This window comes from Oryza brachyantha, chromosome 9 (genome assembly GCF_000231095.2).
Source record: "Oryza brachyantha chromosome 9, ObraRS2, whole genome shotgun sequence".
Taxonomy (NCBI): Eukaryota; Viridiplantae; Streptophyta; class Magnoliopsida; order Poales; family Poaceae; genus Oryza; species Oryza brachyantha.
Window position 1 is genome coordinate 14208722 of NC_023171.2, and position 253767 is coordinate 14462488.

At 42.0% G+C, this 253767-nt stretch overlaps 42 protein-coding genes, 1 long non-coding RNA gene and 2 pseudogenes across 48 annotated transcripts; 28 read left to right on the forward strand and 17 right to left on the reverse strand.

Moving 5' to 3' along the window:
* Positions 1-15364: 15364 nt before the first annotated feature.
* On the forward strand, positions 15365-17431 carry LOC102708644 (putrescine hydroxycinnamoyltransferase 3). The gene has a single exon (XM_006660858.3). The coding sequence runs from the start codon at positions 15498-15500 to the stop codon at positions 16794-16796; it is 1299 nt and encodes a 432-aa protein (XP_006660921.2). The 5' UTR covers positions 15365-15497; the 3' UTR covers positions 16797-17431.
* A 9841-nt stretch (positions 17432-27272) lies between these two features.
* Positions 27273-29018, forward strand: LOC107304911 (putrescine hydroxycinnamoyltransferase-like). Its single transcript, XM_040527787.1, has one exon. The coding sequence runs from the start codon at positions 27312-27314 to the stop codon at positions 28629-28631; it is 1320 nt and encodes a 439-aa protein (XP_040383721.1). The 5' UTR covers positions 27273-27311; the 3' UTR covers positions 28632-29018.
* A 14465-nt stretch (positions 29019-43483) lies between these two features.
* On the forward strand, positions 43484-50495 carry LOC102708922 (serine/threonine-protein kinase STY46-like). The gene is made up of 16 exons (XM_006660859.3): positions 43484-43867; positions 44044-44158; positions 45343-45434; positions 45540-45653; positions 45843-45897; positions 46194-46304; positions 46978-47031; positions 47116-47291; positions 47376-47483; positions 47835-47908; positions 48003-48178; positions 48858-48953; positions 49210-49290; positions 49388-49441; positions 49885-50019; positions 50092-50495. The coding sequence occupies exons 1-16, from the start codon at positions 43608-43610 to the stop codon at positions 50170-50172; spliced, it is 1782 nt and encodes a 593-aa protein (XP_006660922.2). The 5' UTR covers positions 43484-43607; the 3' UTR covers positions 50173-50495.
* A 1307-nt stretch (positions 50496-51802) lies between these two features.
* LOC102718390 (mucin-16-like) lies at positions 51803-67070 on the forward strand. Its single transcript, XM_015841210.2, is given in 16 exon segments — positions 51803-51958; positions 52052-52103; positions 53558-59623; positions 59709-60122; positions 60267-60557; positions 60639-61064; positions 61209-61499; positions 61585-62010; positions 62154-62444; positions 62530-62943; positions 63084-63545; positions 63760-63990; positions 64201-64634; positions 64636-65128; positions 65355-65585; positions 65860-67070. Coding segments are annotated over 16 exon segments (11595 nt in total). The 3' UTR covers positions 66777-67070.
* A 675-nt stretch (positions 67071-67745) lies between these two features.
* On the reverse strand, positions 67746-69838 carry LOC102718676 (high mobility group B protein 9-like). The gene is made up of 6 exons (XM_015840957.2): positions 69614-69838; positions 69415-69493; positions 69159-69321; positions 68939-69061; positions 68428-68834; positions 67746-68270 (listed from the first exon to the last, which is right to left on the reverse strand). Exons 1-6 carry the CDS (start codon positions 69781-69783, stop codon positions 68160-68162), a joined length of 1053 nt encoding a protein of 350 aa, XP_015696443.2. The 5' UTR covers positions 69784-69838; the 3' UTR covers positions 67746-68159.
* Positions 69839-73903: 4065 nt separating this feature from the next.
* LOC107304912 lies at positions 73904-74958 on the reverse strand. Its single transcript, XM_040527910.1, has 2 exons — positions 74239-74958; positions 73904-74141 (listed from the first exon to the last, which is right to left on the reverse strand). Exons 1-2 carry the CDS (start codon positions 74956-74958, stop codon positions 74052-74054), a joined length of 810 nt encoding a protein of 269 aa, XP_040383844.1. The 3' UTR covers positions 73904-74051.
* Positions 74959-75657: 699 nt separating this feature from the next.
* LOC102709201 (rop guanine nucleotide exchange factor 1) lies at positions 75658-79255 on the reverse strand. The gene is made up of 5 exons (XM_006660860.3): positions 78788-79255; positions 78591-78707; positions 77952-78490; positions 76605-76955; positions 75658-76394 (listed from the first exon to the last, which is right to left on the reverse strand). The coding sequence occupies exons 1-5, from the start codon at positions 79035-79037 to the stop codon at positions 75969-75971; spliced, it is 1683 nt and encodes a 560-aa protein (XP_006660923.3). The 5' UTR covers positions 79038-79255; the 3' UTR covers positions 75658-75968.
* An 8829-nt stretch (positions 79256-88084) lies between these two features.
* LOC102709487 (enoyl-CoA hydratase 2, peroxisomal-like) lies at positions 88085-96479 on the reverse strand. The gene is made up of 11 exons (XM_040527629.1): positions 96320-96479; positions 96184-96206; positions 95979-96084; positions 95002-95078; positions 94752-94824; positions 90384-90423; positions 89742-89814; positions 89505-89655; positions 89180-89250; positions 88470-88643; positions 88085-88390 (listed from the first exon to the last, which is right to left on the reverse strand). The coding sequence occupies exons 1-11, from the start codon at positions 96389-96391 to the stop codon at positions 88303-88305; spliced, it is 948 nt and encodes a 315-aa protein (XP_040383563.1). The 5' UTR covers positions 96392-96479; the 3' UTR covers positions 88085-88302.
* A 366-nt stretch (positions 96480-96845) lies between these two features.
* Positions 96846-100341, reverse strand: LOC102718952 (enoyl-CoA hydratase 2, peroxisomal-like). Its single transcript, XM_006661432.3, has 11 exons — positions 100218-100341; positions 100087-100109; positions 99849-99954; positions 99323-99396; positions 99158-99230; positions 98889-98928; positions 98150-98222; positions 97912-98059; positions 97661-97731; positions 97235-97408; positions 96846-97139 (listed from the first exon to the last, which is right to left on the reverse strand). Exons 1-11 carry the CDS (start codon positions 100299-100301, stop codon positions 97052-97054), a joined length of 954 nt encoding a protein of 317 aa, XP_006661495.1. The 5' UTR covers positions 100302-100341; the 3' UTR covers positions 96846-97051.
* A 1259-nt stretch (positions 100342-101600) lies between these two features.
* LOC102719232 (cation/H(+) antiporter 15-like) lies at positions 101601-104455 on the reverse strand. Its single transcript, XM_006661433.3, has 3 exons — positions 104218-104455; positions 103118-104128; positions 101601-103023 (listed from the first exon to the last, which is right to left on the reverse strand). The coding sequence occupies exons 1-3, from the start codon at positions 104371-104373 to the stop codon at positions 101752-101754; spliced, it is 2439 nt and encodes an 812-aa protein (XP_006661496.2). The 5' UTR covers positions 104374-104455; the 3' UTR covers positions 101601-101751.
* Positions 104456-107683: 3228 nt separating this feature from the next.
* Positions 107684-108470, reverse strand: LOC102710048 (auxin-responsive protein SAUR36-like). The gene has a single exon (XM_006660863.3). It carries the CDS (start codon positions 108322-108324, stop codon positions 107809-107811), a length of 516 nt encoding a protein of 171 aa, XP_006660926.1. The 5' UTR covers positions 108325-108470; the 3' UTR covers positions 107684-107808.
* Positions 108471-109952: 1482 nt separating this feature from the next.
* Positions 109953-110562, reverse strand: LOC102709766 (auxin-responsive protein SAUR36-like). Its single transcript, XM_006660862.3, has one exon. It carries the CDS (start codon positions 110413-110415, stop codon positions 110002-110004), a length of 414 nt encoding a protein of 137 aa, XP_006660925.1. The 5' UTR covers positions 110416-110562; the 3' UTR covers positions 109953-110001.
* A 1829-nt stretch (positions 110563-112391) lies between these two features.
* LOC102719516 (probable pectinesterase/pectinesterase inhibitor 32) lies at positions 112392-113448 on the reverse strand. Its single transcript, XM_006661434.2, has 2 exons — positions 113160-113448; positions 112392-113083 (listed from the first exon to the last, which is right to left on the reverse strand). Exons 1-2 carry the CDS (start codon positions 113446-113448, stop codon positions 112392-112394), a joined length of 981 nt encoding a protein of 326 aa, XP_006661497.2.
* A 1221-nt stretch (positions 113449-114669) lies between these two features.
* Positions 114670-115223, forward strand: LOC102711180 (auxin-responsive protein SAUR36-like). Its single transcript, XM_006660865.3, has one exon. The coding sequence runs from the start codon at positions 114750-114752 to the stop codon at positions 115173-115175; it is 426 nt and encodes a 141-aa protein (XP_006660928.2). The 5' UTR covers positions 114670-114749; the 3' UTR covers positions 115176-115223.
* Positions 115224-118110: 2887 nt separating this feature from the next.
* On the forward strand, positions 118111-118823 carry LOC102720076 (auxin-responsive protein SAUR36-like). The gene has a single exon (XM_006661436.2). It carries the CDS (start codon positions 118140-118142, stop codon positions 118752-118754), a length of 615 nt encoding a protein of 204 aa, XP_006661499.2. The 5' UTR covers positions 118111-118139; the 3' UTR covers positions 118755-118823.
* An 843-nt stretch (positions 118824-119666) lies between these two features.
* On the forward strand, positions 119667-120505 carry LOC102711459 (auxin-responsive protein SAUR36-like). The gene has a single exon (XM_006660866.3). It carries the CDS (start codon positions 119870-119872, stop codon positions 120302-120304), a length of 435 nt encoding a protein of 144 aa, XP_006660929.1. The 5' UTR covers positions 119667-119869; the 3' UTR covers positions 120305-120505.
* Positions 120506-121724: 1219 nt separating this feature from the next.
* LOC102711729 (auxin-responsive protein SAUR36-like) lies at positions 121725-122450 on the forward strand. The gene has a single exon (XM_006660867.2). It carries the CDS (start codon positions 121818-121820, stop codon positions 122244-122246), a length of 429 nt encoding a protein of 142 aa, XP_006660930.1. The 5' UTR covers positions 121725-121817; the 3' UTR covers positions 122247-122450.
* A 1190-nt stretch (positions 122451-123640) lies between these two features.
* On the reverse strand, positions 123641-124223 carry LOC102712008 (auxin-responsive protein SAUR36-like). Its single transcript, XM_006660868.3, has one exon. The coding sequence runs from the start codon at positions 124221-124223 to the stop codon at positions 123786-123788; it is 438 nt and encodes a 145-aa protein (XP_006660931.2). The 3' UTR covers positions 123641-123785.
* Positions 124224-124879: 656 nt separating this feature from the next.
* On the forward strand, positions 124880-125350 carry LOC121055378 (auxin-responsive protein SAUR36-like). Its single transcript, XM_040527838.1, has one exon. It carries the CDS (start codon positions 124880-124882, stop codon positions 125318-125320), a length of 441 nt encoding a protein of 146 aa, XP_040383772.1. The 3' UTR covers positions 125321-125350.
* A 1181-nt stretch (positions 125351-126531) lies between these two features.
* Positions 126532-127208, reverse strand: LOC102710327 (auxin-responsive protein SAUR36-like). Its single transcript, XM_015841107.2, has one exon. It carries the CDS (start codon positions 127101-127103, stop codon positions 126678-126680), a length of 426 nt encoding a protein of 141 aa, XP_015696593.1. The 5' UTR covers positions 127104-127208; the 3' UTR covers positions 126532-126677.
* A 1072-nt stretch (positions 127209-128280) lies between these two features.
* Positions 128281-129294, reverse strand: LOC102710616 (auxin-responsive protein SAUR36-like). The gene is made up of 2 exons (XM_040527783.1): positions 129208-129294; positions 128281-129064 (listed from the first exon to the last, which is right to left on the reverse strand). The coding sequence occupies exon 2, from the start codon at positions 128884-128886 to the stop codon at positions 128449-128451; it is 438 nt and encodes a 145-aa protein (XP_040383717.1). The 5' UTR covers positions 128887-129064; positions 129208-129294; the 3' UTR covers positions 128281-128448.
* An 806-nt stretch (positions 129295-130100) lies between these two features.
* On the forward strand, positions 130101-130693 carry LOC102710901 (annotated as a pseudogene).
* A 1766-nt stretch (positions 130694-132459) lies between these two features.
* LOC102712290 (auxin-responsive protein SAUR36-like) lies at positions 132460-133122 on the forward strand. The gene has a single exon (XM_006660869.3). It carries the CDS (start codon positions 132528-132530, stop codon positions 132948-132950), a length of 423 nt encoding a protein of 140 aa, XP_006660932.1. The 5' UTR covers positions 132460-132527; the 3' UTR covers positions 132951-133122.
* A 1106-nt stretch (positions 133123-134228) lies between these two features.
* LOC102712568 (auxin-responsive protein SAUR36-like) lies at positions 134229-134792 on the forward strand. Its single transcript, XM_006660870.3, has one exon. It carries the CDS (start codon positions 134302-134304, stop codon positions 134722-134724), a length of 423 nt encoding a protein of 140 aa, XP_006660933.2. The 5' UTR covers positions 134229-134301; the 3' UTR covers positions 134725-134792.
* A 221-nt stretch (positions 134793-135013) lies between these two features.
* Positions 135014-137925, forward strand: LOC121055390. 2 transcript variants are annotated; one of them, XR_005812523.1, is made up of 3 exons: positions 135014-135190; positions 135434-135643; positions 137799-137925. It is a non-coding gene; the product is annotated as an uncharacterized LOC121055390 (long non-coding RNA). The 2 variants fall into 2 exon arrangements; XR_005812522.1 differs by lacking the exon at positions 137799-137925 and adding an exon at positions 135760-135920.
* On the forward strand, positions 136559-137514 carry LOC107304919 (annotated as a pseudogene).
* A 496-nt stretch (positions 137926-138421) lies between the features above and the next one.
* LOC107303349 (auxin-responsive protein SAUR36-like) lies at positions 138422-139118 on the forward strand. Its single transcript, XM_015841000.2, has one exon. The coding sequence runs from the start codon at positions 138509-138511 to the stop codon at positions 138941-138943; it is 435 nt and encodes a 144-aa protein (XP_015696486.1). The 5' UTR covers positions 138422-138508; the 3' UTR covers positions 138944-139118.
* Positions 139119-140403: 1285 nt separating this feature from the next.
* Positions 140404-141210, forward strand: LOC102713116 (auxin-responsive protein SAUR36-like). The gene has a single exon (XM_006660872.3). It carries the CDS (start codon positions 140550-140552, stop codon positions 140967-140969), a length of 420 nt encoding a protein of 139 aa, XP_006660935.1. The 5' UTR covers positions 140404-140549; the 3' UTR covers positions 140970-141210.
* A 1110-nt stretch (positions 141211-142320) lies between these two features.
* Positions 142321-143352, forward strand: LOC102713394 (auxin-responsive protein SAUR36-like). Its single transcript, XM_006660873.3, has one exon. The coding sequence runs from the start codon at positions 142466-142468 to the stop codon at positions 142889-142891; it is 426 nt and encodes a 141-aa protein (XP_006660936.1). The 5' UTR covers positions 142321-142465; the 3' UTR covers positions 142892-143352.
* Positions 143353-144200: 848 nt separating this feature from the next.
* Positions 144201-145150, forward strand: LOC102713663 (auxin-responsive protein SAUR36-like). Its single transcript, XM_006660874.3, has one exon. It carries the CDS (start codon positions 144280-144282, stop codon positions 144703-144705), a length of 426 nt encoding a protein of 141 aa, XP_006660937.2. The 5' UTR covers positions 144201-144279; the 3' UTR covers positions 144706-145150.
* A 2229-nt stretch (positions 145151-147379) lies between these two features.
* Positions 147380-147999, reverse strand: LOC121055360 (auxin-responsive protein SAUR36-like). The gene has a single exon (XM_040527791.1). It carries the CDS (start codon positions 147917-147919, stop codon positions 147503-147505), a length of 417 nt encoding a protein of 138 aa, XP_040383725.1. The 5' UTR covers positions 147920-147999; the 3' UTR covers positions 147380-147502.
* On the forward strand, positions 147953-150012 carry LOC102720358 (auxin-responsive protein SAUR36-like). The gene is made up of 2 exons (XM_040527357.1): positions 147953-147958; positions 149360-150012. The coding sequence occupies exons 1-2, from the start codon at positions 147953-147955 to the stop codon at positions 149750-149752; spliced, it is 399 nt and encodes a 132-aa protein (XP_040383291.1). The 3' UTR covers positions 149753-150012.
* A 2754-nt stretch (positions 150013-152766) lies between these two features.
* Positions 152767-153527, reverse strand: LOC102713936 (auxin-responsive protein SAUR36-like). Its single transcript, XM_006660875.3, has one exon. The coding sequence runs from the start codon at positions 153440-153442 to the stop codon at positions 153014-153016; it is 429 nt and encodes a 142-aa protein (XP_006660938.1). The 5' UTR covers positions 153443-153527; the 3' UTR covers positions 152767-153013.
* Positions 153528-155060: 1533 nt separating this feature from the next.
* LOC102714215 (auxin-responsive protein SAUR36-like) lies at positions 155061-155682 on the forward strand. Its single transcript, XM_006660876.2, has one exon. It carries the CDS (start codon positions 155118-155120, stop codon positions 155556-155558), a length of 441 nt encoding a protein of 146 aa, XP_006660939.1. The 5' UTR covers positions 155061-155117; the 3' UTR covers positions 155559-155682.
* A 1803-nt stretch (positions 155683-157485) lies between these two features.
* Positions 157486-158335, forward strand: LOC102714491 (auxin-responsive protein SAUR36-like). The gene has a single exon (XM_040527795.1). The coding sequence runs from the start codon at positions 157627-157629 to the stop codon at positions 158314-158316; it is 690 nt and encodes a 229-aa protein (XP_040383729.1). The 5' UTR covers positions 157486-157626; the 3' UTR covers positions 158317-158335.
* Positions 158336-158534: 199 nt separating this feature from the next.
* Positions 158535-161742, reverse strand: LOC102720632. The gene is made up of 7 exons (XM_006661438.3): positions 161528-161742; positions 161294-161426; positions 160280-160383; positions 160012-160183; positions 159780-159920; positions 159604-159698; positions 158535-159498 (listed from the first exon to the last, which is right to left on the reverse strand). The coding sequence occupies exons 1-7, from the start codon at positions 161635-161637 to the stop codon at positions 158820-158822; spliced, it is 1434 nt and encodes a 477-aa protein (XP_006661501.2). The 5' UTR covers positions 161638-161742; the 3' UTR covers positions 158535-158819.
* A 14744-nt stretch (positions 161743-176486) lies between these two features.
* On the forward strand, positions 176487-183106 carry LOC102720909 (protein ALTERED PHOSPHATE STARVATION RESPONSE 1-like). Its single transcript, XM_006661439.3, has 5 exons — positions 176487-178671; positions 178751-178896; positions 179719-179942; positions 180625-182335; positions 182791-183106. Exons 1-4 carry the CDS (start codon positions 177063-177065, stop codon positions 181376-181378), a joined length of 2733 nt encoding a protein of 910 aa, XP_006661502.2. The 5' UTR covers positions 176487-177062; the 3' UTR covers positions 181379-182335; positions 182791-183106.
* A 7148-nt stretch (positions 183107-190254) lies between these two features.
* On the forward strand, positions 190255-192006 carry LOC102721195 (probable cytokinin riboside 5'-monophosphate phosphoribohydrolase LOGL9; the record flags this gene model as incomplete). Its single annotated transcript, XM_015840958.2, has 5 exons — positions 190255-190509; positions 190608-190705; positions 190842-190872; positions 190961-191275; positions 191499-192006. Coding segments are annotated over 5 exons (816 nt in total), but the record flags the coding sequence as incomplete, so codon positions are not given.
* A 4735-nt stretch (positions 192007-196741) lies between these two features.
* Positions 196742-200729, forward strand: LOC102721480 (O-fucosyltransferase 16-like). 3 transcript variants are annotated; one of them, XM_040527589.1, is made up of 11 exons: positions 196742-197010; positions 197106-197165; positions 197472-197562; positions 197750-197826; positions 198168-198256; positions 198360-198543; positions 198694-198875; positions 199204-199306; positions 199386-199717; positions 199801-199961; positions 200038-200170. In XM_040527589.1, the coding sequence occupies exons 1-11, from the start codon at positions 196813-196815 to the stop codon at positions 200070-200072; spliced, it is 1512 nt and encodes a 503-aa protein (XP_040383523.1). In that variant the 5' UTR covers positions 196742-196812; the 3' UTR covers positions 200073-200170. The 3 variants fall into 3 exon arrangements, with proteins under 3 accessions (XP_040383523.1, XP_015696544.2, XP_040383522.1); XM_015841058.2 differs by having other exon boundaries at positions 196753-197010; positions 199386-199503; positions 199633-199717; positions 199801-200729; XM_040527588.1 differs by having other exon boundaries at positions 196754-197010; positions 199801-200729.
* Positions 200730-205605: 4876 nt separating this feature from the next.
* On the forward strand, positions 205606-208879 carry LOC102721768 (chitin elicitor-binding protein). The gene is made up of 4 exons (XM_006661442.3): positions 205606-206330; positions 207697-207814; positions 207918-208111; positions 208448-208879. The coding sequence occupies exons 1-4, from the start codon at positions 205661-205663 to the stop codon at positions 208582-208584; spliced, it is 1119 nt and encodes a 372-aa protein (XP_006661505.2). The 5' UTR covers positions 205606-205660; the 3' UTR covers positions 208585-208879.
* Positions 208880-210109: 1230 nt separating this feature from the next.
* On the forward strand, positions 210110-216165 carry LOC102722048 (protein DETOXIFICATION 45, chloroplastic-like). Of its 2 annotated transcripts, none has more exons than XM_006661443.3 (15): positions 210110-210549; positions 210655-210782; positions 210895-211038; positions 211124-211272; positions 211407-211542; positions 211738-211834; positions 212219-212319; positions 212482-212645; positions 212981-213052; positions 213158-213274; positions 213372-213467; positions 213549-213670; positions 213980-214036; positions 214548-214624; positions 215864-216165. In XM_006661443.3, exons 1-14 carry the CDS (start codon positions 210257-210259, stop codon positions 214567-214569), a joined length of 1698 nt encoding a protein of 565 aa, XP_006661506.3. In that variant the 5' UTR covers positions 210110-210256; the 3' UTR covers positions 214570-214624; positions 215864-216165. The 2 variants fall into 2 exon arrangements, with proteins under 2 accessions (XP_006661506.3, XP_040383382.1); XM_040527448.1 differs by having other exon boundaries at positions 210658-210782.
* LOC102714765 (probable flavin-containing monooxygenase 1) lies at positions 214708-217457 on the reverse strand. Its single transcript, XM_006660878.3, has 5 exons — positions 216916-217457; positions 216449-216680; positions 216191-216366; positions 215715-216073; positions 214708-215279 (listed from the first exon to the last, which is right to left on the reverse strand). The coding sequence occupies exons 1-5, from the start codon at positions 217360-217362 to the stop codon at positions 214934-214936; spliced, it is 1560 nt and encodes a 519-aa protein (XP_006660941.1). The 5' UTR covers positions 217363-217457; the 3' UTR covers positions 214708-214933.
* Positions 217458-218587: 1130 nt separating this feature from the next.
* On the forward strand, positions 218588-220429 carry LOC102722331 (probable purine permease 11). The gene is made up of 2 exons (XM_006661444.3): positions 218588-218676; positions 219271-220429. The coding sequence occupies exons 1-2, from the start codon at positions 218640-218642 to the stop codon at positions 220377-220379; spliced, it is 1146 nt and encodes a 381-aa protein (XP_006661507.2). The 5' UTR covers positions 218588-218639; the 3' UTR covers positions 220380-220429.
* A 178-nt stretch (positions 220430-220607) lies between these two features.
* On the reverse strand, positions 220608-224429 carry LOC102722612 (probable flavin-containing monooxygenase 1). Of its 2 annotated transcripts, none has more exons than XM_040527756.1 (5): positions 223983-224429; positions 222876-223113; positions 222544-222719; positions 222053-222417; positions 220608-221241 (listed from the first exon to the last, which is right to left on the reverse strand). In XM_040527756.1, exons 1-5 carry the CDS (start codon positions 224427-224429, stop codon positions 220875-220877), a joined length of 1593 nt encoding a protein of 530 aa, XP_040383690.1. In that variant the 3' UTR covers positions 220608-220874. The 2 variants fall into 2 exon arrangements, with proteins under 2 accessions (XP_040383690.1, XP_040383689.1); XM_040527755.1 differs by having other exon boundaries at positions 222876-223116.
* Positions 224430-230044: 5615 nt separating this feature from the next.
* LOC121055301 (NADH-ubiquinone oxidoreductase chain 4-like) lies at positions 230045-244355 on the forward strand. The gene is made up of 4 exons (XM_040527358.1): positions 230045-230096; positions 236584-237171; positions 240632-241054; positions 243868-244355. The coding sequence occupies exons 1-4, from the start codon at positions 230045-230047 to the stop codon at positions 243954-243956; spliced, it is 1152 nt and encodes a 383-aa protein (XP_040383292.1). The 3' UTR covers positions 243957-244355.
* The last annotated feature ends 9412 nt before the right edge of the window (positions 244356-253767 follow it).

Here is a 253767-nt window from a genome sequence, read left to right on the forward strand (position 1 = left end):
CTTGTAATATGAAACGGACTACGATTGCCACGTTTGTTTTGTTATTTTACTGCTTCTATTCCATGGATGGATGGATGACAGGTTCCAACTCAGCGTTTATATCGGGCCAGCCCTGCTGCCTGGGTCCTCTCATGCATGCCATGGCCTTCGCTTTGCTGACCTACGTAAAAACTGGTTGATTAATGTCGAGGAAATATCATTAGTCGTTCGGGTTTGACGGTGTCGCCGGTTTAGCCTCTGCGCCTCGCCTACGGTCAGCCCTAATGTCAGCTAGCCAGCTATAAGAATAAGGTCAATACAATAGCTAACTTATTAGCTCCAAATTCTTTTATATCATTAAGAGTTGGGACATCACTTCGGTATATTTTACTGGCAGTATAATAAAAAGAGTATTTTTTACTTTATTAATTACTTGATTAACCGTATTTTATAATTTTTTTACAATAAAGATCACAACAAAAAGGATGATATTACCCCTTTAAAATTCTACTACAACTAATATTGTTGATGGTATAATTTAATCGCAGACGTTCAATAAAATAGATCAATAGTATGGATTAAATTCTGCTACCAATAAAATACACCGAAGTCAGTCCCTAAGAGTTAACATGGAGTCAATTTGTATAATAGTTATGCACAAACATACGTACATCATCGATGTATGACACACATCTCATATATACTCGGCATCTTGGAGCTTGGGTCGTAGGGTGCTGTAAATCTATTATCAACGTATATTTTTATTTAAAAGTTTTTATATTAAAACTTTTAAGAATACAATGAAAATTTCATATGATTTGATTTAAAAGTTCGGTATGAAAGGGGGTAATTATGTCCCAGAGAGGTAAAGAGAGGATCTGCTATGGTATCGGTGACTTTGGCCTAGTTTCACGATTTGCCATCGACTTCATCCAATTCTATAATATGTCATCGATATTTGTTTATCTTATATGATTTATCACACATTTTTTGTTCTAGCTGTTGAAATATCCCTAAGACGAAAACTTCCAAAATTTGAGAAAAAAATCCGTTCCACGGGAGTTTCGGCCGTTAAAATAAAAATATACCATAATAACCGAGGCTAACTGAACAGTGATGATAAATCATAGATAAAAAAATATCGATACCGTTTTCTGGAACTGAACGAAGTGACTAATCGTGCATTTGAACCAAAATTAGTGGTGCCGAGTAGATTCTCTGTAAGATGAAATACCTCAAAGAGGTTTGGGTTAGGCCATGTTCTTTTCTACTTTATTGAGGAATGGAGGAAGTGCACATTTTTCTTGTTCTATTATTTTATTTTTCTCTTTTTTTATAACGAAGGATGCACTGTTGCTTACACATATTGTCACCCATAAATCTCTTGAAACATATACTATTCATGAGATATTATTTTCGAAAACCCATATTCATGAGATTATTTATCGTACCACAATTAATGTTTCGTTTCGCCTCTTTTTTTGGAACGAGCTCCTTTGACTTAAATCAAAGTGGCTGACATTGGACTCCACTGTCAGCCACCCATGTCCCTCTGACTTAAATACGAGGAGTCGTTTCCTTTTTTCCCTAGGAGAACGACTCACACGTTCTCTAGATACAGAATTGCAGACAGAGACACGCACAACATTTTCATCCACTAAGCGTGTTCAGATAAATCCAGAGATAGCTGGTGAATAAAGTCCAGACAACGAGACCAGCAAGATTTCAGGAGAAATCTATTCTTCTACTAACGTGGCACCACAGGTAATTAGCCATGTTTAGATAAAATTTTCTAAACTTTGTGTGGACATTTAACTATTTAAGTCGTGTTTTCACCCAGTAGAATTTCAGTCTCAGATAGATAATTGTCAGTCTATCTCTGACCGGGGCAAATGCTTCAATCATCATCCAGCTACTCCAATGTTCTATACGCTGCGTGTTGAACAGTTCAGATTATTTACAACAAATAAGCTTAGGATTCGTCGATTATTCTTTTCCTGAAGACTCTTCAAGAGTTGGGGTTTCTTTTTTCTGGAGACAGTGCCAACGGCTAACTGATCCTAAACCGCAACGATGAACATGTATTAACAATGCTAATAAGTATTGCATTCGTTTCATAATATAAGATGTTTGATTTTTTTTGCAACGTTTGACCATTCGTCTTATTCTAAAATTTAGGACAAATATAAAAAAATGATAAGTCGTACTTAAAGTTCTTTTGATAATAAACTAAGTCACAAGCAAAATAATGATATTTCCATATTATTTTGAATAAGATAAATGGTCAAACATTACAAGCAACCAAGTATATCTTACGTTATAAAACAGAGTGAGGATAATTTACGGCAGAAAGAAATGGAAACTTGCACTATATATGTTGTTGTACAGTACTAGCATATAGTAGTGCCACATTGCTTTGGATTGAAAAGGACATTCTACCCATGAGGAAGAAGCAAATGCCTTTCATACTGCAGTCTTGAGCAGGGACAGACTGGGCAGTTTACAGTTGGTGGCTCTGCATCTCCATTAGCTTTGTTGATCAGTCGAGCCTCCAAGTCGCAGCAGCCGTTTTGCACCCCCGATCTTTCCACTTATGATTATAATCTAAAATTTTAAATTTTAAATTTAAATTTAAAGTTGATTTTAGGGTTTTCTCATCAAAGTTTATTTTACCGCCTTAATTTTTAAATCGTTAAAAATACGTATACAAAAGTTTTATTCACAAATTATTTTGGTTTTTTTTTCAGGTTATCACCACCCCCAATCGATTGTGCACGTCAATTCCAGTGGCTGCCGGTAGTCCATATTTGCGTTGTGAGTGCAACATCTCATCAAATCGCCACCAGCAAATCCATCTCCATCGAAGTACATGTCTGTGTACAGTACGTACGTATGCTGTTTTAGCCTATGTACGATGTATTTTCAGTAGGCTGGTTAGTTGATATATTGTGGTTTGCTGATCCGTCCAATCAAAGCAATGTTCAGCAATAGTACCGTATTAATTATCTTAGCTAACCGTTATTGAAAAAACAATTATTAGAAGCAAACTCAAATGGGTCTTGCTCTTGCGGTTCTTGTTGAATATTATAGCACAAAGATATATACTATTACCAAAGTTGACAGGTTTAGAAGGCCAAAACATATATTGACAACTTGCAGATTAAAGTTGCAATGTCAGCCAGGCTATCTCAGGACTGATACTGTAGTTAAGAGTACTAAATATATTTTAAGTGGACGAACAGGACAGGACCCACGAATCACAAAGAACAAACCAGTTAAAATGATGGGAGGAGGCTGTTTCCAGATGTTAACATTTGTACATGTGGCGTCAACATTTGTAAATGTTACCGATGTTAAAATAATATGACTTATTTTTTCTTGTTACCACCTAAGCTAGGATTTCGGTTGAAATGATTGGCCATTGGTATATCAAACTCAATACGAGTGATTTTTTTTCTTGTTACCACCTAAGCTACCGTTGTGTTTTGATCTGACGATGATGTAGGGATCAAACATAACCACGGCTCCAAAGAAGCATGCTTTTAACCATTTGTCCATTGCAGCATTTTAACTTCAATTTAATTGTCCATCTCATACTTTCTTTCTAATAGGGCTTTTTTAACATCTTAAAAAATACCTGAGGTACCCAAAAATTTTTGTACAAAATTCGTACCTCGAGATATTAAATTTTTACATTGAAAATAATGTTATCTTGAGATACTTTTTTAAGGACGTTAAAAAAACTCTTCTAATGAACCACCGCTCATATTATGTCATCTATTTTATATATTCTAATCTAATCTATCTTATCTATTCTATTTATACTAATGCCTTACTTAGTTTATGATGGTAGAATATTTTCTCTAATAGTAAAATTCATAAATCAACTGTTCCTATCCAAAACCAAGAACGATCGATAATCATCCTACGGTACTATATAAGAAAGTCCAAAAAAATAAAAAAAGGTGTGGTGGGCAACGTGGAGAATAATTGTGGACATGTCCAGCTCTACGTAGACATCTAAAATTGACCAATTAAGCAGTAGAATCAACGGCACTTGTTTTAAACATGCATTCTACTGGATCGATCTCGATGGACCAGAAGCTAGAAGCTGGACTTATTTGGAGCATCACGGCATCAGCAGGTGAATTTGAACGGATTGAACTTGGAACTCATTCCTTTTGAAAACGCGCATACGCAAACAGCTTCAGAAAAAGCTAGCGAGAGATCGAACAAATTGCACCAGCCACACACGTGCAAACATACATACATATGCAGTCAAAGGATATGTTCTTTTTCGGCAGAAGACGAAAGATAAATCTAATTTCTATGATGTAAACGAATAAATTAGCTATTACAAAGTTAAAATCTATTTTGAAAAAGGTAAGATGATAAAATTCTATATAAATTTTTTTTAGAGAAATATACGGTATAGTAGATCTGTAAACATACACATAAAAATCGATGAAAAAAAATCTGAGGCAAAGAATGCATCCAAAATGCCAGCTTAATTTGCCGGCAGCAGAGAAAGAATTTCACCTACCTCGGAGAAACCTGTCGATCGATCGATCGATCGATCAATCAATTACTGAAGGAAAAACGGCTGATTAATTTCTCGATTCTCCATTGTTTGAAATAATCTTCGTCGAATGGGAAAATGACCAGCATATATATACCTTTTTAATCTGGAAAAGAAAAAAAAATATGCATGCATACACCGTTTTGACGATATCGACAATAGCATGCATGGAATATGTGCTTGCTTGCTGCTCGTGATTAGGTGGGGAAAAACGGGATGAACCGATCAAGATATTCTAGCGACGACTGAAATTTTCTTCGCTTTCTTTTAGAGAATTTATATATCTTTTTGAAACTTATGAAGAATTTATATATATATGTCGATCTGACGGCTGTTTATGTTGAATTCAACGTATATATGGTGTTGAAAAGAAAATGCCAAGAGCTGATCATGAGTAAAACGGGTCGGATTAAACGCATGCAGCAGACGCATTCATACACGTGATTGATTGTGTTTGAGTTTAGCTACCGACGACGACGTCCACTAAATACACATTCCACGTTTTAATTAATTAATCGTCGGTTAATTAATTACCGACCATTAATTGCTAGCTGTAGTACTGTCGATCGAGTTGTCGTCGTCGTCGTTTGTGTTCCTAACAGCTGACAGCTTGATGGGGATAAATGGGACATGCATTGAAAAACTATATATAGTAGTAAATCGTAAAGTAGGAGTAACCGTTAATGTTTTTTCTTCCCTATGCTTGATAAGGCAGAGCACGTAATTTTCAGTTGACAACAACTTTATTATTTTTTAAATAAGTGTTTTAAATTTTACTTTAAAAATAATTCATTAAAAACTTACTGTATATCTCTGACTCATTTTAGCCCTGCTATTTTAATTATCGTGGTAGAATAATATTGTCACACCGGTAAAAAATATAAAATGGCAGGGATTATATATATGTCAGTATAGCCAAAAAAAGTATTTTAAAAACAAGATAATAAAAGGTTTATTTTGAATTAAAATTTTAAAAGGACAAAATATGTTGACAAGACAATTTGCACTATATAGGTCCCGGCGACATAGGGCATGCATAAAGCTGCCTCTGGCTGGCAGTGTTGTACCTAACCTAGACTAGAAACAGAACTAATTAATTTCGGTTTTTTCGATCAGTACCCAGCTAATAAGCAGTACCACACTTCCATGCAGAGCAATGTGTTTGAGTCGTGCATATATATTGAGTCAAGCAAAAATATTATTAGCACTTGAACGCAATGTGTACTACAACAGTACTTCATTGCTGATCGAAACTGTTGTGACAGTTGACTGAAGACAATGTTATTGTGGCAAATTCAACACCCTTAATTATATAGTCCTATATATATGTCGGCTAAACAAACTATCTATCAGAGATTATATGATCGATCGATTAATTAGTAGCTAGTAGGTATTAAACATCGTCAGTCAAAATGAATAATATAAACTGGCATGGGTTCACACGACAAGAGACTCAGACAACCATTGACCATGGTCTCAGTCTCTCACTTGATCACATGCATGCAGGCGCATGCAACATCCCAGCTGGTTCGTCGTTGTACGTACCAACAAACACATAATATATAATTACTAATAACTTAGCTTAATTTGATCGATTTGTATCGAGAATATTCTCAGAGTGCCAATAATTAAGTTAATCTGACCTAGCCACCCCTAGCTTAATTGTGGCAGTTAGATGCATGGTTAGGTGAAGATTGATGAAGAGGAGGAAGAAAGATTAGAAGAAGAAGAAGAAAGCTGGCTAGGAAAGTACGTAGCTCATCGATCGGTGTCTCTTTCTCACGTAATCACTCATCACGTCGTCGTACGGCGCCGCCTTGCTTTAAGTGGCCGGCCGGCCGGCGGCCGGAACTGCAAACCAAACCAAAATAAAGTAGGGCGCGGTTGACGTCGACCGGCGGCGGCGGTCGGAAACTACGGCGGGGGAAATCCGGTTTCAGCGGCGGATGGAGATCGTCGGCGGGAAGGAGACGTTGCCGGCAGGTACAGGCAGCTGAAGACGACAGGGGGTTGTTGGGATTAACACCGGTTTTAGAGAAAACCAATAGCTAACCAGGGTTGAAAATCGTTTAATTCACGATGATGATTTCATTAATAATTAAGTATGTCGTTTTTATCATTATTAAAAAGTATCTCGATATATCACATTTTTCAGTTTAAAAATTTAAGTACGTTAGGTGTGATGTATTTTAATGGACTAAAATTTTACATTAAAATGTTTATGGTAACTCAAGGTACCTTTTAATGGTGGTAAAAAACCTCTTAAGGGTGACCACTGACAACCGATTTGGTATCGACACAAACAACTAAATTTCAAATATTTTTGCGCTAAAAGTGCAAATATTAGTTTGAATTATCTAATTGAACTTGGTTGAATCATCACGCATTCTAACTAGACCAACAGTGACCATCAGTGAATAATAACTTGTTGCAACAATTTGTAGATTTAATTTCAATATATATATTTCTTCACAGAAATTTATGCCATTTTTGATCGGTACTAAGAACCGTTCCTGGACTGTGTTCCGGCGACGAGCCGTGTCCGGTTTTGGGAACAATGGCTGCAGACGGATCGAGCAGAATAAGGAAATGTCATCACCAACGAACAAAACAAAACAGGACTGACACGTACGCTTGTAGAGGCAGCTATTAGCAGGCCAAATTGGACTTGGATAGTGCCATGTGACGGATCACCTGATTGATATGCAGCTAGCTAGTAGTAGCGGCTTAATCCTCATCCATCCATTTAATCTGATCAATTAGTTGGTTCACTAAATATATATAGCTGCTGCATCTATTGTATCTGACATTATGACGATGACTGGATAAGATGAAGCTGGTGGGAACCATCGCTTGGCTCACCTGCAAAACACCAACCGTATACCAGATTCAGCATCAAGTCGAACCAACATGCCGTGTAATTAAAGCTCTGTTTTGTATGATAACTGGTCAGTTTATATTGAAAAATATCAAACGATATATTTATAAAAATATATAATTAAATCTTTTATATATATAATTTTAACGATCTAAAATCTAAGACTAGAAAATAAACTTCGATAAAAAAAACTTAAAATCAGCATCAAATTTAATATTTAAAATTTAAATTCCGACTTATAAGCATAACTGTAGGAGCGTAAATTTTAGCATATGAGACCCCTGTACATACACTCTCCAAACCAAACGTACCGTACAACAGTATAAGTCATGGATATACCTTAGGGCTCCTCACCATCATCATCCTTCCATGCCAATAATAAACATAGGCTTTTATACGAGTATGTGTGGAAACTTGGAAATTAAGCAAAAGACTTTAATTAATTTTAAAATTAAGCTTTAAAATTTAAAATTGATTTCCCTATTAAGATATGACGATAAAAAAATTAACTCTATAATAACTTACCTGTTGTTTGCTAGCCGTAATTCATAAGTAGTAGTACGACAAAGCAAATGTACGTGCATGCAGCGGCAAACCACCAAAGACAAGTGTGCATATAGAATCCATAGGCATATAATTAAGAACCATTACAAAATAGTTTATCAGTTGACGGCCGGACATACACGACGCATAGGGTCAGACTAGCCTCTAGCAAGGACCCCCAAGGAAAACAACGCAGGAGAGAGAGCCCAGACGCTACAAGCTAATCTCCCAAAAGAACGCCCAAGAGAGTGAAACACACTTGTTACGGTATGCTAATCTTCTAACAATGTGCCAAGGAGTGCTACCCAGCGGAGGAACACAGCAAGCCCTCCGAACAGATGGCTTGGAGCACATTCTGGAGGGAAGAAAGCTCGTGAAATTTATTGACGTGCAATTCTTTTGCGCGTTCGAGAAATTAACGGCCCGACAACGCATCAGCAAGAGAGAGAATGACAAAAAAAAAACCATCGATCCCGTGGCGGAACAATGTGCCGTATTAGACATGGAGCAAGTTAATTAATTATATGTATAATTCTATCGTCGGTAAAAAAAATCTCGAGTTATCGTACTTTTTAGTGTGAAACTATCGCATAATATACAGAGTACTAAATTTATACCAAAAGTTAGTATCTCGAAATACTTTATTAAAAAATATAAATTACTTATATGTATGTATATAATTATAAATATACGTGGATGTAGCCTGGTCGAAGCTTCACCCAATGCACCGGTAACTACATGTGCGTTGTATTATATTAAACTATGAGATCCGAACAAATAAATAAATATATTGTGTTAGTGCGCTAGCTGTGATCGAGCTCGTGCATGATCTGAGGAGATGCTTATATATGTGCCGTGGAAGAGTCTACTTATATTTGTATAATCCACACCATTGGTAATTAACAATCTAGCTCCAGTAGTGTGTGTACGTATATATATCCATGCAGATGCAGTGCCACAAAGGATCAAGGATGACGTATGTCAATGCATCAAGAATTCAAGATCCACAATTAATACCACTGCTTATATAATTAGCTCTCTCCACGACACGCTAACTAACTTTGATATTCAACAGAAGTTGATAAGTTGGGTAGCTAGGTAGGTAAGAGCAAGTTCAATAGTATAGCCAATTACTGGCTCTAATTTATTTATAGTCAATATAATAGTTAATTCATACAATAGTTATCTATAAAACATTAATACATGGTCCCACATGTCATACACACATTTTATTTTGGAGTCCGTATGCAGCTGGCTACAAATTAGTAGCTCACATCTCTTCTCTATCCCCTCTTATCCTTTTAAAATATGCTTATAGTTAGCTTATAGTCTGCTACTGTACCTGCTCTAATTGTAATTAGCTAGCTAGGCCAAGCGGGAAAAAAGATGGTAATTTGCTAGATAGGATCGTAGCAGTCTACTATTTCGTGGCAGTAAATAAAATTGCATTATATTCTACTGTTGTGTTTACAATAGAGTCTACTAGTTCATTTTAAGCAGCACATGCTCATGTTCTTTGTTTTATTTATCGGATTATTGGAACAAATTATTTGCTCATTTCTTTAAAAATACATTTTCTCTAAAAACTTTAATTGTTGTACTGTGTCACTTAAGGTATTTGTTTCAGACTATTTGTTAAGTTCATATCTATAATTGAATTGATAATTGATGATAGTAATATATCTATACAATAATCTAAGGTGGTGTTTGGTTCTTTAATCCTAGGACTAAAAATTAGTCCCTAGACTAAAATCTTTAGTCCATACTATTCGGTTAGAGGAATTAAAATAGCCTAAAAGTGTATCATGCATAGGAATTTTAGTTAGGGGGCAGGTGTGAAAGAAAATTTTAGTCCTAATAAATACCTTTGGAAGATACTAATAGTCTTTTCTGTTTGGGTTTTTGAGACTAATAGATTAGTCACCTAGATCAAACATGGTCTAAATCAAACAAAGACTATACACCATTTGATTACGGTTACTTTCGTATAGATGCAACCCTAATCGTGAACGAATCATGCATAGAGTTCGCCTAATATCGGCATGACTTAGGGCACACATGCACGCATGTGAAGGATGGAATTGAAAAATGCAGATATTAGCTTTATTTCTTATTTAATAATCAGGTCTTGATCTTGTTAGTTTGTTTTAGTACGGTCATGAGTCCATCATTGCTCATAGTGCAATTAATTTCAGCATCAGGAAAGCATATACATATCCAAGTATGCGTGCAGTGTGGTCTTGGACATATATGTGTATTTTGTAAGTTGAAAACTTCCAAAATTATGTGACTTCTTCTTTTTCTGCATGTGCTACCACAATTAGCTAAACTTCAGCACATGACAAGTGAATTAAGCAAAGCAAAAATATATATTCTCTCTGCCTATTAGATCCCCGGCAAAGAGAGAGTTGCGCGCCCTTATTAATGGTGCGGCAGTGAGAAAATACTTGTGGCTGTAGAGTCGTGGTTATATAAATTTAACCACTGGAGTTTAGATCATGCATATTGTCACGAATATATTTTTAGAGTATTTTTTCCATCCTTGAGTACCACTATTTTCTATATAAAATTTGGTATCTCTAGGAAGGTACCAAATTTTATATAGAGAACAGTGATACCTCATGTTACTTCTTAAGTATAGAAAAAATGCTCATATTTTTAACATGATAATAGTATATCTGCATCTTACAAATCACCAGGTGAGAGTAACCAGTCGAGGCAGGCTTGATTTCAAGCACTGCAAACCACAACATGTTATTTGGAATTTTTGTAATACCCAATTAATTGGTTAGCTAGGTATACATGCATGCGCATTAGGTGTGGAACCATGCTTGAGTCTACCTAGCTAGTGCTCTCTTTGACTTCTATATATCCTAGAATTAATGTGTATGGTGAAATTTGATTGGTGCGTGCTTGACGATCGAACATTAGGCCTTGTGTGTTCCTAAAATTTTTTTAAAAAAACATCACATCAAATTTTTGGACACCTAAATAAAACATTAAATATAGATGAACTAAAAAACTAATTACACAGTTACGGAAGAAATCTTGAGACGAATCTTTTGAGTCTAATTAGTCCATGATTAGCCATAAGTGCTACAGTAACCAATATATGCTAATGGCGGATTAATTAGGCTCAAAAGGTTCGTCTCGCGGTTTCCAGGCTAGCCGTAAAATTCGTTTTTTCATTCGTGTCCGAAAATCCCTTCCGACATCCGATCAAAAATTTGACGTGACACTTTTCCCAAAAATTTTCTCAATCTAAACACTCCTTATACCAAACAGATGAAATAAATTTTCAGTTTAGCAAGACCGAGCCCTAGTAGTACGTAGCTAGCTAGGTAAAGCTTCTTGGATGCATGAAGGTTCGTGGAACAGAGGGAAAAGATTATGCTCCTGCTGATATATATAGCTTTCCACTATTAGTTTAAACATGTGACAATTGATTTAATTAGCGTGTAGTAGAAAGCGAAATTAATGCATTATATTAGCACAAGTTGCATGCATGCATGGCTCCTCCTCTTCTGAAGATGCAACATGCAATTGGTTGCAGTTTGGCCTCGATCGATCTAATTAATTCTTTGTACTTCTTTTCATGTGCGATGGCACATGATAGATAGCTACTGGTTCGACCTAGATTTCACCAACCAACAATCCTGAATATGCATGCATGCATCACGGCATATACTCCCTCCGACTCTAAACGCTTCGATGCTATCAATTTTTTTATATATGTTTAACCATTAGTTTTATTTAAATTATTTTAAACATATAAAGCTATATATATAAAAATAGTATACTTACCAATAAATAAAATGATATAAAAATAATTAGTAATTATGTAAATTTTTTGAATAAAACGAATGATAATCAAACGTGCATTAAAAAACTAACGGTGTCAAATATTTAAGGACGGAGATAGTATTATACTCCGATCAATAACATGTCTTTGTTTAAGCACCAAATAGATCTATTTCTCTTCATATGCATGCATGTGCATACGGCGGCTATATAGCTATTACTTGATTTTTTTTTTGCGAATGCTAACCCTAATTCATTTGTTTAACTTACTAAGAGGTGGACAAAAAAGATGATTGTCATTATTTATGAATGATATTTTTATATACGTGTTATGAACGATCTAGAAGCAAAAACTGAAAAATAAACTACTGTAAAGAAACTCAAAAATAACTCCGAAGGTAAGGTTGAAAATTTAAATTTTAGCTTATAAGCAAAGTGAAATGATAATGTTGGTGGATCAAACTACGTCTTATAAAAAATAATAATAGTAAGGTAGAAGGCACATACAGTTTGATGATGGTAATGTCGTGTGGGTACGTATGTACATAATTTTATCCATCAGATTCTACGCTCTGATGGTCACGGATATATATTACTCACGAGATATATTCATGAGTGCACAGCACGAATTTGGTGTGCGTGCATATGTGCGCATTATGTGTTGTGTTCAAAGAAATAACAGACTAAAAGTTAATCTGCAGCGGTTCATCATTTCGTTTTGTTAACATATTTCCTCCGAGGTTTTTATTTAATTTTGGATTTACGTTTAAATGTTCAGGTTATTTAATTTTTTTTATAAACATATAAAATTATAAATTATTCATGGTTTCTTCACTAATATAAATCATAACTAAATAATTAATATGTATATAAATTTTTGAAATAACATAAACACTCAAATATAAAAAGACATCGACGTCAGATAAAAAAGACGGAGGTAGTAATTCTTCGGTTTTGTGAAGACCAAGACAGTAACAGAAAGCAGAACAACTCCTCTCTCTGCCCTAAAAAGGGTAAAATGAAAATGACGGATGCAAAAAAGTGAAGATGATCGAGCACGAAATAATAGGCAGAATTGAAAGAAGAGACCGAGCTTGATTAATTCTGTGACGATGAGAGCCTGAATTATAGCGAACAACGGTATAGATGTGAAAGCACCAGGCCGAACATTTGACGTGTCCGAAAACCCCTCCCGACATCCGATCAAACATTTGACGTGACAATTCTCCTAAAAATTTTCTCAATCTAAACACCACCTTTGTGACACTCGTCTGCTTCACCGTACGTCAACCAAACAAACACGTTACATACACTCGGTCAAACGTGATTTACAACGGTGCATACATATCGGCCGCGTACTTCTCCCCCTACTATTATATCTATCAGATTCTCTCGTTTCTCACGTGCACGTTTCTTAAACCGCGTTATGTTTTTATGAAAATTTTCTATTAGAAAGTTGTTTAAAAAATCATATTAATCTAGTTTATATTTTTTATAGCTAATAGTTAATTAATCATGTACTAATCTATTATTACGTTTTTCACGCAACTAGCGTGCATCCGAACGCGGCCATCATATATAGTCACCTACCAAACAACGCTATTACCTCCTTTGTTCTAAAATATAGGTTCTTAATTATGTTGGGATTTAACTCATCCTAATACTATGAATCTTAGACATAATTTTTGCCAAATTTATAATCCTAAGATATGTCAAATCTCAACTTGATCAATAGAGATTTCAGAAGATTGCATGGTTTAACTATCGATTTCAGTATTAATATATTATTGTTTCGATATTTCTCTTTCACAATAAATCACTAGAATATACCTCCTTTTATACAATTACAAAAATGATATTTTAAAGATGCTAACCGTGCAATTTACGTGTGTTGTAGTAATTAATATTACTCTATCTAATTTTTGAGAATTAATGAGTTTCGATATTTCTCTTTCTCAATAAATCACTAAAATATACCTCCTTTTATACAATTAAAAAATGATATTTTAAAGATGCTAACCGTGCAATTTACGTGTGTTGCAGTAATGAATATTACTCTAGTTAATTTTTAGCATTAATGAATTTTTTTAAGAACACAGTACAATGCAGACGCTCAAAATTCGTTCCAACAAGAAGGCGAACCTAGGACATAAAAAATTTACTCCAACAAAAAATCGAACCCAGTACCTCAAGTGCTACTGATGTCTCTGTAAGGCAGGCTATAGGCCCCTCCGCTTGCCATGTTGCGATCTGAACTTTCACATAGAAATGCAATAATCATGGATGTAAAACATTCATGTCACGTGTTTGAAAATTGAAACTAATGGATATAAAATCGAGTCACAGAGAACCGTACCTACCAGTCGTACAGAGTGCTCTTCGCCGCCACGAACAGATTAAAGAATGAGCTCTTTGCTGCCAGCTCACAAAGCTGCACGATGCAAGAAATTTAAAAAGCAAAAACCCGGCTAGTTTCCGGCTAAATGCATGCAATCCTGTTTAAGTTTCCAACAAAACATTACTACAGTTGATTTCAAGTCAAAATATGAAAAAAAAAAAACACACACACACACACAGAGATTGATTACATGACTAGCTAGCTGAAGAAAAGTCCAGCCATGAAATGATCAAATCTACTCCAGATTAACAAACTTCATAATGGGTTCCTCTGCTGGTAGGTAGAGTCCTTGCGCTCGATCGATTCGATTCAATTCCCATGGCATGGCATGGCTTGCTCTGCACTAATACAAGTGGAGTGAACAGTGATTGCTGATATTTTAACGCAGGACAACGTACGTTCATTCCAAACTTGCAGCACATTAAGCAGTATAATATAATATACATCCAGTTGCATCAATGCAATATTGCTAGCTAGCTACAAAGTTAGGCCATTCCCAATAAGAATGTCTTTCTCATCAAATATATAGCGACGTGTCAGTGTTTTTAATATATAATGTGGTAATTAAAGAAGTTAACGAAGAGAGGGAGAAAATAATTTTTTTTTGTCTCGATAGAACTAAGTTTACATGTATTTTCTTTGAAACAATAAAATAAAATAATACATTATATAGGCATTAACAGATATAGGATCCAAAAACTATGTGTCGGGTTACCTTCTTCCCCCTCTTCCTTCTCTTCTCCTTTCCCCTATTTTTCATTTTTCATTTTTCATAAAGATTCGACGTGTGGGGGGTTGAAGCCCCATACTCACCACCGCTGGATCTGCCAATTTCAAACACCAACCAAATGTAGTGTTACTTGCGTGTCACTCCTATAAACAAAAAAAACAAAATCTTTCGCATAACTGTTCAAAGTATTACGCATGGTTTAACATGAACTGAATTCAGCACGTTTGCTAAACTTGACTTCAACAACCATCTCTAATTCTCTAAAGCAAGCATGCATGCAGTCAACGAGACCACCTCTGTTCAAAGTTTTTGCAAATCGAAACAGAGGCAGCGGCTAGCCAGTTCGCTTGACCCCACCTACCGTTTTCCCGCGCTTGGCCACTTCCCGCGCTTTTTTATCACCCTATATATATCGCACGGCTCGGAGGGAGCAACTCGTACACCTCAAAGCAAGCAAGCAAGCAGAAGCATCAAGCACACGCACACCTCGTCGTCCTCGTCGTCGTCGTACGAGCTCGAGCTGAGCTGCTTACTTGCCTTGCCTTGCCTTGCCTCTCTTCGTCTTCTTCCTTGAGTTGATTGGACAGCAATGGAGGTTAAGGTGTTGAGCAGCAAGCTGGTGAAGCCGGCCTACAATGGCGGCGTCGCCGTGGAGACGGAGTATATCCCTCTGTCCGTCTTCGACAAGGTGACGTACAGGATGCAGATGGCTATAATCTACGCGTTCCCGCCGCCGGCGCCGTCGACGGCCGCCATCGAGAAGGGCCTGGCCGCGGTGCTCGCCGAGTACCGCGCGTTCGCCGGGCAGCTCGGGGAGTCGCCCGACGGCGAGCCGGCGGTCGTGCTCAATGACCGCGGCGCGCGGCTTGTGGAGGCGACCGTGGACGCCGATCTCGTGGACATGGCGCCGGCGAAGCCCACGCCGGAGCTGCTGCGGCTGCACCCGGACTTGGAGGAGGAGCTCCAGGAGGTGGTGCTGCTGCAGCTGACGCGGTTCAGGTGCGGCTCGCTCGCCGTCGGGTTCACCTCCAACCACGTCGTCGCCGACGGCCACGCCACCAGCAACTTCCTCGTCGCGTGGGGCCGCGCCACTAGAGGTCTCCCCACGGGCCTCCAGCCGGTGCACCACCACGCCGGCCTCTTCAAGCCGCGCTCGTCACCTCGCGTCGAGTACGACCACCGCAACAGGGAGTACTACCTCCCCGCCGCCGGCGACAAGCACGGCCACAGCGACGGCGGCGCAGACAACATCGTGATCCACAAGGCGCACTTCACCAAGGACTTCATCGCCGGGCTCCGCGCCAAGGCGTCGGAGGGGCGCGGCCGGCCGTTCAGCCGGTTCGAGACCATCCTCGCCCACCTGTGGCGCACCATGGCGTGCGCGCGGGGCCTCGGCCCCGACGAGACCTCCACCATCCGCCTCTCCGTCGACGGCCGCCACCGCCTCGGCGTCCCCGCCGAGTACTTCGGCAACATGGTGCTCTGGGCGTTCCCGCGCGCCACCGCCTCCGACCTCCTCACCCGCCCGCTCAAGCACGCCGCGCAGGCGATCCACGACGAGGTCGCCCGCGTCGACGGCGCCTACTTCCGCTCGTTCGTCGACTTCGCCTGCTCCGGCGCCGCCGCCAAGGAAGGGCTCGCCCCCAGCGCCGTGCTCAAGGACGTGCTCTGCCCGGACGTCGAGGTGGACAGCTGGCTCACCTTCCCGTTCTACGAGCTCGACTTCGGCACCGGCAGCCCGACGTACTTCATGCCGTCCTACTTCCCGACGGAGGGGATGCTGTTCCTGGTGCCGTCCTACCTCGGCGACGGCAGCGTCGACGCCTTCGTCCCCGTCTTCACCCACAACCTCGACGCCTTCAAGGAGTGCTGCTACTCCATGGAGTAATTAATTAAGTATAATTAATCAATCATTTTATTTATTATTACACCCTCCGTCTACGATGAACATTGACATCTATTTGTCTAGATTTATCTACGAAAATTGGTTCTTTCTGAGACGAAGAGTGTATTGGTTAATAAAAGAAAGAAATAAGATGGAAAAGCTAGCTAGCTGATAATTAAGCTTTAGCTAGTGATCCAATTCTTTCACCGTTTTGTACGTATGCATGCATGGGTACAAAACAAAACGAGATGAAATGATTGGGAATGTAAAGAGAGGATAATTACGTGCCAAATTGGCAGCGATTAGAGGGGGTGGTTAGATGTGGGGTTTTCGATTTGGTGAGGGGTGGTTATTAGGTTTGCAGCTTGAGCACGTTAATGATCAGGCCAGCTCCTTGTGTTACAAAAAAAAACGTATACAGTACGAGGAGTGCAACTTCTATTTTATTTTATTTTTTTATTTCGGGTTTTGGCATTCATTTAGTTTTGAGAGAGATATTTTAATTTGTTGGTCCCGGTTGAATCAGGGGACGTTACCATGTTTTCACCAAGTTTTGGATACGATCTGTGTATATCACACTGCATGTAAAAAAAATGGTATGTTTATTTGTGAGGTGAATGGAAATGTTGCTTGGGATTCGGCTGCAAATAATTTACAAGAATAATACGGTATTTTTTTTCTTTTTTGACTATACGTTGATATGATGGATTTAGTTGTGGTGATGAGCAAACACGTGGTTGCGAGGCGTCGCGGTCAGCAGGTTCGGATTAAGTGACAAACCGCGGCGCACCTAACAAAATAAAGCTCGATCACCTGCATCCATCCAATCGTAATCGTGCGACGTGCGCCAGGCCACCAACCCGAGCCGGCCCGCACAGTTTAATTTAATTATATCCAGCCAGATTGCTACTGCTGTTTCTGTCCCGTAAGAAGTGGGTTTCTAATTTCACAAATACTTTTTAGTTTCCCGTAAGAAATGAAAAATAAATTAATTAGGATGAAAAAAACATCAAAATCAACTCTAAATTTAACGTTAAAAATTAAGTTTTATTTTTAATTGAAAAGATCCCTTCGTTAACAACGGAAAAACTGAAGTGTGTGTCTTTAATTAATAAGGAGCAAAGGGTATTGGACTAAGTTTAAACATATTTTGAGATAGAGCGAGGGAGTGCTGAGTCTGCTGACTAGGTACCATTAGCTTGATATTTGAGCCATCCATCCCAGTCCAAGGATTGGTTGGCAACATCTCTCTCCAGCGTCGAGACCTTTCATCTATAAACTTCGTTTTTCAAATAAGATTATATTTTTTTCATTCTAGATTGTTTCAAATTAAGTTTATTTTTGAGTAACCATTGCTATTGGAGTTTATGAAATCAATGAATAAATATATTTAGAATAGATAAAATAAGAGACAATTATATTAAAAATCTGATAACGTGTAGGGTATTGTCTTTTAGTTTTTTATTATTACGTATGAGTAGCAAAAAATAAAATTATTTTTAGAACGGTGCTCATATTTCTTATTTTGCCACGTGAGGTTATGTTCGGTTAATCCCTATCATAGGAGGATTCAAGAGGATTAGAAAAAAACTTATTCTACATCTATGTAATTATCCTCTCTCAGTACCTCTTTCTTAGAAATAACCGAACAAGACGTGAGTGGACACGTGAGAGCATCCGAGACTCGCTTAATATATCACCACCGGTTCTCCTGTACTGGTTCAATGAGATTGGACACGTAGCTTATGTTGGCTTGTTTCCTGCTTTCCTTCCCTTACTTTAGTCCTCTATTTTACTTTGTTTCATCCTAAATCAAAGTTCATTAAAATTTATCAAAATAAAAGATAATATATCAACATCCACAGTACCAAATTACTTTCACTAAATTTGTCGTTGAATACTTTTCTAATATTTTTTGTTTTCAAACTAATATTGAAAATGTTTGACTTAAATCATAGTGATTTATAATATAAAATGGAGAAAGGAGGTTTTTTTTTTCTAATATATCAAGCCATAGATGGAAACATCGCATTTATGAAATTAAATTAATTAAGTTGATTCAACAATAAACTAAGTTAGCGTTGAAAATAAAATTTTGTTTGTTTTATTAATCTAGAGTCAAATTTTAAAATATTTAGATGTTTATCCCCGTCTCTGTCGTGTGGTAGAGCGTCCCATGGATACCCGGATTTTCGTTGGTCCTTTTGTCAACCTTGGTTGGATTCTCTGACATGCCTGGTCAACCGCTGGGTCAACTCTGAGCATCTGACCTCGATCGGGCTCCGATGGGCTGATGAGATGGGCCTTGTTCGTGTAAACCGAAACACAAAGGGCCGGGCTGAACGTACGCCTGAACCCACATCCGGCTTCATCACTGTTTGGGGTTCTTGGCTTCACAAACACGCACAAATCAGAGCTGTATGGCTTGTTTGCTTCCACTAAAAAAATCATTAGATTGTTATGAGTAATCTGAAACAAATAAATACATCGTTTTCATAGTTTGTTTTATATTACAATTATCTGATAAGTATTTCTAAGGATTATTTCTCTAAAGATTATTGGAGGCTAAAGATCCGCTACCCGCTTTAATATAATTACATCCGTCATTATCAAATAGTTTGATGTAATTTTAAATTTTAGCCTTGCAACATAGCGGTACAGATCCCAAATAATTCAAACAAACACAGATTATTCTACTTTAAATTAGAGTACCAATCTACATTACAACAATCAATAATCCTAAGTGGTACCAAACGAGACAAAAACAGGTGACTAGTTTACTTAGCTACACGACCCTATTCTCTCTCTCTCCTTTTTTTTTAAAGAAAGGCTACACTACCCTACTAATACCGTATGACTGTTGATTTTATCTGGTTAAACTTTCAAAACATTGACAATCAATAATTCTAGTTTAAAACATAAAAAACCATATGGCCAAACTTTTGATAAATAATTTTACAATATAGCAATTTGGCTAGATACTATATATATTTATATTCTAATAGAAAATATTAATCAAAATAACACTGAAGAAATATACTACGGAATAAACTCAACAGCTGGCATGTAAACAGGTATACGGTCCACGTGTCTTTCTCACCCAAAAAAACATGGTTTTCTTTTTCCCTTTTCTCTCTCCATGGAAATTCATGGATCTTCTCGCCCTCAACGCTTGGACCTTTCGATCCATCCAACTAACACAACACCCTAGATAGATCTAAACGAAGCAAGTTGGCGTTCAACAAGACAACACCCTAGATGGTTGCAAGTTTCAGAGAACCGGTCACATATTAGTTTTACTGGTCGCTTCTTTCTAAAATATAAGCAACTTTTACTATCTAAAATTTTATCATAATACTATTATATCTAATTATTTTTTTGTGATTTTAATAATTTTAGAGGCATCAGCACAGGAAAAAAATCTAATCAATATAAAATTAAAAGTAAACCTATATAATAACTAAAATAGAATCTTTTGATATCTCATTAATTCATACTCACACAGTAAGAAAATGGATTATGTTTTGGAACGTGCTAGTCCGCGTTCGGCGTGATCGGTATAAGTTAACTTATCGGACATAGAAAACGTAGTAATAGATTAGTACATGATTAATTAATTATTAATTATTAAAAAAATATAAAATAGATTAATATGATTTTTTTAAAAAACTTTTCTATACAATATTTTTACAAAAAATATACCGTTTAGTAGTCGAAGAAACGTGTAAATGAAGAACGAGGTAGGTAACTTAACTAACGGGGCTGCCGAACGCGACCCCAGCAGTAGCTTTGCCAGAGTACGGGGGATGTACTATCTCTGTTCACAAATGTCGAGAGCTCAGACAGCACACAAGTTGGGTTACGAATTATATTCAATTACTACTCACACAGTAAAAACACAAGTGGGTTAATTAATTACTAATCAAACTAGCAGAAGCACGTGTGTACGGGCTCCTCATCGAGCAGTGCATCAACGCCTTTTTTTTTCTTAATTATTATCCAGTTTCCCTTTTAATTACTGGCCCGTCAGTCAGTCGTACGTACGAACCACGAGTTAATTAATCGCTCTTGAGGATAATTAAGGTTGCCACCTACCTTCTTGCCAAATGGGGCACTGTCACTGTTAATATTTTTTTTCCAATCGAAAAGGAGATGTGTGTGCTGCAATCAGCTTGTGCATAATGAATGCAATCTCCAGTAATCTCGCGTGATACAGAGGATAAACAACATCATTATGTTGCTGATTTGATGGGACTTTTGAGAGGGGTCAGCTAAGACTCAACTATTAACTCCGATCACTACTACAGATCCTTTTTTTTTTTCTCAATTACTTACATGTCACACGATCTTTAATTATACGTGATAATTCTTTTAATTCTACGAATTTCGTTCAAGTCACCGCATCATGAGTGCCCTAAGCATGTTGGTCAGAGAGATCTCCAGAGTCGACGTGTTAACAACTTAAAACAAATTAAAGTTAGCATCAGTGTCGGTACAGAAAGCTACAGGGGCGAGACAAATCAACAACCAGGTGATGCTTGGCAATATAAGCTATTTGCCACGTGTACATCTAGAGATAGAATTAAAGGAGATAGATAATGCAAGGAACAGTATGAGTATATGCGCACGATCACGAAGAGGTTAGCTGAGTGGTCGGTGATCGCAAACCGCTAACACTACAATTAAAGGGCATCAGCCATCAGGGAACAGCTCGATCGAATATGCTGTCAACATATTCGATTAATTACAACATGCGTAACATTATTACTACATTGATTGATCCATGGACCGACCTCTCCTAATCTCATGTAGCTTCCTCCAGTTGTATAAATAATATCTGTCATTTTACATCGGCTTTTATAATTCTAGCTACTCATCTCCATCTTAAAATATTATAACACGTCTATAATACGATACAATACAACACAATTTAGGACTATAAATCAGACCGTGGTGGTCAAAAACATGTGCTCGCATCTTTTTCTTTTACTTCTACATCTTTTTGACTTTATAAGCATAAGCAAGATGATTTATTAAAAACTGAAAAATAAGTTGTGGGTAAAAAATTTATAGATGTGTTTTAAGTGAAATAAAAGCAAAGGCTAGAAAAATAAACTACGGTGAAAAAACCTCAAAGTCAAATTCAAATTTTATGGCTTAAAATTTATATTTTGGCTTATAAGCATACACATAAGCGGAGAGAGAGAAAAATAAAGTGTTTTAAACCTTATATTTAGAGTTAATTTTGGAGTTTTTTATCATAGTTTATTTTCTAAACTATTTTTAGATAGCTAAGTGCATAAATAAATTTTTTATACAAATTATTGTTTTAATCGTTAGTAAGTTGATTTGCTCGTACTTAATTTTAGCAAAGCAACAAGTTTGCAAATGTCTTCAAATTGGAGGGAGTATCGATCAGCCTGACAGCCTGTACGCGTACACATGGTATTGGTGATAATAAAATGGATGATTGTTTGGGGCTTTTTGAAAAAAAAACGAGCCAAATATTTACAAACAAAAAATAATTTGAGAATAAAAATTATATATATGTATTCTTAATGATCTAAAAGATAATGCTAAAAGATAAACTTTAATTTAAGAAAAAAACGACTCTAAATTTAAGATTAGAAAATAACATTTATGTTATACGCATAAGCAGAATTGAAAATGTGGCTAATTAAGGGAAGATAAAAAAGGAAAAAAAAACTCTTTCAAGGAACACAAAGTCTAAGCTTTTTAATCTCGTCAGTCACAGTCACCGGTGTTAACGTGTACGTACTATTAATATTCCAACAACTGCCGTGTAAACTATTTATGTACTTGTCGTAAAACAACACAAATTAAATGGGGCCTTGATTTTTATAGTTAATCCAAATGAATGGAGATCGAAGGGTGAACGGCATATTTAAAAAAAATAATTTATAAATAAAAATTTTATATATGTATTCTTATTGATCTAAAAGCCAAGGCTAAAAAATAAATTTTGATAAAAACATCTCAAAATTAACTCTAAATTTATTGTTGAAAATTTAAATTTAAGCTAATAAGCATCAACATGCGAAAAGTAAGGGTGAGACGGTGAGTTAACTACCAAATTCTTCATGCATCGATATAAATGGATATACTGCACTATAATTAATTCATCGACGACAACCAAATTGCAGAGAGACTCTATTAATTAAATGCAGTTGCAGCGCGATAAGAAAGAGCACGCATTGACTAATTAATGTATGGTATCATCGATCACGCAACATGCCAGACAATGGTAAATTCCACATTGCATTCAGTAACAACTGTAGTATCAAGCATGCATTCATGTGTTAGAACTTAGAAGTCTATTTTTCTTCTCGGTCATGGGTAATGGTACTTAGGCCTGTTTAGTTCCTAAAATCTATTTCCTAAAAACATCACATTGAATTTTTGACACCTAAATAAAGCATTAAATATTTATCAAAATTAAAACTAATTATATAGTTATGAGGGAAATCGTGAGTCGAATCTTTTGAGTGTAATTAGTGTATGATTAGACATCTGTGCTACGGTAGTCAACATGTGCTAATGACGGATTAATTAAACTCAAAAGATTCATCTCGCGGTTTTCAGACAGAATAATTAGATTATGTTTAATAATTGAAGTGTATGACCGTACGTGTCGATGTGACTCTTCCCTTAAAAAAATTTTTAGAACTAAACATGGGCTTATATGACCCACTCAAAAAAACATGGTTGGTAGAGCTACGACTTATTAACCTTAGAAATATAAATGAAGCAAGAAGAAAGATGTGCAAATAAAGTTTTTTAATCTTTGTTACGCATTGTTAGAAAAACATAGAACTACTGCCCCTATCTTTTCATTTATATTTATACTTATAAACCAAAAATTAAAATTTTCAACCTTACATTTGAAGATGATTTTGGTTTTTTTTGCCAGAGTTTATATTTTAGCATTGTCTTTTATATCGCTAAAAATAAATACGTAAAATTTTTATTCATAAATTATTTTTCGGTTACACATATGCTACAATCATCCCCCTAAATGGTTAAGAAAAACCTCCCAAAACACCCTGAAGGGTAAGGTTTAAATTTTAAATTTTAGCGACAATATAAACGTGGTGATCTGCTCCATTAGATGCAACACGTAAAATTCAGCTTTATTTTTTTTTCTAGGTCGGATGTCCATAAGATGGCGTTGGCTTGTTGCACATGCGGCGCGCGCGAAGAGCCGAAGTTGGTAGCAAGCTGAAAAGCTAGTGGTGTCGGCTCGGCTACATCGATCCTCTGGTACGCAAGTCCTCCTCCACAGACAGTCAGAGACGGCGATATGATGATGCAAGTGGCACAATGTGGATGTACTGGGTATTTGGTCATGATTGTTTCTATCTAAGTACTGTTGATTAATTACTGTACTCTTAAAAAAATCGTAATATTTACAACCCGGGGTGTACACTAAAGATTTGGTGGCTTTGGTTGATGTTCATGATGAGAGGTAGGAGCTGGTCATGTTCGTCTTAGGCGGCTGTGTTTGTTGTGAAGTCAAAGCTGTTGTGTCGTTCGAAAAAAAACTAGCAAATAATAACATATTTTTACAAAGTTAGAGTCTATATGTCTCTTTTGCCAAGATGTTAGCTTTGATGACTTTGTTCAGGGGCGAAGCCGTATATATTGAGGGGGATTCCCACAAACCCTCATCAGAAAAAAAAAAAAAGTTAGAGTTTATCAATTTTCGCCATTTATATATTCATTTAATCTAAATTCAGTCATCTGTAGCAGTGTAAATCTAATTTAAAGCACTAAAAACAAATGAGTGGTATCCCCATCTTATTTCACTATAGCTCCGTCATGGCCTTTGTTATGTACGTCATTTGTATTGTTAGCGGTCTGGGCCGGTGTTGTAAGTTTGGTTGCTTAACGGTCACTGGTTCATATTTGGGAAGATTTTTCTCGTTAAGAGTATTTTTTTTATTTTGCTGTGATCCTGTCTAGACTAGATTTTATCTACTTAAATGAAATAAAATCAAAGTTCTCCAGGCATATTAGTTTTAGAAAAAATATAATACAACATATACCCTTAATAAGTTCTATCTTCGGTTCCAAATAATTGTCGGTTTTAACTAATATGCTTTTAAGTATTTATACATTTTCTAAATTCTGACAAGTGGCTGAGGTTTATTTATGGGGTGATTGTATGGTTTATTTATGAGGTTTATTTAAAGGGGTAATATCGTTCTTTTTATTGCTAAAAAAATAAAGTTACAAAATACTACTAATTAAGCGATTAATAAAGTATAAAAATACTTTTTTTTACTACTGTCTGTGCCTAACCATCCGGCGGCTGTACGCATGCAGGGACGAGGGCGCACTGCTCACCGGTAGCGGCTGCTACCAACAACGAACGGCGAGGAGATCTGACCGGACCTCTTCCTTCCTTCCTGCCGCCGTCCGTCGAGATCGATTCACCAAACTTGCTTAGGTGTGATGTGTGGACTCGCTGTGCAAAGTAGGGCCATTCAATCTCTCTCTTTTTTTTTTCTCATCCCAAAACTAAAAAGGCGAAGGTTTATAAACAATCCTCGCTTCGGAAGTCACTGGAACCTTCCAGGCTAGCTATCTAGCTACCTAGCTCGATCCATCCATCTATGGCTGGCTGCTCATCGATCAGCTTCCACCCAAGCTATATATGAAGCCAACATAACCTTAGCCACCAGATCAGCGAGAGACACCCATTCTACTCACCATTTCTGTCATCTCTGTGCTTACTATAATACGCTGCTAATTTATATTTAGCTTTAGAGCTTTTTTACCATTCTTAAAAAATATCTTAACATACCACACATTTTAGTGTAAAGAGTAGTACCTTGAGATACCAAAAACTTATACTAAAATTCATTGTAACTTGAGATATTTTTCAAGAATGATGGTAAAAAAACCCTTAGATTTAATATTACTCACACCATATGTCTCGCATACTGTGAACTTAAGACATAATTTTTTTCATTTTCTCATATATATTTTATCATATTTGACGACTTATTTAATTATATATATATCATACTACTCATTATACCGTGAATTCGATCAGACAGATGGGCTGATCGATCATTCATTACGTTGACCAGCTAAAAAGCTAAGCTAATTAAGCTTTTTATTTGTAGTGGCCATTATAGCATGGGTGTAGCTAGAGATGCGGTTGAGACGCACATGTGTCACGGCACACACCATGCATTCCTTCGATCTCTCGACCTCTCCATCGCCGGCCGGCCGTACGCTACGCTATGTTACGTTAGCTGTGCAGTGAAGCACGAAATTAAAGCATCCCAATAGCTCATCTAAATTTAGTCATCCATATCTTCATTTAAATGATCATCTAAAAACACTTTCATTCTTCATATCTCTTTGTACTCCAGCAGATCATCTATATATATGGCATCTTCTGTATCTATTTGGAGGATTGGAGAGAGAATATCTAATTATAGAGTTTCTCTTCTAATATGAATGACATCTAAAAATAGACGATGAGATAGATGTTCTGCTGGAGCTAAACTTTTACTCTTCATCTTTTATTTCTACGATAGAGGATAGAATGGATGAGCGGTTAGGATACTCTTAGCCAGCGTATTATACTATACGTGTTCATCCGTTTGATCGATCGGTTACGCTTTTAGTAGCCTGAAGCGTACTTATCTGATCGCGTCGCATGCATCGCATCAACCAGACCAGATAAGATGATGAGGATTCAGTCAGTCGTCAGGGAAGAGCTCATCATCTCCCACACGCTTGCCTGTAGCCGTTTCGTTTTAGAGCGCCTAAATAAAGCTATAAATGGCTAGCTGTTCAGTACATTAATACATTTGCGGTTTATCTCTTTAGAGCGGCAGTGAATTAATTAAATTGAACGGTAATAAATACTCTATATATGCTTTTTATTGACGATGTTTATTTCAATATTAATCATATCTATCGTATAACCTCTGTGTATGCTTTTATTCGACTCCTCTGTCGTAGGCTGTTGCTAACAGTTTTAATTAGTGGGTCAAAGGCTTAATATCGATCTGTCCGGTTTGACTAGGCTTTACTCGTCTTTTTAACAAAACCAGATCAGATCGCTGGTGTTTAGTCGCTTTTTTTTTCGTCGGACCGGCCGTCGTCAGTAATTAAACCCGGTCCGGTCGGAAATTACACGTGCGTGAAAGTAGTCACTGCAAATCACCCATGATTACAAGCTAAGCACTGTTAATTAACTTACGCCGGTGATCCAGAGCGACGACTTGCTCCACGGCGACGCTAGCTTCTGCTTGCAAAAATAAAAAAAAGTTTCCATTTTTATTTTTCTTGAGATACTTCATGGCCATGGCCGCTTGCTAATAATTAACTAGCTCACTGCACGGCTCACCTACTCCCTCGATCTCCTTCTCCTCGAGCTGCTTATTTATAGCGCGTGATCGCGAGACAGACCAAACAGCAAAATTAGCCCCAGCATTTGGATTTGGAGCTAGCTAGCTGCAAGATTGAGCATTGGTAATGGAGGCCGTCAAGGTGTTGAGCTCTAAGCTGGTCAGGCCGTCGTACCCGGAGGGCGCGCCGGCGCCGGACACGACGGAGGTCGTGCCGTCGTCGATGTTCGACGAGGTGACGTACGACATGCAGATGGCCATCATCTACGCCTTCAGCCCGCCGGGGCCCTCCACGGCCGACATCGAGCGGGGGCTCGCCGAGGTGCTCGCCGTGTACAGGCTCTTCGCCGGCCAGGTGGTCCGCCGCGACGGCCGGAGAGGCGTGGCGCTGAATGACCACGGCGCGAGGCTGGTGGAGGCCCGCGTGGACGCCAGCCTCGCCGAGGTCGCGCCGGCGAAGCCGTCGCCGGTTGTGCTGCAGCTGCACCCGAGCCTCGAGGGGGAGATCGAGGAGGTGGTGCAGGTGCAGCTCACGCGGTTCGCGTGCGGCTCGCTCGCCGTCGGGTTCACGGCGAACCACGCCGTCGCGGACGGCCATGCCACCAGCGACTTCCTCGTCGCGTGGGGCCGCGCCGCGCGGGGGTTCGCCTTCGGCCCGGCGCCGCCGCACCACCGGCCGGACCTGTTCCGGCCGCGCGACCCGCCGGCCGTGGAGTTCGAGCACCGCGGCGTGGAGTACTACCACCCGCCGCCGTCGTCCGCGGGCGGCGACCACAAGCACGGCCACGGCGAGGCCCACCACACCATCGTCATCCACAAGGCGCACTTCACCAAGGACTTCATCGCGAGGCTCCGCGCGTCGGCGTCGGAGGGGCGCGGCCGGCCGTTCAGCCGGTTCGAGACCATCCTCGCCCACGTGTGGCGCGCCATGACGCGGGCGCGCGGGCTCGGCAACCCGCTCCAGAGCTCCACCATCCGCATCTCCGTCGACGGCCGGCAGCGGCTGTCGGCGCCGCCGGGGTACTTCGGCAACCTGGTGCTCTGGGCGTTCCCGCGCGCCACCGTCGGCGACCTCCTCAACCGCCCGCTCAAGCACGCCGCGCAGGCGATCCACGACGCTGTGGCCCGCGTCGACGCCGCCTACTTCCGCTCGTTCGTGGACTTCGTCGGCTCCGGCGCCGTCGAGAGCGAGGCGCTCGCCCCCACCGCCGTGCTCAAGGACGTGCTCTGCCCCGACCTGGAGGTGGACAGCTGGCTGACCTTCCCGTTCTACGAGCTGGACTTCGGCGGCGGCAGCCCGAGCTACTTCATGCCGTCCTACTTCCCGACGGAGGGGATGCTGTTCCTGGTGCCGTCCTACCTCGGCGACGGCAGCGTCGACGCCTTCGTCCCCGTCTTCGAGCACAACCTCGAAGCCTTCAAGCAGTGCTGCTACTCCATGGATTAGCTTCGCTCCTCTTCTCCTATATTGCATTTTGCGTTGCGTTGCATGCGATTGCGTACATGCAGATCAACGTCGTACGCCGACCGTATTTTCGATCGTATGCGTACGTATGTACGTACGCCGATCGATCGATCCTAGATAAATACTTACTTGTACTAAGATTTTACTGTATATTTCCGGGGTATGTGTAGTGTAGCCGTGTGCTTGGCCCAGATAGATCGAGGCTTTGAATTTGCTGCTGTTCTAAGTTAATTAGTGTTGCTTTTGTCGTGTGCAACACCATCTTTAATTAATACCATTGTCTTGTACATGCATGTTCGGTGTCTCCTAATGGTGGTGCTCATTCTGTTGCAACATGTATACGTGCATCTACGCTAGCCGAATTGCCGTACTCTGCTACCGATAAAAAAACATTTAATATTAAACTAAATAAAAATTATTTTTATAAAATGTGTAATCCATCTTTTATTCTGCAATATTCACCTTAGTTTGATTTTATATGTATCCATCCCTCTAGATTCAATTGTTTTTAACTGTAAGTTTCAGAGGGATGAAATGTAAAATTCATAATGCGATTAAGTTTTTTTTATTATTATTGAAAAAATAACTTGAGATATTATATTTCTAGTGAAACAGTTTAGCGCCTTGAGGTCCTATGTGCCTAGAGATACCAAAATTATACACTAAAATTTTTGTGGTATCTTAAAATATTTTTAAATAATATTTAAAAAAGAATGGCAATAAAAACAAACACTGTCGTTTTTTTTAAAAAAAGGTGCACACATCTCTATTAAGCTTTGAAATGTTGTGTTTGGCAGATGGCATGGGTCAGATCCTGGAGGATTCTTTGTGTGGCAGATGTCCAACACGATTGACTTTTATTTTGGCTTTCACAAACGCATTCCCACGCTGTTTTCTTGTGTGTTCTTTTTTCTTGTACGAATTATTAAATCGCTAGATACAGTTTGGTTTGTTAGAAAGGGCCTTGCTCGAAATATATATATTGTTGGTAGGGTACCGTACTATATATGTGTTCTTGTTTTTTGGTCCTAGATTAGCCCTCTTGGATCTTTGCTTTTGCCCATGGAATCTGGATCACGTGCACAAAGTGTTAGAGGTGTTTCTGATCGATGATGAATCATATAGATTGTCACATGTACATGTAGATGAATGAATAAAACAAAGTGTCCGACAAAGGAGCTAGAAAAGCTATACGTATGTTCTATTGAGTTCTTTTGTTTTTCCTCTTGTAAATACTTTACAATATGGCATGGCGTGTTTGGATGGTTCGATGTAGTTTTGTTTTTCTCTAAAGTTCAGAACGAATCCAATCGTATGAGAATCTCTATTTATGACGGATTTATAATAGTGTTTTGGTGTGCATCCAATAGTGCGGTCTTGAGTTGTATTTTATCTGTTTCTTTAATATTAGACATCGTTGATTTTTAAAATTATATTAGGTTTGAATATTTAATTTACTAAAGAAAAATAAAATTATTAATTATCTTGATGTGACTTGTTTTACATTAACTACACTCTATAAGCATAGTTTATATTTTATATATTTATATAAATTTATAAATGAGATAAATGATCAACAGTAAATCTAAGAAACCAATGATATCGAACACTAAAAATAGAGGTAATAGTAAAAAGTAGGCAGCTCTAACTCTTGATAGGATTATTCTATGCATCTACCAACCAAAAAGAGTTGAGTAGAAACTTAGTGATGTGGAGGAGTAATTGTTCTGGTTTATCGTAGTACTCATCACTTTTGACAAACTTTGTCTACCATAAATAACTGGTATTTCACATTAGGCACCCCCTGATCAACAACTCTACTTATGTACTATGATGTCTCTATTTAATTATTTATGCAGTACAATCCACAGTACACACACTACCAACCTTTTGTTTGTTCATGAGTTGTCCAATTTTATGCCCATTCATCAATTCCTTTGTACAATAAGCTCAGTCAAAAAAATACCAAATACCACTTACTTTAGTCAGTACTCCTAGGAAACTTGTACTGCTCTTGCTAGAAAGGGACGTATTGTACAATTTCTTTGTCCTAAAATATAATGATTTATAGCATTTAGAATTGGTTTCAAAATATAATAATTTTCATACATATATTATCTTTTCATTCCATCACAATTTTTTTCACCACTAAAATCTTTCACATATGATTTTTTAACCACTCACGACCTTACCCAATTTAGTCCCTCCAAAACTTTTAATACCCGTGACCAGCTATAAAAATACTTATATTATTAGATGGATGGTCGGGAAAAGTACTTCTTTTTAGACTAGTGGATGAATGCTAATGGATATATATACAGTCGATTTACTTAATTACACAGGCATATTATAACCCAAGCAAATTGTTTAAAACAAGGACTCTAAGCAATAAAAAAACGTAAAACGTACTAATTACCAGAAGCATATGAAGTAAAATATTCAATATATGGCAGTAATGAGTTTTATTTTTCGTTTCTGCTTATACTTATAAGCTAAATTTTGAATTTTCAATCTTAAATTTAAAGTTAATTGTACGGTTTTTATCGTAGTTTATTTCTCGGTCTTTACTTTTAGATCGGTAAAACCACGTATATAAAATTTTTATTCGTAATTATTTTTTTTATTTATACATCTGTCGTCCAACAACCTTTTTTTTTAAAGAAAATGACAAAAAGATTACCTGAATAATCCGGTGAATGGACAAATAATCATATGGCAGCTGCAGAGTGAAGACGTGAAGTGTACAAGTGAAATTGACACAAAGCTGCGGCGTTGAAACTTGAAATTGTGTACATGTGTGTCTTTTGGGATGGAGAGATTAGTTGCAGGGGAGGGGACGTTGCGACGAGGCGAAGGCAGAGCGAGAGCGAGAGCGAGAGCGAGTACGCACGTCACGCCGTGTCTTCGTTTTATCGATCTCTCGACCTCTCCTTCTTCTCCTTCTCTCATCAGTAGGTGAACCAATTCGACTACACACAAAAGCAAGCAATTATACACCTTTTCTTCTTCTAATTCCTTTTTCCTTCTATGTATGTGTGCATGATTGTTTGGGGTGTTTCGTAAAAAAACCAAATAACATATTTATAAATAAAAAATAATTTATGAATAAAAATTTTATATACGTATTTTTAGTGTTGTAAAAGTCAACGTTGAAAAAAACTATAAAATTAAATTAAAGATTAAAGATTAAATTTTGTCTTATAAATATAAGCATAATTGAAAAGATGGAGTGGTATATCATGTTGGGTTGTCTATTTATCGTGTGGATTTCTAGGATGCCTTTTCGTACTTTGGGTTTTGGATTTAAGGTGTAACTACTCTCATGTCACATTTTCAACGAAAGCTGTGAGAGATGTATTTGTGACTGCTCTCGATTGAGTTTCGACGAACAAACATGAGTACTGTTAGTTTCATCAGCCGCCCGTCAGCTTATATGCCACAGCTGAAATTTAATTTTTAGAATCATTTTTCTAGCCTGATGGCACCCGCTAGCTATTATTTTGACACAGCGGCGATGTTAGAAATTTAGTTTATCGGGATCAGAATACACTAATTTTATTTAATTTTTAATATCATATTAGTTGTTATAATGAACTTTGTCAGAAGTCATCGGGGTCGGATGACCCGATGAATGACTCTAGCTTTACCCCTGTTTCAAGAACTTATGAAATTCAACTGAAATTGACCTCGAAATGTTTCAAACTAACCAACCTGACACATATAGATTATGCGTCCCACGTACTGCTTGTGACGGTCTAGTTTAGAAAGAATTTACCACGAGTAAATCTTCTGACCTAGTTTGGTGACCTTATTTACAAAAATGATTAATTGATTGGTCTAAGGACGAATTGTACGCTAATTTTATCCAATAACAATTCATCCACCTACTCCCCTGTGAATGTGATATGATGCATTTGAATGAATCCTATATAGCCACTACGCATGTCAAACCAAGACCCGGTACATGCGTAGTGGTTAGCTGCAACTTAATTTAATTATCATTGATAAATCATGCATCACTCTTGAGTTTGATCATCAAGAAAACTAGCTCCAGCACCCGATCGATCGACGTCCTGTGACTATTGCTTGGTCCACGTACGACCTGGGAAGGAAACTGTCCAGATTGATTGTGTGTGACATAAGATCAGATTAATTAGTGACACTGCGGTTTCTTCTCGAGTTAGGCCGCGTTCTTCGCCTCCAGCTGCTGACTCAGATTCCCTCGTTTCCCGTACGCATATACTTACCGAAAAGTAGTTCCGGAATCGCTAAACAGTATATTTTTTAACAATTTTTTTAGAAAAATTGCTTTTAAAAAATCCCATTAATCTATTTTATAATTTTTATAATTAATAATTAATTAATCATGTACTAATTTATTACTGTATTTTCCGTGTCAGGTAACCTACCAAAGCCGAACGCGTCCTTAATGAGTAGTAATCAATCATTTGACTGACTTCATTCATGTGTTTGCATTAGTCTGTGTTTGGTCAGATATCATTATTAAAATTATTATTACATACTCGATCAAGTACAGTAGTCGATCGAATGGAGAGATGCTCATTAATTTATGTGTCTGCTGTTATGAATTAACAGGTGTTTCCGTCAAACTGGCCCTTCAAATTTTTCCAAAAAGCAAACAAACTGAAGTTTGTATGAAAACGAAAAGAGAATTAATCTTGCTAGTTGGGCTTCAGCTTTGGACATGTAGCGCGCATTTAGGCCCATGGATGTTAACTGTTGGGCTTGGGCCAATTGTTATCCTTCAGTCACACATACACTAATCCACATCAGAACTGCCCATATATCACTCGAAATATTTCCCCCCTCAAATCACACGGTATATAATTATAGTGTAATTATAGTATAATATAATTAAGTATATAAGTCTCATACAAATAAAATATGAAATAGGAAATATTCATAGCTTCATGCAAGTTACATCATAATTATCTACTAGTTACGTTGTAATTAATTTATAATTATATTTTAGGTATATTCATATGATTTTACTAAAAAAAATATTCACATGATTGCGATACAAAACTGATCAATATCTCATTATTCCACATAAGTGGCAAGTTGGAGTATCACATCAATGCATGCCCTAATAAAATGTTTGACATAACCTTACACTGTTAGGGGGTGTTAGGGGGCGATTGTTATTTTAGAAAAAAGCCAAACATCATATTTGTAAAAAAAAATTATGAATAACTTTTACATACATTCTCTGAGCAATCTAAGAGAAAATGCTGCAAAATAAACTACGATAAAAAAACTCAAAATCAACTCTAAATTTAAGGCTAAAAATTTAAATTTTGGCTTATAGTCCTAATTAGTGTTGATATCGTAGTCCTAATTAATATAAAGACATTGTATGTTCAGAAAAGTAATCATGAAAGCTGTGTGGTTGACATATATATCTTACTTGGACATGCCTTTTAGGTAATCCTTATGTTCATATTACACACACTGGTCGAGTGCTACTACTTAACTACTCCCTGTCAAGTCAAATGAACCTGCCCGGCATCATGGAACTAAGTGTACCTGTTCAATGAACCTCATGCATGTGCCATTCCACAGTTGTATTATCAAAGAATTCAAGTGTACTCATTTTTTTAGTTAGTAGATTTACTGAACAAGAAAGTCTTTATTAATACCTGCCATCATATGTTGATCTGATGGATGTACCTAGACACTGCACACTGACATAGCTTAAAAGGTGAATGCATCATGCTGATAACACGGTTATGTTCACCCTGTTTTGATAAACCAATCGATTGGCGTTTGTTGTGTGGACTAGGGGTGACAGCAAGACCGATCGAGATAGTGAAATAATTTTTATTTTTGTGCTCGTAGTTTTCTTATTTTTATTTTGTGCCATAAAATAATTGAAAACGTCTATAATTTTTTTGAACCTATAAAAATTTCCTTATTGTTCGGTCATGGCCGAGATCGATACCGAATTGTTTGGTCCTTTTGTAAGATCGATCTATCCAGAATTTTTAACAAACAAAATTTAGTTGAAGACTCAAGACAAAAAAATTAGGGGGCTTTTGTAAATTTGTCACTAGTTTTTTCTAAATTAAAAAGATGCCAGTAGAACAGCAATTCTAGTGGTATTTTTATATTTTTTTAATTACAATTTTGCAATAACGTTTCGAACCAATTGTAAATTTACAATTGTCCCAACCTTTTTTTTGCCGGCCCCTGTGGCCATCTTGTGGCTCGGCCTGTACAGTACTTTTGTAGCCCAGTTTGATTGACGGGCGAGGTGTTTTCTTGGGCTGCATTCTGAAGCCCATGAGAGGCTATCAGCCCAGTGCTTCTCGTTACCGGGCCTAATGGTCCTAGCTTACTTATGGGCTACGTGAAAGCTTACTCACGTGGTGAAGACTGATCTGTCCTGAGTTTTTATTGCAATTTTCTCCTTTTGTTTGTTGTTTAAAGTGTGATATTCCCTTCAGTTTCATAATACTTATCATTTTCTTATAGAAACACGGTTTTAAGAAAACAGTCTTGATTACTACTAATATTACAGACATGTTCACTTTGTTGCCTAAACAAATCTTACGATCTATTAACAAAACTAACCTTTGGCATCGCCAAAATTTTAGCGATGTCAAGATGTGGGGTTGTGTTCAGTTTGATACCTTAACAAATTTTGGTAATTTTTTTTAGAATCACCTGATTCGGGCAAGGTCAAGATCTATAGGTTGTTTAATTTATCGCCCTACCAAAATTTAGAATGCTTGTTTTTAGAAGCAAACTTAACAACCCTATTGTTTCAAGATTATTTTTCATGTTTCTAAAGTAAATATTTTTAAAATTATTATATTCAATTTTTTAAAAAGTTTGAGTTTAGTCTTATCTGAAACAATAAGTATTGTGTAACATATACACACCTACCAAAAATTTATGTGCTACATTTCTATATATTTCAACATATTTTAGTACATTAATATAGGGCTGGGAGGTTAAAATGATACCCCTCCAATCATAAATATTTCAGACATTTGACCTTTGACATAACGTTTGGTAGGTTTTCTTATTCAAAAATGTAATTTAAATGTAAAAAGACAAGCCAACCTTTAATAGTTAAACAAGTTAATAAAATGGCACTTAACTAGTTTTTAAAATAATATAAATAGACAATGTCATGTGCAAAGTTAACTAAGGCAAATATTTCTTTTTATCAGGCGAGGCATATTGTGTAAAACGACATATACGAAGAACGATGGACAAAAGAAGAATACTATGATATTCTGGAAACAATGGATAAGACATAATAATACGGTTAGGCCGGCTAGAAGATTGGAAAAAGGCCGAATGGCATCAGTCTATGTTTTAGATACAAATGCACACATGACACATGTGTCGCAGTGCTTGTCCTAATTTTAATTATTTAATTAAGAGATATATCAAGGCCAGGGCACCCAAAGTTTTCTTCTTAATTTCCTGTCGGTGCCAAATCGCCAACGTGCCCAACACAAATTAAGTGAACCAGAAGCAACCAAAAAAAGCAAGATATACATTTAATTCGTTGTTAGTAGCAAAAGTAACAAAAAAGCAAGACTGATTTGTTGTTAATTTCGTAAAGATTATATCAGTCTACTTTGTCTACAACCTACTATGTTTTTCTTAATTAACACGTTTTTCTTATAACATAATTAACATATTCGTTCGTATCTTTCTCGCTGAGAGTTGCGTCGCGTGAAGTTACAGTTGGCAGTACTATGTGTATGCAGATAAGGAAGGCATGGTTGTGGGTCCCCATGGTGCATGGTATGGCCTCTTGGCAACCCCAAGAGCCAGACTAGACAACTACGGCAGCCTACGTGATGCATACTTTACTTCTGAAATAAGTTTATTTTCTATAATCCTGAATTTATGGAAGTCGATAACAAATGAATTGAAAATAATTAAGATAAGAAGATTTATGTTAGGATGTTACTTTAATAAAGTAACATATATCACAGTTTTTTTAAAAAAAAATTGTTTATTGGTATGTGTACAATATATAAAAAGTTAAGTTATTTTAGAACAAACGGACCAAAATATACAAGCTATCTAGTATATGAGAGCAAGTTTAATATTATAGTCAACTACTAGCTCCAATTCATCTATAGTTAATCTAATAGACAATTCATACAATAGCTACCTATAAAACATCAATACATGGTCTCACATGTCATACATATGTTTTATCTTAGAGCTCATGTGCAGACACCTCCCTTCTCTCCTCCCTCTTATCCTTTAAAATATGCTTATAGCTAGTTCATAGTCTGCTATGGTACCTGCTCTAACGGGATACTAACTAGTACGGTAAATCTCAGTTCATTGTACAAAATTAAGCTCGTATCCGAATCCGTAAGGCCGGATGGACAGACATTTATACGTGGGGCCACTGATGATACTCTCACTGTTGAGGTAGCTAGAGACAGTGGTGAATGTCGTTGTGCCTAGTGGCCAATGGCCACATCGATGATCAGTTCAGTTCGATCGATCACGGGGAGTTTCTGCAGCAACAGTAAATTAGTATATGACTATATGGTCCATGGCTTTATCTTTTATCCAGTATGTATCATTGCTAAAAATTTAAATTTTTGAAAGCTGATTTTGAAATTGTTTTTAACCTTTTTACAACTGTAGCTTCTTTTTCTACGTTGGCGTTTAGATGGCTAATAACATAAATATAAAAAGTTTAACCCACATATTTTTTTATGATTCATATCCTTTTCGGTGTATCTATATTCCTACAAAGAAAAATAGTGGTGGTAGTGAGGTGGTGAATGTACCATTTACGTTGCCACCAACTCTCTCATTTAAAAAAACATAAATAATCACTTTTATTGATTCTATTTTAATAACATACTAATGATATTTTTATTATCACTAATTGGCCATCTGATACGCCCTGCGCATAATTGCCACGTGCAATTAACATGTGGTTAACATGAGCAAAGTAAAGGGGGAATGTTTGGTCGCCTTTGCATGTTGACATGTTGCATGCATTTTGGCGATGAGATCACCCCGTCCGGCATCCGAGGGGATGAGATGATCAGATGAGAAGAAAGTGAGAGATGAGGATTCCATCAGGAAGAATCAAATCTGCTTGAAGCGGATCAACCTGCACTGCATACGTCCTCTTCGCTCCCTTTTCCCAGCGACCTGAGTTGTCGCCGCGTCAGAGCCCTCCTTCTCCTGCCTGCCTCGCCATCCCTGCAATTCCATAACAGAAATTGGTATGCGTACGACTCAACCATCCAACGACTGCAGTGTCACTTGGTTAATTTTCTTTGTCTAATCAATACTTGCAGTATTTCAGTCGTACGCAAATAGTACAATTTAGATCGTACGTACAGCGGGACTATTCCATAATAGCATCTACAACAACATCTTTAAGAGAAATCTAATACACAATTCCTTAAATCTTGTATTGGATTTATCCAAATAAAAATATTAGACCTACAAATTACCCTTTTCTTAAAACTATTGGAGATATGTATTATGGCCTGATTTCTAAAATCGAGTTTTAGCGATCAATTTTAAACACCTCTTGTGAATGTTCGCCTCCGTTCTTTTCGATTATGGATTATCCTAAGGCACACTTCCTAAACTCATAACGGTGCTCTTTTTATAGTTTTTTTAAAAGAAGCTCTTTATCTCTCCTTTCTAAAATATCTTTTCAACTTTATCATTGATTTGGTGATTCCATCGTTTATAACTTCAAATAAATAAATAATTAATAGCATAAAACCATACGATCCCAAAAAAGAATTCATGATAAAAGATCATCAAAGTGATGATCCAATGGATTATCTGAATTCCGAAAGCGACTGGGTATGATTAGTTGATAGTACTGTACTACTGTACTGTGCAAACCAATGTGCTATGTGCCTTCAATTCAGCGACAATTCTGTCTGAATCCTGTGTGCTTAATTCATCTTTCTAATAAAATGTGACACATGGTAGTTTGCAGTGCAGTCTTTCTTTGAAGAAAAAATGTGCAAGTTTATGTTTTTCAAAACTACAACTTTGAGGGATTGGGAAATCTGCTGACACCAAACAGACCGGAAAAAGTTCAGACATACTACTGATAACATAGTTTAGTTATTCCAGTACAATAATGTGAATTTCAGAACAATTGAAAAATCTGGGCAGAACAATCATCCGTGTTTTTAATCACTCATTTGGTTCATTGGTTGCATAGTCTTTCATTAACATTTAGCAGAAAGGAATGTAGTAGTAAACTCTTGGGATATTGACGTTTGGTTCAGCGTTATCCTGTTGGAAATATCAGAGCACATGGCCAAAAAAAAAACAAAGAGACTTGTTAACAATAATGCATGCTAGTACCAGGTATTACTGGCTAATAAAACTATTAATTTTGGCAAAATCAGGGGCACGGACCTTGCATGCTCGTACAATATCTGTAACGTAGACTAATTTGTTGCTGTGGATTTGGATGAGGCCTAGACATTTATAATCTTATTGATGATGTGTGCTCGTACTGTGTGGAAACTGTTGCATACTTTGCAGTCTTTGTCTGAAGAAATTATGGAACAGTCTTATGGGGTGATTGTCCGAACAATATATTTACAAATAAAAGTTAATTTACGAATAAAGCTTTCAGATAGGGTGTTAAGACAATTAATTTTTCTTTTATTATTTGATTCGCTGACCCAATCGGATCGGGATTCGGAAGAGATTGTAGTACCGCAGTACTTCTACTCTTCTGGTATATAGTTTAGTTTTTAAGTACAGAAATGTGCACTTTATTAAGAAAACATCGAAAAGATCCAAGTGTACTAAATTATAATCTAGCCCGGTTTTGATCCGCGTTCTGATTACACCTTGCTTTAAGAGAAAGATCGCTTGCAAAATCTGTAAGAATCTGAAGTTGTGGTCACCGTGTCCTTTTGGAAAGAACAGGTCATGCGGCAGAAAGAAGAGGCAAAACAATGTGCATTCTGTTATGGGTTAGGGTCATAGTGGGCAAACACCGCCGGGAGGATAGCTGGACAGCGACGGCTGCTAGGGATGAGAGAGGGACTTAGATTGGGAAAGACTAACTCTGATTCATTGCTTGATTAGAATGACGATACAATCCATCCTTATATAGATGGTGAGACTTAATCTCTAAGTAACTAACTTGATCTAATTTAACTTTATCTCTTAATCCTATCCGATCTCCAGTGCTATAGTACCGTGTGTACTGTTCATCCGCTTGGGGGTTGGTTCCATGGGCCTCGATCCCTCGGCCCCTACCTATGACATTGATACCAAGTTGTTATGGGTTAGGGTTCATAGGGGGTAAACACCGCCGGGATGATAGCCAGGCGGTGACGGCTGCTAGGGATGAGAGAGGGACTTAGATTGGGGAAGACTAACTCTAATTCATTGCTTCATTAGAATGACGATACAATCCATCTTTATATAGATGGTGAGACTTAATTCCTAAGTAACTAACTTGATCTAATCTAACTTTATCTCTTAATTCTATCCGATCTCCAGTGCTATAGTACCGCTTGTACTGTTCATCCGCCTGGGGGTTGGGCCCATGGGCCTCGATCCCTCGGCCCCTACCTATGACACTACATCCCTCCTTTTGAGCAACTCGCCCTCGAGCTACATTACTACTAGATTAACTCATACGACTCTCTAAATAAAACCTAACATAACTTAAGCCTTTTATATTTCGGCTGATGACAATTAAAAAAATCAAGTGTTGGCGTCAGCCCGCATCTTCGTGGCAGCCGGAATCGCCATCTTCGCCTCCGATGACCCCAACAGCAGCGGCGCCAACGCCATAGCCAACCGCATGGGCGAGGGCTACCCAAAAATGGTTCCTTCCCCTGCCCCTTCCAGCAAGGATCCCCCGGCCTTCTTGCTTCAAGGAAGGGCGTCCCAGAGTAAGCAGGTGCAGCCACCCTCGGCCGCGCACCATGCCGCGCGCCATCGTTTGCTCTGCACGCTGACGACCTGCCTGAATTACGCCTCTTGAATACATGTTGTCGTGGGCGCATGGATGATGGACGATGGCATGACACAATAGCCTCCATTAGGGAGGGCTGAGAGGATGGTGTCGCGGCCAGCGATGACATTGTCGTGCCCACCACCGCCGTCTGCAGATTGCACTTCTCTTCCTTCTTGATTGGCGCATGCTTCGTCCTCATTGAGGCTGCAAGTACCGCCAGGTCGGCCTGCATCCTTTTGAGGAGCCGGATGCACATGTCTCTGTGATCTTCGACCATACCTTCAACAACCATGGCTCTGATACCAAGTTGTTATGGGTTAGGGTTCATAGGGGGTAAACACCGCCAAGAGGATAGCCGGGCAGCGACGGCTGCTAGGGATGAGAGAGGAACTTAGATTGGGGAAGACTAACTCTGATTTATTGCTTGATTAGAATGATGATACAATTCATTCTAATATAGATGATGAGACTTAATCCCTAAGTAGCTAACTTGATCTAATCTAACTTTATCTCTTAATCCTATCCGATCTCCAATGCTACAGTATACCATGTGTACTGTTCATCCGCTTGGGCCCATGGGCCTCGATCCCTCGGTCCCTACCTATGACAATTTCAGAACTGAATGGTAGCAGCACTGATTTCTAACCACCAAGAACAGAACAGAGCGCAGAGCTGGATCCTGCATAGATTAACTAACAGCAGGAACAAGCATGTTCATACTGAAACATGCTACCTGCAAAAACACACACACACACACACAAAAAAAAAAAGCTCTGAACATCTTCTCTCGAATGAACTCTTGGCATGTCTGAACTTGTAAGCGTAAATTCAGAGACAGAGTAAACAAAAGATGGTCTTTAATTTGATTGATCACCGGGTAGGAAAACCGCCAGGAAGAAAAACAGTGAAACTCCCAGCTCCGAAGAGCCACAGGGGAGAGGATGGCAGATGTTGCTGACTCGGTTTCACATGGCCACCACCACCACCGCCACTAATAACACTAATCGCCATCATTATCTAGGGCTCCTCTAGGGTTTATTGTTAATGACCCAGTGGGTGATGGTGCTGCTGACCAATCCTCCTTATCCACGCACGGAAAAAGGAAAAAGGTAGCGACGACGCGGCTACCAACTGCCGCCCCCGGCCTCGCCCTCGCCCTCGCCCTCGGCGGCATATTCCCCTTTCCTCCTCCGCCTCGCTTTCTTTATCGCTCCCGAGCCCGTCCGCTCCGTCGGCTCGTCGCGCGCGGCCGCCATCGCATCGCGAGCCCCCTTTTTTTTCCCCTTTTCTTTTTTGCCGCCTTCTTCTTCTTCTCTCCTGTGGCTACAGCTGTGTTGTGCCGTCGTCTGTGCAGGCTTCCACACAGCTTGAGCTTGAGCTGATGTGATTAGACCCCGTTTTAAATTTTTCTTTATAACTTGTTGTTTATCGGATTATTACCGCGGATTATTTGCACTACGTGTATATCACTATGGTAGGCTCTAGGCTGTGATCGGGGCCACGGTTTGTCCGAGATTTTTTTAAATGAAATTGAGCATCTAATTAATTGTTAGTATATTTATTTTATATTATAAGATATTTGATCGAGTTTCGTATGGATGCTAATGACTTTAAAGATTATATATTTATGTATGTATATAACATGTTTATGGAAAATTTGTGAAAGTCTCAACCCAGTAGCTAAAATGAAAGCAAATATGTTTTGTTTAAAATATTCTTGTAATGAATTACTCGGACCACTCGTTCAAAGCTTCAAAATATTTAATTTACACGCATATTTAAGTACATAAATAAGTACTAGTATGTGACAACAATACAGTGAATAAGGTAATGTGTTTCAGACGCTTCCTAAGCAGTGAACAAACATACTTCCATAGTCAAGTTATATACCGTGATGTTTGTAAGACCAAACATTTATTTATGCAAATAAAATAAAAATTTTAAATATATATTTTTTGATGAGAAATTTTAAATATATTGTAACCTGGATATGTTGCAACCAAAAGTCAAAACAACCGGCAATTCGCATGCATGGGAGTTATGGGATAGGATGTTTCACGAGAAAATATGCGGAAAATCGAGCTCTTAACAAGTCAATGAAATGATACTATTACGAGATTTATTATTATTTACGTTGTCGTGCATATCCGTTGCTTTTGGTGACGTTTGTGTCTTTGTGGTAGTAACTAGTACCTGATTTGCTTAATCTCATTTTTTTTTAAGTGGCAAAGATATTCAAAACAAAGATAACGTTGTCAGGATCGCCTCCTCCAAGATGAATAAGCCCATTTCAGCTTCTCTGTCTGGGTGAACGAATTTCAGAGATCCAGCGAAGAACAGGACTGGAGAATATACAAATCCTATATCACAGTAGCAGTGCACATGGCACACTGAACCAGACACGGCCTGACCAACCTGCCAAAGTCCAAAATCGAATTGGCTATCAAATATCAATCCCGTTTTGTTGCGGCATGGAAATTCTAAAATTTAAACCAAACTTTGACCCCCTTTTTTCTCTCCTTCCAATAAAAGAAAAACAAAGTAATGGTAATAATAACAAGTTCATACAGTCATCAGAATATCTTGTTTTGATTTGTCCTATTTATTTATTATAAGATCAGATGAAATAATTAATATATTTTATATGTATAAATTTAGCGAGAGCGGGACCATCATATGAGATAAAATGGAAGTAATATTGTTTTGATTGGATTTAAAAGATAGTATTAAACTTTCTGAAGATTTTCTTTTTTGGAAAAGAAGGAAATTTCAGGCGAGGTGGCGCCTATATAAATCTCTCTCATCTCTCTCTCTCTCTCTCTCTCCTCCACCACAGCCGCTGCTCGGCTGCTCGCCTTGCCTTTCTCGATTTTCTTTTTGCAGGAGGAAAAAAATTAATTCGCGTACGATAATATTTTCTGCTCCTCGCCCTCTTCTCGTCGGCTTCGCCTTTCCTAATTCCGCGAGATCGAGACCTAATGGCGGTGGAGGAGGCGGCGGAGAGCTGCGGCAGCCACGCGGCGGCGGCCGGCGGGGGTGGCGGAGGTGGGGCCCCGTCGTCTTCGTCGGCGTCAGCTGGGGGAGGGGCGCAGGCGAGGAAGCAGCAGCAGCAGCAGCGGCACAAGCTGGAGGTGTACACTGAGGTGCTGCGGCGGCTGCAGGACAGCGGCGTGGCCGAGGCGCGGCGGGAGGGGTTCGACGACGGGCTCTGGAACCACTTCAACCGCCTGCCCGCACGGTGAGTGGGTGGGTGAGTGAGTGAGTGCGCGGGCGATCCCCCTCACCGCGTTGGGCGATGCTGCGGGCGGCGGCGTGACGTGAATCGAGTGCCGCGGCGGTGTTGATGGTGATGCTCGCGGCGGCGGCCTGGACTGATTTTGGGGTGTGGTTGGGTTTTGCCTGGTGGTGTTGCAGCTACGCGATGGATGTGAACGTGGAGAGGGCGGAGGACGTGCTGACGCACAAGCGGCTCTTGGAGCAGGCGAAGGATCCGGCGCAGAGGCCGGCTTTCGCCGTGCGGGCCGTGCAGGTGAGGTGTTCCTACCACTTCGTCGCCGCCTCGTAACTCTTTTTTTTTTGGGCAGCAATTCTCAACTCCACCGATGCAATTACTGTAGGCATTACGGAACGCGAAATTTCGCGGTATTATATGGTTTGACTCAATTTCACATAATTGTATTGTTTGACTGTTTGCTGATAATTGCTTGGTTGAGGGTCAGCTTTCCATTGGACATTTCCTCTTCCCCCCCCCCCACCCCCCCCCCCCCCTTTTTTTTCATTCCGTGATTAAGTCGTCGGCACGAAGGTTACACTGCGTGAGTCAATTGGGATTTTATCTGGTTGTGGTTTGGCTTTTCAATTAGAAAGTTGGAAAGTGTCCTCCCTGATTAGCTTTTAAGCTGGACATAGATTCCATTAAGAATTGGATCATTGCCATGCAACACTTTTTGATTCGATCAGGCAGATGATCCAACAGTACACCGTTTTTAGAACCAGTGAGCATTCCCTGGTTCCATTTGTGTTGTAAGACGAAACCATCATCTGTTCACCCAGTTTCAGATTCATTAATACCATTGGCCTCTAATCTGTGTTCCAGGACAAAATGCATCTGAAGCACCATTTTACAAGCATAACCAGACTTTGCAACATGTGACTTAATGAAAGCACCTGTCTGACAGATCACTAAAATCAGTACAAGTGTTTTCATTGACCCACTTTGTTTTTAGTTCTTTTCATTACCAACAGTAGGAGAATACCTTATGGCTTTTGCCTCAACATGTAGTGTGTACTTGTGAAATTCCATGTTTGAGTTTTGGATAGTTTCTTATGTAACAGAAAAGGTATGGATAGGTTCAATACAAATCATGGTAAGCAGCCCCAGTTCCTCGTTGATTAGTAAAAATTTCGACATTCTTCAAACCCTGCACTTTGCTATGAATTATAGCCAAATACCTCTGTTATTGTGGGTGGTGATGCACATTTTGGTGATGAACATTGACTTATTCAAGACTAATGTGTCTAAGTTTTTTATTAACTGCCAGTGTCATATCTGTTCTTTCGTTTTCTAAGTGATATATTACTTTTTAAATTTTATATTCTTGTTTTGATACAGCTTTTGCAGTTTTCTTATAAATGTTAACAAATATTAGCAATCAATTTTAGAGGCCTACTATTTTTGGTCATTATCCTTATTGGAAAGCCTTGATTCATTAGGTGTCTCCGATTCTTGATGGGAATCAGACTGATGCTGATTCGAACACTGCAGGGGAGGAAGTTGCTTCAAAGCTGTTGAACAGGCAACAAAGGTACCTGTGCCTTTTCATCTATTGCTTAATATTTCTTTGGTTTTGCAAAGGACTAATATTGTACCAGTACCTTACCACGTTTTAACATGTAAATTTTATATTCAGCATTCACCCTCCTCCTGCCTTTGGTTCATCTACAAATCTCGAGGCCCTTGCTCTTGAGGCTAGCAAGTCCCAAGGGCAAGATCATGATAGCACCTCAGATAATGTTAATTACAGGTCAGTTGTTGCTTCTATCTATCTTTGTGCCCTCTATTTAATCTTAGTAATACCACAAATTCAAGTTAAATACTTATACTTTGGGAGTAAACGTTGGTGTTGGGAAATCCTAATTGTTGCAGTTCTCTTATGGAAGTGCTTCTTTCCCTGCAGCATACAATAATTTTCTTTTATTTTCTGGCCTTACAGACCCATGCATGAAATCACCTTCTCCACCATTGACAAGCCAAAGCTTCTCAGCGAGGTAGACTTATGCATATTTGAAGATTCCATTAGGAACAGTTTATATATTCAAGATCTTTACTGATACGTTTCATGGTCCATATCAAATATTACTCCCTTCGTTCCATATTATAAAACTTTTTAGGTTTGCCTAGATTCATCCATGTATTAATGTATATGTGTCTAGATTCAATAGCACACATATGAATTTAGGCAAGGCTAGAAAGTTTTATAATGTGGAACAAAGGGAATAATAGTTAAAATTCAATTTGTAATTATTAAGTTTTAACTGATAATGATGTCCTTTGAAACACCCAGCTCACATCCCTGCTTGGCGAACTTGGTCTAAACATTCAAGAAGCACATGCGTTTTCAACAAATGATGGCTACTCACTCGATGTTTTTGTTGTTGTTGGTTGGCATGATGAGGTATTTAAACATTTTTCTGGAGCTATGCTGGCTACACATTTGTTGGTGATATCTCTGCATCATTATGCACTTGGAACAAATTGCAGCAGCCGAAAAAGAAAACACACATGCATGCACACACACACAAAATGCTGGATATTTTCCATCAGCAGTTTTTTACATGCCATGCAAATGACATGACATTTGGTTATCAGAGAATATGCAAACCATAATGTGTTTTTCTTTATTTTATGTACAAATCTAATTGATATATATCTAGCATTGGAACCACATAAGTTTACATGATTGAGTAGTATGCACACTTGAATGAATTTTGTCATAGGTGTGAATGAAATCTGTGTTTCTACTGAGGTGTGCGTGTGTACTCAAGCTTGTACGATTGTTTCTTCTTTACTACAATGATACACAGCTCTCCTGGGTATTCCAGGAACAAAAACACTTGAATGGAAACATATAGCTAAAATGCAATTTATGGTCTGGCATCTGACCTGGTGATGTCTAGCATGTTGATATGATAACAATTACATCATAACTTTGTTTAAATTATGGATGTTGGTATTTCCTACCTTTCCAACAATTTTGCAACCAAACAATTTGTTGTAAATAATATCAGTATAAAAAAAATAGCCAGCATATACCTGTTCAACATTCGTTTATCTGTTTATTTTTATAGGAAACCGAAGATTTAATAGAATCAGTACAGAAAGAAATTGGCAAGATTGATGAGGTGAACCAACCACAGAGCTTCTACTTAATTATGGTTCAGTCCTTAGCTATCACATGCTTATTTTCTGCTTGGTATTGAATACAGACGCAGGGATGGTCTACATCTCATTCATGGTCTTCTCCAGTTGAAAATATGCAGATCGGAGAGAATTCAGCAGCTGACCATGTTGAAATACCTAGAGATGGTGCTAGTGAATGGGAGATCGATGTAAAGCTACTCAAGTTTGGGAATAAAGTAGCATCCGGATCATATGGTGATCTGTGAGTGCTTATTGATTACTATCAAGAAAAAAAAATCCAATTTGTGATTTGATAACTCACTTAACCATCTGTTTGCCTTCCCAGTTACCGGGGTACATATTGCAGTCAAGATGTTGCTATTAAAGTGCTCAAACCTGAGAGGATAAATTCAGACATGCAGCGTGAATTTGCCCAGGAAGTATATATTATGAGGTATGCTACAAGATCTCTCTGTCTGTACCACTTATTTCTCCTGTAATGTATTTACCTTATCCCATTAACTGTTGCTTCTTTTCTATCATGAATGTATCGTATAAAAGCAGCCATAATTGCACTGAACTTATCTTCATAACTACAATGTGTTCGTTCATTTATGATTGCTATTTACCTGCCAACATCTTATTGCATCAATCTTCTGTTTGCTTATGGATTGTTCTATCATATTATCATCTATAACTACTGGTAACTGCATCACCCTTATGAATATGTGTCTTACATTAGTTCTTTCTGCTATGTGCTTTTCTATTTACATTTTAAGCTTATGGGGGTATGTTTGGATTTTAGGAAGGTTCGCCACAAGAATGTTGTACAATTTATTGGTGCATGCACTAAACCCCCAAATCTATGTATTGTCACAGGTATGAAACCAGAATACTCTAGCATGGTAAGTTTTTGATTGTTTATTTTGAGTATTGTAATAACAAGCAAACCTGGTATTCTTCTCTCCTCCAGAATATATGTCAGGTGGGAGTGTCCATGACTATCTGCATAAGCATAAAGGTGTATTCAAACTCCCTGCTTTACTAGGAGTTTCAGTGGATGTTTCAAAGGGCATGAGCTACTTGCACCAAAATAATATTATTCATCGAGATTTGAAAACTGCTAATCTCCTTATGGATGAAAATGGGGTAAGTAATTTAGGAAAATTACTCCCATAATAGTATAATACAAATGCTTTGTATCCCCCTTTTATTTTTACTTCAGTGAATTTAGTGTCCTGTACCTGGAACTATGCAAAATAAATGTATTGTCAGCAACAAGTTCCTTGTGGCATCACTGGCTTCATGCTGATTTTCGGCTAGCTAGAGTCTCTTGTTTCTACCGATCTAATTCATTTCACCTGGTACTTCTCCAGTTACTAACTCTTGTTTGGACAATCTTGCGTCGAGCATTTATATCCAACTTGTTCTTTCAAAAAAAAAAAGTGTTTTCATGCAGGACATGGATCCTCTGCAGTAATGCACATGCATTACTAGCCACTGATGCATGGGCTCAGGTCCACATGTCAGTGACTGGCACTGCATTGGCAGTTTCAAGAAATACTCGTGTGAAAAACTGAAAGGTAGCCACAGTATATGTGGCTACCTGTAATTCAGATTTTAGATTCTGTTAGCTGGATTTTTGGTTCTTGAACACTGCATCACCGTAACATAGCAACTCACTGTTTACAGGGGAATCATATCCTTCATGATGGTAACTTGATGAATTGTAGTGCCAATACAAACTTCTTTTTTTGCTTTATATATGTGATTTATATAACGAAATTGGATAAGTTTACCTGAAAAGCTGTTCTTTTCCCTCTCTCAGACAGTTAAGGTTGCTGATTTTGGTGTTGCACGTGTTAAAGCTCAATCTGGAGTAATGACTGCAGAAACAGGGACATATCGTTGGATGGCTCCAGAGGTGATTTACCTATTGATTTTTGTTTAGTTACTATGCGCCTTATCTACAAACTTGACTGTTTATTATTATTAGGTGGAACTTGGTTGTTTATGTTATGCCCAATTGCCCATAATATTTTTTCGTTTTTTAGTGCTGTAAAATTCAAAATGCGCCTTCCAATGGGACCATGAGTTTTTTATGTCTATCAACAAGATTTTCTGTTCTGCTGTCTGTTCGTATGTCACATCATCACCTCATGAAATTTTACCTGTTATAGGTTATAGAACACAAGCCCTATGATCACAAGGCTGATGTTTTTAGTTTTGGAATTTTGATGTGGGAACTGCTCACAGGGAAGGTACTTTTGTTAGCCACTTGCTACTCTATTCATTCGTAACTTTGAATCATTGTTTTCAGATGTGTTTATAATTGGTATAACAATCTATTGTTTGCAGATTCCTTATGAGTACCTGACACCATTACAAGCAGCTGTAGGTGTGGTCCAGAAGGTGAACATTTTCTTTTCTTTCTACATGCAGCCTACTGTTTTTATTTTGTTTAGAAGAATTCATACTCAACTTATCCTTCCAACCAAATAATCGCATGATGATGGTGAGTATATATATCATTTGGCCTAATGCACATGGATAAACATGGCTAACTTGGAGTTGTTTTTGTTCCAAGGAATCATGTACATGCTTACACTGCTTCAGAAAATTATGCAAATGAACTAGTAAAAAATGCAAAAGTATCATTAGGGCTCTCCAACTCTAGGATTTTTCTTTACCACTGCCTCTTTGACTTATCAATGATACTCTAATATTCTAGTGAAATATTAATATGAATATGCTCTTTGTTATGAAACCCTTGTGAAAACTCTCTCTCTCTCTCTCTCTCTGTCTCTCACAGCATGGAAACCTTCTACTCCTAACCTGGTAAGCCACATTTGCAGGGTTTACGGCCTACAATACCAAAAAATGCTCACGCAAAACTTTCCGAGCTTCTTCAGAAATGTTGGCAACAGGAGCCTGCTGAAAGGCCAGATTTCTCTGAAATTTTAGAAACTCTTCAGAGAATAACAGAGGAGGTTTGTAATTGAACTTAATGCGTACACAATTTAATGGTTGAAGTTTTATGTTCTTGTCAACCAATGCCACAGGTCGGTGATGACCATGATGGAAAGCACAAGGAGAAAATACTGGGCGGACTCTTTTCAGCTTTGAGGGCGCGTGGCCACTGAATGGTGGGGATGTACATGTTGTCAGTCCATATGGAAGGGCCTGAGCTTTGATCAGCGTCAGTTCCTCGGCACGTGCAGCGCCAGTAGCTCAGTACATTGAGATATAGGCCCGCTGCAGTCAACTGAATGAGCAATTTTCAGATGCAGGTCCATCAAGCTATTGACTGTTATACTTTTTTGGCTTACAACTTCCAAATTCCATTACATATGTAACATAGGAAGAGTTGTCTTGAACTGTACATTATTGGTCTGATTCTTCTACTAACGAGTTGTAACATGCAATTGAATAAGAAGCCAAATTCAGGGCGTGTATTATTCTTCCAGACTCTGTGGTTGAGTTATGTTTTATCGTTTAACTACCCACTGCTGTACTATTTCTTGTCTTTGTGGGGCTGTTCTTCATAATTTTGTGTGCAAGAAGGATGTCTAAGCACAATGATGCCCACATGCTCTATCAATCATGGTGTGTAATACTGCCAACAAAAATGCGAATAACCTGCAAGTTGTGATCTGTAACAAGGCACTGCATGCCCAGCTTTGCTCGTGACAGATCGAGCAAAAGTTGCATGCCCTCAGGTGCCAAGATTTCATCCTCGCATTGCCGTGAGAATAGAAGATTCTTAGTGCATCCTCTACTGACATGGCAACGGGAATCATTCCTACGGCCGTTCAGAGGACCTTTGAGCTTTTACGGGTAGCACCTTCTGATGCTAAACTTGCATCGTTAGCATTGCTCTTTTCTGCTCTCCTAACTGTTTCCGCTTCCCCTTTGATGAGCAGAGGAAGGAATGAATAAAGTTACAGCGCAGCTGCATGACAGTGAAGCGCTTTTACGCTTCCACTCTAGATGTTCTGTTTCATCACATGCTATTCCAAGGAGGCACTATGCTTGTTTTGCACTTCAACTTTGAGGTGTGCAAGCTATGCTTGGACTACTGAAAAAAAGTATGCACTAGTATATGTACAATCAAAACGGTGCAAAATATGATTTGTGGGTGTTATATTACCTTGTCAAGGCCAAATAGCCAAATTTCTGTCCAGATCTCTAACAGGTTTAGTTATGCATCACTGGCAAGTAATAAACCAAACATTTTTCTTTCTATTACAAGCAGTAGCCTCTGTTTGCAGCCATGCAAGTACCACTGCCAAGTTATCATGCATGTTTATCAATGCTGAATTGCATTTAGCGACCATGTTTGAGTCATGTTTACAGAACAGGAAAAAGGAAGCACAAGATCTTCTGCATGGTGGATGCACCATTATACCAAATACAATTTTGTCTATAAATTGTTAGGTTTACTACGTTATGAGTATGCAATTCCTGGAATGCCTGCTAGGATTTTTTTTCTTAAATCTTCAGAAGAAAGATCCATAGGTTGTAGGTCAACCAAATTGAATAATCTGATTTTTGTTTACCACAACTTTTTCTCTTTGCCACCTTTATCTCCTTTTTCTTTTTATTTAACACCATTTTGGTCTCTTACAGTATTTGGCCCATCCTTTAGTTTTCTACTTTAAGCATCTTTTCTTTGCTTGGTCCAAGAGGTGGGGAACCTATTCTATTTGAGAGTGAAGTTAATACGTTTGATTTCACATTGTTTCAGCATTGGCAGCATAGGCTCTTGCCATCATGGCAGGGCTTGGTACTGGAGCACCTATTGTGAAGGTGTATCATGAGAAATCTCTGATCTTACCTGATGTTTCAAGGGTGCTCGCATGCCTCTATGAGAAGGATGTCAAGTTTGAGACTCACACAGCCTCTTACAAGAGCCTACTTAGACTCCAGGTAATTGTCTCCAATTTTTGTGATTGTCCAGGCACATCAAGAGCTTATGCATTGTAAACTCATTATCATGCTCTCTTTCTTTGCACTCCTCAGGCATCAACCCATGCTCCAGTTCCGTTCTATGATGGTCCTACATTTCTGGAAGGTAATATTTCAGATTTATGAAATAACAATTACCATTCTATGTCAGATGTATTTCTGGAATATATAATTTATTTAGCTTACAACAACAGGAGATACCGTTTGTTTTGAGCTGTTATTAGAAATATATATTGATGAAATGCTAAAATGACATAGTTTGGGAGCAATTTTCTGTAGTGTACGTGTTGTTAACAACCTGCATGAATATCATGAAAATTTATTCTTTATTTTTAGAAAAAGAAGAAAGTTTTAGTTATTCATCAGAACATACATCATTTCACTTTGGCATGGTAGTTAACAAGTACTACCCTCGTCTCAAAATACTACGCAGTACTACCTTTGTAGTTCAATTGTACTACAAAGGTAGTAGTAATTTGAGACGGAGGTAGTATACAGCTAGTCGGCTGGTGATGCTAGATTATCTGTGTAGTGCCAACCATCTTGTTTCAAAGCATATGCTCTGTCAGCAAATTCTGTAGCACTGAAACAACTAGCAATGATCTGGTGATTATTTCTGCCATAAAAGCAGTCTCTGGTTGTCAAAAAAAGCAGACTCTAGAAATATTTCCACAAAATGGTAGAACATAGAAATTCACATGTTCACTCAGGGTGATCTATAACACAATGTATATTATATAGTAGTAGTTTGTTCTTGAAGTACAGATGGCAGAAATCATTTTGTGTGTCTAATATCATCCAAGGTACAAGTTATTGTACAGAGATCCACATTTCGCTGCAAGCATGCCAGACCAAAATAACCGATGTGCTTAGTTGCATATGAACTTGATCATACAACACAATCATGCATTAGAACTGAAACAAACATGCACCTGCAATCAAGTATATAACTATGTTGGGGCTTTTGCAAATTTGCCATTGGTTTTTTCTAAATTGCAAAAATGCCACTAGAATGACAATTCTAGTGGCATTTTTGTAATTTTCTAATGGCAGTTTTGCAATAACGTTTCAAATCAGTGGCAACTATGTTATATGTGATGTTCACGTCAAGAAATGTTATATGTGATATGAAGTAAATTAGCCAAAATATTTGCTTCTCACACAGTAAATGCGAGTTTTTCTATTGGTTTAAGGACAATAAAGGATTTTATTTAGTATACTTGTAGGCACAGACTTATTGATGTAGTACTGGCTGAATACAATTCGGCATTGGTAAACAATATCCCAATCCCAAAATGTTAATTTTCAACTGCACCTCTACGTTGAGTTGACAATTCTTGAGGGTTCATATTAGTTAATGCACATTGTGAAACGACACTTTATGGTGACAGTTCAAATATAACTCAAAGTCAACTGCTCTTCGGTACTAACACTTCAGTTGAAAGTTCCTTCTATTCCATTCTCCAAATTATATTCTTTTGTTATGCTACTAAATCAAGCCTTTCAAAACAATACAGTTTATCATTCAGTCCAAATTGACTATCAATCTTCTAATTTCAGAATCCAGAGAAATCTGCCGCTATGTGGCAGAAACTTATGAACATCACGGATATCCGTTCCTCCTTGGGAAGGATGCCCTTGAGAGAGCTTCAATTGAGCAATGGCTCCATCATGAGGAGCATACTTTCAACCCTGCAAGCCGGGCCTTATTCTGCCACTTAGCCTTCCCCCTGGATAGAGAAGATGATGATATAGAGATGCAGAAGGCAAAGTTAGAAGAGATTCTGGAAGTTTATGAGCAAAGGCTCAGTGACAGTGAATTCCTTGCTGGCAACAAATTCACCCTCGCTGACCTTGTTCACTTGCCAAATTCCCACTATATCACAGCATCAAGCAAATTTGTCTACCTCTATGACTCAAGAAAGAATGTGCAGAGGTGGTGGAATGATATTTCTACCCGGGCTTCCTGGAAGCAGGTACTGAGTTATATGACAAGGGTGGAGCAGCAGCACAAATTGGAGGAATTTGAGAAACAGAAGCAGCAGGAGTGGCAGAGAGAGCATCGTACAGCCGCTGGAGGCAGAACTCGACTGTACTCACAGAAGCATACCATTACTGGCACAAGGTCTCAGACAATATTGGTTCCTCCTCCTCCTGGTACTGTCTCACCATCTCCCATTGCTCCTCAGGCAGATCAGCCTCCTCCTGCTGATTCTTTATCTGAGAAAGCATCAGTATCCTCGAGCCAAAGTACTACTACTCATAAATCGTTAACTTCCCCAAACAAACAGACTACCATCTTTAATACCCATCAAGAAACTCCACCAGACTTGGACCAAAGTACTCAAATAACCAACACCTCATCTACCCCAAGCCTTGGTACCTTCCATACTGCACCTGATAAACCTCCAAGAATTCATGCTGATATGTCCAGCATTAGAGATGTCTCAGTTCCCTCTGACGCCACAGAGACAGACCTTCCCACTAGACCCTATATTGAACCTACCCCACAAAAACCTCCAGCATTGCTGGACACTCATTCTCAAACCAGTCTAGCAGCAACCAAAGAAGATTCTGACCAACTCAATGCATCTGACTTGTATAAAAGTGACAGAAAATCTACTGGTGTTTATTCCGAGGAAAAGGAATCAATATCATATACTGCTCACACTTTTGAAGGCACATATGGTAAATCCACTACCCAGGGAGCTACAGATAGTTTTCCCAGCAATCTCCACTCTACTGAACACCAGATGCTGCAGTCTAAGCAGTGGCATGCTGCCACATCTGGCTTGCGCAATCTGCAGGGAGATATTGATTCAATGCCTAGTCGTCAAGTAAAACCAAGCAAAGATGTGCAACAATACCCACCACAAGATTCAGAGCAAGCAAGCATCCGTCCTGTTGCTCAAGAACCAAAGAGCAGGAAGGACAAACTAGTTCGAGGTCCAGAAATTATAGCTCAAACACCCCATACTTATCAGACAAGGGATGCTTCTCTGCAGCCGCGAGATGCTGCTGATGCTAGAATTTCAGAGAATGAAACATCATTTGATCGAAGGAAAAAAGGTGCTGATTGGCCAAAGCATTCAACGGAGGAAGATGCCCAAGCTACACCTTTCCAAACAACATATGATGATTCTCAAGGTGCCACTCAGAGAGCAAGAGAAACTTCTTTTGTACCAAGGAGAACAATGGATCAAGATGTACATGATACCAGTCAAGTAATAAGGACTTATGGCTCTGCACCTTCTAGATTGCAACCTAAGGATGCTTCACAAGATGTTCCTCTGTCATCAAAGAAAGCACCATCTAAAGTTCCTCACACAACCACACATGTTTCTACAGGGTACCAAGGTGCTCAAGAGTTCATCCAAGGTAGCGAGACACCTAAACAAAGGCGAATGGAGGTTCAAGACAGCTTAGAAGAAACTAAGGCTGGCGAATATGCAATGCCTAGAGAACAACCTTCAAAAGATTTGCAAGAAGCAACTCCTCCCTTGAGACAAGCAGAAGCTAAAGATATTCGGCACACTGTCCCTTCCTTCCAAAAGCAAGAAACAGCTGATTCTCATAGTACAACTACACCATTCCAAAGGAGGTACCCTGAAGTTGAAGACACCAGCAAAGAACTAACACATAAGCCAAAGGAAACAGGGGCTGGGGTTGCTCAACATGACTTTGAAGAAACAAAGGCTCTTGATTCAGCGACATTTGGAGGCAGAGCACAGCCCCAAGATACTCAGCGAGCTGCAATTACTCCACCGAAGCAAGCAACAGCAAACAATGTTCTTAGTGCGACTCCACTTTCCCCAACAAGATATCCAACTGCAGAAGACAGCGGTAGGCAACCCAGAAGAACAGCTTCTACATCATCAGGAAAAGCAGTTCAAGATGGCAGAGATAAAGAACCAAAGAGTGTTGATTTCACATCATCCAGAGAGCAACCTTCAGATGTTAGGCGCACTGCTGCTTCCTTCCAAAAGCAAGAATCAGCTGATTCTCGTAGCACAACTACGCCATTCCAGAGGAAGTACCCTGATGTTGAAGACACCACCAAAAAACCAAGAGATAAACCAAAGGAAACAGTGGGTGAGGATTCTCGAGGCATATCTGAAGAAATACAAGCTCTTGACTCTACGTTATTTGGAGGCAGAGCAAGGCCCAAAGATACTCATCAAACTGCAATTACTCCATCTCATCAAGCAGCAGCCAAAGATGCTCCCGATGTGACTCCATTTTCCCCAACAAGATATCCAGCTGCAGAAGTCATCAACAGGCAACTCAGAAGAACAGCTTCTACACCAACAGAGAAAGAAGTTCAAGATGGTAGAGATGCCTTTATAGAACCGATAAGTGTTGATTCCACATCATCCAAAGAGCAACCTTCAGATGTTCGTGGAGTTTTTTCTTCCCTTCCAAAGGATGAAGCAGGTGATTCTCGTAGGAAAACCATGCCATTCCAACAGGGATATCCTGATATTGATGACACCACCAAAGAACCAAGAGATAAACCAAAGGAAACAGGAGTTGAGGTTGCTCAATATGGCTTTAAAGAAGCAAAGGCTCTTGACTCTACATTGTTCAGAGGGAGAGCACAACCCGAAGATACTCAGCAAGCAGCAATTACTCCGTCTCAGCAAGCAGCAATTACCCCGTCTCAGCAAGCAGCAGCCAACGATGCACTCAGTGTTACTCCACTTTACCCAACAAGATATCCAGCTGCAGAAGACAGCAGCAGGCAACCCAGAAGAACAACTTCTACACCAACAGAGAAAACAGTTCAAGATGGCAGAGATGCCATGAGAGATCCAAGGAGTGTTGATTCCACATCATCCAGAGAGCAACCTTCAGATTTTCGGCAAACTGGTGCTTCCTTCCAAAAGCAAGAGGCCGCTGATTCTCATAGCACAATTATGCCATTCCAAAGGAGGTACCCTGATGTTGAAGACACCACCAAAGAACCAAGAGATAAGCCAAAGAAAACGGTGGGTGAGGATTCTGAAGAAACACAAGCTCTTGACTCTACATTATTTATAGGCAGAGCAAAGCCCAAAGATACTCAAGAAACTGCAATTACTCCATCTCAGCAAGCAGCAACCAAAGATGCTCTCAGTGTGACTCCACTTTCCCCAACAAGATATCCAGCTGCAGAAGATACCAGCATGCAACCAAGAAGAATAGCTTCTACACCAACAGAGAAAGTAGTTCAAGATGGTAGAGATGCTTCTATAGAATCGACAAGTGTTGATTCCACCTCATCCCAAGAGCAGCCTTCAGATGTTCGTCGAGCTTCTGCTTCCCTTTCAAACCAAGAAGCAGCTGATTCTCGTAGGACATCCATGCCATTCCAAAGGAGGTACCCTGATATTGACAACACCACCAAAAAACTAAGAGACAAGCCAAAGGAAACCATGGATGATGATGCTCAAGACGTATCTGAAGAAACAAAGGTTATTGACTCTACATTATTTAGAGGGAGTGCACAGCCTCAAGATACTCAGCAAGTGGCAACTACTCCGTCTCAGCAAGCAGCAGCCACTGATTCTCTCAGTGTAACTCCGCTTTCCCCAACGAGATATCCAAATGCAGAAGACAACAGCAGGCAACCCAGAAGAACAACTTCTACACCAACAGAGAAAGCAGTTCAAGATGGTAGATATACCTTCAGAGAATTGATGAGTGTTGATTCCACATCATCCAGAGAGCAACCTTCAGATGTTCGGCAAGCTGACGCTTCCTTCCAAAAGCAAGAAGCAGCTAATTCTCGTAGCACAACTATGCCATTCCTAAGGAGGTACCGGGATATTGACGACACCAAAGAACCAAGAGATAAACCAAAGGAAACAGTGGGTCAAGATGTGGAAGACACTATTGAGGAATCAAATACCGCTGACTCTTTATTGTTTGCCACACAACCTTCTGATATGCCCCAAGCTGCACTCACTCCATCAAAGAAAGTGACACCTGAAGATGCTCCTACTGTGTCTCCACCTTTGCCAACAAGATATCCAAGTGTTGAAGACACCAGAAAGCAATCTATGGGAACTACAACTCTGGAAGCACCTCAAGATATTAGAGAACCAAAGGCTGTTGACTCCACATCATCCCCTGGACCTTCAGATCCTTTGAGAGCTTCTGCCTCCCTCCCAAAGCAAGAAGTGGACGATGCTCACAGAACTACCACACCATTTCAAAAGATAGATCCTGAACTTAAGAACACCACAAAGCCTGTTAAAGACAACATTTCTACATCATGGGAAATGACAGCTCAAGATGCTAAAGACGCTTTCAAAGAAACAAAGATTCCTGATTCTGCAGCACCCAGTATGTCTGAAATGGATTCAAGTAGAACTGATGCAGAGGCTCAAGCAGAAGCTCAAGATACTTGGGATGGAGGCAGGCAAAGCAGAGGTACCTGGGATAAAGGAATGCAAAGAAGAGAAACCATTTCTGCACGAAAGGAAATGGTGGCCAAAGATGCTGAAGACATGTCTGCAGAAACAAAGACTGGTGATTTTTCATCTATAAGGCAATCTCCTGAACTTCTGCAAGCTAGTTCTCAATCAAGGCAGGTTGTGCCTGATAATGCTCGTGGTGCTACTAAGGGACCCAAAGTGTCATTCACCAATGAGACAATACAGTCTCCAGATGTTAAGGATACAACCAGGGAATCCAGAGTTGCCTCTGAAGAGATTATAGGACCTGCTTCAACATTAGACAGAGTGGAATCTTTTGGTTCTCATGATACCCAACACACCAATGAAGGATCTAGAATACCGTCTGCTGATGAAAGAGAGGATGTTTCAACACAATTTCAGTCAGATGCTCAAGATGTTTTAAAGGAACTAAAATCGTCATTTACAGATCAGAGAGGCATGGATTCATCACATTCACAGGCAGAATCTGGAAAAGATACTCTAGCAACAAAAGGAGGAAAAACATTCTCAACTGAGAAACTTAGGGAGATGCCCATAGAAAGTGAAGCCTCAGGACCCACAGGACAGCGTACAGATTCTGGGTACCCTTCTGTGGAAGGCAGTCAACAAGCTCGAACCCTCCCAGCTGGTGGGAAAGTAGACTATTCCACTCCAAAGCATCAACCACCTCCTGGTTCTCCATCTGCCTCTCATGAGAAACCAGCTTCAGCACCACCCAGGGAAAGATTTCGTGATGACTATAGCACTGAATATCCAATGAAAAAAGACACAATTGATGATCAGAAAGAGGTGCCACCTCTTTCGAGCCAAGGCCCAACTTCCCAAGTACAACATGCCTCTCAAACATCACAGAAAGAAGCTCCTGATAATGGTGTGTCAACCATTGATCAATGGCGGCTTGCGCCTAGGACAATGAAAGATGTAACTCCTATTTCTGGCGATGATGTGACTGGTCTGTCTAGTGACGATCAAATTCCACCACCAATGGGCCAAGAGACAATTCCAAGCATTCAGGATGCCAATGAGCCTACTGATGTGTTGGACAAAACCAAAAAGACCAAACCAACCTCAACTGATCAAGAAGGCATGGCACCCACTGCCGGGCTAGGATCAACTCTGGAATCCCAGCTTGGTGGTACGTTAGCAGCTGAAGTAGTCCACACTGATCAGAAATCCACTCTGGCAGGTAACTAATTTCTCTTTACTGTTGGAAAAAGTGATTTGGGTTATAAAAGCCTCCTCAAAATAACAGTTCCACTAATGTATTTCAGATCGTGAGTCAGCTCGTGCCACACAACCCCTTTCATCTGTTGAGCCAATCAAAGATCATGCAGCTGATCAACCTGTGGTTCCGCAACCAATCTTTTATCAACAAGCCAGAACATCTCCATCAATCACAAGACGAGCACAAACCTTGGATAATCTTGGTGCCATAAGCAAAATCCAGGAAGTCTCTCTTCATAGTCAACCAGTTGACTATTCAGCAGTATCACATGTTTCAACTGAAGAACAAGTACCCCGTGCACCTCCACCTTCTGCATCTCTCAAATCTGTTCCCGCTGAAGATATACATGCTGACGCCAATGGCAAAGTTCAAACCATGAAGCCATCGGCGACTCCCGATGCTCCACATGTTACCACGCCTGCTGAAGTAGCTCTTTCTGAACAGAAATTAGCTCTAGCTGGTACTTAATTATCCTAACATCTTATTGCAGCCATTTAGCTCGCCATCTACATGTGTACAGATTAGTCATAGATAAGCTGCCTTTAGGTGTTAAAATTTTCCTGAAGAAGTTATCTCGTTGCTGACGCTGGCTCTTCGATTACAGGTCAAGATTCATCTCAGTCTACACAATTGCCTTCACCCGATGAGCCAAGGAGCCAAGAGAACGATGCTGAGTTAACTCAAGCACAACCAACTCCTGAGTCTCCACCTGACCTTTCGTCACAATATGGTGTGCCTACTGATGTGTTGGACAAAACCGAAAAGACCAAATTGACCCCAACTGACCAAGAAGGCGTGGCACCCACTGCTGGGCCAGGATCAACTCTGGAATCCCAGCTTGGTGGTACGTTAGCAGCTGAAGTAGTCCACACTGATCAGAAATCCACTCTGCCAGGTAACTAATTTCTCTTTACCGTTGAAAGAAGAGATTTGGGTTATAAAAGCCTCCTCAAAATAATAGTTCCACTTATTTCAGATCATGAGTCAGCCCGTGCCACACAACCCCTTCCATCTATTGAGCTAACCAAAGAAGATACTAATGTTTCTACAGCTGATCAACCGGTGGTTCCGCAAACATTTTTTTATCAACAAGCCAGAACATCTCCACCAATCACAAGACAAGCACAAACCTCGGATAATCTTGGTGCCATAAGCAAAATCCAAGAAGTCTCTCCTGATAGTCAACCAGGTGACTATTCAACAGTATCACCTATTTCAACTGAAGAACAAGTACCCCGTGCACCTCCACCTTCTGCATCTCTCATATCTACTCCCGCTGAAGATATATCTACTGACACCAATGGCAAAGTTCAAGCCACGAAGCCATCAGCGACTCCCGATGGTCCACATGTTACCACACCTGGTGAAGTAGCTCTTTCTAAACAGAAATTAACTCCAGCTGGTAATTAGTTATCCTAACATCTAATTGCAGCCATTTAGCTCACCATATACATGCGTACATATTAGTCATAGATAAGCTTCGTTCAGGTGTTAAAATTTTCCTGAAGAAGTTATCTCGTTGCTGACGGTGGCTCTTCGATTACAGGTCAAGATTCATCTCAGTCTACACAATTGCCTTCACCTGATGAGCCAAGGAGCCAAGAGAACGATGCTGAGTTTACTCAAGTACAACCAACTCCCCAATCTCCACCTGACCTTTCATCACAATATGGTGTGCCTACTAATGTGTTGGACAAAACCGAAAAGATCAAACCGACCACAACTGACCAAGAAGGCGTGTCACCTACTGCTGGGCCAGGATCAACTCTGGAAACCCAGCTTGGTGGTACGTTAGCAGCTGAAGTAGTCCACACTGATCAGAAATCCACTCTGCCAGGTAGCTAATTTCTCCTTACTGTTGGAAAAAGAGATTTGGGGTATAAAAGCCTCATCAAAATAACAGTTCCACTAATGTATTTCAGATCGCGAGTCAGCTCATGCCACACAAGCCCTTTCATTTGTTGAGCCAACCAAAGAAGATACTAATGTTTCTGCAGTTGATCAACCGGTGGTTCCGCAAACAATCTTTTATCAACAAGCCAGAACATCTCCATCAATTACAAGACAAGCACACACCTCGGATAATCTTGATGCCATAGGCAAAATCGAAGAAGTCTCTCCTGATAGTCAACCAGCTGACTATTCAGCAGTATCACCTATTTTAACTGAAGAACAAGTACCCCGTGCGCCTCCACCTTCTGCATCTGTCAAATCTGTTCACACTGAAGATATACGTGCTGACGCCAATGGCAAAGTTCAAACCACGAAGCCATCAGCGACTCCCGATGCTCCACATGTTACCACACCTGCTGAAGTAGCTCTTTCTGAACAGAAATTAGCTCTAGCTGGTAATTAGTTATCCTAACATCTTATTGAGCCATTTAGCTCGCCATCTATATGCGTACATATTAGTCATAGATAAGCTTCCTTCAGGTGTTAAAATTTTCCTGAAGAAGTTATCTCGTTGCTGATGCTGGCTCTTCGATTACAGGTGAAGATTCATCTCAGTCTACACAATTACATTTGCCCGATGAGCCAAGGAGCCAAGAGAACGATGCTGAGTTAACTCAAGCACAACCAACTCCTGAGTCTCCACCTGACCTTTCGTCACAATATGGTGTGCCTGCTGATGTGTTGGACAAAATTGAAAAGACCAAACCGACCTCAACTGACCAAGAAGGCATGACACCCACTGCTGGGCCAAGATCAACTCTGGAATCCCAGCTTGGTGGTATGTTAGCAGCTGAAGTAGTCCACACTGATCAGAAATCCACTCTGCCAGGTAACTAATTTCTCTTTACTGTTGGAAAAAGTGATTTGGGGTATAAAAGCCTCCTCAAAATAACAGTTCCACTAATGTATTTCAGATCGTGAATCAGCCCGTGCCACACAACCCCTTTCATCTGTTGAGCCAACCAAAGATGATGCAGCTGATCAACCGGTGGTTCCGCAACCAATCTTTTATCAACAAGCCAGAACATCTCCATCAATCACAAGACAAGCACAAACCTCGGATAATCTTGGTGCCATAACCAAAATCCAGGAAGTCTATCCTGATAGTCAACCAGCTAACTATTCAGCAGTATCACCTGTTTTAACTGAAGAACAAGTACCCCGTGCACCTCCACCTTCTGCATCTGTCAAATCTGTTCCCGCTGAAGATGTATCTACTGACACCAATGGCAAAGTTGAAACCCTGAAGCCATCAGCGACTCCCGATGCTCCACATGTTATGACACCTGGTGAAGTAGCTCTTTCTAAACAGAAATTAGCTCCAGGTGGTAATTAATTATCCTAACATCTAATTGCAGTCATTTAGCTCACCATATACATGCGACATATTAGTCTTAGATAAGCTTTGTTCAGGTGTTAAAATTTTTCTGAAGTTATATGGTTGCTGACGCTGGCTCTTCGATTACAGGTCAAGATTCATCTCAGTCTACACAATTGCCTTCGCCCAACGAGCCAAGGAGTCAAGAGAACGATGCCGAGTTAACTCAAACACAACCAACTCCTGAGTCTCCACCTGACCTTTCATCACAATATGGTGTGCCTACTGATGTGTTGGACAAAACCGAAAAGACCAAACCGGCCTCAATTGATCAAGAAGGCGTGGCACCCACTGTGCCTGATCCAACACAAATCAATAGTGACATTCTTCCCACTAGTGGTTATGGGCCAACAAGTTCTCCAAATAATCAAGAGACACAGCCTCTTGCTGGAGCTCAAGCACCACCTACTATGGATAGTAGTTTCTCTACATTTGTTCAGAATAGGCCTGCTAATTCCTTGCAAAATTTTGATTCATCAATGCCATCCGCAACTGATGAAGCAGTCAAGGCACCTATGGTGAACCCTACACCAACAACAGATGCTCCACAAGGTACTGCATCATTTAAATTAATACTTGGTGAATAGAACTAGGTACTAGGTTTCTCTTTTTTATGGGGAATTGATGCACCCTTTATTGAAACAATGTTAGAGGCCTAGTGCTAGTATTACAATTGTTCTAAGAATTCTTCAAAGCTAGATATTTTTCTTATGACTGGTGATCAAAGCTATTTCTGCTGCAGCTAACTCCACCTGTTAAATTGCAGGCAAAGATTTAGCTCAATCTACACAGCTGCCTCCCTCTACTGAATCGAGTCAAAAGGTGTCTAAAGTTGTTAAAGATGATCAAACCATTGTATCAGAACCATATACTATTCAAGACACCATATCATCTTCAGTGGGCTCTAGAGGGCCATCAAGTTCAGATTCTACATATCCTACAGTAAAAAAACAAGAATTTGACCCTGATGCAGTGAAACCAAGTCTTCCTATGACAGGTAATATGTTGTTGAGTTCTTCACAATCTAAAAGTTTTTGTTTTAGCCAATCAACCCGAGGGTTAGAGGCTCTTAAAGATTCATATATCAGGCTGATCACAGAGGAAATTCGCTAGTCCAGAATCCTAAATAGCGATCCTTCACTTTGAGCCTGCCACCAGTTCATCGTAATAATAGTCTTATATAGTTCTATTTATCCCTGCACCTCAGCAACACCTGGGGACATACAACCTTCGTCACCCAAAGAATACATGGAAGTAACTGAAGAAATATCGAAGCAACAACAACAAACTGACCAGTCCAGCACAGAATCATCTAAAGATGAAAACAAGCCCAATGGAGTAAGTACTAGCATCTCAACAACAACTGGAGACATGCACCCGTCACCACCCAAGGAAAGCATGGAATCAACTGAAGAAGCCAGAAACCAACAAAAGGCACAAGACAGCAAGGAGCAAGTTAAAGATACTGAGGAACAGAACACTGGAACTGGTGAGCCTGAAAAATCAAACCTCCCACAAAAACATGAATCAGATGAACAACGGAATATCTCAAGAAGAAGCTTTAGATCAATCAGGAAAACAAGCTTCAGGGGTTCAGCAACCAGGCAGCGATGTTTCCAAATCAACAAAGGATACATCAAGTGGAAGCATAATGACCCCTGAAGAATACATGCGTGACCTACAAGCCAAAGGCAATACTCAAGATGAAGAAATTGAGACAGCGATCTCGGAGAAGGAGCAGCCTAAGGCAAGAGATTCCCAAGCTAATACTAATGGAATTATCAGTAGCCAGTCTGAGGTGCAGGCTTCTGAGATATCTGAGAGACAAACTTCAAGTCTTGAAGATATGAATAGGAACTCTAAAGAAACAGGTGGCTATCTGCTAGCAACAACTTCCTCAAATAATAAAGAGGCACAGCCTCCTGCAGGAACTCCAACACCATCTATTGAGGGTAGTAGTTCCTCTACATTTCTTCAGGATGTGCCTGATAATTCCTTGCCAAATTTCGATTTACCGAGGTCATCCACAACTGATGAAGCAGTCAAGCCACCTATGCTGTTGAGCCCTGGACCAGCTCCAGAGGCTTCACCAGGGACTGCATCTTTCCCCGCTCCAGCCCCAGATGCTCCACAAGGTACTGCACCATTTAAATTAATCCCTGGTGAACAGAATTTCACTCAACTCTTTTGTATGGGGAATTGATGCACCCATTACTGATGAAACCATGTTAGACTAGGCCTAGTACTAATATTTCAATTGTTCTTACAATTATAATATTTCTCAATGCTAGATATTTTTGTTATAACTGGTGATCAAAGCAGAAGTTTCTGCCACAGCTTACTCCATCTATTGCATTGCAGACAAAGATTTAACTCAATCTACACAGCTGCCTCCCTCTATTCAATCAAGTCAAAAAGTGTCTAAAGTTGTTAAAGACGACCAAACCATTGGATCACAATCATCTACTGTTCAAGACACTATACTATCTTCAACAGTCTCTGGAGGGTCATCAAGTTCAGATTCTACATCTCCTACAGGGCAAAATCAAGAATTTGACCCTGATGCAGTGAAACCGAGTCTTTCTACAATAGGTAATATGTTGTTGAGTTCTTTAGTATCTACAAGTTTCTGTTTTAGTTAATGAACTTGACGGTTTGAAACCCTTAAAGATTATAATATCAGGTTGATCGTAGTGGAAATTCGCTAGTCCAGAACCCTAAATAGTGATCCTTCACTTTGAACCCACCACCAGTTCATCATAGTAATAGTCTTATATAATTGTATTTATCCCTGCAATGTTACGTTAGAACAAACTTCTCATACTTAGCTGCTGATGAGTCTGGAATGACTGTCCTCAAATTATAGATATGGATTCTGTACATCCTCCACGTGAAGCTTCTCTTGATTTTTCAAGCAATGAGAAAACTACCTCCCAGGGTAGTCAGGCGAACAACCTGCCAAACATCAGTCTCTCTGTCTCAGCGAGTCAATTAGTTGATCAATCCGAAAATGGTGCTGCCACTGGAGCGCCCTCTGCAGAATTGGTACCATCAAATTCTCAAGAAAACTCTCAAGGTATGCCAATCAAAGAAATATCCAAGCAGCAACAGCAAACTGACCAGTCCAGTACTAAATCATCTAAAGATGACAACAAAGAGACCAACGGAGGAAATGCTGGCATCTCAACAAAACCTAAAGACATACAGCCTTCACCACCCAAGGAAAGCATGGAAATAACTGAAGAAGCCAGAAACCAACAAAAGTCACAGGACAGCATGAAGCAAATTGAAGATGTTGACGAACAAAACACTGGAACTGGTGAGCCTGATAAATCAAACCTCGGCAAAAACATGAATGAGAAGAATAACGGAATATCTCAAGATCAAGCTTTAAGCCAATCAGGAAAACCAGCTTCAGGGGTTGAGCTACTGGGCAACGCTGTTCCCAAATCAACAAAGGACACATCAAGTGGCATCCAAACATACGATAAATCTGAGAATAGCTTGATGTCATCTGAAGAGCACACACTGGATCTACAAGCCAAAGGCAATAATACTCAAGGTGGAGAAATGGAGACACAGACCTTGGAAACGGAGCAGCCTAAAGAAAGTGATCCCCAAACTAATAGTAATGGAATTATCAATAACCAGTCTCAGGCACAGGCTTCAGATATACCCGAAGGACAAGCTTCAAGTACGGAAGATCTGAAAGGGAATTCTAGAGAAACAGATAGCTCAACCAACGACACCAAACCTGGAGGCACTGAAGATAATACATCTTGATGAACTGCAACCCGTCAGCCTATCCGTGTTGCTGGAGTGCACTACTGAATAAACATCAAGTAAGAAGAAGCCATTGCACATTTACCTTGTTTATTTCTATTGTTTCTATATATTTTTTATCATATAATAAGGTCATCCCCTTGTCATACTTGGATGATGCCACTACCATTCTGGACTATGGTTCTTTGTTTAACCAAGTGATTTGCTTTCTTGTAAAAGCATTTACGTTTTATCATATTTTTGTTAATGATGAAACTGCAACGACGTTCACTTTATTTGATATCCTCCGTTGTGGCAACCCATATTGTGTATTTGTGCATTCGATTTGATTATCTGCGGGTGCTAGTATTAAGTAGATGCTGAGTGAAATTTTGATTCTCATTTCTATCATAGCATCCATTGCATTTTTTTTAGATAATGGATTAACCGGCCTCTACACCAACAAAGGGTGTACTCGCCAAAAACATCCAGTGCACTATGTTGTCTATTCTAGGGTGGTGTTTGGGACAAGGGGCTAAACTTTAGCCCCTTGTCCCATCGAATATTTGAACACTTATTATGTTATAAATAGTAAACGTTGAATATTAATAAAACCTATTCATAATCTTGAACTAATTTACGAGACAAATCTAATGAGCTTAATTAATTCATGATTAGCCTATGTGATGCTACAGTAAACATACTCTAATTATGGATTAATTAGGCTTAAAAAATTCGTCTCACGGATTACCACTCATTTATGAAATTGGTTTTTTATTAGTCTATGTTTAATACTTTAAATTAGTGTCCAAACATCCGATGTGACATGGGAGCCTCATCTAAACAATCCCTAAGTTTGTAATGCTTAGATGTTTATGCACATACCAAGTGATTTTGTATTATCACTATTGTAGCATGTAGGCCTTCAACAGTTATCTCATGTCCAAACTAAGTTTTTCCATTTGAACCAAAAGATTGGGAGAAGCTCCATTGAGAATCAAGCAAGCAGAGGCCTGTTGTGCATAGATTTCATGCTGCTCCATTTGAGCAGGTCCATAGACAAAAACAAGACAGCCATGTCTTAACAAAGTTCAGTAGCCAACATTGTATGCATATATCACTGCAACTAGCTAATCTTAGTCACATACCATTTGTTTCCCTTCAATTGAAACCAAAAACGGGAGAAGCTTCATTGGAACAGATCAGACTGCAACAGTAGTTCAGTCTACTTGGTCATCCAACTATTGTTACCAGCTACATCTAATTGGCATGATATGCAGATTTATAAGTAGGTAAATCAGGGGTGTTTTTCTTCTGGCCATCATGGCTAAACTAATTAGCTGCTCTAACTGTTGTTGCTGTCAACTGTCAACTGCTCCAGTAAGTACTCTGCTTGTGCCCTTATCATTCAGCTGATCCAGCCATTGTTGACGGCGCAAGCTTGAGCCTGTCGTTGTACTCCTGCATCTCCATCTTGTACCTCTCCTTGTCCTTTGCACTGCACCTGTAGTAAACCTGGCAATGGCGACGCATCAAGATTCAGGAGGTGGCTGATTGATCATCGTCAAGAACTCAAGCATCAGCAGTATATGGCAATGGCAATGGTGATGCACCGATCATCGTCAAGATCAAGAACTCCAAAAGATCAGCAATGGCGGTGCAGGAGACGAACCATCTTGTCGTCGGCGGCGAGGTGGTTCCAGGCGTCGCCGATCATCTTGCTATAGTCTCTCTCCCTGTGCGGGTGGATCGCCTTCAGCTCCGGGTGCTTCTCCTTGAAGAAGAGGTTGTAGCCGCTCCTGCTCGGCTTCGGCTGCGCCGGGTCGCGCTGCCGCCGCCCTCGCCGCCGGCGGCTCCTCGAGGGCGCGCCGCCGTTGCTGGGTGGCGGCGGAGGTAGTGCTGAGAAGAGCGGCGCGGTGGCGGGTGGCGCTGACGCCGGAGGAGGTGGTGGAGGTGGCGGTGGCTCCACCACGCGGTAGAGCACCCCTCGCAGCGTCTCGCCGGCGATCTTGACGGTGACGAAGTAGCCGTGCTCGAACTTGCCGTCGATCGATCCGGTCACGCTGAAGCTGCAGGGCTCTGCATGCCGCACCACCACAGATCATCATCGGCGAAGCAAGCAATGCAATGCAACGCAACGCAATCCATGGCGGAAACACCGAGGCGTACTCGTCGCCTACTACCTCCGCCAAGCCGCTCCGGGAGCGCCGCTCTCTTCCCGGTCTCCGGCGCCACCGCCGCCGCCGCCGGCTGATCGGAGCTTCTTCCTCTCACCATCCTCCTCGGCGTCTTCGTCAGCGCCGACGCTACACAAGATCGATCGAGAAAAGAAAACCGCTCGATCCCCAAAAAAAAAAACCCAAAATCTTGCAAAGATCAATTCTTGGATGGACATGAGCGAACCTGCAGGGGGGAGGAGCGCGCCATGGGCTCTGAAGAAGTAGACCTGCTCGTAGTGGTGGAGCAGGCTGAGGTAGTACCTCCTCAGCACGTAGGAGGCGCTCGTCGTCGTCGGCGAGAACCTGAACCGCGCCATCACCTCCCGCCATTTCCTCTCCTCCATCACCTGCAATGCAAGCATCCATCATCCACACAGAGAGAGCCCCAAAAATTCACCATTTGCAAATCCAATGCAAAAGAAGGGGAAAAAAAAGCTGACCTTTGCGAGGCCACCTCTGCTGGTGACCTCCACATAGAGAGCATGCAGGTCCAGCTCCTTGCCTCCAATCACTGGGATCCTGCAAGAACATGCATGATTGATTGATTGATCGATCGATCGATTGATATGGATTAGTAGCAAGAATGAGAATGAGAATGAGAAGTGATGAGAGAAATGGATGGATGGATGGATGGAGTACATGAACTTGGTGCCCATGAAGGAGTGGAAGCGCCTGAGAGTGTCCATGAAGGCTGCTCTGTCCATGGCGACCTCCTCGTGGGAGAGAAGAGCCGGTGGGTACACCAGCTTCTCAGCCATGGCGGCTGCTGCTGCTGCATTGCCTGCTCCATCCTCCATCACCTCCTCCATTTCTTGTGATGAAGTAGTACTAACTATTTGTAGTGTAGTACAACTGCTACTACACTCCTCCACTGTCGATTTAATGAGTTTACGATATTGGGGGGCTACCAACAAATTTTAAAGAGTCAAAAGGGGACAGAAGACCAGGGAGTTACTCCTTTCGTTCCGTATTATATGATTCGTTCCGTATTATATGAGATTTTGATTTTTATGTATGTATGTATGTTTGATCTTTTATCTTATTCAAAAAATTGAAAATATTATTTATTTTATTTATTATTAAAAGTAGTTTAAGTATTACTTATAAATTTTTATATTTGCATTAAATTTTTGAATAAGACGAATGGTTAAAAATTATAACTGAATAGTTAGAATCTAATATAATGTAAGATTGAGGAAGTACTAATTTGTAGTCAGTTTTAACATGGATTCCAAGACACCGTATGTATAACATATGGGACATGTAGAATAGAAACCTTTAATTGCACCGTCGGAAAAATTAAGCCAAAGAGAAGTTTTCGTGGGAAAATGAACATTTTTACTTTATTGATTACATAACTTATTTTAAGCTATTAATACTTTCGTTTTATAATGTGAGATTTTCGAGACTTATCTAAATTCATACGAATGGTAATCAATCTACACTACACATTTTATATACATTTATAATTGATAAATTTAGACAAAACTAAAAAGTCTTATCATATAAAATGAAGGTAATAAATATACTTACACCATTGAATTTATCCTTATAACTAATGTAATAAGTATATAGTAAGGTACAGTAATAATTTGTTGAATAATCAGTTAGATCAAATAAAGAGTGTTGTGGATGCTTGGTTGATTTCAATGCGGGTTCCAAAGGGGGCCTTGCCCTTTGCAGCTCTCGCACTGTTCCCAACGCTGTGGAAAGGTCGAAAGGTGGCCGCCGCATGGCCATGAATGTCATGGTAATCTTATAATTCAGCTATAACCATATTTTAAGAAGATAAAAAGAGAGAAAAGGAAAATATGATACTAGTTTGTAGCCAGCTATAACACGAACTCAAATACACAATGTGTGTATGACATGTGGGACAGGTAGGGTTTGCATTACCGCGGTAACCACCCCCTCCACGGAGGCACGGCTTTGATAAGCCGGTAACCGAGTTTAAATTTGAGGAGAATTTAAAAAATTTAAGAAAATTTAATGAAAAAATATATGTTGTATATATTGATATATAGTGTACTTTTATAAAAAAAGTTAATAAAAATGTATTTATGACGTAATTAAAAATCATAAACGAGAATTTTAGGAAACAAAATTAAAAAAATAGCCTATTGCAAGTAATATTTCATAGAAAGATGATCAAGAATATTTTGTGTAAAGTCATTATTAATTTACGCTATACATAATGTTAAAATACAAATATACAACGATGGATATATGAAAAATATATATAGAAAAAAATTATATATGCATCATAGTACATACATAATCGTTTTATTCGTAATGGGTAATAGGTATAGTTGTGACACAGCAATCAAAATGAAGTTGTTGTTACTTGTTATTGGTGTGAATTATTTCGTGAAGAGTGATACGACGGTGTATGTTTATATGTTATCAACCATTTAGAAAAAGGTCATGTGAAAGTTTCTTGTTTTCCCTATAACATGTCCTATTTTTTTCTATGTCATAAATATAATCACAAAATATTTTCCTATTTTTCATATATTTTTTTAGTTTTTTTAAAGTTTTTTGCATTTAACATCACACCCGCGGTCTTCTCGCGGTAACCGCGGTTTCGGCTAAAAAACCACGCGGGAAACCACGGTAACCGTCGTTCTCATGTGTTGTTTCAGCAACTAGTTACCGCGCAGTAAGCCGCAAAAACCGTATAGGTTTAAATTCAATTTTTTGGATTCAAATTCATCCTAGTTTTTGTGGATTTTGCTGTTACCGTGCGGGATCTACGGAAGCGTGGTACCACGGTTTTGGCGGTTTGCGCGGTAAGTCGAACCCTGGAGACAATGTAGTATATGTTTTGTAGATAACTAGCTATTAAATTAGCTATAAATAAATTAGAGCTAGTAGTTAGCTATACTATTAAACTTGCTCTAAATCCATCGGCTCCGCGATCCATAGCCAGTTAAACAGAGCCATTCATTCGCGCACGGATGTAGCTCTTGTTTGTTTTTTATGAAAAAAAATCAACCATCATATTTATAAATAAAAAATAACTTATAGATAAAAGTTTAATATATATATATATATATATAACGATCTAAAGTCAAGCCTGAAAAATAAACTTTGGTTAAAAAACATTAAAAGTAACTTTAGTTTAGTGTTAAAATTCAAATTTTAACATGTATAGGTACAATCGAAAAGACGATGATAAAAGCTACAAAATCTGTGGTTCGTTTTTCTACCCTCTCGTGTATCTTAGTAAGTACAAATATGATGTATAACCTAATAACCCCTAAACCTTATACACCCTCATGTTACAGTCACTCTTTACATATCCACATACACAAACGATGAATCCAGGTCGCTGAGCAATCAAAGTCTCTCCCGTTGGCATCAATGTGATACTCTACTGCGATGAAACGCCATTGATCAGCTAGCTAGGCTGCTGCACTATACTAGGCTTTCCCGTTGATTTCATCAAAACCACTAGCACTCGCAGCTTTCCAAGGCGCGAGAGTAGTGGTACTGCTGCTACTCCAGTCGTACACTGGAGTAGTAGCAGATCGATGGATGCATCCATCGATCGATCGTCGCCGTACTGTTTTCTTTGAGTGGATGATGGCCCGTGATGATAGCAAATCGCTGCCCATATCTTTTGCCTCTAAACAGCCACTGCCACTGCCCTATATACACATCTGACCATCTCTCTCCATTCTCATCAATCCTTAGAGCAAGTTCAATAGTATAGCCAACTACTAGCTCCAATTTATCTATAGTCAATCTAATAGTCAATTTATACAATAGTTAGCTACAAAACATCAATACATGGTGTCACTTGTCATACACACATTTTGTCTTAAAGTCCATGTGCAGCTGGCTACAAATTAATAGCTAACCTCTCTTCTCTCTCCCCTCTTATCTCTTTAAAATATGCTTATAGTTGGCTTATACCAGCTCTTATGCTTGCATCAGGATGATGTCTCAGGTTCTCGACCCCTCTTATTTTCTTCTTTATTTTTTCAAGGGTAAACAACAAGGCTGCACAAGGGGACAAATAGTGTAGTATTGTGGAAAAAAACTGCAAAAAAGAAACACTCAAATGTGGAGATTCCTTTGTATAAATTGATCTATTGTAAATATATGCTCTAAATTCACTTTGGCTTAAAAAAAATTAAGCCAAAGTATATGCTTTTAATTTACTTTGTATAACTTTGATGGTATAATTTTTACATGTATTTTTTTTTAAAAAAAGAAACACAACATATATTAAAAGGTGAAATAAACAAACTCTTATGTGAAACTGAGGCGCACGAATGTTCACTGGATAGCTATTTTGTGTCATGCACTATAGATGGTCATATGGGCTGCCGGCCTGCCATGGTGGGCTTGTGCTGAATTCCGTTAGGCAACATGGCTCAATCACACATCGGGTCGTGTCATATCGGTCCACAAGCTGCACCTAACGTCCAGGCACAACCCAAAATACTTGGGTCATGTCGGGTCAGCCCGAAGGCACGATGGTCTATTGTGTTTATTAAGTAAATAAGTCTATATTTTCTTCCTCACCTCTTTGGGTTGCGTGTATAAGTTTATTTTCTCTTTAGGATGTGTATTGTTATGTCTAGAATAAATCATTTTTTATACCTATCCTTTTAGCTAAGCCTTATACGCCTAATTAAGTTTGTTTTTATCCTATATTAATTTTTCATCCCTACTAATTGAGCCGAGTCATACCATGCCAAGTCATCGGCCCAGGCACGACCCAACTATTGGGTCGGACCAGCATGGGCCTGATCCTCATCGTGTCGTGCTATGGGTCAGCCCGTTAGGCCTCGAGCCTTATGACCATCTATATCATGCACCGATTAAAATTCCTGTTTGAGTTTGCACGGTATATATGTTTCTGAAAGCTTTGTTTGAGTACGAATTTATTCGTTTTTATTTTGTCAAATTTGATGCAAACACTAAACATCCCATAGGCGTTTTCATGGTGCAAACGTGATTTGATATTTTCAATTGCACGTAGTACAAGTATCGGACGAACAGTACATTATTGTCACCGCCTCAGTTCATCTTCTCCTCTCCCAACGCCCTTCGTCCTCCTTGCAGCTCACTCAAGCCTATCAATGGAGACGCCGCCGCTGAACACATCCGTCAATGCCGTCGTCGAGTCCAGGCTCGCCTTCAGCAGCTTCACACACTGTAGAAGTAGAATACACATGATACACAGTTAGTACGTGTACAGGAAAACTCTACGCCGGAGGATCGCCGGAGACGGATGGGATGATGAAGTCTACCTCTTTGGGCCCCAGTTCGACGGTCATCTCGTCGAGGGCGGAGCAGTCCTTGACGTCGAACTTCTTGAGCAGCATGACGGCGGAGATGGTGGACATGGGCTCCACGGTGAGGTCGTCCATCACCAGGTAGGTCACCACCTCCTTCACGTACCCGCCGGTGGACGGCTGCTCCTCCGCCTGCGCCGCCTTGCCGGGAGCCTCCCCGGCCCCGGGCGCCCACTTCATCTCCACCATCATCGGCTGCCGGCACCCCGGGCACGACAGCCCCGGCACGTCCGTCACGTTCAACGGGTTCGAGCGGCACGGCAGCGTGTACGCGTTGCACCGGTAGTACCGCTTCTGCTGCGGCGGAGGCGGCGGCGGGGGCGGGGCCGCGAGCGACACGCCGAGCAGCGTGAGCGCGGCGGAGGGGAGCGCCGCCGGGCCGAGCACCGCGTCGCGGTCCGCGGGCGTGGGCACGGCGAGGAACGCGTCGTCGAGGGCCCGCGCGCCGGCGTAGAGCGTGCCGAGGGAGCCAGGCGCGGCGACGCCGTGCCCGGCGAGGACGCGCGCGGCGAGCCCCGCGGGCACGCGGAGGAGCCCGACGAGGAAGTCCACCGCGTCCTTGCGCGCCTCCGCGTACAGCACGCGCCGCGACCGCTTGTCCACCAGCAGCTTCAGCTGCGGCCCGGCGGGCCTCGCCGGCGCCGTCGTGTCGTTCGCGGCAGCGGCGGCGGCCATGCCGATGGTCAGGCCGTGTAGCTACAGGTTTCTTCTTGTGAATCTCAGGTCACTGTCGAACAGTCAAAGTACGTACGTGCCACGAACAGCATTGCAATGCACAGCTTGTATATATCATGTCGCGATTTGATTGCAAGATTGGAGAGACTTCAAATGCAGGAAGAAGTAGTAATCTGGCAATGGCGTGGTATATCTGCACATGAAGTTACTTTTACCTGAGGGTTTAGTAGCATTCTGGCAATAGTCACCGTGTGATCCTGCAACAAGTTGTTCTTTGCTTCTTCCATGGAGAAGCCAAGCAAAGTTAGCGGCCGAGACAATCTGCAAGGAAAAGCAAGCGATAGGAGATAGAGTCTCTTTGATTTAGTTACCCTTTCAGATTTTGCCTGGTTAACCTTGTGATTTTCAGGATAATCGCGATACCATTGGATAGTGGTAACCTGGGAAGATATCGGCAAGGAAATTAGTTGAGGATAAATAAAAAAATTTTGATAGTCTTCAGTAGCTGTGACCGATCACAGTTAATATAGGCAAGATTTCAGTCACCAAAGATCAGATCAGCTCATTAGGTACCATTTACAACTGGGCATCAGAAATCATGATACATGGCGATGGTACAAGTAGAACATTCGACTGCAAGTGCAGTTGATCTTCGTTAGGGAACCGATGCCTCCAGGGAACCCCAAAAAAAAAAACAGTAGCACCTGAACTACAATCACTTTCTGCTAACTAAACCAGCTAGTATAAACATGAACAAGAGAGTACATGTCCGACAGAGGCAGCTACGTGAAACTATGACTTGTTCAGATGCGATCAAGACTCAGGGGTCATTCCTTTACTTGTTGTAAGTAAAAGGATAGACGACCCTTGGCTCGCTATGAAAGCACAAAAAAATTGAATCATGTTGCTTCTGTACAGGGAAAATCTAGCTAATGACCAGAACAGGATTTGTTGAAACCTGTTGATCTTGCTGAGACACCTCTAAAAATCTGAACATTCTTCATTGCCTTTCAGTCCCTTTCAGGGGCATCTCCTGCGTCTTTCCTGGCGCTCAGGTTCCCTGCATATGTCCAGACTTTCTCTATATCACCAGGAAACAGCTTCTCGACTTTAACTTCTTGTTTTGCTGGTAAGTTGTTTTTGTTTAATGGAGGCTGTACTCTTCCAGGGCTGCCTGTAACTGGAGTGGAGGAGCAGAATGTGGGTGTAGCAAATGGAGAGGCATACGGTGTATTATGAATTGAGAACGGACTGGGGGATATTCTCTTCTGAACTGGTACACCGATGCCGCGATTGAAGATTGACACAGACTCAGAAGCCACAGATTTCTTGGTTGCATCATCCACATAAATTACATCATCAATTCTGGCAATTATGTTAAATGCCAAGCTCTCCAGAACTCTTGAGTAACTCTCGAGTATGGACTGCCCAACGTCCTGGACAAGACACACAAGAAAAAATGTAAGTTAACTGTTTTTTTTTTAAATAAAAGCAAGATTCTAATGGTACAAATACTTGTGTAACCCAGAATATAGATAGCATATGGCATGCTTTGACAAAATAGAAGGTGAATGGAACATTCAATTCTAAATCTGAGCCTAACCCACTTGTTTGACATATTGAAAAGAGTAAATGTGAGAAATAACCTTGTTATACTGGATCTTGTTCATGTCAAGGGAGGTTTGTGGCAAACCAGGGTATCGCAATCTTAAGCTCTGCAACAACCCATCAGCTCTTTGGGACAAAACATGACTCTTTTCTGAATCTCCAACAAGGCCCTTAACTTTGCCGCCCCAAGATTTCTTTGATTTTGCTTGAGGCGTGGATTTCTTTTGGCCTTTAAGTCTCCAAACATGGATGGCAGCCTCTATTCTGTTTGCTACCTCAAGCGTGTGGTGTTCTGACGACAGATCCAAGCAATCGAGGAGACATTCTGGTGAGAACTGCTCAGCTGTTATATATCGGTAAATTATCTCACCCAGGCAAGATTTACCACTCTGCAGAAAAAGAAGGGTTTATTATGTGAGGAAGTCATGGATATATCCATAATCAGTAAAGAAGTGTGCTTTAATTAAGCACATAAATACAGAGTAAAAGATATCAGACATAGCATACATATTCACTTTAAGATATACAATGCTGCATTAAAATTAAGAAAAATGTTATAAAGATGGAATGTAATAGTTCCAAAGTTGTGTTTTCTAAAGCACATTACATGACAAGTCTACAGTCAATCTATGGGGCGGTTTGGCTGCCTTGTAGATCACAGCCTCACAACTAGCTGCAGCAGCAAGTGAACTGTGTTTAGGCTGCAAGGCAACTCTTTATAAGAGAGCCGAGCACCCTCTATATACTCATCTTCATGAGCTGGTTTAGCAACTTATAATGATTTACATGGTGAGATTAATGTTTTCCCAAGAATATGCCCATGAGGTGTACAAGCACAGGCAGGAAAGAAATCGAATTTGAGCTTGCCCAGGTATCTTTTTAAAAAACTCTCCATCCTAACTAAATTTATACAACAAAATCTTTTAAATTCTAAAAGGACAATAATTAACTTGTTTTCAAAACAAGAAAACAGCAAGACACATTAACTCCATGAGGGCAATGAAGTAGTGTATAGATGATTGATGTCTTCTCCAAATTCCATGAAATCCGTACTACACATAAATTGATTCCTTATGAAAAAAAAAAAAGAGGCCTGGCCTCTAACAAGAAGATGGGAAATAAATTGGGCCAGGACAGAGGATAGTGAGACGGAAACACTGAACTACCTCAAGAAAATGGACCGCATTGCCATAACGGCAGCCAGAACTTTCACCACACATATTTTACTAAAGGACACGTTAATAGAGCTACATTTACGAGAATGTATGGTGAGAAATCGCCCTGTTGACTGCAATTTCACACATTGGTCCACTTTTACTTGCAACAGTTGCTAGTAGCTACACTAGCTAGTACCAATGAATTGCAAATCTTAAGTGTTTATTTACCTTTGGCAATGACTCCAAGTACACTTCCGGGATCTCCATCTCAGCAAGGACATCACTGTTAATCGCCATGGCCGCCTTCAGTATCTGGTTCGCACAATCCCGGTCTTGCTGCAGCTTCCTCCTCGCATCCTCGGACAGCCCCTTGGGCGGCACCCGCGGGCATGGCAGCCACCATTTCTCCTCCTGCCGCACCGACGGCCGCCCACAGGAGGACGACGAGGAGGAGAAGGGCCCCCCGCTGTCATCAACCACGATTCCCCTGTCCACATACCAGAACTCCGTCTCCTTGAACCCATCAATCATGGCGAGGAGCATGGCGTCGAGCTTCTTGAGCGCGGGGAGGTTCATGTAGAGGTCGCTGCGCGGGCGCGGCACCATGACCTCGAACTGCCCCCCGCCGTCGGGGAGCTCCTGGATCGACGGGGTGAGCTCCACGATGGAGTCGGCGACGGAGAGCAGCCAGTCCATCTCCCGCGTCCACATCGCCTTCCTCACCGCCGCCAGCGGCTCCAGCCTCCACAGCTCGCCGAACACGGTGGCTGGATTCGCAAAAACAAGCAAACAAACAACGGCGGCATTACACAACATCCCACACCTTCGTCGTCGCGAATCACGGCAATGCGGGGGGCTCGCCCGTACCGGAGAGGTTGGTGATGGCGTTGGAGATGGCGAGCGCGGTGCAGACGCCCTTGCCGCTCCCGGACATGTCCTCCCCGAGCAGCAGCTTGGCGAAGCGCTCCTTCATCATGTCGACCTCTGCCACAAACGAGGGCATCTCACAAAAAAACCAGAGGTGGAGTGAGATCTAAGCAAGGGGAGGGGAGGGGGGGACGAACCGGAGAGGTCGGCGGCGGGCTTGGCGGAGAGGAAGAAGGCGGCGGCGGAGGGCGGGGTGGGGAGGAGGGAGGAGGAGGAGGAGGCGAGGCCGCGGGAGGCCGAGGAGGAGGCGAAGCGGCGGGTGGTGGTGGTGGTGGTGGTCGGCGCGGAGCAGTCGCTGGAGGTCTCCGACTCGCTGACGTCGGCGCTGGGGCTGTAGCTCCCGCAGCAGCGCTCCGACCCGGCGTCGTCCTCCGACGCGCTCGCCATTTGCGCCCCCCTCCCTCCTCGCCTCGCGCGCGCCCCGGCAATGCTTGCTACGGCGAGCTGCTGCTGCTGCTGCGGCGGCGGCGGAGGAGGAGGAGGAGGAGGTGGGGGAGAGGGAATCGCATCCGCGAGGGGAAGGTGGCGAGGTGGATGCGACGAGACGGCAAGGGAAGAGAGGGGAAAGCGATGTGAGGAGAGAGAGAGAGACAGCAAGCACACACACTGATGAGTGATGCAGCTGCGCTACTTTTTTTTTAATCTTTCATTTTTTTATATTTTTGGGTCGTTTTAGTTGTGTTTGTTTATTTTGTGTTGATTTTATGACGGAGCAGTCGTACTGGAGTATTAATCTACGGTTGGTTATTTATGATGTGGTACTACAGTATTTTTTTTCCAAATTTTAATAGATGATGTTGCTGTTTTATATATATATTTATTAATTGTTATATTCAAAAATATTATACAAGTATGATGAAATGTTAGGTACAATTAAGAGATAGTTACTAATAAATCTAATGGTAAGAGGTAAATGATAATTACATAAGATTTTTAATAAAATGAATGGCAAAAAATTAACAACGAAATATCGACGGAGTAGTATAGAGGAGTACGCAATACCACCACCGTATGCATCGTAGAAATACGATTGGATTAACCGTGTACAGCGGTATTGCTATACGGTAACACGGCAAAATGACACCTAAACAAGCACTCCGTAGCAGTACTACGAACTTTTAAAACTTCATGGATTCTTTTTCATACGAGGAAAGCTGGATGTGCTTTATATAAGATTTGTTTCCTTTGAGTTGATTTTAAACCATATTAAAATCTGAATATGATTTTGTTTAGATTCAAGTAATAATATTACTAATGAAAAACTAGACATATATATTTTTTTATTATGGATTTTTTTGAAGAGAAATTGATTTATGGATGAATATAATATATATGAAATTGAGGTACTTGTAGTTATGAATAAACGTGAAATGGTTTGGGGGCAAAATGAGGGAGAAGTTTAATAAAGTGAGTTCATTAACTGAAGAGATGGACCACCACGCAAGTTAATTATATAGTCGAATTTGGCAGGTAGCGGTGTGGACGTCGCCGTCGCGGCGCAGCCCAGCCTCCTTCCGTTCCGTTCCGTATCGTGGGGCCATGTCCGTCAAATGGATGTGCCACGTGGGGCCCACATGTCGGGCTCCACTCATGATTTGTCCATGGACCAATGTAAGGACTCCCTCTTAAAAAAATATTCCCGTTTGACCCGTCCGTCTTTATTGAAAATTTTTTAGGAAATTAAAAAAATTAGTCACACGTAAAGTATTATTCATAATTTATCATCTAATAAAAACAAAAATATCAATCATAAAAAAAATTAAATAAAAAGAAGAATTAAAAATTATGTGTGAAAAGTGAAAAATTGATTTATTTTGGGACGGAGGGAGTACAGTACACACTACTGCAGTGTATGGCATGCCGCCTTGCTCAAGTACATATAAATTAAATTTGAGTGATTTTCATACTTCAATTAAATTATTGTAGATCTATAAAGATTTAGATTTGTATACTATCAAACTACAAATTAAGTTTCAAATTTCTAAAGAAATTGCATATATCCCAAAACTATAGATCTTACGGTGAAGCTATAAAAAAAACTACCGGTTTCAAAGTTTCATTATTTTTTTTACAAAGTTATAGTTTGTGTGATAAACTTGGCATTAAATATAGTTTTAATATACAATACCTTAAATTTATAGTTTTAAGAAAATAGTGTTAAATTTAACTATCACTCAATCTGTAGTTTTAGAGGGTGTTTGGATCCCGAGGGATTTTTTTAGTTCCTATCACATCAAATGTTTGGGCACTAATTAAAAAATATTAAATATAGACTATTAATAAAACACATCTCATATTCTAGACTATTTCGCAAGACGAATCTATTGAATCTTATTAGTCCATAATTAGCTAGTGTGATGCTACAGTAAACATTTGCTAATCATGAATTAATTAGGCTTAAAAATTTGTCTACTGAAATAGCATTTATTTATGCGATTAGTTTTGTTATCAGTTTATATTTAATACTCCTAATTAACGTCAAACATCCAATGTGACAAGGGACAAAAAAAAATCCCTAGATCCAAACGGTCACTTATAATAGTACACAACTATACGTATTTTTGTTAATTTTGGGCTTGTTTAGATTGAAAAATATTTTGCAAAAATATCACATCAAACTTTTAGACATATATTTGAAGTATTAAATGTATTCTAATTACAAAATAAATTTTAGATTCCGCCTAGAAACCACGAGACGAATCTTTTGAGTTTAATTAATCCATCATTAGCACATATTGGTACTGTAGCACTTATGGCTAATCATGTCGTAATTAGGCTCAAAAGATCCGTCTCACGATTTCCCACATAACTGTGTAATTAGTTTTAATGTTTATGTATATTTAATACTTCATTTAGATATGTAAAGATTTGATGTGATGTTTTTTGGAAAAAGTTTTTGGAACTAAACAAGGCCTTTCTTAACAAATAAATACAGCAACCATATGCTTGCGTGTGGAATGTGTTGACTAAATTGACTGCTCTTTCAATTTCTCTCTCCCTCGGAAACGGACGGGTGTTTTTAATATGATCTAGCTGTCAGATATACGGAGAATTAACGAGCAGTGAAGTTATGAAACAAGAGTTCTTTTATTATTTTTGTCAGATTTTTCATTTGTTTTCACTTTCACATTTCCTAAATTAATAAACATTATATTTTTGTAAGAAGTTTTAGATAAAAATCCGTCGTCTTACCTCTGTTGAGTATATTTTTAATTTGTACCGATTAATTTTATCATATATATACACACACTAAATATTTTACATTTCATTAAGAAAGAACACATCAGAGTAGCAGAGCATAGTACTACACATACGGACGAGTACTGACGTATTCTACGCAGTACTCGTAGCTAGTGGACAACTTAACAAGAGCAGTAGATGCTCCTACCGTCCTATACGTACCATGCTCATTTAGACCTTCTCACGAACTGACTATGAGTTTAGCAACATAGGCTGTGTTAGTTGGGTGACCAAGGATAAAAGATTATTTAATTTTTTCATAATAGCGTAAACGATGAAATTAATTACTGTAAAATTAAAAATCTACCCTGCAATGGTGAGACAATAAACTTATATATAGATTCTTCTATAAAAATACACAATTTAATAATTTACGAAGCACACAAAAGACAAGGAATGATATGGTGGTGCAAGAAAAAACGCAACTTAGTAGGATAAAAATGGAGCGGGTAGTTTTCGTCTTACCATGAATACGAATAAAATTGAGAGTGAATAATTATCGGATAATCTGGATGTGAATCGAAATATAAAAAAATTTGATATGGATACGAATATGATGTGGTTGTTTCGGGAGGATACATATACGAATATCCACGGAACACATACATCCTATATCTCTTTCTTCTCCTTAGCTACAATTCTTGAACCAACTCTCATAAGTTGGTAATGTTATTTTAGTGTAGAACACTAATTTATGCTATTTACATTATTTAAAAGTTAAAATGAGTATATATATATTAGACCTGTATTTACATCAAATGTGCTGATTATACATGGATAATTTTTATCCATAAGCGCAATTTTAGGGATTATTATGTATCGGGAAATATTCGTGTATAACGATCATATATATTCAATCCTTTTTCGTACTAAAAATATTTTATATTTGTTTTTTATCCGTTTTCGAGTCTGCCTCAACGTGGAAACGAATACTGTGGGGACATTGTCCTTTCGTTTCAAACTCCTTTTCATCTCTAACCATAAGCCCATGTGTAGCACCGCAGTTCAAATTTAAACTACATGGCTATACTTATTTTAGCACAGAGGGAACAGTGAAAAGGCAAGGAGAGAATTGAGTCAAATTCGTTTTCAAATTGGTCAGGGTACAAAACGTGCATGGTCCTGTCATCCTGTGTTCTCTTTTTGTGTAGGTAGAGTATACTACTGTAGTGTGTGTGTGTGCTTGCATTGCATTGCATTCCATGGCACCGGCCCGGCCGGAGAGGTAGACTGCTGTGCTGGCATGCATGCAGCCGTGAACACAACGCAAAACGTACTACTCCCCAACACCAATCATGGCAAGTGTGGAGCACTCTCAACCCACAGCCATCACATGCATCAGTGCTTAATTCCAGTTAATTATTTGTTGGATAATCCTCCCCGTTTCAGATTATATCTCGTTTTGGCTCTGATCACCGATTCTAAGTTTAATCAAGTTTATAAAAAAATAATTACACTCACAGCTTAAGACATACTAGTACATATTATAAGATAGTTGTGATAGGTTGAGATGGGGAGATGAGCGAATAAATAGCTTCGTTTTAAGATAAAAGCATGAGTAATACTGTCTCCGTCCAAAAAACCTTCGGTGGTCATCTATTGTTTGTTTGGAGAAAAAAGAGAAATGATATAATTACAAACAAAGAATGATTTATAGATAACATTTTTATAAATGTGTTTTAACGATCTAAAAGTAAAGGGAAAAAACTACAATAAAAAACCTCAAAAACAACCTCAATTTTAAAATTAAAAATTTAAATTTTGATTTATAAGCACAAGTAGAAGGAAAAAAAAAAGATGAGCCTCTTCACTTTTAACTCCTTCATTTATTCCGGAAAAAATTTATTTCTTAAGCAATTGTTACATTGAAGTTTGATAAAATAAAAGATAAATGTTTTAAGATTTAAAATATGAAAGGTGTTATACTCTGGGACGGAGGATTAGAGTTATTTTTTTACTCTTTCGTGCGTGTTTGTGTCACACCGAAGAGGGTGCTAGAGAATCAGAGGAAGAGAAAAAGGAGATGCTTCGGAATCGAAACCTGTACGAGAGGGAAAAAAAAAGAACGAAGATGCTCAAGATCTTCCTAACTGAGATCAGGATCAGGTGTGGTTGCTACTTGCTAGTATAACTATAACTTATAAACAGTTACACTATCATCACTACAGGATAAGAAATGAAGGAGATCCAGATTAACACGCAACTATAACAATATTTACCCGTAGAAAAATTATTATTTTTATACATCTTATATCAATAAACCTAGATGATTGAATTAAAATATGGACGGTTTAGATTTCATGCGGTATTTATTGCGCAATTGGAGTACTAAATGTACATTTGATCTCAATCCTCCTAGCTGTATCGTAGCGTAGTGTACGTGTTCTTCTTTTCCATGGCGGTATTGTGGGCGTAGCTAGCTGCTTCCGACCGGTAGGGTACTGTGCCCTGTGGCTGTGTGCTTGTCGTCCAAAAGGCCAAAGCCACTCTTGCCCTGCATTATTTGCTGCTGGATTTATCCAATGGCTGCCACCAACCGAACAAAGCAGCATCCGACAACTATCCATAGCCTTAGCTCATTCCATTCATCCATCCTCTGCAGCCGTAGCGTGTATATAGGCTGCATTCTCTCTATATTTTTTTCTAATTAATTCTATTATTTATATCATTAAATTATTATTGAAAAATTAGAAAATTTTGTCCTCGCCCAAGAACACGCAGCCATACTCCCATAGAGCTCTGGTAAAAACCGACGAAAACAAAAGGCTGCAAATTATTTATGTAAATTTGATGTTGATTTTGAGTTTTTTCGTCAATTTATTTTTGGGATAATTTCGTTCTAGCCCTTGTTTTGATCTCTAATATTGATTTTACCTCTTTTTTAGGGTTTTTATTTTTACCCCTATTTTTTTAAAACTCAATCAAAACTCTGCTCCTCTTTTGGATGGACTAACGGTGTTAAATCAATCGTTAAATTACCATTTTACCCATTGTCGGAAATTTTATTTTTATCATTATATTTTTAGCAGTGCTTCTGTTGATGTATATACACTAATGTAATTTAGAATGGAGGGCAAAATCACAAATGACAAAAATACAATGATAAAAATGAAATTTTCGACTAAGAGTAAAATGGTAACTTAACGACTGATTTAACACCGTTAGTACCCTCATCCAAAAGAGAGGCAGACTTTTGATTGAGTTAAAAAAACAGGGGTAAAAATGAAAACCTAAAAAAGATTGGTAAAATTAATATTAGAGATAGAAATAAAGGCAAGATCGAAATTGCCCCTTTATTTTTTGGCTTTGACTTTTAGACCAATATGAACATGTATATAAAATTTTTATTCGCAAATTCTTTTCGCTTATAAATATATCGTTTATTTTTTTTCTTTTTACAATATATATGACTATATGAGGCTACTTTGTAGCAGTGTGATAGTGTACTCATTTAGCTATGCTGGTAGTGTAGTAGCGGTACAGACGACTCTGCTACATGGAGTATCTCATATGTCGTCAGCACACATCTTCCCCAGCTCAGCTGGTTCTGGTTTTACTGGAATCTCTCTTCTCTACACAGTCGCATCATCTTCAGCCCTTAGACCGTCAATAATCCTTTCCTTCTCCCTACAAGAGATCATGTACAGTGATCAATCCATAACCACACAGGGTGAACCAAAACTTTATCAACCCTAGGGCTGATATAAATAAATTTAACTAAAATATAGTAAATTTTCAATGTATTTTTTGTTAGCTACCCCATCCAGTTTGTTATTAGCAAAGTATAATGGTACGAGTACTTTGGGTACTCTGACACTAGGAGGAGAGAATAACAGTATATATAGTGACTTTCGGTTCTTCTGGCCGGGCCGTTAGATCGCCCAAGAGAACGGCACTCGTAGTCTGTAGCGTTGGCCAGGCCATGTGCCGCGCAGATTCCTCTCTCTCTCTCTCTCGGTGCAGCAATGAATCGAAATATCAGTACTATCCAGCATTGTTTTCCAACGTACACGCTCTTAAGATCGGAGGTCAACCAGTTCTATTGAATCCACGTATACATTATGCCAAGGATTTAAACCCAGTATCCCGTATTCCTATCATCCTATGGTTCTATATATATCAGCCGTTTTATACTATAAAACTTTTTGGTCCTGAATATATTTATATGCGTGCTAATAAATTTAGATACATATATATTAATAAATAGATAAATCTAAATAAATTTAAAAAGTCTTATAATATAAAACGGAGAAAATATATATAACAGTGATGGTGAGGAGTGCCTTTTGGGATCGTGTCTTCATATAATGATATATATAAACCATATTTAAGTATGTGGGTGGTTGAAACAAAATAATACACATGTGCTAGCTATCCATCATGAAACCACACTGTTTCTCATCCCTTGGATGGAATAGTGATTTCATCTAATGAGTGCTTGTTTGAAACTTTGGACATATAAGTTTGCCTCCATTGACTCAATCGGAATACTAAATGAGCTCGCGTCAGTATGCTTGCGGTGTCATGGTTATGTCAAAAATGTGCAGTATAATTACGAGGCATATGAAATTTTCAGAGGCAGTCATTTTAAGGTATATCTTTTCGTCTGTATCTATGCCTACTGATTAAAATTTAAATTTTCACCCTTAAATTTATAGTTGATTTTGAGGTTTTTTCATCCTAGTTTATTTTTCACCATTTGCTTTTCGATCTATAAGGACACATATACAAAAAAAATTATTTATAAAATATTTTCTATTTACAAATATTCTCCCTATCAAGCCAACGGATGGGTCTGTAACTAAGTAATCACATTTCAACTATAAATATGAACTTATATTTTAAACAGAGGGATAGGCTTGTCCGAGGAATCTTGAGATTCTAAAGAAGCTAATCCTAAACAGATTAAGATCCTCAGACTTTAGTTTTTTCCGACATAGAGACTAGACCCACATGTCAGTCACTAAATCATAGAGAAGTTACGTCAAAGGTGCTTCGTCCCTCCTTGACGCACCCTCCCTAATTCAATTATCTAATTGGACAGTCGGAGTATTCAGCTTGTGAGAAGCTGCAGGGTTTAGGGAGTGTTTGGTTCGTGACCTTACTTGCTATTGTCACACTTTAGTCATGCACGTTATAGTTTGTTACACATGTGTTTGTCTTGATACCACGATTATGTCATGCTATACTTTTTTAGCCTTAGGTCTCACATGTACTCACAAAATCAGAGCTAATCTTGCCACACTTATATCCAACTATTTATTTGCCATGTATACCTTTTCACGTGCCATAGTTCACCTAAGCTGAGTTATGACAAGTTTATGCATTAACCAACAACCCCTAAAGTCGGCCTGCTTGACGCCTAGATACTCGGATAATCGACTTCTCAAAATCACAAGCTACTCTCGTTTCCATTGTTTCATTTATATTTATGTTTATAAGCCAAATCTTGAATTTTATAACTTGACTTTGAAGTAGTTTTATAGTTTTTTCGTTTATTTTACCGCATCTATTTTTAGAATAATAAGAACATATATGCAAAAGTTTTACGCATAAATAATTTTTTAATTGCTAATGCTCCGTTTAATTTATGCTTATTACAAGTGAAACGACGATGAGGATGTTTCTTCTCAAAATTTGCAGTGAGATTTCCGACGCCCGTTTTCTATTTGTTTTACTAATTTAGAGCAATTTTGCCTAGTATGATCGATTGATATCCCGTACTTTTGCAGAATTACGAGCAGTTGGTTGTTGATGGCGTGAAATAAAAAGGAAGAATACCGTGCCACACTGCCATGCCATCTGGCGTGTACGCTACAACGCGCTAGGTACCCAGGAAATCCAAGAGATAGCCATGTGGGAGCTTGAGAAAAAGCTTCACACCACATGCGACGTAAGAACCGTGCAGCTGCTGCTATACTTGACAGATTCTTTCTCCAGCTATTACGTCTTTCTCTTTTTCTTTTGAGATCAGTCCTTTTCTCAGTTCATCATCACGTATTCCCTACACTCGTACGAGTATAGCACCGTTGGGACTTGGGACATCAACAGTCTCTGAAATGACCGGTTAGCTAGAGCATGGTATGAATTTCGTAGGAAATGATCTAATTTTCTGCATGCCAGACGACAGGGGTCCTAGCGTTTTCTATAAAAATTTCAGTGTTCTCAAAGAAAAAGGAAATACAATCGATAAATTTAGGGAATGCATCATTTGCAGATCCGTGAAGAGCACTTGTAGTTGTTATCATTACAACGGCAACACAACCACTTGCAGTAGCTTAGCTCTTCATTTAACCTGATTTTTATGTCCCCAGAAAGCTTCACCTTTTCGGACCACTACACACTACCAAACTAATGCAAGCAGCAGGCACCAATTCGTTTAAAATATCCAGTCACGAATATGATACAGCACTTACAATGATGAGGGGGTGTGTTTGAGCAACACATATCCAGAAAGCACGGCGCGGTTGCGTTCTTTGACCTTTGTTTGATAAAGCACCCTGCAAGAGCCAATCATTCCATGGGTTTGTGGGAGAGATATCAGCAGCTACAGAAATTCAAACAGAATGTATTTTTTACCTCTGGCCCTCGAGCCACATTTCAGTAACTAATGTTTCCCCAGGATAGACGTGCAGAAGAAATCGACCAAAGATGCTTTTCACTGCTGCTGGATCTCCATTGCAGAAAGATTTGATGACAGCGCGGGTCGCAAATCCAAGGGAACAAAGACCATGCAGTATTGGACGAGTGAACCTATAGTAGTCCTTGTCAGATAAAATCTTCACGTATGGAACGGGTAAACGAGGATCCCACGCAAAAATCAAGTCATGAACTTTACAGATCGTGAACATGAAACATACTGAGGCCTAATTCATCCCAATATGAACAAAACCATTTGCAAAAGACATTTTGACCTCATGAGTTCGCTCAGTTCTGTTGAAAAAATCCAGATAAATCTGACAAGTGATAACAATGGACAGTTTTGCTCATACTCTTTCACTACAACAGTCTGTAAGTCAAACATTGTTTGCCTTTCTAGGGGAATGAATTATCTTTTTTAGGAACATTGTTTGTCTTTATTTAGGCCTCTATACACTTGTTTGATAACATCAAAGAGCCAGAGTTGGATGCTCGTTAGCATTTCTATCACATACTAAATATGTTGGTATTTAATTTGATGAAAGATCCAGTGCAAATATTCCTAAATGTCAGTGTATGAATATAAAATATGTTGGTCCTAGTAAAAATAAGTACACAGGGAATACTGCGAATGGCAGTGGTACACATACCCAGCAACCTGTGCAACCGTAGGGTCTGAATGCAAAGGATTATAGTCCCCAGATAACCTGTATAAGAGTGCCTGGATGAACAATGAGAAGTGATCAGACTTTGGGGAGCAATAGGATTTGAACTCAAAAGACATGAAAAGCACATGCAAATTATGGCACTTTGAATTATTAATGTACATTAGACAATGAACACAGTAATTCGTCAAAACACAGACCATGTAAGAAAATGGCTGCAAGTCTATTTGAGATGTCATGCACCACTATTACCAACAAAGACATGTAACTGCACGCACACATAAAAAAGCAAGTTGAATGAGCAACATGCCTGGGATTGTTGTGTCTGGTCTTCATATAATGCAGAAGGCGCTGAATTTGGAATAGAAATGCGAGAAACCTGGTTAGTGGGATAACTAGTATAGGAGTACGGTCGTGAAGAATCAGAAAAGCCTCCAGCACCACGCAAGTAGATAGTGCTCCTGTATTAAGCATTAACTGCATTGGTTCTTTGTACTTTATGATAATCAAATTGGGATATTTAAATCTTAAAAGGCATCTCACAAACCTGTTCATACATAAAACTTCACCAGAATCTTTGACATGAGTTTTAGTTTCAATCTCAAGAATAGTTGCTTTCCCTGAATATAGAAGTAGCCTCAGTGAAATCATTTCCCAAGTTTGAGAATATCATTTTGCTTGTTTCCAATCAGTCGATATAGGATTTTATTGATGAAGTGGTTGAAGAGTTCAAAGGATGCAGGTGTAGTTAATCAAAAGTGATTTCAATTGGTTAGTAGTGCTCTGACGGTCTGACCAAACACTCCTGCTGGTGTGGATGGACACTGATAGATGACAGACAAAATGAATAATACACTTGATACTAGCATAGGATAGAGTAGGAAAATGACCAAAAAAACATGGCACATGATTCCTATAATAGATGAAGTTCACAGTTGCAACTTGCAAATATTGAAATATTATATCGCAAGAAGCAGAGGCTATAAGCTCAATACAGCAAGTCATCAAGACACAGGTCATACTGAGGTGTTCCATGGGAAGGATTTCAGTTTATTGTGCTTTACATCATTCATTTTATGAGAATACTTCAGCTTTTGTTTCAGATATAGCAGTGGCATGGATTACAGAGATGATGAACATTATTTTTCAGAATAAGAAGGCAACTAGGACAGCTGATTGAGTTTGGTACCTTTGTCATGCAATCCAGCTACCTTAACATTGTTTACAACCTGAAGAAATAAAAATAAGGAATCCATAAGTTGACACTAGGGACAGGTGATTCTCAAGAATGTTATTCCATACTGATATCATAAGTTAAAGCAATGTTCAGCTGTGTAGTAACTTATTGGACTACTGACTACTGGGAAAACAGCTCTTTCATCAATGGCAATAATGTGGTCAAAGCGAAAACTTGCTGTTGATATGAACAGTTTACTTAAGCTTCTTTGTAAAGCAGCTTTTCTTTTCATTTTTGTACAACACCTCCTATGTTTGTCTCTTTTACTCTTTCATTTTCTCCTATGTTTGTCTCTTTTGCTCTTTCATTTTCTCCTCAACTTTGTTACATTGTAACCCTTCATTTATCTCAATGAAATGGCTATAAGGTAGATGTCACGCCCGGAGTTTTGTCCTAAGCCTAAAATCGTAAAAGAAATCCGTAAATAACAATTGGCTTAATTAACTCAGGAAGAATCCCTCTAAAAGGAATTAATTTAATTAAATCGAGGCTCGCAAATCGACTAACTGGATTTAAATTCAAATTGCAGAAGTATAAAATTTGATCAAACAAATTAATTTAAAACTCGGCAAAAGTGGGGTTTTCCTTTTTCCCTCCTTTTTCCTTTCTTTTTCCCTTCCTTCTCAAATTTTCCTCCCTTCCTTTTCTTTTTATTTTTCCTTTTTCCTCTCCTCCTTCCCGGGCCGACCCAGCCGAGCCGGCCCATTTCCCCTCGGCCGGCCCAGCCGACCGGCTCCGGCCTCCTCCTCCGCCCGCGCGCGCTCCTCCCTCCGCCTGGGCCGCCGCCTCGGCCCAGCTCGCGCCCGCGCTCGCGGCAAAGTCCGCGCCGCCTCCCTCTCCCTCGCGCCACTGACAGGTGGGGCCCACCTGTCAGCGGCCAAGCTTCGCCCGCGCCCGCGCCGCGCCGCGCCGGCCGAGTCCGCCTCCGCCCGACTCCTCCGGACGCCGCGCCGCCACCGCAACCGCCGCCGCCGAGTTCGCCGCGTCGTCGACTCGGTCTCCACCGGCCGCTCCGCCCTAGCCGGCGCCGCCCCCTTTAAAATCCCCGTGCCTCTGCCCCGCCGCCACTTCCCCCCCCCTCTCCGCCCGAAGCTTCCCTCCGTCGCCGTCAGCCGCCGATCTCCTCGTCGGCCGTCGGACGTCGCCGCCCACCCGCGTCACCACCGCCGCCTCGTCTTCGTCGACCTTCCGCCGGCCTTCGTCGCCACCGGTGGTCGCCGAGCTTCCCCGCCGCCTCCTCGCCCTTTCCGCCGTCGTGCCCGACTTCGTCGTCCGCGCGTCGCCGTCCGCGCTCGCGACGTCGCCGTCCCGCTCCGTTCGCCATCGCCCATTCCTTCTCCTCGCCGACGTGCTGCCGCCTTCCATCACCGCTGGTGAGCTCTCCGCTCCTCTCTCTCTCTTTCTTCCCTCTTCGCCGCCGCTGCCGACCTCCCCATGCCATCGGTAAGTGCCGGTCGCCGCCAATCCCGCCGCACTGCTGCATCCCCCTCCTCTTCCTCCGTGCGCGCGCCGCCCGGCTGTCGCTGCCGTCGCCGCGAGGCGTCGTCGCCGCCTCCCCGGCCGAACGCCGCATCCCATCCCCCTCTCCCTTGCGCCGCCGCCCGTCGCCTCACGCCGGTGCTCGCCGACGCCGTCGACGCCCTCGCACCGCCGGTCATCGCCGTCGCCACCTTCTCCTTCTCCTCGGCCCTCGCCGTCTCCGCCGCGCCGTCGCGCCGCCAGCCGCGCTCTCCCCTCCCCCTCTGTTCCCCTCTCGCTGACCGACGGGGCCCACTCGTCAGTCGCCACCGCGCCCTCCCTTCCTCTCTCCTCCCCGGGCCCGCGTGTCAGTCTCTCCCTCCCCCTCTCTCTCACCGACAGGTGGTCCCCACCTGTCAGCCGTCAGTCCTCTCTCCTCGCTGACGTCAGCAGCCCCATTAATTGCGCAATAATTCAATTAAGGTTTTTTGTTTAGCTAAAAAACCCAGAAAACTTCTAAAATTCATAAGTAATTCATCTAGTCTCCGTTTTGGTCCATTCAAATTTCATTAAATCCAGAAAAATGCCAAGAATCCATTAAAAATAGTTTCTTTCTCTGTTTCAGTAGTTTTTTAGCCTGTTTTTCTTGTTTTGCCTTGTTTGTCGTAGGTTTTTCCCCCCGTCGCAGCGCCGTTCGTCCTCGAAGTCATCGCCGATGTTCCTCGTGGGTCTAAGCAAGGCAAGTGGCACTCTTCTTTGATCATATTGAACCTATGTTTATAAAATCCCCCGCTTTTACATTCAAACATGCATTGTATTCAAATGTATTTACTTTATTGGGCATTTACCTTTATACCCGTTGATCCCCATTTATTATTATTGTCATCCCAGGGTTAATTTGACTAGACTTAGGGTTAGGCAATGCTTAGCCATGCTTAGCTCAACTAGCTCACCAATTATTATTTAATTACTGTTACACTTTAATAGACCTTTAATGGTTGTAATCATTATTCATTTCCCGTTGAGGATTAATATAACTAAAATATTGCTTATCGTGGGCTGTGGGTGCATGGTTTTGAGAGTCGCACCCATGGCAATTAAGGACCGGTTCTCAGGAAACCCTGAAGGTCTTACGCGTACTAACCACAAGCCAGAATGGGCAACGGTGAGACTCGTAATCTAGCTTGTCCCTATTCGACGTACCGAGGCAAGGGTAGGCGTGATGGAGTATGGACGGGCAATCGTGGTGTAACGAAAGCCTCTGCTGCTTCCAGATCTACCAAGTCACAAGAGGGGACTGCCCGACTTGGTGTAAAGAAGGGGGTGAAACCTGAAGTGTGGTACGATTGTCTAGGGAGGGTTAGGTGAAAGGTCTTATCATGGTTTCCGTACTGAGGTATCGTGGTGATACGTTGGGGCATGGTAACATGCTTGGCAACCATATCTTGTGGGTAAAGTTGTACACCTCTGCAGAGTAAAACTATTTGAATAGCCGTGCCCGCGGTTATTGGGCGAACTGACAGACTCACTGGGATTAGTCGAACCCCTTTAATAATTTTACTAATCTTGGGATTAGTTTGACCCTGTGCAACGTGGTGTAACGTTGGCAGTGGTTTGGGTCTGTCGCACCGTGGTTTAATGTTGGGCAGAGGGTTGACCCTGTCGCTACGTGTTGTAACGTTCGACAGTGGTTTGGGCCTGTTGCAACATGGTGTAACGTTGGACAGTGGATGTTTATTTTAAATGCTTACTTTACTTTTATTTCAGTCTATTCTGTCTTCTGTTTTGCTAAATTACTGCAGCTTTGTGCAATTTAACCTTAGCCTATCCTTGTTACCCTATTGCATTCATTATTCTCCTCTCTTGGGTGTTACTTGTTGAGTACGGTGGTTTGTACTCAGCCTTGCTTAATTTTTCCCCCACCAGAGCAAGTGTCAGAGCCTGTGTCAGAAGAAGGTTGTTCCGAAGGTTGAAGTAAGGTTCAGTCCGCCGTCAAGAATGCCTGTGGTGTGGAGCCGTCTTCGCTAGCTGAAGCTGAAGATTAGATGGTCTAGTCTTGTTTTCCTTTTCCGCTGCATTTCGATAGATAATTGTTTTTATTTGTTTTTAAGTCGTGGAACTGTGTATTGATTTGTCATAGTGTGTACTCGGGCTGATTCCTGGACCGAGATTTAATACATGCTATTGTTCGGAAATTTGGTGTAAATTTCTGGGCGTGACAGTAGAGCTGGCTCTGCCTTCTTATGTCCAAAAAAAAAAAAGAAGCAGAAGAAGAAACAAGCAACATAATATTTTTTTTGACAAACACATTAGAGAATGATATCCATGTGGACTATCCTGTCTTCATGATCAATTGATCATCGCATAACTAAGGCTGCGTTTGGGAGGAGGGGTTGGGAATCCTCCCCGGTGGCATGCAAAACGGAGTGGGGAATTAGCGCCTAATTGATTAAGTATTAGGCTATTAGCTGAAAACAACTTGAAAAATGGATTAATATGATTTTTAAAGTAATTCTTCTATAGATTTTTTTTAAAAAAATATACCGTTTAGCAGTTTGGGAAGTGTGTTCGTGGAAAATGACGGAGTAAAAGTTGGAAAAATGGGCAAATGAACACAGCCTAACATGAGTGCACAAGTTTAATTAAAATAATTGAATTTCCAATGGCAGATAATCCATATTTGTCAATCCACATGGATAAGATCATTTTGTAATGTAGTCATAAATATATTTTGACCAACTTTTATGCAGAAACTACGATAGTTATCAACCCAGTCAGTGATTGCCTATACCATGCATCTCAGACTCCAAGCACAACAATATTGAAACAAAATCTTTTCAGAAGGATAGGAAAGCTACTTACACTGGCACACGAAGGAATTGGTTTGTATATTTCTATGTATTGTTGACCATGCAATAGAAGGCTTGCATCAAAGCTGAAGGAAAACAAGACAATGAAAAGCTAAAGTGGTTGCAGCATTCCCATTGAGTTGCTAAAAACATAGATAGATAGATGGGTAGATAAGAAGGTGTCAAAACTAATGGTAGCGAAACATGGCATGGAGCAAAAGTAGAATTCACAAGCTACTGTAATCATGTAATGGATATCTTACTTAAGGCCAGGCACATCAACAATTCCAAGTCCATTGCTGTTCTTGTTAGGAAATAAAGAAGCAAAAGTAGGAAGAGCCTGCAATTTAATAGAAACAAGAAATGTGTGTTAGTTTCACACTATTTTCTAGATTAAGACTCGGTATTTCAAACATGTGAAGCAGAGTTTAGGTGATGTGAGTCTAATAGCAGTGCAATGTGTTGGTAAGTCACATGAAATACATGTCCGACTCCTTATATTCACTATAAGATGAGAACATGGACTCTCGGCATGGCTAAACATAATTCTTGAGTAATTTCTTTAGTTTCATTGTCACCATATCACCCAATAAAACAACAGTATTAATTATGATTTGCTAGTCAATGAACCAGAATAGAGGATTCTTTGTTCACCATAAGCTATCGATGGTGACACCTTGATGACACCAATGATCAATATAATCCTCCAAAGTGAACAAGCTGTCAAGTATATAGTATTTCTCTAAGGTGGATGGAGTTCAGCTAAGTACAATACGCAAGCACTAGCTCCCCAAGTCCATACAAAAAGTAACTAAGAAAAGACACTGATTTAACAGCAGATAATCCATCAAGGCTTTGAGAAAGCAGAATATGTCCTGGTAGGTTCCGATTTAATTTTGTCTGTAAATGTGCATCTTGATTAAGAAAATAAAAGCCTGGCCTGCTTACTAACTAAGATTCTACAAGCCTATCAATCTATCATACACATGATTCCAAATTGCTAGTACCTAGAATGAGTGCGACACTATTATATCACAAACACGAATTTTTCCCCAAATCAAATTCAGCAGAGTAATCGCAACGACTAGAGCGTCAGAACAACGAACTCGCACTAAAACGAGAGGGATTAACCGAGGTGCCGAATTTCCCCCAAATCAAATTCAGCAGAGTGATCGCAACGACTAGAGCGTCAGAACAACGAATCCGCACTAAAACGAGAGGGGATTAACCGAGGGGCCACCTTAATGTGTGGCTGCCCGTCCCTGTGGTACACCAAGTGCAGCTCCTTGTCGTCGACGGCGTCCCTGCCGCACGCCCCGACCCCGAGCGCGTAGAGAGCCACATCCCTGCGAAGTAAACAAGCACGGGGCAGCCGATCAGATCAACCGGGTGGGGAGGGGCGGGGTCCCGTCGAGCAGGCGGTGGGCGAATTCCGCGGGGCTCACCTCTCGTCGTAGGCGAAGGAGACCTGCGCGTACAGAGGAGAGAGAGAGAGGAGATGAAGCGTGAGAGCTCGAACGCCTCGAGGCGGATAGAGAAGCCGCGGGAGGGAAGGGAGAGTGTGGTGCGTGGACTACCAACCTCCGGGAACCTGTGGGAGAGGACGACCTCGGGGTCGACGGCCGCGGCGGGTGCTCTGGATCGCGCCGCCATCGTCGCCAGCCGCGTTCGCCTGCGTGTCGCCGACGACGGCGTGGGGAGGCGAGAGCAGAGGAGGGGGTGGCGACGTGGCGTGGAAGGGGGAAGGAACCTGGGAATAAAAACAAGGGTAAACAAACAGACAGACAAGAGGATTAAGGCCTGTTTGTTTTAGTTTTCAATTATTATAATATTCTTTTTTTACATTGCATTAAATATACATCGTATATACTCCTATTACCTATAAAAATCTTAAAATATGTATACTTTGCGTCTTTTTTCCCTAATTACTTGTTAATATGGCCCTCTTGTAATCAGATCCTTGCTTCGCCCCTGGATAGAGTAGATAACACTATAGTGATATGTGATGAATGTTTCTATTTAATGGATCTTGTCTGGACGGGAAGCCGGCATGTAGTATTTCTGTTTTAAATAAGTCACTCTTATATATAGATGAAAACAACGGCGAGTAGTAGACGGAACTTGCTGTACTTATTCACATGCCAGTGCACGATTTACATATGAATTATCACCACAGAAAAAAAAAAGCACAAATGAATCATATGGGAGTTTGTTGTTCGCTAGAACAAGAGTAGCAAAGGGAGTTGGTGGTTGGATTCTCTCAACAGCCAACGAGAAACCTTGCAAGAACATGATCAGATGAGCTTCCTCGCCTCACAACGATGAAGATATGCGACTGAGCAACGTATATCCAGAAAGCACGGATTGATTACGCTCTTTGACCTTAGTTCTGTAGAGCACCCTTTTCATCAGGAAAAAAAATGAGATGAGATGAGCTACAGTTTCAGAGAACAGGACAGTAGAGGCAACCAGATTAGAGAAAATTGCACTCGCTACCTGTTTCCTTGGAGCCACGTTTCAGTGACTAAAGTTTCTCCTGGGTAAACATGGAGAAGAAATCGACAGGAGATGCTTTTCACAGCTGCTGGCTCCCCGTTGCAGAATGACTTGAGCACAGCTCGAATGGCGTATCCGAGAGTACACAGTCCGTGAAGTATCGGACGAGAAAATCTTCGTGATTTTCAATCAGATTAGTTTATTTGAAGATCGCAACAATTCATGGGAGGAGTCCTATACTAATACAAAATAGTGGCAAGAATGAAGCGAAATTGCTGATCTGTTTGAATATAAAAGATACTGATAGCTTCAGAAAAGAAAAACTCTTCATTATTTTCTTATTTTCTGTATTTTTTTTCTTTTGTCTGAAGAGTGGTTTCCTTGTTTCTTTCAAGTTAAGACATGAATCAGAACTAGGCAACATACCCTGAAGCCTGTGCAACACAAGGATCTGAATGCAAAGGGTAAAAGACAGTAGATGAGCCAAACAAAAGTGCCTGAAACATCAAAATTTCAAAATTTAACTTTATATCACTTGTACTCTTGATCCCCCCAAAAAGGTGGTACTCAAATGTATAAACCTTTGAAGATGGAACGCCCACAATAATCACACAAGAGTGGAGTACTTGTTGTTAGGTTTTGCACAGTAAATTTACTCATAATATGAAACGTCATACCTGGGATTTCTGGGTGTGGTCTTCATATACTGCAGTAGGTGTGGTATCCGGAAATGAGGCATGAGCACGGTTGGCAGGATAAGTGGCATATGAGAACGGCTGTGAAGAGTCAGAGAAGCCTCCAGAACCACGCAAATAGAATGTACTCCTGTGCAAGGTATTCTATTATTCTCATATTTCATCCAATCCCATATTTCATTCAATTATATAGCTCAATTGTTCCATAAAACATACTGACCTGCTCATACATAAATGTTCACCAGAACCTTCAAGACAGATAAGTGATTCAAGTTCAAGAACTGCTGTTTTCCCTGCATAAGAACAGTTTGCAGCCATTAGCTGATTCCAATCAATACACGCAGGGCATGTTCAGTTCTGAAAGGTATTCAAGCATAAAAAGAACGAGGACAACCTGAACTAAAAATAGATCGGTAAATGATCTAAAACAAGTCGAAAAATGCAGGGAATAAAGAATGAAGATAAAGTGAATTCCAAACGCGTTTCAGTAACCTATTTGTGTTAATGCTGAAATAAACCAAAATTTGGAAGCTAAAAGCACATAGAATTGATGAAATTTTAAAGTAGAAGGAACTACATTCACATGATCTGACATTACCATGATTATTACTGATCAATTAACATAGCAAGTAATACGGTCATTAGTTTAGTGGAGAGCATGAAATTACATCGATGCAGAAATGTGACTGAATGCGACATTCTGAATCTATCCCTGATGCTAATAGTGGACTTACTGGACTATCAAGAAAAGCATTAAGAATTCCTGAAATAATCTAAGTAAAACAAGTAAGACCACGCTCGTGTTAATCAGTTTTAGATGCAAATGGAAGTTTTATAATGAATAAATAGCAGAGAATGAAATAAATTAAGTAACATGCATTTTAACCATTCAGATTAGAGAGGAAATAGAATATCTGCACACTAATAAACCTTAGTTATTAAATACATGGAAAGGGTACCTCGATCGTGCAAGCCAGCTACTCTAGTTTTCTTGATAACCTGGAGATAAAGAACAAGATGATGAATAATATTGTATATGCATCCACAAAATAGTAGATGCATGGTCACGGAGAGTTTTGTCCATCATATTGATATAATATACTGTAGCATGAAGGCCCACGATTATTAGATTCCACAAAATCATTCACAAATTAGCCTTAGTAAGATAGGTCAACTGAGAGATATTGATATGTATCGTTCTTCAAGATGAACATTTCTGTCAACTTACATTGGCTCGTGATGGAATTACTCTATATACCTCTATATATTGCTGGCTATGCAATATAAGGTTTGGATCATACCTGGACAATATAAACAAGACAAATTAATCAAGCATCATGCAACAACAACACAAAGGGAAGGGAGTAAATAGGGGTAAAACAAAAATTCTTACTGAAGTCCAGGCACATCCAGGGCATATCCTGTACCATTCCTCAGAGTAAATAAAGAAAAGAAAGTAGGTAAAACCTGCAAGATAATATAAGTTTTTTTTTGGAAGCCCGGGTGGTTTATATTAAGTAGGAGGGAAATATATGTACAGAGATTGGAGTTACAAATTAGGGTGGGGGGAGGAGAAGCAACCGGCGTGTAGGATATGCCCTGGATAATATAAGTTGAAATTAATTATGACAAATACAAATACCTAAGCAATATAAATATACAAAATGCTAATGCATACATATTAAGAATATGCATAGTGGCACAGATAACTGGTGCGATATGTTAGGTAAGGAATATGTTGCCATATCGTCTTCAAAATAAATATTTAAAATATTATTAATAGTTCAAGTTTTAAAAATTTAACCTTAATTTTATTCAAAACGACATGAATTACAAATCTGGAGGGAGTAGATAGTTAGTACTTCCCATTTTCCCGATCAAATTTAAGATAGCACATGAGAGCACCAATTTCTAGTTACCTTAATTGATGATATCTCATCCCTGTGATACACCAACTGGAGCTCCCTCTCATCCACTGCATCAGCGGCACAAGCTCCCACGCCTAGCGCATACAGCGCCACATCCCTGCATCAACCAAACAAGAGAAGGCACAAAAAAAAACAGAGGGAGGAACTGATCATCGATCAAATTCAGAGCAGGAGAAAAGGAGCCACTCGGAACGGACGTTCAGTCGAGCAGGTGGTGGGCGCAGCAAACCTCTCGTCGTAGGAGAACGCGACCTGCGGCAATCACCAGTGGCAGAGAGAAACAGAGAATCAGAGACCGCCGGACTTGAGAACCCCGAGAATGATCGGAGAGGAGACGGACACGATCGACGAGTGCGTCACCTCGGGGAAGTTGTGCGAGAGCACCAGGCCCGGGTTAATGGCGTTGGCGGCCACGAGCGCCTTCGCCGGCGAGGACGTGGCCATGGCGCAGCAGCAACGGTGAGAGATTCGGGCAGACGAAGCGCAGCGAAGCGCGGGCGGGCGGCATCAACTACCCCTCTTAGGTTGGCCATGGCAAACAAGACAAATTATGGGATCGACTCGGATGACGAAAGCGCGCGACGAGGAATATAAATCTGAGAAAGCGACGAGAGTCGGCCTCCTTACGTCAAAAATTTGCAAAAATGACACTCAAGTCGTGGTGTTTCGCACATTCGTTTTCTTTGGGTCTTAGCATTTAGCGCCTGCAGGCCGTTTTTTTAATTTTTATTCAGCTCAGATCGTTCAAAAAACATCATCAAAAATAGGATGCGGGCTCAACGCTAGAGACATTAGTATCACGTTTCAACGCTAATATCGTTGGCACTGACCCCACGTCAACGTGGAGCCAGAGCCGATCCCCTCGCTAACGTGGCGAGGCCTCATTGCTAACACCCTAAGCCCAACACCGCAGTTGGCACTGAGGTAAGAACTCGGTCATTTCTACCGCTGAGCCATCTTATTGCTATTCTCTTTTTTTCTATTTCTCTAGGGTTCGTGCGACGACGCTGAGTCATCTCTTATCCTTCCCAAATTCATTTCAAATTGAAGGGGAATTGAGTTGGAGGTCGACTTAAAAGATAAACTCCTTCGAAAAACCTAATTTCCTCAAGTATTTTGAGGGGTTTTAGGCCGAAACCATGATTAGTGAATGTGGTTCAGGATGTATGATGACTTAGGGAATGTGACTCGAGATATGGTGTGGTAGTTTTATAGCACCGTTACTCTGAACTATTAATGTTGGTTTCTATGATTTTTGAACAATTTGGATGTAAAGGGTTAGCTAGCTGGGACTGAACTTGACGATGGTGGTAGGTGTGTGCAAGAGAGAGAGGCTACTGTGATCTATAGCTAAGGTGACGAGGTAGTTGACGGATGGCATTGAGGCCCCGCCACGTGAGTGATACAAAGGCTCCCATGCCTTCATGTGTGACATGTTAAGGATATAAGTTTAGCATCATCACAACGTTAAGGTGGCTCGACGTGGATAAGAGGTCAACGGCAACCACGTTGGTGCTGAAACGTTCAACCAAAGTGCCAACGTCCCTAGTGTTGAATTCACCGCCTATTTTTTAATGAAGTTTTTGGCAGATTCTAGTTCGAAATAAGTTTTTGAAAATGGTCAAATTTTAAAAAAATCAAACTTCTTGTGTTGTATTAGATTTTTTATTTTAATGCAATTCAGCTCGGGAAGTTCTCCCCGGTGATCTTTAAACTAAAAAAAGGAAAAGAGAAATCGACGTGTGGTCGTTGCTTTTGTTGATTATTTCGTTGTTGTTTTTTTTAAAGACTCGATTACAAAATTTGATCTACTCTTCTAAGCTCTAAATATGCACAGCTATAGTAATCCTCGAAGTTTACACTGATTTGATTACGTAGTGTCGTAGCGTGTCGGTCAGATCGCCGGCGGCGGCGTCTTCTGCTGCACGACGAGCACGGAGCCCATCTCGAGCGAGTCGTGCGACGCGAGGATCTCACCGACCGGGCCCACCTCCGCGCACTCGGCCCACCCGTCCAGCCCGACGACGAACTCCGGCGGCTGCCGCCCGCCGCGCCCCACCACGACGAGCGCGAACTCGACGGCCGTCCCGCGCAGCGCCGCCGCCACGTCCGCCGGCCCGCCCGCGGCCTTCTCCACGTACTCCCCGCGCTCCTTCGCCACGTACTCGCGGCGGAACGCCGACATGCAGCGGTCGTCGGGGTCGTCGTCTCTCTCGCCGGCGTCGTCGTGGACCACGACGGAGAGTATCTCATCGCCGCTGTCGTAGCTGTGGTCGGTGCTTGTCGTCGGGGCGCGACGGTCATCGCTGGCGATGTCCTGCGTGACGCCTAGCACGAAGCGGATTACGGTCAGCTTGATGACGTCGTTCTTGGCGAGGCGGCACGCGAACGCCACCGCCTCGCGGTCGTCGGGGCCTCCGAGGAAGACGGCGGCGACGCGGGTCCCCACCTTCTGGTCGCCTTGGCTCCTCGCCGTCGTCTCATCGCATTTTGATATCTTGGTCGGAAGCTGGAAGCTGGCGCCGCCGCTCCAGAACGGGCGGTCGGCGAAGATGCCGACGGTGCACGGGGCAAGCTCGAGCAGCTCGCGGTTGAGTTGGCAGCGGTCGTCTCGGCGGGAGACCATCTTGCCGTCGTAGCGCTGCTCTTTGTGGTACGGCATCAGCAGGAGGCCTGCGTGGACGTCCTTCATGCGGCGGCGGATCTTCTTCGCGTTCACGGCGGCGCCGCGGTCGGCGACGTCCACCTGGCGGATGCAGAGGCCGGTGACGGAGGTGAACACGTCGACGGCCCAGTTCACCAGGGTGGCGTCGTCGATGCGGCGGTCGACGTGCTTGTCGTCGTCCTGGACCCGCTGGTGGTAGCGCTTGGGGCCGACTTGCTTGCGACCGGCGTCGAACAGGTGGAGGACGTGGATGGTGGGCTGCGCGCGAGGCGTCGTCGCCAGGAGCTCGAGGAGGCTGAGCATGGCCGGCGCACCTCGCGCGCTGTGCACGCAGGCGAGCATGCGCAGCTCCTTGTCCGGCGGGAGGTGTTCGAGTGCCTGGTCGCTGCACGCGTACGCCTCCTTCTCCTTGCGGAACAGCACGGCGAACACCGGTCCGGCGATGACGGTGCTAATGATGCTACCGACGACCATCGCCATGAGCGCCTGCTCCGCCCAGATCTGCAAGCATCACGAAGCAGTGATGCCATTGTTCTAGCTATACTAGCTAGGATAGGCTTTGCCATGAATGGCGCGAAGCGAATAAATACACTACCCCTTCCGAGCTGGCGAAGCTCATGTCGATCATGTTGACGTGGCCCTTGATGTTGAGCAGGACGCCGAGGCGGAGGGCGTCGGCGAGCGGCATCTTGAGGTACCTGGCGGCGCCCATGGTGCCGAGGCACTTGCCAACGAGGCCGAGCAGCGTGAGGAGGACGGCGGGCACGACAATGGCGCCGGACATGGCGCCGAAGTTTATCCTCATGCCCATGGCGCCGAAGTAGAAGGGCAGGGCCAGGGCGTGCAGCGGGTAGGCGATCGCGTCCATGACGCTCCTCGCCGCGGGCCCTTGCCTCGGGAACGCCAGCCCCAGCAGGAGGCTCGCCGGCACCCCGTCGAAGCCCGCGTGCTCCGGGTAGTTGCCGATGAACGAGACGGCGACGAGCAGCAGCACCAGCTCCCAGTTCCCGATGCGGTGCCGCCCCGCGTTGCGGCGGTTGATGAACGCCACCACCGGCCGGAGCACCGCCATGGCGACCCCCACCTTGACGAGCGCCAGCACGCCCATCCCCAGCCGCTCCGACGCGCTGTACCCCGGCGTCCTGCTGGAAGCCAGCTTCATGCACGAGAATACCCCTTCCCCGACGATGCAGATGATGTTGGTCGCGATCGCCGTGGCGACGGCGAGCCGGCCGCCGCCCGTGGCCGTGATCCTGAGCTCGGCGGCCATCCGCGAGACGTCGACGGAGGCGGTGTTGGCCAGCGTCAGCATGAGCACGGCGGCCAGCAGCTCGGGCGACCTGACGGGGGTGTGCATCATGCTGCCGTATATTCCGCCGGAGACGAACGCCGCGAGGAGCAGGCAGGTGGCCACGCTCGCGTACGTGACGATGGTGCACCGGTGCATGTCGTTCCAGAGCGCGGCGAGGTCGGCCTCCAGTCCGACGTAGAAGATGTAGAAGATGCGCGCCTCGGAGACGTACCACCCGTACGTGTCCTCCACGTTCTCGACGTCGACGTGAACGATCATCTCGTGCAGGCCGAGGCTACCCACCACGACCCCCGCCTGTAAGAACCACGCACCGTTTCGATCCAATCAAATGCGAGGCCGACGGATTCCGGGAGGTAGAAGATGATCGCGTCGTGCGTGCGTACGATGATCTGGGAGATGGCGCTGGGCAGGTTGTGCCGCCGGAGCGAGAGGTGGATGAACTTGCCGAGCACGACGACGGCGGCGCCCTGGATGACGATGAGGAACAGCGTGTCAAGGGACACGTTCTGCACGGCGCAATCGACCGATCGACCACCCATCGATCCCGGCAGAATGCCGGCGAACGGCGGCGCGGGGAAGGAAGGATCAGGCGGCCCGGCCGCTCTCCTCTCCGGGGTGGCGAACGTGCGGAGGAGACGGCGGCCTGCAGCTCGCGCGTGCGCGGGATGTGCGGTGTTGAGGTGGAGATCTCCTCTCTTTGGTCGTTTGTTCGTTCGTGGTGATTGGTTTGGCTCTGGATGGACGGACGGACGGCCATGGCGAGGTGGCGGGCGTTGGCGGTTGTGCACCGCATCGGAGAAAGGTATTTAGACTGGCCATGTAGCCGTGCACCACACCGTACATGAAAAATACTGTAATTTCCACGCGAAAATCTGGATTTTTTTTGGATGAAACGACTCATGAATTGCAAAGTAGGAGTATTTGAGATGTGATCATATGAAGCAGCGCAAAAGATCGCGATAGAAATTTTCATAAACAGTTCACACGACGCAATTAAAAGTCTTTGAATCCTTGCAACATGGCAACGATCAATAGGGAATAAGGGTGATCATTTGAAAAAAGCCAAACTATATACTTGCAAATAAAAAATAATTTATTAATAAAACCTTCATATGCTTTATTCCAAGCAATCTAAAAGCCAAAAACTTCAATAAAAAATCTTAAAATTAAATCTAAATTCAAAATAAAAAAAGAAAATCAAATTTTGGCTTAAAGTCTCAACAGAAATGAAAAGATAGGATGAACATCAATAATACATCATGAGGATGATCAGTTGAGCTGGTTGCGTCGTCGTCGTCGGGCCTCTCTCATTAGATCATGATCATCCCTTCTTCTCCGTTGCCGTCGTCCCATTTGCCTCCCCCTTTCTCCGCCGATGCCCCCACCGACGTGCGGGGGCGCTAGTTCTTTGGGGTTGGACTTGGACGAGTGGGCGGTGCAGAGAGAGGTGGGTTGGAGAAGAAATTACTCCCTCCGTTCCTAAATGTTTGACGCCGTTGACTTTTTTATATACGTTTGACTATTCGTCTTATTTAAAAAAATTACATAATTATTAATTGCTTTCATATTATTTCATTTATTGTTAAATGTACTTCCATGCATATATATATAACTTTACATATTTTATAAATAAATTAATAAAATAAATAGTCAAATATGTGTTAAAAAGTCAACGGCGTCAAACATTTGTGGATAGATGTAGTGCATTGTAGTAAGGCCGAGACGAAGGCCCAGCAGCTGAGATGGGCTAGAGTGTGTGGGCCTGAATTTCTGCTGTGGATGGTGGGCTGGGCATCTGTGGTCCACGGGCCGTAAGCCTTTTCATCTACTTCTCTCTTGCTTGCTTTACGATGGACCAGCAACGGGCACCCTGGCGGCGACCCACCCCGGAGACCGGACGGCCGGCTGGACGGCGGCGGCCCGCCGGTCGAGTTCCACCACCACCACCACCACCACCACCACCACTGCGAGAAGCACAACGCGGAGGCGCCACCCTGGGCTCGGGCTCATCCACAGCATCATCGGATTCCGATTCCCAGCCCAGTGCGGGGCCATGGACTCACGGCGGACCTCCGCCGCGCCGTCTCCCTCGATCTCCCTCTCGCCTTACGGCCGGCGCCCCCAGCTTGTCCCAGGTACGTGACCACTTGAGTGAAGCGCTGATCATGTTGTTGCGGTGGTGGAGTGAGCGATGGGCGCGTGACTCCACCCACCACCACCACCACCACCACCACCAGGGTTTATTTCGGTTGCTATCCTCAAATCGAAAACACCAATGAATTGCATAAAACACTTTGCCCTAGTAATTTTGTGCTTCAGCTATTAATTTTTTCAGTAGCTTCATTATTCATATCAGGTACTATGTGGATTTGGTTGGACTGGCTATATTAATAGTCATGGCAATTCACAAGACCATCAGCTTTTAACTTCTCAATCATTAGTTTTTCAATCTTTAGAACTGAAATACGAGGCTAGCATTACTACTCCTGCACATTAATGCATACCAATGTGGTCGCAATCAGAATATTTTGTGGCCTGCAGCATAACCCTGTATACAGCTGACTCATCCCGCGTCGCAGTCTTATCTCTAGTTAGAGACTTGGCTGTAATCTATAAAATTTCGTATTGCGTAGAAATTTTAGATGAAGGGGCTATGCCAGGAATTCAGTTTTTACTAAACATATAGACATATAATTCTGTTCATTGGTAACTGGTTCTATAGAGCTATCAGTTTTGCTCACATGCATATTCCAGAGGCTGGTCCCTTGCAACTTGCATCATCAGGGGCCTGATGCCAACTATCCTAAGTTCCTAACGGTATATAATTATGTATTCATTCATTTTTGTATAGGTTAGTCGAAATTTATATATTGCTATAGAGTTTATTTTTTGAATGGTTCACCGGAGGGGATTGCTATAGAGTTTATTGTCATGTACTATTATAACAGATGAAGCTCTACTCTTATTTTTGCCCTAAAAGATGGAGCATATCACAGGGTTGTATGGTAACTTCCATGGTGTAAATGCAGTCCTCTGCATGGATGTGTTGATGTGTAGTGGTACACTTGGATACTGCTGATATCATCACCGGTGTAGAGGATAATGATCTCGTTACTCATGTTATGTTCTTTATTGTTAGTTTCATAGTACTAGCTTACTAGGTCCTGTCTATGTAGTACTTTCTGTGGGGTCTAGTGGAAAGCGCTTTTTATGGAATCTAATTTTGAATTCTTTCTTAGGGACCATTGGATAAGTGTGAGAGAATTATACCTGCACCTTCATAGTAGTATTCAGGGAATCTTTTTGGATGCCAAAATACGTCAGCTGAAAGCTACCATGATGTACTGCTGTCAAGTGTAAGTTACTACTACGTATGAGGTAAAATCGTATTCTCAGTTTTCAGGCCTGATCCTAAAGAGTGGTTCACATATTGTAATTTTTTTCCATGACATCAATAAGGAGTTCTTTTTAATAAAGAAGGCATCACTTCATGTGCATATTGTCATATGATGTGTTTGATTAAAGAGTGAATCATTTCTCATTTCAGTCGTTTTAAGATGGGGTTAATTCCTGAGGTGACCTATGTTGGTTTTCAGTATCTTCCTATGCCTCACAAGTCTCAAGTCTCAACAGCATAGGATTGCACGCCTTCACTATAGAAAATTAAGAGGGAAAGCTATAACAGTTGCTTAGAACCTTGCTAAAATATTTACTACACTCTGGTACAATGGAATCTTTGAGCCCTGGAGTGAACCATCAACTAAGTAGTTCATATCTGTAAGATAGCCTCAATATTTCTCCAAAATATCAAAAGTGGATTGTTTTTTAAGTAAAATCAATACTGTAATATTGAACCAACTGCAGAATTGCATTTCTTTGCTTCCTTACTAGGTATATACATCTATTTACACACTACATTTCATTAAGAATTACCAAAAACGATCGCACATCATGAAGACAGTGCATCTCAGTAGCTAAAATATAGCTAGTGACCGGCTAAGACCAACTGAAACCATGCTGGTGCTACTCTTGTAATTACAAGGCATCACGACAGAGCTCACAACTGCCTGCTCCACCTCTTCCGAGGGTTTTCTGCTAAGCAAGCACATCACATACTCCATCACCGCTGCCTCACAAGGAAGTGTGATCCTTTCTTCACCTGTGAATCCAAATTCATCCTCAGACAACCTTAGGAGTTCCCCAAACACAGTTGTCCTGAGATATGCCAATGGAACCTCAAATCGCTCTCCATCAGTTGTATAAATGATGCAGTGGCCCTTATCTGCAATGGATGATGAACACCGCAGGTTGCCATCTTTGGTTGCTCCCATGGCCGTCAGCCTCCGCCTCCCAAGAGCTGCCATATGTTGCCACTTCTTTGCCAGTTGAACTAGCCTCTTAGGGTTGATCATGGCGTACTTCTTCTGATGAGATAAGTTTTTGATGTGGTGTTTTGGTACTTCAGTTTTATGGATGGTTTGAAGAGGCATATGCAAGTTTCAGGACTTATATAGCACAGAAAGGAAAATTGTAGCCATATGCTACTGATTTGTGTAGCCGTCAATATGACTATTTAGTCAGAGAGAAAACCATGAACTTTATCTTCCTAAAGGTTGCTATCTCATTCCTCATGATTGAGTTCGATTCCCACTTTGCTTCTTAGCCTACTTGTGCACTTTGGGGTCCGCTCTATTTATCTCTTCTCTGTGTCATTCTTATCCTCTCATTATGGTAGCCTGTTTCCTACTTACTGCTTTTACATTTGTAATGGGTTACATTTCTATTGAGGTGGACAGAGTGCATTTGAACATTTTATCAGGAATTATTTCAGGACTACTGCACCAAGAAGAGCTGGTTTTCGCATTTTGTATCCTGTGGTTTGTTAATAACTGAAAATCATGGATAAAGTGTCAAATATCCAAGTAAAAGGTTCAAATTGTAATCAATTCTTTGTTTACATTCGGTTAACCCATCGCTTCAACAGACCTAGCTACACAGCCTTAATTCGATTTTTTACATAAACAATTTTATCTGGTCTCTGGGGCTTTTTACTCATTTAAGCTTTGGCTGTTCATCGCTTGATCCTCAGAATATCTGTGGTCTACAAAACCATAGATTTTTCATGCCTTTATCTTATTTCCTCGACTGCTTCCGTACCTGCTGTTCAGCTCTTCAGTTTACCAATCTCAGTGGTTTACAATCCATAGATTCTACCTTCATTCTGTTCTTTGTGGACTGTCAGCCTATTAGCTATCCAACTTCAGCATGTAGCCAATTTTATGTTCAAATGGAGGTTCCATCTGCAGACACTGTATTCTGGTTTCAATCAAGTTCAATTGGCGATCGTTCTATCTGGTGTGCATAGTATGTGCTTTTCCCCATCTCATAGGTTATCGGTTGTTCTATGGGCCCACTAGGAATACGGTAAGGCTGGAATCTCAAGTAGATATCAGCGTTTGTTTTTTTTGGTTTTCTCATGAGGGGGCACGGGTGTTTTCAGTTTTCCCCTTAGTGTGCACGGCACGATTTTTCCCCTTTTTCTCCCGAGGGCACTCGCTACAATCGATGTGGGTGAGAGGGAGGACAGACAGCTGCGCTTTTTAGTAGTAGAGACATTCTTTGTGGTTTTTACCAATGATGACTTTTAACATACTCTAGATGGCATATCAGCATGCAAATCAAACCACATAATTGTATTTTGTGCTGGTATATATTTTCTGACTACTAAATGTTCCATTGCATTTTGAAGAACAATTTTATTATTGTAATGACTGCTTCAATATTATTTATAAAATTCTAAAAGAACTGCATAGATAATAAAACTGCAGAGCAGCAAACTTGTTAAGCAGTTAGTAGTTTGCACCAATCAGTAGCATAGCAGTACACTTATAAATGGTAATTGTGCCCCTTAGTTTCTACGGTGTAAAATATGTACTCCTAGATTGAAGCCTGTGGTTTGAAATCAATCAGTTCCTCATGCCCTATGGGGCTAATGTTAGTTCATGCTCAATACCATTAGCATAAAAAACAGTAAGCTGCAATGCTGGTTTGCCAATGCTTTGTTTCCATTCTCGTGTATTGAGCTGTTTTTCACTATTATCAAAACAAGAAAAAGAAAATGGGACAATGAACAGTGCAAAATTATGTGTGTGTGTGTGTATATATCTTCAGGAGCTACAAACTGCTAATTGTTGATGCAATGTCACAGGTGGCACTGTACAGCTTGAATTTTGGCAAGACATCACTACAGAGCTCAGGAACGCCCTCTCAACTTCCTCTGATGCATTTCTCCTCAGCAAACACATGACATACTCCATGATGGCTGCATCACAGGGCAGTGTAATCCTTCCGTCACTGGTGAACCCAAATTCCTCTTGGGACATCCTCAGGAGTTCGCTGAAGACTGTTGTTCCGAGGTATGCCAATGGCACCTCAAACCGCCTCCCCTCTGCTGTGTACACGGTGCAGTGGCCCTTGTCTGCAACTGGAGAACTCGTGCCGCAGTTATCGTCTTCCCTGGTGGTCGTCTTGACCCTCTGCAACCTCCTCGCTAGCTGAGCAAGCCTCTTGGGGTGGATCATGGCTGGTTGTTCTTGGCTCTCAGGTATGTTTCTTAGGAATGCTTAGCTTTTGGCTTTGTGGATCAAGTGATTGTTGTCTTGGTAGCTAGCTCAAGAATATATAGGCATAGAGAGAGTTTATAATCTACATCTAGTGCTGTATGACTAATTGACATTTGCACTTTTGCAGGGGACAAGGCCATGCGCGCGATGTGTTTAAGTTGTCTCCAACAGGAGGCAGCGAGATTCCGATCAGAATTTTGCTGGGCCATCACTTTGGTGCACTGGGGAGGCAACAGTAATGGATTAGTGGCTGGTTTATCAGATACGTACTACAGTACTTGCTGCTGAACTGGGCATAGCTGCAAAGGTTTATTGCTTTTAAGCAAACATGATCAGCTCATCTCCAAATATCTTGATACAGGAAGGTGAGCTGAATTTAACACCTCCATAGAAGCTGGACTTTTTTTGCCGGTTCGGCTGAAGAGAGGCAGGCAGAGCACGAAGGTTCGGGGAATCGTTTTTCAGATTTTTCCTGAGCAGATTCAGGGTTCAGTTCCCTCGTGCTTTTTGGCGTGTACTCACTGCACTTACAACTGCAGTTGCATGTGGCCGGTGGTTAGGCTGTTTCTTGCAACAACACAGCTTGCTCGATCGACAGTCCCATATCTCAGTTTCCAGCAATTGTTTGTATCTTGATTTGTAGCATCGCACATGTGACGGCTATGGTTGGCATCTTCCGTACATTTTCCAATGGGTCTACATCCAGTTCGCAATCGTCAAGCCATCGGTTTTAGCCGGAAAGTTCAGGTTTTGTCAGGTTGCTGACCCTAGTTTCAGTGAAGTGACACTCGTGCAACTTTTGAAGGCTCTATTGTTGTAATCATCAGTTAATGTGCTTGGACTGTTGGACTTGGACATCTAGGACTGGGATGAATATATCAGAATATTAGATGTACCAAAACTAATGATTTTTTCTTTCTGCCATTCGAGGCTTGGTAACAATCCTTAGTTTACTCTTAGTGCCTGATCGTTAGTCGGATTGTGCTACGTACAGGCAGTCGAGTGAATTTGTTAGTTTTTTTTTCTTTTTTTTTTTGCAAAGATCATATAGCGTACTAGAGATGCTATCTTTTTTGTATTTGCAGGTTTGGTAAAAATCCTGAAGGTTTGTTTACTCTGTAATCTGAATGTCTGATGATTGTTTGGATTGTGCTAATCTGGCCACTGGCGGCCGTGCTCCACGTCGACAGAGCCGCATCTCGCTATTTCGGGCTGATTTGCTAGCAAGGCCGTACGACCACGGAGTATGGAGTGGCCCAAGTTGGCCCACATGAAGCAGTCTCTCGCGTTGGGCTTTTAAGTGATCAACCAAGAGCAATGACGGCCAACAGGCAGGTTGCAGACCACAATGCAAGGTGATAATTGTTTGTATGTTATTAGCAAAAATTTAAATTTTTTAATCTTAAATTTGAAGTTCATTTTGAACTTTTTTTAGTTTTGTATAAAGAGACTCGAAAGAGCCCTGCTTTTACTGAAAGAAAAATGAGCGTCTACTGAGATTACCAGTTTACATCCAGGCATACAGATTATTCGGCCAACCACACCGACTTAAGTGAGTAGCAAACTCAACGGAACTAAACAGGGGTAAAGAAAACTACGACTGAAGTCAAACAAAGGCTATAAAAATAAGTTTCTTTTATAAAAGCTTATTTTATAATCTTTGTTTTAGATCGCTAGAATACGTATATAAAAAAAATATTCACATTATTTTTCATTTGTAAATAGACCGGCCTATGTGCGTAACCTTCGATACAACTGTATATATACATATTAATCACGAATCCAATGACACAATTGAAGTTCTGACAATAGTAACACGACTAATTAAGTACTAGGATATGGATATATACACAGAACTAGTACCACAGATTACTAATATCTATTGAGACCTGAGACTAATTTGATGACTAAGCACTGCTTGATCGTCGATCAAATCAAAGGCCAGGATCGTGCTCCACTCCTTTGGGAATCCACAGGTTCCCCTGGATGAAGCTGTCCACTGTGAACTTGGCAGCCTCGGATGCGTCCTCGATGACATGGAAACCAGGCCACTTCACGCGCCCACTCACGTTGCCACCTTCTCCTTCGTTTCTGTACTCTCCGTAGTACACGTTGGACAGGTCGCCGCCGCCGCCGCTCCAGGGGAGCCATCCCTTGGGGTGGATCACGCTGGACATGGTGCACTCCATGAACACCACGCGCGAGAATGGCCCCCATGGCCGACCGAGGTAGGTCTCCACGCCGGTGGCGCGGAGGAGGTCGTCGTCGGCGCGCACGTCGCAGTGCTGGAACGAGAAGCCGGTGGTGGTCTCTGCCGCCGAGCCGCGGGACTGCGCCGTGATGGTGTTCTGCTGGCCCGGGAGCGGGAGCCGGGCGAGGACGGTGCAGCGCTGGAAGACGGCGGCGGCGTCGCCGAAGATGAAGTCGACGGTGCCGGAGATGCGGCACTCGCGGTAGAGCTGCCTGCCGCTCTTGGCGTACAGCGTGTCCTGGTACCACCTCATCTCGCAGAGGTACACGACGGAGCTGTCCGAGGTGGACATGAGCGCCACCGCCTGGTGGTTCTCCGGCCCGGCCGTGTTCTCGATCGTCAGCTCACGAGCCATGAAGCCATTGCCTTCAACACATGCATGCACGTACGGTGTTAGTACATATTATCACACACGAATTAGAATGAACAATGAAAAACGAGATGCACTTACTGAGGGTGGCCGTCTTGAACGTGGTCAGGCCGCCGCCGCCGCCGCCGACGCTTTGATGAGCAGAGATGATCGTAGCACCCATACCGTCTCCGAGAAGCGTCAGATTCCGTACACCCTTGCCTATAGTCACGGCCTCGTTGTAGATTCCTTTCTTGATATGTATCACATACCTTTTGGTGCTCTTCAATGGCACGGCTGCAACCACGGCGGCGATGGTGGTGTAGTTGCCGGAGCCGTCGGCTGCCACCACGGCGTCCACGGCGACCGGGGGGCTATCCTGGACACCCATACAATACCAGCTATGTACGTAGTATGGCCTTCTGACTAATATGATCACGTATCAAGCTGATGAAACCTCTAACTGGTTGTTTTCGTTGGAGCCTTCCCTAGTTTCGCGTTGATGATGTTGCAATGCAGAAGATTTGTGTTGATCGATGATGAAGCTGATGAACTCAATCTGGATTTGATGGTTTGACGACGGACCCGCTGCTCTGAATTTATAGGTTACGAGCGATCTTCAAAATGGAAACTTTAAACAGCGAGACGAACTCCAACTCTGTCGGATAAAAAAGGATAGTGACGAACGCTAGCTGATCTCTGTTTGGATGGATCGACCAAGACAGAGGAAAGGATAGTGACGAACTAGACATTTGAAGCTTTCAACTTTTATATCGGCACTTGCCTTTTTGTACTGTATCGTTATCATATTTCACGCATTATCTAAAAAAAATTCCTTTTTCTCAGACAGCAGCAGTCCGAAGCGAACGTGGCGCAGGGGAGAAGATCAGAACAGGACGACGACCTTCTTGCCACGCCTTACCTGGAATGTCTCTGTTTTTGGCCAATCCTGTCCCGGCGAACTTTTCATGCAGTTTCTTGTTTTCTGGAGAGTGGCGAGCAGCTAGCTCTCTTGCTGGATGAAACTTTGGTGCAATGAATTTATATCTCAACTGGAAGAGCTCCGTGATCTGACAGCGAAATGAGCACGGTGCCTGCAAGGTCAGATTTTGATGGAGATCGAAGCCGCCGGCGCCAGCCGACCGCGAGCGGCATCGCCACCGCGGCCTATTGGCGACTGCCATCATATGACGTCATGATTCAGCTATTTCAGCCGTCCTCTTTCAGTATCAAAACCAGGGGCATCGAAACAATTCAGACAAGAAAACCATGCATGGGTTGAATGGATTCAGTTCCTCATGCAACGACACAATTCAGACATGTATGGTGATGAGGAGGTCCCAGACTCTGGGCCATGGAGGCATGGATCACCAATCATCCCTGCAAGTAGCTAGCAGTAGCAGTGACTCCATCACTCACCGCTCTGGCATTCACCAAAACAGCCGGTCCCAATGGAAGTCTCATCAAACTCTCAATGATCCAGCAACCTTGCACCTAGAAACACCACTCATGGCCTTGTCTCCTGGCCCATCCCATCCACTTGAACTTTACCTTCAATGATCTTCACCTATATATTCTTGGCCAGCTGAACATACGCATCCACTTCATTCAGAAACAAGATACAAGCAACCTAAGCATTGAGCCTCAGATCAACAGAGTGCAGCTAGTTCAGCCAAAAAACGCACAAGAACCATGATCCATCCAAAGAAGCTTGCCCAGCTGGCCAAGAAGTTGCAGCAGAGGATGGCGTCTGCTGGTGGCAGCCGACAGAAGGCGGGACTCCCGGCCGACGATTGCTGCAGCACGGCGTCCCTCGCCGTCGCCGGCAAGGGCCACTGCGTGGTGTACACCGCCGACGGGGAGAGGTTCGAGGTGCCATTGCCATACCTCGGCACCGCGGTCTTCGGCGAGCTCCTGACCATGTCCCGGGAGGAGTTTGGCTTCGCCGGCGACGATGGCAGGATCACGTTGCCGTGCGATGCATCAGTGATGGAGTACGTTTTGTGTCTGCTTCGGAGAGATGCCTCTGAAGAGGTTGAGAGGGCGTTCTTGAGCTCCATGCCGAGGCCTTGCCGCAATCTCGAAGTGCTCAACAATCAACTTGCTGTTTGTACATAGCTCACCATGTAAAATGTTAGGATTATTACAAGAAATGAATCATTTCGATCGCACAATTTTTCTATCAAAAATTCTTGCTTTATTGTCTGAAGCCTAAAATCTGAACTCTGAACTCGTTGATTTTGGGATGCCTATGCGCGTTAAGGACCGTCGGATTAACATCCGCACAGTGTGAATCGACGGGAGAGGGGCAACGTGGGGGAAACGTTTTTAAACTTTTATGTCCCTTAATTTATTGGGGTTCTCTAAATAGTTACTGTTTTTTTAAAAATAAGAAGGTAGATTAATATGGGAAAAATAGATTGTACAAATTATGTGTATGCTATTTAGAGATTTATTTGTTATATTTTTAAAATATAGAAGTAATATTGAATTTGTATATTTTGGGGTAATATATCTTATACTCTTTTTTTTATTTGACACTATTGAATTTTGATTATATTTTTGATCATTCATCTTATTTAAAAAAGTTACATAATTATTTGTTATGATTTAATTTATTACTAAAAACATTATAAGACTGACTTAAAATTTCATATATTTGTATAAAAATTTAAAATAAACGACCAACTATAGATTTAAAGTTAATAACGTTAAATAAAAACATTAATGTGTCTTCATAAATTTTGTATGACTATAAATTACCTTTCGTCCTAAAAGGTGGGTTCTTTGAGGGGGGTCGCGCGCGCCGCCGCCGGCCGCCACTTGCCACTGCGGCTTCACGCCGGCGCGACCGTCGTGGAGTCCGTAGCGCTTCCCTGAAATCTGGGAGCGCGCTTGACGGAGGCTGATCTGGGCGGGTGTCAGCGCCCGCGGAAGTGTGCTCGCGGCATCTCATCGGCTCGATTCTAGGGCATTTCTGCGTGATGTGGTGAGGGTTTTGAATCGAGGTGGACTATCTAATTTGTATTGTTTATTTGCAGCTCTATATGCAAAGATTTGTTGATGGCTTGCTCATTTGTTCTATTAAACACGTTTAAGCTTGGGCATATACTGCACGCTTTTCTGGAATCGCAAACAACATGATTGTTTTTCTGGTAGATGTAATAGTTGTCCCTCTAATTCTCCCTTTTCTTCTAAACAAGCATGAGATAGTGATGTATGATAAAGAGATATTACGACTGGAAGTGATCATTAGACAGATGTTAGTATGAGCAGAATGGAGAAATCCTTGCCTAAAAATAACTAAAGCTTGAAGAACTGATGCCTACAGGTTATTTAGAGTAGAAAAGTAGAATTCTGCTATCTTCTGATTGCGGGAAGTTGCTCCTTTCTTTTTGTCGGGCCGACCCAACTGGGCCGGCCAAATTGAATTAAGAAAGTTGTGGAGAAAATTACAAACTGATCAAGATGATCAGCGATCGACAGTAGGCCATCGACGAGAGAAAAAGACAAAGATGAAGATTAAAAACTAGTCGTCTCCCTCCCGAAAAATCCCTGCTTCTCTCCAAATTAAAATCTCTGCTTTAATGTCACTTACAAGGTCCTGCGCTGAAGCAGCCCTCCTCTCGAAAACTCTTTGATTCCTCTGTTTCCAGACCATCCAGGTGACAAGCATGCAGAGTGAGTCGAAAGCACTACTGTAGCGCGTCCGAAAGCTTCCCCTGGCTGTTTGCCACCAGCCCACCAGGTCTGTCTGCACTTCGCTCGGCAGAGGAAAATGCACTCCTGTCCAAGCTCTGAGGCTGCTCCATACCTGTGATGTATAGCTGCAGGTTTGGAAAATATGCTCACAGGTCTCATCTCCAGATTGGCACAAGGCGCACCTCGATTGCCCGGGCCACCCTCGTTTTGCCAGATTGTCTGCTGTTAGGCAGCTTCCCTGAGTTGCCAACCACATGAAGAATTTGACTCTCCCCGGTGCCCTCGATTTCCAGATCAATGCCCCTGCGATTGATTGGATTCTTGGCAAAAACAACACCGAATACGCTGATCTCGTCGTGTATGATCCGTGGTTGCTCCTTTCCATTGCTTGTAAGTTGTTATTACTTCGCAAAGATGTAATTTTTTTTTGTTCATGCTTGATTCCAACGTACACTTCATGTTCTGGTACTAAGTTTGTGAGTTGTGACACACGGTCTTAGAAACAAGGATATACTTGTTATTGCATCTCCGATATGTTTTTTGCTTTCTCCGTAGCAATGACCGTTTCAGGGTTATAGTATTCCACACTGGATGAATGCTGGATGTAGTCTATATTACAAACCCTGTTTCAGAGTGTCCTATATATTAGTAGTTCACTAAAAAAAATCATGTACATAACTCTCCATGCTGTTTTATTGATATATTGGGAAACTCATGTCTATTTGTTAAAAGAACAATTTTACCATCTTTGATAAAGTACCAAGAAGTACCACATGTTTAGTATAAAATTTGGTACTTCAAGGTACAAATTTTAGTACCTAGAGGTACTTTCTCAAGAATGGTAAAATTTGCCCTTTTTTTAAATAAGTAGCACTTCCAAAGAGTTCTATATTTCACTAAAATAATTCCAATTGTCCTATTTGATGATGACAATGGCAATGATGACTTAGCTGTTTTGAAACCTGAAACTTGAAACCAGTCAATGCCCACAGAAACTATGCAGACCAAGAAACATGGACTGAATCAATGATTCAATGGTATGGCATGCTGCAGATGATACTTCAAACAGAAAACTCTATGTATTGCAGCAAGTTGCCTGGATTAACCACCCATATGATCAAGATGGTTAGCATAGGAGCATTCAATCTAGCTGTGTGTTCTACCAGTTCTGGACGCCACAGCCCTAAAGGGGACCAAATGTCAGCTTGGTCCATAGGTACTGATGCTTTAATGGCTACCTAGTGTACAAGTTGGTATTACAGTGAATCACCAATCATCGAACCAGTTGCAATGGCTCCATCACTCAGGGAACAGCCGGTCCCATTAAAATCTCATCAAAGTCACACCGTCTCCTACTTCAACAATTGTGTGGCAACATTCATGGGTTTGTCTCCTGTGGCCCTGCTCACCACTTGGGCTGCCCCTGCACTGGCATCTCTCCATTCACCTATAAGACCATTGTATTCTCAACACAACCTCTTCATCTGCAAACAACATTTCAATCTAAGCATCTGTGCTTCACACCTTCAGAGAGAAAGTGCATTTAGCCAAGAACACATCAGAACGATGATCAGTTCAAGGAAGCTTGCTCAGTTAGCCAAGAAGTGGCAGAGGATGGTGGCATCCAGTGGGCGGCAGACTGCAAGCATCGATGGATGCTGCAGCACGGCCACAGCGTATGTCGCAGACAAGGGCCATTGCGTGTTGTACACCACCGATGGGGCACGATTCGAGGTTCCACTTATGTACCTCAGCACAGCGGTCTTCTGTGAGCTCTTGAGGATGTCTCAGGAGGAGTTTGGCTTCACTAGCGATAGCAAGATCACATTGCCTTGTGATGCCTCAGTGATGGAGTATGTGATGTGTTTGATTAGGAGAGAGGCCTCTGAAGAGGTTGAGAGGGCACTTCTGAGCTCTATAGTTAGGCCTTGTCATAACACTAGCTGTGTGGTTCCACCAATTAGACTCAATCAGCATTTTGCTGTTTGCAGCTAGTCTGTATGGTTTTTGTTCAATCTGATGTAAATTATCAGGATTATAGAATGAGACAAAAGATACAAACTTTTCTTAGCAGCACAGTGCACTATTTTTTGTCCTTGAAAATGCTGATTTCCTGTGGTTATTCTCATCAGCATCCTTTTCCATGTTAGGTGTTACAGATACAATTCGAGTAGTTCGCTAACTGAAGGATCCATTCATGGATTTTGAAATATTTTTGCAAATGTTGAATAAAAATAGATGTCTAGGAGTTTATGCATGGAAAACACTGATGAAGAATAAGCATCGCCGATGGCTTAGCAATTACGTTGGAATCACTCTTTTCTTTCCTTTATTACCTTTTCTCTTCATTTTTTCTCTCAGAAATCTTCCCTCTGATGAAGAAATCAACAGCTCTCATGCTATGTTTCAGAAAGACATATGACTGGCTCAATAGTTGCACCGGCCAGTTGTAGTCCTGCAGGTCCATATAGGAAAGTATATAGGAAGAAGCAAAGGAATGGAGTTCACATGATATGTTACTAGCCAAATATTCCACCCTCTAAACAGGCAGCATGACATTGTCGCGATATTTCTTATTATTTTGAGAACACTGAATGCTTTAAATCTGCTAGTCCCAGGATAACATTTTCTGGGCATTAAGTCATCTCAATCAAGGGTTATTTTAGAGATTAAAAAATATACAATCAAATACCTAATATATTTGATTTCTCATTGCAGGGTCAGAAATGGCACTGACCCTGACACGTTGGACCTGACTTACATGAGGTCCTCATGAGGCATGCTTCTTGGACACCAAAACAAGTCAGTATGGCTATACAATGTGGTGTCCTTACACCCACACACTGTTTTGATGGCTCCAACATAACTGATGGCCCTATAGAAATGTAATCAGAACCACAGTGCTTGGCCTTGAAACATCCCATGTTCTGAGCTCATGGCCTTGCCCCTTGCCAGCTTGCATTGATAGTTGCACTTAAAACACAAGCCTCTCTTTCCCCTCACCTATAAATCCATCATTTTAGAACCACCACTTCATCCACAAGCTAAACATATCTCCTAGCTCAATAATACCTCATACAAAAACTTCAGGCAAGAAAGGAGAAGCAACCATGATCAGTGCCAAGAGACTCGCTCAGATGGCAAAGAAGTGGCAAAGAATGGCAGCCCTCGGGAGGAAGAGGCTCACATGGACGATGGCCAAAGGAACTGATGAGTGCTGCAGTTCTGTTGCAGTGAAGGGCCATTGCATCATGTACACTGCCGATGGGAGGCGGTTTGAGGTCCCGTTAGCATTCCTCGCCACAACGATCTTCGTAGAACTGCTCAGGATGTCTCAGGAGGAGTTTGGCTTCACAAGCGATGGAGGGATCACATTGCCTTGTGATGCAGAGGTTATGGAGTATGTCATGTGCTTGCTCAAAAGAAATGCATCAGAAGAAGTTGTCAGGGCATTCCTGAGCACCATTGTGAAGCCTTGCCACTATGGGAATGGTTTTGCACCATCATTGGGGTCTGTACAACAAGTAGCAGCTTCTAGCTTCTGAAAGTTTGCATAGAGTTAATATTTTTCCTTTTTTTCTTCTTCTGAATGATGTAAATATGGAGACATGAAGTGAGAAATAGACATTGCAATTATTCATACCAGTGGAATCTGTTCGTTCTCTCTGTCTTTTCTTAACTGAAGTTGCTTGTGACTCCTGAGTTCTGCAGTTCTGGATGTGTGGTAATCAAATATCAGGTTTTGTATTTTTGGTTGCATCACTATCGGAGATTTTCTACATGCTTCGGACTGAATGAACAAATGTAGCATATTGATTCATACAAGTAGTTCAAAAAATTCTGTATAGGCCTATAACAGTTCAAGAAAAACTGATGGAAGCAAACAGGCAAGCTAAACTGTCACGCCCAAAATATTTTTCCTAAAAATGCAGAGAATTTTTTTTAAGAAGTTCTGGGTCCTGCTCGTTTTGCATTTCTGGGTTTCATAAACATTAAGATGTGGGAATGGCAACTGGAACAAAATAATGCCGCATATCCATTTGTATCATAAAAAATACTCAATGGAAAACTGGCCTTGTAGAAAAATATGTTCTCAAAATTAAAGGTTAAACTAAAAAGAATGTACAAAACTTCAACACACACACAAAAAAACATGGCAAATGGATCAACAGAAACGGTCTGGCATTCCTTGAAATCAGAGAAAGGGAGAGGGAAAATATGGCATTCCAGAAAGAGGTATATTACTAGTTATGTACTTTTGTTCTTGCCTCAAATGTTGTACTGAGAAGCTCAGCTACAACCAGAGGTGCTTGCTTCAACTTGAAAACGTGATTCAAATGATTATTCATGCACAATAATCTTATGAAACAATACCCTTCCAAAAAGGACATACTAGCAACAATCATCTAGATGTATAGTAGCACCTTCAAGAAATGAAGTGCAAGGAACACCACATGAGATGCTGGAGGAAAAATCAGACCATGTGCTACTAGACTGGGACAAGATTTCCTCTTATGAATGTTCAGAAACAACATGTTAGAGTCGTGAGCAATGCATATCACAATTTCAGAGGCTGCATTCAGAGCACCAAATTGGGTAACTGAAAACACCACAAACTGAATCCAGGAGTCACTGCTAATAATATCTCCAATAGAAACTGAGCTGCGGCGAAGCGTTGGGCCCAATTAGCATGTTGTTCTCACGCGGCTTGTTCCCAAGGCTGTGAAGCATGGCAGCTACAAATGATTGAAAGCAACTGGCTCTCACAAGCTATTGCTTGCAGCATTTGCACCGAAAACCTGCTCCCGTGAAAAATCTGATCCAAATCAATCATCCTGCGACATCGCATGCGCCGATCCCATGGCCTTGTCCCTTGCCAACTCTATCTCAAATCTCAATGCCATCATCTGCTCTGCATCTCTTCTCCATTGCCTATAAATTCAGCATTTGCCGGACAGACTGAACACCATCACATTTCATCAACTCATCCACAAAGAGAGCACACATCTCATCAGATTTCCAGCTGAAAATCACCAAGATCAAGAATCAAAATCAACCATGATCAGTGCCAGGAGACTTGCTCAGCCGGCCAAGAAGTGGCAGAGGATGGCATCACTTGGAAGGAAGAGGCTCACCATGAAAGCCAAGGAGAATGACGAAGAATGCTGCACTTCAGTGGCAGGCAAGGGCCACTGTGCCATGTACACAGCGGATGGAAGCCGATTCGAGGTCCCGCTGGCGTACCTCGGCACTGCGGTCTTCACTGAGCTCCTCAGGATGTCCCAGGAGGAGTTTGGATTCACGAGCGATGGCAGGATCATGCTGCCTTGCGATGCTGCAGTGATGGAGTACGCCATGTTCTTGCTCAAGAGAGATGCCTCAGTTGAGGTGGAGGAAGCATTGCTGAGCTCCATGGTGGCAACTTGCCACTCCTCTGGCTGTGTGGCGCCAACTGTTGGAGTCAACCGGCGAATTTCCTGCTTGTAGCTAGCTTCTTGGAGAGCCCAAGTTTTCTCCGATCCTGTAGTTTTATTCTGTTCTGTAGTTAGATGTAGTGATATAGAAAAGAGGAAAAATGCCATGTAAGCGTTTGAATCTTGCAAGCAATCAAAAGAAAATGGGCAGCCAACATATGCTGCCATTTCCCGCCATAAATTGATGTTGCGTAGAGAACTTCAATATTCGATCTGCAATTTTGTATACTTGGATTTAAATCTGTAGTTTTATAATAAATCAAGTGCTAAAATTTTAATTTGCAAACACAATGGAAAATTCTGAAAAACATTTGAGGGTGATTGTTTCGCTTTTTGAATGAAGAAGTCTAACGACATATTTGCGAATGAAAATAATTTATGAATAAAACTTTTATATTTGTATTCTTAGTGATATAAAAATCAAGGCTGAAAAATAAACTATAATGAAAAATACCTCAAAATCAACTTCACATTTAAGGTTAAAAATTTAAATTTTAGCTTATAAACATAAGCAAAAGCGAAAACATTGGGTGATGAACTAAGTGTCAAAAATCATTGAGGGAGTGCGAATTAAATGGTAAAAAAAGGTGTGAGGGCATACGAATTGAGTAGTAAAAATTCCTTAATTTTCTCACAGTAGAGTATCAAAATGGGGTATACTAGCTAATCCGACAAACAACCACTCTATCTTTTCGCTTCTGCTTATGCTTACAAGCCAAAAGTTATATTTTCAACCTTAACTTTAGAGTTGTTTTGAGATTTTTTCATCAAAGTTTATTTTCTAATCTTGGTTTTTAAATTGCTAGAAATGCATATATAAAAAAAATTATTCATAAATTATTTTTCGTTTACAAATATGATGTTTCACTTTTTAATGAAAACGCCAAAAGATTCGTGTGGAGCTTAGTGCCAAATGTGATATTTGCTATTCCTATATCCTAAGCCAGGTTTCAACTGCACTAATGATTTTTAGGAATTTTTGAATACGTGGCTTGCTAGCTTGAAACTTCATCACTGCAAATATCTAGGAACGTGGGAGTAGAGTAACTTAGGCCTTGTTGATCCCTGTAAATTTGGTGATGCTAGTGATTGCAAGCTTCTGTTTTATGATTTGTCCTTAACTATTCTTTTGAAATATCTTTAATTTATCCATGTGATAGAACTTATGAGGTGTTATCTAAAAGGTTTGGGATGTAAATTTGATACCTCCGTATCTTCTATTGCAGGAGAAAACATTTATAATCGCTTTCCCCTTCTCAGATTAGGACAATTTTATCATGAGCAAAAACCGAAATTTTGATATCTCTTGATACCTTCTAAAGGACTATAAAATTGTTCGGTACTCTGAACGATCTTATAGTTCATAATTAACTGTATTCGCCCTCAAAAAGCAAAAGCCAAGGGTACTGCAAATTTGCAATTCGAATGCTCGCACACAATTAGCATTTCATTTTCCGTTCTGTACTGAACTATATTTACACGAGATTGCACAAGATGTGCAAAAATGTAGAACGCGAAGTGCAAAACTCTGGACATCTTCAGGATTCATGAACTAGCTGCAAACTGCAAACTGACGGTGCAACGCCACAGGCGGCATCGTGCAGCCTGAATTTTGGCAATGCATCATCGTCGCCACAGAGCTCAGGAACGCCCTCTCGACCTTCTCCGATGCGCTTCTCCTCAGCAAGCACATCACGTACTCCATCACGGACGCGTCGCATGGCAGCGTGATCCTCCCGTCGCTCGCGAACCCGAACTCCTCCTGCGACATCCTCAGGAGCTCCACGAACACCGTCGTGCCGAGGTACGCCAGTGGCACCTCGAACCGCCTCCCGTCGGCCGTGTACACCGCGCAGTGGCCCTTGTCCGCCACCGGCGGCGACGGCGAGGCCGTGCCGCAGGCGTCGTCGTCTTCCTTGGCGGCCGCCGTCGTCTTGACCCTGATCTGCAGCTTCCTCGCCAGCTGAGCGAGCTTCTTGGAATGGATCATGGCTGGTTGCTGATCTTGGTCGTCAGGTGAGTTGCTTAGGAATGGCTCTGTGTGTGAAGCGCTGAATTGTTGGTGTCTTGATGGCTGGCTAGCTCATAGATATATAGCCGAAGAGCAAGGCATTCGGTAGGGGACAAGGCCATGAGCTCGAGTGTGCATCCAGCATTCCAGCACATGCAAGACATGGACGTCACTCTCTGTATCCAAGTCAGATTTTGACGAACAGATAGCAAGGCTGCCAGAGCCAGTTCGTCAGAAAAGCATTTCTTAATGATTTTAAGCAAATGAGCACATGCCATTTCGTAGTTAACTGTGTGCCGAGCACCCTGTTTAATTTCGTGTGTTTCAGATGGCGTGCCGAGCTACCTTTTCAATACTACGTACTCCACGATATATAGGCCACGTTTTCAATACAGGCGTATCACGCATGAACAGTTCAGCATTTCCATCAAACACTCGTGGCTTTGTCTCCCATACCTAACAGAGATCATAGCCATGCTTAAGTTAAGCTTGCCTAACCCTTCTTCATCTGTAAAAACAATGCTTGCTCTGTTGGTCATCACAAGTTCACAACCACCAGCCCTTGAGTTCATCTAAAAACAGCACAGAAATCACACCTTCATCGCAGAAGAGCATTTTAGCCAAGAACTACAGCCATGATCCATTCAAGAAAGCTCGCTCAGTTGGCCAGGAAGCTGCAGCACAGGATGGTGGCCGCCGGCAGTGGACGTCAGGCGGCGGCCGGCACCGACGGGTGCAGCAGCAGCAGCAGCATGGCGTCGTCGACGTCGTGTCTCGCCGGCAGGGGCCACTGCGCGGTGTACACCGCCGACGGGGCGCGGTTCGAGGTGCCAATGCCGTACCTCGGCGCGGCGGTCTTGGGCGAGCTCCTGACCATGTCCCGGGAGGAGTTCGGCTTCGCCGGCGGCGACGATGGCAGGATCACGCTGCCGTGCGACGCGTCGGTGATGGAGTACGCCATGTGTCAGCTCAGGAGAGACACCTCTGAAGATGTCGAGAGGGCGTTCTTGAGCTCCATAGCTAGGCCTTCTTGCTACAATGCTGGCTCTCAGCAATCACTTGCTGTTTGTATGTGATTTTTTTTGAAAGAAATCAACACGAGATTGTGTTATTTCATTAATAAAGGCGGAGAAGAGTACAAGTCCTTAGGTGTAAAAGAGAATAAAAGAGAAAGGGGAGGGGGACAGATAAACATGCACGTTGGGCTCTACATCCAAGCCTCTTGGCGCCCGCCATGGATCAAATTCTAGCCTCGTCTTTAATTAGTTCTAGGAAACATTAATTGAAGAAAAATGCAGAAATCTTTCATGGCATATACTTGTTCTCAGTGAGCTCTGAAGAAAGCAGAAAGAATTCATAGTTGGACACAATTCAAGCAATGTTCGTTGACGTGGACAATGGCTGATTCATTCATGAACCTGAACCAATTTCTCTGTTTGGATGAGATTTTGGTATATATATGCTCTCTTCATTTTATATTTAACGTTATTGACTTTTAGATCTAGTTTGATCTTTGTCTTATTCACTCTTTTTGTGCAAATATAAAATATTACAAGTTAGGTTTAAAGTTATTTTAGCAATAAATCATATCATAATAAAAATAAATAGTAGTTATATATATATTGAATAAACAAATAGTCAAACATTGATCTAAAATTCAATGATGTTAAATAAAAAAAATAGATGAGTATATATACACCTAAAACATTTTGTTTAGAAGTTCAAAAGGCGTGCCAACAAAAACCCGAAATTCAGAGTTGATCAGGCCTTAAAGGCTTGGAGTATCTTTCGTTCGTCCGATTAAAATGGGCGGTTAGGATTGAGTCGTGTGAAGCTGACTCGGACATTTTATGGATAGACCCTCGCAGTTTCCTTTATCATATGGAAGTATCCTCCCGTCCAGTGCGCCGCCGGCGGCGGAAGTGGCGGCCGCTCCTGCTTTACTCGTGTGCCAGCGCCGGTGAATGCGGCACCGCCGCCCTCGGCGCTTACGGTGGCGTCGGGTGTCAAATCGATGCCCACAATGAATCAGGTGAGTAGCCCCTCTTATCGGTAATGTATCAAATAAAAGGGTATTTGTTTGTGCTAGTTGTTTATCTCGATGAAGTTCTTTATAGATCTTTGAGTATTCTTTCTGTAATTCAGGAAAGTGAAAAAAAAACAAAACTTGTTGTGTAACATTTGTTTTAGCTTGGGTATGCTGCGCCAACTGCCCAGTTTCTGAAGTTTTTTCTTTGCGCCAACTTGATTAATCCTAGATTGGCTGCAGCCGTGCCAGAGAAAAATGAGATTCAGATACCAATGTTCTCAAAGTGGCAGAAATGGATGCCAAATTTTATCATATGAGAGAATGTATAAGTACAGATTTGCTTTTCCTTCTATCTAGAACTACTTACATGAAAGAGTGCTTAACAAGTGAAAATACTAGGAGCTTCAAACAGCAACTCGCATGGCAAGTTCCATAGGTGCTGCTACACTGTTTGCATAGTGGCATGAAATCGCCATGGAGCTCAAGAATGCCTTCTCAACATCTACTGAAGCATTTCTTCTAAGCAAGCACATCACATACTCCATCACTATGGCATCACATGGTAGTGTAATCTTGCCATCACCTGTGAAGCCAAACTCCTCCTGTGACATCCTCAGGAGCTCACTGAAGACAATCGTGCCAAGGTACTGCAATGGCACCTCAAACCGCATGCCATCTGCAGTGTATATGATGCAGTGGCCTTTGCTTGCTGCTGTCGTTGAGCATCCTTCAGCTTCCTGTGTTGCGATCACTGTAAGCCGCTTTCTTCCCAGGGCTGCCATCCTTCTCCACTTCTTTGCTAGTTGAGCAATCCTCTTGGTGCTGATCATGGTCGATTCTTTTTTCTGGAAGGTGGACGCTGGAAACCTTTACTTGAGTTGAAGTGCTTTGTTTGAGGATGAAGTGATGGTGTTCGGAGGCCACTTAGCCATGAATTTATAGCTGGAGAGAAGGAAGCATCCAGCCAAGTGCCAGCATGGTTGGAATAGTTGAGTAAGGAGACAAGGCCATGAGCATAAGGAGACAAGGCCATGAGCATGTCATGTGTGATGTTCCAATCTGATCAAGGCAACGTGATCGAGATTTCATATTGCTTTAGAGGCAACTGTATGATGTGTGACAGGCACATCACAGTGCACCACCATACTAGCATGCTTAGTGGATAAGTAGCACGATGACCCCATGCAAATTGCTTCTAATGTGTGAAGTTCAGTTCCTCGGCTGTTGTACAATGGGATATTGGCAGACAAGCCTTGTGCTGATAGTGAAAGATTAGCTGCATATGTTAATTGAAAGACCAATCATTTCGCAATGATCACGGGAGCCTGCTCTTGTACTTTGCAGTGCATCACCCTGAATTGCAATCAATTTAAGGGCCATTATCATGGATATGAATCATTTCGTATTGTCCTTATGCACGTTCTTGACAATTTGATGAGGTATGAAAGGGAGTTTGGTAATCAATGCAGAGTATGCAACTTACCGAACAGTTCCCATCTCCCATCTCCATTCTGATTCATGGCCTACCTGACTTGTGGTTGTAGCATTGCATGTGGCATCCATTCTAGTGAGCTTCTCTGAACTTCCCTGTGGGCATCCAAAACGTCATCTACTAATACCGGGAGAAAGTGTTATCACAAAATTATATAATCCTTTCGAGCTAATTTCCTCTATCTCTGTCTTCTAGGGATTACCTTTTGTATTCTAAGCATGAAATTTGCCAGGTGGAATTAATATTATTCCATGTTCGATTGTAGTATGCATGAGATTTCTCCTGCTGATTCCTTCAGTACTATCTGGTATCCTAGCTAGGCACTTGAAATTTTTATAAATGAACATCTATACCCTATGAAATTTCCAGTGTTAAGGACTTCTTGAATATGTGGCTTACTAGCTTGAAACTTCGTCACTACAGATTAATGTAAATCACTTCAATTCCTGATCCTGGCATATAGTCTGGAGTCTGAACGATCTTACAGTTCATAGTTAACTGTATTCGCCCTCAAAAAAACAAAAGCTAAGTGTACTGAAAATTTGCAATCGAATGCTGGTACTCAATTAGCATTTCATTTTCCATTCTCCTGTACTGAACTATCTTTACATGAGATTGCACAAAGACATGCAAAAATGTAGAACACGAAGTGCAAAACTCTGAACATATTCAGGATTCATGAACTAGGTGCAAACTGCAAACTGACGGTGCAGCGCCACAGGCGGCATCGTGCAGCCTGAATTTTGGCAATGCATCATCGTCGCCACAGAGCTCAGGAACGCCCTCTCGACCTCCTCCGACGCGCTTCTCCTCAGCAAGCACATCACGTACTCCACCACGGACGCGTCACATGGCAGCGTGATCCTCCCCTCGCTCGCGAACCCGAACTCCTCCTGCGACATCCTCAGGAGCTCCACGAACACCGTCGAGCCGAGGTACGCCAGTGGCACCTCGAACCGCCTCCCATCGGCCGTGTACACGGCGCAGTGGCCCTTGTCCGCCACCGTCGGCGACGGCGAGGCCGTGCTGCAGGCGTCGTCGTCTTCCCTGGCGGCCGTCGTTGTCTTGACCCTGATCTGCAGCTTCCTCGCCAGCTGAGCAAGCTTCTTGGAATGGATCATGGCTGGTTGTTGGTCTTGGTCGTCAGGTGAGTTGCTTAGGGATGGCTAGCTTGTGACTTTGCGAGTGAAACGCTGAACTGACGATTTTCTTGATGGCTAGCTAGCTCATGGATATATAGCTGAAGAGCAAGGCATTTGGTAGGGGACAAGGCCATGAGCTCGACGTTTGCAATGCTGCCTAGAAAGGGAGGCAGCCAGATTCAGATTAGATTTTAGCTGGGCCATCAATTGCTGCACCCCGTAGGGACAATGGCAATGGCAATGGCAATGGCAATGGCAATGGCAGTGGACTAGCTAGTGGCTGAGCAATCAGATACGTACTACAGTACTTGCAGTTGCAGCTGAACTGGGCAGGAAGTAATTGCATCGTGCAGCCATCCAGGGTCCAGCTTTTATGGAGGCTGTTCCATTCTGGTCAGCTTCCTGTAGTATCATCTGTCAAAAGATTGAGAGGTAAGCTGGTGATTAGATTTGTTCAAAAAGCAATCATTTGTGAATGAGCTGACGACGACTAGTAGTTGTGATCTCAGCATCAAAGGGGACAAGGCGAGATGGCTCAAGTTACTGAGCTGATGCATTGTTCATTTATCTGCTTTTGGGGTGTGTGATCTGCACTCACAGCTGCAGCTGCATGGTAGGTGTTGGCAGTGCTTTTATTGATGCGACACAGCTTGAAAGACAGCTCCACCAACCGATTTCCATCGGTGATCTGCATGGTTTGTAGCATGGAACATGTGGGCCATGTGGCAACCATTTCTTGGCACATTCTACAGCCTTTTTGGGAGGGGAGTTCATGAGGGAGCCGGTTTTCAGAATCAAAACCACGGGCACCAAAACAAAACAATTAACACCGACCCATCCAGAGCAATGGCATGCAAGTTGCCTGGATCAACCACCATCTTGAAGTACACAAGCTACACAATTAAACCGTGTGGGCTCTATCAGTTTCTCATGCAACAAACACAATTCAGACAGGTCTGGGCCATGAACGATGGCTATTGCACAGTGCACAGTGGATCGCCAATCATCCCAGCAAGTTGCTGATCGACTCCATCACTCACGGCTCAGCCCTTCACCAAACTTCGCTCATGGCCTTGTCTCATGGCTCATCACTTATGGTGATAGGACATTAGGACTGATAGCTACACTTGATCTTTTCCTTCATTATCCTTGACCTATAAATTCATGTCAGGCTGAAGTGCTGAACACATCCACTCCATTCAGAAACAAGATACGATCAATCTAAAACAACCTAGCTCAGAGCAACAAACTGCAAGCTAGCCAGCTTAGCCAAAAACGAAGCAGAACCATGATCCATCCGAAGAAGCTTGCTCAGTTGGCCAAGAAGTTGCAGCAGCGGATGTCAGCATCCAGCGGCGGCCGGCACACGGCAGGCACCGCCGCCGGCGACTGCTGCAGCACGGCGTCTGCCGCGTCTCTCGCCGGCAAGGGCCGCTGCGCGGTGTACACCGCCGACGGGGCGCGGTTCGAGGTGCCGCTGCCGTACCTCGGCACGGCGGTCTTCGGCGAGCTCCTGACCATGTCCCGGGAGGAGTTTGGCTTCGCCGGCGGCGACGACGGCAGGATCACGTCCGTGCGATGCGTCGGTGATGGAGTACATTCTGTGTCTGCTCAGGAGAGACGCCTCCGAGGAGGTTGAGAGGGCGTTCTTGAGCTCCATGGCGAGACCTAGTTGCCACAACGTCGGAGCGTCAACCATCGACTCGCTGTTTGTACATAGATCTCGATGTAAAATGTTAGGGTTTATTACAAGAAATGAATCATTCAGATGATTGCAGTTCTCTCCCATCCATGTCTGAAACTCTGATCTCGTTGGTTCATTCAAACTGCGGCCGCTTTCGGCGGTGAGCGGGTGAGGATTAGTTATCTGACACGAAAAAATGTAGTAATAAATTAGTATATAATTAATTAATTATTAATTATAAATAATATAAAATATATTAATATGATTTTTTAAACATTTTTCATATAGAAAAAATAATCATAAAAAACCGTGTGGTCGTCATCGAGAGGTTTTGTGTTGGGCTCCTCTGTGTGCGCCGTGGGCCTCATCCAGAATGCAGGAACAGCCCCCATTGGCCTTTCTGGCCCAACTACACGCGGTCCAAATCATGGGCCTAATCTCTGTTCTGGAGTTTATGGGCTGAACTGATCCGCGTCGATTAAATAGGCCCACATTTCCCTGGAGACGGTAGGATAGGCCCATTTTGACAGCCCAGGGTAGGAGGGATCTCGTAGGCCTATTAGCGTAAGGGAGATTCCGGCCTAATTGCCCGAAATTATGGAATATTGTCTTATGGAATAAGGATAAAGTATAAAATGGAACTCGTGTTTAGTAGCAGACCAAAGCTACATATTTGAAGTTTCAGGTATTTGTATACCATAAAGGGTAAAATTCAACGTTTCACGATCAAGGTACCAAGCGAAAGGTCCTATATGGTGTTTTGGACAAGGACAGTATCTTTAGAAAATAAATCTGACCATAATTCTCTATCATATATAGAAAAATATCAACAAATATATGATTTTTAAAAAATATATTTCAAGATTAAATATTTGCAGTCTCCATTGTTGCAAGAAAATATTCTAAACATTACTTATAGTCAAAGTTATAAAAGATTACACTTGTCTAAAACCATAAGTATTATAAAAATAGAGGTCTTCACTCCGTCCTAAAATATAAGCATTAGTAGTATTTAAATCTTGTTTTAAAATATAAGTATTTATACGACTATTCTCCGTACTAATTGTTCTATACACCACTTCTCATTAAAGATTATTACTATTTTATCTCTCACCCTCGTTCATTTATCATTATTAAAAGTAATTGTAATATTTTATTTTCAATTTTGATTTTTGCTAAATAATTTAGAAATATTTATATTTGTCACGGATGCACGGACCTAGTAAGTAGGAAGGGCTGAAAGATAAAGTGCACCCATATGCAGCCACTTGGAGGGCAGCCCTGGACCATACAAGTTGAGCACCCGGCGACGATTCGGCGGCTTTCCAGTCGTTTCAGAATCAAAACCAGGGACGGCAGCAAAACAATTCTGACAAAGAAACCATGGACTTCTTGGGCAACAGTGCAACACACAGTAGACAAGACTTGCATGCAGCACTGCAACAACCGCAATCGAAAGAACAATGCAAGAAATTGCCTGCAGGATCAACCAACCACCGTCTTGAACACAATTGCCGTGTGGGCTCTATCAGTTGCTCATGCAACAGACACGATTTAGACAGGTTTGGGACCCTGATCTTAATGTGCTGTACAGTTGTAGATGATCACCAGTGAATAGTGATCCTAGCAAGTTGGACTGACTCCCATCACTCACCTCTCTGGCCTTCACCAAACTCAATTCAGGTCCCATGGAAGTCTCACCAAATGATCTAGTAATAACCTTGCACGTACAAACACCACTCATGACCATGTCTCCTGGCCCATCACTTTGATGATAGCTACACTTGTTCCTTGATCTTTTCCTTCATCCAACTTGACCTATAAATTCTTGGCCAGCTGAACACATCAACAAAGTACCAGCAGTCTAGCCATTGAATCTCACATCAACAAAGTGCGCAGCTAGTTCAGCCAAAAGCCAAAGCAGTCAAGCAGAGCCATGATCCAAGCAAAGAAGCTTGTTCAGTTGGCCAGGAAGCTGCAGAAGAGGATGGTGTCACCATCCGGGAGTGGCCGGCAGACGGCAGGCACCGCCGGCGATTGCAGCAGCACGGCGTCTCTCGCCGGCAAGGGCCACTGCGTGGTGTACGCCGCCGACGGGGCGCGGTTCGAGGTGCCATTGCCGTACCTCGGCACGGCGGTCTTCGGCGAGCTCCTGGCCATGTCCCGGGAGGAGTTTGGCTTCGCAGGCGGCGACGACGGCAGGATCACGTTGCCGTGCGATGCATCGGTGATGGAGTACGTTTTGTGTCTGCTTCGGAGAGATGCCTCTGAAGAGGTTGAGAGGGCGTTCTTGAGCTCCATGCCGAGGGCCTGCCACAATGTCGGAGTGATCAACCATCGATTTGCTGTTTGTATATAGACTCCGATGTGGAATTTTTAGGGCTGTTAGATGAAATGATTCATTCAGATGATGCACAAGTGAATGTTCTCTTGAAGTACTATTCTTCCATCCATGTTGTCTGAAACTCTGAACTCGATCGTTGGTTCTTGTCATTTATCTACTCTTTTGAGGGCTCGAGGCAAATGCATTTTTTGTGGCCGTCCTGATTGAGTCTCTTAATCTCTTTGGTTGCATGCGAACACACGAAATTTCTCACGAGGGGTAATTTTACCACCTTGAGACGGTAACAAGAGGATAACTTGAAAGCCTTTTTTTATCATACTTATAAAATACCAAAAGATATCACGTTAGTACAAAATTTGAGTAATTTTATCATTATTGATAAAGTACGGGCAGAGAGATAATATATTTTATAGTGTAAAATTTGGTAACTCTAATTACAACTTGAGGTACTAACATTTTAAATGCAAATTTTGGTATCTGGAAGTACTTTCTCCAGACGGTAAAATTGTCCATAAAATTTAGTACATTCAATTACAAGTATTTGGATATATTTAAATTTTGAGATTTGCTTCGTCCTAACATCGAGTAAACAGAATTTTGTAACTGACCATGGCGTGAAGTTTCTTGTTTTTTCTGGAGAGTGACGAGCAGAAGCAGCTAGCTCTCTTACTAGGCGCAAACTTGGTGCAGTGGGTTTATAGCTCAACTGGAGGAGCTCAGTGATCTGACGGCGAAATGAGCACTGTACCTGCAGTGTTGCTGGCAGGGTCAGATTTTGATGGAGATCGAAGCCGCCGGCGCCAGCCGACCGCGAGCGCATTCCGGCATCGCCACGGCGGCCTACTGGCGACTGCCATCATATGACGTCATGATTCAGCGATTTCAGACCGTCCTCTTTCAGTATCAAAACCAGGGGCAACGAAACAATTCAGACAAGAAAACCATGCATGGGTTGAATGGATTCAGTTCCTCATGCAAAGACACAATTCAGACATGTATGGTGATGAGGAGGTCCCAGACTCTGGGCCATGGAGGCATGGATCACCAATCATCCCTGCAAGTAGCTAGCAGTAGCAGTGACTCCATCACTCACCGCTCTGGCATTCACCAAAACAGCCGGTCCCAATGGAAGTCTCATCAAACTCTCAATGATCCAGCAACCTTGCACCTAGAAACACCACTCATGGCCTTGTCTCCTGGCCCATCCCATCCACTTGAACTTTACCTTCAATGATCTTCACCTATATATTCTTGGCCAGCTGAACATACGCATCCACTTCATTCAGAAACAAGATACAAGCAACCTAAGCATTGAGCCTCAGATCAACAGAGTGCAGCTAGTTCAGCCAAAAAACGCACAAGAACCATGATCCATCCAAAGAAGCTTGCTCAGCTAGCCAAGAAGTTGCAGCAGAGGATGGTGTCAGCTGGCGGTAGCCGACAGAACGCAGTCACCGGCGACGATTGCTGCAGCACGGCGTCTCTCGCCGTCGCCGGCAAGGGCCACTGCGTGGTGTACACCGCCGACGGGGCGCGGTTCGAGGTGCCATTGCCGTATCTGAGCACGGCGGTCTTCGGCGAGCTCCTGACCATGTCTCGGGAGGAGTTTGGGTTCGCAGGCGACGATGGAAGGATCACGTTACCGTGCGATGCTCCTGTGATGGAATATCTCATGTGCCTGCTTCGGAGAGATGCCTCTGAAGAGGTCGAGAGGGCGTTCTTGAGCTCCATGGCGATGCCTTGCCGCAATGTCGGAGCGCTCAGCCATCAACTTGCTGTTTGTACATAGCTACTGATGTAAAATGTTAGGATTATTACGAGAAATTAATCCATTCAGATGATGCAAAATGCACAATTTTCCTGCCAAAATTCTTGCTTTCTTGTCTGAAGCCTGAAACCTGAACCCTGAACTCGTTGATTCTCGGGTGTGTCTACTCGATCCGTAAGATGCATGCCCTTGTGTTTCAGGACCTTCCGATCAACATCGAACGGCGCAGATCGATGCTAGAGGAGAAGCCTGGAGACTTTTTACAGATAGGCGCCCGAATTACCCTGAATTACCTTTTCGTCCACGAATGTGAGGGGCCAGTGTTTTCCTCGCGCCGCCGGCGGCGGCGGCCACCACTGGGGCTCCGTTCCCCTCTTCCCATGCGGCCTCGCCTCCCTGAGACTGCTTGGCGGCGGCTCTGGGTGCGGTGTCATCGTCAGAGGGCGTGCGCCGGTGGCTTCTCATCGGCTCGCCTCTCCATGTTCTGGTGAGAGTTTTGAATCCCAAATGGGCTCTCTAATCGGTAGCAGATGCCACACTTATCATTTTTCTTGTTTATTTGTATCGATGTGTGGATAGATTAGTTGATGGTTTCCTGATTTGCTGTATTACACATGTTTAAGCATGGGCATATAGTGCACGCTTTCTGAAGCCGCAAAGAAATGATCTTTCTAGTAGAGATTAGTTCCACCTCCACTAATTTCCTTTTTTTTCTTTTTACTTCTGCTAGGTACTGTATTAAATTGTAGGGTCAGAAGCTGATATATGGTACCTAGAGATTATCTGGTTGAAGTGATCATCACACATATGTTACTATGTTAGTATGGGCATAATGGAGAAATTCTGCCAGAAGAGTAATGCCTACGGGTTATCTGGTGTAGACATGCAGATTTTTGTGGATTGCGATCTTCTGATGGCTGGATGTTGCTCCTCATTGCTTGTAAGTTGTTATTACCTCTAAAAGAATTTTTTTTCCCATTCAACATGCACTTCATATTGGTTGATCCTGACTTTCTGACATATGGTCTTAAGGATACACTTGTTATTGCATCTCAGATATGATTTTCTTTCTCCGGAGCAATGTCCGTTTCAGGGATATAGTATTCCACACTGCATGAATGTTGGATGCAGTCTATATTACAAACCGTGTTCCAGAGTGTCCTATAGTTCACTAGAAATCCTGTACATTACTCCCCATACTGCTTTGTTGGGCAAGTCTCCTGTCTATCTCTATATACTTTTTTGAAAAACTAGTACTTCCAAAATGTCCTATATTTCACTAAAAAGAATTCAGTTGTCCTATTTGATGACGACAATGGCAGCTCAGTAGCTATGCTGAAACCTGAAACTTGAAACCAGTCAATACCCACAGAAACCATGCAGACCAAGAAACATGGACTGAATCAGTGATTCAATAGTATGACATGCCGCATATGAAACTACAAAGAGAAAACTCTAGATACTGCAGAAACTGGAAACTAGTTAGTGCCCACGGAAACTATGCAGAATTGCAGACCAAGAAACATTGACTGACCAATGATTTCAATGTTATGGCATTCTGCGGATGAAACTATAATCAGGAAACTCTAGATATTGCAGCACGTTGCCTGGATTGGACACCCATATGATCAAGATGGCCAGGATAGGAGCATTAAGTCTAGCTGTGCATTGTACTAGCTCTCCGCAGCACAAAGGGAACATGACCAAATGGCTGGCTGGTCCATAGTTACTAAATGCTCAAAGGATTCCTATTGTACAAGTCGGTACTACAGTACGTCTCGCCAATCATCCAACCAGTTGCAGTGGCTCCATCACTCAGCAAACAGCTGGGCCCATTAAAATATCATCCAAATCACACCGTCTCCTACTTCAACAATTGCGCGGCAACATTGATGGCTTTGCCTCCTCTGGTCCTGCCCACCACTCGGGCTGCCCATGCACTGCCTTCTCTTCCTTCACCTATAAATCCATTGCCTTCTCAACACAACCATTTCATCTGCAAACAACACATTAATCTAAGCATCTGTGCTTCACACCTCCAGAGCAAAAATGCATTTAGCCAGGAATACAGTAGAACCATGATCAGTTCAAGGAAGCTTCCTCAATTGGCCAAGAAGTGGCAGAGGATGGTTGCATCCAGTGGACGGCAGACTGCAAGCATCGATGGCTGCAGCACAGCCACAGCATGTGTCGCCGACAAGGGCCATTGTGTATTGTACACCACTGATGGGGCACGATTCGAGGTTCCACTGATGTACCTCAACACGGCGGTCTTCTGTGAGCTGTTAAGGATGTCTGAAGAGGAGTTTGGCTTCACATGTGACGGCAAAATCGCATTGCCTTGTGATGCCCAGTGATGGAGTACGTGATGTGTTTGATTACGAGAGAGGCCTCTGAAGAGGTTGAGAGGGCACTCCTGAGCTCCATAGTTAGGCCTTGCCATAACACTAGCTGTGTGGTTCCACCAATGAGACTCAATCAGCAATTTGCTGTTTGCAGCTAGTATGTATGGTTTTTGTTCAACCCAATGTAAATTATCAGGATTATAGAATATGAGACAAAGATACAAACTTTTCCTAGCAGCACGGCGCACCAATTTCTCCTTGAAAATGTTGATTTCCTGTGGTTATTCTCATCAGCATCCTTTTTCCATGTTGGGTGTTACAGATACCATTTGAGTAGTTTGCTATGCCGCGAGTAGTTGCCATAAACTGTTGAAGGTCTCATGTACCACTTGGTAGTTTGAGGGCCTCCTTGCGACATCCTCTTGTCGTGAGCCTTCTACCTTTGGGTGTAAACTTGTAAATTCTTTCCCCCTTAATGAAATTTTGTTGGCAATCATTCGGCCAGCCCAGCAAAAAGTTTGCTAACTGAATTATCCATTGATGAATTTTGAAATATTTTTACAAATGTTGAATAAAAATAGATGTCTAGGAGTTTCTGAATGGCAAACACTAATGAAGAATAAACTTCGTTGATGGCTTAGCAATAGTGTTGGAATCACTATTTTCTTTCCTTTATCACCTTTTCTTTATTTTTCTCTCATAAATCTTCCCTCTGATAAAGAAATCAACATCTCTCATGCTATGTTTCAGAAAGACATATGACTGGCTCAACAATGGCACCAGCCAGTTGTAATCCTGTAGGTCCATATCGGAAAGTATAGGAAGAAGCAATGGAATGGAGTTCACATGAGATGTTACTAGCCAAATAGTCCACCCTCTAAACAGGCAGTATGACCTTGTCGAGAAATTTCTTATTTTTTTGGGAGCACTGGATGCATTTAATCGATCTGCTAGTTCAGGAACAACGTGTTCTGTTCTGGGCATGAAGTCCTCACAACCAAAGGTTGTTTTAGATATTTTAAACATGATACAATCACATACCTAATATACTTGATTTTTCATTGCAGGCTCAGAAATGGCACTGACCCTGACACGTTGGACCCAACCTACATGCGGTCCTCATGAGGCATTGCTTCTTGGACACTGAAACACGTCAGTACGGCCACACAATGTGGTGTCCATGCATCCGCACACTGTTTTTATGGCTCCAACATAACTGATGGCCCTACAGAAATGTAAATCAGAACCATATTGCGTGGCCTTGAAACCTTGCATGTTCTGAGCTCATGGCCTTGCCCCTTGCCAGCTTGCATTGATAGTTGCACTTAAACCACAAGCCTCTCGTTCCCTCACCTATAAATCCATCATTTTAGAACCACCACTTCATCCACAAGCTAAACACATCTCCTAGCTCAATACTACCTCATACAAAAACTTCAGGCCAGAAAGGAGAAGCAACCATGATCAGTGCCAAGAGACTCGCTCAGATGGCAAAGAAGTGGCAAAGAATGGCAGCCCTTGGGAGGAAGAGGCTCACATGGACGATGGCTAAAGGAGCCGATGAGTGCTGCAGTTCTGTTGCAGTGAAGGGCCATTGCATCATGTACACTGCTGATGGGAGGCGGTTTGAGGTCCCGTTAGCATTCCTCGCCACAACGATCTTCGTAGAACTGCTCAGGATGTCTCAGGAGGAGTTTGGCTTCACAAGCGACGGAGGGATCACATTGCCTTGTGATGCAGAGGTTATGGAGTATGTCATGTGCTTGCTCAGAAGAAATGCATCAGAAGAAGTTGTCAGGGCATTCCTGAGCACCATTGTGAAGCCTTGCCACTATGGAAATGGTTTTGCACCATCATTGGGGTCTGTCCAACAAGTAGCAGCTTCGAGCTTCTGAAAGTTCACATAGAATTAATCTTTCTCCTTTTCCCCCTCTTCTGAATGATGTAAATATATATGGATACATGAAGTGAGAAATAGAGATTGCAATTATTCATACCAAAGGAACCTGTTCGTTCTCTCTGTTTTTTTTATTAACTGAAGTTGCTTGTGACTCCTGAGTTCTGCAGTTCTGGGTTATGTATTTTTGATTGCATAAGAAATGTTGTATTTGTACAGGCTTTATGCAGGTAGTTCAAAATTTTCTGGATAGTGCTGGACCGGCTGATGAAACAAATTATGGAAGCAAACAGTCAACCAAAGCTATCTGGTGCTAGTAGTCAAAACTTAAAATGGGTAACATGTCATGTTCAGAACCATGTGTAAATGTACATTAATCTGAAACGGTCCTTTACCTAAAAATCCAGAGAAAAATAATCGAAGCAGCTCTGAACCCTTGCTCGTCTTGGCGTCTTGCATTTCTGCGTGGTGTAAATATAAACATGTGGGAAATTTATCTGTACTTGTACATTCTCTCAACCTTAATGAAATTTGGCTGCCAGCTCTTTCTGGTCAAAAATGTGTTCTCAAAATGAAAATTTAAATTAAAAAGAATATACATAGCTTCAGCACAAAAACATGTCAAAAGAATCACACACATGGCCTGGCATTCCTCTCAAACAGAGAAAAGTAGAGAGAAAATATGGCTGTCTAGCAAGAGGTATATTACTAATTATGGATAGTTTTTCTGGCCTAAAACGTTTTATTAAGCTCATCAACAACTAGAAACATCAATATGCAAATGCAACACATGCAGACTGATAAGTTGAATACGACATCAGACCCTGAAACGTGATCCAGATGATTATTCAGGTACAATAATCTTATGATACAATACCCTTTCAAGAAGGAAATACTCACAGCAAACATCTATGTGTAGTAGTACTTGCAAAAGAAATGAAGTAGAAGAAAGAGCAACTAAATGAACACCACATGAGATGCTGGAGCAGACCATGTGCTAGACTGGGACAATACTTCTTTTTATGAATGTTCAGAAAAAAAAAAGGATTACAATGCACATCACAATTTCAAGCCTGCATTCAGAGCACCAAATTGGGTAACCAAGAGCACCACAAGCTGTAGATAGTACTGAATCCAGGAGTCACTGGTATCTCTGATAGAAACTGAGCTGCGGCGAAACCGTTGGCCCCAATTAACATGTTGTTCTCACGCAGCTAGCTTGTTCCCATCGCTGTTCAGTATGGCAGCCACAAATGATTGAAAGCAACTCTTTGGCCGGCCTGGCATAAAGAAAAGAGATTGAAAGCAACTGGCTCTTGCTCTTTGTTTCCAGCATGAAATGAAAGCTTGCTCCCATCAAAATCTGACCCAAATCAATCATCCTGCGACAACGCATGCGCCGATCCCATGGCCTTGTCCCTTGCCAACTCATCTCAAATATCAATGCCATCTGTTCTGCACCTCTTCTCCATTGCCTATAAATTCAGCATCTAGCAGACTGAACACCACCACATTTCATCAGCTCATCCACAAAGCAAGCGTTGCACCTCATAGCACATCTCATCAGATTTCCTGCTCAAAAGCACCAAGATCAAGAATCAACCATGATCAGTGCCAAGAGACTTTCTCAGCTGGCCAAGTGGCAGAGGATGGCAGCACTTGGAAGGAAGAGGCTCACGATGAAAGCCAAAGAAAATGAAGAATGCTGCACTTCTGTGGCAGGCAAGGGCCACTGTGTCATGTACACAACAGAAGGGAGCCGATTCGAGGTCCCGTTGGCATACCTCGGCACTGCAGTCTTCACTGAGCTCCTCAGGATGTCCCAGGAGGAGTTTGGCTTCACAAGCGATGGCAGGATTATGCTGCCTTGTGATGCCGCAGTAATGGAGTATGCCATGTGCTTGCTCAAGAGAAATGCTTCAGTTGAGGTGGAGAAAGCATTGCTGAGCTTCATGGTGGCACCTTGCCATTACTCTGGCTGTATGCCAACTGTTGTAGTCAACCAGCAAATTGCCTGCTTGTAGTTGTATCCTGTTCTGTACTATACCGGGATCAGTTTAGAATAGTTAGATATTGTTAATAGAAAGAGGAAAATTGCCATGTAAGTCTTTCAATCTTGCAAGCAATAAAGAAAACGGCCAGCCAACATGTGCTGCCATTTTCTTTCCTTCAATTGATGTTGCATACAGGAATGAATTTCACTCTTTGTTATATGACAACTGCTGTCTGCACAGAGTACTCAAGTATCAACAAATTTCTGTACAACCTATTACACACTTCTGATAAAATAAAAGAAACGATCAGTTGCCACAAAGAACAATTTCAACAATGAAACATAAAAAATAAGGACTGATTTCAGAAGGCCATTACAAATCAGCTGATTTCAGAAGGGCCATTACAAATCAGAAATGATAAGGACTGGAGCAATGTAAAAATCACAGGATGGATGGAGATCAATTATTTGAAGTCTGTAGTAAAAGGCTTACTTATGGAGAAAAACATGTGATGACGTTTAGCTGCTACCAGAATAAAATGTTGTTAAAGGCTTAAAGCTATTATTTTTAAAGAAGGCAGTGTGTCATCGATCATAAGGCTAGTTATTTTTTTTCGTTCACAATTTTCAGCTAAATTTTCCATACCATGGTTTGCAGCTGGTTGTAGACCCATAGGAAAGCCCAGAGAAGATGCTAAGAACCTGATGGCACATGCGATGCTACAAATCAGGTAGGCAATCAATCAGGATTATATAGACTACACTGTTCATCAATTCCACAAGAATGATTAGTTAACTTGGTCCCTTTCTCACCAAATAAAATTGTTAAGCAGGTTATTCAAGTGTACACACATCAATCCAATAGAGACTGGCTTCTCGTCTACTTATAAAGATTGATGATTGCTGAACCATAAGTGCTACGCATCCCTGTTATGCAGTCGCAGTTGTGTTGCATTCCAAAGTACACACAGAGGAAGCCCTGATCAATTTGAAATATTAGTCAGCTCCAATAAACATGAGCAGATAATCTTTCACTCTCACAAAATATGCCTAACATATTGGAATCCATCAACAAAAATATGGACAGAGGTCTGCTATTATCTACATGCATGATAGCTGACAGAACTGCCCCTCACGCCGTCGTGCATCGGACACAATTAACATGGGCTCCTCGTGCCTCTCATCCTCTAAACATGTCACTATGGCATCCAGTGCAAAGCAACGTGTGCAGAACTCAAACGCTAAGACATGCATGCAGCAAGCACTTGTCCCCATCAAAATCTGATGCAACTTAGTTACACTTAGCATGGCATGTTGCAGTATCATGGCCCTGTCCCTTGCTCACAAATCAGGTGGCATTGACAATGGCATATCTCACTGGCACGCCATCACTTTACTCTTCTATAAATTCAGGACACTAGCTCAATACCATCAGCTCATCCAGACTCGGAAACTGAGCACCACACCTCACAGCATACCTATTCAAATTTCCAGCTGAAAAACAACACAACAACCAGCCAACCAACCATGATCAGCGCCAAGAGACTGGTTCAATTGGCAAAGAAGTCGCAAAGGATGGCGGTCCTCGGGAGGAAGAGGATCATGGGGAAGGCACAAGAAACTGAAGAATGCTCCACTTCTGTAGCAGTCAAGGGCCACTGCATCGTGTACACAGCCGATGGGAAGCGATTCGAGGTCCCATTGGCGTACCTTGGCACAGCGGTCTTCAGTGAACTCCTGAGGATGTCCCAGGAGGAGTTTGGCTTCATCAGCGATGGAAGAATCGTGCTGCCATGTGATGCTGCAGAGATGGAGTATGCCGTGTGCTTGCTCAAGAGAAACGCCGCAGTCGAGGTGGTGGATGCATTGCTCAGCTCTATGCTAATGCCTTGCCACTGCACTGGTAGTATGGTGCCAACTGTTGGAGTCAACCAGCAAATTTCCTGTCTGTAGCTTCCTGTATATCAGGATCAATTCAAAATAGTTAGATGTAGCTAATAGGAGGAAAATTGCTATGTAAAGTGTTTCGCTCTTGCAAGTAATCAAGAAAACAGCCAGACAACATATACAGCCTTTTTTTCCCTTTAAATTAATGTAGCGTACTGGAATGATTGCATTTATTTTATATGAGAATTGTTCAATGCACAAAGTACTATCACTACTCAACAAGTTTATGTACAATATATTCTGCGGTTCTCATAATGAGGAAATGAAACCACATGACCAGGCGGCAGAAACAATGTTTTCAATGATGAATCATTTGATAAAAACTTTGGAAGTGCATTAGGAATCAGAAATGAGGACTAAAGTGATGTGAAAATCACGAAATGAAAGGAAGCCAGTCATTTTAACCCAGCAGGCATAAGTCGGTTTTTGAAGAAAAAACATTTAGTGATGTTTAGCTTCTACCAGAATAAAATGTCGTTAAAGATATAACCTTTAAAGAAGGCAGCGGCCAGTAGGCCTGCAAATGCTGAAAGGCAATACGTAACCCATCATAAGAATAGTCCATTTCTCCACATTTATTAGCTGAATTTTACATACCATGGTTTGCTGCTGATTGTAGACCCATAGGAAAGGCGAAGATGCAAATAATTTTGTACCAGATGGTATGCTACCAATCATAAGGCCATCAATCATGATTATATAAGTTGAAATGTCCAGTAAGTTGAAACTTGCAAACAATGATCAGTTCTTGGCCCATTCCCCACCAAATCAAATTTTTAAGCCGGTTTATACAAATATAGTAACCATAAGTGCGATAAATCCCTTAAGTACAAAAATAGGACCCCTTAATCATTTTGAAGTATTTGGCTTGTCCAATTTAGAAAAGCAGATAATCTTTCACTCTCAACAAAATATGCTGAACGAAATGGAATCACCAATAGAAAGCTGGACCAGAGGTACCTTCACCATGCCTATCTGCTCTTATCCACAATAGCTGATGGAACTGCCCCTCGCGCCATCATGCGTTGGACCCAATTAACATGGGGTCCTCATGCCCCTCATCCACTAAACATGTCACTACGGCCTCCAGTGCATAGCGATGCGTGCAGAACTTGACCACTAAGAAATGCACGCAGCAAGCACTTGTCCCCATCAATATGTAATTCAATTAGTTATACTCAGCATTGCATGTTGCAGTATCATGGCCATGTCTCTTGGTGGTACATCTGACTGACATCGACACTGGAACACCATATTTTCCCTACTCTATAAATCCAGAGAGACTGGCTATCTCAATACCATCAGTTCACCAGCTCATCCATAGCCAGAAACTAAGCATCACACCTCATAGCATACCTATTCAAATTTCCAGCTGAAAAATCAGACAACTCACCATGATCAGCTCCGAGAGACTGGTTCAATTGGCAAAGAAGTGGCAAAAGATGGCAATCCTTGGTAGAAAGAGGATCATGGCAAAGGTCCAAGATATTGAAGAATGCTCCTCTTCTGTAGCAGCCAAGGGTCACTGCGTTGTGTACACAGCCGATGGGAGGCGGTTCAAGGTCCCGTTGGTGTACCTTGGCATGGTGGTCTTCAGTGAACTCCTGAGGATGTCCCAGGAAGAGTTCGGCTTCACCAGCAATGGCAGAATCGTGTTGCCTTGTGATGCTGCAGAGATGGAGTATATCATGTGGTTGCTCAAGAGGAATCCCTCAGTCGAGGTGGTGAATGCATTGGTCAGCTCTATGCTAATGCCTTGCCACTGCACTGGTAGTATGGTGCCAACTGTTGGAGTCAACCAGCAAATTTCATGCTTGTAGCTTCCTGAGAAAGTGTCATGTGTCTTCTCCTGTAGTTGTATTCTGTACTATATCAGGATCAATTCAAAATAGTCAGATGTAGCTAATAGAAAGAGGGAAATTGCTATGTAAAGCCTTTCACTCCTGCAAGAAATTAAGAGAACGGCCAGACAACATATGCAACCATTTTTGCCCTTAAATTAATGTTGCATTCAGGAAGGATTGAACTTTCTACCTGTGTCTCAAAATATAAGGGATCTTGGCTATGCATTTGTAGCCAAAAATCCCTTCTATTATGGGATAGAGTACTCTAACTACTCAATTCATTCTGTGGTTCTGATAAAATAGTGAGGAAATGAAATGATCGCTTGATCAGGCGGCACAAACAACATTCAATGATGAATCATTGGATAAAGACTTCAGGAGTCCATTAGGAAACAGAAATTCATTTTAACTATGCAGCAAAAGGCCGTTTTTTGAAGAAAGAACATGTAATGATGTTTAGCTGCTACCAGAAGAAAATGCATATATTAGCACATACTAGAACGAAAAATGATTATATACTCCTTTGAACGAAAACTGTCACATATTAGCACATACTAGAACAGAAGTTTCTGTACTTAAAAAACAAAGGTGAAGAGACGAAACTAAAGCCAGCACACCCTGGTTCACAACTTGTGGAAGCTCAAAGGAAGTGCAGGAAAACTACTCTCTAAAAATGGATGTGGCATGATACATTACAAATCAAGGAGACCAATCAAAACTGAGATGGAAAATTTCCAGCAGTTTGCTTAAAACCAATTGAGGCACACAATACTACCCCCCTAGGCCCTGGTCATGGCATTAGTCTACACCAAATGAAATTAGTACTGATAAGCACTGAAGTTTCAATCATTAGACTCTAGGCGCACAAATCCGATCAAGTGTTGTGTGTCGTTTCCTTCTGCTAAGGAAATATGCATAGGGAATTATGAAAATTGGGAAAACACGAAAGCTTCGCAGAATAGTTGTGAGTACATGAGAAATGTACATTATACTTCGGGAAAAAAAAAGATAAATTCACATAGCAGACAACTTAAAACACTTTGCGGGGGTAATATACTTGGCAACTTACACCGCTTGGTAAATCCGAAAAAGGTTACATTTTTATGCCAATTAACAATTTAGATATATGCATATAGCATAGACATTCCAGGGGATAATGACCAAGGCCAGACAATCAGCAGAAGCTAGTCTTACTGCGCCAGATGCATAATATCATAATTTCTTCATTGGCGGAAAGAAAAAAAACTTCAGAAACTAGGCAGTTGGTGCAGCATACCCAAGCTAAAACAAATGTTACACAACAAGTTTTGTTTTTTTTCACTTTCCTGAATTACAGAAAGAATACTCAAAGATCTATAAAAAACTTCATCGAGATAAACAACTAGCACAAACAAATCCCTTCCATTGATACATTACCGATAAGAGGGGCTACTCACCTGATTCATTGTGGGCATCGATTTGACACCCGACGCCACCGCGAGCGCTGAGGGCGGCGGTGCCGCATTCACCGGCGCTGGCACACGAGTAAAGCAGTAGCGGCCGCCACTGCCGGCGGCGGCGGCGGACGGGATGGGATGATACCTCCATATGATAAAGGAAACTGCGAGGGTCTATCCATAAAATGTCCGAGTCAGCTCCACACGACTCGATCTTAACCGCCCATATTAATCGGACGGACGAAAAATACTCCAAGCCTTTAAGGCCTGATCAACTCTGAATTTCGGGTTTTTGTTGGCACGCCTTTTGAACTTCTAAACAAAATATTTTAGGTGGATATATACTCATCTGTTTTTTTATTTAACATCATTGAATTTTAGATCAATGTTTGACCATTTATTTATTTAATATATATATAATTACTATTTATTTTTGTTATGATTTGATTTATTGCTAAAACAACTTTAAACGTAACTTATAATTTTTTATATTTGCAAAAAAAGATTGAATAAGACAAACAGTCGAACCAGATCTAGAGTCAATGAAGTCAAATATAAAATGAAGAAAGCATATATACACCAAAATCTCATCCAAACAAAGAAAATTGGTTCAGGTTCATGAATGAATTGGAAGGAACGATTCTAACTTTTTACGTGAGACATCGGGAAAAGAACACTTTCCACCTGAATCAAACAAACCAAATAATCTGATTCTTTCAAGAAGAATCAGAATCAAAATAACACTATTAGGAGCTCTACCAAACAAACCCTTAACCTCAAATATCATGGTGTCGTTTATTTTTTATGAGATTTTTTTTCTGAGTTGTCTAATCATGTGATAGCTATTGAAGAGTATAAATTATTATATTAATTTCTACAAAGTTAAAATGTCGAGAAACTTTTATATACACAATTTTTGTAGGTAATACGCAATTCAAAAGATTGGAAAGTGTGTCAATAAATATCCAGAATGAATCAGCCATCATCCACGTCAACGAACATATCTAGCAGTCAGTCGACTGAAAAAGGTTGTCAGTCGATTCCCTCGTGACCGTACAATCTGAATCAAGCATGTGGACTGCAGACTAGTTCTCTCTCCAACGCACTAATCTTATGTCAATCGGACGGCTAGGACTATCGACTGACAAGCCGTGGAATTTTCAGTCGCTTTCAAAATAGCAAAGGCGAACGAACATTGCTTGAATTGTGTCCAACTATGAATTCTTTCTGCTTTCTTCAGAGCTCACTGAGAACAAGTATATGCCATGAAAGATTTCTGCGTTTTTCTTCAATCAATGTTTCCTAGAACTAATCATACAACATCTGATTGAACAAAATCACATACAAACAGCAAGTGATTGCTGAGAGCCAGCATTGTAGCAAGAAGGCCTAGCTATGGAGCTCAAGAACGCCCTCTCGACATCTTCAGAGGCGTCTCTCCTGAGCAGACACATGGCGTACTCCATCACCGACGCGTCGCACGGCAGCGTGATCCTGCCATCGTCGCCGCCGGCGAAGCCGAACTCCTCCCGGGACATGGTCAGGAGCTCGCCCAAGACTGCCGTGCCGAGGTACGGCAATGGCACCTCGAACCGCGCCCCGTCGGCGGTGTACACCGCGCAGTGGCCCTTGCCGGCGAGACACGACGTCGACGCCATGCTGCTGCTGCTGCTGCACCCGTCGGTGGTGCCGGCTGCCGCCATCCTGTGCTGCAGCTTCCTGGCCAACTGAGCGAGCTTTCTTGAATGGATCATGGTTGTAGTTCTTAGCTAAGATGCTCTTCGGCAATGAAGGTGTGATTTCTGTGCTGTTTTTAGATGAACTCAAGGGCTGGTGGTTGTGAACTTGTGATGACCAACAGAGCAAGCATTGTTTTTATAGATGAAAAGGGGTTAGGCAAGCTTAACTTAAGCATGGCTATGATCTCTGTTAGGTATGGGAGACAAGGCCACGAGTGTTGATGAAAATGCGACGTCGCACTATGCAGACCATGTCCATGGGAGGGACCAGCTATTTTAAAATCCAACGAAACTAGCTTGCTGGATGACTGATGATCATGTACTACTGCAGTGTATAGTAGACACTGACTCGTGATGGTTAGAGATACCGAACTAAGCGTGCATTATCCTCGTCCCCAGCTTACATTGTACCTTGTCTGAAATGTATGCGGCTTATGCATGTGACCTAAGTAATTATGATTTTTTTAACAAAATTTTATAAGTTAGATTATAATGCTACAACAGATACGCAAATCTAAATTCAATCTACACAGCAAAAATTAAAAATAACAAATTTATTTGTGCTTCGTAAGTATTGTTCGCTGCCTGGTTTTATTAAATTTTGTTTCTATAGTTGTATATCAATTTTAGCCTATGCATGTTTCTCTATACACTATTATCCTAATCAATTATGTCATTTTTTAAAATATATATATTATTATTTAGGTCGCATGCATATAATAGGTTCTATTGCACACATGTGTAAGAAGTCCTTCCCATACACGTCCGGTGCTGTTCAGGCAACTTGCATTCAGTTGTTGTGTCATCCAGAATTCCAGAGTATTTTGCGAGGCTGGTTTTGGCTCATTCAGGCTGGTTTTGGCTCATCCAGAATTCCAGAGTATTTTGTGTCATCCAGAATTCCAGAATTCATGTAGCACAACTTAATTTGCAGCATGCCTTGTGACTGATTCATTCAGATGTCAGCCCATGGGTTTCCTTTGTCTGAATTATCCTGTGGGCATCCGCTGGTTTTGGCTCTGAAAGAAAACGGCCTCAGCATCTGATCATGAAGAGCACTCGATCACTGCGTGCTTGGAATTTGGATCAGTCCATTTGCAGTATGCTGAATTGTTCAAGTGTGATACGCCTGTATTGAAAACGTGGCCTATATATCAGGCACACATCGTGGAGTACGTAGTCGACCCATCTGAAACACACGAAATTAAACAGGGTGCTCGGCACACAGTTCACTACGAAATGGCATGTGCTCATTTGCTTAAATCATTAAGAAATGCCTTTCTGACGAACTGGCTCTGGCAGCCTTGCTATTTGTTCGTCAAAATCTGACTTGGATACAGAGAGTGACGTCCATGTCTTGCATTGCATGTGCTGGAATGCTGGATGCACACGTCGAGCTCATGGCCTTGTCCCCTACCAAATGCCTTGCTCTTCGGCTATATATCCATGAGCTAGCCAGCCATCAAGACGACGGCGGCCGCCAGGGAAGACGACGCCGCCTGCAGCACGACCTCGCCGTCGCCGGCGGTGGCGGACAAGGGCCACTGCGCGGTGTACACGGCCGACGGGAGGCGGTTCGAGGTGCCGCTGGCGTACCTCGGCACGAAGGTGTTCGTGGAGCTCCTGAGGATGTCGCAGGAGGAGTTCGGGTTCGCGAGCGAGGGGAGGATCACGCTGCCATGTGACGCGTCCGTGGTGGAGTACGTGATGTGCTTGCTGAGGAGAAGCGCGTCGGAGGAGGTCGAGAGGGCGTTCCTGAGCTCTGTGGCGACGATGATGCAGTGCCAAAATTCAGGCTGCACGATGCCGCCTGTGGCGCTGCACCGTCAGTTTGCAGTTTGCACCTAGTTCATGAATCCTGAATATGTTCAGAGTTTTGCACTTCGTGTTCTACATTTTTGCATGTCTTTGTGCAATCTCATGTAAAGATAGTTCAGTACAGGAGAATGGAAAATGAAATGCTAATTGAGTACCAGCATTCGATTGCAAATTTTCAGTACACTTAGCTTTTGTTTTTTTGAGGGCGAATACAGTTAACTATGAACTGTAAGATCGTTCAGACTCCAGACTATATGCCAGGATCAGGAATTGAAGTGATTTACATTAATCTGAAGAGCAATTTAAAATCCTTGAGTACCGGGATGTAACAAATTTTTTAACATAAATTTTGGTATCTACAGATATTTTCTTAAGGACGATAAAAGAGCAATTTTACTGTCATTAAAATTGCTCATGATAAAATTGTCCTAATCTGAAAAGGGGAAAGCGATTATAAATATTTTCTCCTGCTACAGAAGATACGGAGGTATCAGATTTATATCCCAAACCTTATAGATAATGTAGGATCGAAACAGAGTTAAACAGACCTACCAGAGGGTGGGTGAATGGTAGAGAAAACCAAAACCCAAAAAATCTTTCCTTATACCACCGCTACCTTTATCTCGCCGCTCCTGTGCCGCCGATCAGATCGTCGAAATCCAGAAAGTCACCAGCGCCGATCAGATCGTCAGAATCCAGAAAATCACTAGTAGATGAAAGTCGAAGACGTAGATCAAATGAACTTCTTTATCGCATCAACTAGAATTTACAAAGCGCACCAACAACGCCCCTCTCAAAATTGTTGATCTAGAACCAACAACTATTCAACTCAAATTTTCTAATTCTAAATCTCACAAAAAGCATACCGAGGATATACCCCTCGGTCTCTATTTATAGCAAAGTAAATCTATCAATTAGACTTAGACTCAGACTCGACAAACAAAGCCACGTCACGCGCGTAGACCGATCCACCCTGATCGGTCTCAAAATATATCTCTTCCTGTGCTACAGTAATCCAAACGAACACTGTAGCATCAACCAACTAATCCTATATCCAAAAAGCAATAGCCACCGTGCGATGTACGACCATCAATCCGAACATACGCGCATCTGCCTCTGCCCGCTACAGTAGCCCGATTACTGTATCGTACTGTAGCAGAGTACTGTAGCAACTCTAGATTTCCTGTTTTTCCGATCTGGTTTTGAACCGATTTACTTCACGATTTTTCCCGTGTTTACACAACCAACACGTAAGCCCATTACGACTCTATTCCCACACGGTGTTCCTCCACCATGTGTTACCTCGTATTCAATATCGTCACCTGGCATCCTCGATCGTCCGGACCTCAGCTCCTCCCTGAGCCTAGTCACGATCCCACCGTCGTTTACCGATATTGACCTTCGAGAATCACGACTTTAGTCTAACCATGTCACATGACATCCCGACCATCCAGACCTCGATTCCTCCCTGAACCTAGTCATGGTCCTCGGCATTGATCACAGTTGACCTCAAGTCACCTACACACATAGAGACAAACCAACCGCTTCCGCTTCCAGGCACAGATATCGCAACCTGACCCACATTAGTAACACACACTCACACAACAACATACCCGTTTCCAGACCAAATTCTGTCACTTTACAAGCCAATTGTTCATCACAATATATAGATCATGACTCTCATGATCTTACAGATAACACCTCATAAGTTCTACCACATGGACAAATTAAAGATATTTCAAAAAAATAGTTAAGGACAAATCATAAAACAGAAGCTTGCAATCAGTAGCATCACCAAATTTACAGGGACCAACAAGGCCTAAGTTACTCTACTCCCACGTTTCTAGATATTTGTAGTGACGAAGTTTCAAGCTAGCAAGCCACATATTCAAGAAGTCCTTAAAACTCGAATTTTCATAGATATAGATATTCATTTATAAAAATTTCAAGTGCCTAGCTAGGATACCAAATAGCACTGAAGGTATAATCGAACATGGAATAATATTAATTCCACCTGGCAAAATTCATGCTTAGAATACAAAAGGTAATCCTTAGAAGAAAGAGCTAGAGGAAATTAGCTCGAAAGGACTATATAGTTTTGTGATAATACTTCCTCCCGGTTTTAATAGATGATATTTTGACTTTTGAACATATATTTAACTATTATGAATAACACGTAACTATTATTTATTTTGCTGTGATTTGATTTATCAATAAATATACTTTAAGTGTGACTTACATTTTCATATATTTGCTAAAAAATTAAATAAAATGAATGATCAAATGTATGACTTAAAAATCAATAGTGTTATCTGTTAAAAAACCAGAGGATTATAAAGTTGAAACCTGGCTTAGGATATAGGAATAGCAAATATCACATTTGGCACTAAGCTCCACATGAATCTTTTGGCGTTTTCATTAAAAGTAAAACGCCATATTTGTAAATGAAAAATAATTTATGAACAAAATTTTTATATATATATTCTTAGTGATTTAAAAGCCAAAGACTGAAAAATAAACTTCGGTGAAAAGCCTCAAAATAACTCTAAAGTTAAGGTTGAAAATGTAACTTTTAGCTTATAAGCATAAGCAGAAGCAAAAAGATGGGATGGTTGCTTGTCGGATTAGCTGGTGTACACCATTTTGATGCTCTACTGTGAGAAAATTAAGGAATTTTTACTACTCATTTCGTATCCCTCACACCTTTCTTTACCATTTAATTCGCACTCTCTCAATGATTTTTGACACTTAGTTCATCACCCAATGTTTTCGCTTCTGCATATACTTATAAGCTAAAATTTAAATTTTTAACCTTAAATTTAGAGCTGATTTTGAGGTATTTTTTAGCATAGTTTATTTTTCAGCCCTTCCTTTTATATTGCTAAGAACACAAATATAAAAGTTTATCCATAAATTATTTTTCGTTCACAAATATGTCGTTAGGCTTCTTCATTCAAAAAGTGAAACAATCACCCTCAAATGTTTTTCAGAATTTTCCATTGTGTTTGCAAATTAAAATTTTAAAATTTTAGCACTTGATTTATTATAATACTACAGATTTAAATCCAAGTATCACAAAACTGCAGATCGAATATTGAAGTCCTCTACGCAACATCAATTTAAGGCGGGAATGGCAGCATATGTTGGCTGGCCGTTTTCTTTTGATTGCTTGCAAGATCCAAATGCTTAACATGGCAATCTTCCTCTTTCTATCTCACTACATCTAACTACAGAACAAAATACAACTACACAACTACAGGATCGGAGAAAACTTGGGCTCTCCAAGAAAAGCTACAGGCAAGAAATTTGCCGGTTGACTCCAACAGTTGACGCCACACAGCCAGAGGAGTGGCAAGTTGCCACCATGGAGCTCAGCAATGCTTCCTCCACCTCAACTGAGGCATCTCTCTTGAGCAAGAACATGGCGTACTCCATCACTGCAGCATCGCAAGGCAGCATGATCCTGCCATCACTCGTGAACCCAAACTCCTCCTGGGACATCCTGAGGAGCTCAGTGAAGACCACAGTGCCGAGGTACGCCAACGGGACCTCGAATCGGCTTCCTTCTGTTGTGTACATGACACAGTGGCCCTTGCCTGCCACAGAAGTGCAGCATTCCTCCTCATTCTCCTTGGCTTTCATCGCGAGCCTCTTCCTTCCAAGTGTTACCATCCTCTGCCACTTCTTGGCCGGCTGAGCAAGTCTCCTAGCACTGATCATGGTTGATTCTTGATCTTGGTGATTTTCAGCTAGAAATCTGATGAGATGTGGATGTGCTATGAGGTGTAGTGCTCGCTTTGTGGATGAGTTGATGAAATGTGATGGTGTTCGGTCTGGCAGATGCTGAATTTATAGGCAACGGAGAAGAGGTGCAGAGCAGATGATGGCATTGAGATGAGATAGAGTTGGCAAGGGACAAGGCCATGGGATCGGCGCATGCGATGTCGCGATATGATTGATTTGGATCAGATTTGCACGGGAGCAGGCAGTGTTTTCGGTGCATGCTGTTGCTTTCAATCATTTGTGGCTGCCATACTTCACAGCCTTGGGAACAAGCCGCGTGAGAACAGCATGCTAATTGGGCCCAACGCTTCGCCGCAGCTCAGTTTCTATTGGAGATATTATTAGTAGTGACTCCTGGATTCAGTTTGTGGTGTTTTCAGTTACCCAATTTGGTGCTCTGAATGCAGCATTGAAATTGTGATATGCATTGCTCACGACCCTAATCTGTTGTTTCTGAACATTCATAAGAGGAAATCTTGTCCCAGTCTAGTAGCACATGGTCTGATTTTTCCTCCAGCATCTCATGTGGTGTTCCTTGCACTTCATTTCTTGAAGGTGCTACTATACATAGATGATTGCTGTTAGTATGTCCTTTTTGGAAGGGTATTGTTTCATAAGATTATTGTGCCTGAATAATCATTTGAATCACGTTTTCAAGCTGAAGCAAGCACCTCTGGTTTTAGCTGAGCTTGTCAGTACAACGTTTAAGGGAAGAACAAAAAGTACATAACTAGTATATACCTCTTGCTGGAATGCCATATTTCCCTCTCCCTTTCTCTGATTTCAAGGAATGCCAGACCGTTTGTGTTGATCCATTTGCCATGTTTTTTTTGTGTGTTGACGTTATGTACATTCTTTTTAGTTTAACCTTTAATTTTGAGAACATATTTTCTACAAGGCCTGTTTTCCATTGAGTATTTTTATGATACAAATGGATATGCGGCATTACTTTGTTCCAGTTGCTATTCCCACATCTTAATGTTTATGAAACCCAGAATGCAAAACGAGCAGGACTCATAAATTCTTAAAAAAATTCTCTGCATTTTTAGGCAAAATATTTTGGGCGTGACAGTTTAGCTTGCCCGTTTGCTTCCATCAGTTTTTCTTGAACTGGTATAGGCCTATACAGAAATATTTGAACTACTTGTATGAATCAATATGCTACATTCGTTGATTCAGTCCAAAGCATGTAGAAAATATCCGATAGTGATGCAACCAAAAATACAAAACCTAATATTTGATTGCCACACATCCAGAGCTGCAGAACTCAGGAGTCATAAGCAACTTCAGTTAAGAAAGTACTACTGTAGTACGTATCTGATTGCTCAGCCACTAGCTAGTCCACTGCCATTGCCATTGCCATTGCCCCCACGGGGTGCGGCAAGTGATGGCCCAGCTAAAATCTAATCTGAATCTGGCTGCCTACCTTTCTAGGCGCCATTGCACACGTCGAGCTCATGGTCTTGTTCCCTACCAAATGGCTTGCTCTTCAGCTATATATCCATGGGCTAGCTAGACATCAAGAAAATCATCAGTTCAGCGTTTCACTCGCAAAGTCACAAGCTAGCCATTCCTAAGCAACTCACCTGACGACCAAGACCAACAACCAGCCATGATCCATTCCAAGAAGCTTGCTCAGCTGGCGAGGAAGCTGCAGATCAGGGTCAAGACGACAGCGGCCGCCAGGGAAGACGACGACGCCGCCTGCAGCACGACCTCGCCGTCGCCGGCGGTGGCGGACAAGGGCCACTGCGCGGTGTACACGGCCGACGGGAGGCGGTTCGAGGTGCCACTGGCGTACCTCGGCACGACGGTGTTCGTGGAGCTCCTGAGGATGTCGCAGGAGGAGTTCGGGTTCGCGAGCGACGGGAGGATCACGCTGCCATGCGACGCGTCCGTGATGGAGTACGTGATGTGCTTGCTGAGGAGAAGCGCAAAGGAGGAGGTCGAGAGGGCGTTCCTGAGCTCTGTGGCGACGATGATGCATTGCCAAAATTCAGGCTGCACGATGCCACCTGTGGCGTTGCACCATCAGTTTGCAGTCTGTAGTTAGTTTCCTGATGCTGATTCTGAAGAAGATATTCAGAGTTCTGCACTGCTTGTCCTACATTTTGCAAGCCTTGTGCAATTTGATGTAACATAGTTCAGTACATTAGAATGGAAATGAAATGTTAATTGGCGTAACAGCATTCGATTGCAAATTTGCAATGCTCTTAACTTTTGTTTGTTTTTGAGGGCTAATACAGTTAGCTATGATTCTATGAAGTACTCGTATAAGACCACAGTACATGATCACGAATTGAAGCAGTTTACTTTAGTAGCAAAAAGAAGAAGGGGACCGATTAACTTTTATTTACCTTATTTAATCTCGGTCTTAAGAAATACTCCTCGGTCATAAATATTTAGTGGTCGACTCCGGTGTATTTTACTGGTAGTATAATTTAATCTATACCATTGATCTATTTTTATTGGACGACTGTGATTAAATTATACTACCAATAATATTAGATGTATTAGAAATTTGAAGGGGTAATATCATCATTTTTATTGTGATCTTTATTAAAAAAACAAAATTACAAAATACTGCTAATCAAGTAATTAGCAAAGTACAAAAATACTCTTTTTTACTGGTAGTATAATACCACCAGTAAAATGCACCAGAGAGTTGTCCAAATATTTAACGGTATTGACTTTAAACATGTCACTTGATCATTTATCTTATTTAAATATTTAGTGAAAATATGGAAAAGTTAAGATTAAAATATCTTTAATAATAAAACAAGTCGCAACAAAAAAATAATACTTACATAGTTCTTCGGGAAATTAACTATTTATCACTATTAAAAAGTGCTACTCTCCAAATACCATTATTAGTATTGTTCTTAATATTTTGTCGTTGGAGAGAGACTGGCTCTTAACATTATGCCATTTTTCCTGATTTGGCATGCCACCTTGCTTTGCCAGCATGTAATGCTGAGGCAAATGACATTTTGCTCCAGTGGATTCCACATGTCTGTCCCCCTCGCTTTGTCTCTCTCTCTCTCTTTATCTTCGTCGCCGTCGTTGCATCATCCTCCGACTATGGCCGTGTTCAGTAAGTAGTAAGTAGGATAGTTAACCGGTGCGAAAAAAGTAGTAATAAATTAATATATAATTAATTAATTATTAGGTATAAAAAATTTAAAAATGAATTAATATGATTTTAAAAAGTAACTTTTGTATAAAAAATTTCGTAAAAACACATTGTTTAGCGGTTTAGGAAGTGTGCACGTGGAAAAAAGGTAAAGCTATATGTGTGCGGCAAAAATCCTGAGAAGCCTAAATAATGGAGATGATGACACAAGTGCAAAATGGTCATTTTATCCTATCCTTCTATACCGGCAAAGTGAGGTAGCCAGCCATCTCAGTAAAAATGGTAAAAAGTTAAAAGAGCTATTCTCTCTAGTGGCAAATATTAAGAACAACATTAATAATGGCATTTGGAGAGTACCACTTTTTAAGAGTGACAAATAGTTAAATTTCCCTAGTTTTCAATAAGATGTATGATCAACCATCGTGCGCAAAGTCAACTTCATCAAATACTACCGGAGCACATAGTAGTATATTCACCGCTGCCACTTCAAGGTGTGATTTTATTTTAGGCCCTAATAGGCTGTATTTGATCTTACAATGAAGTAATCATTACTCAAATTTTGACATGGTGTGGGCCGAATTGGTTGATTGATTGACATTGGCAGCTCTCCTACTGAACCTATTGCAAATTGAACAAAGAGTTCTTTCAATTCCCTGGTCCTTATGAAATGATTGATCCCTCAATCAACTAATCATAATTAGCTAATGTTTCTTTCTCCCAACACAAGATGCTGAATAGCATAGAACTCATCCAAGATCAATAGCTGGACCTGATCCTAGTCAAAGACATAGCAGAACCCAAGATATATTCACAAGGCTTGTCTGCCATTGTCATGGGGTCCCTTGTGCCACTGATCCACTAAACATATCAATATGGGGCGGTGCATGCTTTGTAGTGTGCCCACTGCTCATCACAGACAACAAAACAGTTCACAGTTGGTGCTACAGCAATTTATGATCTCAATAACATTGCATTTGATTTCCTTGCAATGTTGCACCAACCAAGCTCATGGCCTTGTCCCCTAACCCAATCATGGATCAATGGCTCCAGACTGGATTGGAAGTCATCCTCTCCAGCTATAAATTCAAGGCAGGGTGGCCTCCGAGAAGCATCAGTTCATCCACAAACACAAGCATTTGCAAACGCAAGAGTTTTCCAGGTTCCATTTCTAAATTCTAATTCTAGTCAAGAAGAAGGAGAAATGGCCATGATCAGTGCCAAGAGGATTGCTCAGCTGGCCAAGAAGTGGCGAAGGATGGCAGCCCTGGGGAGGAAGCGGCTTACAGCGTCGTCGTCGTCGTCGTCGACGGCGACACAAGAGGCCCATGGTTGCTCCACGGCGGCGGCGGCGGTTGCCGGAAAGGGCCACTGCGCCATCTACACCGCCGACGGCGCGCGGTTCGAGGTGCCACTGGCGTACCTCGGCACAGCGGTCTTTGGCGAGCTCCTGAGGGTGTCACAGGAGGAGTACGGCTTCTCCGGCGACGGCAGGATCATGCTGCCGTGTGACGCCATGGTGATGGAGTACGTGATGTGCTTGCTTGGGAGAAATGCTTCGGTGGAGGTCGAGAAGGCGTTCTTGAGCTCCATGGTGATGCCGTGTCACAATGCAAGCTGTGTGGCATCATCATCATCATCTTTGGGAGCCTATCAGCAACTTGCTGTTTGCAGTAACTAGAATTGTTCTGTTTGTTTGACAGTTAGCAGTACTGTGTGTGAAGTAGTTCAGACGTACATATAGAATGGAAAAAAAGAAGCTGTACATTCTCTCAGATGACCAAATCATAATGAAACATCTGTCAATCCTTGATAACTCAGTCCTAGCTACTTGTACACTTGGAGTCTGCAAAATCAATTTGTGAGGCCATTTCAATCCGGCAAGGCTCAAGTGAATTCGGGACCAATGTTTTCTTCAGATATAAATCAATTTACAAACAGTGCAGAAGTACCTCTCGGTACTCTGCAGATTACAGAAAATTCTTTCAAATTCTCACTTCAGATAACATATATACTTCAATAATACGAATGGAGAAGCAGTTTGGAACAGCAAATCCGTCAATTCAGCAAAATAAATGGCTCCAGGGCAGTAGTACTGGAACTAACCTAACAGTATCTTGTATATCATATGTTGCTTTGTAGAAGTAGCAAGAATAACATTATTCGCATCTCTGCAGCTGCACACTAGGGAAGCTTCCCAGATTTGAGTGCCTCAAAGCGTGCAGTAAGAGTTTCGTAGTCCAGCGGCATATTTGGATGAACACGAGAACTAAGGTTTGCCTTTGGCAAATCCGGGAATTCATGGTTTTCTTTCTCTTCATCTTCGGAATGACGATTTCCTGGATAAGGTTCACTTCTAGGAGCTTGCCTTTCTATGGACTGTATCTCAGTATCACTTTCATCCTCTGTCTCTGAATTCAATCCCTCTGAATCATCAAACTTTATCTCTGAGTGTACCTTCCGAGTAGCACGGCTGTTCCTTTTCCGCATCCTCCTGGCACTCATATCCACTGGTTCAATCTCTTCTTTATCCTCTTCTTTGTGGTTTGATTCAATGAAGCTGCCTGTGTGGGAAGCCCTCCTTCCTTGGGGGTTTAGTTCATCAAAGGCAACTACATCTTCTTTCCTGGAGGATCTACTTGAGTTGCTCATTGATTGTCTCTTGCTGGAATGAGTGGATTCATGAGAAGTTGTCCAGTCCTCAGCCTCATCAGATGAATGTGTCTTCTTATTAACAAGATCAGCTGCAGCCTTGGCAGCAGAAGCTGCTCTCTCGGCAGACTCTGCAGCTGCTCGGGCGGCTGATGCAGCATCTTTAAATTGCATAGTATACTCATCATCACATTCATCAGCATATCCAGAACTGCACATAAGAACAAGAAGCCATGAATGAGAAGCCAAAGTTATACAGGTCCACATAGTTCACATTTTATCTGCCGATTGTATATGCCTAAACAAAGTGACAAACCTGTAGTTAGATGGATTTATTTGCATAACATGAGCTGCTGATAGAGTAGTCTTCACGGGCAAGTTGGTAGCTTCAACAAAAGTGCTTGGTCCTTGCTGCAAGGTAGTTAAACCCATCAGCCCAACACATCATGCATGGGAATAGAAGTATGCACAAAGAATTTCATTAACACATACAATCAGCTCTTCAGATGGTTTGAGAAGCTCCTGCTCAGTTTCAGTCGTATCCCAATCAATCTGATGCTCCTTTGCAATCTCCTTGAGAATCTTCAGTTTACTCTGCCCAGAAGGTTTCTTGACTGACAGCTTCTCAATTAGCTTCAGAAGTCCAGAAAATCAGATGTGAAAAGAAAGAACATGCGACAGTCACAATTTAACGATTGCAAACAAAATAAATGTTGAAACTCACAAGGTTATTAACACAAGCATCTGGACGTAGGTCAACTGCAGCAGAAACAAAATCTTTGCCATACTTCTTTTCAAAAAGATCACGTATCCGACCGAGCTCAGGGAGTTCTGAGCACCTTGGGGCAGCAAAAATCAAACTGCAAATACCTTCTTTCAGGTCTGCTGGACATTCCCTAAAGAAAAGGTTCGACAGAAATACATCATAAGATTAGAACCCAGATTTGAGAACAAATAAAATTGAAAGCACAGGCAAGTCTAAAAGTACAAACTTCTGCTTTGCAATGATGGGAAGGCGTGTGACAATCAGCTCACAAAAAAGATCAATAATCTCATTCGCCGCCATAATGTTCTGTTCTCTAATGACATGCTCAACCTGTAAAGCCCAAAATTCATGAGAAATATGATCTCCACCATGCACATAACCCAATCTGCAACGCTTTACAGCAAAGAGAAATAATCGTAGTGTTCGGTTACACTTAACACAATGCTATGTACCTTATATGTCGATAAGCTACCTATACAAATCTGAAGTGCTAAACATGAAAGGTGATCATCGATCCACTATTCGGTAGTCAAAGAGTGTTTTTTCAGTAGGATCCTACTACATGTGTTTCTTAAATCTGAAGTGCTAAACATCAGAGGTGATCACTGAAGACACTGATTCACTGTTCAAAAGTCAAGAACAGTTTGTTCAATAGGTTCCTACAACATACAAACCTGCTACCTGGGTTATTTGAGGGTTAAGTTCCCTACTTGGGCTAGTTCCCGAATTTAAAAAAAAATGGCTGCATATATCCGATTGGATGAGACCAGGTAAAAGTACCCTTCTCTAAAAAAATAATCAAAAAAAAGTAAAAATGCTTAAAGGAGGAATCGTTCAATTTATGGCAGTTAATCTCTTCCAAACTAAAGATAGTCACATCAATTATGAATTTTTTTCCCCTTTCCCCGTTTTGTCCGAATCTGTAAACACATCATCATTACACGCCAAGATAACCTTCCTTGCCCTTTTTACCGCGAATTGCGCAATGGAACATAACCGCATCTTCTGATTCACAGAAATCTTGAGCCCAGAAATTATCCGCTCCCCCTCAAACCCTAGCTCAATAATGGAACACAACCACATTTTCAGATCCTCAGAAATCCTTCATCTTCTCAGTGCCTCGCACGCAAACGGAGCAAACACACCACACCCGGAAGCCCCCCATGGCTAATCGGAACATCAAAAAGCAACCACAGCTGGACGAACTAGTGTCTGAGGCACGCGATGAGACAACCCATACCCTGATGCGGGCGGTGTCCTCCTGGCGGTCGCGGAGGAGCGCGGCGATGTCGCGCCGCATCTGGCGCACCTGCGCCTCCCGCCGGTTCCGCAGCAGCTTCATCCGCGCCGCCGCCATCCTCGCCTCCGTCTTGCTGCCACCACCACCATCCAAATCAGCCCTCAATAAAGTTACCCTCACCACCACCACCACCACCACCACACAAATCGATCGAAGAAAGAAGAAATAAGGAACCATTTGGAGGCGCTGAACGAGCCGTGGAGCAGCACGGCGGAGACGGCGGCCCCCGCGAGCCTCCTCAGCGCGCGCCCGGGCGACCTGGACTCGGCGGCGGTGGCCATCATCGCTGCCGACTTGCCGGTCGCCGAGGTGAGGTGGGCGTCTGCGTCTCCTGCGCTGCGAAGGCGAGGCGAGGGTTTGGGTTTTGTTGCGCTTTTTTTTTTTTTTTCCTCGTCTCGCTCCGGCCGTTGCGCGCAACGGTCACATTGACTCGGCAAGAAAAAAAAGATGCTACTCGACGAGGCGCCGAGCTGTGTGGGCCCGGGTTGGCAGCGACACGTGTAGCGGCAGTGCTCTCCGCGTTGCTCGGGCCGGTGTCTGCACGGTGGCTGGGCGGTGGGGCCCGGAAAGTTTCCCGTTGGAGTGCCGCGTGGGCCCCACCGGTCCTGGCAGTTGTGATGGGCTCGGCTCGGCCCAAACTATCATCGTGGGCTGTGCTAAATGGGATGGGCCTACGCCAAATTGGGCTTCACTTGTCCATCGCAGTTGACAGTATTCTTGAGCTTACTGCATTCACTTGTGTCATTTTTACTCTGAATTTGCTTGGCCAGCGTAATTAACCAGTAAGAGAAAGAAAGAGCATTGAACTTTACTTGTGCAAATGCTGATTCTACAGTGGTTTTTTTTCCTTTCAGCAAATGAGTGGGATTAGTTTTCTTAATCTCCAAAAGCCAGCCGCCCTGACTGACTGAATCTGAAGCCATCACAGCCTCATAAAACCTCAGAGCAACTATGTTATTCAAGCCATGCAAGCAAACATGCCTTTACAGCATTGTTTTCAGTTAAGTAAACCATCCATGTGCGGCGACCCTTAAGGCCTAAGCTTCTCATCGTAAAGATATTAAAGAAGAATTCAGTCCATGCATGAAATTTTTTAGCACTCCAAAATGACACAAATATTGCCTGAACTCTGAACAAAACCAATCCTTACATGATGTTACAGCTACTCCGGTTTAATTACTCCCCTCGGCCCTTTTCCAGAGAATTCAGACAGTAAGTAACAAGACAACACCCGTGTTGAGCTTGTGGTACGGCCATCTGATGATCTGAACCAAGATGCGGTCAAGTCAAAGCTTGGCTCTGCCGTCATCAGCACTGGGGGGCTGTGACTGTGAGCCATAATAAAGGCCTTTTGTAGCAGCTGTAAACAGAAAGTTACTGAGCTCAGATGAACACAAGGTCAGGTCCAGGTCACATGACCTCTTCTCTTCAACTCTCTCTCTCTCTCTCTCTAGCTCACATCCTCAGGTGTGCATACTGGTAGCAAGCAGCTATTGTTGTTCATGTGATTCAGAAATTGGCAAGAGGACGAACAGGTGGCGACACAAGTTAGTTTCAGGCTTTCAGAGTTTCAGCTAGCTCACCTTTTCGGTATCAACAATCTTATTACTACTACATGTACTAGTTCTAGACGAGCCGGCACTTTCGGGCTATGGATTATTATTACCGGAAGGCACCAAAAGAAGAGAAAGGCGAGTATATGGAACAGTGCCTGCCTTGCAGCTCAAAGCTTCAGGAAGTCGTGTTGGGCGGCCTGCCTGGAAAAAAGAAGGGCGAAAGGTTTTGCTTTGCATTTCTTTGACGACAAAAAGGATATTTGCAAGTTTTTTTTCTTTCCCGGGTGAAAGATGAGTTATCTTTTACCGTTTTCTGTGATGCAAATCAAGAACGATAGTATTGTTTTTCATATTGCATGGAAATGCATCATGCAGGCAGATGCATGCATCGAGAGGGAAACAGAAAAGAAATACTACAGTTTTAGAGGGGGGGGGGGGGGGGCGTGGTGGCACTTTGCCGCATGAGTTGCAGAGGATCCGGGTCGAGTACGCGGCGAACAGCAAAGCATGAAACTTTGTGCTCGCGTGGCCCGAGCACAATACCACCGAAAGAGAGAGAAAATCGCATCCGCGTCTTTTCGCACAGGGTTTGTGCTGTTTCCGGCCGGCCGCGACAATCTTCCTCGCTTTCCGTGTTTTAGATCTTGATTTAACGTGCAGCTGTAGTACTAGCTGCTCTGATCATCCATCGTCAATCAGCTTGAAGCCTTGAACCTGCCTCTGCCTCAAGGATGAATTTAATTCACTGTGAAGCTGTTCGTTATGTTCCCCGCATCACCCTCCTAGTTGCTTACTAAGCTGCTAAACATTTTTTTTCTTAAAAATATCTCTAGGAGATTTTGCTGAGAAATTTTGCTCCTCCTCCTTAAAAGACTTCATTTCATTTCCCGGTTAAAAAAAACTTCATATAAGATGACTACCATATCTTTCACTTTTTAAACTAATGCATTTATCTACTTTTTAAAGTCATATGGCCGTACTTATTGTTCATGCTAGGCCATCATATCTTAGGCTATCCTCATAAAACCTAGAAATTAAGACCCGGTCACGATTCACTATAACCCCCTCTCTCGCACCCACCCTAAACCCCTTGGTCCAAGCTTGTTCGCACCGTCGCCGCGTAGGAGAAAAGAGGGCATTACACTAAATTCTATAGAACTTTTCTTGTGGGTGAAATTCTAGCACTTAATCCCCTTGAGCTAAACATGCATGATGTATGGTGCAGCTAGCTAGCTAGATGGGTAGCATGCATGGTACCTTGAGAAAATATATAGTGTGGCGAAGTACCATGGGGCATGCACGCACATGGTGGGCGGGAGATGCTTTGACGTACGTACGTGGGCGGGGCGTGGAGCCAGCCACGGTGAATGTACCGTTCGTCCGACCTTGCATATGCTCCGGCCGGCCGCGCGCAGAGGAATCTTTTGGCCGGACTGCACCATGCATGTTTGTACCACTACTACGTACACTACCAGTACGTTAAGTACGTCTGGCTGGTTGTCTGCTAGTCCGGTCTCGTCGACATCACTCATCGATCGTTCAGATCACCTCCGCTCGCGCCGGCGCCGGCCACGATGTCCCTTGCCGGCGGGTCGCGATACCGGTACGTGGTCGAGCGATCTGTCCTGCTCTCATGCAAATGCATGGCGCCGACTCAATCGATCGGTCGATGGGCTACCGCCGCCTACGTGTGTCGTCTCTGCCGGCTAGAGAGAGAGGCACACGTATGGTATATATTAGTACCAACGTTTCCAACACATGATATATCATATATGCATGTTGTTGCAATAATATTCATGTGTTATATGAGAGCACAGGACAAAAAAGTGAAAGCTAAGGACAGCAGTAGGACCAGGCGTTAGTTTGGAATATTTTTTAAAAAAACTACGTTTAAGGATATAATAAATGAATGACATTATCTTTACAAAGTTTAAAATATGCTCAAAAACTAGATGAGAAATTTATATATGTATTTTTTTAAAAAAAACAAACAATATTAAAAGCTTGACAAGTGTACACACAAACACATTACACCCACGCGAGGCCTCGATTTCCCGGCGTCAAGATGCCAAGCCCAAGAGGATGAATTTTTATTATTTACAAACAAAAAATAATTTATTAAATAAAAATTTTATATACATATTCGTAACGATTTAAAAGCCAATGAATCCTTATTCAGATTCATCCTTATAGTATCTTATACTGTAGGATGAAAGAAGTATTTAATTTTATAGTACTCTATCCATCCCAAAATAACGAATCATTTTGACCAAAAGTTTAATCCTAAAATAAGTAACAACTTTGGGATAGTCCAAAAATTTATTTTTTATCAACAAAAGATTTAATAAATATAGGTATAAATGTTATTTTATTTAAATATTAGTTTATCTAAAATTGATCAAACCAGTCACTTGTTTTAGGACGAAGGATCAGTAATAAAAAGATATTCGGTGAAAGTTTGGGGAGGGGCGTTGGAAGTCGGGGCCATTCGGGGACGATTCCTGCCTCTGCCCCCCACTGACGAATTCTTGTCCCATCTCTACGCTCTTCGGCTTTTGTTTTCTTTTGCTTGGGACCCCAACTATAACATGCAACGCATGGGCTCCTCCCCATTTGCACCCGGCCCATCCCGATCGATCGATTCACCCAATTGACGTGCCATCCATCCATCCATCACGCTCTCCTGCATCACAAATTTTAGCGGTTAATTTGGATTTCATAACCATGTTTTTGAATTTTGAACGAAATTTCATCTGAATCTAATTTGTTGGTCTTGGATTCACTTTCAGGTGTGTGTGTTCTTCTTTTCGCCATCTTTTTGAACAACTTGTAGGTGGGAACGAGCGAGTGGGGTTGCTATTGGAACGATTAGCTAATTTAATTGGTTACACCTGCTCACAAGGACTCTTTAAACAACTTGTAGGTGTTGGAGGAAAATAGATATTTAGTTGAGTTCTTTTGATTACGTGGAGGACTCATAGACAGGTACATTACGTTCACAAATTCATAAATGGCTCCTAACATATGGTCAAAAAGACGAACATTAGCACTAAATTACTAGCCTTACTAAATATATATACTCCATCCATTTTAAATTACTTTATCGTTCGTCCTAAGGATGAGTTATTTTAGGAAAAATGGTTGAACAAATTTGGTCATGCAAAACAACAAAAGTTATTAGTTTCTGGTTAATTACATTTTTGCAAAAAAAAGTTTATACACAATTATATTTAAAACCACAAACAAATGTATTTTGAAGTTCAAAATAACTGATACGTAATTAATCATTTGTTGATGACTTACTTTTTTTACATGAGCAATTTGGTTTAGTACCCGAAGAACTCACATTCAAGCAAATCTATCTTTGATCATAAATCTATAAGCAATATATTCAAAAATATGTCAATCCATTCCAAAATTTCCACCACAATATTGATCTCTTTTATGAATACTCATACATTTACGGTCAATCAGATGTTTGGAGGGAAATCCAAATAATCCAAAATTTGAAAATTGACCACTAAGATGACTGAGAAAAGAATATTTTTTCTTAACCTTATTATATGCTAAGCAACATTTAAAATATGTGTATTACATACACAAAGCAAAGCCGACGAGTAATTTGAAACGAGAATATATTTACGGGCATTCACATGTGTACTATATGAATATTCATATGTACTAGGATTTAAAACCTATAACGAATAAAATCATGTATGTACTCATGACCTATGCACCACACCACCTATTCAGATGAGTTTTAGGCGGGAATACATGAAGCAAACACCCTTGCTAGCTGCACGTTCTTCTTCCAGCGAATTGAAGAGCGATACGGTCCAAACCCCTTAAAGTGCACATCTGAAATAACAAGACACCAAAGTGGACAAACGGACCGTCCTACTCCTACCGGGAGTTGCACGATCACTACCTAATTTTAATCCTGGTCAGAACAACGAGAGGATGAGCAGCTGTACAGTTTCACCTGGTGCTCGCTCCATATGCAGCTACAGTGCCCTAGCTAGATTCCCAACGAAGAGCAGGGTCTTCTTTAGGCCGCGTTAGTTCGTGCGTAAGTTATCCGACGTGAAAACGTAGTATTAGATTATTACATGATTAATTAATTATTAATTATAAAAAATTTAAAAATAGATTAATATGATATTTTAAAGCAACTTTTTTATAACAAAATTTTCGTAAAAAACACTCAGTTTGGAAAATATGTATGTAAAAAACGATAAGTAGAAAGGACATCCGAACGCGGCCTTAGTATGATTAGAACAAAAGGTCAAAGTCAAACAACATATTTACAAACAGAAAATAATTTATAAATAAAACTTTTATATATGTGTTTATAGCGATTTGAAAGTTAAAGCTGTAAAATAAATTTTGGTGAAAAAAACTCAACGTCAATTCTAAATCTAAGGTTAAAAATTTAAATTTTGGATTATAACACAGACCTAAAGCCAAAAAAATAACCCTGGAGATCTTCTTCCAACCAAACCCAATACACTGCTCCACTACTGCAACTCCTTTTTTCTCTCTCTCTGATCTGAAAGACACATTGCGATTACTACACTACACTGATCTGATCACCAGCCAAGTCAGCCGGCCATCAAAAACATGGAGCAGCTAGCTTGCCTTTGTCGATCTTTCCTTTTGCAACCAGCCGGTAGAGCAGATCGATCTTTCTTCTGTTGATCTTCCTTTCTTTCTCGTTTGACATCTAGCAGTCGATCGATAATGGCGAAATTAATGGGAGTGGTTAAAGGCATGGATCCATGGATCTGGAGCTCGTGCAGTTCGCTCGACGGTTGGTCATGGAAGCACAGAAAAGCACGTAGCTCTGGACGCAACAAGACAATGCCAGCGGGAATGAACTAAGATGCATATGCAGGCATGCGTGAGTGAGCACAGGACAGTGGCCATTCGTCCTCTCTTCAAAGAAATACCATTTTTTTTCAGACGCAACAGTAGTACTTGTTCCAGTCTCAACAATGTGATATGTTTTTTAATTTGTTGTTGATTCCTGCATGAATGAATGCATGCAACTAGCTAGCAGAGAGATCAACAAGATCTAAAACCCTCTGATCTTATGTCATGTGTATATATTGTAAACTAATTACCGGCCACTTTACACCATGTCCTTGTCAATGCCATGTCATCTCCTCAGGGATGCACAAGAACATGATAGTGAGGATGAAACATTACTCACCAAACCGTTTGTCTTGTTGACAAAAGGCCTGCCAAAAAGCATCCAAGAAAAGGGCCTCTAAATCTTAATTTCTACATCAGAAAAAGGCTGATAAGTGACTCTAAAGGGAGCACATAATGAAATCACTTTGTCGAGTTTTCTTGTGGAAGTAGATATAGTAGATGAACTACCGGAACAAAAAAAGCATGACATGTTTTTGTCCCCTAATAAAACGGCACAATCCAAACCAAGAAACCAGAGAGGAAAGGTTGGAAAGGAAGCCGTAGATTTTTGAGGAGTGGTCTATCTCAGCAACCTATTCCCATTGATGAAAATACAAATTAAGTCATAACCTGCACTTTCCATTAGTGCAATCAAGCTCATGTATAGACAAGCTACAAGCTAGGGCTTTTTTTTTTCATGATGTAATTGCTCACCAATTAAGTAGCTTTAACCCAGATAGTTCATAGACTATATTTCTCCTGACATTTCTGGAAATGCTCACCTACCATGTTTCTTGGCCAAAAGGAATGTCCTTAGAATGCTGTTAACAGTATATTATGTTCTTTCCCTGTTGATTACTATGCTCTTTTCTTGATGTGCTAATTAAGGCAGTCCCACCTGATCCACCAAACTAGCTCTTTTTGTGTGTGTGATTGTGGAGGAAGTGTTTTCCCAAAGGAATTTCCTATGAGATCATAGCTACTAATCAACATTGAGTACATCATTATGTATAGCTAAAAGAACCAATTAGCATATACAGCAAGTTCCAGGCATGATGGTGTGTGATTGATTTAAGCTGTTACTATCTCACACTCCAGGTGAGACAAATAATCTAGCAGCATTGAGTTGGTTTTTTTGAGAGATCACAGCATGTGTTTCCCCTTCTTTTTGTTGGTAAAGCAAATGAAAAGTTCTTGAGCAGCCATGTGCAGAGACTACCAAATACCTTGGAAGAGTGTACAAGCAAGTGGCATTATGTACACATTTGGAAGGTACTTGTACAAGTGTAACCGTATGAAAAAGATTGAGAGAGCACTTGATTCAAAATAAAGGAGCCAAAAAAAGTGTACCAGATATATGCTGCACTGAAGCCCTGCAGATCTGATGAAAAGTCCCCATCATGCCCCATCTCCACCGTCGATTCGGGATCCGACGGTTGGATTCGCGCCAGCTCAGCAAAAGATTATTGGGCCAGGAGGACAATTGTGATCAAACTTCACACTCAGGACTGGATCTTGGACCACATCACACATACACAAGCTAAGGAGAGGGCCCCCTTCATCAATCATTTGCACAAATGCACCCTGCAGATGAATGCATTCAATTCAGTAAACTGAACTTTGCACAGCCAAAAAAGAGACTGTATGGATTGGAACCATTTGCTGGCTTCTGCATGGTACAAACTACTACCATGGCATGGGGTAGATCAGTGTATTTATGACCCTTTCTTTGTGTTATGTTTTGGAGTGCATGATGATGTGGTAGTAGTAGCATCTTGCTGTACACATGGACTGATCGATCAGTGCTCTTGTATATGTGCTGGATTCATGAAAAGTTTGTTGTCAGTTCATGGAGCAGGGTGACACGTAGGGGATCGACTCCAGGTCATACTCAGCTCCTCCTTTTGTTTTTCTGTAAGAGCTGTGAGGATGATCTTCAGTGCTAGGTTGCTGGCTAGCTTGTGCTCTCCTGTTTCCATTCCTCTTCTTGTGCTTTTTTTGTTTTCATTTCTAGTGATAAGATAGATTGGATGACTGTTCATCTGACATATAAAAGTAGCTTGATGAGTCAAAAAGAAAACAAAAACGCAATCAGATAAACATTACACATCAGTTTTCAGATAAAGCTTTTCTTTCAGAAAAGGAAGAAGATTTCCAGATTATCGTAAAAGGTTTAGTATGATCAGTGTAAGAAATGTTTTGCTGTTCTTCATTTCTTTCGTGACGTCTCTAGCACTTCTGGAGGCTACTAATTCTGTCAGCAATAAAGTTAATAGTGGTAGTAGAGTAAATGAGTCAGTTTATGTGATTTCATAATTCTTAACTCTCACTGAAAAAAAAATGCAGACTTCTATGCTCTTTTTTGTTAAAAAAAATCCACTTCTTCTGTTGTTAACCTGAATTTAGCGTGTTTTAGAGAATTTCATGGGGCCTGAACCTAAATTATCCAAGTGGGGAGATTGGAAAGAAGAAAAATCTGCATCTGATGTTGATAGCTAAAGCACACTTCAGGTTCCTAGTAAACACATACAGTAGGTCAATAGCTACAAATGTCTGCATTTTATTTTTTTTTCCATAGAGAAGACTTGTCAGTTTCTCCTGGTTGACTTCAAAATACTGATATCTGACTGCATAAAGCAGATCAGGCAGGTCTTATAATTTTCTACAGGCGTATCTGGTCCAAGTTGAAGTACAGACACAAGTGCACTCGGTATATGACGTATGCATGATAATTATAAATCAGCCTAACTGCTTAAGTCGTCTCCTGGCAGGAACAAAAATATATATTTATGACATAATACTACTATACATGTGCAGTCAGAGCAAGTTGAAATTTCCATCTCTCTTTATTCTTTTGGAAGTTTCATGTACAATATACTATTAGGTGTAAGTTTGGACCTTGGACTTGTATTTAGTTCAGTATATTTTAGCACAGCATTGGTAAATAAAAATATTAAGCCAGTGGATGTAGTTAAGATGGTTTTGTGAAAGGTAAAAAAAAAACAAGCATATTTAATCCTCAACCATGTGCAAACAGGGGGGAACAGAGCGAGGCTGTAGCAATACTATAACAGCCGGAGGAATCTGTCATGAACACTCCCAAAACCTGATGCTCTCATCATTGTGTGATATTTGAAAAATCGATTTCAGATCCGAAAAACTTGGGCGTGATTCGTTGTAATTCGACGAGAGTGCGATCCATGGAGCTGAAAATTACTTTTAAAACTATGGACCTGTAAAGATCTATTTTTTTAATGAAGATGTTCATGCCAAGGAAGAAAAGGCGCATGCCGTTATTTTTTTTCTATTTTCTTCATTTTACATTACAATATTTTCGTTATTTTTAGATTCCTATGAATATCAATTAATCCAAATAAATATACAAAATATGTCAAGCAATCGCCCTGTTTTTAACAGGCTACTGCCATTCGTTGGAGAGCAGGAAATTCTGCATGCGCGTGGGCGCCGCGCAGCCGGGTCATGTTCAGTTCGATTTGACTAGTTAACAGATAAAATTCAAAGTGCAGAGAATTTTTAATTTTCTCCAAAGTGGAATCCATGATAGAGACCTTGGGGATCTCATTCTTTCTCCACTCTCCACAAGAATCTCTTGCTCCAAACCAAACCAAACCAACCCAAACCCTACCCAAACCCTAGAGGCATCAGATGTTCTCAGGCAACATGTGTGTGGTATGCACAGAAGTCGACTGGACAACTACTCCGTACTGGAGTTGCTAGCTACAGCTACAAAATAATGGGCCATTTGCAAAATTTCAACGCTAGTTTGCTTGCAGTATACACTTGAAAACAGTGCAGTTTCTAGTATTTTTTTTAAAAAAAATATAGACAAAGGAAAGTGGCCAAGGGTTCATCTACTATTCTATTTATCGAGCTATATTTGTTTAGAACTTTGTGCCTTCTCATATAGTAGTAAGTATTTGTTAGTGGTTATATTGTTTATGCGGTATCGGCAGAGATTTAGGAAGTTTTATTTGCCGGGTTGTTGATGATCAAATCCATGGCGATTGTTTTTAGACTTGGCTACTAACTTGTTTAGTGGTTCTAGTTTGCTACTCTGATGCCGGAGTTGATTAACACAGTGACTGTACCTAACTGCTTATAAGGCATTATAAGATTATTTTCTAGTCTAATATTTTCGCTTATACTTATGCTTGTAACTAAAATTTAAAATTTTAAACTTAAAACTAAAGTTGATTTTAAGGTTTTCTTCATCACAGTTAATTTTTTAGTATTTTTTTAAGATGTATATAAAAAATTTACTAATAAATTATTGAATCATCGATAAATCGTTTCTCTTATTCTTCCTATATAAATCAAAAGATGATCAGCATAGTGTGCTTCTCCTTGTCCTGATTAATCGGAATGCCAAGCAGCACTTTAACTAACCGTATGAAATCCATGTGCAACTAACCTGACCTAACATTCAGTTAGCATGACATGACACGGGGATTAATCCCTTGCTACTAGTACCGGTTGGCGGCTTTCACCACACCCAGCTTAATTTATTTACCTTTCCTCCTCTTTTGTAAAGGAGGGATGCATGCCGGGCTCTATTATATTTGTGGAGGAATGGAATGGATCGAATGAATGAATGATTCGTGGTCACGTGGTGCAGCGGGGATATGAGAGAATGCTGGTTAGTTTGTTCCTTCAAATAATTTGATCCACGCACCTGCGCCCTCAGATATCACGGAACATACTTCATCTTCAGATTCATCTATATATAAATTGCTACTTTTAAGAACGGAATGATAGAATATTATATTATTTATTATAGCTATTTAATGACGGTTCAAATGCTCTGGGCGCAAAAACGAGGAAAACTCTAGCAAAGAAACACAGCCTTAGAGAAAATAAAAAATCGAGAAAAATATCTGCATTTTAATCCAATTTCTTGATATGTTTTGTTGGTCGACTGAACTGAATACGCAATTATGGATTGCCAGATACTCTTGCAAAACAAAACCCGGGAGACTGCAGGTGAGTAGCGTTTTCTCTGACAAGTGAGCTTGCAAAGGGCAACAGCTGCTGGCAGTACTCCTGTATTAATGCAGCTCGTCTGCGCCTCTCGTGAATCGCTTGTCAGACTCTCAGCAGCAAAGTAAGGGATGTTTAGATCTAGAAAATTTTTGGGAGAAGTGTCACGTTAAATATTTGACTAGATGTTAAAAAAGGTTTTCGGACACGAATAAAAAAACGAATTTTGAAGGCTAGCCTGGAAACCGCGAGACGAATCTTTTAAGTCTAATTAATCCATCGTTAGCTCATGTTGGTTACTGTAGTACTTACGGCTAATCATGGACTAATTAGGCTCAAAAGATTCATCTTGAGATTTCTTTCCGTAACTGTGCAATTAGTTTTTTGGTTCATCTATATTTAATGCTTTATTTAGGTGTCCAAAAATTTAATATAATGTTTTTAGAAAAAAATTTTAGGAACTAAACATAACCTAAATACTCTGACTGTACTCTACCTCATCTGTGTACTTTCTAGTGTACTATACTTTTTGCTACCTCAGTCTTTAAATGCATTGCCGTTATTGATATTTTTATTATCCGTATAAAATAAATAAAAAATCAAACATATATAAACATTAAACATTTATAGATAAAGGAGCACCGTACTTACGTGCACACCACTGGACGTACTATACCGTAAGCTTCTTTCACGTTCCCCATGTACACGTGTCTAGGAGGAAGAGAAAGACTTTAAGCGTTACTGCAATTGCTTATAAGATAAATTTTAAAGTTAATTTTATAAATTTTTTCATTATGATTTATTTTATGGCATGTCAAACTTTTTTGAGTCACTATGTATAAAAAATTTACCTATAAATTATTTGTTATTTATAAATAAGTAATTTCGTATTTTCTTTCTAGAAGTGAAACGGGAGCACAAGAAGTAGACAAAGATACCTAAAACAATGCGACTCATTAACATACGATCAAGTATTAATTTTTTAAGATTGAAAACTTTATATATATATTATTTTAAAAATCATATGGTTTAGGAGTAAAAAACGTGCTCACATCAAACAGATGGATTTTCCCATCTTTCTATCAATATAACGAACATTGCCTGATTGTCGTGTTTTTACAGGCATGAGTGTTTTTACTGGTCAAGCCGTTCCGATACGATAACGTTTTTCCACGGTTTTATTGTAAGAATTTATAAATTTTTGCATGGTTTTTACACCAAAATCATAATATCGATGTCGTCAGATTATCATCCTAATACCATGATAATCGCTACGATTCAATTTTTTTCAATTTAAATTTACGTGGTTTCTTCCTAATTATCATGATTACGTGATTTTTTCAGCGGCCAAAACGATACTAAAAGATAAACACTGGTCACAACCAGCAATAGAAGCTGAAACGGATCGACATTCACCACGGAGTGAGCGATGCCGTTATTAACCGCTTCCTCTTTCGCTACTACCACCAATTTCACCGTAGGAGAAATGCAGTGCAAGCTGGAAGGCCATGGTTCCAGCACTGACTGCTGCCACTACTGCCGCCTATTTATGGTGTGTCCCCGTCGTCCACTGCACAGCGAAAGCCGTTTTTTGACTGCCACCAACCCAGCTCACAGCCGCTGCTCCTACTACTACCCACTGTAAAAATTAACATGGAATAAGTAAAAATTTTTGAGCAAGTTCAATAGAATACCTAACTACTTGCTCCAATTCATCTATAATCAATCTAATAGCCAATTTATACCACAGTTACCTCTAAAACATTAATACATGATCCCGCATGTCATACACACAGTATCGTGAAGCACGTGCTGCAGCTGACTACAAATTAATAGCTTACTTTTTTTTCATTCCTCATTTTTATCTAAAATATGCTTCCATGCTTACATCCTGCTATTGTATCTGCTCTAATACACTCCACTGTAGCAGCAGCCGGTGATACTAGCGACGACCAGTGAGCAAACCAAACCAGCTCAGCTGGTTGGCGCGATGCTGAATGGGCAGCCTCGGCCCGGCAATGTCGAGTGGGGGTGTTGCTGTAACACATTACTGTGTTTAGCAGCAGCTGCCTTCTTCTCAAACTTTTTTTCTTTCTTTTTTTAAATTGCGAAATGGGGGATTCTTAAATTAGCCGGTCGAACAAAAAAGACCATGCCTTTTCAACCAACGCAGAGCAAAGATTATATCTATATCTATATCTATATCTATATCTATATATATATGCATGGGGCCAGTAGTACTAGTAGTTTACGGGTGATCCGTCTATGCTGGTAGATTGGCAATTATTGATCGTTTTTATGGGACGAATGATATAATCTTTGACCGGCAACTTATCTATCTACTAACTATCTTTGCTATGTGTATTTTTAAAACTGTGATGTAAAAGTTGCGGGATTTTTATCACAACAATACTATTATTTATCGAGGATTTAATATTCTTATGATATTCGAAATATACAATATTGTACATAATAGTACATCTTTGTTTTGTTTTAGCGATCTAGTGAGTATGCAATGAATTTCTGTTTTTTTTGCTAAAATGATTTAATATTTCTATAAATATATGCGAATGATCAACAAAGCGTACATATTTATTTTACACGTGATGGAAACATTGCGTGATCTATTTTCTTTCAACTACACGCCGTTGGATTGGTAGTGCATATCCAACGGTTCATATTCTTCATGGCACTCTTTATATATTGCTCGGTTCTCATTCCATCCTCATTCATGTCCGCCTCTCTTCGTAAAATCAATATCCATCTTCCATATCCTCCTCCCCCTCATGTAGTCCTAGCGTCAATGGGGATTGTCTAATTCTTATTCAGAGACTGCACATTTCCTCTTACATTATTCTCATCGACAACCATGGTAGTAACTATGAAAAGAGCACATCACCTTACCCTAGATCTTTTGTATGAAGATTTAAAAGGAGCACAAGACATGTGCCCTTCTCCTTGTTCGCTAATCTTACTATTAAATCGGGGAAACCATTTGTCTCTAAAGAAGGTATGCTCACGAATAATTTCTCATATTTTTGTTATTCTTAAATTTTACATCGATAGCTTCGCAATATTTTTTTATTCGTGGATTTCACCGGTTCTCACTTCGTGACTCAAATTTTTTTAAACGAATTCTGCACCTAAATTCACGAGAGAAACCCCTGTAGACCTGGTTCCTCAAATTCACAAGAAAAACAAGTACAAGCAAGATTAACATAGCATTTGCAAACAAATTTTCTACCGTTTTAGCATCAAAACAAGACTATCATAAAAGATGACACTTGCCTCACCACACTGCTTAAAGTCTTTCCGGACAAGCACATATTACATCTCACGCATCACACAAAAACCACAACGCTCCACGTCATACCTCCACATCTAATGGCCACTCTTTAATCCTTAAGGACAAACAAACATTACACATGGCGCATCATGCAAAAACCACACCGCTCCACGTCATCTCTCCACATCTAATGACCACCCTCTACACCACTCTCAACCGTCCCCAGAAGACCAGAACACAACACAGCTCCATGTCACCGATCCATAAAAAACCAAAAAAGGCAAAGAAAACATCCAAAACCAAACCGAACAAAAAGCCATGAAATACATACAAGAGAACAAAAAACCGCCGAGAAGAGAAACGAAAGATAAGAAAAAACCGAAAAGAAAAGGAGGAAAAAGAGGAGGAAGAAAGAAAGAAAGAAAGAAACGAAGCGAGGGGAAGAGCAAAGTAAATCCAGCCCTCCACGCCGGCGACAGGCGTCAATGTACGGATGTCTCCTCCCCCTCCTTACCCCACCCCCCACCACCACCACCCCCCCTCGCCCCCGCATCTTTTTCCGGTAAAACCACCGTCTCCTCCCCAGCGCGAGCAGCACTGAGCAAGTAGGTAGTAGTAGTAGTAGTAGTGGACTGGTGGTGGTGGCCTCTCGCTCGCCGGAATCCATCACCCGCCGGTGCGGGCGGGGCGGGCTTGCCGGTGAGTCTTTGGGAGGTGGGGGCGGAGCATGCGGGTGGGGATTCGGAGCGGGGCGGAAGCAGCTGCTGGGTGCGCATCGCGACGGGCCGCTCCGCGCTGGCACGGGCACCCCGGGAGGAGGAGATTCTCGCCTCCTCCGGCTCCGGCTGTTCGCGCCGTGGTAGGCCAGATCTGCGCGGGCTCTGCTAGATTCGGCCGCCGGGGCGACATGATGCGGCGGTGGCTGTGAGTAGGTTTGTTGTTGTGGCTGTATGCGATGGGGTGCGGGCAGTCGAAGCTGGAGGAGGAGTACGCGGTGCGGCACTGCCGGGAGCGGTCGGAGCTGCTGGCCCTCGCCATCCGCCACCGCTACACGCTCGCCGACACCCACCGCGCCTACGCCGACTCGCTCGCCGCCGTCGGCGCCGTGCTGCACGACTTCCTCCGCGGCGTCCAGTCGCTGCCCCCGCCGCCACCGGAGCCCACGCTCCACCTCCCCGCGCAACGGAAGGGGGACAACCTCCCCACCGCCTCGCCGGTCCCCGCCCCCGCAATCGCGTCCTCCTCCTCCTCGGGGCAGCCGCCGCCGCCCGTCCCCAAGCAGGTGCGAATCGCCGCCCCTGATGACGGCCACATCCACTTCCACTCGGACGACGACGGGGACTCCGATTCTGAGGGCGGCCACATCAAGTTCCACTCCGACGACGAGCCCGAGCCTCTCCAGCGCCGCCCGGAGATCGTCCGCTCCGCCGGGCCACCGATGCCTCCGCCGCCACAGATGGGAGGACCACCGCCGTATGGCTCCGGGTATGGTCCTCCCCCGCCTTATGGTTCGGGATACGGGTATGGATACGGCCCTGCCCCCGATTACGGCGCCATGGGCGGTGCCAACGGCGGCTATGACCAAGGCTATGGGGGTATGGGTGGAGCCAGTGGCGGCGGCTATCCACCTGCCTATGGAGGCATGGGAGTTGGTGGCGATAGCGGTGGCGGCGGCGGCGTCTATGAGCCAGGTTATGGTGGCATGGGCGGCTATGGACAGAGCTTCTTCAACATCAGCTATGCGCGCAGCCAGCCGCCACCGCCGTCCGTCTCATACGAGCACCGCATGCAGGCCACCGATGCGAGGGTGCACTACTACGCTGGAGAAGGCAACCCTCAAGCACCCCCACGCGGCTACGGTGGGTATCCATATCCACCCCCACAGAGCTCGAGCTCTTACAACCAGTATGCTTACGGTGGCTACTATGGTGGTGCTTCTCCTCCACCTCCGGTGGATATACCATCTACCTCCCGTGGGGAGGCTACGCCACCGCCACCTCCGTCTCCACCGAGGGTATCTACTTGGGACTTCCTGAACCCATTTGAAACCTATGAGAGCTACTATGAGCAGCCAACTGCTGCTCAAGCGTCATACACTCCTAGCAGAAGTTCCAAAGATGTGCGCGAGGAGGAGGGCATACCGGACCTGGAGGATGAGGATATTATGGAGGTGGTTAAGGAAGCTTATGATGAGAAGCACGCACCCAATGGGTACACTGGCAAGGGGAAGACAGCGAAAGAGGAGGGTGGCAGGAGCAGCACTGGGGATGAACTGCCCCATGAATCCAAATTGTCAGAAGCGAGTAGCAGTGGGAGCAACCAGGAGCATGATGTCCATGTAGTGGAGAAGAGTGTTGTGGGAGAACAGGTGCAGCGGTCAGAGCCTCGTCACCATGTCGCAGGCCTGCCACCGATAGGATTGGAGAAGACATATGTTGATGATGATGAGGTGATGCTGGAGATCAAAACTCAGTTTGAGCGTGCCTCAAAATCTGCCATTGAGGTGTCCAAGATGCTTGAAGTTGGGAAGATGCCTTATTACCCGAAGAATTCAGGTTTCAAAGGTTCGAAAGTCAGATCTGATATTCTTCCTTTTTACAATTCTCAAATATGAAATATAATTTGACCCAATTGCCAATACAGTGTCTGCAATGATGATTTGTGGGATACCAACAATGGAGGAAGAGTTCCTGCGGTTTGAAGAAGACAAGGCAATGGGGTGCGGCAATCTTTCCTCAACACTACAGAAGCTGTACATGTGGGAAAAAAAGCTTCTTGAGGAAGTCAAGGTATACAATATTCATTTGGAATTTGTTGAGAATGATTTGATTGCGGTTCTTTTGAGCATGTGATCTTGCCTTTCTTGCACCTGCATGTTTGTAGATCCTGATAATGTAGAATCCAGCCCAGTGCGTGGAATATCTGTCTATTCTCATGTTATTGGCTGATTCTAGATATAAGTTTCCAGGTTCTTTTAAAGGAATAAAATTATTTTGGTTGGTGATTTTTCAATGGTGTAGTGGATCAAGAAGCTAACATGAAATCGATATTTTATTTCTGGATTTTAGGAAACGGATATATCTACTGTAATACTTAGGGCCTGTTTGGTTGGAGGCTAACTTCACCACATTCTAACTTGCCAACTGAACAAATCGGTAGCCACAAGTGTGGCAAGGTTTGGCTAAAATATTAGCCTATGACATGTGGACCAGCGAGTTAGAAAAGTGTGGCTTGTCATAGTTGTAGCAACCAACCAAACACCTAGCTAACAGAATGTGTCATGCCTAACATGTGCCATGTCAAACTGTGGCCACGCACCAAACAGCTTCTTAGTTACAAGTGTTTCTATTTGTTATAGGAATGCTTGGCCTTCATTTGATTAACGAGTGTCACAAAGTTTTCGCTCCACAAGAATCAATCACGTTTGTTTCTTACCTTCTTGGCTTTATGTTTCTGGTTTCTAGTTTGTTGTTCCTAGTGATTCACCCTGGCATGTAACGCAATGCTTTTATTTTGTCATCCTTATGGGTCCATGCTTTCTAAATGTTATGCATTTTTTCATATCTCCAGTTTTAAATTGAGCATACTCAAGTATTATTTGTATATTACAGGCTGAGGAGAAGATGCGGGCATTGTATGATAGGCAACGTGAGGAGCTGAAAATATTAGATGAGAAAGGTGCAGAAGCTGATAAGCTTGAGGCAACTGAAAGATCCATCAGGAAGCTATCAACAAAGATAAGCATAGCCATTCAGGTTGTGAACACTCTCTCTGACAAGATAAGTAAGCTGAGGGATGAAGAGTTATGGCCACAAACATGTGAGCTCATCCAAGGGTATGTAGTTATCCCCTACGACAACTTTGACTTTCATAAGTTAACACATAATGTAATATCTACTCTGTCAGCATTCTGGTTTCTTAACACATGATTTTCCAAACCTATGATCTACCGTTATTTTGATATTTAGCTTCTGCATAGCTAATTAGTTTTGACATGTAGTCTAGATTTTGTACTAAACCATTAGAAAAAAATAAAACACACAAAGCTGGATTTGATGTATATGACATGTAGTCCCTTTGTCCCACAATACAAGTCTTCTCATGAATTGTGTATTTTCACAAGGTAAGCCCATTGAGGATTGTACATTTCCAATACATACCTCAGCTGTAAAATTGGAAGGGTGGTCATATGGTGCTGCCATTTTTCATCTTTTATTAAATTTACCACATTGGTTTATGCACGCCATGGGCTTGGACTTGCAATTTTAGGATATCCTATCTGCCTGTGGTTATTTATGTGACAAGGATTGACTGCCATTTGCATATTTTTTCTGTTGTTGCATTTCTAATTACCATTCTGTTCTATTTTTAGCAATTATCCCAAGGAAATTTGAGTTTATGTTGGGTTTTGTGGAGTTAATTTAGCACATCTTTGTTTACACTCAGAATTCTCTGATAGTTTGAATTCTGACTTTGATATTCGCTGGATCATTCCTCAACTGTGATATATTTTTCAGGTTGATGCGGATGTGGAGCACTATGTTAGAATGCCACCAGATCCAATTGCATGCCATATCCCAAGCTAAAAACATAGATTCCATGATAGATGGTGCAAAGTTTGGTGAAGCTCATATGGACTTGATCAAGCGCCTAGAGCTTCAGCATTTGGATTGGATAGCCTGTTTTGCCTCATGGGTGAATGCTCAAAAAAGCTATGTTAGTACATTAAATGACTGGTTGAGGAAAGGAGTTATCTATGAGCCTGAGGTAACTGATGATGGTGTGCCTCCTTTTTCTCCTGGACGACTAGGTGCTCCACCTATTTTTGTCATATATAACAATTGGGCAGTTGGTGTGGGGAGGATATCTGAGAAGGAAGTAGTTGAGGCAATGCAGGCCTTTGCTTCTAATGTCCTTGGTCTCTGGGAAAGGCACCGGTCAGAGCAAAGGCAGGGTCTTATGGCTAATAAAGGTATGGACAGGGACCTTAGGGTGATGGAAAGGGATGAACAGTCGATGCGCAAGGCTCTTGAAGCACAAAACAAGAAGCTGGTACTCATTTCTAATCAGAGCGGCGTATCCTTGTCAGCACAGGCCTTACATGATGGAGTTTCCCATGGTGGAACTGGTAGTTTGCAGTTAAGTCTGAGGAATATTTTTGAAGCAATGGAGAACTTCACTGCCAACTCTGCAAATACCTATAAGGATCTTCACCTTCGTGCTGAAGAAGAGAAAGCTCGTGTTGCCCAAGAGAGTGGCAGAGTTTCCTAGATCCTTCGTGATTTTTATGTTTCATGAGGGCAGAGTCATTTTTAGCGCAAGGGAGCTGACTGCAGTGGTTCGCGTGAGCACTATAGTTTGCATGGCAGTGTCACAATTCAAGTGGCAAGTGATGCACCTTGCATCGATAGATTATCCCGAGCGCTGCCAGACAAACCTGTGGCAAAGCTCAGCAAAGCTTAGGCGTGGTAAAATGGAGACTTGCTATATTGTGTTTTTTTGAATTGGAGCAACACTCCTCGTGCCATACAGCCCAGGAACGCAATTTTGAAAGGAAATAGCTGAATCACAAGACTTTACTGATAGGGGAATGAAATCTGAAGTGGTGAGTGGCAAGATGCACCCTTTCTCAGTAGCTTAAGAGCAAGCCCATGTTCGTTGCGAAATCCCAGTAAATAGTTGGAAGATGTAAGCTGCATAAACAGCATGCATGGTCTAAGCATGGGGCAGTAAAATGTTCTGAACATGAGTCCTAAGATTCATGAAGTTCTAAATACATCCATGTGAAACAGTCAAACGCAGCCATGCTGCCAGATTCAGGGAAGATGCTAGCATGCCTGTGTACATATGAAGGCAATGCAATGTGGGATGAAGCCAAAGCTGACCCCTGCTGCTGGGAGATGCAATCACACACCCCATATCTGTAGGGTTCACCTGGGGTTGATGTGAATGAGCTTGTAGGTAGAAAAATGGATGCCCTGACCCGATCTGCAGTTCACTAACTGCTGGATTTTTTTGTTCCGTTATTTATTATACATATAATTCATTTGTATCCCTGTACAGCTGGTGGCTAACTCATAACCCCTCCTTCCCTTTTTGTGTCATATTTATTCCATCTCTTCCACCATGGGCTTTGCCTGTTTCTGCTGAATCTTTTGGATCGGTAAAGCCGCCTGTAATTGGTGTAACTGGTGCAGCAGCTCTTCGATGATCTGGAATTGTGGCGAGGTTGTGACCCTGTCTGGTCTTTGCCTTCTTTTGCCCCCTTTTCCTGCTAACAATGTTGTGTTGGTTGCTACACGACCTTTTTCTCATTTTTGAGATGGGGTTGCTTTATTATTACCTATAGTCGTGAACTGTAGCATGGTATTAAAAATCGTACATATAGCTAAAGTGATATTATACAAATAGTAAGAACAAACTAAATTTTGTTTGCGAGGTATAAAGTTGAGACAATGGAGAAAATGCGCCCCCCCCCAAAGAAAAAAGAGTAGGAACAACGTTTTATATTTATATTTTGTTAATTTTATAATAGACCGGCGAATTTGAGTTTGTTTTTGCAACTTTGCATGATTATCTATTTATATCTTCTCTACATTTATGACTTTTTTCGAAAATTTATATAAAGAAAGTTTATAGGTTTTCACCTAAGATTTGATGTTTCCACAATTTATTTTTCCCAGAATCAGAGGTGCAAGGTGAAGACTTTTTGAGTAGGCCGGCCTACAACTTGTGAACTGAAGCCTCATCCAAGATTGCTCGAACGAGCAGCATAAACTGTAGCCTCGAATCCAACCAAACGAGCAGGCCTACAGCTGTGGCCGGACCAAATTTATCTATGGGCTTAAAATCAACCAGAAGAAAAACTAGCCGGCCCGGTGGTGAATCACATCACATATTAACGCCACAGATGAGTCGACATGGTTTGTTTTCTTTTCTATCTAAAGATAAAAAGTTATCTACAAAAAGTGATAGTGATGTAAACTTTTATGTGAAAACTTTTTACAAAGATAAAATAGAATCCTATATAGTACTGCTCACTGATATATATGCTTCACGTGCTATTGGACCTGACATGAACAAGCAAAGCGACAACGAAATGCCGTTAACTGTTTGGACTTGGAAAAGCCGAGTGGTCAAGCACAGATTGCGCCACAGCTTAATTTCCGACAAAACATCAGGATCAGGGGTTTATCTTACCGTAAAGAGCTTCAAAGCCATCACCAGACAAAACACAATTATTATGGTCTTAAACGGTTTCTTGTTGCGATAATCACGATAATAACCGTGACGAAGAAACCATCGATTTCAACCTGGGCAGGGCCTAGCCTAGCTAACTCATCCATCGGTCCGGTCGGTCCGTCTAGTGTTTTCCTTCCCGGCCTCCGCGTGGGGCGTGCGCGGCTACCACCTCTGACGCGGTCGCCGCCGGCGAACGTACGTACGCGGCAGCGATGGTGGCGATTGGTCGGAAGGGAGCAGAGATCGAGTTGGGTACGTCAAGTAAAGCATCGGAGATCGATCCCCTCTCGGAGACGACGGGGTCATTATTGTTTGGTATTTTATATGAAAAATCAAGTAATATATTTATAAATGAAAAAAATAATTTATGAATAATATTTTTATGTATGTATCATTAGTTATTAAAAATTAATATTAAAAAATAAACTTCGGTAAAATGTTTTAAAATTAATTTTAAATTTAAGACCGAAAATTTAAATTTTAGTTTATAAATATAAGGAGATGCGTAAAGATGAAGTTGGACGAGTGCTCACGCGGTCAGCATCCATTCCATCCACCATTCGCACGTTCCTCGCTAGGCTTGGACTTTCCGTGCATATTCCATCGATCGGCCCGTTACCTGTTAGCCATGTTTATTAATTAGTTGGTTAATTTATCGACACCAAAAATGTAATGGTGGATTATAATGGTTAATTAATAGACACAAAAAATTAACAGTAGATTAATATATGATTAATTATTAGTTAGAAAAAACTTGAAAATGTGATCGATATGACTTCTTAAGACTACTTTTTTTATAGAAATTATTTAAAAAACATATTATCATTTAGTAGCTCAAAAAATATACACACGACGAACAAATAAGAAAATATTATAGAAAGAGGTGCTGCCGAAAGCAGCCGTACTCTCTCAATTAACCACACGAAGCTGCAACTTACTGCAATTTAACCCGGCCGTGTTGCTTGCCCAGTGGACACGGGCATGACCCATAGGTAATACGTGATCGGTGATGTTAAAAATAAAATCTAGTTTATTACTACGGTCTGCTACATATTATTTGTGGGTCGATCGATCTGGTAACTTCATCTTTAACATGGTACGTACCTCACCGCCTTATGCTAAACGGCTAAACTTATTTAGGATGTATATACGTAAGTGCATACTTTTTTTTAGTTTGATAATTCTTGCTATTTTAAATAATAACATGATACACAGATATATCTTTGACTATAATTTTTATTAACATAATTAATTAATTAATTAATATTTTCGTTTATTAAAGCACACTTTATGACTTATACAGTTTTAAAAGTTCGATAACTATCCTGTCTGAAGCGACAGGAACTATGAAATTAGAGGTGTGATGCTAGGCGGTCACGCCAAACTATCCCATTTGGCTGCAGTACTATACTAATATCACGTAATTTAAAAGACAAGCTCCCAACCAAGCTGAAGCTGCACTTAAATGTTTTATCTATTCTCCCTCCTAGCAGTAATTAAACATGTTAGTACTATGTACTAGTACAATTACTACTCAGTTCATGTCTCCATCTCTCAATGCTTCTCGCCATCGTATTGGTATCACAATTGTTTCAAAATATAAATATTTTTAGATGGTTTAATATATATTAAAGTTAAGAAAAAAAATATGGTTTTCTCAACAAATGAGGTAAGAACGTTGTGGGAGGATAGGCAGGAATAAAATGACAAAAAAAATAAATTAGAAGAGTTTGATATAATAAATAACACTGTAAATACCGTTAAAAATACTTATATTTTAAAATAAGATCTAGATTTTAGAAATGATTAATTAATTTTGAAACATAGGAGGTACGTGTACAGGAGGTTAATTATGCATAGGGCACATAGGATCGATCGATGAGCTACATTTACAGTGGCATCCTCTACGTACATACTCCTACTTTACTGTACATTGCATTACATTTTCACTTAGCTTCTCTCAAATAAAATCGTCTCCTTTCCTAAGTAGTACGGCCTTGTACGTAGCTAGGAGTACGTAGGAACAATTAATCATAAATCACGAATACATGCATGTATACGTATATACGTACATCCACTGCGTTGATGGAATGCACTCGATCGTACTGCGGCTGTATATATATACTACTACTACACCGTTTGGTCGATGGATCCTACAGTACCGTGACAGATAGACCGACTGGATATTTGCTTGTTTGTCGGTCGGCAAAGAGGTGATTGTTTGGCGAAAATTAACGCGGAAATACAATTTTTATATACGTATATTCTTAGCGATCTAAAAAGCTAAGATTGAAAAATAAACTATAATGAGAAACTCTAAAATTAACATTAAATTTTAGATTAAAAATTTAAATTTTAGTTTATAAGCGTAAACAAAAATGAAAAAGACAAACGACGAGCTTCGATTAGATTGATACGCTGCCACTGTAAATTATGAAAAATTAATGCTGAAGAGTTACTGTTCCGTTGGTGCCTTGCAGTGCAATTGAATTAGCTAGGGCACTGTAGGGCAAGCAAAAGCACATGTAATGCAGCACGACTTGAATCAGGCTGCTTGCACATATATTGCAGCAGCGAGCTGGCAATTATTGTACTTGCTTGCTGTCCCGCGATCATGCACGCCTATGGGTACGGGTGTAATGCGCCCAATCATTTTATTTATAAAATTTAAAAGTTAGGTTTAATATAAGTTAAAATTAAAATTATATAGAGTTTTAAGCTAAAAAATTTTAAAAATTAAATAAGTTTATGGAAGATAACCCACAGGCCTTGATCCATTCTCATTATTACGCCTACGCCTAGCTCGTCGAAACTTTCTGGTCACTATTAGCCAATAGCTCCTTTTGCACTCGAGTTTTTCATCTGACACCGTTTGTTTTGATCTATATTTTTGATATTTGTCTTATCCAAATATACAAATTATAAGTCATTATTAAAATTAACTTTAATAATAAAATAAACTAAATAATTAATAATTACGTAAATTATTTTAAACAATGTCAATGGCGTAGATCGGAAAATAAACGACGTAAAGTTAAAAAAAGATACGAAGGTAGTAGCTGCATGCATATGACAACACTACACACTAGTACACTACACGGCACTCATGCAACGCAGTCTTGCATGCATATGTTATTTTCTTCCAAAATATAACCATTTAAGAATTCAAATTTTTTATAACTACATAATCATTTTCATGCTGATTCACATGATTGCAACATTCTAATTATTACAGAGCCAATCATATGCTTAGAAAAGAATATAATCAATATTCAAAATTCAAAAACTCACCACTAAAGTCTAGAGTGACTAATATATATGAAATCTTTTCATATATTCTTAGTCTACACCATTATGTTAATGTTATTATGATAACTGGCATATGTATTCCATTCTCCACCGAACATATATGTCACTGTGACAGTGACACAGTGACAGAGGATGTTAATCTAGTAAAGTCTGACACTAGATGGTGAATTGATGATGATACTGCTCCTCTTCCTCTATACTCCTACATCCATACATACAAAATGCTGGCTAGTGGCTACTAGCTAGCAATATTAAACAGTACAGTACTCAGCAGTAGTCCATTCTCAATGCATAATTTGATGGTATAGTTATCAAGACTGTAAACTAGGTAATTGAGTCAGATGAGTTTCATAGGGATAAAACTCCTCCTTCATCTCATGAAACTCCCTTATGTAATGACTTTATCAAGTTCGCAATTTTATCGATGTGATAAACTATTTAATGTGCATGATACCTTATAAAACATACATTAAGACTGGCCTTAGAGCTGCTAGCTACTTGACCAGGCCAGGCCAGTAGTGCAGTTTTGTATGTATTAACAACACAAGGCGGCAGTCAGCAACAGTAAAGAGTGGTAAAAGAGATGCAATCCAAAGACAAAGCTGCTATACTGGGTGTACGTAGAGCATGGAGCTCTACAGTATAGTGCAGTAGGAGTACGGTACAGAGGAGAAGTGAGAGGCTTCAATTCTGTCAGGATGATGCTGGTGGGGGTCCGGCCGGGCAAAAGATAAGAGCAAATGAGCCAATTAATGAGGCCACAAATTAAACCTGCCGTCCAAAATTAATTAGTAGTAGGTCCGACCCGTAGATCGATGCACGTTTGTGTATATATGTAGTAGACCAGTGATTTTATTTCACTCCTTACATTGTCGTACTCTGTAATCGTTTCATTTGCTTTGAAGAGAGCTGCAAGCAGAAACCAACAGCTTCAAATATATAGTTTTCTTAATTTTATCCTATCAGAACTAAGATTTTAGCCTCATGATTCTGGGTATTAGATCGTTTTTCCTTTCCTTTCCCTTTCTGAGTAATATTACACATCTACCTTTTGACTTTTGCTTATGCTTATAAGTCAAAATTTAAATTTATAATTTTAAATTTAGAGTTGATTTTAAGTTTTTTTTATCATGGTTTATTTTTTAGCTTTAGGTTTTAGATCGCTACGAGCAAACATATAAAAATTTTATTTGTAAATTATTTTTAGTTTGCAAATATGATGTTTTTTCTTAAAAAATATAACCCCCTTAGATGGTAGGACCACGATCCTGTCGAATTACCATTTTTAAGGATATATGTGTATATATATAGCCTTTAAGTATTAAAATAGAGGTGATTTAATTTCATTGCTTAAATGGTCGTACTCTGTAATCAATTTGCTCTGAAGATCTCAAAGAAAACAACAGCCTCAAATATATTGTTCTTTTTGTCCTTGATTTTTACCAGCTAGTAGTACTTTCCAATAGAATACTTGCCAAATAATCATCGATCCCTTAGGCAGAACATCATTATGTCATTTTTCTCCAATGACTTTTAAACACGGATAATCCATGTGAAACATTGTAAACGTCATTTCGAACCGGGACAGAATCGTCCTTAAGGTCCCTACTAAGATTGATTAGTACGACATATTTCTAGCGGTCTAAAAAACAAAGCTGAAAAAATAAATTTCGGTAAAAAAACCACTAAAATTAATTAAAAAAATTAAATTTTAGCTTATGAACATAACCCTAAGCCAATATATATAGGTGAAATTATGGGAAAAACACAGTTGGTGTGATGGTAGAGCCAGGTTCCAAGGCTCTATCCACCACTGCTCAAATTATGATGTCTACGAATATTAGCACATGCATTTGGTCTTTCAATTGTTATAAGTGAGGCTAAAAATTTGTCACTGCCGAAAATCTATATCTATACGAGAATAAGGTATAAGACTTTCTAGCTTTAACTTATTCATGCGTATACTAATGAATCTATACACATATACAAACTATATATATATATATGAATTTAAGTAAATAAAATCGGGAGTACGTGTGTAGTGGTGAGTGCGTGTGTGTATTTTATATGTAAAAAAAAGTATAATTGAAATGTGGTCGACCATAACGAGGAAAGACCCATATAACTCACATGTGAAATCCCTCGATCGCCAATGAACAAGTGTTATCCAGTACGTAGTGGCATTAGTTTATTGCATCATAGCTTATATATTTGTGGAATGACGCATGTAAAAATCTTTACGGATAATTAGAATTAATTAAAGTTTTAGCACTCCGTCCACTTGGCAGACAGGTGCATCAAGTAGCAAATGGCCACAAGATGACAAGATGGAAAGGGGGTATAGGAAGGCTTCTTTTTTTGGCCACCATTGTCAACTGATTTGCCGCACGTTTTCCCCTGTGCTGTAAAAAAAAAAATTGTTCCTAGTGGAGGGGTATATTTTTTTCTCTCTAAATTTTAAGTTTATAATATACCATAAGCCGATCTAGAGGGTGGTTCAGGTGGTACTAGGACTCACAAGAAGTTATATTTTAAGAGTGTATATATATATATATAGCATACATGTGAAGAGAATAATATTATTATTAACATATGTAGGATGCACTTTTGATTAATTTTTATATTTCTATTACATATTGTAGGTTATATTTATGAAAATTAAAAATACGTAAGAGTATTTTTAACTACTCATCCAAATTTAATCATCCATTTTGCGATCTGGATGACCATCTAAATTAAATTCTCTCTTCGTTTCGGTTAATATTCCAAAGGAACACCATATTATATTTTTCATATATATATTTTACTGATATTTTATAACCACATCCTCTTATGTTATTTTTGTTTTCTTTTCTCTTGAGATTAGATGTTAAGATACAAAGCAGGGAGAGATAAACTTTAATTTTGTAGTTTCTCCCTCTTGGAGGATGGTTTTTTTTTTTGATAATGGGAAAAAGTATATGCTGGAGTAACTTTTTTTTTTGACGTATTCTATTTTTAATACAGAGAATGAGACAGAGTTTCCGATGATAATGCTCTAAGGCTCCGTTCGGTTGAGAAGTAGATAAGTTAACTTACCCGACACAGAAAACGTAATAATAGATTAGTACATGAAATTAATTATTAAAAAAATATAAAATAGATTAATATGGTTTTTAAAACAACTTTCCTATAAAATTTTTTTACGAAAAATACACCGTTTAGCAGTTTGAAAAACGTACGCGTAGAAAAAAAAAATTAAGTTATCTTACATAGGATGCCGCACGCGGCCTAAGTCAGACCACTTCTAATAGAAGTAATGGATGCACCACTGCACAGACTTAAGTTTCAGCGGCTGCAATTTGCTGCTTGCTTTTGCTCAAATTAATCAATATATATCTCGTGCTCATATACATGTTCTTTCACATATGGTTTGGAATTTTTGGACATGCACGTATATAAAACAGAAATAGAATCCGATCTGCTGCTGCTAATGACAAGATGATTTCTTTTAGTCAGGGAAGCTGCTGCGTTGATTCATCAAGAAGCTGAGGTGGTAGAAGCGAGCGGCCCCACCCTAAAAATCGCGGCTTTTATACTCCACCGCCGGCCGGCGCTTTGCTGTTCCATTACAAACACCTCCACACTCACTCAGCTCCACCGGCCGGCCGCCTGAGCGAGACTGTGGCACGGTCGTGCAGGGGATCCAATCGAATCGATCGATGGAGGCGGAGGCGGCGGCGGTGGCAATGAACGGCGGTGGCGGCGGGGACGAGCAGTCCCGGTTCCGGCGGGTGTGCGTGTTCTGCGGGAGCAGCTCCGGCAAGCGGAGCAGCTACCGCGACGCCGCCGTCGAGCTCGGCAGGGAGCTGGTGACGATCGACGATCAATCAAAGATTAATTTTGTTGCATGCATGTTGATCTATCTTGCATATATAGCAAGTTGATCCATTACGCTCTGAATTGGCAGGTGGCGAGGAAGGTGGATTTGGTGTACGGAGGAGGCAGCCTGGGGCTCATGGGGAAGGTCGCCGAGGCCGTGCACAACGGCGGCGGCCACGTCATTGGGTCCGTACATGCACATATCTCTGGCTCTTCATCCATCCATTATATCCTTCCTTGCTCGCTCGATCGATCGTTGATCCATCCATCTCGCCGTCGTTTAATTGATCGATTTCTTGCTTGATATATGCATATGACGCAGCATCATCCCGACCACTCTCATGGGCAAGGAGGTAATTAATCAATCAATTAATTAATTAAGGAGGAGGAGGAGGAAGAAGAAGATACGGTGATAAGTAATGGTGATGGATGTGCATGCAGATAACGGGGGAGACGGTGGGGGAGGTGCGGGCGGTGGCGAGCATGCACGAGAGGAAGGCGGAGATGGCGCGGCGGTCGGACGCGTTCGTGGCGCTCCCCGGCGGGTACGGGACGCTGGACGAGCTGCTGGAGGTGATCGCGTGGGCGCAGCTGGGCATCCACGCCAAGCCCGTCGGCCTCCTCAACGTCGACGGCTACTACGACTTCCTCCTCGCCTTCATCGACAAGGCCGTCGACGACGGCTTCATCCGCCCCGCCCAGCGCCACCTCTTCGTCTCCGCCCCCGACGCCCCCTCCCTCGTCCGCAAGCTCGAGGTTAATTAGTTTACCTCTACCTCATCTCACTTTCCAAAATTGTCTCCTTCCTTCCTTCTCTTTGATTAATTACCTGCACACCACGGCGTCCATCGGTCCACCCATCTCATCTCATCTCATCCACTAGTTAGTTAATACTCCATTAGATGTATCTATCATCTGTTCTGTTCCAAAGAAGAACTATCTTGATCAGTAGGTCAGAGTTGACTTGCGGTCGATGCAGGAGTACGTGCCGGTGGAGGAGGACGACGCGGAGACGCCCAAGCTGCGGTGGGAGATGGAGCAGGTCGTCGTCGGCTACAGCTCCTCGCTCCACGTGGCGCCCCAGATCGCCCTCTAGCTTAGCTAGCTATAAACCAGCCGGATCGATCGTCTGCTTGCTTGAATTGATTGATCGACGGACTGCAGATTTATACGAGCAGTTCATCATCGCCGTCGTGCTCGATCGATCGATCGTTGGATTGTACGTCCTTCCTGCAGCGTGTACCTCTTTAAGTAGCTGCCCTAACTAGTGTGTATTGTGTACGTGTATGCTCATTGCTCCGGTTATTATTATTAGCTGGTGTAGCAAGCTGCATGTACTATATGAATATATGATGTGTACTCCAGTACATATATGTATGTCGTCCGTGTCAACTTTCATGTGTATTGTACTATCTGATCCATCGCTGATGTAGAACCATCACTAGGTAGCACCATATACTGCGTAATTAATTTTTTTTAAAGAAAGATATTTTTATCCGGTCTCTATATCCAATCGGATATATACAGTCTTCTTTTTAAAAAAAGTTTGATAACTAGTCCAAGTAGGGGACTTGGTCCCTCAAATATCCAATGTGAAATTCATGCTCCTATGAAGATTTGAACCTAGAACTTTAGATGCTACTCAGATATATATGTACCTTTCAACACATCTCTCTTCTCGATCAACCAATCATAAGATTTTACTACTAAAGATTAAACAATTTCTATGTTTTAATTTCTACCAAACTATACCAACTTTAGCATGTTTAATTCTATAACTTCTTACAAAAGAAGTATCACGTGAGGCACATTTCATAGTGCATTTGGAGAGCAACTCAAACGAATGAGATTAATTTATACACATATAGATTAATTTATACACATATAACTCACTAACTCCATCTTTAATTGTAATGAACTGTGGAGATAAATATACATAAGTGTGCAGATTCATTTCTATAATCCTTTATATTTTACGACAAAAAAGAGTAACAGATTGAAAAAATGTTATTGACCTCTCTTTTTCTGTATATAGGCACAAGTGAAACCGTTTATTAACGATTAAAAATAAATTTGAGTAAAACTTTTATTTATTTTTCTTTATTAACTTAAACTACAAAAGGAAACTTTAAAATCAGATTTTTAAAAAATTAATTTTAGTTTGTAAGTATAAATATAAGTATGGATAAAAAGACAAGGGTGTATGCTAGGAGAGGAACACGTGTAAGATGAGATGTATGGTGCAAATGCGGCCCGGCCAAACAACGCACACTGTGCGTTGACTGTACGAATGGATCATGCATACCACTGTTCCTTTATCAACAAATATTTATTAACAGATACTTTATGAGATTTTACCGCATACTACTTTTCGAATACATACAATTATTTTGTTTATTGCTTACCGGTAGTTATTGCAGTACTAGCAGACAATGTATTGTTCCACGTGATCTTTCCCTATCGATCAAGAGTTTTTTTTTACTATTCTTTAAGTAGATATATATCTAGATGTGTTCTAAAATTTTCATTAAAAATGTGGTATCTGGCTCTATATTTTCTAAGAACCACAAAATTTCTCACCTGTTAACTAAAGTTCCAAAAATATCAATGTAGCTTCCTTTTATACTCCAGTATATATAATCTACTCCAGTAAAATCGCTAGTATCACCGGTCAGTTGAGCCCAGTACGGTGGTGCCTAGCTATGGTGTGCGCCCGTCGATCCGGCCGGCTGGCTTAACTTCCCTTCATTTCGGCCGGCCCCGCCAGGTTCTTTACTGTCGCTGCTGCGCGCGGCGCTGGCGGCTGCTGGGCTTTCACTTGCAGGCAGGCAGGCAGGCAGTAGCCTGCAGCTGCATGCGCGCAGTAACAGCAGCAGCAGCTGTGAATTGCTCTCTCGATCTGCCACTGCCATCTGCCATGCCCGATCGAGTTCTACTGCTATAGCTGTACTCCAGTTATCCTCTCTGCGCGCAATCATGGCGCTGCTTGCTGCTGCCGCGCGCGACGACGACCCCCCGCGGCGTCGACCGATCCGCTCCGCTCCGCTCCTATCTACGCCGTCATGACCATCGTAACCGGCCGGCCGGCCGCATGCAGCTGAGGATCGGATCGGACCAGCAAGCGGCCGAGATCGATCTGGGACGTTCAGGCCGGCCGGTCTACCAACTGAATGTGTCTCCAAACTTTGCGAAATTATATACGTTTAGTCTTGGGTTCACTGTACATAGGTGTGACGAACGAAACAACTCAGTTGTTCTATATATTATACCATGTTTTTTTCTCTATAAAATTGTATAAATACTAATAAATCCAAATACATATAAAAATATATGCATTATTCTGTGTTCGGTTCCAATTAATGCGTGGACACAGCATATACACCTTCTCTATTTCAAACTAAACAAACGTAAGATCAAATTCGATAAACACCGCTACCCCGTTTCATAGTGTAAGATGTTCGATTCTTTTGTTGCAACATTTGACTATTCTTCTTATTTAAAAATTTAGTATAAATATAAAAAAATGATAAGTCTTGCTTAAAATTCAAGTAAGTTACAAGAAAAATAAGTGATATTTTCATAATTTTTTAAATAAAACAAATAGTCAAACACTATAATAAAAAGTTAAACATTTTATGTTACAATACAGAAAACAGAGGGAGTATAACTGTGTCCGAATACGAAATGCTTAGGTAGGCAGCTAGCTAGCCAGCTGTTTGTTCATGCTACTTGTACTACGGAGTAGCTGGTCGTGCTGTAGTGCATGCCTTCAATTTGAGCCAGCAATGCAGACTGCTGCAGTAACCAAACTGCACCAACCGCTCAAGTGCAATATATTCCTCCGTCCACAAGTATGTACTCCTACAAGTACAAATTATGGCGTCTACCATACTAGTGATCAAACATTCGCTGCATCTAGCTACGTGCGTGCGTATTATAAGTTCATTAGAATTTAAATTTTATTCTCACGATATAAATATTTCTGCACTGATTGATATGATTTCAATCATTCTCGTGATTTCAGATCCAAATCAAATACTTAGGAAAATAATCACTTAAGCAAAATAATACTATAATAAATAAACTAAAACACTTATTTTCTAAAACGGATATAGGACTACCAGCTGGCGCACGGAGAGACATACGTATGGGCAGCCGAGTCCAGTGTCAGGGCCAGAAGCATGGGGATTTGTATCGTCTGCCATTAGTTAGTAATGCCAGGGGATGAACAGTCGCGTGCAATGGGATAAATATCAACCATTGACACTGGACTACGTCGTCGGTTCTTCCTCACTGTGTACCACTGTAGCCCTCTGGATGTGAATCCGAATGCAGAAGAGCCAGCACTGACGCCACGACGGGTCGAGTTGCCTTTTCCCGGTTTGGATGGGAATCTACCGACATTACATCATATATGCCATAGTTACCACCATTACAAATATTGATTTTTAGATAATGGATAATCCGGCTTGGACTTTAAAAAAAGCTACAGTCACTTATTACAGTCCGAGGTTCACACATTAGAGCAATATCAGATTGACTAAATCTCTAGACAATGGACTCTAAACATAAACACGCCAGAGAATAACAAATCAAGAAAAAATCATGCTGCTAAATCTCCAGCCAAAATCACAAAGATTTGCATGACGGTAGTCCTATATCCTCAATGGCAGAGGATGTGAATCCGAAGCATAGAGATGTAGAAGAGCCAGAACTGACGCCACGACGGGACGAGTTGCCTTTTACCGCTTTGGATGGAAATCTACCGACATTACATCATACATGACATATGTTACCACCATTACAAATACTGATTATTAGATAATAGATAATCCGGCTTTGATTTCAAAAGAAGCTATATCCACTTATTACAGTCCGAGGTTCACACATTAGAGCAACACTAAATTGACCAAATCTCTAGACAATGGACTCTAAACATAAACACGTCAGAGAATAACAAATCAAGAAGAAATCATGTTTCTAAGTCTCCAGCCGAAATTCACAAAGATTTGCATGACGGTAGATTCATGCTTCCGGCATGCATCATAGATCAAACTCCTTGGTATCGTCAAACTTTTGTAGTTGCGTCCAAAACCGGCACCAATATGCCCCTGAATAATACCTGCATATATGTTTTAGATGGAGATTTATCAAAAACCATATCATTTCTACTCAACCATAGAGCCCAACATAAATCAGATGTCCCTACTCGAATTGTTTTTGCAATCTTTGATTGAACTCCATTCAACCATCCTCCACCCATATGAGTAAACTTGTTGGTATATTCAATCCAAAAGATACGTTAACGATTCTTCATAGGAATTTAGCAAAATAACCATCGAAAAAAAGATGGTGTATAGTTTCTTCATTAGAACAATAACAACACTTCTTATCACCTACCCAATTCCGTTTTGCTAAATTATCCTTTGTTAAGACCACCCTTTATAAAGTTTACCAAAAAAAGATCTTAATCTTTAGGGGCAACTTTAAATTCCAAATATGTTTATTTGTATCTCAATGAACAGAAAATTGTATTTTGATGGAGACCCCATTTAAACATATCCTTTTGATCATTCATACGAATACATAAAATTTTAGCAACTAAGTTATACCAATTGGCTAAATTATGTTCGACTAAAGATCTTCTAAACAAAACATTTAACGAAACAGAACTCATAACAGTTGCTAAAAAGCTCTTTTCCTGTGATCTTTAGAAGGACGATTTCCGCAGGGAGATAAGACGCAGATGCCAATGACTATATGACATTAACATAATGATAATCGTACTCGTGTTAGTGATAAGTGGCCTAGCTAAACGCGCAGCGTTTTTAATATGTAAATATTATATCATAATATATTTTTAATTATTTATATTACTATTTGTCTTATTAGTTACTTTTTATTTAAAATTATTTTTATTTTATCCATGCCTGCACTCTTACTCCTATTCATTATTAATTTATTGAGGGACAGTACAATTTTTTTCTTCTTGCAAAATATGGCTTCCATGAAGCACATGTATATATCAGCTCCGAATGGGAATATGGGCTTCGTGGGGCCCATGTAATCTTCTCTTCAGCCTGCCTCCTTATGGGCCGAAACGTGAATAAGGCCTCCTTGAAGCCCATATCTGTCGGCCCATATAAGAAGTAGGCCGTTCCCGACAGATGCTCGCTGCCCCTGATCTACGTCGCCGGCGCCACCGCGGCCGCCGCGACGCGACGCGAGTCACGCGACCCTCCCGTCGGCGTCGCCCCCACCCGCTCCTCCCCTGAGCTCTCCGGCCGCCGGCGATGGGCCAGTGGCGGCGGCGCAGCCAGCACCACCAGTTGCCGCGCCGCATTGCGCTGCCAGCGGCGGCTCTCCTCCTACTTTTCCTCGCCGTCTCGCTCCTCTCCGTCTCCCTCTCCGTGCCACCGCTTACTGACCACCTCGGCCTCGCCTCCTCCTCCTCCCGTCGATCCCTTGGCAGCAGCTCCCGTCGCCGCCCGGTATGAACCTGAACTCTGGCTCCTCTCCCCTTCTCCCGTCCACGCAGCCCGGTCTGAATGTTTTCTCTCGTGCTCTGTGTCTGGGAGTCACACAGCCGAACAGCCTTGACGGCGAGATGGACGTCCCCGGGATCGGCGGCTTCCCCGGCATTCCGGTTAGCGATTTCGAATGCTTTGGGTTTTGGTTTGTGTTATGGGTTGTTGATAAATGAGTTTAATTTGAACGTGTGCTTGTTTGATCTGTGGAGGATTTAAGTTAGGTTATTGATTGCTTCAACACTAATTTATCTTAAATTGGATCATACAACCCTGCTGCTTTTGTCATTGAGTCACGTAACAATTGTGAAGAGGTAGGATGGGCTTCAAGTGTCTGCTTGGGGTTAGGGTTTTAGGTGGATGTTAGCTTGGGATTTTCATATAAAAATGAATGACTAATTTATTATTTTATTCTCGAAATGTAGAGAAACGAAAGGGTTGCACCAATTGACCTATGGGGTTCAAAGCTCGCCAGCAACTTCTATGGATGCAGTAACTCTAGCGGAAAATTCCTTGGTCAGTCATTGCTTGCTCTAATCCTCTAATTTACTGCTAAAATTTGTATAACGCATCAAACAATGTTTTGTACTGAGTTTAATCGCTTATTTCATGGTACATTTTGGAAATAGCCGGGGTTTCCTTTTGTATTGGAATGTTGATTCTATCCTTTCCCTAAATGTATTGCCTTTCAAATGTCTTCTAGATTCCAGTGTCACCACACAGCCGGATCGATATTTGATTATTGTTACAAGTGGAGGTCTCAATCAGCAGAGAACAGGGGTGAGATGCGTCCCTCTCTTTTGTGTAGATATATTATTATGCACTGGAGAAGCTTCTCTCCTTTGATAGGTTCTGATGATGAATTAGAACAACAAACTAGAAGTAGCAAAGTTCATGAACTTTAGTTGCTGTTAAGCTGAGCCACACAAAATTTCTTTGTTTTTGAAGCTACTAGTACTTAGGACTTTGGAGTTGGTAGCTTGCACCCCCATTTATGAATGATATTAAATAACATTGCAGTACTTAGTCATGGTTTTTCATTAATTTGGAACTCTGAAGTACTTATGTCTTTCCCCCATCTTGAAAATGTTAGATATATGATGACATCCGCTTATTTCTAGATAGTTGATGCTGTTGTCGCTGCACGCATTTTAAATGCAACACTTGTCGTTCCCAAATTGGATCAAAGATCTTTCTGGAAAGATTCAAGGTATGGAAGCAGAGAGCACCTCCAAATTCATGATCCTCTATGAGCTCTTTGCATATTTAATTGAACTGATTCACTCGTTTTCTGATTGGTATCTCTGTTGCAGCAACTTTTCTGAAATATTTGATATCGACTGGTTTATCTCATTTCTTGCAAAGGATATCAATATTATCAAAGAACCTCCAGAAAAAGGCGGGAAAGCCGTGAAACCTTATAAAATGCGCGTCCCTCGAAAATGTACTCCAAGATGTTACTTGAACCGTGTCTTACCTGCACTCCTAAAGAAACATGTAAGTTGTGGGCCCTGTGGCTTTGTAGGAATCCTTGTTACTAGGTTTGATTAATTTAGGTGGAATTATCCTTTGTCCCTTTTTGTGTGGTTGAAGTTCAGAAAAATGCCGAGTCATATAGCTCATGTTACTTTCTCCCTGCTTATTCAGGTCATTCGCATGACTAAATATGATTACAGGCTCTCAAATAAGCTGGGGAAGGACCTGCAAAAACTGCGGTGTCGTGTCAACTATCATGCCTTGAGATTTACTGACCCAATACAAGGATTGGGTGAGAAGCTAATAAAACGAATGCGAGAGAAGAGTAGACATTTTATTGCTCTTCACCTTAGGTATGATTTGATGAAGTTGTCATCGATCTGCATGTTTCCTTATTGTTCAAAATTTAACCTGTTTGATCCATTCTTTTTGCCACATGGTGAAGTATCAACTTCTAATGATCCAAATACTGCTATTGCTAAAATTTAGCTGGTTTTCAGCACTAACTAGCCCTCTTTAAACTTTGTCAAAATTAATATGGAACAGCAAAATTATAGTGGTTGATTTATTAAACGAAAAGTAGATATTAGTTTTTTTTCATCTGTACAATTTTGCTTTTGCAGCATGCATCATTGTGCTCTTTTTTTTTTTTATCAACATACACTTCTATCCTGATGGCAGGTTTGAACCTGACATGCTTGCATTTTCTGGGTGTTATTATGGTGGTGGAGAAAAGGAGAGAAGAGAACTAGGTTCCATTCGCAAGCGATGGAAAACTTTGCATGTATGAACAACATCATGCAGCAGATACTTTAGATAGCAAGCTAAAGTTTACTGTTACCAACTCGTGTTCTACATTTCAGATAAATGACCCAGAGAAAGGAAGAAGGCAAGGTCGGTGCCCACTAACCCCTGAGGAGGTAGGATTGATGTTGAGGGCATTAGGATACAGAAGTGATGTCCACATATATGTTGCATCTGGTGAGATATATGGAGGCAAAGAAACTTTAGCACCGCTTAAGTTGCTCTTCCCCAATTTCCATACGAAAGAAACATTATCCACAAAAGAGGAATTGACTCAATTCTTGACGCACTCATCTCGCATGGCAGCAATTGATTTTATTGTTTGTGATGGAAGTGATGCTTTTGTAACTAACAACAATGGTAACATGGCCAAAATTCTTGCTGGGAGAAGGTGATGCATCAGTTCTTTCCTTATGATTTTATTTATTTGTTTTCGTTCATTAAGTTCTAACCATTTACAGGTGCTATCTACAGGAGATATTTTGGCCACAAGAGAACAATCAGGCCAAGTGCTAAACAGCTATATCCCTTATTTATGAATAGGGCAAATATATCGTGGGATGCATTCTCCTCGCAGGTACAGACAATACAGAAAGGATTCATTGGAGAGCCCATGGAAATTATGCCAGGAAGAGGTGAATTTCACGCCAACCCTGCCGCCTGTATATGTGAAAAGACGGACATAAAGTCAGTAATTGATTCGAATTCCAGAAATAACCGAGAAGCCAATACCAACACTGGAATAAGTAAACCTATTGGCGGGCCAGCTTATCCTATTTATACCGATGAAGAGGCGGACCGATCTGATACTGAAGATGATCCTGCAGGGAGAGGAGAAACGATTGACATGGAAGCTGAAGATGATACATTGGCCAGCAGAGAGGATTCTGAGCTGGAGGAAATCCTTTCGGATTAGTTCAGTTATGCATCTAGCTAGAAGACATGAGGTAATTAAGTTATGTAGATTTGACTTATTATATCTGGTAGTAAAACTAGCTATTGATGGATTTCACGCCTGAAAGTAGCTAGACCTGCAACAGTTGCTGGTGTACATAGAATTTTGAGGTGGACCTGTACATCAACACCTATTGCCGCAGTGCCACTAAATAAGGGTGGCCTCATTTTTTTTGCGTCTCCACTCTCCAGCATCGTCGGGCAGTAATTTTCTTGGAGTTTGTAACAGCATGCCTGTATATCATGGAAACGTGTTTGTGCAGCAGCCTAATTCGTTTTCTTTTTTTTTAAAAAAAATATTGGGTCATTCTTTTTTCTGCCATCTTGAGTCTCATTTTAAATGTTATGGCAGTACTTGGTGTTGGCTTTTTGACAAACTACTGTGAATTTGTCATGGGCTCATGGCACTAAGAATTTTGTAACCTTTGTTGAAAGAAAGAAGCCAATAAATAGTGTACTGTCGTTAAGTAATCTTCACATGTTCAACTCTGCAAGAGAATGCTATAAAATTGTGAAGTGATGTATGCATACGTTGTAGGATAATACAGGAATAAATGGTTCAGCACTTGACCGCCTGCCTGTAATCTATACTAGAATTCCATTCACTCGCACCCATTTGGCCACTAGCTTAAGGATCCCAACTCTGGCAACAAGCAGAAACGCCTAAATGGAGCTGCAGCCTTTTTTCTTGCAGAATCAAAAGGAGCATCATGAACAGTCCACTAGCAATCTTTCCAACTCCAATCATAGAAGCCAGAAACCTTTTATCTGTTACAAAATTCGTAGAGAAAAGGAGATATCTTCTCCCAAAAAAAAAAGAGAAACCAAAAACGTGAAAGGAGATATCTATATTACCTTAAAAAAAGAGTAGAAGATGGGCCACCACCATCACTGCCGTGTGGGTTATTATATCACCGCAACATGTATAAATGCTCCATTTACTCGCATGATATTTTTTTCAGATGATTTTTTGTGTATTTTTTAAACATGGTATAACACATACAATCTTGTTTCAACCAATTAAACATATTTTCAACAAGGCTTAATTTTACTATTTTAATAACTTGTTGTGACACACATACATTTAGCTAGTCTTCTTAAGGAAAAAAAAAAAGAGCTAAGCGGAGAGGGGAAAAGGGGGAACGGGGCGGCAAACCGTAAAAAAATCTTTAAAATATATTTGAATTTGATCGTGCTACTGTGTGTTTCCATTATCGTATCGGGTAGACCGGTAGTAACCGTGGTTACCACCGTAACCACACGGTAACCGGTGATTAGTGTTTATGGAAGACTCATCAGAAAGGAAGTAAAAACCGGTGCTCCCTGAAGGCCTGACGAGTCGGGCTTGATCCAAAAATCCAGTGTGTGGCATGGCATCCAAGACAAGATCCCGATGCCTCGTCGGCATCCGTCACATGCAGAGTGGCTCGTTCTCGTTCAAGGAGCCGTCCAGTCCAGTCCAGGTCCAGCCCTCCGGCCCTCCCTCGTGTGATCCATTGATGCTGGCTCTCATCTGTGTGATAGCTGGATAAGTGTACCATTTAGTCCTAGGAGCAGTAAAATATTGGGTGAGGAACAGCATTTGGCCTTGAGATTTGGACGGTCCATTTGGCCAGGAATCTACTATTACTACTGCTGGTTCAGATGGAGTCATGAATCAAACGACATATTTACAAATAAAAGATAATTTATTAATAAAATATTTATACACGTATTCTTAGTGATTTAATAGCCAAGATTGAAAAATAAACTTTAAATTAAAAAAAATTAAATTTTAGTTTATAAGCATATACAGAAGCGAGAAACACGGTGTCACCCTCTCACTCAAACAGCCCGACAGCCAGTTTGATAGCCTGTGTTTGTGGGAGGATGTGTTCATCGTGTCAAGCGTGGGTATGTGTATATGTGCTCGTTTATTTAGGGGTTTGGTTCATTTTTAACGAGGCCTCTGCGTGCCTTGGATCCTTTGCAAGCTGACAGATGCACGAAAGAAGCAGTTTGCCTTGCTTCTGTATGCTTTTGTTTTGACGACATTTTCTTCAGTACACCCCAGTAGTGTCATCAGTCATATGCCTTGAGCACGAACAAAGAAACTGAAAGGCATGTGGCCTGCTATACTGGAAGGCTGGAAACTCTGGAACAAGTCATGACACTGAGTCGCAGACCCCAAACTACTGAATCAAGTGCTTCACAGTGATATAAAGTTAAAAAAAAACAATCAATCATTCATGAAACCATCCAGCCCCAAACCACTGAAGCTAGTAGTACTTCACAGTGATAAAAAGTTAACCATCCACACACAACGGAGAAAAAGAATACTACTATATGAGATGTTTTTGGTTCATGACACTTAAAAAAAGCACTTCTAAAAGTCAGTCCTAAAATAACATCCTTCTCATTCGTACAAGCATAAAAGAAAAAAAAGGTAATATTTTTCACTGTATCAAATCCAATATATTTTTTCTCCACTCAATCTAATTTCAATACATATGTTTCATACATTCATAAACTCTAATATAATACTAATTACTAAAATATGAACTTATATTGGGACAAATAGAGAGAGCTAAAGATGAACTTATCTTGAGACAGATGAAGTACAACTAATGCAGTAATATTTATATTGTGGTGGTAAAAGTTTATATTTTAATTATATTATAGTATGGAGTGAGTAGTATGTCGTAAACTTTGGGTCATGTTATTTTGGCAATATAAGTATATGCCAAAGTTTTAAATTTTAAAGATTAAATTTGGAGATGGTTTTGAGTGTTTAATCATAATTTATTTTACGATATTTGCTTCTAGAACAATTAATAGATGTGTACCAGTTTTACCATTAACTATTTTTTTATTACTAATATGCTGTTTCATTTATACTCATTATTATAGGCGGAATGATGGACTGTTCAACTAAGTACTTGGCAAGGCAGAGTCGCCAATGTTTTTAAATAATTTCTAACACCTTTTCAACACTTTTTATTTAAAAATAAACATGCCAAAACTTATTTTCAAAAAAAGCTGCACTATTTAGCCACGCGAGACGACGTTGTCATGTCAAAGGGTGTAAATTTTAGAACTATTTATTTTGAAATAAATATCGAAAAGGCACAAAAAAATAAAAAAGAAAGTTGCACCAGTCTCAATGCATGTTTCATGAGGATGTCATGCACATTAAATAGGGTATCACATTAGCAAAATTGCTGATTTGACAGAATCATTAAATAAAGGAGTTTCATGAGATAAAAGATGAGTTTCATCCCCATAAAACTCATCTGGCTCGCTTACTTAGTTTACAGTTTTTGTAACTATAAGATAAAACCATAGATTAAGACTAGATTATTTGCTTTACGAGCATCTGTGTTAGAAATGTTGCCCAATACTGATGGCTCGTAAAGAATCAATGGTTTTAGGTAATTAGTTCGTACGCAAATCAATAAACATAATAGCATATGATTAATTAAGTATCAATTATTAAATTGTTCGACTTTCTAAGCAACTTGATACCCCTCTGTTCCATAATATAAGATACAGCCACCTTGTATACAAAGACCAAAAAATATTTAATTATACATTTACTTAGTACAAATCGGCCAATGCATGCTATCTATTTTTGTTTTAGTTTATTGTAGCAATATAATTAATGTGTGTCTTATATTTTGAAACATATAAGTAAAAGTGGTTATGCCTTATACTTTAGAATGGAGGGAGTATAATTTATTTTTTACATATAAAATATATCGTTTGAGAGCGTGAAAAACATACTAAAGGAATGAGTAAGCTACCTTACCATGAATCCAACTAGTCAAGAGTACAGTACTTTTTTCCCACGAAGAAAGAGTACGGTGTCATTGAAGCAACAAGGAGCCTGGTGTCATGGGCAGCGTTCGAAGCTGACGTGTCTACCTAATTTAAGCATCGCATGTAAAACGAATAAAGTCATTAGCATATGATTAATTGAGTGTTAGCTTTTGTAAACTTGAAAAATAAGTTAATCTGATTTTTTAAAACAACTTTTATATAAATTTTTTTTTAAAAAAATATATCATTTAATAGTTCGAGAAGCGTGCGCAGACGAAACATTTTCGTCCGTTGGTTGGTTGCGAACGGGCCCTTGGTAGGGCAGAAATTGTGGTTAGCCAGCCAGCAGGACGCACCGCCACCACTGTCCTGATGATGCCGTTCTCACCCGTACAGCACAGGTAGGATGCGATGCGACGAGTATTGAAGGGACCAGAGGTAACACCGGACGCCCATGCCACCGCGAATCCTCCTCTCCTCTCCAAATTTTTTTCACGCACCCACGCTTGTAGTGCACGTCCCCGAGCCCGAGGCTCGCATCTCATCCTCCGTGGCGCGCGTCCGTGTTCGCAGATTAATGTCGGATTCGTACATATTGTTTAGTAAATTTCATATTTTATTCAGTAAATTTTATAGTAATTAACTATATCGTTTATATTATTAAATAGCTACTAGATAATTTTTTATTTTTTATCCTTTATCACCAAAAGAACACATGATAATTACGGCTAGTACTATCGGAGGCAGGGTGTCAAGTAGTGTGAGTACTATACATTTGCACGTGAAAATATATATTTTAAAATCTGAATTTAAACTTTTGAACTTTGTATCTTAATAGTTATCGAGTGTCAAAACTGTGATAACGTGACTTGTAGCTAAATAGAAAAAAATCAGAAAAAAAAATAAAGGATGATATTCTAACCATCATTAAAAATATTGTATATTAAATATATCTCTATAAAGATATGGAATATTGCATAACTTTTTCTATATATTTAAACAAGTAGAAATCATATCCCAATTTTTTTTTGTTTTCTCCTTAATTTTTGTAGAGCTCCAAGGTACGAAGTAAACCTGTCACTCTGTTCACAGCTATCAGTAAAAATTTAATAAAAACAGTTTCTACCTTTCCTAAATTTGAATCAAAACATATCAAACTTCACCGATGGTTACTCTTACAAAACCGAAAGATAAACACGGTCGATGAGCACCGCGCGCAGAAGATCCACGAGCCGCCGCTGCACACACACACACCACCCCACGTCGCTTGTCTTCCTCCCCCGGCGCGGGCCGGCCACACCGAGATCGACGCCGTGCAATTGGAAATGGACGGCAGTGATCCCGCGACGAGGCCTCTCTTCTTTGACCGACCGGCAATGGAGGCGGCCACCTCACCGCGAGGTGGCCGGTGGTGGTGGTGGGCTCTGCGCTGCAGTGCCCCACGCCCCCACCTCTCCTCTGCCTCCGCGCCGCGCCATTGCGCCTCCCTTGCATTTAAACCCAGAACAAATCCAAACGCCGCACAGTAACACACACACACGCTCTCACTCTCTCAGCTCACACACACTACTGGGCGCTAGCAATGGCGCGGCGGCCGCTGGTGTCCGTGTTGGGGGTGGTGGTGCTCGTCTGCGTGGCGGCGTCGTCGTCGCCGGTGGGGGTCCGGGCGGCGCGGTTCGTGTGCAACGCGACGGCGCCGCGGGCGTCGACGTGCCAGGCGCTGGTGGCGTACGCGCCGCCCAACGCCACCACGCTCGCCGCCGTGCGGGCGCTCTTCCAGCTCCGCTCCCACCGCGCGCTGCTGGCGGCCAACGGGCTGCCGCTCTCCACGCCGCCGTCCGCGCCGGCGCCCTCGCCGCTGCGGGTCCGCCTCCCGTGCCTCTGCTCCGGCGGGGCCGGGGCCACGTTCCAGCGCCCCACCTACCGCATCCGCGCCGGGGACACCCTCGACGCCATCGCGCGGGGTGTCTTCGCGGGCCTCGTCACCTTCCAGGACATCGCCGCCGCCAACAACGTCTCTGACCCCAACAAGATTGCCGTCGGCCAGGAGCTCTGGATCCCCGTGCCCTGCAGCTGCGACCCCGTCGGCGGCCAGCCGGTGGTGCACTACACCTACGTCGTGCCGCCCGGCAGCTCCGTCGCCAGCATCGCGCAGGACTTCGCCACCACGGAGGCCACCGTCCTCACCTTGAACAAGATGCCCGACGCCAAGAGCCTTCTCGCCGGCCAGGTCCTTGATGTGCCGCTCCGAGGTAGGACCAAAAAAAACCTCTTTTTTTCTCTAGCTCCTTTTGATCTGTACTTCTACCAGCCACTTCACTTAAAATGTCTTCTAAAAACAACCTTTTTTTTAAAAGGAAAAATGTCTTCTAAAGGTTGTTTGCTTTGCAATGTTTTTTAGTATCTCGCTGCTATTGCCTCCAAGATACTGTATCTAGTTAAGCTCTGAACCTTTTTGCATATCCTTTTGTCTTAAAGAACTTTTTCTGCTCCTTTATTACTACTTGTTACTAGTGCATTGTGCCTTTTTTAACTCTTTATTGGCGCATCCAAAAAAATACATGGTGCAAATAGCTGCTGCCGATGTGCAGCTGCATTTATACAATGTTTTTTTTTTCTGAATTCTTTAGGTTCTTTGTGCTGGATGAGGTAGAGAATTACTCAATTAGAAATGCTAAGCCGTGGGCTGATCAAAGTTCTATCTCCTTTTTGCTCCTCTTTGCATATTTTAGTACTGACCATTCCCCGCACCTAACAATGCTCAGGAGTTGCTTTTCACATTATTTTGCCTAATTGGTTTGAAAAGGTGTGCTTGTGAATGGGCATAAAAAGATGCACTAAAATACAGCCTTCCAACTTGTTTGCTGCTGCAGCTTTTGTTAGTTAGCAAGTTGCAGCTCATAATTATCCCTTGACCTGGAATCAGTTGAGGGACCGACTAATTGAAGGGTCTTGTTGCCTGTAGGAACTTGAATGTATTGTAATGGAAAACAATGACTCCTACTGACATGCCCACTGAAGTACTGTTAGTGGTCATAGTTCTGGTCTTCTGGATAAAAGCTGTTAAACATGCCTGCTGCTTATTGGATCTGAAGTTAGAACATTTCCCATTTGGTATATGCAAACTACTACAATGGAAGTTTTTTGACAAGTCACCGAGTTAACTTGTTGCCGTAATCGTCACAATGCCAGTGTTGTGTTTTTGCAAGCTATACTAAAATTCCCACTGCCAGTTATTTCGATGTTACTGTTGACTGCATACATCCTTTCTAATTGGAACTTGAATTGACTTCAAATTTGAAAAAAATATAATACCTCCGTTTTATAATATAAGATGCTTGACTTTTCTGCTTGCAATGTTTGACTATTTGTCTTATTCAAAAAATTATAGAAATATCATTTGTTTTGCTTGTGACTTTATTATCAAAAGAACTTTAAGCATAACTTTATCATTTTCTATATTTGTACTAAATTTTTGAATAAGACGAATGGTAAAACGTTGCAACCAAAAAAGTCAAACATCTTATATTATAAAATGGATAGTAGCTCTTTTTCATCCTATTGTCATGCATTCACTCACAGTGGTATTAGGGACTAACAGCATACTTGTATGTGCAGCCTGCTCTTCGGCCATTAGCAATACAGCCATAGACCGCAACCTCCTTGTTCCGAATGGAAGCTACATTCTGACAGCCAACAACTGCATCATGTGTGGCTGCAGCTCCTACACTTGGCAGTGAGTGTTCATTCTACTAAAGCTCATGCTTACTAGTATTGGTAAATAAATTGGTACTATGTGACACCTATTTTAACTCACGACAAATGTCTGAATTCTTCAGGCTGGATTGCCAACCAACGCAAGGAATAAGCTCATCTTTCTGCCCTGCTGCAAAATGTGGTGATATGTTCCTCGGAAACACGACCACGTCGCCGACATCATCTTGCGAGAGCACGACATGCTCGTATGCAGGGTACACCAATAGCACATCTTTCAGCATCCTTGCCAATCTTACCGCCAGTTCTACATGCAACGGTAAGTGTCGCTTACCTGTAACAAATACTACTTCCATTCCAGAATATAAACATTTATAGATCCTTTAGTGTATACTAAGGAGATATTTAAATATTCTTTTTCAGTCATTTTAGTGGTCAATTTTTGAACTTTAAATTGATTAGATTCCCTTTATAAGCCTTTGATTGGCTTTGTAATCGTTTAAATGATTGAAAACATAAGAATCAATACAGAAATGCTTATATTATGGTACAGAATTTGAATTATAGAAATGCTTATATTTTGGATCGGTTGGAGTAGCTACCCTTTTGTTTGCAATCAGTAACAAATTGACACCTTGTTGGTTGCAACGTGCAGCTGCTTCGATGTCTCCAATGTCGCAGCCGGCTCACTCGTCGGCGTTCGGGCTGGCACCGACGTGGTTGAGATGGACGGAGCTGATTGTCTGTCTTCACATCATCTTGCAGTGTGCAGGCTTCCTCAATCATGTATGAGGAGTTCTTCGTTTTTCTCAGTGCCTGGACTACTATTTCGTGGTCTCATGTTGTGGAGTAAGCTGGGTAGTGCCTGTGTGGCTTTTCATCAGTGTAGTTTGATTGGATGTGTAAGTGTGGAGAAACACCAGGGGTTTTGTTTGTAAGAATGTAGGTCAGGGAGACATTTGTACCGTCGAACTCTTGCAAAGGTAGCTGTATGATTTTGGTTTAAACTTTATGTTCGGGGCTGTTTTTCCGACAGAGAATGGAATTTTAACAGACTCCTCGTTATATGCATGGTTTGCATCAACTATTCCCTTGTTATAGTTTGGTAAGACAAGCTGTACTTTTGATTTTCTTTTCGTTTTTACTTATGTCTATAGGTCAAAATGTAAATTTTTAACATTAAATTTAGAGTTAATTTTAGATCTTTTTATCGTATTTATTTTTTAGTAATGGCTTTTGGACAACTAAAAATACACATATATAAAAGTTTTATTTATAAATTAATTTTTATTTATGCATATATCATTTGGTTTTTTCTTTATAAATGCCAAACCATCACCCGTTAAGGCCTTCTTCAGTTTGAAGGAATTTTACAGGAATTTTGAAAAAATTGAACTGTTTCTTTTAAAATTCCTGTGATCTAAAGAAGTCCTTTTAAGTTCGCTTCCTTTGTTGAACACGTATTCAATACAAAATTGCTATACATTTTTTTTACTACAATCGTACGAGAAAGAACGCTTCGTCGGTCACTATGCTTCCTGTCTCACGCCATCTAATAGCATACACTTCGGTGCCTCAATTTTGCATATGTCATCCGTCTGTTCGTCTAATTATATGTATAGCAACACTCTATTCAATATTGTTCCCCCTATCGCCGGCTTGTTCCCCCTAGTGCCGTCTTCCACAGTAACACAGGATTACCCATCAGGGTATGGTAATCCATTAATTCAAAAGAAATTTAAATGTTTAATTATATATTTTTGATAAATTTTATTTGGTTTCCCATTATTCAACTTTGATCACTGTGCGTATGACTCAATCATTCTATTTACGTATGATCCAATTGATTAATGGCTGTAGTGCTACCCATGACCCATTTTTAGTTACAGTATTTCAATCGTACGTTGGTAATATATTTAGATCGTACATATAACGAGAGATAACTTAGAGTTGACTCTAGCTTTACAAAATAAAATAAGTTTTATCGTAAAAATAAAATCCATTCCATTTTATTGAACTAAAGTTGATTATAAAGTATCACGACCGTCCCTACTGGTTACTGAGCTTTTATCGTGGTAGTGGTACCCCTCTTAAGTAAGATAAACAGTTTTTTTAATACCTGAAGAAAGAGTTCAGTAGGCTGTTTAGGCAGCCCAAATAATCGGAAAGCCCGGACGATTCTGTGGAGAGAAAAGAAAAAAAAAAATGGAGGAAATTGCTTTGGCAGGAAACGCGCGCGCAGCGAGCACGCGACGACGGCCACCGAGCGCTCCGCCCCGCGCCGCGCGTGACCAACACCAAAACGCCCCCACGCAAAACCGCCACCTCCATTCCATTCCATTCCATCCTGCCTTTCTCCTCTCCTCCCCTCGTGCTACGCTCCGCTCCGCCGCGCCACCATCGCCTCCTCGCCCGCGCGGCGCTCCCGATCGCCTGATCCGGCCAGCCCGGCTCCGCGAGGGCTATGGAGCTCGCCGCCGGGACGGGGCTCGTGCGGCCGCTGGGTGCCGGTCTCCTTCGCCGCGGCGGCGGCAGGAGAGCGGCCGGTCGCGCCGCCTTGCCGGGGCTCTCGCTGCCCCACCTTGTCGCGAGGCGGGCGGTCTCTGCCGCGGGGGGCGGGCATCTCCTCCCCAGGCACGCCGTTCGCTCGGCCCGCGGCGGTGGGGAGTTCCACGGCGAGGTTGCCGCCAGCGACCGGCCGTCTCCGACGCGCGCGTTTCCCTCCGATGGTGCGAAGGATCCTGCTGCCGCGGTGCGGTGAGTCGCAAACGGCTGTGCCTGTTGCGATTATAATTTTCTCGAGGTTTTGCCCGTGGAGACTGTTGGGGTGATGCGTGTTCAGTGTGCTTGTTGCGGTCTCAGCAGTTTAGAGGGGGATCATCCTGGAGAAATCAGGAAGGAACTAGCGAATCTGGCTTTGCCGGCCATAGTTGGGCAGGCACTCGATCCTGTGGCGCTGTTATTGGAGACTGCATATATTGGCCGTTTAGGTGAATTTCTCATGTTCAGAAATCAGAAACAGCTGTGTAGTGTTACACAAAATTAAATCAGAGCTGTTTAGTTCCTTACAAATTATGGTGTAAATTGTGCAAACTTTGATAGGTCCTGTGGAGCTGGCCTCAGCTGCCGTGGGTGTGTCGGTCTTCAACATTATATCAAAGCTGTTCAACATACCACTCTTAAGCATCACGACCTCGTTCGTGGCTGAAGATGTTTCAAGACATGATTCCTCACAGTTTACTTCAGGTACTTGATGCTTACTGTCTCTTATTTGCTTAAGAAACATATTACATTTACGATTTGGGAGCTAACTTTCTCTGACGATACACAGAGGGAAACATATCTAGTGATGCTGGAGGAAGGAAGAGGCTTCCCTCCATATCTTCCGCTATACTTTTGGCGGCTGCAATTGGTATCATTGAGGCCTCAGCATTGATTCTGGGGTCTGAAATTCTCCTGAGCATTATGGGCGTGTCACATGTATGTTCAAATGTCTTATCAGTGCATTGATTCTGTCCCATATGGATGCTCTTTGGCATGTCCGTCAAACTTCTGTTAGCTAAACTATTTTACTAAACCCTTGATGCAGTATTCTCTATTTGTTTCTTCTGCAGGCATCAACCATGCATAATCCTGCAAAGCTGTTTCTTTCTTTAAGGGCACTTGGTGCTCCTGCCGTAGTGGTTTCATTGGCTATTCAAGGTATCTTTCGTGGATTGAAAGATACAAAGACACCTCTACTTTACAGCGGTAAGATTTAGAACCTTCTAAATTCAATGATTTGCTAATTGCTATCACTTCTATATCGCTTGGATTAGAACATATTATTCCTTTGTCAGTACATCATAAAAGTTTCATTAATTTTCTCTCTTAATGGCATTTTTTTGTAGTCTTCTGACTGAACATGACATATGCAACACTCATAGCTCTATTCTAAATCTTCAGGCTTGGGTAACATCTCAGCTGTGGCTCTACTTCCCTTTTTTGTGTATTCGCTGAACCTTGGATTAAACGGAGCAGCTCTTGCAACTATTGCTTCACAGTACGTATTGCATTTAAATGTATTCAAGAATTCCATTCAGAAGTGCCTCATTTGCTGGGAACACAAACTAAAATAATTTAAGAAGGTTAATCTTGATACAATCGTCATATTGGTTAAAATAAACAGATCACACGAGCTAAATAATATATTTATCTATTAGTGTTCTTTAATAGGTTTACGCTTTTCTGGGTCCCAGTTGTTTCGCTTAAAGCAAGAAGGAATAGGTTGTTCAAGTTTTCTATCAATTTGCTTACGAATCCTGTTTTAATTTGATTGCTGAAGAGATGTGTCCCACTTTCATCTTGTTTAATTTTTTTCTAGAAAATTGTTTCTACATATTATTAATTTACTATTTGTTTACTGCTTTTCTATTGAAATGCCTAGGTATCTTGGTATGTTTCTGCTCCTCTGGTCTTTAAGCAAAAGGGCAGTTCTATTGCCTCCAAGAATAGAAGAACTAGATTTTGTTGGGTACATAAAATCTGGTGAGTGGTATGTCTGGTTATTATTTTTACTGTTAACTGAGTTTCACTGTTTCCAAGCTTTTGATGAACTATTTATTCATGGATTGCATTATTTACTCACACCTTGGTGTCATAACTCTTGCCTTTGTATACAAGTTATGAATACTTTCCAAATTCTTCTAGGTGGTATGCTTTTAGGGAGAACTCTTTCTGTTCTTATAACAATGACCCTTGCAACGGCAATGGCTGCTAGGCAAGGCACAGTAGCTATGGCTGCTCATCAAATATGTCTACAGGTTTGGCTGGCGGTATCACTACTTTCAGATGCATTGGCTGTTTCTGCCCAGGTACATCTTGTAGTTCTTCGAAAATCGTCTAGAAAGATCCTCAGTTCATTATGTTTTTCACAAACATCAGTGACTTATCTTGCCCAATGAGAACTGCATCACCTTATGTGGTTTTCAAGTTTTGAACTAAAATACACAAAACTGTGGGTGCACTTAAATCAGTATAGACTTAAAGCCTTAGAAACATGTTCTCTCTAGATTGGCCTTTTGTGATAAGCTTGAGATAGCCGAATTTCCTTAACCATCTCATGGTATATGACACTTAAGCATGATCTCTATTTCTCTTGAACAGGGCCTCAGTGCATTCAATTTATTTTAGATCTACTTGATTGCAGGCATTGATTGCAAGTTCGTTTGCGAAGCTTGACTATGAAAAGGTCAAGGAGGTCACATACTATGTATTGAAGGTAATAACTATCAACCTTTACTAAACAACTCAGGCATTGTCAACTGTTGGATGCTATAGATTGAGCATGTAACAAAGCAACTAACAGCTGAACAATGTTTTCCAGACAGGAGTATTTGTTGGCGCAGTTTTGGCCCTTCTTCTTTTTGCCTCTTTCAGTAGACTTGCAGAACTGTTCTCTAAAGATCCTGCGGTTTTACAAATTGTAGGGAGTGGTGTTCTGGTATGTACCTTTTGTTTTGTCATACTACGATAAGTCAATAAGATTTTTAGCTATCTGCCAACATCATCTTTACTCAATTCTATTTTTGTTTTTGAAGTTCGTTAGTGCCAGCCAGCCAATTAATGCCCTAGCTTTTATTTTTGATGGACTTCATTTTGGTGTCTCAGACTTCTCATATTCGGCTTCTTCAATGGTATATACACTTTTTTAATGATAGTATATATTGTGATATTTTGATCTTGCATCAGCTGTGATTAATTGGGCTGTTTTACAGATCACTGTTGGGGCCATATCCTCTTTATTTTTGCTGTATGCTCCAAAAGTTTTTGGCCTTGCTGGGGTTTGGGCTGGGCTGGCTCTTTTCATGGGTTTGCGCATGACTGCAGGATTTTGGAGGTAAGTTTTTTTCTTTCTGACTTCCACTGGTGACTTGCTAAACTTTAGGAGACAGTTTGAGTTTTCTTTGATAAGTATGGTTATTTCTTCTGCACTATAATGGATAGAATCAATAGAAGAGCTTAGGTTCTGCTGGAAATAAACTGTTATAACATGCATAGAGGTTTTGTGGAGCATTTCAATCATTTGTAATGCAGAATAACTGTGCTGATTAATTAGGATTCTGGTGCAAATTTTGATTCCTGCTGATTATAACCTGGCTATTTGATTATATAGTGACATTTGTGGTATACCTTGTTTTCTTTACAGATTGAGTTCGAGTGCAGGCCCTTGGTGGTTTTTGCACCAGAAAGAACCAACATACAAGTTAGTGAAAATATATTCTTGGTTGAAATGTTTTCATGGATTTGTTTAATAATAAGTAATTCATCATTTGCTACTATTTTTTATACTGTATAAGAATTGAACTATATGTGAAAAGCTGTTGATTTATTTAAATTTGAACTGACCACATATGGCTCTATTTTAGTGTAAATTGAGTCTCATGTTAGTGTCATGTTTCCATATGGGACATGTGATATCATTTGCTGTTCAAAATTAAGGTATATCTTTCTCATTATTACCCCAGAAAAAAATCACTGAGAAAAAAGAATATACACCTAATTGAATAAATATAATAATTTTTCAACCTATCACAGATTACACTTAGCATATTCTGTAGTACTTTAGTGTTACAAATTAGTATTTTAAGGAGATAGAGACAACCTTTAGCCTGAATAAGGTTCTTTGGCTTGTAATTTTACCACATTGGCTAGTGGCATCTAGTTGTCAAGCATGTCGATATCTTTTGCTAATATCCGTAAACTGCTCTATACAGATTACACTCAAGTACATGTTGATGTCGGGCTGCAGGAGCTAAATAGAAAGATAGACAGAGAATGGAACTGATGAAAGGTGCATTGTATTCAACAGGCCAGTTCAATATATTTTGTTTCTAACATTGTATTTACTTGTGCAAATATTTTGGACCGTAAGTATATCTACAATATATAATTGAAGCTCAAGCGTACATTCGCATAGGTTGAGAACTCTTTCAGAAAGTAAAATTTTGTACATAACATGGTAGAATCTATTTTGTGTTATGATAACAACAAATTTGAAATATAGAATCTTCCTAAACTAATCAGTTGGAACCTCGAGGCAGTAATTCTTGTCTTATCTTCTTTTCCTATGAATATGCTTGTAGGAAAGATGCTACAGTCTTCAGTAAAGATCTGCATAATCAGCAGGTCCATATGGCTGGAACCATTCAGCCAGGATTCCTTTCTTCCTTTTAGGGTCACATCCAATGTCTTGGCACAATAAATCATTAAACCAAATGTTAATGGTGCTTATACAGGACCTGCGAAAATACTTTCCATTGTAAAGGTCCTTGTACTTTGCCCACTCTAGCACGCTCTCTTCCATACATCTTATGCTTGGTAATTTGAAGCGACCAGCTAGTAAATGCGCTACCCAATTGGCCATTCTTTCGAAGGCATATATGTTGGTAAGGCTCTCAGAGTATCCAACAATTGCTAGCTGAGGAATCCGAGGATGGATGCATTCTCTGCAAATTTCAATTGTCTTGTTAAATGTGAAATGAGCATACATATGTTAACTAGTGAACACTAACACTTAAACTTGATATAGCAAGTTTATTAAGTTTTCATCATCCCAAATTATGGTAACAGCTGGCTTATTTTTATCAAAACCCATGCTAATGATAGTATGATACCTATTACGCTGGTCTAGATTGTAAAAGATGGTTAATAGGGATTTCTTAAAATAAAAGCAATGAATAGATGGTGTTGATATCTATACTATACAAAGATGCATATATGAAATCATGCTATAATGCAAATGTATCTTTATCGTTTCTCATTGTTTTCATGCATAATAGCAATGCACTAATTTTGCCGAGATAATGTTATCCCTTGGCCCTGTCTATTCACTTTATTGTTCTTGAAGTATGAAATCAACCAAAGAAATGTCCAGCTTGTACCTGTATAGAGGAACTTCTGTATCTGATGACCCTGCCACTATATTTTTACACCAATTTGCTGTGAAGATGTCTCTAAGTTTCTGATCACCTTTAAATCCTGTTGCTAGAATTATAATATCACTCTTTATGTGTTCATTTCCATCTTCCAGGATGATTCCGTCATTAGAGAAGCTGAACCTCTTGGATTTCTTGAGAATAATGCTTCCTTCGTCAACCTTGTCATAAAACCTCTCTGGTAGCATTGCAATCAAGCAAGACGACATGGCAAAGGAGAAGCTGTAGTCAGGAACCATCCCATGCTTTTGTAAAGGAATGCTTCGCTTGAAGTAAGCTTCAATTACTTTTGAGATCGTCCATCTCTGAAATAACAGATGGAAAGAAACACTTTCAGATTTTGTGGATGCTCAAGCTAATTATTATCCGAATGAAAGTTGCAACAGTTTTGAAACTCTATTTAAATTGAAGTGCTAATGTACCAAAGGGGAGAGGGCAGTGGCCAAAACATAATAAAGAAATCCTTCACCAGGTTTATGAACCAGTAGCTGTGAAATGCGGTTAAGATAGAAGTAACTGAGGTCAACTCCCCATATACTAGATTTGTGGACCAACCAGTGCCTTGTTCTATATATCATGGTGCATGGGTGGGTTGCACCTACATTTGGAACATAACTGTTAGGCATATAGTCTTTAGACTGATTTGCTAGTTAGTGAGGAGTTGATTTTGTTGGACGCACCATTCACCTTGGCGACCTCTGCAGCAATGTCAAATGCAGATTTTCCAGAGCCTACTATAGTCACATTCTTACCTTTGATAAATTCGGCGGCATTATCCATGTATGAGTAGTCTATTGAGTGCAAGATTTTCCCTTTGAATGACTCAAGGCCATTGTTTGCCGGAAATTCTGGGATATTCGGGCTCCCACTATGCCTTCCAATGCACACGATTAGAAAATCCACTTGAAAAACCTGTCACAGGAGACAAGACAAGTAAAAAATTGCAGTATGGACTACAATTTAATGTGGGTTAAAGCAATAAATTCATTATATTGTTCAAAGCAGGTTTACTGACTTGAGATTCTTCTTGTTCAGGATGAGGATGTTGTTTTCTAGTTTAATTGTCGCTAGACAGTTTCTATCTCACCTGATACTCCATTCCTATGCACAATTGCAAGTTCATAAATATCCAAGGGAATGCACATACCTCAACGTGACCAATTTTCAAGTCCTTCACTGTGAGGCGCCAAACCCCATCCTTGCCAGTTCCAAATGCTTCACCATTGCCAGACCAGTGCTCCCACTTCATGATTTCTTCCTCAGTTTGACCAAGGTATTCAACTCCAAGCACCTGGCTATTGAACCTGATGCACTTGAGGAGATCAAACTTGGATGCATATGACCTCAGGTACTCCATGACCTTCCTATGGCCTGGGTACTTCTCTGTCACACTTGCTGGCCATGCCAGGTCTGAGAACCTGAATGCTGTGGTTGGTGCCTGGAGCCTTGTTGACTCCAAGGTGTGTGCCCAGACTCCTCCAATGGTGTCATCAGCTTCGAATACCACTGGGTTGAACCCCTTGTCGAGTGTGTGTTTGCATGCTGCTAAGCCGCTCACACCGGCGCCGATGATGCCAACCTTCCTTCTCTCCATTCTCTTGGTCTTCCTCCAGGTTCCTGGGAGGAGGAACAAACGAAGAAGATGGAGGAACAAACGAAGAAGATGAGGTAGATGTTGTATGAAGTTGTCGTTTGATTCTTTGGATAAGTTAAATTACATATAGTTTTTTGGAGTTGCTGGATAAGTTAAATTAGATATTTTTTTTTGGAGTTGGTGGATCTTTTAGGGAATTGGATGGAGCCAAATAGCCACCACTTGCTTGGCATCTTCACTGTTTGCTGCTTCTAGCCCTGTCAGCCGCTGGCATTTTGCCCTGTTGATTTTTGTGTGGGTGTATGTGTTCAGTGGGAGGCTGGGAGTGATCCTTCTACAAATTGGTGATGATGGATGAGTTTTGAGTACTTAATGATGTCAGGTCTCTTTCAAATTTGGGCAAATATCAATATGGCATCTCAATGGGCTAGAATCTGAATTTGTACACAAATATCAAGAGGTCTAAAGCAGCAAGCCGAAGTATCCACCATAGTAGGCCCAATATGCTGCTCAAATTAGCCCATTCCAGCAGAAAGGCCCACTTAGAAATGCTCTTAACGAGATAGAGAGATCGCGGTGCCTGTGATGTACTGATGTGGCTCACCACCAAGTGGTCCAAGTCAATGGACTCGTGGTCACGTTGGCTCACAAGTCAACTGTATGACCATTTGCAAGTCAACTGCATTTCAGCAATCCCATCATTTTAGAGCTCTTCCGTTCAAGTCATCCCAAGTCGCTTCAACGTACGTATAGAGATACTATAAGAGAGTTCATGCAAGGTATTACGATCTTTCATTTAACATTATAAAATATTTTGATCATATATCTATAGATGCTTATGAATATAGACTTATATATAAACATATTGATTAATGTACAAATAAATCGAACTATAGCTAGAACATCTTATAACATGGAACATATGGAGTACTGCTTTCTTGCTTTCAGGGTATCTAATTTCGGAGTCGTCGGGGCCTGCATTCAAGTCAACTGTACAGAGCATTTTGGAGCATTTAAAGTCAGCCCTCCATACATGATGCGATCGTACTGTATTAGTCTACAACAAGAGATCCATGGTAGATTTGACCCTGTGTGTTGGATACATGGATCTGCACTACTTATAAATTTATCAGGAAAAAAAAAACTATAGGAGTACCAAAACAGGAATCACCTAGGACGTACTACATATAGTGATTCTATTGGCTCAGAATCACCTAAGGATTAAGGAGTTAGGACCATCTTAGAGTGATTTGCTCATTGGACTTCTGACCTGATCTATGGCACAAGCTCAGGAATTTCAGCTCAAGATAAAAGGTACTACTAACCAAACCTCTTCCCTGATTTGTTAGTACGCAGTACAGGGCTTTTATATATCCAAAATCAAAAATATTTTTGTGTTTGCTTAGTACAGAAAAAAAATGAATCATTTGGGCCGAAACGATTTTCTATCCCCGGTACCTAAATTCCTTTTTTTTTCTGAATTTCAGAAATTGCAAACAGAAATATTTTACACGGCTAATACATGCTCCATTTCTCTCTTTTTTACGCACGCACGCTTGCAATCTTTGGTGAACGTTTAGCGTGTTCAACATAACTAAATTGCAAACATTCCCTTTTTTAATTGTTATGCAAACTGAAAAACTTAATGTGTTTTAGCTTAACTATCGGAGAGATGTTAAAACCTCTTCTAAAATATGAATTACCCTACAAATTCTAGCTGCTTTTGATTGGTTCTCTTCGATTTGACTGTCAAAGCAACTGGTGCTGCCCTGTACAAATAGCAGTTCACGGCAACCTCAAATTGCGCACGTCTGCATGGATCTTGATTCGTCTGCGTTTATGAACATGTAAACTTCAGTGATTACACCACTCTAAATTGCTGCAACTAATTAAACTCTTTCTGGCAAGATTCTCCGGGACAGGAATCCAGCCATGGCGAGAGCTGCGAGGGGCAGGCTAATGTCGGCCCGAAGAAGAGACGCGGCGGCGTTCGACGGTGGCTGCCGCTGCTGGTGGACATGCTGATGCTGCTCGTCGGGGAGGCAATGGCGCCTCTCCTCAGCCGAGTGTACTACAACTCCGGCGGCAAAAGCTTGTGGATGGCCACGCTCGCGCAGTCCGCCGGCGCGCCACTGCTGGCCATTCCTCTCATCCTCACGCCGCGGGCCGCCGCCGGGGAGCCCCGGCCGGCGTTGTGGAAGATGGTCGCCATCTGCGTCGGGCTCGGGGTCCTCATCGGCTGCGACAACTTCATGTACTCGTACGCGATGCTGTGCCTGCCGGTGTCCACGTTCTCGCTCGTCGCCGCGACGCAGCTCGCCTTCAACGCCGTCACGTCGCGCCTCATCAACGCGCAGCGCTTCACGGCGCTCATCCTCAACTCCGTCGTCGTGCTCACCTTCTCCGCCGCGCTTCTCGGCGTCGACTCCGACTCCTCCTCCTCTGACGACGGCGGCGGCAGCGTCGTCCCGCGTGGCAAGCACGCGGCCGGCGTCGTCCTCACCCTGTCGGCGTCCGCCGTCTACGCGCTCATCATGTCCCTGTTCGAGGTCACCTTCGAGAAGGTGATCAGGGCCACGACGCCGCGGTGGGTGCTGAAGATGCAAATCTTCACGAGCGCGGTCGCCACGGCGGTGTCGGCGGCGGCGCTGCTCGCGTCGGGGGAGTGGAGGACGATCCACGGCGAGGCGGCGGCGTTCAAGAACGGGGAGGCGTCGTACGTGGCGACCGTCGTGGGGATCGCCGTGGGGTGGCAGGCGGCGGAGCTGGGCGCCGTGAGGCTGGTCGCGAGGGTGTCGTCGCTGTTCGCGAACGTGACGGGCACGCTGGCGCTGCCGCTGGTGCCGGTGCTGGCGGTGGCGGTGTTCGGGGACAAGATGACGGGCACCAAGGCTGTGGCCATGCTCATGGCCGTGTGGGGGTTCCTCTCCTACGTGTACCACCACTACCTCGACGCCCGGCGTGCGACGGCGCGGCCTTGCTGCAGCGTCTGCACGGAGCGGATGGCAAATGTTTAGACGACACTTCTATTCCATGTTTAAGACTTTAGGTAATTAAGTGAATTGCCAGCTAGCTAATCTCATATTCCTTCCATTCTATATTATAAGACTTCTATTCCATGATATTATCTAGATTTATATCCGTGCTAATGAATCTAGATACATATAAAACATATGCATTAATACATAAATGAATCTAAACAAACCGAAAAAGTCTCGTAATATGAAACGGAGAGAATAGTTTAATAAGATTTTGGGTTGATGACTGGTGCATGCGATTCAATACCGATCACTAAACACAGCAAAAATATGCACACAACTCAATCCCTCGTGTCTAAATCAATCATGTAACAGAAAAAAAACCAACTGATTAGCGCATGTAATTTAATACCAAATGCTAAATATAAAATCAAAACAAGGCAAGTCTTTTCCCTCTCATGCCTAACTCAACCCTGTAAAAATAGAGAGAACCTAACCGCGAGACTGTCCTCTCCTCAAGGCTCAGACTTCGGTTCACAACTTGCAGCTGTTCAAGTTGAGATCAGCGTAATCTGCTGGTCCGTAAGGCACAAACCAATCCGCCAGCAACCATCTCTTCCTCCTCCTCTGAACCCCAGCAATGTCTTGGCAGATCCGATCGGTGCACAGCACGCTGACTGGCCCGACGCAAGATCGACGGAACCGGTCAGGAGCATAGCGTTTCATGTACTTGTCCCATTCGGCTATGTCCTCCTCCATCTCCCTTATGCTTGGCAATCTGAAGCTTCCATGGAGGAGATGCGCCAGCCACTTGGACAGCAGCTCGGAGAGGCACAGGTTCGACCAGCTTTCAGCGTAGCCGATGATCGCTAGCTGCGGGATCCTGGGATGGATGCATTGCCTGACAAGTGACAGACACAACCAAAGAGATCATCAGCTGCAATTACATGCATATATTCAGATGATGATAGATGATAAACGAACAATTAATATATCTTAAGAAATAAAGTTAATAAATAGCTTATAGCAGACAGGGTTAACCGTACAGCCGATCTCCGGCGGTAGCACGGTTGCCGTGCGGTAATGGTAAAGAACCGTGAAAAAGCATAACACATTTATATTCCACACATTGAATTCAAAATTTTGAACGGTAAGCCGAGGTAACTGCAGCTTGCTGAAGCTGAAAAGATAAAAAATACGAGAGAAAAATGAAAAATATAGTAAAAACTTTTCAAAATTGTGTGCATCTCTAAAAAAAACAATGTAACGCTGCATAAATGTATTGGCATAGCATTTTCTGTACTAGTTTACATTTAAATAAAGTACAAATCATATCCTAAACCATCTCTTGTTTTTTCAATTTCGTTGGAGCTTCAAAATTTAATAAACTTCATCATTTTCACAAAAAATGTTCATCAGATAACAGTAGATATTATGTAACACTTCTAGGATTTTTTAAAACATTTTTCCAGTTTTTTCTTTGTTTTAATTCAAACAAAATTTATTAAACGCCACTACCAGTTATCGAAACCTGTGGTTACCGTGGTAGGATAAACTCTGATAACAGGTGAGCTCAGCAATACCATTGAAAAAAGTTTGTATCAAAGAAAATGTTTTTTTTTTGAAGATGTGTAACGAATAACATGCATCAAATAATCCAATTAAGTAGTTGAAAAGAACAGGGGCCAAAGAACATGATGATATAAACTAACCTGAAGTGTGGAACTATGCCGGAAGGTGAGCCAGCCACAATGTCTCTGAACAGGGGCGATTTGAACATCTCCCTGATCTTCTGGTCCCCATTGAACCCTGTGGCGAAGATCACAACGTCGCTCTTGATGGTCTCCGAGGACGAGTCGCCTTCGATGATCAGGCCTTCCTTGCAGAAGCTGAATCTCTTGGCTTTCTTCAGGACGATGCTCCCTTCCTCGACCTTGTCGTAGAACTTATGCGGCAGTTTGGTAACAGAGCACGAGCACATTCCCTCCAAGAAACCCTCGTCCGGCACCATGTCGTGCTTCTCCATGGGCAGAGCCCATTTGTAGTAGCTCTCGACAAACTTGGAGAAGAACCATCTCTAGATTTTGACAGCACAAAGCAAAATAGGACCAAGATGTGTTGATATTCTGAGACTGCATATCATTAACAGTGAAAGAACAAGATGCTCTCTGGCCAAATTAAGTAGTATATATGACTCAATTACCAGTGGTGATAAGAGTGTGGCCACAAGGCTAAGGATCAAGCCATTTCCAGGCTTGTGAAGTAGGAGCTGAGAGAAGCGAGTGATGAAGAACACTGCGATCGGGACGCCCCAGGCGTACAAGTCCGGCACGATCCATCGCTTCTTCCGTAACACTATCGTGCATGGATGTGACGCCCCTGCGCAAAAACAACAAGTGTCATTAATTTTGCTCTTCACGTCTAGATTTATATGAATATTAATGTATCTTATCATTTTATCATTTTAGATATATATAAAAAGTATTTAAAAAATCTTATAATATAAAACGAAGAAAATGGCTAAGAGTTGAGCACCATTGGCGTCGGCGATCTCGGCGGCGATGTCGACGGCGGACTTCTGGTAGCCGACGACGGTGACGAGCTTGGCCTTGACGAGCTGGGTAGCGCTGGCGGCACCCATGTTGGCGTACTCCATGGAGTGGATCGCCGTGCCGGCGAATGCCTCTGGCCCTTTGTCCGGTGGGAATCTCGGCATGTTGGAGGCGCCGCTGAACCGTCCGATGCACAGCACCACGAAATCCGTGACATGCAGCTGCTTCGTTAATGAAATCACAACACACTTTTATATTTTAGCTTACTATTAATATGCAACGTGTGTATGTAATTGACGATGGACTACGCACACAGACAGGTACAAAAGAAATTGGTTTTCTAAAGAACCCATTTATTCTATTTTTTCTCATTTAATTTTTTTTGGAAGGAGTGTTTTTTTATATGACGGTGATGAAGAAGAGAACAGACGGCTCCGCTTTTAAGTGATAGAGATATATAGATTATGAAACAGTTGCTTCGTTAATGAAATCACAACACATTTTTATATTTTAGCTTACTATTAATATGCACCGTGTGTATGTAATTGACGATGGAGTGATAGAGATATACGGATTACGAAACATTAACCCACGTCATGGCATCATGTTTACCTTAACATATATATAATCATTATTAGAGGCAGGCTAGAAATTTCGGAAAGCCAAAACAATGTTCTGTTGACCGATAAATCCAAAATTGTGGAATAGTAGAAATTTGAATAAATTTTGTATTTTGAACAGACTTTGGCCGGATTTAAACTAGTTTGGTTAAATTCACAAAAAAACTAGAAAATCAAGCGAAATGGTTCGAAATTGCAGACCATGATTAGATGACATGCTAAAGGTATACTGTACGATAAAGTACAATGAAAAAAATACAGCTATTTAGTGGAGTAATCATGTGTGCCTGCTTGAACGCTGTCCCCATGCTGCTATTTGAATTTTGAACAAATTTGACCAAATTTAAATAAATTATGCTAGATTCACCCAAAAAAGAAAAAAATCGGGTGAAATTGTTCGAATTTTTTGAAAGTGCAAACCATGAGCTACAGAATACAATGGTATAATAGTAGTTATTCTTCGTGCTGACCTCGACGCTGTCGCCGTGCTGAACGGTGAGCCGCCACTCGCCGCGGCCAGTGCCGAACGCCTCGCCGTTGCCGGCCCAGTGCTCCCACGCCATGACCTCCTCCTCGCCGGCGCCGGCGTACTCCATGGAGGCGACGCGGCAGCCGAAGCGGACGCACTCCAGCACGCCGAAGCGCTCGGCGTACGACCGCAGGTACCCCGCCACCTGGTCGTGGTCCGGGTACAGATCCGCCACCGCCGGCGGCCACGGGAAGTCGGAGAACTCGAAGTAGGGCCGCGGCGTCTGGAGCCGCGTCGAGGCGATGGTGCGCGCCCAGACGCCGCCGACGGCGCCCGCCGCGTCGGCCTCGAAGACGACGGGGCGGAAGCCGCGCTCCAGCGCGTGCTTGCACGCGGCGAGCCCGCTCGCGCCGGCGCCGACGATGGCCACCCTCTTCGTCTCCTCCATTCGAGATGGATCGGCCGGAGCCAGCAGCATACAGTGCACCCTTTTGATGAATTTATCAGCATTCAAGTAGCTCTGCTACAATAATGTATTTTGGTCAATGTCAATAGAAGTTTTATGGTAATAAATAGGATGTCATGCAGATATTTTTAATGATGTGATAAAATATTAATGAATAGAGAGATGAAATGAGTTTCATGGAGATGAAACTCTCTCTGCACTGTTACCTAGACAGCTTGTATCTTGCATATAAACTAGGAAACAATAATAAATGAAACTATGCATTGAGAGAGAAATATTTTATCCTAGTTTTAAACTTTTTAGATGACATATCATTTAGATAATCGTGTCCATAAAACTTAAATACCTAGATTGAGAATGGCGTACCGATGCGGTCCTAAACTCATGTAGCAGTAGTCATGTGACATCAATCCACCATTAACTCTTGAGGCAGAGACTACGGAGAATTCAATACTCGTGCGTACTAGCATTCAACAATTTAAATTTCCTGCGATCCAGAAAATTATTGATTCATTTAAAGTAAATTTAAAATTTGCGAGTATATAGAAAATGGTACTCGTGAGTATATAAGTAAACTAGATCATGCTCAACAATGGGTAGTACTCGATCCGTTCTAAAAAGATTCATTTATTGTTTTTTATTATCCGTGTTATTTAAAATGTTTATAAAAAAAATAGTCACACGAAAATACTATTCATGTTTAATTATCTAATAACAAAAAATTAAACGTATCAAAAAAAACTTATTTTAGAACAGGTGAATATTTTCTAAATTCTACTCGAATATATTAAAACTGAGAGACATGCTATGGTCCATAAGAGCATGATCAAAGACAGACTCTTCTCTAATTCATGTAGTAACAAGAATCTATCTTACAATAATACGTGCAAAGGTATAGTCATATACGATTTCTTAATTAATATAATAGAATAACTTTTTATAGTATGCGTGTAATAAGGTTAGATCCGAGATGGTGCATGATGAACAGACACCGTGTGGGGAGGATTTCGCGATGGGCTTCACAGGTGGTATGGAAGGGCCGGAAATTCGCAAGAAAAATCAGAGAAGAAGAGGAAAAGTAGTGCATTGCATGGATGCTACAGTAACCAGGACAACGTAGCTAGCTAGCATGCATGCATGGACTTGGTCGTACTGTGCTTGGTTTGACTTTGCATGCATACGTACTATACATGCTGTCATGCTAGCCAGCATGCAGACGGAGAGCAAGGCAGCCAGCGAGCGGCGGCTCGGTTTCGCTGGCCCAGCCGACGGCAGCAGCACAACGATCGGGTCAGCCCATGCGGCCGACGGCGCACGTGGAGGCCCAATAAGGGGCAAGGAGGCCTAGCCGATGGTGCGTTTGCACGCGCGCGAGAGGACGGCCCAGTGACCCGAAAGGTATATTTGACGCGCGCTCGCGCGGAGGGAGCTCGTGCAAACACTCTTATAAACAGTTTTTTTTTACTTTATGTATGCAAAGTTTATTTTTTTACTTTATGTGTATAAAATTTACATGTATAAATTTATATATAAACAGATTTTTATATATATTAAGTTTATAATCTATAATGTTTTGTGTATATATAATATTTGTATCTAGGTAGATTTTCATTTAGAGAGATTATATGTATAAAGTATACTATATAGTTTATATGACTAAAGTTTATGAGAGAGAGAGGAACAACCGTTCGTGCTCTCCTCCCGTGAGCGGAGGTCAGTAATATGCATGCATGTGCGCATGCATGGAGGCGGTCGCATTTGATCCCTCCTTGACACAGTTGGACCGTCTCAAGAGTAGCACTAAGTAAGCTGACCCACCGTGGACGAGGAGTTAGTGTGGTCTTTCGTGTTTCTTGATGATGTGGCTAAATGTGAGGCCGTCGATCTCATATCTAAGGGTTAGCCTGAGTTGGATAGCACCCTAGAGTCATTTTGGACTTTTTTATGGGCTCTTCACTCTATAAATAAGGGTGAAGTTCAGGTTTAGTAGTGCACTATGAGTACTAGATTTAATTTGAGAAGTAGTGAAGAAAATTTGTGTTGTATGAGATTTAATGGAAGATGAGTACTAGATTAGGAGAGGTCTTTTGTTTATCTATAAGCATGTAAAACAATTTATATAAACTTCATTTCAATGTAATGAAATAAAAAATTTATTTTGATACATAAGTTTCTTCCTCTTTATTTTTTGTATTTAAATTATGAAATTTAATTTTTGCATTTAAATTTAATTTGAATTTTTGATTCATGTTTTTGATATCTTGTACTAAACATATAGCTAATCTGTTTTTCGAATCTCTCTTTTATTTTTGACATCTCTCTTCCTCTTTCTTTATTTTCAAAGAGACGTCGTTTTTGATTTTATTCTTTTTTGATCTAGCACTTTCTGTTGCTATGATTCAAGAGATGAAATAATTTATAAAATATTAAAGGGTTACAATTATTTTTATATTTAACTTTCTATAGCTGTAACGTTCTTCATATACGTAGGTGGTTTTCTATACTATCTTCCTACCTTTTGCTCTCTTGTTTTTATGTACGTTTCCCAACCAATAAACTATAATTATTTACTAAAAGTTTTCTATTAGAAAGTTATTTTATAAAATTCATATCATATTTTTCAAGTTTTTAGCTAATCACATGCTGATTTTTTTGCTAAAAGTTTTTATTAAAAAGTTGCTTTATAAGATTCATATCATTTTTTTAACTTTTTGGTTAACCACATGCTAATTTTTTTATTAAAAGTTTTTTATTAAAAATTTGATTTATAAAATTCATATAATTTTTTCAAGTTTTTAGCTAACAACGTACTAATGAGTTCTTTTATTTTGCATGTGGATATTAGTTTCTAACAAATTTAGTCGAATATAATTATAGTTCGGGAATTCTATGTGGTTCTAGTGCCTAATAATTATGAATTCTTACGTATAGCAAAGTGTTTGTATTATGTTTTATTGAAATTTTATATATAGATCATTAATTTTTTTTAATGTAGAATTTGCATATGAGAGAAAATTATCATGTTTATTGATTTACTCTGAATCAATTTTAAATATTGTATCTAATAAGAGCAAATGGTAGAGAAACAAAGTAAAGTAGAATACAAAAATAATGAAGTTGTGTAATAATTGAAATGGCTACACTTACTAGTTCTGAATCTTGGGGTCATAATAAGATACTTGTTAAATACTTAGCAAACACGAAAATCTAGAAAATACCTATAGAGTGACAATGGTAAACAACATATTACATGATTTGATAACGTTAAATTCCACATGTTTGAACAATGGATTAAAACGATAGTCACATATCTTTTGCTTGAAGCTCAGACGGTGAAAGTTTTATAATATAAGAAGATGAAGAAAGCAACGAGGAGTAATCGTTGAGCACCATTGGCGTCGGCGCACTCGGCAGTGACGTCGACGATGGACTTCTGTTAGCCGACGACGGTGACGAGCTGGTCATGGCGGTGGCATAGTCCATGGAGTGGATCGACGTGCTAGCAAATGATTTTAGCCTTTTGTCTGGTGAGAATCTCAGCATGTTGGGGGCGCCGCTGAACCGTCCGATACACCACGAAATCTGTGAACTCTGATTCGATCCGGGTATTCAATCCCGCCGCTGAGATGCTCAGTTGACTCCTTAACCTTGATAGGAAGATGGCTTATTCCTAAATTCGTGCATAAGGGTAAGGAACTTTGGATGAATTAATGCGAATGGGTGTAAGCCTCACTGCTCGGAAACACCCAGTGCTGACCACACTGAGAGACACGAAAGCGCAGGTAATGCCAGTTGGCGAAGTGGCGTTAAGCATCCCTAGCGGTACGCAAAGAGAGGTCGTGATGATATCATCTACGTCCGTACCGCTCCTCGTGGAGTAGATCCCGCATCCAACCAACCCTTTTTGACCAGGGAACGGGAGAATTCCCACTACCGCTGGCAGGCCAGCCGGGCCGTGAGCGCGGTGGGAACGGGCTTCCCAAAAAGCGAGCCCCGGCCCGGGTCAGCATAGAATGGGGGGGACGGCCCTAATGTTGTGTTGGCCGGGTTGCGGGCGGATAAAAGCGGACGTGGGGACTCGGGTCGGGGCACAGCGTAACTAAGATAAGAGAGCCATTCCATTTAGGGCGAGACAGAATGGGCGGGCACAAGCGGTCTGGTGTCCGAGCCGATTGGTCAGACGACGACTACCGCACATATTATATTAGCCGCCTATCCCGGAATGGACTGGGATGGAATAGAAAGAACGCGAAGCAACAAGCAAGGGATGAGCGCTTTGTTGCTAAAGCGCATACGTTTTCTTGCCGGGTCGGTTTGTTTTTTGGGGGTGGGGCAATAAGCTTGCTTCTTCACAAGCTTATCCCCGCCCCTTTCCTGTCCGTCCCGACCGGCAGCAGTTGGGTCTCCCCATCTCTCCTCAACTTCCCCGGTCTTCGGCCCGAGCTGTATGAGGCAGAAACTCGTCCCACGTACGGTTCGGAGGCCGAGCCCCACCCCTGCAATAATGGTGCGGCTTAGGTCAACTAATACGAATAAGATACAGTTCACTCAACGATTGCCTTTGGGTTCCGAACTCCATATGGGGAAGGAACGTTGTTGTTTGCGAGGTCTCGATCATTTACATGGACCCACTTCTCATTCCATTTGTGGGAATTTGATGATTTATAAACCGTCCCCAACGAGCGAAAGGTTCATGTTTGAACATGATGAATCACTTCGTGCCGACCTGTTGCCCATAAACTTTCCTGCCTCATATGAGAATGGAAAACTGGAAGATTTTCTGCGTCGGTGGATGAAGAATCACGAACATAAGAATTTCAGGTTTAGCATGTTCCCAGAAAGAAGATACTTTTTTTCCATTCGAGAAACGAGGAGCACGACTGAAGTGGCTATACATACAAATCCATTTACGGATCTATATGCTCCGATTGGAACTGGAAGTTCCAGAACTGGCGGCTGGTATACCACCATAATGAAATTGCCTTTTCTTTTTAGTATTCGGATAGGATTTCTGTTGGCTTCATCGGGGGGCTCGCGTAGTTTGTTACGTCAACTCCAAAAGGATAAGTTGCATTGGAATCGAGAAAGTTTCGTTCATAATTGCATAAAAGGAGTAAAAATAGTGGCTGCGGCGCGTCGAGGGTCAACCTTGATATCGAATAACCTTTCGAGCCTTCCCCAATGGATCTCTATCCTCCTTTGAAACCAATAGAAGTTCACTGACCACCCCTGTTAAACATAACCCAAGGTAGGATCGAGAGGAGAAGAATAGGACACTTGCTAGTATCATAACCTCTCGATGGGAGAATGAAACCATTAGATTAGTGGAAAGAAGTGCGAGTATAATAGGTACCTAAAGTGAGGAATCCAAGGAATGATCGATTTCTGTGATGGATGGGAATCCTGACACTTATTCGGCGCATTCTTATCTACCACACCGGCAAGAAAAGAATCTCAACATAGTGCAAAAATAAATTTTACAATAAATAGAGAAAAGTGCTCACCCCTCCTTTCTCAGTGAGAAGAATATTCCCACATATACATGCGGAAGTCGGTCGAGAGCACAGAGCCGGCAGGAGTACTTTGCAAGTGCACCAATGCCAAAGCTGGACCTTCCTGTTTTTGCTGGTAGCAACCCGGGTGTACCAGGTTTGGGTCATCGATATGGAAGCAGCTAGCTCACTTTCGTTAAAAGCAAGGGTTAGGAATTACAACCGTCTTTTCGTTCTGTTGGCAATCTTTTCAACACCTGCAAATCAACAAGCCTTTGCCGTCAATGACAGATACAGATTCTCCGGAGAAAGGAATATCCCAAGGACTAGGAAAGCTAGCTGTTTGGGAAGATGGGAGCTATTGAAAAGGTAACGACCGTCACTAGGAGCAAGCTGCCTTGGCTAGGTAGCAATCCGCTTTGAAGCTAGCGGGCAGGGTGCAAAAAGGAATAAGCCTCTGACTAGGAAGGTCAAGCTTCATTCAAGGAACCGGGGGCTCGGCAAAAGTTGGTTCACTGACCAAAGACGACTTCTTTGTTCTTCAGTAGTTTCCTCCTTGACTAAGCACATGCTTAAAGATTTAAGTTATAAATAATTCTAGGTAGCATATAAGAACGAGACCTAAGCTATAAGCCCTATAAAAGACTGTGCTGATCGCGCAACTGATCATATCCAGCGACCAAGCAGATCAACTAGAAGGTCTCCTCTCTCTACTAGTAGGTCTCCTTGTCTGCTTTGCTTTGCCGAGGGATAGGATAGATGAATAGGTTTCTTACTTTATTGATCAGTTTGAAAGGAAAGATGAGATGAAAGCTAGCTATATTCGATCTAGTTCATTCATTGAACATTTGAAAGATGGAGGACAGATCTATTGCTTTCTAAAGAGATGTAAGCAGTACGGGAGAAAGCTCGACCACAGGGAAAAAGGGTTACTCACTAGCATGCGATATCCATCAATACGATCCGATGTCTGCGCTCAAGCCGAACCTGATATGCGAACAAACAGGGTTAGCGGAAACAGGAAATGTAGTAATTCGAGTAAGTCCAACCTTCAAGGAAGAAGGAAGGCAATCCGTCGCTTGTTCGTTGCAAGTTCTTTCCTTTCGCGCTAGTGTGCTCACTTCCGGATATGAAATAAGCCGATGAGAAGATCAATTGGGTTAGCCGTACCGTATCTACAGCAGGATCATTATTCGCATTATCGAACAGGCTGTCCCTATCCTAAGAGCTGACTTGGAGGAACAGTATTGTCCGCGCACTTCCTTCAATCAAAGCAAGGGTTGTCTTTCCAGGAACTAGCAAACCAAACATAGGAGAAAGCAGGCTAGCAAAACTAGGAAAGGGGGCAGGCAGTCGCCGTTCAAGAAATGTAGAGGTTGCTCGACCAAACCCTTCACTAGGAAAACTATGGTTTGTCAAACAAGGAAGTAGGAAATCAAGCAGAGGGCATGAAAGCAACTCGACCGAAGGGGGAGGAAGTGTTGTAGCGAGCCAGAGAGCGCTAAAGGGGGCTAAGCATATCCAATAGCAGTCCAGGGACCTCACCTCTACTCTTCATCCCCTCCTGCCAGTGAAACAAGAAATAGAGACGCGGAAGATCGATGATCTATCGATCGAAAAGGAATATGCCTCGGTTAGCAAGGATAAACCCAGATTAGGAATATGCCTCACTCTGACTAGGGTTTTCCAAAGCCGTCAGTAGGAATGATATGGACAAGGAGATTCAGATAAGTTGGGTGTCGGGTGCAGGCTAGTTGTATGCAGGACCTGATTTGGTAGTCGTAGCTTCCTGAAAGTGTTACATTTTATTGAAGGATGCAGGCCACCCACAGGTAAATGCTTTTTGATTTAGCTCATATCCCGTAGCAAATCAAGGTGCGGAGTCAGATGATTGTGAGAAATGAATGCCTCTGTGTCCGATGCCATGGAATCCGCTGCAAACTCAGTCTGACTAGGATTTGTTGACCTGAGACTGCCCTTTATCTTTCCTAGGGATGAGACAAAGTCTGAAAGGGATGGGGCTTTCACCGTGCATCAATAAGAAGGAATAGCAGGTTCACGGTAAAGAACAGAACCCAGGCTATTGGGATCGAGCCCAAACCAAACGAATTTGAAGCATTTCTTTGAACAGCACCAAATCATTCCACCTCGGATGAGGAGTAGTTTCAAATAGAAGTCAAGTAAACAGATTCAAGTTAGCCCAGTGTGGAACCTTGGAAACTAGTTCAAATCGAACTCAAATGCAACTAGGCAATCCAACTTCCATTGAAGCGGCTTCCCTGAAACTAGCTGCCATTGTATCGGTTGGTGCCATTTCTTCTCTTGGTGGCAGGGTAATAGATTCAGATTAGGCGGTAAGCGAAGGAACTGTAGGGCTTAGGGCTGCGGGTGAGCGCTACTTCAATAGGTCGAGGGGGAGGAAGAGAAGAAAAGCAGCTATTTCACCTGCTGTCGTAATAACCACAGTTTGAGGGTTTGAAGGCATAAGCGCTGCAGGGATCCTCTTTAATTTAAGAAGAAGCCACCGTAAAGAAGAGGAAACAAGGCGTTTAAGGGACACTGACTCCCATTATTTTCTCCAGGCTTGCTTTGGCTAAATCGACGGAGCCTTAGCTTATTATGTTTCGGGCGTTTAGCTAGCTTAGAGAATAAATAAATCTATCTCTAAAGGGGGAGCGGTACAACTATGTTAGGTTAGAGGAAGGTTGAAGAGAGAATAGCAAAATAGCCAGTCGGGTAGGCAAGTGCGGGTGGCTGTGGTCAAAGTGAATATGTCTTGTTTCGGTTAGCGGTTTCGGCTCTCCGGCACCGAAGTAAACTCTTTCTATTGCTGCGGGGGCCTATGGAGTTTGGGGATGAGTGCTGGCACTTTACTGTGCAACATGAAAGTTTCTTTCATTCCCCTTACTAGATCAAAGAGGGCATATGTGGGGTTTTCATATCCCTGGACCTTACCACCTTATTCTTACTTTCACTGCCGTGCCTCGCTACCGACCAAGCTACGATACTTCTTCTCGGCTAGTTCATGTTCATGCTTAAATTTTAGCTATTTACTTATTTGCTACCGAAGCTAAGGTTGGAAAGTTTCAGCCAGTGCTAGTCAAGAAAAAGGGGTTTAGAGTCGCCACCTAAAAAATCACTGAAAATTTGGAATAAATAAATAGATAGATATAAATATCTATTTATATAGTGGCTATCTTCCTTCAAGTGAGAGAGAGAATCGAGAAACCATCGCCCAAAGGCGCTTTCACGAAAGCCGGTCTCCGGGGGTAAAGAACCTTTCTTCACTCTTCCAGCCTTCCACTGGATTTTCATGTTCGTAAGGGAGGAATATGTGTGTGTTGTATATAAATAAAGGACTTTCGATTTAGCGTTGTCATTTTTACGAGGTTTTAGATAATCCAATTTTCTGTGAGATTACTTTCATTTTGACTGAATCACTTGAATCAGTTAAAGGAGACGAGGCTTCTGGCCCAGCCAGAGGGGCTGGAGAGGAGAGTTTTGACCGCGGGGGAGGCAGGTCCAGGTAACGGGGAGAATCCGCTAGTTAAAAAAAATCTTCCAAAACTTTTTCTTTAGAGATAGAATTCCTCCCGAGAACACACGAAACAAAAATATGAACTAGGTAAATAGAAATGGAAAAGAGATGTTTCCAATTCATCACAAAATCTAAAGCTTTTTCTACATCCATATGATCTACTTTAGTAGATTGGTATTGCCCATATAATGAAAGCAGATCTTGGTCCATGGAGTCCCAAGAAGGTTGGAACTCCAACCTGTCCGATGCTTTTTCGGCCAAATAAATAGAAAAGTGGGACCAGCACAATGAGCAAGCTGTGCGAAAAACCGCTTCTTTTTTCCGGTTCCGCAACAACTTGGGCGAAATGGGGTTCTACCGGGAAACCATGGTCGAGTTTTCGACCTTGGTTACTGGTCGAGCCACTGGATAAGAATCTCTGGAGATCTTTCCTCTCCACTTACTCGTAACAGGCTTTCCCTCTGTATAAGACTTCTTCCGAATGGCATAATTGTCCTGTCCTATTGACACCTCGATCTTTAAAGAAAACTGACTCCTCCTTCTCTTTTAGGATTTGATTGTCGTTGGTCCTTTTTTCACTAATGATCTCACCATAGTAGTTCGCGCGAGGGACTATCTTTTCTATCGCTTGCTTTTCACTCTCAAGACAACGGTCGGTCTCTCTATGCTATAAAGCGGAGCAAAGCGCATGGCGCTGAAAGTTAAGAAAGCTCAAAAACACACACGAACACGATGCAGGGCATAGCATAAATGAGACCGCTGATCATTTTGCTTGACCTTTTTCTATGCTTTTTTGGGGTGACTCACCAACCGACCCAGCAGTGATCGATGACAGAATGGTACGAACAAATCAAAGTCGTTGACCATTATACCGTGCCATGGCACACTACTAGATAGATTGTATGGCTCCGTTGGTGACTTTCTGATCACGGGTTTCATTTGAAAAACCCCAACGCCATTCATCTTGCGTCCGGTCTTTCATGCAAGAGTTTCATTTTTGGCCGCTACTACGTTCGTCGAAAACTTCTTGATGGCACCATCATCTCATTACCTTATTTTTTCCCTTCGACTTCGGCTATGACCAATGCCCCACCTAGCTGAATAGGCGTAACAAAGCTACCTGAAAAAGGCAAGGTGCACCTTAGATTGAAATCGACAAATTGCGTTTTGCCAGATGGATTCTTTAGAAAGATTCCCGGATAAAGTTCAGTATAATATTTAGTTAGAATCTAAATAAAGGCGCATACGTGGGCGGGCAGGGGGCCCCACTACTTCTTCATTCAGGGGGGCTAGCCTCATGACTTCCCACTGGGCGAGGGGTGCGCCTAACCCACCTACTCACTCATCAATTACGGTGTTCAGCTGACTTGCACAGAAAGACCCCTATTGTTTAGTAATTTGGCGCCCCATCTTTTTTTTGATTGACTGTTGTCAACTAATCTTTTCAATGTTCGATTCTACTCTATGTTAGAACATTTCTGTGAATGCTATTTCGATCTAAGTGGTCCTATTCTCTGTCCCGTGCTAGGAAGCATTACTCCTCTTTTCATTCCAAATTCTTCAATAAGACTGATACGATTGATTGGTCTGTGCGTTTCTCTTATTACTTTTTTGTATCCCCCTGTTCCTCGGATACAATTCGATCCTTCTACGGCCAAATCTCAATTTGTGGAAAGCCTTCGATGGCTTCCTTATGAAAACATCCATTTGTATATGGGTATAGACGGTCTTTCATTATTCTTCGTGATATTGACCACATTTCTGATCCCTATTTGCATTTCAGTGGGTTGGTCTGGTATGAGAAGTTTTGGGAAAGAGTATATTACAGCATTTCTAATTCGTGAATTTCTAATGATCGCCGTGTCCTGCATGCTGGATCCTCTACTATTCTATGTTCTTTCCGAAAGCGTGCCAATCCCTATGTTGTGCGGAGCTGAGCATCTTCTATTCGCTGGGATCAAGCTTTTCCTCTGCAGGGGCCTTGTGCAGTAAACCCCCTACGGGCGGTCCCCCGTCGTCGTAAAGTAGTAAAGGTCCCCGCGAAGCTTTCGGGAAGAGGGGTAGTCTTGTGCGTAAGCATAGCATTTCTGGTCGAACCACCGAACCACACATCTTTTTTTGGTGGGAGGGTACTCCGAGTAGTGGGTACCTCGTAGGACCTCGACCCGCCTACTCAGGTCTTGTATGGATATGCAGGAAGGGGTGCTCCTAGGTGTGTGTAGGGGGTGTGTTTGTTCGCGAGAATGGATTCCTCGTCAAGTCAGGGGGGGGGGTGTGGACACACTTGCGCGAATTCGGGTAACGGCTACAAGGGATAAAAATAAAGGAAACTGTACCCGACCAGGGATGGACGTAAACTCGTAAGCTACCGAGGGTAGGGATAATCGTCCAGGTCTTATTGTTTAAATAAAAGCCGCCCCGCCACAGCAGGCAGGTTAGTTCCTCTGTCGTTGCCGGAGAGTTCTTGGCGAAGAGACCTTAGGATAAGTTGCTAAAACAAACGGGGGGGACCCGTTCAGTAGAATTCCGAAGAAAGACTGTTGGCAGCAGGTGGAGACATTTCTTTGGCCCCCTTCCAAATAAATGCGGGCAGGGTAGAGCTCGGCAGAGGGTTCGAGAATAGGGTAGTAGGGTCCTGTCCTAATAAAGAAAATAAAGATAAATAAAGGGGCGGGTCCCTTTATGCATGCATCTTCGTACAAGTGGAGGCCGGAAAGATCAAACCAATAGAACCGCTCACATCACAGTAGTCGTAGTTGCGTAAAGGCCGTCAGTCGGGGGGCGACCATAACATAAGGCAATGACTTTCACGGATCTCTCTATCTATAGATATAACGAACGGGCGGGTTCGAAAGGTAGGGTTTTTGACGGTCGGGTCCCCTACCACTAGTCCGGCTAGCCTTCTTTCGGGCAGGAAGCAGGCCGGGCCCGACGGGCGGGCATCTCCCGCTACGCAAGCAGCATTGTTCGCCACCACCCGAGAAGCAAAAGATTCGAGAGTCAAGGCGGAAAAGACAAGCATAGTGGTCTAATGACAAGGGCCGACGACGGAAGCTCGGGACGGAGCCGTATGATGCGGAAGTCTCACGTACGGTTCCCTGAGAAGGGAGTGGCTACCCACTGGAGCTTCGACCAACCACCACCGGTCAATTCCGCTTTGGGGCCACCCCTGACTCTACCATCATTATAGGGGTATGGGGTTCGAGACAAAGAAAGATCAAGGCAGCATATCAGTTTTTCCTATATACTTTACTTGGATCTGTTTTTATGCTATTAGCTATTCTGTTGATTCTTCTCCAAACAGGAACCACCGATTTACAAATTTTATTAACCACAGAATTTAGTGAGCGGCGCCAAATCCTTCTATGGATTGCTTTTTTCGCCTCTTTTGCCGTCAAAGTGCCTATGGTACCAGTTCATATTTGGTTACCCGAAGCCCATGTAGAGGCACCTACGGCTGGATCCGTCATCTTGGCAGGAATTCTTTTAAAATTGGGAACCTACGGGTTTTTAAGATTTTCAATACCCATGTTTCCCGAAGCGACACTTTGTTTCACTCCTTTCATTTATACTCTAAGCGCGATTGCTATAATATATACTTCCTTGACCACTTTAAGACAGATCGATCTTAAGAAGATCATTGCCTACTCCTCAGTAGCCCATATGAATTTGGTGACTATTGGTATGTTTAGTCGGGCGGCGGCCGTTAGGTCACCTATTTTGAGTTATGGACACACAAGCAAGGCCAAAACATGTGTGCCGGGCGTGCGACCCATCAACCTACTAGCAATAGGGGGGAAAACTTAGCATGTCGCAACAAAAGCGTCGATTCGAGGCGTCAGCAAAACACCGCCGTCTGTTCCTAAAACAAAACCCCTTAACGCCCCGGGGCGGGCGTGGGGGACGGCCCTACGCAGACAGCAGCAGCACCGGCTCTACGAAGTCCGAATCGAATCTTTCGGTTGGCTTTCCCGTGAATAAGAATTGTTGGGCGCGGCGAAGCGAGCGCTTCTAGCTGTTTCGCTTGCTTCTTTCTTATTGTGGCGGCTATTATAGCGTGGCTGAAATGAACGAAAAGCGAGATGAACCTTTCAAATCGATTGATAGATGGCCTGATCTGTTCTGATAGATCGAAAGGGAATCTATCAATAATAAGGGTTGACCTCTTTCTATGTATTGATGATACAAGATATCTATCTATTCTGGATCTATCAGAAAGAAATCGATATGTATCTGATGGAGTCTACATCGTATGTAGAGCGCCCAAGCGCTTTTTTGGCCAGCTCAGTTCTATTATCCATCGGTCCAATGCACCGGCGCATCTCATGGGGGGAAAAAGCAAATGTAGTTAGTTGTCTTGTTGTTGTTCGCCGCCTCGACACATTCCCCGGCATCGTCCCACACAGAAAGAAAGAGCGTGGAGCCCCGGCCCGACCTGTAAGTCCGCTAACGTAAAGCGAGGAGTTGAGCCTGAACTGGCGAACCGAAGTCACTTTCGTAACCATACTTCCTACAGCTAACACGTGTCCAGTCCAGCGGGAACGCGCAGCGCAAACGAACGTGAGCTGCTATACCGAATCCCCCGCTGGCCATCGGGGACCTAGTGGTAAGGCCATGATCCGCAGGGGAAGGGATCACTCATTCTTCTATTGGGGACAGGTGCACGAACGACAACTCCAAACGTCAGACATCCGCCGCCTATACCTACCGTTTAGGTGGCACCAGCGAGATCCAGCTAAGGTAAGGAACTTCGTGTCGCGGCTGCTCCACTCCGCTGCGGTCTTTTGAACAGAACTTCGTTGCCTTCCCGCGCGCGAAACGAATGGGCGCAGTGTCGTGGGTCAGTTTTGGGGCGGGGGGCAGAGAGAGACCAGAAGAATGATTCATTTGGATCGACGAGCCATTTCGCGAATCAATAGAATGTCTCTCTATCCATATCTATTCTATCTTTATATGACGGGCCATAAAAAAAAGAAGTATTTTTTTTATGGCATGTGAGATGATCGCGCCTAGTAGCCACATATCAGCTGCGCTCAATATGCGGGATTTCCGTTGGATCTGATCTTTCGCTTTGACGAATTTGGACCTAGCGAAAGGACTCTAAGCCTTCGCGCAAACAAGCAAAGTAGAAGCAAGACGAGGAAGCGGAGCTGTCGTAGAAGCAGTAGCTTCCCCCGACAATATACAATACAACAGTAGCGACCATGAATAAAAAAGCCCCTAGTTTAACGAGTTCGCTGCTTTTCCCAGGCCGGAGAAGGGCAACTACTTATTGATTGATCGCCTTTCTTTGATATGTGTTCAATTTAGTACAATACAAACTACAACTAGATCAAAGCGGAAGGGCCACTCACTATAGAAGCTATAACTAGCCTAGCCCTAGCCAATAGTATAGTTTAGTAGTCGGCCAAACCCCCATGCTCACGACATGTTCTTGATATTGATTGAGTTGGAGGGAGTCAGAGACTACCACGGAATCCTTCCATAGTCACCCCGGTGACCTTCGTCACCAAAGCGTCACGACAGTTTCCAAGACCCCTCATATAATCTCCTGTGGGGATCAGTCGGAGCACGTAGGAATGCCGACCACTACATAAGCCGCAGGCGGAGAAAGCTCGAAGAGCTTCCCTTCATTCGCTTCGCGGGAGTCGCACACAGCACATAGCTGGAAGTCAGAGGGCCCGTACTACCTGCCTAACCCTTCGCTCCGAGGGGCCGTAGAACGGAAAGCGCCTTCTAAACAACTCGGCAGAAGGGAAGGGGCCTATGTATTTGCATGACCCCTGCGGATTTGACCCTACCTACACCCGGAGCCAATCCCCTAGCGGTCCTGCCACCACGCCGCAGAACAGGAGCTCGTGTGGAACCTTGGATTTCTGGCGTAACAGCGGTGGAAGGTATAAAAATATTACGGCCGCATAACATAGGGGCCTACGCTAAGGTCGGCCAAAATATGGACACCCGAAGGGCCCGGCGCGCACAATCCTATCCTATCCGAGCCCGTCATTGCATGCACTTCGGACAGCCGTCCGTAGCATCATAAAGAGCACCTCCCTTTCGAGGTACCCAAATGGAACGGGCTTTATTTGTGTTGTTGGTTGGTCTTTCTCAACGTGGTCTATAGCACGAAAAACCATTCTTTACAAGATAGGGCCGTTCACATGAAAGATAAGAAAAAATCTATTCTTCATGGTCGGGCGCATTTCTCCAAATCCTCCAGGATCACAAGTGGAACGCTAAGCAAGGGTGGGGAGGCTGCGAGCTCCGCGTCGAACAGAAAGAAGCAAGCAGGGGGTGGAAGCGTAGCGCGCCGGGGAGCAAGCGTAGGCAACCAAACTAAATAAGGCTAAAAAAAAAGTAGCTAGCTAGCGTTTTTAAGCTGGCTGCCTTTTCTAGCGCGCGTACTCTTCTGTGGAGTCGCACGGAACGAGCCTTGTCTTCCCTCCAACGACTAGCTACCTTTTCTTGTTCCGGTCACCCTTCTCTTGCCGTGGAAGGACTTTTGCCTGTGGTGTGGTCCAACCCGTGGGCGGAGTCGCCCTCATCCCCCCATTGCTCAGTGCTCCCTGCAGCTTCGCTGGGCTTTACCCGCGTGGACGCGGGCTTCTATAAGAGAATGAAAAGCTCTCTCTTTACAATAAAACGCGAACCGCGCGGAGCCCACCCTTTTTCGTTTTCTGCCGCCACTGGGTGGCCGCTGGGGAAACACAGCCCGGCCACCTCTCAGGAAAGGGGGGTGGGGGATGGGCCTACCTATCCCGAGGGAGCGGTTGAGAGGTTCCATATGCCGAGCCGAAGGGCAGAACTTCAGTGCGTGATCGTAGTATGTCACCTCGTCTCGTCCTCGCAGCATCGAAGAGTACCTATGCACTATGTTCCGGTTCACTGATAAGGAAGATAGAGTTGGGGTGGAGGTCTACGATGTGATACTATAGTATAGTATGCCCCGGGGGGAAAGATGCGCAACTCAAAACGGAAGCAGGAAGCGTGTTGTAAAAAATGTCGGAGGTTACCAGATCTCTGAGACTACCATCGATCCGACAGAGCGGAACAACCAGAAAAGACGTGGAGTTAGAAAGCCGTATGATAGGTGGTAACTATCTTGTACGGTTCGGGGGGTAAGCGGCGTACTCTGGGGGAATATTAGGCTCTATCGAACATACAGGGAATTGGGGGTAGCATTTTACTTATGTTAAGTCATGGACTGGTTTCTTCAGCCCTTTTTCTATGTGTTGGTGTTCTATATGACCGACATAAGACTCGACTTGTTAGATATTATGGAGGTTTAGTGAGCACCATGCCGAATTTCTCTACCATTTTCTTCTTTTTCACTTTAGCCAATATGAGTTTACCCGGCACTAGCAGCTTTATTGGGGAATTTCTAATCTTAGTAGGAGCTTTCCAAAGAAATAGCTTAGTAGCCACATTAGCAGCGCTTGGGATGATTTTAGGCGCGGCGTATTCCCTTTGGCTATATAATCGTGTGGTTTCTGGAAATTTAAAACCCGATTTCCTCTATAAATTCTCCGATCTAAATGGCAGAGAAGTTTCCATATTTCTACCTTTTCTTGTTGGAGGGGCGACCGTCCGTTAAACTACCAAAAAAGGGTAAACCAATGTGATCATGACATTGTAGGTGCTTGCGATGGGACGGATGCGACTTCCCTCATAAGTAATGGGTGGCATAGCCCGTAGCAGAAGTCCCCTTTTTTTATCCATTTCTTTATTACCCCAGAGGGGCCCGCCCTGGTGGGACCGAGAGAAAGAAAGGACGGGGGGGGGGGGGGGGGGCGACCATGCATGGCACTTCTCGACCGTGTCTCCGAGGGACAGTTGAACGAGCGACTCATGAATGCAGCCGGGTCGGACGAGCCAATAACTCGAACGTGTTCGGTCAGTTTTTTGAGCAAGAATCACAGCGTTACCTTACCTTCACCATGATACGGACTCCAAGTTCTTATGGCAGAGCACGAGGAGTTTCCTTCAATATGATGATGAGAATGGAAGGAAACCAGAAGCACGACTGGGTCTTCGTAGTCCGGGATCATACTTATATATCAGCCACAGTAATGTAAGCATGAGACTTTTTGGTAGTACCGGTGAACCAGATGGCCGCGGCGAGGGAATCTGGGACGGAGGACTCGTAATATCTCTATAGATCTGGCAAAAGCGAAAGACCCCTAACGTCAGGGGCTGACCACTGAGCTCACTCAGGCCTCGCTGGGCGGGCCTGAGTGGGTGCGAGCTGGAATTGCCATAGCTTATGGTTAGAGCAATAGGAAAGGGCCCAGCAGAGAGAACAGTCAGGATAACGAGCGCGGAGCCCGCTTGGCAGGCGGCAGGAGCTGCGGGCAAGTGCTTGCTTGGTAGGCCAACAGCCCTGTGAACCGGGCGGGGCACTCGACGAAAGGGGGGCACACTGAGCAAGTACGAAAAATTGGCCCCGCGGAGCTTTCAAAAAGAAAAGCAAGGACCACTACGGGAGGTCGAACCACGGACCGGAGGTAGTAGAACGTGATCCGCACCGGTCAATATTGGATCAAACAATAGGGGGACCGTAGCACTGACTTTTTTTCAAGACAATAGGTACTGTTCCCTACCGAGACAAGGGACACTCTCAACGGATCCCCCACGCGCTGCGCTGGGCATACCATAGTTCTTCCGTGCGTCTTTACCGTGGGTGGCGGAAACAGAACAAGAGGGAAAGACCCGGCCGACTCGCCCAGGGCTCGAGGGCGAGCCATACGAGAGTGAGTCGAATTCTGTTTACGTTCTCGGTTTGGTTTGGGCCCCTCTCGGTCTTTTGCGTATAAGGGAGGGGGGAAGGAGTCTAAATCTATGGACATTAATGAACCACCGTTGATGGACGTTGCACATGACACGATCAATTCGACTCGACGGTCCGGTGCTAATAGAAGTCGCTTACTCTCCGTCTAGCGAAGGTGCCAGGGCAGGGCTTTTTTGTAGTAATAGTGGGCGGGTCTCATGGGATTTCATCTATGCCGGCCGTCGGAATCAAACGAGGGTCGAAGGACCATTCGATTCATTAAGGGGGACGGCCCATTTGTAAGGCGGGGGGGCCCTGATGGACGACATCCCCCGGCCTCGATTCTTTTGCATAGTCTGGGGGCCGGCCGCAGCAGAGCTGCGGGGCATAGCGGCACCCTCGCCTGGCGCCATTCTCGGACCTAGCAGCAGATGGGCGGGCCGGGCCTGAATGAAGAGCGGACCAGACTCTTCTTTGTTTCAGCTGCTCCCACGCACGCAGACCGGAAGACCCCCGTTGTCCTGGACTAGACAAGTACGTAGAGATCTTCGTGGAACCGGGGAGGGAGTCTCAATCGATCTTTTCTAGGATTCCAACTCACGCCACGCACGAAGATTTTTCTATTGATAGAGTTAAGGGCTCGGCTCCCCCGACTCTAAAAGGTTAGGTTACTACCAGCTTGCCTCTACGGAAGAGGTGTACTTTGTATTGTCTGGGGGTCATATAGATCGGAACCCGGAGCGAGTTGAACGAAAGCCTTACCCACACAGCTACAACTACTGGCGCGTCAAAGGGCTTAGGATTCTAAGGTAGGGGTGGAAGCCGTGAAAGCCTTTGGTACTTTAGTAAGGCGAGCAGCCCTTAAACAAAATAAAAGGCGCGACCATCCCCCCTTCCCCTATTTTTTAATTTCATTCTCTACTTGGCCCGCCTCATGAAAAATGATAGGCCTATTGATTCGAAGTAAGTACGAAAGGGTCGGTCAATAGCATAGCTATTTTTTTCCTTTCGAAGGAAAGGCCTTCGCATTCTTAATCTGGTAGGGCCGGACGGCTTTGTTTGCCCTAGCTTGGCGAATCCGCGCCCCTGACCGTTCTCGCGAAGTCTTTGCAACGGCTGGGAAACCAGTCTACGAAGCGAAGCCTATTGCCACGCCGACCATCAAATACGAGATTGGGCCCCTTCTCAAAGATGGAATGGCCCAGCCCAATAAAGGAAGGTTAACGTACGCGATGCCTTCCATTTGTACGAATCGCGAACATACCCGACCGGACGTAGAGCCAAAATTCACTGGCAGACCGAGTCGGGCGCAGGTGCCAGATCCTTAAAGTAAAGTCTCTATCAGCCTAGTGTACCAACCACGTGGTACGACGGGCACTCAAAGACCTGGCGAATGAAGGCCCACCCCACCCAAGAGCGCTTATGTCATATGGGAACTCTTGGCTGGAAACAATCCTTATGGTTTTGATATCCGGTTAGAATAATAAGAAAGAATCTAAGTCCAGGTTGGTTGGTGAGCCTAGTGATAGGAGACTATCTAGCTTGGTTCGGGGAGCACTTGTTGGGTTTAAGATTAGTTTTTTGCTAAATGTTACGGCCTAAATGCTGAACTATTGACCCTACTTGTTCGGATGGGTGTTCACCCCAAAGTGTTCCCGGATTGCATGCATACATCCGTAAGTAACTTAGTGCAACATGGCAAATTTCATTGAGAGGAATTAGCAAAGAAAAGAAATCTTCTTTCTGGGTTTGAACCTAAAAAGAAAATAAATCAAAACAAGAGAAAAGCAGAAGCGAAAGCTCGAGTCGAAGAGTGGAGGTCGCTCGGTAACTCGAGTCGATCAGTCCCATTCATTCTTGCCCGAAACAAGTGGGCTATTCATTCCGGTGCCACCTTTGTTCAATCGAGTCCATGTTCTCTATTTCCCAAAACCCATTCGTTCGCCGACCCGAGGACCAGAGGTTGCTTGCTTGGAATTGGGATTTCTACGGAGCCCCTAGCATTGGTAGTGGTACTCCCGCTAGATACGAGAAATCCTCTCTTCTATTACTTCACAAGTAGTGGATAGGCCCCGCCTTAGACTGCCCCCTTCTTTCGGGGAAGTACTTATTTACGTAGCCTTTCATGCCCATGCCATTGCTTTGCCTTCGCTTTTCTTCCTCTGGGCATCAAAGGAGGGCGTAGACCAATATTTCATTATAAAAAGCTCTTCATCGCTCGTCCTTAGGAAACGGACTCGCTTCGCTAGCTCTAGGCGAATTTGCAAAACAGGGAAGAAGGGTATTTTATTTCGAAAGTCAACCGTTCCCGTAACCTGAACCGAACAAGGAAGCAGGGCGTAGACCCGTTACTTCTTACTATGGTGGAGGGGATGCCATTATTCCAATGCGTATTGACTACGTCGTAGGAACAGCGATAGCGGTATCTTTTGATAATTCATCAGTTGTAGTTGGAAAAAGGAACGGTAAGGCCACTAAATCCTATTGCTATTGTTGACCTAGCGCCGCTAAAAAAGGATTCCTCGGCGGTAGTTCCTCAAATGCTATCCTCGGAAAAGGTTGTTATTCAATAGTTGTTGCCGGTAAAGGAACAGCGGAACGGGTATCTTTAGCAAAGCAAAGGCTTTGGTTGAATCATATTGAGTTCCGGGTAGTAGAGTCCTCGGCTTCGATTCTTTCCAACAACGGTACGGTTGACTTTCGAACAACGGCCACGGTGTTGGTTCCTACTCGATTGATCGGCTTCCTTTAGCTTTGTTACGGCATGTGTAGAACCATTCGTAGTAGCGTACGTTCCCTACGTTAATTGATAGCGCTAGGTGATCATCGACAGCTTGGGCTAGGCCACGGCTCGACACATCCTCCGATAGTCCCTTTTCTCGGCTTAAAACCAATACGAATTGCTCCTATGATTCCCAGCGCTAGACCAGGGCAAGGGATCTATTTGTAATGTCATCCCCACAGGATGAAATAGAATAATGCTATCCTACGGCACGGCTGTGGACTCACCAAAACAACAATACCAACTTTCCAACTTTTGATCAAGGGAACCCCCTTTCTAAATGGCGGGAACGGTACCAATGGAAATATTCTTTTTGTTATTCAATAGCTTTCATCAAATGAAATCCTCTATCGCAGCATCCTGACTCGGTTTCGGAAAGTCGGAAAACAGGTACGGTTCCCTACTCGGGGTAAACTTGGGAATGGGAAGCCTTTCCAGCACCAGCTTAGGCCAATACGACGTAGTAAATACGATTCCCAGCGCTTTCATCCAATGATGCTATCCCCACGAATGAAAGAAATAAATCAATTAAATAGTTGTAGGCTCCTCTTTCGGATTCAATAGTAGTAGACGGCTGTAGTTCCGAGATATCCTTCCCTGCCTTTTCAATTAATAGCTCGGATTCGTATCCTCGGGCAAGGGAAATATGCTTAAACCAAGCTTCCCCCTTTGTTCGGGTACTCCTTTCAGGTGAGAGGCAGGCGCGAGGCTAGGCAAAAAGAGCTTTCTATGACCTCGCCGAACTGAGACGTAGGTAATAAGCAAATTCCCCTTTGACGACATCCCTTTAGTTTCGTACGTACTTCCCTGTTTTCCTAGTTCGGCTTCGGGTCCATCCTCGCCCAAGGCAATTTACAATATACGATTCTATTCCTACGAATAATAGGATTTATACGAATTATCGCAGCTATCCACAAATGAAAGCTATTTAATCCCGGCAATCAACTATAGGGATTCGAAATGCTCATCAATCCTTTGCTTCCTTCGCTTGCGGCAGTAGTTCCTCTACGGGGACGGTTACGGCTACGGCAAAGAATCAGCAATTCAAGGAAATCCACTACTGGTTATTGCTAACGGCTCCTATCCCTAGCGCTATTGAACGGAAGCTTTGGCAAAGAGTCATCCCCACTTTAATGAACTTCCTCAACGGGATTCCACTTTTCCTCTCTCTTTGATCGGCACCTCGTTCTCAGCCGTCCCTTCCTTCAATTAATTGTTTAGGTTTACTTTGGCGGAGCATTCAATCCAGGTGTGGGAATCATTCCGACATCATGTATTTGCCCTAGCCTGTTGGGAATGTAGGTGTCCGAGAATGAAAGCCCGGCAACAGAGCAGACCGGAAGAAGTATGTACCTCATGAAGCAAGGACTAGCCAGAGCTAGTAGTATGGCCACATTTGCAGGATGAATCCGTTCACTGCCAGCTTCTCTATCGCACTGGAAGACAGCCTAGAAAGAGTGCAAACTGGAAGCATAGATCCTTGAGAAATAGAGGAGCTATGAGTGCTGTCCACAACCTCTAATGTTCCAAAAGAGATAATCCGTCACTCGCACCAGAGACCTCAGTACCGTGCTAACTCCATAAATTTCCTTCTTTTGATAATGCTACCCACACAGTCACGGCTCCTATCCGGTCACCGGGTTAAACAATTGATTCCTCTCAACGCATCCCCGCGGTAAAGAGCTAGTCGTATTCTTTTTATAATTCTCTAGTTGTATTCAAGCAAGAGTCCTCGGCATCCTACGAAAACATGCGCTAGGAATATCAATAGCGTTAGCGTTAGCGTCCTGGCCTTTGCTTGGGGATTCCTCTACTACCGAAGCGAGGGGGGGAAGAGCGAGTACTATATTTCGGATTTTCTAGTTGTATACCACAGTTCGGTGATTCCATTAAAAGGTGGGTACCCTTATCCCGTTAAAGGTTTCGGCTAAGCCAATTGATCTGCACCTCGGCTAAGGAAATATTAGAATAAATAGAGGTACGAGCGGCTAAGGCTAAGGGGAACGCTACCAATGCTAGGGTCTACTTTGAACAAAGTTAGTTTCGTATATGGGCAAAATCCTTACCGATCATTTTACCTTGGGACTTGCTTGTCTTTTTTGAGAAAAGTTAGTTTCATATAATGGAAAAAGTTGTAAAGCTTATTTTACCTTTGGATGTCACGGATTTGTTGCGAAAAGTTAATCTCATATAGCTGGGAAATTTATAGCCTAGGCTTTGAAACCTTGGATGGCGACTCCACCAGGCGTCAGTAGTCATTGCTTTCTGTGGATCCTCTAAACGTTAGTAGAATAGTTCTCCTTGACACACCGATATCCCAAAGATCTATAAAGTGGATCGTAAAGGTTTCGGCGAAGGACAACCAATATATATTATCACTCCTTTCACTTCCTGACCTTGAAACTGGCTAGCGCCTTTTATGAACTCTTACCCAAAATCTCTCATCAGCAGAAGGGAGTTCCACTGGGGCGAATATTCCTTGCTAGTTCTTGCCCAATCCCTTGCCTTTCTGATATGGGCTGTTCAGCATAAATCTTGCTACCATCTTCGAAGCTTCAGACATCTTTGGGCCCTCAGAAACAGAATTAGCATTCCAAATTTCGAGTGACTGGAAGGAAGTCTCAATAGCTTCTTCAGCGGCTTCAATATACGGGAATGCTGCAGGTTTAGTGACAAACAAAGTCGATTTTTTACCACATGGCCCTCAACAGCATACTTTACTCTTTGATGCGGAGAAGACGGGGCAGCACCAGACGTGTGAATCCAAGGCCTTCCAAGCTGCATACTATAAGCCGGGGGATGAGTCTATTCTGTGACCATACATTCCGCAATGGAAACAGACTGGATGAAATCCCTCATACTCAATCCTTAGACTTGACTAGAGGAATCTCACTATCAGGAACCCCTAATGGATTGGGTGCGCTAAACCCGCGAGGACCATTGCTGTTTGGATTGCAGCCATAAGCATTGCCGTAGCGCTAGAGCCTGCCGGGAGAAAAGAAAGTCTCATGGGTCTCTCCGACTCAGATTAGTGACATAGAGAAGAAGAGAAGATTTTGTCCATTTTAGCAGATAAGATAGCAGCAGAAGACATTTTTTCCATTCCTGCTTGACTGCTTTCCTAAAGCAGCCTAAACAGGATCAATAGAATATCACACATGCGCCATTACTATGCCTCACGTTCTAGTTCTAAACGCAAGGAACTTACATATATTAGTATAAGAATAGGAAAGGACCTGGAGCGGTAGATCCGCTCATCCTGGCTTCGAATCCTAGTTCAGTTGCCACGGGAACCTTAGCGCCGCGTGTGTGTTGTGGGAAGGTCCTCCAAGAAAAAGAAAGAGGCATAGAAAGAGTGACAAAGCTCAATCCAAAACATGAAAGCGGAATCACAACTGTCTCACGAAAGAAGGGTCTCAAGCAGTGTGTTCATGGTCACTCCAAACATAGGATTTTCGGCATATACTCTTGAAGTGAAGAGTAGCTTTCCCTTTCCGTGCGCAGAGGGGATAGATTAAGTATTCATCTGCTGGTAGAAGGCTTGAAGGTTTAGCGTAACCCAGAATAACCTGTTGGAGGAATAACCGTTGTTAGGTGCCTAGCCTGTAATGCTTGCAAAGTCGCTAGGCGGGGTGATAAGATGAAAAAGGTAGTTATGTGCATCTCAATAGGCCTACTCGCCTTAAAACTAGACCCCCAGGGGGTCTCCCGGCTGAAACAAATATGCCCTATTTTCCGATACCTGATCAGTTGGTGTGGACAAGTAACCCTGAATCTGGGCTGTCGCTCTATATGCGAAAGAACGTTCTTGCTTTCACTACTCACCTTGCCCTTTAGCCCTTGCCGGACCGCTACCCAGGTTTCCAGTCGTTTCGGCTACTGCCAATATTTTTGGAGGAAATAGCAGTTGTCCCAGGATCCTTCTAGTCGGGGGAGAGCCTTTATTACACCTTGAAATAAGGTAACGGGGCCCACCATATCCTCGATATTTGAGGGCTTGGAAGTTCAGCAGGCACTGGTATCGTCACTTCTGCTTTAACCAGATCCAAAGCGTCTAACTGATCAGCATTGCGCTTGTCAAAGGAGTTCAATGCTCACTAGACGCATAAACTGAACTAAATAAGATAGTCTCACTCAATTGACTATATCAAGATGGGCTTCGCTTACTTTCACCCTCATACCTTGCCTTTAGCAGCCGCAGGCGGCTTACACTACGTATAGGCCAGATTCAAGGAGCGCTAAAACCCGGATTCATTCTTTTCAATACTCTTTTGAACTCAGTTAGAAGAAGATGTCATGCCAAACCAAATAGTATAGTGAAGTTCGGTGACAATGCTCCTCAAACTCTTCCCCCGGCGGGTAAAGACAGAGAAGGGCGGCGAGGAATTGGTCGACTCAGTAGTATAGCCCCGATCGAGAGATGGTTTTGACCTCAGTGCGGGGAGGAGAGGCTTTCTCGGGAGTAGGGTATTCTAAGGAACCGTACCAGTTTTCCTACCCGAACCCTTAGCAGCCTTCCTAGGAAACGGACTAGCGTCGCTCGAGGATAGGAATATCTCTTGCGCTAGGAATTGATCGCCCCTCGCTATGGTACGAGACCTCCACCAAAAGCTAGTATTGGAACCATACCTCCAATGGGATCCCCAGGAAAAAAAGATACGAATCTTTGAACGGAAGCCGTTCTCATATGCATAGATGCTCCGAGAAGCTTCTTTTAGTTAGCCAAGCGGGTCATGCGGTTGGTATCAACTCAAGAGACGCGTAAACGTGCCCAACAAGGGCTAGGTGTGGTAAAAGGGTATGCGGGTTGTTGTGTCCTTCACCTTGCTAGTAAGAGTGGTATCCTTATTGGCAGCACCACCCCATTTCAGTTTCTGGATTTGCGGAATGATTTGAACAATCACATCAACATTTCCTTTGCCCCCCTATTTTAAAACCCAATCTATTCGGTTGCCTTCCCTGTTTCGGTACGGTTTTCCTTCAATACCACTCCTACGATAGAGGGTGATATGAGTACGAGCGAGATATGACTATTCCTATTCCTATCCTTTCATCCTTAAGCGAATGCTGGAACGAAAGTAAGGTCTTCCCTCGAAGCTAAATGAAAGCTAAGGGTATTGCAAATCAACTAATTTCTAGTTTCCTTTGCCGTCAAACAATGCTTGGGTTTGCCCAGAACTCGGTTAACAAGGGTTGTCCCAGAAGTAGGAATACTAGGGTTGTTTCTTGCTTTGGTTGAATCAACCCTTCACTCGGATAGGGATAAGGCTCTCGGCTCATACTTTCGACAGTTTCTTTCCTACGGGTCATCTCTGTATAAGCAGGGACTCAGTCGGTGGTTAAAGCACCAAGCATTCATCTTCTTATTATTAAGTGTGCTTGTTAATAGACACCTTTGCTATGAGCGTAGGAAGCAGCAGCCTTTTTTCATCGTACGTCAGTAGCTGCTCTCTTTCAATTAGTTTAGTTCCATGCTAGTATCAGTTAAGTCAGTTAGCAAGGGCGCTTAGCTTCTTATCATTTGCTTTCTTAGGGAATAGAGTGACGTGCACTGGCACTAGATGAGCTTAAGATTTGAAATATACTTGCTTAAGACTTTCTTATACAATTGGCACTCCAAGGGAAGATCAAGGGATAAGCACTCACTATAATCGGGGTGAGATCTCGTAAGAGTTGGCACCCTCGCCGCTGGCTTACTAAATGTAAGAGAACTTGCGGTGAAAAGGGTACTCCCAATTGCTGTAACAGAACTCGCAGGTAGAAGAACGAACTTCCAATGCATCGAAGCTTTCTACTCCTGCTTGAATACTTGCTCTTGCTCAATGGCCGAAAGAGAACTTTATTTAGTAAAGCACTTTAAAAAGCTTTCCAAAATTGGCTAACTGGATTGATTGTCCCTTGTTGGGACTGGAGAGACTTGTGCAATTGGAGGGGCACTTTCACCCACAGGCTCGTAAGGGGAAGGGACAAATACCTTTACTTGGTCTAACAGTCCAAGAGCTCTCACGGTAATTGGATAGCTGGAAAGCTGGCTTGAACCAAGCCAAAAGGCGGTGTGTCATCACCTTGAACCAATGAATTCTCAGATTACTGGCAGTAATTCGTTCATTTCAATGAAAGAGCAGGTAGCTATAAGTTTCCCCACTCTAATAGTATTTTTGAGATTAAAGCTTATTTCCTTGAGGATCGCAACCCGAATCTTAGGATAGTCTACTTTCTGATAGTATAGGAATAGCAGTCACAGAGGGAGGATCACAAATAAGTGTATTCTTACTAGATGAGACATCTTCTCTATTCTTACTAGAAGAGACATCTTCTTCATTGGGTCTCGACGTGCATCACCCACCACTGTAACAAGCCTAGAGGAGGGGGTTTCACTTTGCTGACGGGAGGGCTAGTTATGTTCTCACCGAGCCACCTTACCCGGTAGTATTCAAACGGAGAACAGGAGAATAGAGCCACAAGATGAGCATTTTCGTTGATCTGGATGCCAGAGGTCTAAAAACACAATCAAGGGTAATTAAACAATGTGCTTATGAAGCGAGGAATGAGGTTAGCTGTGAGGTCTCTCAGTACCTAGATTCGTGGGTGGAGCCGTAGAAGAGATTCTCTTTTTTTTCTTTGCGCGAGGAATCAGTCGATCCAACCCAGCTACCTTGTAAACAACTATACCTTGACTTGTTGACCCAGTGAGTAACTACTATCGTAGCGAACCAAAAGCATTCACGCTTACCTTTGTAAACTTTTACTTGACTTGGATATTACGCATATCCTTCCTTCCCCTTATCGTTATACTTCCGTGGTTAATAAGATTGGATTCCGTGCTTCTAGTTCTTGGCTTGCTTTCATAGACAGATTTATCCTATGTTTGCTCGCTTCTGGTTGGGACTTCCCTCGCTATCCTTGGGTTCTTCCTAAACTTCCTTCTTTCCGAGGGGTGGACTACCTGACCTGGGCCTGGTCTATTCACCCTGTTCGAAGTACCCTTCCTAGTCCACAGCTCGACTGCTCGTACTCCTTGGCCCTGCGGGGCTGCTTCTCCCTTTCTTTGAACCTAGCTATCTGGTTTGGCCCAGCTGCTTCCTACCTGTTAGCTATTCCCCCTGCTCGAGGTCCGCTATCCGCATATCAGGTTCGGTGGACTGGTGCGTGGGTCCTGCTAATTGGATTTGCATAGGATGGTCCGTGAACCAAAGCAACAAAAGTTGTTCCCTGAGTCCTTGCTTTTTTACTAAAACCTTACCCGCTGCTTGCTTCCTTGAAAAAACAGCTATCCACCTACTAATCGCATCCCTAGTTCAGCTTCCCTATCTTCCCGATAGAGCTTTCTCCTCTCGTTCATAGACGGAAGTGAGCGAGCCAGGTCGGAATTCCCAAGAATAGTCTTAACTTGACTCTCTGACAAGGAAGCTATGATCCGTTCCTGATACCCTGCCTGGGCATCACTCACTCCAAGAAAGCAGATCTTGTGATAGCAGAAAAGCCTACCTCCTACTACTTGTTTGTGGGAAAGAGAAGACTTTACGAGCAAGATCCATTCATATCAGAGTAATAAGAAAAAGTACCAGCCTAGTTCACTTATCCATCATCAATCCTGTTCGTAAGTGAGCCTACGAATGAAGATATGGGTAAACCTCTGACTAATTCACATCCAAACTCGTAAATAGACAACAGACGACCTTAGTTTACGGTTGTAATTCCCACATAATTCTGTATTCGAATATACAAACATGGAAAACCCGATAGCTGATAACCGACGAGCCAGATCACGGAATGGATACGAAATCTAGAGGCGGCAGGTAAACTAGGGAAACAGAAACTATTGTTTTTGGTGAATTATCAGTGTGCAGATGAATTTCATCCACAGCTATTGAAGAAGCTTTTAGAGGGATATCTTGTCTTGTCGGACTAAGAGCTCTTATCTCTTTCTTTTCCCACGGTAACTAGAGATTGAATAATAGAAGCCAGATTCAATATCATAAGAAAATAGAGATTGTAGCGTAGAGTCAGGCTATCCCATGTTTGCAATAACAGCTTTGGGATCTTTCCTGTTAATGATGAATAGCTTGCCTCAACAGAGAATCAGAATTCTTTTTATTCGGTATAACAACCTTAAAAACGAATCGATCTAGATGCCCCGCTCTTGCCATCTTTGAAGGAATTGAATCATCAACCACTCATTTAGAAGCCGCTCATGCAACAACGTTTAAGTCAATCCTTCAGCCCTTATTATTTAGTCTAGTTGTTGGAGGAAATGCGCCTTGAACACATTACGTATACTAGCTGAGCTTTCTCCCTAATCGTGACTAGTTGTTATTCGTTTCGATCAATTGTCCCCCCAGCCGGCAATGCCTCAGCTTCTCAAAATCTAGGAAGTAAGTTCTCTGAAAAAAAGTCATCATTATGAAAAGATACTAGCGCTACTAATAAGGGAAGCTACTTTTTTCTAAGAAAGGAATAAAGCTGAAAACTAAAGAAAGAGATCTGAAGTGGGTCTCGCGAGTAGTTTGTCTTGTTTCAGTCCGTACAAGAAGAGACTTTCAGGGTTGCCCAAGAAGGGGCGGGCCTATCTATTGGTGGTACTAGTTCCGCGGGAGGGGCAGGGTTTCGGTGCCGTCAGCATGGGTCCGGCTATCGATCACAAGGGTCTAGATACGGGTCTCGAACGGAAAAGTATGCTACATATTGCTCTGCTCCAGTTCCCTCTGCTTACACCTGGTCAATTCGTTGATCGCCCCTCT

What these genes read in the sequence shown, in the direction of transcription:
- LOC102708644 (XM_006660858.3), top strand. Translation starts at nt 15,498, where the DNA reads ATGGAGGTTAAGGTGTTGAGCAGCAAGCTGGTGAAGCCGGCCTACAAT.
- LOC107304911 (XM_040527787.1), top strand. Translation starts at nt 27,312, where the DNA reads ATGGAGGCCGTCAAGGTGTTGAGCTCTAAGCTGGTCAGGCCGTCGTAC.
- LOC102708922 (XM_006660859.3), top strand. Translation starts at nt 43,608, where the DNA reads ATGGCGGTGGAGGAGGCGGCGGAGAGCTGCGGCAGCCACGCGGCGGCG. An exon ending in TCCTTATGGATGAAAATGGG is followed by an intron (nt 48,179 to 48,857) that starts GTAAGTAATTTA and finishes TCCCTCTCTCAG; the next exon opens with ACAGTTAAGGTTGCTGATTT. An exon ending in CTGTAGGTGTGGTCCAGAAG is followed by an intron (nt 49,442 to 49,884) that starts GTGAACATTTTC and finishes CCACATTTGCAG; the next exon opens with GGTTTACGGCCTACAATACC.
- LOC102718676 (XM_015840957.2), bottom strand. Translation starts at nt 69,783, where the DNA reads ATGGAGGAGGTGATGGAGGATGGAGCAGGCAATGCAGCAGCAGCAGCC. An exon ending in TTCATGGGCACCAAGTTCAT is followed by an intron (nt 69,494 to 69,613) that starts GTACTCCATCCA and finishes ATGTTCTTGCAG; the next exon opens with GATCCCAGTGATTGGAGGCA. An exon ending in TCGCCGCCGACGACAAGATG is followed by an intron (nt 68,271 to 68,427) that starts GTTCGTCTCCTG and finishes CGCCATTGCCAG; the next exon opens with GTTTACTACAGGTGCAGTGC.
- LOC107304912 (XM_040527910.1), bottom strand. Translation starts at nt 74,958, where the DNA reads ATGGCCGCCGCCGCTGCCGCGAACGACACGACGGCGCCGGCGAGGCCC. An exon ending in TCGAACTGGGGCCCAAAGAG is followed by an intron (nt 74,142 to 74,238) that starts GTAGACTTCATC and finishes CTACTTCTACAG; the next exon opens with TGTGTGAAGCTGCTGAAGGC.
- LOC102709201 (XM_006660860.3), bottom strand. Translation starts at nt 79,037, where the DNA reads ATGGCGAGCGCGTCGGAGGACGACGCCGGGTCGGAGCGCTGCTGCGGG. An exon ending in ACTTGGAGTCATTGCCAAAG is followed by an intron (nt 76,956 to 77,951) that starts GTAAATAAACAC and finishes CTTTTTCTGCAG; the next exon opens with AGTGGTAAATCTTGCCTGGG. An exon ending in ACAAGATCCAGTATAACAAG is followed by an intron (nt 76,395 to 76,604) that starts GTTATTTCTCAC and finishes TGTCTTGTCCAG; the next exon opens with GACGTTGGGCAGTCCATACT.
- LOC102709487 (XM_040527629.1), bottom strand. Translation starts at nt 96,391, where the DNA reads ATGGCGGCGCGATCCAGAGCACCCGCCGCGGCCGTCGACCCCGAGGTC. An exon ending in AGCTGGATTGCATGACAAAG is followed by an intron (nt 89,815 to 90,383) that starts GTACCAAACTCA and finishes TTCTATATTCAG; the next exon opens with GGAAAGCAACTATTCTTGAG. An exon ending in ACGGTTGCACAGGTTGCTGG is followed by an intron (nt 88,644 to 89,179) that starts GTATGTGTACCA and finishes GGACTACTATAG; the next exon opens with GTTCACTCGTCCAATACTGC.
- LOC102718952 (XM_006661432.3), bottom strand. Translation starts at nt 100,301, where the DNA reads ATGGCCACGTCCTCGCCGGCGAAGGCGCTCGTGGCCGCCAACGCCATT. An exon ending in AGCTGGCTTGCACGATCGAG is followed by an intron (nt 98,223 to 98,888) that starts GTACCCTTTCCA and finishes GTTCTTATGCAG; the next exon opens with GGAAAACAGCAGTTCTTGAA. An exon ending in GAACATTTATGTATGAGCAG is followed by an intron (nt 98,060 to 98,149) that starts GTCAGTATGTTT and finishes TACCTTGCACAG; the next exon opens with GAGTACATTCTATTTGCGTG.
- LOC102719232 (XM_006661433.3), bottom strand. Translation starts at nt 104,373, where the DNA reads ATGGGTGGTCGATCGGTCGATTGCGCCGTGCAGAACGTGTCCCTTGAC. An exon ending in GCGCCATCTCCCAGATCATC is followed by an intron (nt 104,129 to 104,217) that starts GTACGCACGCAC and finishes TGGTTCTTACAG; the next exon opens with GCGGGGGTCGTGGTGGGTAG. An exon ending in GCTTCGCCAGCTCGGAAGGG is followed by an intron (nt 103,024 to 103,117) that starts GTAGTGTATTTA and finishes TGATGCTTGCAG; the next exon opens with ATCTGGGCGGAGCAGGCGCT.
- LOC102710048 (XM_006660863.3), bottom strand. Translation starts at nt 108,324, where the DNA reads ATGCCTCTTCAAACCATCCATAAAACTGAAGTACCAAAACACCACATC.
- LOC102709766 (XM_006660862.3), bottom strand. Translation starts at nt 110,415, where the DNA reads ATGATCCACCCCAAGAGGCTTGCTCAGCTAGCGAGGAGGTTGCAGAGG.
- LOC102719516 (XM_006661434.2), bottom strand. Translation starts at nt 113,448, where the DNA reads ATGGGTGTCCAGGATAGCCCCCCGGTCGCCGTGGACGCCGTGGTGGCA. An exon ending in GTTCAAGACGGCCACCCTCA is followed by an intron (nt 113,084 to 113,159) that starts GTAAGTGCATCT and finishes ACGTGCATGCAT; the next exon opens with GTGTTGAAGGCAATGGCTTC.
- LOC102711180 (XM_006660865.3), top strand. Translation starts at nt 114,750, where the DNA reads ATGATCCATCCAAAGAAGCTTGCCCAGCTGGCCAAGAAGTTGCAGCAG.
- LOC102720076 (XM_006661436.2), top strand. Translation starts at nt 118,140, where the DNA reads ATGGGTTTGTCTCCTGTGGCCCTGCTCACCACTTGGGCTGCCCCTGCA.
- LOC102711459 (XM_006660866.3), top strand. Translation starts at nt 119,870, where the DNA reads ATGATCAGTGCCAAGAGACTCGCTCAGATGGCAAAGAAGTGGCAAAGA.
- LOC102711729 (XM_006660867.2), top strand. Translation starts at nt 121,818, where the DNA reads ATGATCAGTGCCAGGAGACTTGCTCAGCCGGCCAAGAAGTGGCAGAGG.
- LOC102712008 (XM_006660868.3), bottom strand. Translation starts at nt 124,223, where the DNA reads ATGATCCATTCCAAGAAGCTCGCTCAGCTGGCGAGGAAGCTGCAGATC.
- LOC121055378 (XM_040527838.1), top strand. Translation starts at nt 124,880, where the DNA reads ATGATCCATTCAAGAAAGCTCGCTCAGTTGGCCAGGAAGCTGCAGCAC.
- LOC102710327 (XM_015841107.2), bottom strand. Translation starts at nt 127,103, where the DNA reads ATGATCAGCACCAAGAGGATTGCTCAACTAGCAAAGAAGTGGAGAAGG.
- LOC102710616 (XM_040527783.1), bottom strand. Translation starts at nt 128,886, where the DNA reads ATGATCCATTCCAAGAAGCTTGCTCAGCTGGCGAGGAAGCTGCAGATC.
- LOC102712290 (XM_006660869.3), top strand. Translation starts at nt 132,528, where the DNA reads ATGATCCAAGCAAAGAAGCTTGTTCAGTTGGCCAGGAAGCTGCAGAAG.
- LOC102712568 (XM_006660870.3), top strand. Translation starts at nt 134,302, where the DNA reads ATGATCCATCCAAAGAAGCTTGCTCAGCTAGCCAAGAAGTTGCAGCAG.
- LOC107303349 (XM_015841000.2), top strand. Translation starts at nt 138,509, where the DNA reads ATGATCAGTGCCAAGAGACTCGCTCAGATGGCAAAGAAGTGGCAAAGA.
- LOC102713116 (XM_006660872.3), top strand. Translation starts at nt 140,550, where the DNA reads ATGATCAGTGCCAAGAGACTTTCTCAGCTGGCCAAGTGGCAGAGGATG.
- LOC102713394 (XM_006660873.3), top strand. Translation starts at nt 142,466, where the DNA reads ATGATCAGCGCCAAGAGACTGGTTCAATTGGCAAAGAAGTCGCAAAGG.
- LOC102713663 (XM_006660874.3), top strand. Translation starts at nt 144,280, where the DNA reads ATGATCAGCTCCGAGAGACTGGTTCAATTGGCAAAGAAGTGGCAAAAG.
- LOC121055360 (XM_040527791.1), bottom strand. Translation starts at nt 147,919, where the DNA reads ATGATCCATTCAAGAAAGCTCGCTCAGTTGGCCAGGAAGCTGCAGCAC.
- LOC102713936 (XM_006660875.3), bottom strand. Translation starts at nt 153,442, where the DNA reads ATGATCAGTGCTAGGAGACTTGCTCAGCCGGCCAAGAAGTGGCAGAGG.
- LOC102714215 (XM_006660876.2), top strand. Translation starts at nt 155,118, where the DNA reads ATGATCCATTCCAAGAAGCTTGCTCAGCTGGCGAGGAAGCTGCAGATC.
- LOC102714491 (XM_040527795.1), top strand. Translation starts at nt 157,627, where the DNA reads ATGTTGCACCAACCAAGCTCATGGCCTTGTCCCCTAACCCAATCATGG.
- LOC102720632 (XM_006661438.3), bottom strand. Translation starts at nt 161,637, where the DNA reads ATGATGGCCACCGCCGCCGAGTCCAGGTCGCCCGGGCGCGCGCTGAGG. An exon ending in TCGTTCAGCGCCTCCAAATG is followed by an intron (nt 161,427 to 161,527) that starts GTTCCTTATTTC and finishes TGGTGGTGGCAG; the next exon opens with CAAGACGGAGGCGAGGATGG. An exon ending in ATAAATCCATCTAACTACAG is followed by an intron (nt 159,499 to 159,603) that starts GTTTGTCACTTT and finishes TCTTATGTGCAG; the next exon opens with TTCTGGATATGCTGATGAAT.
- LOC102720909 (XM_006661439.3), top strand. Translation starts at nt 177,063, where the DNA reads ATGGGGTGCGGGCAGTCGAAGCTGGAGGAGGAGTACGCGGTGCGGCAC. An exon ending in GAAGAATTCAGGTTTCAAAG is followed by an intron (nt 178,672 to 178,750) that starts GTTCGAAAGTCA and finishes TTGCCAATACAG; the next exon opens with TGTCTGCAATGATGATTTGT. An exon ending in ACATGTGAGCTCATCCAAGG is followed by an intron (nt 179,943 to 180,624) that starts GTATGTAGTTAT and finishes TATATTTTTCAG; the next exon opens with GTTGATGCGGATGTGGAGCA.
- LOC102721480 (XM_040527588.1), top strand. Translation starts at nt 196,813, where the DNA reads ATGGGCCAGTGGCGGCGGCGCAGCCAGCACCACCAGTTGCCGCGCCGC. An exon ending in TCAATCAGCAGAGAACAGGG is followed by an intron (nt 197,827 to 198,167) that starts GTGAGATGCGTC and finishes GCTTATTTCTAG; the next exon opens with ATAGTTGATGCTGTTGTCGC. An exon ending in TCTTTCTGGAAAGATTCAAG is followed by an intron (nt 198,257 to 198,359) that starts GTATGGAAGCAG and finishes TCTCTGTTGCAG; the next exon opens with CAACTTTTCTGAAATATTTG.
- LOC102721768 (XM_006661442.3), top strand. Translation starts at nt 205,661, where the DNA reads ATGGCGCGGCGGCCGCTGGTGTCCGTGTTGGGGGTGGTGGTGCTCGTC. An exon ending in CCTTGATGTGCCGCTCCGAG is followed by an intron (nt 206,331 to 207,696) that starts GTAGGACCAAAA and finishes TTGTATGTGCAG; the next exon opens with CCTGCTCTTCGGCCATTAGC. An exon ending in TGCAGCTCCTACACTTGGCA is followed by an intron (nt 207,815 to 207,917) that starts GTGAGTGTTCAT and finishes TGAATTCTTCAG; the next exon opens with GCTGGATTGCCAACCAACGC.
- LOC102722048 (XM_006661443.3), top strand. Translation starts at nt 210,257, where the DNA reads ATGGAGCTCGCCGCCGGGACGGGGCTCGTGCGGCCGCTGGGTGCCGGT. An exon ending in TGCATATATTGGCCGTTTAG is followed by an intron (nt 210,783 to 210,894) that starts GTGAATTTCTCA and finishes AAACTTTGATAG; the next exon opens with GTCCTGTGGAGCTGGCCTCA. An exon ending in CATATTCGGCTTCTTCAATG is followed by an intron (nt 213,468 to 213,548) that starts GTATATACACTT and finishes GCTGTTTTACAG; the next exon opens with ATCACTGTTGGGGCCATATC.
- LOC102714765 (XM_006660878.3), bottom strand. Translation starts at nt 217,362, where the DNA reads ATGGAGAGAAGGAAGGTTGGCATCATCGGCGCCGGTGTGAGCGGCTTA. An exon ending in AGAGGTCGCCAAGGTGAATG is followed by an intron (nt 216,367 to 216,448) that starts GTGCGTCCAACA and finishes TTCCAAATGTAG; the next exon opens with GTGCAACCCACCCATGCACC. An exon ending in ACAGAAGTTCCTCTATACAG is followed by an intron (nt 215,280 to 215,714) that starts GTACAAGCTGGA and finishes TGAAATTTGCAG; the next exon opens with AGAATGCATCCATCCTCGGA.
- LOC102722331 (XM_006661444.3), top strand. Translation starts at nt 218,640, where the DNA reads ATGGCACAAGCTCAGGAATTTCAGCTCAAGATAAAAG. An exon ending in ATTTCAGCTCAAGATAAAAG is followed by an intron (nt 218,677 to 219,270) that starts GTACTACTAACC and finishes CTTTCTGGCAAG; the next exon opens with ATTCTCCGGGACAGGAATCC.
- LOC102722612 (XM_040527755.1), bottom strand. Translation starts at nt 224,429, where the DNA reads ATGGAGGAGACGAAGAGGGTGGCCATCGTCGGCGCCGGCGCGAGCGGG. An exon ending in CCACACTCTTATCACCACTG is followed by an intron (nt 222,418 to 222,543) that starts GTAATTGAGTCA and finishes GTCAAAATCTAG; the next exon opens with AGATGGTTCTTCTCCAAGTT. An exon ending in GGCATAGTTCCACACTTCAG is followed by an intron (nt 221,242 to 222,052) that starts GTTAGTTTATAT and finishes GTCACTTGTCAG; the next exon opens with GCAATGCATCCATCCCAGGA.
- LOC121055301 (XM_040527358.1), top strand. Translation starts at nt 230,045, where the DNA reads ATGCCAAAGCTGGACCTTCCTGTTTTTGCTGGTAGCAACCCGGGTGTA. An exon ending in GACTATTGGTATGTTTAGTC is followed by an intron (nt 237,172 to 240,631) that starts GGGCGGCGGCCG and finishes ATTAGGCTCTAT; the next exon opens with CGAACATACAGGGAATTGGG. An exon ending in TCTACCTTTTCTTGTTGGAG is followed by an intron (nt 241,055 to 243,867) that starts GGGCGACCGTCC and finishes TATTGACCCTAC; the next exon opens with TTGTTCGGATGGGTGTTCAC.